The 285,445-nt window shown below is 48.0% G+C and overlaps 6 protein-coding genes across 6 annotated transcripts; 3 read left to right on the top strand and 3 right to left on the bottom strand.

The window, feature by feature from the left end:
* Positions 1–77,098: 77,098 nt before the first annotated feature.
* TIMM29 (translocase of inner mitochondrial membrane 29) lies at positions 77,099–79,561 on the bottom strand. The gene is made up of 2 exons (XM_063931290.1): positions 79,175–79,561; positions 77,099–78,159 (listed from the first exon to the last, which is right to left on the bottom strand). The coding sequence occupies exons 1-2, from the start codon at positions 79,290–79,292 to the stop codon at positions 77,570–77,572; spliced, it is 708 nt and encodes a 235-aa protein (XP_063787360.1). The 5' UTR covers positions 79,293–79,561; the 3' UTR covers positions 77,099–77,569.
* Positions 79,562–79,583: 22 nt separating this feature from the next.
* On the top strand, positions 79,584–180,275 carry YIPF2 (Yip1 domain family member 2). Its single transcript, XM_063931289.1, has 8 exons — positions 79,584–79,697; positions 99,206–99,348; positions 99,434–99,514; positions 167,204–167,291; positions 167,365–167,481; positions 168,074–168,240; positions 170,582–170,764; positions 179,951–180,275. The coding sequence occupies exons 1-8, from the start codon at positions 79,667–79,669 to the stop codon at positions 180,044–180,046; spliced, it is 906 nt and encodes a 301-aa protein (XP_063787359.1). The 5' UTR covers positions 79,584–79,666; the 3' UTR covers positions 180,047–180,275.
* Positions 180,276–252,170: 71,895 nt separating this feature from the next.
* On the bottom strand, positions 252,171–252,584 carry LOC134934833 (histone H2B 1.1-like). Its single transcript, XM_063930181.1, has one exon. The coding sequence runs from the start codon at positions 252,580–252,582 to the stop codon at positions 252,202–252,204; it is 381 nt and encodes a 126-aa protein (XP_063786251.1). The 5' UTR covers positions 252,583–252,584; the 3' UTR covers positions 252,171–252,201.
* Positions 252,585–252,920: 336 nt separating this feature from the next.
* On the top strand, positions 252,921–253,349 carry LOC134936275 (histone H2A type 1-like). Its single transcript, XM_063931291.1, has one exon. It carries the CDS (start codon positions 252,927–252,929, stop codon positions 253,317–253,319), a length of 393 nt encoding a protein of 130 aa, XP_063787361.1. The 5' UTR covers positions 252,921–252,926; the 3' UTR covers positions 253,320–253,349.
* A 5,679-nt stretch (positions 253,350–259,028) lies between these two features.
* Positions 259,029–259,439, bottom strand: LOC134934302 (histone H3-like). The gene has a single exon (XM_063929765.1). It carries the CDS (start codon positions 259,437–259,439, stop codon positions 259,029–259,031), a length of 411 nt encoding a protein of 136 aa, XP_063785835.1.
* A 16,289-nt stretch (positions 259,440–275,728) lies between these two features.
* LOC134936282 (histone H1B-like) lies at positions 275,729–276,819 on the top strand. Its single transcript, XM_063931297.1, has one exon. The coding sequence runs from the start codon at positions 276,096–276,098 to the stop codon at positions 276,759–276,761; it is 666 nt and encodes a 221-aa protein (XP_063787367.1). The 5' UTR covers positions 275,729–276,095; the 3' UTR covers positions 276,762–276,819.
* The last annotated feature ends 8,626 nt before the right edge of the window (positions 276,820–285,445 follow it).

The raw sequence follows: 285,445 nt of genomic DNA on the forward strand, positions 1-285,445 counted from the left end.
CTCACACAGTCAGCTACCTCATTGCGCCTCTTTTTTTCTTTGCGTCATGTGCTGTTTGGGGAGGGTTTTTTGGAAGGGACATCCTGCGTGACACTGCAGTGCCACTCCTAGATGGGCCCGGTGTTTGTGTCGGCCACTAGGGTCGCTAATCTTACTCACACAGCTACCTCATTGCGCCTCTTTTTTTCTTTGCGTCATGTGCTGTTTGGGGAGGGTTTTTTGGAAGGGACATCCTGCGTGACACTGCAGTGCCACTCCTAGATGGGCCCGGTGTTTGTGTCGGCCACTAGGGTCGCTAATCTTACTCACACAGCTACCTCATTGCGCCTCTTTTTTTCTTTGCGTCATGTGCTGTTTGGGGAGGGTTTTTTGGAAGGGCCATCCTGCGTGACACTGCAGTGCCACTCCTAGATGGGCCCGGTGTTTGTGTCGGCCACTAGGGTCGCTAATCTTACTCACACAGCTACCTCATTGCGCCTCTTTTTTTCTTTGCGTCATGTGCTGTTTGGGGAGGGTTTTTTGGAAGGGACATCCTGCGTGACACTGCAGTGCCACTCCTAGATGGGCCCGGTGTTTGTGTCGGCCACTAGGGTCGCTTATCTTACTCACACAGCGACCTCGGTGCAAATTTTAGGACTAAAAATAATATTGTGAGGTGTGAGGTATTCAGAATAGACTGAAAATGAGTGTAAATTATGGTTTTTGAGGTTAATAATACTTTGGGATCAAAATGACCCCCAAATTCTATGATTTAAGCTGTTTTTTAGTGTTTTTTGAAAAAAACACCCGAATCCAAAACTCACCCGAATCCGACAAAAAAAATTCGGTGAGGTTTTGCCAAAACGCGTTCGAACCCAAAACACGGCCGCGGAACCGAACCCAAAACCAAAACACAAAACCCGAAAAATTTCAGGCGCTCATCTCTAAATTGGATACATGCAGTGACACAGAGCTGCAAGATACAGCAATGGCCTACTGTACTGTACTACTATAATTATTATATAGATGACAAATATAACATTACATTGTGGGGGAATCCAGTATACGTTCTGTCACCAGGTACCAGTGAATGGCCACATCATGTATATAGGTGACAGATATAAAGTTACATTGTGGGGGAATCCAGTATAGGTTCTGTCACCAGGTACCAGTGAATGACCACATCATGTATATAGATGACAGATATAAAGTTACATTGTGGGGGAATCCAGTATACGTTCTGTCACCAGGTACCAGTGAATGGCCACATCATGTATATAGGTGACAGATATAACGTTACATTGTGGGGGAATCCAGTATACGTTCTGTCACCAGGTACCAGTGAATGGCCACATCATGCATATACTTATACTGGTGGTCCCCAGTCCCCACAATGCAGCATACTGATCAGATATTTGCAGCACACTGAGCACAGATATGGAGCGTTTTCAGGCAGAGAACGTAGATATTTTCAGCACACTGAGCACAGATTATTTGCAGCACACTGAGCACAGATTACGGAGCTTTTCAGGGAGAGAACGCTGCCACGTCCTCTCCGTTCAATCTCCAATGCACGAGTGAAAATGGCAGCGACGCGCGGCTCCTTATATAGAATACGAATCTCGTGAGAATCCGACAGCGGGATGATGACATTCGGGCGCGTTCTGGTTAACCGAGCAAGACGGGAAGATCCGAGGCTGCCTCGGAACCGTGTAAAATGGGTGAAGTTCGGGGGGGTTCGGATTCCGAGGAACCGAACCCGCTCATCTCTAATATATATATATATATATATATATATATATATATATCAGTACAAGTGAGCACAGGTACAGTTGCATTGGGCACATAGTTCTGATTACAGCTGCTTGCCTGTGCAATAGTCTAGGTGATGGTGACATTTTAAAACTAAGGGGTCTATTCATGAAGCAGTGCAAAGTGTGGACACGTGAGCCAGTGGAGAAGTCGCCCATGGCAACCAATCAGCATTGAAGTAACATGTATAATTTGCATATGTGGAGAGTGCTGCTTCCTGTTCCCCTCCGGCGTGGTGGCGGATTTCCGGCATGGAGGGACTTGCATCCGTTAGGATTCAAGTCCCTCCAATCACGTCGCAGCAGTTTGAATAGGGCGCCAAGCACGAGCCAATTGGGGTTCGCGCATTAGCAGACAATGGAGAAAGGCCACGGCGAGCCAATCAGGGCTCGCCGCCTCAGAGCTCCGCCCTCTCCCAGCGTCATATAAGAGACGCTGCGGAGCAGGAGAGCTCAGTCGGGCGCCGGACGTGGACAGAAGAAGATCTCCAGAAGAAGAAAGAAGACGGAGAAGCAGCGGCGGCGGAGGCGGTGACGGCGGAAAAGAAGAAGAGGAGGAGGAGGAGGAGGAGGAGGAAAACGCCGGAGGGAGCCTCATCGAGGGAAGACGCCCAGCAGCGGAAGTCCGGCGGAGAGTGCTGCAGCGTGAGGGAAGCAAAAGAGCTGACGAAGCTCGCCGCTGCAGCCTCTCCCACCGTGACGGGTAGGCGGCCTTGGGCCACCATTACATACCTTTAATTCCTCCCTAGAGCACCAGGGACAGGCACTAGGCCTGCGGGGACAACCAGGCCCTTCCAGTCTGTGCCACCGTTAGTAAGGCCCTCCCGGCCTGTGCCCCATAACCAGGCCCTCCCGGCTTGTGCCCATAACCCAGGCCCCGGCCAGTGCCCCAACCCAGGCCTTCAGCCTGTGCCCATGATCCAGGCCTCCGGCCTGTGCACACAACCCAGGCCTCCGGCCTGTGCCCACAACCCAGGCCTCCAGCCTGTGCCCACAATGCAGGCCTCCGGCCTGTGCCCACAACCCAGGCCTCCGGCCTGTGCCCACAGCTCCAGGCCTCCGGCCTGTGCCACAGCTACAGGCCTCCAGCCTGTGCCCACAACCCAGGCCTCTGGCCTGTGCCACAGCTCCAGGCCTCCGGCCTGTACCCACAGCTCCAGGCCTCTGGACTGCGCCACAGCTACAGGCCCCCGGCCTGCGCCTCACCCAGACCTTTGGCCTGCACCTCACCCAGTATTCTATAGACCTGGGGTTAAAGTGTATAGAACCGGCTGGAAGGGGGTCCGTACGGCAGCTCCCGGAGAACTCACGTCTGGTCGGGTGTAAGGAACCGGCTGGTTCCACGCGGTGTACAGAGTAAGGGATTGGAGAGTGTGTGGAGTAATAGTCCCGTCCCACGCACCTCAACTTCCCGTTAGTCTGGAGTGGACGGCTGTCCATAACAGAACCCCATTCGCCTCCTCAATAAGGAGGGGGGGGGAGAAGTACCCAACGCCCAGTAACCGGTAATTGAAGTTGGTCATTCGGGGTTAACCTATTGTGCCGGGGTGTTATTCCAACTGACTTGTTGTATTGTGGTTAGAACCAGCAGTCTCAGTTGTTACCGTTAATTTGTTCAGGCAGGCGTAGTTAGGCTGTAATTAGTTGTTAGCCGTTAAAGAAGCCTGCAGTTAGGGAGGCTGCTCTTCTCTCCCCTACAGAAGCAGAGAAGTGCGTCGATCAAGGTGACCAGTGAGTCAGGAGTGAGTATTGCTCTGTGTCCATTTGTTATCGTCCCCCGTATACCGGTTAGGAGTTTGCTCATGGACGTGAGAACCCCCTCCATCACACTTCAGCGAGATAGCGAGTGTGTGAGAATTGGGTAGCTGAGGCCTCTGGCCAGTGATGACCTTCCACCCAGCCGGTGAAGGTCGCCGCTACCCCTGACGTGCCCTGCTCTAGAGAGAGAGTGTTGATACGTCTTAATCGTGCGTTCTTTTTTTTTTAGGCTGCCCGCCTACCGTTGTTGGAAGAAGGTGTCCGCGTCCTGGATTGACCCGGGAGGTTAGGTTCCTTGATGCTTCCGCGTACTGAACATGACAGGAACGGCCACAGGTAAGCAGTGTGACGTAACCTGCACGACAGCAGGCACTGCATCACGCCCCAGCCCTGTTACATTTTGGCGTAGTCGGCAGGATGGAAGGAGACGAGCCACACCAATCCACCTGGAAGATGTTGGGAGACGAGCAAAACAACCCGCCCGGAAGAACTCGGATGCAAGTTCCACTCAATTGGCCTGGCGGGGGTCGGGCAATGAACAACGTAGATCATCCCATCGACTAAACGTTGGTCCAGCCCTCGCCCACCTACTACGTTATGACGGGCGTAATATGACCTTGGAGGATTGGTAGGCCCGACTAGAGGGGACTTTTCTTATCTACCGGGTGCCCCAGAATTTACGAGTGCCCTCGCCCTGAACTCCCTGGAAGGCGAGGCTCATCGGACAATCCTCCTACAACCCGAGGATGAACTTGAGGAACTGGAAGAGATTTAAAATATATTAGGGGATATCTATGGAGACACCTCCTCCACAGGAACCCTCCGACAGCGCTGGTTTGGTCGGCCTCAGAGGGAGGATGAATCCATACCCCAATATGCTAATTTGCTCCAGGAAATGATGGGGGAGGTACGTCAGAAAGATCCCTATGGGTTTGGAGTGCTCACGAATTCCAGCCAGATACTATGGGACCAGTTCGCCATGGGACTCAGGAATGTGCCCTTGAGGCAGGTCATTCTGGATAATATATCCCAGGATGACACCTTGACCTTCCATCAAGTAGAAATGTACGCAGTAGCCAGGGACCGAAATGCCAATTACGGATCCCATGCCGTAGTTCCCCAATGGGTACAGTCGGTGTCCGCGTCAGTGGCTAGCAGGGAAGCCAATCCCTTGGAAACCTGTGTTCAAGACTTAAAGGAGGCCTTCCTTCGGGTGACCAAGGAAATGAGGGACGAAGTCGCCCAACTGCGGGACGAAGTACACCGGTGGGATCGTCAGGGTACGGAGTCCAGATCCCGGGAGAGAGACGCCAGACGGACCCGGGGACGGAGCACTGGTGATAGCCGTTCCAGAGACAGCTGAGGACCTCGTTGCTACCGATGTCATCGGTATGGGCATATCGCCCGAACCTGTACGGAAGTGATCCAGAGGCGCAGTAAAACTGACCTCCCTCGCGGTAGCGGGACCACCCGCGGGGGAAAATGATTAGGGGGAATCAGCCATCAACGAGCAGGCTGAATTGGTAGGGGAGTGTTCCATTGTAGTCGGCCGCCTTGGGGTAAAGGATCAGTCCTGCCTGTTGGATACCGGCTCTCAGGTATCCACTATGTCTGAGGCATGTTTCTTGGACCACTATGCCCATTTCAAGGACGAGGTGTCCGAGAGCTTTATTACCCTCACCGCAGCTAATAACCTGCCCATCCCAGTGGTGGGGGTGGTGTGGATGGAAATGGAAGTTTGTGGTCAGAACCTGGGTGAAAAGGGACTGCTGGAAGTCAGTAGCCTCGGATTGAGCCATGGCGCTGTGATTATTGGTATGAATGTACTACGACATCTAGACCAGCTACTGTTCCAGGAGAATGGACCACGATACTGGAAGAATTTGGGAGTTCAGCGTCCTGTACAGCAGGATTTCCAACAGGTAGGCCGGCGACAATGGACGATCGATGAACATCTGGGCCTTTTAAAGATCTGTCATCGCCAGTGCCTGGAATTACCCCCTCGTCAAGAGACCATTATTCCCTTGGAGGTACGGACCCATCAGCGCCTGAATGGCATGTAAGTAATGGCGGAGTCTACGGATGTGTTAGGAATAGGATCTGGGGTGATGGTGGCCCGTACCGTGTCGGTGGTGGCCGGAGGGAAGGTCTCCGTCCATTTCTGCAATCTCACAGATCAGCTTTGACGGATTCTGGCGGGAACAGTTATCGCTCAGGTGGTGGCAATCGATGAAGGTAGCGATCAAGGGATGCGGAGACTCTCCCTACAACCAGAGGCTTAAGAAACATGGACGATGTCCGTTCGAGTGGAGGAGCTAGAAGAGACCAACCCCAAGTGGAACTGCACAGTTATCCGAAAACTGATGGACGTGTCGCTGGAAGAGTGTGATGCCGGGGATGTGACCAAGTTGGATCAGATGCTCTGGAATCGAAAGTTTTTTCACGACATGAGGAGGATTTCGGGTACACTGGTGACCTGCAACACGAGATTCGCACAGGGGATGCCCCACCTGTCCGAGAATGGTATCGGCCGATACCTCCCCGATTGTACCAGGAAGTCCAGACAATGCTACATCAGATGTTGGACAACCATGTGATACAAGAGAGTAAGAGTCCATGGGCTGCACCTATAGTCCTTGTCCGGAAGAAGGATGGGACCATACGTTTTTGTGTGGACTATCGGAAGTTGAACAGTTGTACTGTCCGTGATGCTTACCCTCTCCCCGGGATCGAGGAGTCCTTAGCCGCGTTGGGCAATGCAAAATTCTTTTCCACCTTGTACTTGGCCAGCGGATACTGGCAAATGCCCATGGCCCCACAGGATAGGGAGAAAACTGCATTTGTTACGCCCATGGGGTTGTTTGAATTTTGTTGCATGCCATTTCATTTGAACAATGCGCCCGCCACATTCCAACGGATGATAGAAAGATGCTTGGGGGATTTAAACTTTGAGGCCTTGCTGATCTATCTGGATGACATCATTGTGTTCGCGGCGACATTGGAGGAACACTTTGCTCGACTTGACATGGTTCTCCAGCGGTTGAAAAAGTATGGCCTAAAGCTTAAACCTCGGAAAGTGCCACCTGTTGAAGTCCAGTTTGGAGTATCTCGGGCATGTGGTGTCCCATGATGGAGTGTACCCAACCCCCAGCAAGACTGCGGTAGTTCAAGAGTGGAAGGTGCCCACCACCGTCACGGAGCTGCGGGCTTTTCTGGGTTTGGTCGGGTATTACCGATGCTTCATCAAAGATTTTGCCTGGATTGCAGAGCCCCTGCATGTGTTACTTTGAGGGATCGCTACCACGAGGAGAGCAACCCTGGAGACGTGGGAAGAAGCACAGGACCTGGCCTTGAAGAAAAGTCTCATGGAGGCTGGGGATTTAGGGTATGCAGATTTCGAGAAACCCTTAATTCTGCATACAGATGGAAGTCTACAGGGATTGGGTGCGGTTTTAGCTCAAGTTCAGGATGGACAAGAGCAGGTGATTGCCTACGGCAGTCGTAGCTTGCGAGAGACCGAGAGGAACCAAGACAACTATAGTTCTTTCAAGCTGGAATTGCTGGCAGTAGTTTGGGCCGTAACTGAAAAATTTGCGGAGTACTTGACCGTGGCCCACGTGGACATCTTTATGGACAACAACCCCTTGGCGTATTTGAAGACTGCCAAGCTGGGCGCTCTAGAGCAACGGTGGGTGGCTAGGTTGGCCAAGTTTTTCCATAAGATTCACTATCGATCAGGAAAGAGTAACGCCAACTCGGATGCCCTGTCCCGCTTCCCAGTGGTAGCTCCCAAGTCTGGTGGGGAGGAAGATGGAGACGGGGAGGAAATGCCGGAACTAACTCACATACGGCAGCCTGTTACCGGAGAGGTGTGTCAGTTGAACACCCTGGCTGCGCTACTCAGATATACAGAAACGGACTGGGCGCAGGAGCAGCAGGATGACCAGGGTCTGAATCTCATTCGGCAGTGGAAACAAGAAGGTCATCTGCCGTCTTGACGAGAGCAGGATGGGCTGACTGCATTCTGCAGGAAGGTGATTTGTCGTTGGGACCAATTGTGGGTCTGTGCTGGTACCTTGCGGAGACAGTGATATTTGGAGCAAGAATTTCGTACTGTTGAAAAGGTGGTGGTGCCGGAAGCACGGGTGCGAACTTTGGTGGAAGAGGCGCATGAGCAGGGGGCTCATTTGGGAACCCATAAGACATACCATTGGTTAAGGCGCCAGTATTTTGCCCCTCGACTGCAAGCTGTCGTAGATCAGGTATGTCGAGAGTGCAGCAGATGTGCGGTAGTCAAGCCACAGGAACAGCATGCGCCCATCCAAACTAGCCGGACCAGTTGGCCATTGGAACTGCTGATGGTTAACTATGTTTTGATTGGGGAGTCGATTAGTGGACACCAGTATGCCCTAGTGATGACTGACCATTTCACCAAGTTCACTGTAGTGGTTCCTAACCGGAACCAAACTGCCGAATCAGCAACACGGGTGATAGTTGAGCACTTCATTTAGCAGTACGGTTGTCCCGAGCAGATCAAGGGGCCTGTTTTCAAGGACAGTTGATGGAACGCCTTTGCCATCTTTATGGCGTCTAGAAATCCCGTATGACGCCTTATCACCTGCAGGGGAATGGAGCCTGTGAGAGATTTAACCGGACCCTGCTGCAAATGCTCTGGGTGCTGGAGAGGGCAAAGAAGCATCGATGGCCCGAACATGTGCAGGAGCTAGTCTGGGCCTATAATAACCGGGTTCATTACACCACCTGGTTCTCTCCTTTCTTTTTGCTGTTTGGTCGGCCGGGGCGGGAGGGACATGATTTGCAATTGTCCGGGACTGAAGAGGGAGTTCTCCTGTCCCCTGCTGGATGGGTGGAGGAACATCGTCTACGCCTGAAGGCAGCCCACGAGCTGGTGGGAAGACACATCGCGGATCAGCAACATGCACCCGCGAGGTCCCACGAAACTGGGTCATTGGCGGTGGGCCAGCGAGTCTTGGTGCGTGAGGTCTGCCCTGGGGGGAAACTGTCGGAATGGTGGAAGGTCATCCCATATGTTGTTCGCCGTCACCTGTCTCCGGATGGCCCAGTTTATCAAGTAGAGTCAACCGATGGGACTGGACATCTACCTACGTTACATCGGGATAAACTGCGACCTTGTCCTTTCCCGGACCTGTTGCAGATACTGTGTCCTCGGAGGAGGCAGAAAGGGTAGGGACTCCTGCCTGGGAAGTTCCTATTCCTATGCCAGACATGGGCCCTCATTCCGAGTTGATCGCTCGGTATTTTTCATCGCATCGCAATGAAAATCCGCTTAGTACGCATGCGCAATGTTCGCACTGCGACTGCGCCAAGTAACTTTGCTATGTAGAAAGTAATTTTACTCACGGCTTTTTCATCGCTCCGGCGAACGTAATGTGATTGACAGGAAATGGGTGTTACTGGGCGGAAACACGGCGTTTCAGGGGCGTGTGGCTGAAAACGCTACCGTTTCCGGAAAAAACGCAGGAGTGGCCGGAGAAACGGTGGGAGTGCCTGGGCGAACGCTGGGTGTGTTTGTGACGTCAACCAGGAACGACAAGCACTGAACTGATCGCACAGGCAGAGTAAGTCTGGAGCTACTCTGAAACTGCTAAGTAGTTAGTAATCGCAATATTGCGAATACATCGGTCGCAATTTTAAGAAGCTAAGATTCACTCCCAGTAGGCGGCGGCTTAGCGTGTGTAACTCTGCTAAATTCGCCTTGCGACCGATCAACTCGGAATGAGGGCCATAGAGTGGTGGCTGCCTGCTATGGAGAATCAGCCGAGCGAGTCACCAAGGACTCAACCCCCGACTGATGTGGTCACCCCTCCCTTACCAAAGCATTCTCAGTGTTCTAATCACGGTGTTCCGTGCTCCCGCTATGCGGACCCTGACTTTGTATGGTCGGACTCATGCTTTGTGGGGACCACAAAGGACAAGGGGGAGGGGATGTGGAGAGTGCTGCTCCACGTTCCCCTTCGGTGCAGCGGTGGGTTTCCGGCATGGAGGGACTTGCATCCGTTAGGATTCAAGTCCCTCCAATCACATTGCGGCAGTTTGAATGGCGCGCCAAGCGTGAGCCAATCGGGGCTCACGCATTGGCAGCCAATGGCGAAAGGCCGTGGTGAGCCAATCAGGGCTCGCCGCGTCATAGCTCCGCCCTCTCCCAGCATCATATGAGACGCTGCGGAGCGGGAGAGCTCACTCGGGCGCCGGACGTGGACGGTAGAAAATCTCCAGAAGAAGAAAGAAGACAAAGAAGCAGCGGTGGTGGAGGCGACGATTGCGGAGGCGGTGACAGCAGAAAAGAAGAGGAGGAGGAAGATGCCGGAGGGAGCCTCTTCGAGGGAAGATGCCCAGCAGTGGAAAACCGGCGGAGAGTGCTGCAGCGTGAGGAAAGCAAAAGAGCTGACGAAGCTCCCCGCTGCAGCCTCTCCCACTGTGATAGGTAGGCGGCCTTGGGCCACCTTTACATACCTTTAATTCCTCCCTAGAGCACCAGGGACAGGCACTAGGCCTGCGGGGACAACCAGTTCCTTCCGGTCTGTGCCATCGTTAGTCAGGCCCTCCCGGCCTGTGCACCATAAGCCTGTGCCCCATAACCAGGCCCTCCCGGCCTGTGCCCATAACCCAGGCCTCCGGCCTGTGCCCCAACCCAGGCCTTCGGCCTGTGCCCACAATCCAGGCCTCCGGCCTGTGCCCACAACCCAGGTCTCCAGCCTGTGCCACAGCTCCAGGCCTCCAGACTGTGCCACAGCTACAGGCCCCCGGCCTGCACCTCACCCAGGCCCCTGGCCTGCACCTCACCCAGGCCCCCGGCCTGCGCCTCACCCAGGCCCCCAGCCTGCGCCTCACCCGGTATTCCATAGGACCTGGGGTTGAAGTGTACAGAACCGGCCCGGACGGGTTCTGCTGGAAGTAGCTCCGTACGGCAGCTCCCGGAGAACTCACGTCTGGTCGGGTGTACGGAACCGGCCGGTTCCACGCGGTGTACAGAGTAAGGGATTGGAGAGAGTGTGGAGTAATGGTCCCATCCCATGCACCTCAACTTCCCGTTAGTCTGGAGTGGACGGCTGTCCATAACAGAACCCCATTCGCGTCCTCAGTAAGGGGGGTGGGAGAGAAGTACCCAACGCCCAGTAACCGATAAGTGTGAAGTTGGTCATTCGGGGCTAACCTATTGTGCCGGGGTGTTATTCCAACTGACTTGTATTGTGGTTGTGTCTTGATAGTCTGATCTCTGTTAATTTGGATTAGAACCAGCAGTTTCAGTTGTTACCGTTAATTTGTTCAGGCAGGCGTAGTTAGGCTGTAATTAGTTGTTAGCTGTTAGAGAAGCCTGCAGTTAGGGGGGCTGCTCTTCTTGCCCCTACAGAAGCAGAGAAGTGCGTCGATCAAGGTGACCAGTGGGTCAGGAGTGAGTATTGCTCTGTGTCCATTTGTTATCGTCCCCCGTATACTGGATAGCGGTTTGCTCACGGACGTGAGAACCCCCTCCATCACACTTTGCGCGAGTGTGTGAGAATTGGGTAGCTGAGGCCTCTGGCCAGTGATGACCTTCCAGCCAGCCGATGAAGGTCGCCGCTACCCCTGACGTGCCCCGCTCTCGAGAGGGAGAGGGTTGATACGTCTTAATCGGTACGTTCTGTTTTTTAGGCTGCCCGCCGACCGTTGTTGGAAGAAGGTGTCCGCATCCTGGATTGACCCGGGAGGTTGGGTTCCTTGATGCTTCCATGTAGAGATGGCTACTGACTCACTGTCTCAACACAGTGACTCGAATCATCAGGAAGTGTGAATGATTCGAGTCACTCACTGTTTAATGAGTCGAGACAGCTGCAGCAGCAGCCTCTCTCAGATGGAGGAAACTCAGTGTGTCCTTCAGTCAGTGTAATCTGCTGTGTGTCTTTAGCTGTGATTGGCCAGAGGCTATACCAGGTGACACCCAGTGGGAGGGGGGAGGGAGCAGTCACGACTCACCAGTCAGTGAGTGCTGTGCTGCTGTGCCTGATTCATGTCATGAATCATGATTCATCCTGAGTCTGCCAGTGAGTTGAGACAGTTGTACACTGTGTAGACTCAGTGACTCAGTGGATGGATCCGATTCATGCAGCATAAGCCTGCAGGAGGTGGAGCCCCTGTGGTACAGGTCTCTCAGCTCAGTGCTCACTGATCCTGCTCAGTGTGATTGTGGGTGGCAAACTCCCTGGAGGCTAGATAGTGGATAATATAATAAATCCAAGCCCACCTAAAATAACCAATTAGCAAAGTATGCAAAGTAAAAAAAAATGTTTTTATTTGGCTTAGTTACAGACTGAATGATGTGTTTCATGGCTGTTAAGCTTTCTCTCCTCAGCCAGAAGTAATGTCATATTCTATAACTAGTATGCAATAAGTGGTTATTAATAATATATCAACATAACACTGAATCTATGTTAATATATTATTAACAATCAGTGCATAAGCAGCTGCCTCCCCCAGATACACTGCACAATCACTGCAGCTGAATAACTCCCTCCATGAGTCCAGCACTGATCTGCCAGCACTGGCAACTCACTGATTCATGTGCAGTCTCTGCAACACATTCCAGTACAAATGAGTCATGACTCATGTGCCGAGACACTGACTGGAGACACTTCACTGAACTGAGTCATGTGTCTCAACTCAGTTCAGTGAATCACTTTGCCCATGACTACTTCCATGTACTGTACGTGACAGGAGCGGCCACAGGTAAGCAGTGTGAAGTCACCTGCACGGCAGCAGGCACTGCATCACGCCCCAGCCCTGTTACACATACTAGAGATGAGCGCCTGAAATTTTTCGGGTTTTGTGTTTTGGTTTTGGGTTCGGTTCCGCGGCCGTGTTTTGGGTTCGAACGCGTTTTGGCAAAACCTCACCGAATTTTTTTTGTCGGATTCGGGTGTGTTTTGGATTCGGGTGTTTTTTTCCAAAAACACTAAAAAACAGCTTAAATCATAGAATTTGGGGGTCATTTTGATCCCAAAGTATTATTATCCTCAAAAACCATAATTTACACTCATTTTCAGTCTATTCTGAATACCTCACACCTCACAATATTATTTTTAGTCCTAAAATTTGCACCGAGGTCGCTGTGTGAGTAAGATAAGCGACCCTAGTGGCCGACACAAACACCGGGCCCATCTAGGAGTGGCACTGCAGTGTCACGCAGGATGTCCCTTCCAAAAAACCCTCCCCAAACAGCACATGACGCAAAGAAAAAAAGAGGCGCAATGAGGTAGCTGTGTGAGTAAGATTAGCGACCCTAGTGGCCGACACAAACACCGGGCCCATCTAGGAGTGGCAATGCAGTGTCACGCAGGATGGCCCTTCCAAAAAACCCTCCCCAAACAGCAGATGACGCAAAGAAAAAAAGAGGCGCAATGAGGTAGCTGTGTGAGTAAGATTAGCGACCCTAGTGGCCGACACAAACACCGGGCCCATCTAGGAGTGGCACTGCAGTGTCACGCAGGATGGCCCTTCCAAAAAACCCTCCCCAAACAGCACATGACGCAAAGAAAAAAAGAGGCGCAATGAGGTAGCTGACTGTGTGAGTAAGATTAGCGACCCTAGTGGCCGACACAAACACCGGGCCCATCTAGGAGTGGCACTGCAGTGTCACGCAGGATGTCCCTTCCAAAAAACCCTCCCCAAACAGCACATGACGCAAAGAAAAAAAGAGGCGCAATGAGGTAGCTGTGTGAGTAAGATTAGCGACCCTAGTGGCCGACACAAACACCGGGCCCATCTAGGAGTGGCACTGCAGTGTCACGCAGGATGTCCCTTCCAAAAAACCCTCCCCAAACAGCACATGACGCAAAGAAAAAAAGAGGCGCAATGAGGTAGCTGACTGTGTGAGTAAGATTAGCGACCCTAGTGGCCGACACAAACACCGGGCCCATCTAGGAGTGGCACTGCAGTGTCACGCAGGATGTCCCTTCCAAAAAACCCTCCCCAAACAGCACATGACGCAAAGAAAAAAAGAGGCGCAATGAGGTAGCTGACTGTGTGAGTAAGATTAGCGACCCTAGTGGCCGACACAAACACCGGGCCCATCTAGGAGTGGCACTGCAGTGTCACGCAGGATGTCCCTTCCAAAAAACCCTCCCCAATCAGCACATGATGCAAAGAAAAAGAAAAGAAAAAAGAGGTGCAAGATGGAATTGTCCTTGGGCCCTCCCACCCACCCTTATGTTGTATAAACAAAACAGGACATGCACACTTTAACCAACCCATCATTTCAGTGACAGGGTCTGCCACACGACTGTGACTGATATGACGGGTTGGTTTGGACCCCCCCCAAAAAAGAAGCAATTAATCTCTCCTTGCACAAACTGGCTCTACAGAGGCAAGATGTCCACCTCATCTTCACCCTCCGATATATCACCGTGTACATCCCCCTCCTCACAGATTATCAATTCGTCCCCACTGGAATCCACCATCTCAGCTCCCTGTGTACTTTGTGGAGGCAATTGCTGCTGGTCAATGTCTCCGCGGAGGAATTGATTATAATTCATTTTAATGAACATCATCTTCTCCACATTTTCTGGATGTAACCTCGTACGCCGATTGCTGACAAGGTGAGCGGCGGCACTAAACACTCTTTCGGAGTACACACTTGTGGGAGGGCAACTTAGGTAGAATAAAGCCAGTTTGTGCAAGGGCCTCCAAATTGCCTCTTTTTCCTGCCAGTATAAGTACGGACTGTGTGACGTGCCTACTTGGATGCGGTCACTCATATAATCCTCCACCATTCTATCAATGTTGAGAGAATCATATGCAGTGACAGTAGACGACATGTCCGTAATCGTTGTCAGGTCCTTCAGTCCGGACCAGATGTCAGCATCAGCAGTCGCTCCAGACTGCCCTGCATCACCGCCAGCGGGTGGGCTCGGAATTCTGAGCCTTTTCCTCGCACCCCCAGTTGCGGGAGACTGTGAAGGAGGAGATGTTGACAGGTCGCGTTCCGCTTGACTTGACAATTTTGTCACCAGCAGGTCTTTCAACCCCAGCAGACCTGTGTCTGCCGGAAAGAGAGATCCAAGGTAGGCTTTAAATCTAGGATCGAGCACGGTGGCCAAAATGTAGTGCTCTGATTTCAACAGATTGACCACCCGTGAATCCTTGTTAAGCGAATTAAGGGCTGCATCCACAAGTCCCACATGCCTAGCGGAATCGCTCCCTTTTAGCTCCTTCTTCAATGCCTCCAGCTTCTTCTGCAAAAGCCTGATGAGGGGAATGACCTGACTCAGGCTGGCAGTGTCTGAACTGACTTCACGTGTGGCAAGTTCAAAGGGCATCAGAACCTTGCACAACGTTGAAATCATTCTCCACTGCACTTGAGACAGGTGCATTCCACCTACTATATCGTGCTCAATTGTATAGGCTTGAATGGCCTTTTGCTGCTCCTCCAACCTCTGAAGCATATAGAGGGTTGAATTCCACCTCGTTACCACTTCTTGCTTCAGATGATGGCAGGGCAGGTTCAGTAGTTTTTGGTGGTGCTCCAGTCTTCTGTACGTGGTGCCTGTACGCCGAAAGTGTCCCGCAATTTTTCTGGCCACCGACAGCATCTCTTGCACGCCCCTGTCGTTTTTAAAAAAATTCTGCACCACCAAATTCAAGGTATGTGCAAAACATGGGACGTGCTGGAATTTGCCCATATTTAATGCACACACAATATTGCTGGCGTTGTCCAATGCCACAAATCCACAGGAGAGTCCAATTGGGGTAAGCCATTCCGCTATGATCTTCCTCAGTTGCCGTAAGAGGTTTTCAGCTGTGTGCGTATTCTGGAAAGCGGTGATACAAAGCGTAGCCTGCCTAGGAAAGAGTTGGCGTTTGCGAGATGCTGCTACTGGTGCCGCCGCTGCTGTTCTTGCGGCGGGAGTCCATACATCTACCCAGTGGGCTGTCACAGTCATATAGTCCTGACCCTGCCCTGCTCCACTTGTCCACATGTCCGTGGTTAAGTGGACATTGGGTACAACTGCATTTTTTAGGACACTGGTGAGTCTTTTTCTGACGTCCGTGTACATTCTCGGTATCGCCTGCCTAGAGAAGTGGAACCTAGATGGTATTTGGTAACGGGGGCACACTGCCTCAATAAATTGTCTAGTTCCCTGTGAACTAACGGCGGATACCGGACGCACGTCTAACACCAACATAGTTGTCAAGGACTCAGTTATCCGCTTTGCAGTAGGATGACTGCTGTGATATTTCATCTTCCTCGCAAAGGACTGTTGAACAGTCAATTGCTTACTGGAAGTAGTACAAGTGGGCTTACGACTTCCCCTCTGGGATGACCATCGACTCCCAGCGGCAACAACAGCAGCGCCAGCAGCAGTAGGCGTTACACGCAAGGATGCATCGGAGGAATCCCAGGCAGGAGAGGACTCGTCAGAATTGCCAGTGACATGGCCTGCAGGACTATTGGCATTCCTGGGGAAGGAGGAAATTGACACTGAGGGAGTTGGTGGGGTGGTTTGCGTGAGCTTGGTTACAAGAGGAAGGGATTTACTGGTCAGTGGACTGCTTCCGCTGTCACCCAAAGTTTTTGAACTTGTCACTGACTTATTATGAATGCGCTGCAGGTGACGTATAAGGGAGGATGTTCCGAGGTGGTTAACGTCCTTACCCCTACTTATTACAGCTTGACAAAGGGAACACACGGCTTGACACCTGTTGTCCGCATTTCTGGTGAAATACCTCCACACCGAAGAGCTGATTTTTTTGGTATTTTCACCTGGCATGTCAACGGCCATATTCCTCCCACGGACAACAGGTGTCTCCCCGGGTGCCTGACTTAAACAAACCACCTCACCATCAGAATCCTCCTGGTCAATTTCCTCCCCAGCGCCAGCAACACCCATATCCTCCTCATCCTGGTGTACTTCAACACTGACATCTTCAATCTGACTATCAGGAACTGGACTGCGGGTGCTCCTTCCAGCACTTGCAGGGGGCGTGCAAATGGTGGAAGGCGCATGCTCTTCACGTCCAGTGTTGGGAAGGTCAGGCATCGCAACCGACACAATTGGACTCTCCTTGTGGATTTGGGATTTCAAAGAACGCACAGTTCTTTGCGGTGCTTTTGCCAGCTTGAGTCTTTTCAGTTTTCTAGCGAGAGGCTGAGTGCTTCCATCCTCATGTGAAGCTGAACCACTAGCCATGAACATAGGCCAGGGCCTCAGCCGTTCCTTGCCACTCCGTGTGGTAAATGGCATATTGGCAAGTTTACGCTTCTCCTCCGACAATTTTATTTTAGGTTTTGGAGTCCTTTTTTTACTGATATTTGGTGTTTTGGTTTTGACATGCTCTGTACTATGCCATTGGGCATCGGCCTTGGCAGACGACGTTGCTGGCATTTCATCGTCTCGGCCATGACTAGTGGCAGAAGCTTCAGCACGAGGTGGAAGTGGATCTTGATCTTTCCCTAATTTTGGAACCTCAACATTTTTGTTCTCCATATTTTAATAGGCACAACTAAAAGGCACCTCAGGTAAACAATGGAGATGGATGGATTGGATACTAGTATACAATTATGGACGGGCTGCCGAGTGCCGACACAGAGGTAGCCACAGCCGTGAACTACCGCACTGTACTGTGTCTGCTGCTAATATATAGACTGGTTGATAAAGAGATAGTATACTCGTAACTAGTATGTATGTATAAAGAAAGAAAAAAAAACCACGGTTAGGTGGTATATACAATTATGGACGGGCTGCCGAGTGCCGACACAGAGGTAGCCACAGCCGTGAACTACCGCACTGTACTGTGTCTGCTGCTAATATATAGACTGGTTGATAAAGAGATAGTATACTCGTAACTAGTATGTATGTATAAAGAAAGAAAAAAAAACCACGGTTAGGTGGTATATACAATTATGGACGGGCTGCCGAGTGCCGACACAGAGGTAGCCACAGCCGTGAACTACCGCACTGTACTGTGTCTGCTGCTAATATATAGACTGGTTGATAAAGAGATAGTATACTCGTAACTAGTATGTATGTATAAAGAAAGAAAAAAAAACCACGGTTAGGTGGTATATACAATTATGGACGGGCTGCCGAGTGCCGACACAGAGGTAGCCACAGCCGTGAACTACCGCACTGTACTGTGTCTGCTGCTAATATATAGACTGGTTGATAAAGAGATAGTATACTCGTAACTAGTATGTATGTATAAAGAAAGAAAAAAAAACCACGGTTAGGTGGTATATACAATTATGGACGGGCTGCCGAGTGCCGACACAGAGGTAGCCACAGCCGTGAACTACCGCACTGTACTGTGTCTGCTGCTAATATATAGACTGGTTGATAAAGAGATAGTATACTCGTAACTAGTATGTATGTATAAAGAAAGAAAAAAAAACCACGGTTAGGTGGTATATACAATTATGGACGGGCTGCCGAGTGCCGACACAGAGGTAGCCACAGCCGTGAACTACCGCACTGTACTGTGTCTGCTGCTAATATAGACTGGTTGATAAAGAGATAGTATACTCGTAACTAGTATGTATGTATAAAGAATGAAAAAAAAACCACGGTTAGGTGGTATATACAATTATGGACGGGCTGCCGAGTGCCGACACAGAGGTAGCCACAGCCGTGAACTACCGCACTGTACTGTGTCTGCTGCTAATATATAGACTGGTTGATAAAGAGATAGTATACTCGTAACTAGTATGTATGTATAAAGAAAGAAAAAAAAACCACGGTTAGGTGGTATATACAATTATGGACGGGCTGCCGAGTGCCGACACAGAGGTAGCCACAGCCGTGAACTACTGCACTGTACTGTGTCTGCTGCTAATATATAGACTGGTTGATAAAGAGATAGTATACTCGTAACTAGTATGTATGTATAAAGAAAGAAAAAAAAACCACGGTTAGGTGGTATATACAATTATGGACGGGCTGCCGAGTGCCGACACAGAGGTAGCCACAGCCGTGAACTACCGCACTGTACTGTGTCTGCTGCTAATATATAGACTGGTTGATAAAGAGATAGTATACTACTAATATTATATACTGGTGGTCAGGTCACTGGTCACTAGTCACACTGGCAGTGGCACTCCTGCAGCAAAAGTGTGCACTGTTTTATTTTAATATAATATTATGTACTCCTGGCTCCTGCTATAACCTATAACTGGCACTGCAGTAGTGCTCCCCAGTCTCCCCCACAATTATAAGCTGTGTGAGCTGAGCAGTCAGACAGATATATAATATATATAGATGATGCAGCACACTGGCCTGAGCCTGAGCAGTGCACACAGATATGGTATGTGACTGACTGAGTCACTGTGTGTATCGCTTTTTTCAGGCAGAGAACGGATATATTAAATAAACTGCACTGTGTGTCTGGTGGTCACTCACTATATAATATATTATGTACTCCTGGCTCCTGCTATAACCTATAACTGGCACTGCAGTAGTGCTCCCCAGTCTCCCCCACAATTATAAGCTGTGTGAGCTGAGCAGTCAGACAGATATATATAATATTATATATAGATAATAGATGATGCAGCACACTGGCCTGAGCCTGAGCAGTGCACACAGATATGGTATGTGACTGAGTCACTGTGTGCTGTGTATCGCTTTTTTCAGGCAGAGAACGGATTATATTATGTACTCCTGGCTCCTGCTATAACCTATAACTGGCACTGCAGTAGTGCTCCCCAGTCTCCCCCACAATTATAAGCTGTGTGAGCTGAGCAGTCAGACAGATATATATAATATTATATATAGATAATAGATGATGCAGCACACTGGCCTGAGCCTGAGCAGTGCACACAGATATGGTATGTGACTGAGTCACTGTGTGCTGTGTATCGCTTTTTTCAGGCAGAGAACGGATTATAAATAAAAGTGGTGGTCACTGGTCACTATCAGCAAAACTCTGCACTGTACACTACTGAGTACTCCTAATGCTCCCCAAAATTAGTAAATCAAGTGTCTAAACGGAGAGGACGCCAGCCACGTCCTCTCCCTATCAATCTCAATGCACGTGTGAAAATGGCGGCGACGCGCGGCTCCTTATATAGAATCCGAGTCTCGCGATAGAATCCGAGCCTCGCGAGAATCCGACAGCGTCATGATGACGTTCGGGCGCGCTCGGGTTAACCGAGCAAGGCGGGAAGATCCGAGTCGCTCGGACCCGTGAAAAAAAACATGAAGTTCTGGCGGGTTCGGATTCAGAGAAACTGAACCCGCTCATCTCTAACACATACTATACAATTGTACAGGCACACTTCTCCACTCTTTTCACTGCTTCATGAATAAACCCCATAGTTTCATCAGTATTTTCAGGTTGATACTAGAGATGAGCGCCTGAAATTTTTCGGGTTTTGTGTTTTGGTTTTGGGTTCGGTTCCGCGGCCGTGTTTTGGGTTCGAACGCGTTTTGGCAAAACCTCACCGAATTATTTTTGTCGGATTCGGGTGTGTTTTGGATTCGGGTGTTTTTTTCCAAAAACACTAAAAAACAGCTTAAATCATAGAATTTGGGGGTCATTTTGATCCCAAAGTATTATTAACCTCAAAAACCATAATTTACACTCATTTTCAGTCTATTCTGAATACCTCACACCTCACAATATTATTTTTAGTCCTAAAATTTGCACCGAGGTCGCTGTGTGAGTAAGATAAGCGACCCTAGTGGCCGACACAAACACCGGGCCCATCTAGGAGTGGCACTGCAGTGTCACGCAGGATGTCCCTTCCAAAAAACCCTCCCCAAACAGCACATGACGCAAAGAAAAAAAGAGGCGCAATGAGGTAGCTGTGTGAGTAAGATTAGCGACCCTAGTGGCCGACACAAACACCGGGCCCATCTAGGAGTGGCACTGCAGTGTCACGCAGGATGGCCCTTCCAAAAAACCCTCCCCAAACAGCACATGACGCAAAGAAAAAAAGAGGCGCAATGAGGTAGCTGTGTGAGTAAGATTAGCGACCCTAGTGGCCGACACAAACACCGGGCCCATCTAGGAGTGGCACTGCAGTGTCACGCAGGATGGCCCTTCCAAAAAACCCTCCCCAAACAGCACATGACGCAAAGAAAAAAAGAGGCGCAATGAGGTAGCTGACTGTGTGAGTAAGATTAGCGACCCTAGTGGCCGACACAAACACCGGGCCCATCTAGGAGTGGCACTGCAGTGTCACGCAGGATGTCCCTTCCAAAAAACCCTCCCCAAACAGCACATGACGCAAAGAAAAAAAGAGGCGCAATGAGGTAGCTGTGTGAGTAAGATTAGCGACCCTAGTGGCCGACACAAACACCGGGCACATCTAGGAGTGGCACTGCAGTGTCACGCAGGATGTCCCTTCCAAAAAACCCTCCCCAAACAGCACATGACGCAAAGAAAAAAAGAGGCGCAATGAGGTAGCTGTGTGAGTAAGATTAGCGACCCTAGTGGCCGACACAAACACCGGGCCCATCTAGGAGTGGCACTGCAGTGTCACGCAGGATGTCCCTTCCAAAAAACCCTCCCCAATCAGCACATGATGCAAAGAAAAAGAAAAGAAAAAAGAGGTGCAAGATGGAATTATCCTTGGGCCCTCCCACCCACCCTTATGTTGTATAAACAAAACAGGACATGCACACTTTAACCAACCCATCATTTCAGTGACAGGGTCTGCCACACGACTGTGACTGATATGACGGGTTGGTTTGGACCCCCCCCAAAAAAGAAGCAATTAATCTCTCCTTGCACAAACTGGCTCTACAGAGGCAAGATGTCCACCTCATCTTCACCCTCCGATATATCACCGTGTACATCCCCCTCCTCACAGATTATCAATTCGTCCCCACTGGAATCCACCATCTCAGCTCCCTGTGTACTTTGTGGAGGCAATTGCTGCTGGTCAATGTCTCCGCGGAGGAATTGATTATAATTCATTTTAATGAACATCATCTTCTCCACATTTTCTGGATGTAACCTCGTACGCCGATTGCTGACAAGGTGAGCGGCGGCACTAAACACTCTTTCGGAGTACACACTTGTGGGAGGGCAACTTAGGTAGAATAAAGCCAGTTTGTGCAAGGGCCTCCAAATTGCCTCTTTTTCCTGCCAGTATAAGTACGGACTGTGTGACGTGCCTACTTGGATGCGGTCACTCATATAATCCTCCACCATTCTATCAATGTTGAGAGAATCATATGCAGTGACAGTAGACGACATGTCCGTAATCGTTGTCAGGTCCTTCAGTCCGGACCAGATGTCAGCATCAGCAGTCGCTCCAGACTGCCCTGCATCACCGCCAGCGGGTGGGCTCGGAATTCTGAGCCTTTTCCTCGCACCCCCAGTTGCGGGAGAATGTGAAGGAGGAGATGTTGACAGGTCGCGTTCCGCTTGACTTGACAATTTTGTCACCAGCAGGTCTTTCAACCCCAGCAGACCTGTGTCTGCCGGAAAGAGAGATCCAAGGTAGGCTTTAAATCTAGGATCGAGCACGGTGGCCAAAATGTAGTGCTCTGATTTCAACAGATTGACCACCCGTGAATCCTTGTTAAGCGAATTAAGGGCTGCATCCACAAGTCCCACATGCCTAGCGGAATCGCTCCCTTTTAGCTCCTTCTTCAATGCCTCCAGCTTCTTCTGCAAAAGCCTGATGAGGGGAATGACCTGACTCAGGCTGGCAGTGTCTGAACTGACTTCACGTGTGGCAAGTTCAAAGGGCATCAGAACCTTGCACAACGTTGAAATCATTCTCCACTGCACTTGAGACAGGTGCATTCCATCTCCTATATCGTGCTCAATTGTATAGGCTTGAATGGCCTTTTGCTGCTCCTCCAACCTCTGAAGCATATAGAGGGTTGAATTCCACCTCGTTACCACTTCTTGCTTCAGATGATGGCAGGGCAGGTTCAGTAGTTTTTGGTGGTGCTCCAGTCTTCTGTATGTGGTGCCTGTACGCCGAAAGTGTCCCGCAATTTTTCTGGCCACCGACAGCATCTCTTGCACGCCCCTGTCGTTTTTAAAAAAATTCTGCACCACCAAATTCAAGGTATGTGCAAAACATGGGACGTGCTGGAATTTGCCCATATTTAATGCACACACAATATTGCTGGCGTTGTCCGATGCCACAAATCCACAGGAGAGTCCAATTGGGGTAAGCCATTCCGCGATGATCTTCCTCAGTTGCCGTAAGAGGTTTTCAGCTGTGTGCGTATTCTGGAAAGCGGTGATACAAAGCGTAGCCTGCCTAGGAAAGAGTTGGCGTTTGCGAGATGCTGCTACTGGTGCCGCCGCTGCTGTTCTTGCGGCGGGAGTCCATACATCTACCCAGTGGGCTGTCACAGTCATATAGTCCTGACCCTGCCCTGCTCCACTTGTCCACATGTCCGTGGTTAAGTGGACATTGGGTACAACTGCATTTTTTAGGAGACTGGTGAGTCTTTTTCTGACGTCCGTGTACATTCTCGGTATCGCCTGCCTAGAGAAGTGGAACCTAGATGGTATTTGGTAACGGGGGCACACTGCCTCAATAAATTGTCTAGTTCCCTGTGAACTAACGGCGGATACCGGACGCACGTCTAACACCAACATAGTTGTCAAGGACTCAGTTATCCGCTTTGCAGTAGGATGACTGCTGTGATATTTCATCTTCCTCGCAAAGGACTGTTGAACAGTCAATTGCTTACTGGAAGTAGTACAAGTGGGCTTACGACTTCCCCTCTGGGATGACCATCGACTCCCAGCGGCAACAACAGCAGCGCCAGCAGCAGTAGGCGTTACACGCAAGGATGCATCGGAGGAATCCCAGGCAGGAGAGGACTCGTCAGACTTGCCAGTGACATGGCCTGCAGGACTATTGGCATTCCTGGGGAAGGAGGAAATTGACACTGAGGGAGTTGGTGGGGTGGTTTGCGTGAGCTTGGTTACAAGAGGAAGGGATTTACTGGTCAGTGGACTGCTTCCGCTGTCACCCAAAGTTTTTGAACTTGTCACTGACTTATTATGAATGCGCTGCAGGTGACGTATAAGGGAGGATGTTCCGAGGTGGTTAACGTCCTTACCCCTACTTATTACAGCTTGACAAAGGGAACACACGGCTTGACACCTGTTGTCCGCATTTCTGGTGAAATACCTCCACACCGAAGAGCTGATTTTTTTGGTATTTTCACCTGGCATGTCAACGGCCATATTCCTCCCACGGACAACAGGTGTCTCCCCGGGTGCCTGACTTAAACAAACCACCTCACCATCAGAATCCTCCTGGTCAATTTCCTCCCCAGCGCCAGCAACACCCATATCTTCCTCATCCTGGTGTACTTCAACACTGACATCTTCAATCTGACTATCAGGAACTGGACTGCGGGTGCTCCTTCCAGCACTTGCAGGGGGCGTGCAAATGGTGGAAGGCGCATGCTCTTCACGTCCAGTGTTGGGAAGGTCAGGCATCGCAACCGACACAATTGGACTCTCCTTGTGGATTTGGGATTTCAAAGAACGCACAGTTCTTTGCGGTGCTTTTGCCAGCTTGAGTCTTTTCAGTTTTCTAGCGAGAGGCTGAGTGCTTCCATCCTCATGTGAAGCTGAACCACTAGCCATGAACATAGGCCAGGGCCTCAGCCGTTCCTTGCCACTCCGTGTGGTAAATGGCATATTGGCAAGTTTACGCTTCTCCTCCGACAATTTTATTTTAGGTTTTGGAGTCCTTTTTTTACTGATATTTGGTGTTTTGGTTTTGACATGCTCTGTACTATGCCATTGGGCATCGGCCTTGGCAGACGACGTTGCTGGCATTTCATCGTCTCGGCCATGACTAGTGGCAGCAGCTTCAGCACGAGGTGGAAGTGGATCTTGATCTTTCCCTAATTTTGGAACCTCAACATTTTTGTTCTCCATATTTTAATAGGCACAACTAAAAGGCACCTCAGGTAAACAATGGAGATGGATGGATTGGATACTAGTATACAATTATGGACGGGCTGCCGAGTGCCGACACAGAGGTAGCCACAGCCGTGAACTACCGCACTGTACTGTGTCTGCTGCTAATATATAGACTGGTTGATAAAGAGATAGTATACTCGTAACTAGTATGTATGTATAAAGAAAGAAAAAAAAACCACGGTTAGGTGGTATATACAATTATGGACGGGCTGCCGAGTGCCGACACAGAGGTAGCCACAGCCGTGAACTACCGCACTGTACTGTGTCTGCTGCTAATATATAGACTGGTTGATAAAGAGATAGTATACTCGTAACTAGTATGTATGTATAAAGAAAGAAAAAAAAACCACGGTTAGGTGGTATATACAATTATGGACGGGCTGCCGAGTGCCGACACAGAGGTAGCCACAGCCGTGAACTACCGCACTGTACTGTGTCTGCTGCTAATATATAGACTGGTTGATAAAGAGATAGTATACTCGTAACTAGTATGTATGTATAAAGAAAGAAAAAAAAACCACGGTTAGGTCACTGGTATATACAATTATGGACGGGCTGCCGAGTGCCGACACAGAGGTAGCCACAGCCGTGAACTACCGCACTGTACTGTGTCTGCTGCTAATATATAGACTGGTTGATAAAGAGATAGTATACTCGTAACTAGTATGTATGTATAAAGAAAGAAAAAAAAACCACGGTTAGGTCACTGGTATATACAATTATGGACGGGCTGCCGAGTGCCGACACAGAGGTAGCCACAGCCGTGAACTACCGCACTGTACTGTGTCTGCTGCTAATATATAGACTGGTTGATAAAGAGATAGTATACTCGTAACTAGTATGTATGTATAAAGAAAGAAAAAAAAACCACGGTTAGGTCACTGGTATATACAATTATGGACGGGCTGCCGAGTGCCGACACAGAGGTAGCCACAGCCGTGAACTACCGCACTGTACTGTGTCTGCTGCTAATATATAGACTGGTTGATAAAGAGATAGTATACTCGTAACTAGTATGTATGTATAAAGAAAGAAAAAAAAACCACGGTTAGGTCACTGGTATATACAATTATGGACGGGCTGCCGAGTGCCGACACAGAGGTAGCCACAGCCGTGAACTACCGCACTGTACTGTGTCTGCTGCTAATATATAGACTGGTTGATAAAGAGATAGTATACTCGTAACTAGTATGTATGTATAAAGAAAGAAAAAAAAAACACGGTTAGGTGGTATATACAATTATGGACGGGCTGCCGAGTGCCGACACAGAGGTAGCCACAGCCGTGAACTACCGCACTGTACTGTGTCTGCTGCTAATATATAGACTGGTTGATAAAGAGATAGTATACTCGTAACTAGTATGTATGTATAAAGAAAGAAAAAAAAACCACGGTTAGGTCACTGGTATATACAATTATGGACGGGCTGCGGAGTGCCGACACAGAGGTAGCCACAGCCGTGAACTACCGCACTGTACTGTGTCTGCTGCTAATATATAGACTGGTTGATAAAGAGATAGTATACTCGTAACTAGTATGTATGTATAAAGAAAGAAAAAAAAACCACGGTTAGGTGGTATATACAATTATGGACGGGCTGCCGAGTGCCGACACAGAGGTAGCCACAGCCGTGAACTACCGCACTGTACTGTGTCTGCTGCTAATATATAGACTGGTTGATAAAGAGATAGTATACTCGTAACTAGTATGTATGTATAAAGAAAGAAAAAAAAACCACGGTTAGGTCACTGGTATATACAATTATGGACGGGCTGCCGAGTGCCGACACAGAGGTAGCCACAGCCGTGAACTACCGCACTGTACTGTGTCTGCTGCTAATATATAGACTGGTTGATAAAGAGATAGTATACTCGTAACTAGTATGTATGTATAAAGAAAGAAAAAAAAACCACGGTTAGGTCACTGGTATATACAATTATGGACGGGCTGCCGAGTGCCGACACAGAGGTAGCCACAGCCGTGAACTACCGCACTGTACTGTGTCTGCTGCTAATATAGACTGGTTGATAAAGAGATAGTATACTACTAATATTATATACTGGTGGTCAGGTCACTGGTCACTAGTCACACTGGCAGTGGCACTCCTGCAGCAAAAGTGTGCACTGTTTAATTTTAATATAATATTATGTACTCCTGGCTCCTGCTATAACCTATAACTGGCACTGCAGTAGTGCTCCCCAGTCTCCCCCACAATTATAAGCTGTGTGAGCTGAGCAGTCAGACAGATATATAATATATATAGATGATGCAGATGCAGCACACTGGCCTGAGCCTGAGCAGTGCACACAGATATGGTATGTATGTGACTGAGTCACTGTGTGCTGTGTATCGCTTTTTTCAGGCAGAGAACGGATTATAAATAAAAGTGGTGGTCACTGGTCACTATCAGCAAAACTCTGCACTGTACACTACTGAGTACTCCTAATGCTCCCCAAAATTAGTAAATCAAGTGTCTAAACGGAGAGGACGCCAGCCACGTCCTCTCCCTATCAATCTCAATGCACGTGTGAAAATGGCGGCGACGCGCGGCTCCTTATATAGAATCCGAGTCTCGCGATAGAATCCGAGCCTCGCGAGAATCCGACAGCGTCATGATGACGTTCGGGCGCGCTCGGGTTAACCGAGCAAGGCGGGAAGATCCGAGTCGCTCGGACTCGTGAAAAAAAACATGAAGTTCTGGCGGGTTCGGATTCAGAGAAACCGAACCCGCTCATCTCTAGTATGTATGTGACTGAGTCACTGTGTGCTGTGTATCGCTTTTTTCAGGCAGAGAACGGATTATAAATAAAAGTGGTGGTCACTGGTCACTATCAGCAAAACTCTGCACTGTACACTACTGAGTACTCCTAATGCTCCCCAAAATTAGTAAATCAAGTGTCTAAACGGAGAGGACGCCAGCCACGTCCTCTCCCTATCAATCTCAATGCACGTGTGAAAATGGCGGCGACGCGCGGCTCCTTATATAGAATCCGAGTCTCGCGATAGAATCCGAGCCTCGCGAGAATCCGACAGCGTCATGATGACGTTCGGGCGCGCTCGGGTTAACCGAGCAAGGCGGGAAGATCCGAGTCGCTCGGACTCGTGAAAAAAAACATGAAGTTCTGGCGGGTTCGGATTCAGAGAAACCGAACCCGCTCATCTCTAGTTGATACACACTTGAGAGAATTTAAACAACCATTTTCAGATTTCAAGGGAGGCTAAAAGTCCTTTGAAAGGGTTAAACCAGCCCCTGGCAGAAAGAATCCAATAGCCATATGCACAGAGGTATCCAAAGTTCTGAAATCCTCTGTAGAGTAGCCGGTTAAAATTCTGAGGGAAAAAATTCAGACAAGCGGCTGCTCTAAACAGTCACTGTTTAGTAACTATAGGGCCCGATTCAGATCTGATCGCTGTGCTACAAATTTAGTTGTCCTGCGATCAGATAGTCGCCACCCAAGGGGGGAGTGTAAATTTGCCCGTGCATGTGTACGCTGCGCGAAAATGTCCCTCAGTCAGCGGACAGTTGCAAATCCGTTTGAAACTCGCTCACCCTAGAATGGTTTTTCTAATGTGTGCAGTCTGTGCGCAGCCCAGGACTTACTCCTACAGTGCAAAAACAGGCTGGGGCAGTCCCACATGCTCCCAGAAAACGCCTGGGCAGGCTTGCGTTTTCCCTGACACTCCCAGAAAGTGGCCAGTTACCACCCACAAAAGCCCTCTTCCTGTCAATCAGCATGCGAATGGCTGTGGTAGAAATTTTTGCATCAGATTGTCAGTTTGGCGACGCGTGTGCGCATTGCGGTGCGTACGCAGTCAATCGATAATCGCGCGCTGTGCGAAAATGCACAGCAATGATCAGGTCTGAATCGAGTCCATAGCCCTAAGAGTCTTGGCATTCTCTCCTTAGTAACTATTTCCCAAGCAGCGTGGCAGAACCCTTCTGCCACAGGAGTATCATTAGGACTTCTCTTTACACCGCATGTCCAAGCTCTCAAGATTTTCAATGATGTTCAAATTCAAGGACTGTCTGCCATTCTAGAACCTTAATCTTCTGTCAATGTAAGCACTTCATGTTGCTTCTGAGGTGCGTTTGGGATCTTTGTATTGCTGAAATATACAAACTCTTATCACCTTAAATTTCTTATCTATGAGACATTGGGACTTGACTGGTTTTAAAACCAGTCAATCCTATCCATTGTAAAGTCCTAAGGGTCTAATTCAAGGTTGATTGCAAAAGCAAAATCTTCCTCTAATGGGCAGAACCATGTGCACTGCAGGTGGGGCATATATAACGTACAGAGAGTTAGATTTGTGTGGGTTATATTGTTTCAGTGCATGGTAAATGATGTCTGCTTTTTGTTACACTGCATTATAGATTTCAGTTTGAACACACCCCACCCAAATCTAACTCTCTCTGCATGTTATATCTGTCGCACCTGCAGTGCACATGGTTTTGCCCATTAGAGGAAGATTTTGCTTTTGCAATCAACATTGAATTAGGCCCTAAGACAGTTGCTTAGAGGAATCCAGGGTTTTTGAGAGCAGTCCCAACATCCTGAAGTCAGAATTTATACAGTCAAAATTTGCTGTGGTGCGCTCCCTGGGTTACTTGGGCAATGTTCACTCTTCAGAAGGACGGTGTAGAATTCTGATGGGGATGTTCTTTTTTATTTCCGGCAATAAGTCCCCATTCCAATTCACATAATTTTACCATAGAGATGAAAAGAGAAAGTGATATATAGTGAAGTACGTTCGAAATGAGTTCTGTTTATATTAATTTAATGAACTCAAATGTATCTCGAAATTAATCCAACAACATGGAATCCCCCTAAATTTGCAGACCCACGTACCAGATTAAGTGGGGTGTCAGTCGTGCCCACCCAAATAAGCCTGTGGTATTGCTTCCACTGATTCCTAGCAGGTCTCCTCCAGGATAGTCCACCACTTCTCCACTCCGTTTTGAGTTATATCCCCAAAAAGTAGGAAGAAAATGGCAACATATAGTGAAGTACTATTTGTTATGGTGTCCAAACAGTATATTTTATTAGGTTTAAAATGCAACAGAAGGTCTCTCTTAAAAACTTCGCATATGTCATCAAAGTGCAAATTTGCAAGAATAAATAATTTATATTGTAAAAATAATTTTTCAATCCACCACAGATTAGTGGACCCACGTACCAGAGTTGTAGGGGTGTGTCAAATGTCCACCCAAAAACGCATCAAATATTGCTCCCCGGGGTTTACAGCAATGATCTGCGGATTCCCTCTGGATGTAGTAGGTACCTCCAATCAGTCACCAACGCGTTTCAGCCTTTCAATGGCCTTTGTCAAGGTGTGTGGTGTGTATGGGGTGAGATCTATTTGAACCCCCCTATGTGATCTGATTGGAGGACCCATTAATGCACCTAAAAGATATATACAACTTAAATCCTATTGTGTTTTGACTCCCTATCCCTCGAGTGGTTAACCCTCATGTGTGGTCTTATCTTCAATTTATATTATTCTTTGTATTTTATTATATTTGTAAATCGATAGCGTGCGTTCCAAGGTCCGTGGAACGCACGCTACTTCCGGTGTCCGCCGGATGTGTCTCAAATGAGGTTTCCGTGTGCGTTCCACCTACAATGGAACGCACGTTCTTCCGCACGGTCACGTGACCGGACGCGCCGCGTGTAGCGCTCTGTGTCATCGTGCCCCGTACTTCCCTTATTGTTTTTCACCTTCATGGAGCGCACTGACAGCTTGCGCTCCATCGGTGTTTACTTCCGGATGTCTGATGGACTCTGGAATATATGAAAGATGTCAGTATAGTATTCTATTAGATGTTCAAAAACTCATTCTATATACGATATATTCTCAACCTCCTCAGCATTACTACCAATCAGAGGAATATCAATTATAATAAATGAATATAAAGTGCAAAAGAATGTCTATATGGGGTTCATTTAGAATGTCCAAAAACCATTCTGTGTATAGCATATTCTTTTTTCAGCCCCCACAACCCATCTAACTGTAATACGGATGGTAAAAATTAATAAATATAAAGTGCTGTATTTAAAAAGTGCAGTGTTATAAAAACCATTTTAATTCATAGTCTAAATTTAACCCTTTAGGGTTCAATGTACCCATTTCATATATGAGTCTCATTTCTGTTTGTGCTAATACTTCTTCTCCATTATTTCTTCTCCAATGGTTTTGTACTGCTCTTATCCCTATCACCTTTGTTAGGCCCTCACATTTGTTTTGATGAACCTCTTTAAAGTGATTAGAGACTGAATGGGTAATGAGCCCTTTTTCTATATTTCTCACATGCTCCGCCCATCTTATTTTAAGCGGTCTAGATGTACGTCCAATATATTGCATACCGCACTTGCATTCCATTAAATATATGCAATTCTTAGTATTGCAGGTAATGAATTCGTTAATAACATATGTAGCTCCTGTAGACGTGGACTGATAATTCTCCGTTTTGGATGCCTGGGTTCTGTGTGTTTGGCACATTTTACAGAGACCACACCTGTGAAAGCCCTTTGTCTTTATTCTATTGGATTTTTTGGGGGCCATTGCACTCTTTACAATCCTCTGCCTAAGATTAGGGGCCCTCCGGTAAATGAATTTGGGTTGTGGTGGTAGTACTGATTTTAAAACTGGATCACGTGCCAGCAGATGCCAGTGTTTTCTCACGATTTTTTCCATACTTTTATATTGACAATTAAAAGTTGTAATAAAAGGCAGTGTGAATTCTTCTGTATTTTCCCTTATTATGGGTTTCAGAGTATCTTCCCTATTTATTACTGCTAATTCATCAATTAGTATATTCATGAGTTCCTCTTGATAACCTTTGGCCCTAAATTTGTTTTTTATATCATTAGCCTGTTTTCTGTATGTTTCTATTTCTGTGCAGTTCCTTCTCATGTGCTTAAATTGTCCTTTTGGTATATTCTTAATCCAATTTGGATGATGGTTGCTTCCTGTAGGAATATATGCATTTGTATCTGTGGGTTTAAAATAAGATTTTGTGTGGATTTGTCCCTCCTTTATATATATATATATATATGGTGAGATCTAAAAAATTGATCTCCTCCTTACTTGTGTTAAAAATCAGATGAATATTAAAATCATTAAAATTGAGGGATTTACAAAAATCTTCTAGGAGTTCATTTTCTCCTTCCCAGATAAATACAATATCGTCAATAAATCTATGCCAAAATTTAGTTTGTGGTAGACAGTTGTTGTTTCCCCAAATACAACCGTCCTCCCAAAGGCTCATGAAAAGGTTAGCGTATGACGGCGCAAATCGGTTACCCATGGCTGTCCCTCTTATTTGTTGAAAGAATTTCCCGTTATACCAAAAGAAGTTGTTCTTCAAAATAAAATCTATACTCTCTAAAATAAAGGGAATTAAAATACCAGAATTTTCATTTTTTTCCAAATGATATTTCACCGCCTCCATACCTTTCTTGTGGTCTATAATGGTATAGAGACTCCGAACATCAGCTGTACATAAAAAGGAATTATCATTCCAGGATACTGTCTTTAATTTGTTCAGAACGTCGGTGGTGTCTTTAATGTATGATTTAATTTTTAACACCTCCGGCTGCAAGTGATGGTCGATGAAATGAGATAAATTGGAAGTAATTGAATTTGTCCCTGCAACTATAGGTCTACCGGGGGGTTTCTTGCATCCTTATGTATTTTAGGGAGTACGTAAAATACTGGAAGGCTAGGATCCTTCACTTTCATACATTGTTCTTCTTTATCTGTGATAATTTTTTGTTCTTTGTATTTAGATAATAAATTTACCAGATTCTTTTCTATTCTTTCACTGGGATTCCCTCTCAGTGTCATATATGTCTCCCTGTCTTCCAACTGTTGTTTTATTTCCTCATCGTACTTCTCAACATCCATGATAACAATACCCTCCCCCCCCCCCCCCCTTATCAGCCGGTTTTATAACTATATTTGTATTGTCACTTAGACTATCCATGGCTTCCTTTTGATTTTTGGTTAAGTTTTGGTGAGTTTTCTTTTTGAAAACAGCTTCCTCCAAGTCCGTTGTCACAGCCTTGTTGAAACTTTCTATGAAACACCCACGATTAAATGTGGGATTAAACGTGGATTTGGGCCTAAAAGGGTCTCTTGCCAAAGTTGTTTCGCCCTTTTGTGTTAAAAAGTATTTCTTTAAAGATACTTTTCGGACAAATTTTTGTATATCTAAATAGGGGAAACAACAATTTTGGCATAGATTTATTGACGATATTGTATTTATCTGGGAAGGAGAAAATGAACTCCTAGAAGATTTTTGTAAATCCCTCAATTTTAATGATTTTAATATTCATCTGATTTTTAACACAAGTAAGGAGGAGATCAATTTTTTAGATCTCACCATATATATAAAGGAGGGACAAATCCACACAAAATCTTATTTTAAACCCACAGATACAAATGCATATATTCCTACAGGAAGCAACCATCATCCAAATTGGATTAAGAATATACCAAAAGGACAATTTAAGCGCATGAGAAGGAACTGCACAGAAATAGAAACATACAGAAAACAGGCTAATGATATAAAAAACAAATTTAGGGCCAAAGGTTATCAAGAGGAACCCATGAATATACTAATTGATGAATTAGCAGTAATAAATAGGGAAGATACTCTGAAACCCATAATAAGGGAAAATACAGAAGAATTCACACTGCTTTTTATTACAACTTTTAATTGTCAATATAAAAGTATGGAAAAAATCGTGAGAAAACACTGGCATCTGCTGGCACGTGATCCAGTTTTAAAATCAGTACTACCACCACAACCCAAATTAATTTACCGGAGGGCCCCTAATCTTAGGCAGAGGATTGTAAAGAGTGCAATGGCCCCCAAAAAATCCAATAGAATAAAGACAAAGGGCTTTCACAGGTGTGGTCTTTGTAAAATGTGCCAAACACACAGAACCCAGGCATCCAAAACGGAGAATTATCAGTCCACGTCTACAGGAGCTATATATGTTATTAACAAATTCATTACCTGCAATACTAAGAATTGCATATATTTAATGGAATGCAAGTGCGGTATGCAATATATTGGACGTACATCTAGACCGCTTAAAATAAGATGGGCGGAGCATGTGAGAAATATAGAAAAAGGGCTCATTACCCATTCAGTCTCTAATCACTTTAAAGAGGTTCATCAAAACAAATGTGAGGGCCTAACAAAGGTGATAGGGATAAGAGCAGTACAAAACCATTGGAGAAGAAATAATGGAGAAGAAGTATTAGCACAAACAGAAATGAGACTCATATATGAAATGGGTACATTGAACCCTAAAGGGTTAAATTTAGACTATGAATTAAAATGGTTTTTATAACACTGCACTTTTTAAATACAGCACTTTATATTTATTAATTTTTACCATCCGTATTACAGTTAGATGGGTTGTGGGGGCTGAAAAAAGAATATGCTACACACAGATGGTTTTTGGACATTCTAAATGAACCCCATATAGACTATTTTTTTGCACTTTATAGTCATTTATTATAATTGATATTCCTCTGATTGGTAGTAATGCTGAGGAGGTTGAGAATATATCGTATATAGAATGAGTTTTTGAACATCTAATAGAATACTATACTGACATCTTTCATATATTCCAGAGTCCATCAGACATCCGGAAGTAAACACAGATGGAGCGCAAGCTGTCAATGCGCTCCATGAAGGTGAAAAACAATAAGGGAAGTACGGGGCACGATGACACGGAGCGCTACACGCGGCGCGTCCGGTCACGTGACTGTGCGGAAAGAACGTGCATTCCATTGTAGGTGGAACGCACACGGAAACCTCATTTGAGACACATCCGGCGGACACAGGAAGTAGCGTGCGTTCCACGGACCTTGGAATGCACGCTATCGATTTAAAAATATAATAAAATACAAAGAATAATATAAATTGAAGATAAGACCACACATGAGGGTTAACCACTCGAGGGATAGGGAGTCCAAATACAATAGGATTTAAGTTGTATATATCTTTTAGGTGCATTAATGGGTCCTCCAATCAGATCACATAGGGGGGTTCAAATAGATCTCACCCCATACACACCGCACACCTTGACAAAGGCCATTGAAAGGCTGAAACGCGTTGGTGACTGATTGGAGGTACCTACTACATCCAGAGGGAATCCGCAGATCATTGCTGTAAACCCCGGGGAGCAATATTTGATGCGTTTTTGGGTGGACATTTGACACACCCCTACAACTCTGGTACGTGGGTCCACTAATCTGTGGTGGATTGAAAAATTATTTTTACAATATAAATTATTTATTCTTGCAAATTTGCACTTTGATGACATATGCAAAGTTTTTAAGAGAGACCTTCTGTTGCATTTTAAACCTAATAAAATATACTGTTTGGACACCATAACAAATAGTACTTCACTATATGTTGCCATTTTCTTCCTACTTTTTGGGGATATAACTCAAAACGGAGTGGAGAAGTGGTGGACTATCCTGGAGGAGACCTGCTAGGAATCAGTGGAAGCAATACCACAGGCGTATTTGGGTGGGCACGACTGACACCCCACTTAATCTGGTACGTGGGTCTGCAAATTTAGGGGGATTCCATGTTGTTGGATTAATTTCGAGATACATTTGAGTTCATTAAATTAATATAAACAGAACTCATTTCGAACGTACTTCACTATATATCACTTTCTCTTTTCATCTCTATGGTAAAATTATGTGAATTGGAGTGGGGACTTATTGCCGGAAATAAAAAAGAACATCCCCATCAGAATTCTACACCGTCCTTCTGAAGAGTGAACATTGCCCAAGTAACCCAGGGAGCGCACCACAGCAAATTTTGACTGTATAAATTGTGACTTTTGGGGTATAGTTGACCACCCCAGCTGGTGGACTGCAGCACCTTTGAACTAAAGCGCCATCTGTACATTTCTTGGTTGGATCCTGAAGTCAGAAGTCGCAGTATTTTGTCATCTTTAGAATGGTCTTCACCTAAGCTTAATGCAAGGCCAAACAAGTCAATAAGGAGAAACAAAAAAGGACTTAGAAAATAACCTGGAAGGGTGCCCAGATGTTTGCACATGCCAAATGCACTGTTCTAATCAGTAAATAGAAAGTAACTGTGCGTTAATATGTACATTTATGAACTTTGGATCCTACAAGGGTTGTGTTCACGTCTTTTCACTGATTCAATTAATCTCAAGGAAGTCCAACATTTTACATGCTGTGGTTGCGGTTTAGAGACTTGGGTGTAAATGCCTTTTGTTACCCCTTGGCAAGAAACATTTCAGAAGTTGCAAACCATTTTTTTATATGGCAATGTAGCTGGATAGACACCTATGTGATCCTACATCCCCACAGTCAATTTTATCCCATATTGTATCTCAAGAAATCAGAGGAAATGGGTCTAGACTGCACACCCTAGTGGTTGTAATGAAAGGTGCTATCTGCTGAGATTTTATGGTAATACAGGGAAAGAAATGGGTGCAGATGCACTATACAATCATTACTGCAAATTACAAGATATAATATAATAAGAGGTTGTTAGCATATAATTGGCCAATGATATGGGCTTGCTCACCGCATTGAGGTCACCTCTATCGAGCAAGTCCCTAACACTTTGGGGTTCACACTGGAACGCATGGCACCCCCAAATCAGCCCTGCCACGAACCCCCCCAAGGCATCACACTAGTGGAAAATCGTGAGGTGTAATAAAGTATAGGAGAAGCATAAGTAGCTACTGAGTGTAGAAAGTGTTTTAAAATTAGATATAAAGTGGGTGAAAAAAATACATGGATAAAATGACACACATAGGAGGTGGTGAAAAAAGTGACTATGGGCCTAATTCTGAGTTGATCGCAGCAGCAACTTTGTTAGCAGTTGGGTAAAACCTTGTGCACTGCAGGGGGGCAGATATAACATGTGCAGAGAGAGTTAGATTTGGGTGAGGTGTATTCAAACTGAAATCTAAATTGCAGTGTAAAAATAAAGCAGCCAGTATTTACCCTGCACAGAAACAAAATAACCCACCCAAATCTAACTCTCTCTGCACATGTTATATCTGCCAAACCTCCCTGCAGTGCATATGGTTTTGCCCAATTGCTAACAAACTTGCTGCTGTGATCAACTCAGAATTACCCCCTATAAGTGTTAGGGTGCAGGGCCGGATTAACAATGGGGCGGATGGAGCTGCAGCTCCAGGCCCCCCATCAAAATAGGCCCACAGCATCTGCTCTGCTGCTGCTGTAGACAGGAAAACATGTTTTCCTGGCACAGCAGCCATCCAAAGGGTGTCCGAAGCCCCGCCCTCCCGGCCGCAACCCCCCTTCTCCTCCTCCCGTTCCACTGTCGGCATAAACTTTGTAGGTATGGCGGCGCAACAGGAGGCTGCTTCACTAGCCCTGGCCTCACTGCGCAATTGACGTCAGCACATGTGTCATTGCCGCTCCGAGCCCCACCGCACACGCACTGAAGGAAGCGGCAGAGGCAGCAGCAGGACTGACTGAGCGCACAGTGTTACAGCTGCTGAACAGGCTGCTCCGTGCAGGCAGAGTGACTGAGCCTCATAAAGTGAGGTGAGGAGCTGGCTGTCAGCCTGGCTGCTACAATACAATGCTGGTAATGTAAGTCATGATTTGACTATATATATATATATATATACACACACACACACACACTACACATACTGTAGAGCAGTGGCGGAACAAGCAAGCGGTGGGCCCAGGTGCGACAAAATGCTTTGGGCCCCCCCCCCCATCCAAGTCCACCCCGGGGGCAGTGCGCGCCGTAGGCGCGCGCAAAAATACATAGTGGCGTGGCTTCGTGGGGAAGGGGTGTGGCCACAAAATAATACCAACACAGTAGTCTCCATTATTCAAATTACGCCGCACAGTAGCACCACTACACCAGGTAGAGACCCTTTTACACCTTACAGCGAACAGATTCCCCTTTTTACACATAACGGCAGACAGCGTGCCCTTGTTACACATTACGGCAGACAGCGTGCCCTTTTTACACATTATGGTAGACAGCGTGCCCTTGTTACACATTACGGCAGACAGCGTGCCCTTGTTACACATTACGGCAGACAGCGTCCCCATTTTTACACATTACGGCAGGCAGATTCCTCCTTTTTACACATAGCAGCAGGCAGATTCCCCATTTTTACACATAGCGTCAGGCAGCCCCCCTTTTTTACACATTACGGCAGGCAGATTCCCCATTTTTACACATAGCGTCGGGCAGATTACCCCTTTTTACACATAACGGCAGACCGCGTGCCCTTGTTACACATTACGGCAGACAGCGTGCCCTTTTTACACATTACGGCAGACAGCGTGCCCTTGTTACACATTACGGCAGACAGCGTCCCCATTTTTACACATTACGGCAGGCAGATTCCCCTTTTTACACATAGTGGCAGGCAGTCCCCCCTTTTTACACATTGCGGCAGGTAGTCCCCCCTTTTTACACATTGCGGCAGGCAGTCCCCCCTTTTTACACAGTGCGGCAGGCAGTCCCCCCTTTATACACATTGCGGCAGGCAGTCCCCCCTTTTTACACATTGCGGCAGGTAGTCCCCCCTTTTTACACATTGCGGCAGGCAGTCCCCCCTTTTTACACATTGCGGCAGGTAGTCCCCCCTTTTTACACATTGCGGCAGGCAGTCCCCCCTTTTTACACAGTGCGGCAGGTAGTCCCCCCTTTTTACACATTGCGGCAGGCAGGCACAAGAAAGAAAGAAGGAAAGAAAAAGAAAGAAAGAAAGAAAGAAAGAAAGAGAGAAAGAAAGAAAGAAAGAAAGAAAGAAAGAAAGAAAGAAAGAAAGAAAGAAAGAAAGAAAGAAAGAAAGAAAGAAAGAAAGAAAGAAAGAAAGAAAGAAGAATTATACTTACCCTCAGGCTCCTCGGTGCAGCTGCGTCAGACGACGATTCCCGGGCAGTAGAGAATGAGGAGGAGGGAGCCGGAGGACGGAGCCGCAGCAGCGCTTTGTTACTGGTGGAGGCGCTGCTGCTGCTGCCCCTCTGCTTCCCTATAGGCTGTTCTCGGAAGACAGCCTATAGGGAAGCAGTGGAGCAGCAGCAGCAGCGCCCCCACCAGTAACAAAGCGCTGCTGCGGCTCCGTCCTCCGGCTCCCTCCTCCTTCCCCCGTCTGTACCGCTGCTCAGCTCCTATCTCCGGGCGGCTGTGCGCTGCGGGCAGCGGTTGCCTGCAGCGCACAGCGGCATGTAATGAGTCAGTTTGACTCATTACATGCTTGGGCCCCTGGACAGAGGCGGGCCCCAGTGCAGTGCACTGCCTGCACTGCCGGTAGTTCCGCCTCTGCTGTAGAGATATACACACATGCATATGTTTACTACACACACAGATATAAAGCTATAAAACATGTATATGTGTATACTGTATATATCTATATGTGGGTGTAATGTGTATATATTTTTATATATATGTGTATATATACACCTCCATGTATCTACTATATGTGTATATATATGTATATATATTTATTTCCTCCGGCACTCCGGTCACTCCAGTAACTGGCTCTGGTGCCCTCCTATGGGGTACAATCCCCAAATACACTTGCACACAATATGACAGGCGGCACTCAGAGACTTATACTCAGCGGTATAGAATGCATAAATACCCCTTAGGGTGTGCTTTTATGTACATGAAAGCACACCCTACGGGATATTTATGCAATCTATACCGCTGAGTATAAGTCTCTGAGTGCCGCCTGTCATATTGTGTGCAAGTGTGTATATATATATATATATATATATATATATATATATATTTCTCTGACGTCCTAGTGGATGCTGGGGACTCCTAAAGGACCATGGGGAATAGCGGCTCCGCAGGAGACTGGGCACAAAAGTAAAAGCTTTAGGACTACCTGGTGTGCACTGGCTCCTCCCCCTATGACCCTCCTCCAAGCCTCAGTTAGATTTTTGTGCCCGAACGAGAAGGGTGCTCACTAGGTGGCTCTCCTGAGCTGCTTAGTAAAAAAGTTCAAGTATAGGTTTTTTATTTTCAGTGAATACTGCTGGCAACAGGTTCACTGCACCGAGGGACTAAGGGGAGAAGAAGCGAACTCACCTGCGTGCAGAGTGGATTGGGCTTCTTAGGCTACTGGACATTAGCTCCAGAGGGACGATCACAGGCCCAGCCATGGATGGGTCCCAGAGCCGCGCCGCCGGCCCCCTTACAGAGCCAGAAGACTGAAGAGGTCCGGAAAATCGGCGGCAGAAGACGTCCTGTCTTCAATAAGGTAGCGCACAGCACCGCAGCTGTGCGCCATTGCTCTCAGCACACTTCACACTCCGGTCACTGAGGGTGCAGGGCGCTGGGGGGGGGGCGCCCTGAGACGCAATAAAAACACCTTATATGGCAAAAAATACATCACATATAGCTCCTGGGCTATATGGATGTATTTAACCCCTGCCAATTTTTCCTTAAAAAAGCGGGAGCCTATCTCCTCAGCACACTGGCGCCATTTTTCCTCACAGCTCCGTTGGAGGGAAGCTCCCTGACTCTCCCCTGCAGTCCTGCACTACAGAAACAGGGTAAAACAAGAGAGGGGGGGGCACTAATTTGGCAGATAAATCTATACAGCAGCTATATAAGGGAAAAACACTTATATAAGGTTATCCCTGTATATATATAGCGCTCTGGTGTGTGCTGGCAAACTCTCCCTCTGTCTCCCCAAAGGGCTAGTGGGGTCCTGTCCTCTATCAGAGCATTCCCTGTGTGTGTGCTGTGTGTCGGTACGTTGTGTCGACATGTATGAGGAGGAAAATGGTATGGAGGCGGAGCAATTGCCTGTAATAGTGATGTCACCCCCTAGGGAGTCGACACCTGACTGGATGGTCTTATGGAAGGAATTACGTGATAGTGTCAGCACTTTACAAAAGACTGTTGACGACATGAGACAGCCGGCAAATCAGTTATTACCTGTACAGGCGTCTCAAACACCGTCAGGGGCTCTAAAGCGCCCGTTACCTCAGATGGTCGACACAGACCCAGACACGGACACTGACTCCAGTGTCGACGGTGAGGAAACAAACGTATTTTCCAGTAGGGCCACACGTTACATGATCACGGCAATGAAGGAGGTTTTGAACATTTCTGATACTACAAGTACCACAAAAAAGGGTATTATGTGGGGTGTGAAAAAACTACCCGTAGTTTTTCCTGAATCAGATGAATTAAATGAGGTGTGTGATGAAGCGTGGGTTTCCCCCGATAAAAAACTGCTAATTTCTAAAAAATTATTGGCATTATACCCTTTCCCGCCAGAGGTTAGGGCACGTTGGGAAACACCCCCTAGGGTAGATAAGGCGCTCACACGCTTATCAAAACAAGTGGCGTTACCGTCTCCTGATACGGCCGCCCTCAAGGAGCCAGCTGATAGGAAGCTGGAAAATATCCTAAAAAGTATATACACACATACTGGTATTATACTGTGACCAGCAATCGCCTCAGCCTGGATGTGCAGTGCTGGGGTGGCTTGGTCGGATTCCCTGACTGAAAATATTGATACCCTGGACAGGGACAGTATATTATTGACTATAGAGCATTTAAAGGATGCATTTCAATATATGCGAGATGCACAGAGGGATATTTGCACTCTGGCATCAAGAGTAAGTGCGCTGTCCATTTCTGCCAGAAGAGGGTTATGGACGCGACAGTGGTCAGGTGATGCGGATTCCAAACGGCATATGGAAGTATTGCCGTATAAAGGGGAGGAGTTATTTGGGGTCGGTCTATCGGACCTGGTGGCCACGGCAACGGCTGGGAAATCCACCTTTTTACCCCAGGTCACCTCTCAGCAGAAAAAGACACCGTCTTTTCAGGCTCAGTCCTTTCGTCCCCATAAGGGCAAGCGGGCAAAAGGCCACTCATATCTGCCCCGGGGCAGAGGAAGGGGAAAAAGACTGCAGCAGGCAGCCTCTTCCCAGGAACAGAAGCCCTCCCCCGCTTCTGCCAAGTCCTCAGCATGACGCTGGGGCCTTACAAGCGGACTCAGGCACGGTGGGGGCCCGTCTCAAGAATTTCAGCGCGCAGTGGGCTCACTCGCAAGTGGACCCCTGGATCCTGCAGGTAGTATCTCAGGGGTACAAATTGGAATTCGAGACGTCTCCCCCTCGCCGGTTCCTGAAGTCTGCTTTACCAACGTCTCCCTCCGACAGGGAGGCGGTATTGGAAGCCATTCACAAGCTGTATTCCCAGCAGGTGATAATCAAGGTACCCCTCCTACAACAGGGAAAGGGGTATTATTCCACGCTGTTTGTGGTACCGAAGCCGGACGGCTCGGTGAGACCTATTTTAAATCTGAAATCCTTGAACACTTACATACAAAGGTTCAAATTCAAGATGGAGTCACTCAGAGCAGTGATAGCGAACCTAAAAGAAGGGGACTATATGGTGTCTCTGGACATCAAGGATGCTTACCTCCATGTCCCAATTTGCCCTTCTCACCAAGGGTACCTCAGGTTTGTGGTACAGAACTGTCACTATCAGTTTCAGACGCTGCCGTTTGGATTGTCCACGGCACCCCGGGTCTTTACCAAGGTAATGGCCGAAATGATGATTCTTCTTCGAAGAAAAGGCGTCTTAATTATCCCTTACTTGGACGATCTCCTGATAAGGGCAAGGTCCAGAGAACAGTTAGAGGTCGGAGTAGCACTATCTCAAGTAGTACTACGACAGCACGGGTAAATTCTAAATATTCCAAAATCGCAGCTGATTCCGACGACACGTCTGCTGTTCCTAGGGATGATTCTGGACACAGTCCAGAAAAAGGTGTTTCTCCCGGAGGAGAAAGCCAGGGAGTTATCCGACCTAGTCAGGAACCTCCTAAAACCAGGCCAAGTGTCAGTGCATCAATGCACAAGGGTCCTGGGAAAAATGGTGGCTTCTTACGAAGCGATTCCATTCGGCAGATTCCACGCAAGAACTTTTCAGTGGGATCTGCTGGACAAATGGTCCGGATCGCATCTTCAAATGCATCAGCGGATAACCCTGTCTCCAAGGACAAGGGTGTCTCTCCTGTGGTGGTTACAGAGTGCTCATCTTCTAGAGGGCCGCAGATTCGGCATTCAGGACTGGGTCCTGGTGACCATGGATGCCAGCCTGAGAGGCTGGGGAGCAGTCACACAGGGAAAAAATTTCCAGGGCTTGTGGTCAAGCATGGAAACGTCACTTCACATAAATATCCTGGAACTAAGGGCCATTTACAATGCCCTAAGTCAGGCAAGGCCAATGCTTCAGGGTCAGCCGGTGTTGATACAGTCGGACAACATCACGGCAGTCGCCCACGTAAACAGACAGGGCGGCACAAGAAGCAGGAGGGCAATGACGGAAGTTGCAAGGATTCTTCGCTGGGCGGAAAATCATGTGATAGCACTGTCAGCAGTGTTCATTCCGGGAGTGGACAACTGGGAAGCAGACTTCCTCAGCAGACACGACCTCCACCCGGGAGAGTGGGGACTTCACCCAGAAGTCTTCCACATGATTGTGAACCGTTGGGAAAAACCAAAGGTGGACATGATGGCGTCCCGCCTCAACAAAAAACTGGACAGATATTGCGCCAGGTCAAGGGACCCTCAGGCAATAGCTGTGGACGCTCTGGTAACACCGTGGGTGTACCAGTCAGTGTATGTGTTCCCTCCTCTGCCTCTCATACCCAAGGTACTGAGAATCATAAGAAGGAGAGGAGTAAGGACTATACTCGTGGCTCCGGATTGGCCAAGAAGGACTTGGTACCCGGAACTTCAAGAGATGCTCACGGAAGACCCGTGGCCTCTACCTCTAAGAAAGGACCTGCTCCAGCAGGGACCCTGTCTGTTCCAAGACTTACCGCGGCTGCGTTTGACGGCATGGCGGTTGAACGCCAGATCCTGAAGGAAAAAGGCATTCCGGATGAAGTCATCCCTACCCTGATCAAAGCCAGGAAGGATGTAACTGTGCAACATTATCACCGTATTTGGCGTAAATATATTGCGTGGTGTGAGGCCAGGAAGGCCCCTACAGAGGAATTTCAACTGGGTCGTTTCCTGCATTTCCTGCAAACAGGACTGTCTATGGGCCTAAAATTAGGGTCCATTAAGGTTCAAATTTCGGCCCTGTCGATATTCTTCCAAAAAGAACTAGCTTCAGTTCCTGAAGTTCAGACGTTTGTCAAGGGGGTACTGCATATACAGCCTCCTTTTGTGCCTCCAGTGGCACCTTGGGATCTCAATGTAGTTTTGGGGTTCCTAAAATCACATTGGTTTGAACCACTCACCACTGTGGACTTAAAATATCTCACATGGAAAGTGGTAATGCTGTTAGCCCTGGCTTCAGCCAGGCATGTCTCAGAATTGGCGGCTTTATCCTATAAAAGCCCTTACCTAATTTTTCATACGGACAGGGCAGAATTGAGGATTCGTCCCCAATTTCTCCCTAAGGTGGTTTCAGCGTTTCACTTAAACCAGCCTATTGTGGTACCTGCGGCTACTAGGGACTTGGAGGATTCCAAGTTGCTGGACGTAGTCAGGGCCCTGAAAATATATGTTTCCAGGACGGCTGGAGTCAGAAAATCTGACTCGCTGTTTATCCTGTATGCACCCAACAAGCTGGGTGCTCCTGCTTCTAAGCAGACTATTGCTCGTTGGATTTGTAGTACAATTCAGCTTGCACATTCTGTGGCAGGCATGCCACAGCCAAAATCTGTAAATGCCCATTCCACAAGGAAGGTGGGCTCATCTTGGGCGGCTGCCCGAGGGGTCTCGGCTTTACAACTTTGCCGAGCAGCTACTTGGTCAGGGGCAAACACGTTTGCTAAATTCTACAAATTTGATACCCTGGCTGAGGAGGACCTTGAGTTCTCTCATTCGGTGCTGCAGAGTCATCCGCACTCTCCCGCCCGTTTGGGAGCTTTGGTATAATCCCCATGGTCCTTTCGGAGTCCCTAGCATCCACTAGGACGTCAGAGAAAATAAGAATTTACTTACCGATAATTCTATTTCTCATAGTCCGTAGTGGATGCTGGGCGCCCATCCCAAGTGCGGATTGTCTGCAATACTTGTACATAGTTATTGTTACAAAAATCGGGTTATTATTGTTGTGAGCCATCTTTTCAGAGGCTCCTCTGTTATCATGCTGTTAACTGGGTTCAGATCACAAGTTGTACGGTGTGATTGGTGTGGCTGGTATGAGTCTTACCCGGGATTCAAAATCCTTCCTTATTGTGTACGCTCGTCCGGGCACAGTATCCTAACTGAGGCTTGGAGGAGGGTCATAGGGGGAGGAGCCAGTGCACACCAGGTAGTCCTAAAGCTTTTACTTTTGTGCCCAGTCTCCTGCGGAGCCGCTATTCCCCATGGTCCTTTCGGAGTCCCCAGCATCCACTACGGACTATGAGAAATAGAATTATCGGTAAGTAAATTCTTATTATATATATATAGAATCCAACGTGCGGCACTCAGCTATAAAGAAAGAACACTGGAAACCAGTAGCGTATAACAACATTTCAGTGCCCGCAAGCACTATCGTCAGGTTTATAATGCATAAACGAACAAGTTACATACCTTTTATACATATTCACCCGTGCACACTGCCACGCCGGGAGTCCCAACGGCCCCTCCTTCTTTCCGGCTGCGGCTGATGACATCATCAAAGAGTGATACCCATCACCATAAAAACATATAAACAAATGGCAGCGGTTCTAAAAGATGTAATAACTGTAATAGTAAATACCATCGATCGTTTAACCTCAATCGTTAATGCTATTACTGTATAATTAAGAAAGGTTTTACTTTCAAAAGCAACTATAGCTCAAGTATTAATTCAATCCGCGCGGAGACAATACATCTAACCGATGTATCCACTGAACCTCCCTTTGAATTAGTAACCGATTGCGATCTTCACCTCTCACGGGTCTTTTAACCCAGTCAATCATGCGATATCTAATACTAGCCACGCTATGTTTAAATTCTGCAAAATGACGAGCAACAGGTTGCTCTGATTTTTTATCACTATTTAATGCGGCCCTGATCGCTGACCGATGCATCGCCATATGGTCCTTAAATCTCCCCTGGGTCTTTCCTATATAGGAAAGACCACACGGGCAGATTATTTGATAAATAACATAGCTGGAATTACATGTCAGGTGATGGCGGATTAGAATTTTTTTTCCAGTGTGGGGATGGTAAAAGGAATCCCCTGGAATTAAGAAACTGCAGGTAGTACACCCACATCTAAAACACCCCAAACCTTTCAAAGAGAGGAAGTGTGAGGGTCCAACATTTTCACAATTACTGATATCAGCACGTACTAGGAGGTCCCTAAGGTTCTGTCCACGTGTATAACACGGCATAGGATTCACATTCTGAAATGGTAATTGGTGATCTGATTTTATTACATGCCAATGTTTTTTAATTACTGTGCTTACTTCACTAGATTGTGTATTAAACTGAGTAATTATGGGCATGCGTTCATTCTGTGCTTTCAAATTAATTTTTTGTAGCAGTGTGTTGCGATTCATTTGCAGCACTTGCTCCTTAGTATGAACAAGTAAGTTCATGGAATACCCTCTAACACACAATTTCTCAATTAACAAATCAATCTGTTTAATAGCATTACCCCTATCAGAATTAATCCTCCAAATGCGTAGCATTTGTGAATATGGAAGAGAATTTTTTAGTTTTGCCGGGTGACAGCTATTGTATTGTAATAATGTATTCCTGTCTGTCCCCTTTACATGTACCGATGTTACAAATTGATTACCAATCAATTTGATTTCTACATCCAAATAATCTATGAATTCCTGGCTCATACGAAAAGTAAATTTAATTGGGCCTTCACCTGCATTATTAACTTAAATTAAATTACAAAAGATATCTTTTGGTCCCGACCAAACAATAAATAAGTCGTCTATAAAACGTGTGTATAAGGCAATTTTAGACGACACATCCTCATCAGAAAAGAATAGTTGTTGTTCGACACTAAACATAAAGATGTTCACGATTGCCGGGGCTACAGCAGAGCCCATAGAACAGCCGCTCAATTGTATATAATATTTCTTGTCGAACAAAAAATAATTCTTTTTGAGAGTGAATTCCAAAAGAGTCAAACAGAAATTCACAAATGACAAATCATAAATCCCACTGTCAATTAAGAAACATTTTACAGCCTGTAAACAGGTGTTATGAGGTTTAACCGTGTACAAGCTGACGACATCTGCACAGATCATCCAGGAACCCTCCGGAATCTCGTGCAGTGTGGCCAGCTTGTTCAGAAACATAGTTGTGTCTAAAAGAAAATTCTTATGTTGTTGCACCAATGGCTGAAGAATTGAATCCAAATAGGTGGATACTGGTTGTGACAAGGATCCTCTTGCCGAGACAATTGGGCGTCACGGTGGAAGGGTTACCCCCTTGTGTATCTTGGGGAGTGTGTATAGAAGTGGGGCTATAGGATGCTTCGGTAACAGTGCATCAGCCAATTTTTGCTCTATAATGCCGTTTTGTACCGCTGTTGTCAAGATTACCCATAATTCTTTTTGGAACAAATCCACTGGATCCCCAGGTAGTTCTTTATAGGTCTCCCCATCATTTAACTGATGTAAAATTTCTTTGCGGTAATCTTGAATGTCCTGTAGGAGGATCGCCCCGCCTTTGTCGGCCGGTCTTATGATTAAATTAGAGTTCTTAGAGAGGGTTTGTATGGCTCTCCTCTCATCCGGAGTTAAATTGGGATGTACCTCTTTAGGCTGTACTGTAACACTTTGAACTTCTTTATACACTAGACGCATGAATGTTTTGAGACTGGAATTGTTAGTGTTTGGATCGAATGTCGACTTCGGGATAATCTTCCTTAGTTGTTCAGGGATAGGGTTTGCTGAAACAGCTGCCTCTGGCTTTGTAGATTTATTGAAAAATTCTTTAATTTTTAATTTTCTGAATAATTGATGTTTTTCTTGTTGCCACTTAAAATCATCAAAATAGGAGGTCGGGATATAGGAAAGGCCCTTACTTAATAGAGATCGTTCAGATTGAGACAAATCATAAGAAGATAAATTCAATATTATTTCTTCCTTGAGACCGGCGGTTTCTTTGCTGGGTCTGATCCTTTTGTTTTGGCCCCCCCTCCTGGTTGTTTTCCGTTTTTTGCCAAGATTTTCGCCTGGGTTTGCGCACCCGGCGGGGCTGATCCAGAAGTTGTCGGTTCAGAATCACTGTTGGTACTACTATTCTCCTGTGAGGAAAACCCCCCAGATCTCCCTGTTCTCTGCGGTCGACGGAAAAATGGACGTCTATTGGTATTACCTCTATCTCCTGATGTCCATTGATACACCGTGTGTAATTCATAGTCCTGTTGAACTTTAGAATATTTTTCTTTTTTGAACTTCAGTAATTCACGTCTGTATGTAGCTACTTGGGTCTCTAATTTAGCCATCCAGTCTCCATTCGGATCCGTACTTAACCTGGATGCATGTTGTGTTTCAAATAATTTGATCTTTTCCTGCAATAGACCTTGTTCCTTCTTAGCAAATTCTATGATTAATAAAATTAAATCAAATGAACAGCGGTTCATTATACCTATCCATTTCCTACAGAACTGGGGATCCTGTCTACCCACTGTAGGGCCGTTTTTCATACGTAATCCCCAGGGCCGTTTCTAGACAATTTGGCTCCCAGTGCGAGATTTCAAAATGCGCCCCCCCCCCCCCCATTGCTCTAAAAAAAAAAAAAAAAAAAGTGTGCCCCCCCCCCATATAGCCATAAAAAGAAAAAGCATGCGCGCGCCTACGGCGCGCGCGCTCCCGACAAGGGTGTGTGGCCTGATTAAAATGGGCGTGGTCTCATTAAAGTGGGCATGGCCTCATCTGATATCATCACACCCACCACAGTGGGGAAAAAATAAAAATAAAAAAGTCCCCTTTTTACACATAACAGCAGGCAAGTGTCCCCATATTACACAGCGCGGCAGGCAGGTGTCCCCATTTTACACAGCGCGGCAGGCAGGTGTCCCCATTTTACACAGCACGGAAGGCTGGTATCCCCATTTTACACAGTACGCAGGCAGGTATCCCCATTTTACAAAGTGCAGCAGGCAGGTATCCCCATTTTACACAGCGCGGCAGGCAGATATCCCCATTTTACACAGCGCGGCAGGCAGATATCCCCATTTTACACAGCACGGCAGGCAGATATCCCCATTTTACACAGCACGGCAGGCAGATATCCCCATTTTACACAGTACGCAGGCAGGTGCCCCCATATTACACAGTACGCAGGCAGATGCCCCCATATTACACAGTACGCAGGCAGATGCCCCCATATTACACAGTACGCAGGCAGATGCCCCCATATTACACAGTACGCAGGCAGATGCCCCCATATTACACAGTACGCAGGCAGGTGCCCCCATATTACACAGTACGCAGGCAGATGCCCCCATATTACACAGTACGCAGGCAGATGCCCCCATATTACACAGTACGCAGGCAGATGCCCCCATATTACACAGTACGCAGGCAGGTGCCCCCATATTACACAGTACGCAGGCAGGTGCCCCCATATTACACAGTACGCAGGCAGGTGCCCCCATATTACACAGTACGCAGGCAGGTGCCCCCATATTACACAGTACGCAGGCAGGTGCCCCCATATTACACAGTACGCAGACAGGTGCCCCCATATTACACAGTACGCAGGCAGGTGCCCCCATATTACACAGTGTGGCAGGCAGGTATCCCCATAGGCAGGTGCCCCCATATTACACAGTGTGGCAGGCAGGTATCCCCATAGGCAGGTGCCCCCATATTACACAGTGTGGCAGGCAGGTATCCCCATAGGCAGGTGCCCCCATATTACACAGTGTGGCAGGCAGGTATCCCCATAGGCAGGTGCCCCCATATTACACAGTGTGGCAGGCAGGTATCCCCATAGGCAGGTGCCCCCATTTTACACAGTGCGGCAGCGGCAGGCAGGTTTCAAGCTGAGGAGAAGGAAGGGGGAGAGAGAGAGAATACTTACGTCTTCCCGCTCTTCGGTCCCGCCGCCTCACGTCCCGCGTCGGCCGCCTCCTCCTTCTTGCTTCTCCTTCTCGCCTCTCCCGAGCGCTCCTGCTCAGGGGGCGGGGCTTTGCGGAATGACGCGTTTGCGTCGTGACGTCACGACGCAACGCGTCATTCCGCGAAACTCCGCCCCCCGAGCAGGAGCGCTCGGGAGAGGCAAGAAGGAGTAACTAGTGCCGCGGTGGGCGCCCCGTGCAGTTGCACGGCTCGCCCGCCCCTAGAAACGGCACTGGTAATCCCCTTGGTATGATTTTTGCTCTATAGTGATCGCTTAATGAAATGGCATGGAAATGGTAGTCAATTTATTTCCTTTTCATTTTCCACAATTCTTTGTAGAGGATATCACCCGTTGCAGATTCTGGTTGTGCATTCAAGCATTGTGTCTCTAGAATTATCTCTGCCTCTGCATCCGAGAATCCAAAGACATCACTTCCAGAAAAGAGTGCTGGATTAAATGGATAATCAGCTTAAATATCGCCCCCCTCCGCCATAATGGGTTAAATAGGGACTAGTGTACCGTTTGCTATAAACTTGTCCGATCTCCGGTTTTAGCAATATGACACTGTTGTAGTTCAAATAACGGTAGTCACGTACTTAGACTACCTGAACTTAAAGAGTCCGCTGCCACAAATCCTCAGTGCGTTGTGAAGGTTAAAAACAAACAGATAAATTAGTAACCAGATATTTCCATATAAAGTACCAGGTGCCTTGCCAAATTAGGACTGTGAGCACAATCCAAATAATATAGTAGCATAGGGCCGGCACTCCTCGGTTAGTGGATTGCTGCACTGGTGCCTTCACATGTACAGCAGTACAATAATATAGAATCCAACGTGCGGCACTCAGCTATAAGGAAAGAACACTGGAAACCAGTAGCGTATAACAACGTTTCAGTGCCCGCAAGCACTATCGTCAGGTTTATAAAGCATAAACGAACAAGTTACATACCTTTTATACATATTCACCCGTGCACACTGCCACGCCGGGAGTCCCAACGGCCCCTCCTCCTTTCCGGCTGCGGCTGATGACATCATCAAAGAGTGATACCCATCACCATAGAAACATATAAACAAATGGCAGCGGTTCTAAAAGATGTAATAATAAGATTTTACTCACCGGTAAATCTATTTCTCGTAGTCCGTAGTGGATGCTGGGAATTCCGTAAGGACCATGGGGAATAGACGGGCTCCGCAGGAGACTGGGCACTCTAAAAGAAAGATTAGGTACTATCTGGTGTGCACTGGCTCCTCCCACTATGACCCTCCTCCAGACCTCAGTTAGGATACTGTGCCCGGAAGAGCTGACACAATAAGGAAGGATTTTGAATCCCGGGTAAGACTCATACCAGCCACACCAATCACACCGTATAACTCGTGATACTACACCCAGTTAACAGTATGAAATATAACTGAGCCTCTCAACAGATGGCTCAACAATAACCCTTAGTTAGGCAATAACTACATACAAGTATTGCAGACAATCCGCACTTGGGATGGGCGCCCAGCATCCACTACGGACTACGAGAAATAGATTTACCGGTGAGTAAAATCTTATTTTCTCTGACGTCCTAGTGGATGCTGGGAACTCCGTAAGGACCATGGGGATTATACCAAAGCTCCCAAACGGGCGGGAGAGTGCGGATGACTCTGCAGCACCGAATGAGAGAACTCAAGGTCCTCCTCAGCCAGGGTATCAATTTTGTAGAATTTAGCAAACGTGTTTGCCCCTGACCAAGTTGCAGCTCGGCAAAATTGTAAAGCCGAGACCCCTCGGGCAGCCGCCCAAGATGAGCCCACTTTCCTCGTGGAATGGGCTTTTACTGATTTAGGATGCGGCAATCCAGCCGCAGAATGCTCCAGCTGAATTGTGCTACAAATTCAGCGAGCAATAGTCTGCTTAGAAGCAGGAGCACCTATTTTGTTGGGTGCCTACAGGATAAAAAGCGAGTCAGTTTTCCTGACTCCAGCCGTCCTGGAAATATGAATTTTTAAGGCCCTGACTACGTCCAGTAACTTGGAATCTTCCAAGTCCCTAGTAGCCGCAGGCACTACAATAGGTTGGTTCAAGTGAAAAGCTGATACCACCTTAGGGAGAAACTGGGGACGAGTCCTCAATTCTGCCCTATCCATATGGAAAATCAGATAAGGGCTTTTACATGACAAAGCCGCCAATTCTGACACACGCCTGGCCGAAGCCAAGGCCAATAACATGACCACTTTCCACGTGAGATATTTCAAATCCACAGTTTTAAGTGGCTCAAACCAATGTGATTTTAAGAAACTCAACACCACGTTGAGATCCCAAGGTGCCACAGGAGGCACAAAAGGGGGCTGAATATGTAGCACTCCCTTTACAAATGTCTGAACTCCAGGCAGTGAAGCCAGTTCTTTCTGGAAGAAAATCGACAGAGCCGAAATCTGGACCTTAATGGAACCCAATTTTAGGCCCATAGTCACCCCTGACTGTAGGAAGTGCAGAAAACGACCCAGCTGAAATTCCTCTGTTGGGGCCTTCCTGGCCTCACACCACGCAACATATTTTCGCCAAATACGGTGATAATGGTTTGCGGTTACTTCTTTCCTGGCTTTTATCAGCGTAGGAATGACTTCTTCCGGAATGCCCTTTTCCTTTAGGATCCGGAATTCAACCGCCATGCCGTCAAACGCAGCCACGGTAAGTCTTGGAACAGACAGGGCCCCTGCTGTAGCAGATCCTGTCTGAGCGGTAGAGGCCATGGGTCCTCTGATATCATTTCTTGAAGTTCTGGGTACCAAGCTCTTCTTGGCCCATCCGGAACCACGAGTATCGTTCTTACTCCTCGTTTTCTTATTATTCTCAGTACCTTTGGTATGAGAGGCAGAGGAGGGAATAAATAAACCGACTGGTACACCCACGGTGTCACTAGAGCGTCCACAGCTATTGCCTGAGGGTCCCTTGACCTGGCGCAATATCTAGTTTTTTGTTTAGGCGGGACGCCATCATGTCCACCTGTGGCCTTTCCCAACGGTTTACCAACAGTTGGAAGACTTCTGGATGAAGTCCCCACTCTCCCGGGTGTAGGTCGTGTCTGCTGAGGAAGTCTGCTTCCCAGTTGTCCACTCCCGGAATGAACACTGCTGACAGTGCTAACACGTGATTTTCCGCCCATCGGAGAATCCTTGTGGCTTCTGCCATCGCCATCTTGCTTCTTGTGCCGCCCTGTCGGTTTACATGGGCGACTGCCGTGATGTTGTCTGATTGGATCAGTACCGGCTGGTTTTGAAGCAGAGGCCTTGCCAGACTTAGGGCATTGTAAATGGCCCTCAGTTCCAGAATATTTATGTGTAGGGACGACTCCTGACTTGACCAAAGTCCTTGGAAATTTCTTCCCTGTGTGACTGCCCCCCAGCCTCGAAGGCTGGCATCCGTGGTTACCAGGACCCAGTCCTGTATGCTGAATCTGCGGCCCTCTTGAAGATGAGCACTCTGCAGCCACCACAGTAGAGATACCCTGGTCCTTGGAGACAGGGTTATCAGCCGATGCATCTGAAGATGCGATCCCGACCACTTGTCCAAGAGGTCCCACTGAAAAGTTCTTGCATGGAACCTGCCGAATGGAATTTTGCTTCGTAAGAAGCTACCATTTTTCCCAGGACTCGTGTGCAGTGATGCACCGATACCTGTTTTGGTTTCAGGAGGTCTCTGACTAGAGATGACAGCTCCTTGGCTTTCTCCTGCGGGAGAAACACTTTTTTCTGTTCTGTGTCCAGAACCATCCCCAGAAACAGTAGGCGTGTGGTAGGAACCAGCTGTGACTTTGGAATGTATAGAATCCATCCGTGCTGTTGTAGCACTTCCCGAGATAGTGCTACTCCGACCAACAACTGCTCCTTGGACCTCGCCTTTATAAGGAGATCGTCCAAGTACGGGATAATTAAAACTCCCTTTTTTCGAAGGAGTATCATAATTTCTGCCATTACCTTGGTAAAGACCCTCGGTGCCGTGGACAGTCCAAACGGCAGTGTTTGGAATTGGTAATGGCAATCCTGTACCACAAATCTGAGGTACAGTACTCATGGTGAGGATGGTAAATGGGGACATGTAGGTAAGCGTTCCTTGATGTCCAGGGATACCATGTAATCCCCCTCCTCCAGGCTTGCAATAACCGCCCTGAGCGATTCCATCTTGAACTTGAATTTTTTTATGTATGTGTTCAAGGATTTCAAATTTAAAATGGGTCTCACCGAACCGTCCGGTTTCGGTACCACAAACAGTGTGGAATAGTAACCCCGTCCTTGTTGAAGTAGGGGCACCTTGACTATCACCTGCTGGGAATACAGCTTGTGAATTGCCTCTAGCACAGCCTCCCTGCCTGAGGGAGTTGTCGGCAAGGCAGATTTGAGGAAACGGCGGGGGGGAGACGCCTCGAATTCCAGCTTGTACCCCTGAGATACTACTTGAGGGATCCAGGGATCCACCTGTGAGCGAGCCCACTGATCGCTGAAATTTTTGAGGCGGCCCCCCACCATACCTGGCTACGCCTGTGGAGCCCCCGCGTCATGCGGTGGACTCAGAGGAAGCGGGGGAAGAATTTTGATTATGGGAACTGGCTGACTGGTGCAGCTTTTTCCCTCTTCCCTCGTCTCTGTGCAGAAAGGAAGCGCCTTTGACCCGCTTGCTTTTCTGAAGCCGAAAGGACTGTACCTGATAATACAGTGCTTTCTTAGGCTGTGAGGAAACCTGAGGTAAAAAATTTTCTTCCCAGCTGTTGCTGTGGATACGAGGTCCCAGAGACCATCCCCAAACAATTCCTCACCCTTATAAGGCTCTATGTGCCTTTTAAAGTCAGCATCACCTGTCCAGTGTCGGGTCTCTAATACCCTCCTGACAGAATGGACATTGCATTAATTCTGGATGCCAGTCGGCAAAATATCCCTCTGTGCATCCCTCATATATAAGACGACGTCTTATGTTCGCAAAATAGTATCCCTGTTTGACAGGGTTACAGACCACGCTGCAGTAGCACTATCTGCAGGTCTCAGTCTAGTACCTGAGTGTGTAAATACAGACTTCAGGATAGCCTCCTGCTTTTTATCAGCAGGTACCTTCAAAGTGGCCGTATCCTAAGACGGCAGTGCCACCTTTTTTGACAAACGTGTGAGCGCCTTATCCACCCTAGGGGATATCTCCCAGCGTAACTTATCCTCTGGCGGGAAAGGGTACGCCATCAGTAACTTTTTAGAAATGACCAATTTCTTATCGGGGGAACCCACGCTTTTTCACACTTCATTCACTCATTTGATGGGGGGAACAAAACACTGCCTGCTTTTTCTCCCCAAACATAAAACCCTTTTTTAGTGGTACTTGGGTTAATGTCAGAAATGTGTAACACATTTTTTATTGCCGGGATCATGTAACGGATGTTCCTAGTGGATTGTGTATATGTCTCAACCTCGTCGACACTGGAGTCAGACTCCGTGTCGACATCTGTGTCTGCCATCTGAGGGAGCGGGCGTTTTTGAGCCCCTGATGGCCTTTGAGACGCCTGGGCAGGCGCGGGCTGAGAAGCCGGCTGTCCCATAGCTGTTACTTCAACCAGCCTTTTATGTAAGGAGTTGACACTGTTGGTTTATACCTTCCACCTATCCATCCACTCTGGTGTCGGCCCCACAGGGGGCGACATCACATTTATCGGCATCTGCTCTGCCATCACATAAGCCTCCTCATCAAACGTGTCGACACAGCCGTACCGACACACCGCACACACACACACAGGGAATGCTCTGACTGAGGACAGGACCCCACACAGCCCTTTGGGGAGACAGAGAGAGAGTATGCCAGCACACACCAGAGCGCTATATAATTTTGGGATTAACACTATATTGAGTGAATTTTTCCCAATAGCTGCTTGTATATACAATATTTCGCCTAAATTTTGTGCCGCCCCTCTCTTTTTAACCCTTTGAGCCTGAAAACTACAGGGGAGAGCCTGGGGAGCTGTCTTCCAGCTGCACTGTGAAGAGAAAATGGCGCCAGTGTGCTGAGGGAGAAGCCCCGCCCCCTTTTCAACTGACTTTCTCCTGCTTTTTCTGGAATACTGGCAGGGGTAATTTTACATCTATATAGCCTCTAGGACTATATATGATGTAGATTTGCCAGCCAAGGTGTCATATATTGCCCTCAGGGCGCCCCCCCCAGCGCCCTGCACCCTCAGTGACCGGAGTGTGAAGTGTGCATGAGGAGCAATGGCGCACAGCTGCAGTGCTGTGCGCTACCTTGGTGAAGACCGAAGTCTTCTGCCGCCGATTTTCCGGACCTCTTCTTGCTTCTGGCTCTGTAAGGGGGACGGCGGCGCGGCTCCGGGAACGAACACCAAGGCCAGTTCCATGCGGTCGATCCCTCTGGAGCTAATGGTGTCCAGTAGCCTAAGAAGCCCAAGCTAGCTGCAAGCAGGTAGGTTCGCTTCTTCTCCCCTTAGTCCCTCGATGCAGTGAGCCTGTTGCCAGCAGGTCTCACTGTAAAATAAAAAACCTAAAATAAACTTTCTTTCTAGGAGCTCAGGAGAGCCCCTAGTGTGCATCCAGCTCGGCCGGGCACAGAAATCTAACTGAGGTCTGGAGGAGGGTCATAGTGGGAGGAGCCAGTGCACACCAGATAGTACCTAATCTTTCTTTTAGAGTGCCCAGTCTCCTGCGGAGCCCGTCTATTCCCCATGATCCTTACGGAGTTCCCAGCATCCACTAGGACGTCAGAGAAAACTGTAATAGTAAATACCATCGATCGTTTAACCTCAATCGTTAATGCTATTACTGTATAATTAAGAAAGGTTTTACTTTCAAAAGCAACTATAGCTCAAGTATTCATTCAATCCGCGCGGAGACAATACATCTAACCGATGTATCCACTGAACCTCCCTTTGAATTAGTAACCGATTGCGATCTTCACCTCTCACGGGTCTTTTAACCCAGTCAATCATGCGATATCTAATACTAGCCACGCTATGTTTAAATTCTGCAAAATGACGAGCAACAGGTTGCTCTGATTTTTTATCACTATTTAATGCGGCCCTGATCGCTGACCGATGCATCGCCATGCGGTCCTTAAATCTCCCCTGGGTCTTTCCTATATAGGAAAGACCACACGGGCAGATTATTTGATAAATAACATAGCTGGAATTACATGTCAGGTGATGGCGGATTAGAATTTTTTTTCCAGTGTGGGGATGGTAAAAGGAATCCCCTGGAATTAAGAAACTGCAGGTAGTACACCCACATCTAAAACACCCCAAACCTGTCTTAGAGAGGAAGTGTGAGGGTCCAACATTTTCACAATTACTGATACAGCAGTATGGCATACCGGCACTTCTTCACTGACCCAGAAGTTTTTTTTTAATGAATAATAGTGTGCAGAACCAGACACTATACAGGCAGCGCTGTGCAGCAGGAGGCGGAGGGAGTGGCCAGCCTGCTGCACTGGTTACAGCCAGGAAGCTACTCTGCTTATGTGTCCACGTGGGGTGCACCTGGATCCCACAACCACCGCCGCTGGAGCCTGCAGGTGGGGTGCACTGCCCACAGTTCCCATAGCCGCTGAAGCCCGCTGGACGCCTATGTGTGGTGCATCCGGTTCCCGAACCCGCCACTGCTGGAGCCCACCGGGAGCCCACACAGGGTGCATCCGGTTAATGTAGCCGCCACTGCTGGAGCCTGCTGCGCGCCCACATGTGGTGCGCCCGGTTCCCACACCTGCCGCTGCTAGAGCCCGCTGGGCACACACATGGGGTGCACCTGGGTCCCGAACATGCCGCTGCTGGAGCATGCAGTCCTCTACCTGCTTTTTGAAAATGGCCTCATTTTAATGGCATCAGTAGAGTGGCCTGCTGTAAGTATTTTGGGTCTAATCCCACCTTCAGATACATCCGACTAAAAATATGCTTTTTTGTATGTTCATCACTTTCCTGTGTACCTCCTGAGGGCATATTCCTCCAGTTCTTCATTAGGTTCTTAATGTTTACTGTGGAGCATAAAATTGTGTCAGGGACATAACTGTATGGGGCATAATATGTAATGGGCATTTCAGTGTGTGGTATAATGTGGAATGGGCATTATGGTGTGTGGAATAATGTGGAATGGCCATTACGATGTGTGGCATAATGTGGAATGAGCATTAAGGTGTGTGGAATAATGTGGAATGGGCATTACGGTGTGTGGCACAATGTGTAATGGGCATTACGATGTGTGGCATAATGTGTAATGGGCATTACGGTGTGTTGAATATATATATATATATATATATAAATTTTAACCTACCAGTATATTTTTGGATTGTGGGAGGAAACCCATGCAAGCACAGGGAGAATATACAAACTCCACACAGGTAGGACCATGGTGGGGAATTAACCCATTATCTCAGTGCTGTGAGGCAGTAATGCTAACCAATACAACATCCGTACTGCCAAATATATATAACGGATCCCCTGTGTAACGCTACGGGTCCACCGGAGAAAGAATCGGCGGCACTTGTGAAATTTTTTTACGTGATATATTATCCGATTGACTGTATTCATGGATTTCGATTGAATAATATATAACACTTGAAAAAACGTCAGGAGTGCCGCTTAGTCTTTCTCTGGTGGAGCCGTAACGTTACACAAGGGATTCGAAGAAACACAGGAAAAACAAAAACACTGATTCATGCTCTTTACATTATTTGTCATTTTTGCTCCTTATAGTAATGTCCATTACACATTATTCCACATACCGTAATGCCTATTACACATTATGCCACATATCATAATGCCGTTACACATTATATATATATATATATATATACAGTTGGGGGGAGGGGTTTAGCGACCAATGGTGTCTAAAAGAACTCACAATTTAGGTGAATAGTTAAGAATATAAAATACAGTTTATTAACGTGTATATTTAAAATGACAATACTTTTTCTAAAAAATGGGATAAAAACTACACACACAGAAATATAATACCAGTTAAAATGAATAAATAGTAAAAGATTCCTTAACTTGGTATGTAGTCACTGCCAGATAGCCCAACGCGTTTCGTCCTTAAGACTTCATCAAGGGGACCCTCCCCCCAACTGTGTATTTAATTTTATGATACAGGGAACCGCCATCCCTGTTTGGGGGTAAGCAGACGCCCTTTTAAATTCTTAGGGAGTGTCAGATAATCCGTATTCAGGTTAAGTTAACGTTGGTGAACACACGTGGCGCAATAACTTCTTTCTTTTTATATATATATATATATAATGTTTATGTACTGTATATAATTATAAATGTTTATTTTTGTAATATGCTCATATTAAATTGTGTTTGCTAGTATTGTTTGCCTAGGTATGTTTTCCCGTTGGAGCCACGAGTTAAAGGGATGTTCAGAATTATTCCTGTAATTTAGCTAGTCCTTCAAATATTTGGATCAGTGCTATGATATGTTCCTTATTAGTCTGTGTGCACTGATGTTGCTTGGTAACTGGTAGCTGCATTAGAAGTTGTTTGAGTTCCATGGGAGTAGCTAGCTGTGGACATCCTGTTTTCTGTTCCAGCGTGAGATGCACAGTTCTGGTGCATCAGTACCACATGATGTTCATGTGGTACCCTGAGGTTACAGGCAGAGGGGTACACCTTTGCCTGACCAATTACATGATTTAAGTGTTAGTAGTGACTGTGTAATGGTAGTTGTATGTTTTCTTTTGTGCTTGGACCTTTGGGACCTTATATTAATGTTGTTGCTACATTATAGGACAGTGGTTCTCAAACTATGGGGATGATGTACTAAGCAGTAAGCAGTGAAAAGAGTGGGGAAGTGAGCCAGTGGAGAAGTTGCCCATGGCAACCAATCAGTTGCTCTGTATATATTTATAGTATGCAAATTAAAAATGTTACTTCAATGCTGATTGATTACCATGGGCAACTTCTCCACTTGCTGACTTATCCACAATTTTCATTGCGATGTACATCGGTCCTTGTGTGCCGTGGCACCCTGGGGTGCCTTGGGACACTTGCAGGGGTACCTTGGATTGGTGGTCCAAGACCAATTCAAATTATTTATGGTCAATGTAATAAGCAAAACCAGTTCTGTTGGCTACCAATCATAAAATATGTGGAGAAACAGAAGCTAATCTTGTCCCCAAACACATAATTGAACCTAAGGATGACATACTGTATAAACACAATTTACTTAAAATAATATTTCTTTCTAAATTTCTCAGTGAGAAAGTGTTGGCCTAGGGTTGTCATGAAAAAAAATTCAGATGCTCTAGGGCGCCTTGATTTAGGTTTGGGAACCACTCGTAGAGAAACTGATATAACTTCTGGGGACGCCAGGCGTTCCAAGTTGGACCAAATGTAGTTTGGAGCCTTTTTACACATGATTCTGATGGTATAAGTAGAAAAGCCAGTGAGCCAGTTAGCCTGATCTGCTATACTGGTGCTTTGACGCAACCCAAAATGTTCTGAGGAATCAAACTGGCAACTCTGACTTTTTGCTATAAGTTTTGGTCAATAAACATTTGATATTTGATAAAGTCCAGTGAGTGCCTCCATCTAATGGAATAAGGTAGAAATCACTAAAAGCTGGTACAGCGCATGTGTTGCCGCTGTTAGAAATAATTGGGCATTTAAGTGCTGAGAGTTTCTATTTATATGCATACATACACACATACAAACACAAAATATATGTACAGCACTGATCACACCTCCTATCAGTAGCCACACACCCACCATGCTGGTTACACCCCCTGCAGTGGCACATAATAGGCCCTTCAGAAATTTCAGCTCCAGGCCCATGAGGACCTTATTCTGGCACTGTTAGGGTGTGATGCCCCGGAGCCTCAAGAAATCAGTCCAAGTGGAGAATGTAATAGGGTGTGAGAATTAGGAAGCGAGGTATTTTGTGAAGGTATTCTTTCTTTTTTTTTTAAAGTGGCAATCATTTATACAGCAAAATCAACCTGATTTTGCTGTGTAAATGATTGTCGCTTTAAAAGACCCAGACAAATCTCACACCGCTATTACATCCCCCCCCCCACCATGGTGTGCTCAAAGGTAACCATCAGCAACAGAAATTACCCGACTTCGCAAAGAAAAAGAGTCACATGCTGAACATTTCCTTTTTTGAGTGTTGCATTAACTTGATGGAAGCACCAATGTTAAAGATGGACAGCTCACAGAGATTCATCATAACTTCCCATTTAAATGGAGTTTGAGAACAATCTGCAAATAACAAATATTCCTGTACCATGGGCTCAATTAAAAAGATTGTGGGTATCCCTGGCCTTCAAAAATGACATATAAAATGTTGCAATGAAGCTCAGACTATATACCCTAATAATATAGGGATGATAGTTTATAAGTTCTCCAACCAATGATACAGCTGGCAATCCAATTCTAGCTATTATTTTCGAGAAGGTGCTAGATAAACGATAAGTACACTGCTCAAAAAAATAAAGGGAACACTAAAATAACACATCCTAGATCTGAATGAATGTAATATTCTTATTGAATACTTTGTTTTTTACATAGTTGAATGTGCTGACAACAAAATCACACAAAAATTATCAATGGAAATCAAATTTATTAACCCATGGAGGTCTGGATTTGGAGTCACACTCAAAATTAAAGTGGAAAAACACACTACAGGCTGATCCAACTTTGATGTAATGTCCTTAAAACAAGTCAAAATGAGGCTCAGTAGTGTGTGTGGCCTCCACGTGCCTGTATGACCTCCCTACAATGCCTGGGCATGCGCCGAATGAGGTGGTGGATGGTCTCCTGAGGGATCTCCTCCCAGACCTGGACTAAAGCATCCGCCAACTCCTGGACAGTCTGTGGTGCAACGCCACGAGGCGTTGGTGGATGGAGCGAGACATGATGTCCCAGATGTGCTCAATTGGATTCAGGTCTGGGGAATGGGCGGGCCAGTCCATGGCATCAATGCCTTCGTCTTGCAGGAACTGCTGACACACTCCAGCCACGAGGTCTAGCATTGTCTTGCATTAGGAGGAACCCAGGGCGAACCGCACCAGCATATGGTCTCACAATGGGTCTGAGGATCTCATCTCGGTACCTAATGGTAGTCAGGCTACATGGAGGGCTGTGCGACCCCCCAAAGAAATGCCTCCCCACACCATTACTGACCCACTGCCAAACCGGTAATGCTGGAGGATGTTGCAGGCAGCAGAACGTTCTCCTTGGCATCTCCAGACTCTGTCACGTCTGTCACATGTGCTCAGTGAGAACCTGCTTTCATCTGTGAAGAGCACAGGGTGCCAGTGGCGAATTTGCCAATCTTGGTGTTCTCTGGCAAATGCCAAATGTCCTGCACGGTTTTCGGCTGTAAGCACAACCCCCACCTGTGGACGTCGGGCCCTCATACCACCCTCATGGAGTCTGTTTCTGATCATTTGAGTAGACACATGCACATTTGTGGCTTGCTGGAGGTCATTTTGCAGGGCTCTGGCAGTGCTCCTCCTATTCCTCCTTTCACAAAGGCGGAGGTAGCGGTCCTGCTGCTGGGTTGTTGCCCTCCTACGGCCTCCTCCACGTCTCCTGATGTACTGGCCTGTCTCCTGGTAGCGCCTCCATGCTCTGGACACTACGCTGACAGACACAGCAAACCTTCTTGCCACTGCTCGCATTGATGTGCATTCCTGGATGAGCTGCACTACCTGAGTCACTTGTGTGGGTTGTAGACTCCGTCTCATGCTACCACTAGAGTGAAAGCACCACCAGCTTTCAAAAGTGACTAAAACATCAGCCAGAAAGCATAGGAGCTGAGTAGTGGTCTGTGGTCACCACCTGCAGAACAACTCCTTTATTTGGGGTGTCTTGCTAATTGCCTATAATTTCCACCTGTTGTCTATTCCATTTGCACAACAGCATGTGAAATTGATTGTCAGTGTTGCTTCCTAAGTGGACAGTTTGATTTCACAGAAGTGTGATTGACTTGGAGTTACATTGTGTTGTTTAAGTGTTCCCTTTATTTTTTTTGAGCAGTGTAGTTTTACAAGACAAACATGATATGAATGTTTATGTTGCTGTGAGTGTACCTTCCTCACCCTTGCCGCTCTTAGACATGATAAATAATATGTACTTTCACAGTGTACTACACAATTTGTGACTGTAATCACTATAAACTTTCTAAAGTGACATACAATCTGACCCTACCCATGCACCAGCATTGAGGATCAGAAAAACAGACAGACATATAGTAAAGTCAGCAATCACACTAGCAGTCACATGTTATACATTTGTATAATTAGCAATATGAGCACATCATCAGCTACAAACACATTTTTCAGTATGTAGGAGAACATATTACTGATCATGTTTTAAACAGATCTAACGTAATCAGACGCAATGCGAAAGAAACAACAGTAAATGTATACATATGCAATAGGCACTTATCTATTCATACTCAAAAAGGGTAGATAGAGATTTAGTGCTGTAGAGCCCGTACTCAGTGGAGTGGGATACAGGGAGACTCACCTCGCTTCCAGGATCGATCAATACATTAGCAAACGCTGAGTGGATCCAGACACTACTAGTGTACACTGCCGCTCCATGAACCTATAGTGAACACAGACGCTCAGTTAATACAGACGCACCGGCAGTGAACACAGAAGCACCGGGCACACAGCTGCCTATGCTGCGACCTAGCCCCCTTGTACACAGCATCTGGGACGGAAGCGAGGAAACAGTTCATGGCGGGAGACTCGGAGGAAACTGGTCATGAACCGGGGGGAGGGGCGACCAGGAGAGCGTTTTACTCCCCCTGCTGACATCAACCCTAGAGCTCGCAGCCTCATGCTATTCCTGGAGCCTATGATCCCCAAGGCCTAGCGCTGGTGCACCCGCGGTGGCAGCCGCGTCAGCTACTGTTTGGTAGTCTCCTCCCAAAACAGTGCGGCTGTGTCTGTATTCCATCTAGCTAAGTGGAACCGATGCCTTACCTTCTCCCTGTGCTCCCAGCACAGCCTGGTAACGTCTGCTGGACCTGCTAGTATATCAGACACAGACGCCCACCGAAACAGCACTGTACTCGTGGGTGTTGTCGCGACCCGGCAGAGAGTTGTTGTAACGACTCTTTCTAATATATGTATAAGACGCTGTTTAGAAAGATCACTAAAAAAAAAATAGTAAGACTATGAAAATAAAATAAGAAAGCTTAGGGCTGCTAAGAAGCAGCAGCCCTTCTGACCATGGTCTGGCTCCTGCCGCACCAAACAAAAAACTGATTTGCCTGAGCTAGGAGGCGGGTATATATGGACGGGCACGGTGCATGCTGGGAGGCCGGAAAGCTTTGATCAATTGGTGGCAATCCCTTGTCGCTTCATCATATCCCATTGTTATCCTGTGGACCCTGCCAGAGAAATAAGCCACCGCCGTGGCATTGTCCGACTGTACTTGGATCGCATGATCCCTGAGTAGAGGAGAGGCTTGAATTAGAGCATTGTAGATCGCCCAAAGTTCCAGAATGTTGATTGGAAGGAGGCTTTTGTGGGCCAACCACCTGCCCTGGAACTGCGCCCCTTGGGTGACAACTTCCCATCCTCTGAGACTCGCATCCGTCGTTAGAAGGGTCCAATCCTAAATCCCGAAACTCCTGCCCTCCAGGAGATTGGAGGACTGTAGCCACCACAGGAGGGAAATCTTGGCCCGAGGTGACAGCTGAATCATCCGGTGCATTTGGAGATGAGATCCAGACCACTTGCTCAGGAGATCCAACTGAAACGTTCTGGCATGGAACCTCCCATACTGGATTGCCTCGTATGAGGCAAACATCTTTCCCAACAATCTTATGCAAAGATGGATGGACACTCGAGTAGGATGGAGCACCATGCGGACCATCTCTTGAAGTGTTTTCACCTTATCCTCTGGTAGAAACACCTTCTGGGCCACAGTATCCAGCAACATCCCCAGGAACAGGAGTCTCTGAGTTGGCGCCAGGTGGGACTTCTGCAAGTTGAGGATCCACCCATGGTCTGAAAGAAGATGGATGGTGCGGTCGATATGGAGCAACAAAAGCTCCCTGGATCGTGCCTTTATCAGAAGATCGTCCAGATAAGGAACCACATTGACCCCCTGGAACTGGAGTTGGAACATCATCTCCGCCATCACCTTTGTGAATACCCTCAGGGCTGTGGATTGCCCAAGAGTGCAAACCGCAGGTACACCTGATGAGGTGGCCAAATCGGAATATGGAGATAGGCGTCCTTGATATCCAAGGAGACCATAAATTCCTGTACTTCCAGGCCCGCAAATCACTGATTGCAGGGATTCCATCTTGAATTTGAACACCCTCAAATAAGGATTCAAGGATTTCAGATTCAGAATGGGTCTGACCGAACCATCCGGCTTCAGCACCACAAACAGATTTGAGTAAAACTCCTTGCTGCGTTGCGGCAGTTGTACTGGAACAATGACGTGGGAATGGACTAACTTTTGGATAGCCTGTTGCAACCTAACTTGCATGTCCTCCAAAGCTGGTAAGCTTGATTTGAAAAATCATTGGGGGGGGGGGGGGGGGGGGGGGGGTTGGGGGAGTTCTGTCGAATTCCAGCTTGTAGCCCTGAGAAACGAGCTCCCTGGCAGGAGGCTTCCGAGATGCGGCTGGAGTGACACAGTCGGGCTCCCATCTCGAGGTCCCCTCAGGGTGGGTGGGCACAGTCATGCCGAGGCCTTAGTGGAAGCAGAACCTGTGGACTGTTCCTGAGAACTGGTACTTGCAGGTTTTCTGGACTTACCTCTGGTGCCTCTAGCTGCATTGGAGGCACCTCTGGCCTTCGATCAAAATCTGTAAGACTGAAAGGACAGACGGCCCCGAATAGGAGCGTCTCACTGGCGGGGCCCCAGAAGGGAGAAACGTGGATTTCCCAGCCATAACTTTGGAAACCAGGGGGTATATTTACTAAGGTCCCGATTTTGACCGATTTGGTGTTTTTTCGTCAAAGTGTCATCTCGGGAATTTACTAAACTAAAATCTCGGCAGTGATGAGGGCATTCGTATTTTTTTGGAAGTCAAAGAAAAAAAATACGAATGAATACACCATCGGTCAAATACGCCTGTTATTTAATACAACTCGGTAATTTACTAAAAATTCTATTTCACAAACACTGCCGGCAATAGCCAAACACTGCAGTGACAAAATACAAATCGTGTTCTGATAGTCATGCACGGATCCATGAGATCCGTGCATGTTTATCAGTGGGAAGGGGTGGGAAAGTGTTTAAAATCAGAAAAAAAATTGCGTGGGGTCCCCCCTCCGAAGCATAACCAGCCTCGGGCTCTTTGAGCCGGTCCTGGTTGTAAAAATATGGGGAAAAATTGACAGGGGTTCCCCATATTTGAACAACCAGCACCGGGCTCTGCGCCTGGTCCTGGTGCCAAAAATACGGGGGACTAAAAGCGTAGGGGTCCCCCGTATTTTTAACACCAGCACCGGGCTCCACTAGTCAGAGAGATAATGCCACAGCCGGGGGACACTTTTATACCGGTCCCTGCGGTCCTGGCATTAAATCACTAACTAGTCACCCCTGGCCGGGGTACCCTGGAGGAGTGGGGACCCCTTAAATCAAGGGGTCCCCCCCTCCAGCCACCCAAGGGCCAGGGGTGAAGCCCGAGGCTGTCCCCCCCATCCAAGGGCGGCGGATGGGGGGCTGATAGCCAAGTGTAAAAATTTAGATTTTACTCACCGGTAAATCTATTTCTCGTAGTCCGTAGTGGATGCTGGGACTCCGTAAGGACCATGGGGATTAGCAGCTCCGCAGGAGACTGGGCACAACTAAAGAAAGCTTTAGGACTACCTGGTGTGCACTGGCTCCTCCCACCAAGACCCTCCTCCAGACCTCAGTTAGGATACTGTGCCCGGAAGAGCTGACACAAATAGGAAGGATTTTGAATCCCGGGTAAGACTCATACCAGCCACACCAATCACACCGTATAACTCGTGATACTATACCCAGTTAACAGTATGAAATATAACTGAGCCACTCAACAGATGGCTCAACAATAACCCTTTAGTTAGGCAATAACTATAAACAAGTATTGCAGACAATCCACACTTGGGATGGCCGCCCAGCATCCACTACGGACTACGAGAAAAAGATTTACCGGTGAGTAAAATCTTATTTTCTCTGACGTCCTAAGTGGATGCTGGGACTCCGTAAGGACCATGGGGATTATACCAAAGCTCCCAAACGGGCGGGAGAGTGCGGATGACTCTGCAGCACCAAATGAGAAAACTCTAGGTCCTCCTCAGCCAGGGTATCAAACTTGTAGACTATTGCAAAAATGTTTGAACCCGACCAAGTAACAGCTCGGCAAAGTTGTAAAGCCGAGACCCCTCGGGCAGCCGCCCAAGAAGAGCCCACTTTCCTCGTGGAATGGGCTTTTATAGATTTAGGGTGCGGCAGTCCAGCCGCAGCATGTGCAAGTTGAATCGTGCTACAGATCCAGCGAGCAATAGTCTGCTTAGAAGCAGGAGCACCAAGCTTGTTGGGTGCATACAGGATAAATAGCGAGTCAGTTTTCCTGACTCCAGCCGTCCTGGAAACATATACAATTCAGGGCCCTGACTACGTCCAGTAACTTGAAATCCTCCAAGTCCCAAGTAGCCGCAGGCACCACAATAGGTTGATTCACATGAAAAACTGATACCACCTTAGGAAGGAATTGGGAACGAGTCCTCAATTCCGCCTTATCCATATAAAATACAGATAAGGGCTTTTGTATGACAAAGCCGCCAATTCTGATACACGCCTGGCCGAAGCCACGGCCCACAGCATGACCACTTTCCACGTGAGGTATTGTAGCTCCACGGATTTAAGTGGCTCAACCCAATGCGACTTCAGGAAATCCAACACCACGTTGAGATCCCACGGTGCCACTTGAGGCACAAACGGGGGCTGACAATGCAGCACTCCCTTAACAAAAGTCCGAACTCAGGCAGTGAAGCCAGTTCTATTTTGGAAGAAAATCGATAGAGCTGAAATCTGGACCTTCATGGAACCCAATTTTAGGCCCATAGTCACCTCTGACTGTAGGAAGTGCAGAAATCGACCTAGCTGAAATTTCTCCTTTGGGGCCTTCCTGGCCTCACAGCACGCAACATATTTCCACCATATGCGGTGATAATGGTTTGCGTTCACTTCTTTCCTAGCTTTAAATAGCGTAGGGATAACTTCCTCCGGAATGCCCTTTTCCTTCAGGATCCGGCGTTCAACCGCCATGCCGTCAAACGCAGCCGCGGTACGTCTTGGAACAGACAGGCCCCCTGCTGCAGCAGGTCCTGTCTGAGCGGCAGAGGCCATGGGTCCTCTGAGATCATTTCTTGGAGTTCTGGTTACCAAGCTCTTCTTGGCCCACCCGGAACAATGAGTATAGTTCTTACTCCTCTCCTTCTTATTATTCTCATTACCCTGGGTAAGAGAGGCAGAGAAGGGAACACATACACCGACTGGTACACCCACGGTGTTACCAGAGCGTCCACAGCTATCGCCTGAGGGTCCCTTGACCTGGCGCAATATCTTTGTAGCGTTTTGTTGAGGCGGGACGCCATCATGTCCACCTGTGGCCTTTCCCAACGGTGTACAATCATTTGGAAAACTTCTGGATGAAGTCCCCACTCTCCCGGGTGGAGGTCGTGTCTTCTGAGAAAGTCTGCTTCTCAGTTGTCCACTCCGGGAATGAACACTGCTGACAGTGCTAACACATAATTTTCCGCCCATCGGAGAATCCTTGTGGCTTCTGCCATCGCCATCCTGCTTCTTGTGCCGCCCTGTCGGTTTACATGAGCGACCGCCGTGATGTTGTCTGACTGGATCAGCACCGGCCGCTGTTGAAGCAGGGGTCTAGCCTGACTTAGGGCATTGTAAATGGCCCTTAGTTCCAGAATATTTATGTGTAGGGAAGTCTCCTGACTTTTCCATAGCCTTGGAAGTTTCTTCCCTGTGTGACTGCCCCCCAGCCTCGAAGGCTGGCATCCGTGGTCACCAGGACCCAGTCCTGTATGCCGAATCTGCGGCCCCCTAGAAGATGAGCACTCTGCAGCCACCACAACAGCGACACCCTGGCCCTTGGAGACAGGGTTATCCGCCGATGCATCTGAAGATGCGACCCGGACCACTTGTCCAACAGATCCCACTGGAAAATCCTTGCATGGGACCTGGCGAATGGAATTTCTTCGTAAGAAGCTACCATCCTTCCCAGGGCTCGCGTGCATTGATGCACCGACACCTGTATACGTATTAGGAGGTCTCTGTCTAGAGACAACAACTCCTTGGACTTCTCCTCCGGGAGAAACCCTTTTTATCCTGTTCTGTGTCCAGAACCATACCCAGGAACAGTAGACGCGTCGTAGGAACCAGCTGCGACTTTGGAATATTCAGAATCCAGCCGTGCTGTTGTAGCACTTCTCGAGATAGTGCTACTCCGCCGAACAACTGCTCCCTGGACCTCGCCTTTATAAGGAGATCGTCCAAGTACGGGATAATTATTTTGGCCATTACCTTGGTAAATACCTCGGTGCCGGGGACAGACCAACGGCAACGTCTGGAATTGGTAATGACAATCCTGTACCACAATTTTGAGGTACTCCTGGTGAAGAGGGTAAGTAGGGACATGCAGGTAAGCATCCTTGATGTCCAGTGATACCATGAAATTCTCCAGGCTTGCAATAATCGCCCTGAGCGATTCCATTTTGAACTTGAACCTTCGTATATAAGTGTTCAAGGCTTTCAATTTTAGAATGGGTCTCACCGAACCGTCTGGTTTCGGTACCACAACATTTTGGAATAGTAACCCCGGCCTTGTTGAAGGAGGGGTACCTTGATTTCACCTGCTGGAAGTACAGCTTGTGAATTGCCGCCAGTACTACCTTTCGCCGAGGGCAGCAGGCAAGGCTGATGTGAGGTAACGGCGAGGGGGAGTCGCCTCGAACTCCAGCCTGTATCTCTGTGATACTATTTGCAGAACCTAGGGATCCACCTGTGGGCAAGCCCACTGGTCCCTGAAGTTCCCGAGACGCGCCCCTACCGCACCTGTCTCCACCTGTGGAGCCCCAACGTCATGCGGTGGACTCAGAGTAAGCGGGGGAAGATTTTTGATCCTGGGAACTTGCTGCTGGTGCAGCTTTTTCCTTCTTCCCTTGTCTCTGTGCAGAAAGGAAGCGCCTTTGACCCGCTTGCTTTTCTGAAGCCGAAAGGACTGTACCTGAAAATACAGTGCTTTCTTAGGCTGTGAGGAAACCGGAGGTAAAATTTTTTCTTCCCAGCTGTTGCTGTGGATACGAGGTCCCAGAGACCATCCCCAAACAATTCCTCACCCTTATAAGGCAGAATCTCCATGTGCCTTTTATAGGCAGCATCACCTGTCCACTGCCGGGTCACTAATACCCTCCTGGCAGAATGGACATTGCATTAATTCTGGATGCCAGCCGGCAAATATCCCTCTGTGCATCCTTTATATCTAAGACGACGTCTTTAATATGCTCTATGTTAGCAAACTATTATCCCTGTCTTAGAGTATTAATATTATCTGACTGGGTATCAGACCACGCTGCAGCAGCACTATTTATGCTGAGGCAATTGCAGGTCTCAGTATATAACCTGAGTGTGTATATACAGACTTCAGGATAGCCTCCTGGTTTTTATCAGCAGGCTCCTTCAAGGTGGCCGTATCCTAAGACGGCAGTGCCACCTTTTTTGACAAACGTGTGAGCGCCTTATCCACCCTAAGGGATATCTCCCAACGTGACCTATCCTCTGGCGGGAAAGGGTACGCCATCAGTAACTTTTTAGAAATTACCAGTTTCTTATCGGGGCAACCCACGCTACTTTACACACTTCATTCATTCATCTGATGGGGGAACAAAACACTGGCTGCTTTTTCTCCCCAAAAATAAAACCCCTTTTATGTGGTACTTGGGTTCATGTCAGAAATGCGTAACACATTTTTCATTGCCGAGATCATGTAACGGATGTTCCTAGTGGATTGTGTATATGTCTCAACCTCGTCGACACTGGAGTTAGACTCTGTGTCAACATCTGTGTCTGCCATCTGAGGTAACGGGCGCTTTTTTGAGCCCCTGATGGCCTTTAAGACGCCTGGGCAGGCGCGGGCTGAGAAGCCGGCTGTCCCACAGCTGTTTTACGTCATCCAGCCTTCTATGTAAGGAGTTGACATTGTCGGTTAATACCTTCCACCTATCCATCCACTCTGGTGTCGGCCCCACAGGGGGCGACATCCCATTTATCGGCCTCTGCTCCACCTCCACGTAACCTTCCTCATCCCACATGTCGACACAGCCGTACCGACACACAGCACACACACAGGGAATGCTCTGACTGAGGACAGGACCCCACAAAGTCCTTTGGGGAGACAGAGAGAGAGTATGCCAGCACACACCAGAGCGCTATATAATGCATAGATTAACACTATAACTGAGTGATTTTTCCCCCAATAGCTGCTTGTATAAACAATATTGCGCCTAAATTTAGTGCCCCCCCTCTCTTTTTAACCCTTTGAGCCTGAAAACTACAGGGGAGAGCCTGGGGAGCTGTCTTCCAGCTGCACTGTGAAGAGAAAATGGCGCCAGTGTGCTGAGGGAGATAGCCCTGCCCCTTTTTCGCTGACTTTTCTCCCGCTTTTTTATGGATTCTGGCAGGGGTATTTATCACATATATAGCCTCTGGGGCTATATATTGTGATGATTTTGCCAGGCAAGGTGTTTATATTGCTGCTCAGGGCGCCCCCGCCCCCCCCAGCGCCCTGCACCCATCAGTGACCGGAGTGAGGTGTGCATGAGGAGCAATGGCGCACAGCTGCAGTGCTGTGCGCTACCTTGGTGAAGGCTGAAGTCTTCTGCCGCCGATTTTCCGGAACACTTCTTGCTTCTGGCTCTGTAAGGGGGCCGGCGGCGCGGCTCAGGGACCGAACATCAATGGCCGGTTCCATGCGGTCGATCCCTCTGGAGCTACTGGTGTCCAGTAGCCTAAGAAGCCCAAGCTACCACCAGTTAGGTAGGTTCGCTTCTTCTCCCCTTAGTCCCTCGCTGCAGTGAGCCTGTTGCCAGCAGATCTCACTGTAAAATAAAAAACCTAAAATATACTTTCTTTCTAGGAGCTCAGGAGAGCCCCTAGTGTGCATCCAGCTCAGCCGGGCACAAGAATCTAACTGAGGTCTGGAGGAGGGTCTTGGTGGGAGGAGCCAGTGCACACCAGGTAGTCCTAAAGCTTTCTTTAGTTGTGCCCAGTCTCCTGCGGAGCCGCTAATCCCCATGGTCCTTACGGAGTCCCAGCATCCACTTAGGACGTCAAAGAAATAAGAATATTGTTTTATGTAGCAGTACTACAAACCCCAGCAAGCCGGTACTTGGAGAACCACAAGTACCAGCATGCAGGGGGAAAACGGGCCCGCTGGTACCTGTAGTACTACAAAAAATACCCAACAAAAAACAGAACACACACACCGTGACAGCAAAACTTTATTACATACATGCACACCTACATACACACATACTTACCTATGTTCACACGAGACTCGGTCCACTTCTCCATGTAGAATCCACGGGGTACCTGTGAATAAAATTATACTCACACAATCCAGTTTAGCTTCTGTTCTCTTCTACTTGTAATCCACGTACTTGGCAAAAAAACAAACCGAAAAACACGATCCACGCACTGAAAGGGGTCCCCTTTCCCCGACTGCCGGGACCCCCCGTGACTCCTGTCAAAGAGGGTCCCTTCAGCCAATCAGGGAGCGCCACATCGTGGCACTCTCTTGATTGGCTGTGCGCTCCTGAGCTGTCAGTCAGGCTGCGCACGGCAGAGATACAATGTAGCGCATAGGCGCTCCATTGTATCCAATGGTGGGAACTTTGCGGTCAGCGGTTGACCGGCAGTAACCTCAACTGCTGACCGCAAAGTTCCCACCATTGGATACAATGGAGCGCCTATGCCACACATTGTATCTCTGCCGTGCGCAGCCTGACTGACAGCTCAGGAGCGCACAGCCAATCAGGAGAGTGCCACGACGTGGCGCTCCCTGATTGGCTGAAGGGACCCTCTTTGACAGGAGTCACGGGGGGTCCCGGCAGTCGGGGAAAGGGGTCCCATGTGTAAACATGGGACCCCTTTCAGTGCGTGGTTCGGGTTTTTCGGTTTGTTTTTTTGCCAAGTACGTGGATTACAAGTAGAAGAGGACAGAAACACACTGGATTGTGTGAGTATAATTTTATTCACAGGTACCCCGTGGATTCTACATGGAGAAGTGGACCGAGCCTCGTGTGAACATAGGTATGTGTGTATGTAGGTGTGCATGTACGTAATAAAGTTTTACTGTCACGGTGTGTGTGTTTTGTTTTTTGTTGGGTATTTTTTTTTGTAGTAGTACTACAGGTACCAGCGGGCCCGTTTCCCCCCGCATGCTGGTACTTGTGGTTCTCCAAGTACCAGCTTGCGGGGGAGGCTTGCTGGGACTTGTATTACTGCTACAAAAAACAATATTTTTATTTTTACACTTGGCTATCAGCCCATCTGCCGCCCTTGGATAGGGGGACAGCCTCGGGCTTCACCCCTGGAACCTTGGGTGTCTGGAGGGGGGGACCCCTTGATTTAAGGGGTCCCCACTCCTCCAGGGTACCCCGGCCAAGGGTGACTAGTTAGTGATTTAATGCCAGGGCCGCAGGGACCGGTATAAAAGTTTCCCTCGGCTGTGGCATTATCTCTCTGACTAGTGGAGCCCGGTGCTGGTGTTAAAAATACGGGGGACCCCTACGCTTTTTGTCCCCCGTATTTTTGGCACCAGGACCAGGCGCAGAGCCTGGTGCTGGTTGTTCAAATATGGGGGAACCCCTGTCAATTTTCCCCCCATATTTTTACATCCAGGTCCGGCTCAAAGAGCCCAAGGCTGGTTTTGCTTAGGAGGGGGGACCCCACGCAATTTTTTTCTTGATTTTTAACACTTTAATTCTTTTTTAAAGGTGCACAATGAAGCCCTGCACGGATCTCACAGATCCGGCCGAGATTCATTGTGTTAATGTTGGCAGTGTATTACTATTCACTCCCTTAAAACACTGGCCGAAATTACGAATGACATCGACATCGGAAAAAACTTAAATGCAGAATACGACAGTATAGTAAATGTGGAGTAAAAAAGTTATAAATTCACACATTCGATGTCATTCGTGTTTGAACTTTAACCTCATTCAGAAAAATACGAATTTTAGTAAATATACCCCCAGGTATCCAATTCAACCCCAAAAAGCCATTCGCCAGAGAAGGAGAGGGATTCCACACTGCGTTTGGATTCTGCGTCCGCAATCCACTGACGCAACCACAAGGCCCTGCGTGCCAATACTGCCATGGCGGACGTCCGAGCATTAATGTTCCCCATCTCCTTAAGGGAATCACAAAAGACACGTATAGTGTCCTGAATGTGCTTCAGCAGGGTTACCATAGTAACTAAGGGCATATCCCCCGAGAGACCCCCCTGAATTTGAATGGCCCAAGAATGAATAGCATGGGTCATCCAGCAACCCGCAAAGACCGGTCTTTGTGAGAGGCCGGCTGCAGTATAGATCTTAGAGTAGTCTCTATCTTTCGATCCCCAGGATCCATCATGGTAAAGGAGCCTGGGGCAGGCAGCAATGCCTTCTTAAGACAGGCGAGAGACTGAGACATCCACGCAAGGAAGTTCCTCCCAAAATTTTCTACCTTCAGGAGCAAATGGGAAAGTGAGCAAAAACTTTTTGGACACATGGAATTTTTTGTCTGGGTTTTTCCAGGCCTGTTTTATTAAGTCATCTAACTCTGGAGAATCAGGGAAAGTGACATTGGGCTTGTTTTGTACAAAGAAAAAAGACTGCCGTGAAGCAGCGTCCTCTAGAGGGAGCTTTAACACATCCCTTATAGCCAGAATGAGGGGTTCAACACCCTGAGTAGTATCGGGATCCAGGTCATCCCCATCATCTTGTATATCATCATCTGTATCAGATAGTAGTGCAGGTAAACCACACTTCTGGGGACCTGCATGAGAGAGGGGGGGCTGTGCATCAGCCCTAGCAGCTAAATCTGCTACAGCTTGTTGCAGTAGCAGAGTCTTCTGCACATTAGCAGTGAGCTGGGATGACATATCTGAAATCATAGTCTTAAGAGACCCTAACCAGTGGGGCTCTGGACCCCCTTCCCCAGCCTACTCACTAATTTGTGAAGATTGACTACATTGTTCACGTGAAACAGAGTCATATAATGGAGAGAATCTGCTTGTGCTTACCAATATTTCACAGTAAGTACAATAACATACACACAGACAGTGATAATGCAAGCCTGCCCTACTGTATGTGAGGAGAAACAGAGAGGGGATACCAGCACACCCCGAGCTGTACAGCCCCAGCTCTGTAAATCACAGTAAGCACTACTACAGTCCTAATTAGGCTCAGAATAGTGTACACAAGCAGCTCTTCCCTTTAGCTACACCCTGTACCGGTTTCCAGTGTGTCTGTGATGCAGGAAGCGCTGAGTGTGTGCTGTAGATGACTGCTGTAAGCAGAGGAAGGCGCCAAAACGCCCCAAGTCCCGATCTGAGGAAGCCTCCAATGGCGCTGCAGCTGTACATATTATTTATACTGGCAAAGTCTCCTAAACAGCTTAAAACGTCACACGAGTGCTAGTCAAGCTGTTTTGTGCCAGTTTACACACGGGGGATCCTAGCGGGACCCCCCGGGTGGGTCCCGTACATTGCGCCCGTGGTCAGCCGCACTTTGAACCGGGGGACCTGGTTTGTACTCGCCACCGATGTCACCTTCAGGCAGTGTTAGGGGTGTATGGCATGCTGCGGCTGTGACAGCTAAGGCGCAGTCCCCCGCTGAACAAACAACCCCTCAGGACGATGGTCCTGCAACAGGGAAGCGGCTCTGCACCTCGTAAGGCTGATGACCGTCCCCCCCTCCCCTCACTCCCACGGTGCAGATATGCTGTTGCCCAGACAACAAACCGAAAATAATACGTTTTAAAAGAAATTGAAGAAAAATCTCTGGAGCTGCAGAGATGTGCATCCTCTCCTGAGGGCACTTTTTTCTAAACTGCCTGTGGGAGGGGCATAGAGGGGAGGAGCCAGCACACCCATTTGAAGAAATTTAATGTGCACTGGCACCTTTGGACCCCATCTATACCCCATTGTACTAGTTTCCCCCAATATCCCTTAAGGATGCTAGAGAAAATTATGTTTTATTAAATAGCCCCCTTTAACCATCTCCATTATATCACTTTATAAGGCTTAATAGATTTGGGCCTTTGTCCGATAGGTTTGTTGGATTGGAGACCAACCATGGGTGTGAGCGGCTGACTGAAAGAATAGTTAAAGCCTCAAGAGCTCATCAATATAGTATCTGGTAAGACTGCAGATTCGGGAAATACTAGCCGACAAGAGCAGCGATCAATTAGTCTTAAAAATAAGAGGTTTCTATTATTTTAACAAGAATATAATAATTAATTCTTATTTATTGCGTGTATACCAGACACTCCAAACATGTATGGCAACGCGTTTCTCCACCTCTTTGGTATGCAAACAGTGGCTTCTGGGCCGTATTCATGGCCCGATATGGGGAGAGATGTGTGCTGAGCGAACCGCTCAGCACACCTCTCCCCCCCCGCTCAGCACAGCGCAATGCGTGCTGAGTGTGCAGGGGGCTGCTCATTTCACCCAGCGGGTGAAATGAGCGATGTGCTAGATTGAGCCTCCATGCAGGCCAATCTAGCACCAGCGATAGCGATGCTCGGAGCTGCGCATCGCTATTGCTGTGGGGGGTACACACAGACAGATCATGCTTAAATTCTAAGCAATCTAGTCAGATTGCTTAGATTTTAAGCAGCGATTGCTCCATGAATACCCCCCTTTCCTCAGACAACTTAAATGTGTTGCTTGTATTTAAACCCCTTTAATTGGTTCATTTGCCTCAGGTGATAATACGGTACATAGTTACATACCAAAGAGTAGGACAAACGTGTGACAATACACGTTTGGACTGTCTGGTATATACGCAATACATCATTAAGAATTGAGAATGCTTGCAAGTCATAAGCAAGCAGTAACTTATATAAATATTGAGACAATATTAAAGGCTACCTGTCACCTGCCAACAACAGATGGTCTTCAACCACTGCACCTGATAAATGATGTAGTGCCTGTGGTATTATTGCAGAAAGTTAAACACATACAGATATGCAGTTTTTCATAAATTGCATTTTGACCAGTGATAGAAAACCTAATACAGTCTTCAGGGACCCTCTAACCTTCATAAGGGCTGCACATCAACCTTAAATTCAATAAGTTAAATGACTACATTTAGTCAGGCACCCATCTGTAATAACATACAAGCAGGCATTTTAAACAAGTGGAACAAATTTGGCAATAAAGCATGAGGGAGCAGAGGGATGTCTGTGGCGTTAAGGACCATCTAGGGAAGTCGTGATCACTATAGTAACCTCAAGGTTGTTCACTATAAGCAAACCACATGACCATCCACCTAAAAAAAGGACACGCTCAATTTTTGTGGCATAATGTATTCTTTAATGCTGAGGGGCACATGTATTAAGCTTGGAGAAGTGATAAGTAGAAGGTGATAACGCACAAGCCAATACAATCTGCCCCTGAAGTTTGTAAAGGAGCATTAGTCCATGGTACCACTGTAGTGATTAATGGAAAATAATTAAAATACTCTTTGATTTGAATGATACCCATAAATAATCAGGAGTACATATGCTGTAATCGAATTATAAAGAAACGATTTGTTCACGCCGTTTATATTAAGTGAAACGTGCATTTATAAACATGCTCAATTTTACATATAAATACATAGCTAAAGCACCCATAAGAAAAAATGTGGGTGTAGAGAGAGACAGTTCCGCTCAATCAGCTTCTGCCATTTTACAAAGTGTGTTGGTTGGTACGCTATTACTCTCCTCCAGGCTTTGATAAGTTTCCTCCTCAGTCTCTTGCCCGCTAATTCTCCATTCTTCTACTCAAGGTCTTCAGGCATCACAACTGGGTGAAATTTGACCTCGTAGAGTTTTTCATTCTCCTGCGAGTGGAGATCACTAAAGGAAATGGTTCTCATGTTTGCGGGAAGTTGGGCAAACTCCTCCTCGTTCACATCAAAGTCTTTCATCTTGTTCTGTAAAAGCCACCAGTGTCCAAAGAATCCAATGTCCAGGACCCGGTGTGGAAAGTCAGACCAGCGTGACTGCAGGTGTGAGCACTGGCTCGCGTAGAGATCGCATTCCGGGTCATAGGGCGCCTCATACACCAGCGAAAAGAGCAGGAGGTTGACATAGCGCAGACGCCCCCCATTCCTCAGCTCGATCAGCCGCTGCACGTGCTGGTCGGACTTTCCACTCCGCGTCCAGGGGGAGAGCAGGAGGAGAGACGCTGAAGCTTCCAGCAGACAGCACTGGAAGGAGTCCTCGGATGGGGCTGTGGACGAGCACACCCCTACACCAGCCAGCAGGGAAAGGTACGTGGCGGCTTTGCCCGGGCGCTCCTTGGCACCCACTACGATGTCCTTGCACGCCTCGCCATAGTCACGAAGGAGGCTTTTTGTCCAGAAAACTGCAAGGAAAGAGCTCAGAGTTAGCAATGTGTTACTATCAATAGGTGTACTTCTAGGTCATTAACCCCAATCATCTGACCAGATTTTAGCGGGCTAATCCAGTTTTAAACATCAAAATGGGCGGGGCTTACACAAAACTGGATGAAGACTTCTCAGAAAGTGGTCAGATTGGGCTAGGCTTATCCCAAACGCTGACGCAGCCTGTGCTGGTGGGGCCTTGGCTATTCCGGCACCGATTTTCCATCAAGAATGTTGACATGAACCCTGGGGCAGATTTATTAAGCCTGGTGAAGTGATAAAGTGGAAGGTGATAACGCACCAGCCAATCAGCTCCTAACTTCCATGTTACAGGCTGAGTTTGAAAAATGACCGTTATACCATGTTCAGACTGACAATGGCGGGGTTGCACACGGGACTCGTGCACGAGACCTTCCCAGGTGCAATCTACTTGAGACCCCGTTCAGACTGGCGGCCCCGACACGGCAATATGCCGTGACAATGGGGTCACATGCGGGGGCGGTGCTTGGAGATGATCTACAAGCACCGCCAGCTCCAATAGTGTTGAAGTGTCCCGGGTCGCATCGACCCGGGAACACTTAACCCCGTTCACACTTGCGCCTGACGCGGTATTGACCCGGGAATAACCCTTCTTTATTCACGGGTTGAAATACCGGGTCAGACGACCCGGGAATTTGTCAGGACCCCCATTCACACTGCACATAAACCCGGATTAATGCACATTCACGTGCAATAACCCGGATTTTTCAAGGCAGTGTAAACGTGGTATTAGGAGCTCATTGGCTGGGGCTTTATCACCTTCCACTTTATCACTTCACTAGGCTTAATAAATCTGCCCCTCTGTACCTGCGGTTGCTGTGCACCGGGCTGAGGCAACATTCCTGAGAATCAGTGATACCAGTGGGGCATTTTGCTCCAACACCTGCCCCAGGGCCGGGTATCAAGGTGAGGGACTCTCCTGTTCCGGTCACCGCTACCACTCCAGCCTCCACTTACCTATCCTCCAGTTCCTGATCCGCTCCAAGCGGCCCGGCTTCTTCTCTGCCACCGGCGGGGCCGCGACACCAGAGCACGACCTCCGCCACAGCGCCCTCACAGCACTCCGGGCGGCCATCTCTTTGAGCTACCGAGGCAACTTCCGCCCTCGTCTCTGCCCTTAGTTGTGCGACTCCAGTATCCTTCCGCAAGAAACGGTAGACCGACCGTCAGGTTCCGCAGGTGTTTTTTTTTATTTTTATAGGTAAAACATACATTTCCCACTAGATTATAATAATTGGGTACAAGCAACAGTATATTTATAGTAATCGCGGTTAGGAAACGTTGGTACGGCCCAGGCTGTGGTGACGAGCCCCCCTACAGGAGGAGAACAGTTGGTACGGCCCAGCTGTCAGTTGATGTGGTGACACGACGCTGCGTCATGGAGGCAGCAGCAGAGTAGCCGCGGGCGCGGTCACATGACCAGGCTGCTGTGGCTGTGCTGCTGCTGACATGGCGGCCGCCGACCAGCTCCAGTTCCAAGGTACGAAGCGGCTCCCGGCAGCGCTACACACACTGCGGTACCTGCAGGGACATATCTCTCCAGTGACACCGCCTCACGCTGCTGCACACAGCGCGGTATAGCCGCTCGCCAGACTGCCCTCACTGTAATGGTGACGTGTACGCAGCGTGCTGACAGTACATAGGCCCTCATTCCGAGTTGTTCGCTCGCAAGGCGATTTTAGCAGAGTTACACACGCTAAGCCGCCGCCTACTGGGAGTGAATCTTAGCTTCTTAAATTTGCGAACGATGTATTCGCAATATTGCGATTACAAACTACTTAGCAGTTTCAGAGTAGCTTCAGACTTACTCGGCATCTGCGATCAGTTCACTGCTTGTCGTTCCTGGTTTGACGTCATAAACACACCCAGCGTTCGCCCAGACACTCCTCCGTTTCTCCAGCCACTCCCGCGTTTTTTCCGGAAACGGTAGCGTTTTTATCCACACGCCCATAAAACGCCGTGTTTCCGCCCAGTAACACCCATTTCCTGTCAATCACACTACGATCGCCGGAGCGAAGAAAAAGCCGTGAGTAAAAAAACTATCTTCATAGCAAAATTACTTGGCGCAGTCGCAGTGCGAACATTGCGCATGCGTACTAAGCAGAAAAACGCTGCGATGCGAAGAAAATTACAGAGCGAACGACTCGGAATGAGGGCCATAGAACGGGTACAGTACCGCTCTGTAGTGGGCCATGTATATGAGTGTAACATAGCTTCTATATACCCTCCTCCTGCACTGTATGACATCCCTGCACCTTATCCCTGGCTCCTCTGACTTGTATCCACACACCATTTGCACAGCTATACGCTGTCACAGAGGCATATTTACTAAGCCTTGGAAAGAACTAATAGTGATGGGAGTTAAACTACCAACCGATCAGTATCTGTCATTTTTCAAACATGGGGTTATTCAGAGATAAGCACAGCCACTGCGTTCGCATGCAGCGCCCACGTTCATCGGGTCTGCACACGCGCACTTGATGCAGCTGCAAGGTAATTGACATTGGTGGGTGTGGTCCGAACAATGCAGGCGTGTCTGGACTGTTTTCTTGGCGGCTGTGTGACGTCACACACAGCCGCTCCGACCAAAAAAATGGTGCCGAACTGCCTACCAGAGTAGCCAGGCTGCGCAGGCCGGTGTTGATCTCAAATTGACGCGTTTGCAATTAAATTGCGAACACATCATGGAGCGGCACCACGCATATGTTGGGCGACCCCCAGCATGTAAGTAGTTTGACACAGATCTTGCTTTGGAAGCGAGATCTGCATCCATCTCTGAATTAACACCACAGCCTGTAACATGAGGCCGGTTGGCACTTTCTCTGTCCAAGGCTTAGTACATAGGGGGTCATTCTGAGTTGATCGCACGCTGCTGATTTTCGCTACGCTGCGATCAGGTCTCTACTGTGCATGCGTATGCACCACAATGCGCACGCGCGTCGTACGGGTACAATGTGGATAGTTATCGAGCTATGGATTTAACAAAGAATTCATACGCACAGCCGATCGCAAGACGATTGACAGAAAGCGGGCGTTTATGGGTGGTAACTGACCGTTTTCTGGGAGTGGTAGGGAAAACGCAGGCGTGTCCGGGCTTTTGGAGGGCGGGTGTGTGACGTCAATTCCGGCACCAAAAAGACTGAAGTGATGTCAACGGCTGAGTAAGTTCAGACCTACTCTGAAACTGCACAAAATGTTTTCTCTATCGTCCTAGTGGATGCTGGGGTTCCTGAAAGGACCATGGGGAATAGCGGCTCCGCAGGAGACAGGGCACAAAAAGTAAAGCTTTAGGATCAGGTGGTGTGCACTGGCTCCTCCCCCTATGACCCTCCTCCAAGCCAGTTAGATTTTTGTGCCCGGCCGAGAAGGGTGCAATCTAGGTGGCTCTCCTAAAGAGCTGCTTAGGAAAGTTTAGCTTAGGTTTTTTATTTTACAGTGAGTCCTGCTGGCAACAGGATCACTGCAACGAGGGACTTAGGGGAGAAGAAGTGAACTCACCTGCGTGCAGGATGGATTGGCTTCTTGGCTACTGGACATCAGCTCCAGAGGGACGATCACAGGTACAGCCTGGATGGTCACCGGAGCCTTGCCGCCGGCCCCCTTGCAGATGCTGAAGTAAGAAGAGGTCCAGAATCGGCGGCAGAAGACTCCTCAGTCTTCTAAAGGTAGCGCACAGCACTGCAGCTGTGCGCCATTTTCCTCTCAGCACACTTCACACGGCAGTCACTGAGGGTGCAGGGCGCTGGGAGGGGGGCGCCCTGGGAGGCAAATGAATACCTATTTTGGCTAAAAATACCTCACATATAGCCTCCGGAGGCTATATGGAGATATTTAACCCCTGCCAGAATCCGTTAAGAGCGGGAGACGAGGCCGCCGAAAAAGGGGCGGGGCCTATCTCCTCAGCACACAGCGCCATTTTCCCTCACAGAAAGGCTGGAGGGAAGGCTCCCAGGCTCTCCCCTGCACTGCACTACAGAAACAGGGTTAAAACAGAGAGGGGGGGCACTAATTTGGCGATATGCTTATATATATATTAAGATGCTATAAGGGAAAACACTTATATAAGGTTGTCCCTATATAATTATAGCGTTTTTGGTGTGTGCTGGCAAACTCTCCCTCTGTCTCTCCAAAGGGCTAGTGGGTCCTGTCCTCTATCAGAGCATTCCCTGTGTGTGTGCTGTGTGTCGGTACGTGTGTGTCGACAGGTAGGAGGACGATGTTGGTGAGGAGGCGGAGCAATTGCCTGTAATGGTGATGTCACTCTCTAGGGAGTCGACACCGGAATGGATGGCTTATTTAGGAAATTACGTGATAATGTCAACACGCTGCAAAGTCGGTTGACGACATGAGACGGCCGACAAACAATTAGTACGGTCCAGACGTCTCAAAAACACCGTCAAGGGTTTTAAAACGCCCGTTTACTTTAGTCGGTCGACACAGACACAGACAGGGACACTGAATCCAGTGTCGACGGTGAATAAACAAACGTATTCCTTATTAGGGCCACACGTTAAAGGCAATGAAGGAGGTGTTACGTATTTCTGATACTACAAGTACCACAAAAGAGGGTATTATGTGGGATGTGAAAAAACTACCATAGTTTTTCCTGAATCAGATAAATTAAATAAAGTGTGTGATGATGCGTGGGTTCCCCCCGATAGAAAATTATGGGCGGTATAACCTTTCCCGCCAGAAGTTAGGGCGCGTTGGGAAACACCCCTTAAGGTGGATAAGGCGCTCACACGCTTATCAAAACAAGTGGCGGTACCGTCTATAGATAGGGCCGTCCTCAAGGACCAGCTGACAAGGCTGGAAAATATAATAAAAAGTATATACACACATACTGGTGTTATACTGCGGCCAGCGATCGCCTCAGCCTGGATGTGCAGAGCTAGGGTGGCTTGGTCGGATTCCCTGACTAAAAATATTGATACCCTTGACAGGGACAGTATTTTATTGACTATAGAGCATTTCTATATATGCGAGATGCACAGAGGGATATTTGCACTCTGGCATCATGAATAAACGCGATGTCCATAACTGCCAGAAGATGTTATGGACACGACAGTGGTCAGGTGATGCAGATTCCAAACGGCACAGTATGGCCGTATAAAGGAAGAGGACTTGTTTGGGGTCGGTCCATCGGACCTGGTGGTCACGGCAACTGCTGGAAAATCCACCGTTTTTTACCCTAAGTCACATCTCTGCAGAAAAAGACACCGTCTTTTCAGCCTCAGTCCTCTCGTCCCTATAAGATCATATCTGCCCAGGGATAGAGGAAAGGGAAGAAGACTGCAGCAGGCAGCCCATTCCCAGGAACAGAAGCGTTCCACCGCGTCTGACAAGTTCTCAGCATGGCGCTGAGACCGTACAGGACCCCTGGATCCTACAAGTAGTATCCCGGGGGTACAGATGGGAATGTCGAGACGTTTCCCCTTCGCAGGCTCCTGAAGTCTGCTTTACCAAGTCTCCCTCCGACAAGGAGGTAGTATGGGAAAAAATTCACAAGCTGTATTCCCAGCAGGTGATAATTAAATTACCCCTCCTACTACAGAAAAGGGGTATTATTCCACACTATATTGTGGTACTGAAGCCAGAAGGCTAGGTGAGACTTATTCTAAAAATTTTTTTTTGAACACTTACAAAGGTTCAAATTAAGATGAAGTCACTCAGAGCAGTGATAACGAACCAGGAAGAAGGGGACTATATAGTGTCCCGGGACATCAGGGATGCTTACCTCTATGTCCCAAATTTGCCCTTCTCACTAAGGGTACCTCAGGTTCGTGGTGCAGAACTGTCACTATCAGTTTCAGACGCTGCCGTTTGGATTGTCCACGGCACCCCGGGGTCTTTACCAAGGTAATGGCCGAATTGATGATTCTTCTTCGAAGAAAAGGCGTCTTAATTATCCCTTACTTAGACGATCTCCTGATAGGGGCATAGTCCAGGGAACAGTTGGAGGTCGGAGTAGCACTATCTCGGATACTGCTACAATCAGCACGGGTGGATTCTAAATATTCCAAAATCGCAGCTGATCCCGACGACACGTCTGCTGTGCCTAGGGATGATTCTGGACACAGTCCAGAAAAAGGTGTTTCTCCCGGAAGAGAAAGCCAGGGAGTTATCCGAGCAAGTCAGGAACCTCCTAAAAACAGTGCATCATTGCACAAGGGTCCTGGTAAAAATGGTGGCTTCCTACGAAGCAATTCCATTCGGCAGATTTCACGTAAGAACTTTTCAGTGGGATCTGCTGGACAAATGGTCCGGATCGCATCTTCAGATGCATCAGCGGATAACCCAATATCCAAGGACAAGGGTGTCTCTCCTGTGGTGGTTATAGAGTGCTCATCTTCTAGAGGGCCGCAGATTCGGCATTCAGGATTGGATGCTGGTAACCACGGAGCCCAGCCTGAGAGGCTGGGGAGCAGTCACACAAGGGAAAAATTTCCAGGGAGTGTGATCAAGTATGGAGACTTTTCTCCACATAAATATACTGGAGCTAAGGGTAAATTTATAATGCTCTAAGCTTAGCAAGACCTCTGCTTCAAGGTCAGCCGGTATTGATCCAGTGGGAAAAACATCACGGCAGTCGCCCACGTAAACAGACAGGGCGACACAAGAAGCAGGAGGGCAATGGCAGAAACTGCAAGGATTTTTCGCTGGGCGGAAAATCATGTGATAACACTGTCAGCAGTTTTTCATCCCGGGAATGGAAACTGGGAAGCAGACTTCCTCAGCACGACCTCCACCCGGGAGAGTGGAAACTTCATTGAGAAGTTTTTTCCACATGATTGTAAACCGTTGGGAAATACCAAAGGTGGACATGATGGCGTCCCGTCTGAACAAAAAACGGGACAGGTATTGCGCCAGGTCAAGAGACCCTCAGGCAATAGATGTGGACGTTCTGGTAACACCGTGGGTGTACCAGTCGGTGTATGTGTTCCCTCCTCTGCTTCTCATACCTAAGGTGCTGAGAATTATAAGACGTAGAGGAGTAAGAACTATACTCATGGCTCCGGATTGGCCAAGAAGGACTTGGTACCCGGAACTTCAAGAGATGCTTACAGAGGTCTTATGGCCTCTGCCGCTAAGAAGGGACTTGCTTCAGCAAGTACCATGTCTGTTCCAAGACTTACCGCAGCTGCGTTTGTCGGCATGGCGATGGAAAGCCGGATCCTAAGGGAAAAAAGGCATTCCGGAAGAGGTCATTCCTACCCTGGTCAAAGCCAGAAAGGAGGTGACCGCACAACATTATCACCACGTGTGGCGAAAATATGTTGCGTGGTGTGAGGCCAGGAAGGCCCCACAAAGAAATTTCAACTCGGTCGTTTCCTGCATTTCCTGCAAACAGGAGTGTCTATGGGCCTCAAATTGGGGTCCATTAAGGTTCAAATTCGGCCCTGTAAATTTTCTTCCAGAAAGAATTGGCTTCAGTTCCTGAAGTCCAGAAGTTTGTCAAGGGAGTATTGCATATACAAACCCCTTTTTTGTGCCTCCAGTGGCACTGTGGGATCTCAACGTAGTTCTGGGATTCCTCAAATCACATTGGTTTAAAACCAGTCAAATATGTGGATTTGAAGCATCTCACATAAAAAGTGACCATGCTCTTGGCCCTGGCCTGGACCAGGCGAGTGTCAAATTGGTGGTTTTTTCTCAAAAAAGCCCATATCTGTTTGTCCATTCGGACAGGGCAGAGCTGCGGACTCGTCCCCAGTTCTCTCCCTAAGGTGGTGTCAGTGTTTCACCTGAACCAGCTTATTGTGGTGCCTTGCACCTACTAGGGACTTGGAGGACTCCAAGTTGCTAGAAGTTGTCAGGGCCCTGAAAATATGTTCCAGGACAGCTGGAGTCAGAAAATCTGACTCGCTGTTTATACTGTATGCACCCAACAAGTTGGGTGCGCCTGCTTCTAAGCAGTCGATTGCTCGTTGGATTTGTAACACAATTCAACTTGCACATTCTGAGGCAGGCCTGCCACAGTCTAAATCGGTTAAGGCCCATTCCACAAGGAAGGTGGGCTCATCTTGGGCGGCTGCCCGAGAGGTCTCGGCATTACAACTCTGCCGAGCAGCTACGTGGTCAGGGGAGAACACGTTTGTAAAATTCTACAAATTTGATATCCTGGCAAAAGAGGACCTGGAGTTCTCTCATTCGGTGCTGCAGAGTCATCCGCACTCTCCCGCCCGTTTGGGAGCTTTGGTATAATCCCCATGGTCCTTTCAGGAACCCCAGCATCCACTAGGACGATAGAGAAAATAAGAATTTACTTACCGATAATTCTATTTCTCGGAGTCCGTAGTGGATGCTGGGCGCCCATCCCAAGTGCGGATTATCTGCAATACTTGTACATAGTTACAAAAATCGGGTTATTATTGTTGTGAGCCATCTTTTCAGAGGCTCCGCTGTTATCATACTGTTAACTGGGTTTAGATCACAAGTTGTACGGTGTGATTGGTGTGGCTGGTATGAGTCTTACCCGGGATTCAAAATTCCTCCCTTATTGTGTACGCTCGTCCGGGCACAGTACCTAACTGGCTTGGAGGAGGGTCATAGGGGGAGGAGCCAGTGCACACCACCTGATCCTAAAGCTTTACTTTTTGTGCCCTGTCTCCTGCGGAGCCGCTATTCCCCATGGTCCTTTCAGGAACCCCAGCATCCACTACGGACTCCGAGAAATAGAATTATCGGTAAGTAAATTCTTATTTTTGCAGAGCTCGGCTGCACAGGCATTCGCACCCTTGCAAATGGAAAATACACTCCCCCGTGGGCGGTGACTATGCGTTTGCACGGCTGCTAAAAACAGCTAGCGTGCGATCAACTCAGAATGACCCCCATAGACTCTTGTATGAGTTTAATTAAAGAAAAAAATAAAAGGTTGATATTCGACATTAAGGGCAATGTGGACCATTTTGCTGAGGGGCAGTGGAGAGTTCGGCATTCCCATCTTTGACTCGCGATGACGTAAAGTATGCGACTGGCTTGGTTGGTTCATTGTGCGGCGCGTTGGTGGTAGGACTATAGGCCCCCATCAACTAGTGAGACTTATCTGTACTGAAAGTCTGATCTGATTTACCCACCAAACTTCCCGGCAGCTTCCCTGAAGTCCTGTGATTACGATTTGCAACTTGAGTGTTTTTTTTATTTTTTTAACATCTGATATATCGCATCCGATTGTGTACAAAGGTACTCTGATGTGCACCTTTTCCTCCGATTGCGATAAATAATCATGGTAGCCATGGCAATCTGAGGGGCATGGGAATGCGCCTCGGATCGGAGTCAGAGGAAAATGACATACGATATGACACTTTTCATCCGATCCATCAATCCGAAAGCTCTGAATCGAATGAAAAGTGGCCTTATCGCACTAGTGGATGGGGTCCTTGAGATGGATGAAGTCCAGCTTCCACCAGCGAAATGCGTCAGTCCAAATGCAGAACTATACTATAGAGCAGTGGTTCCCAAATCTTATTGACCCTATAGTATCGGCATTTCCCTGATGTCCTAAGTGGATGCTGGGACTCCGTAAGGACCATGGGGAATAGCGGCTCCGCAGGAGACTGGGCACAACTAAAGAAAGCTTTAGGACTACCTGGTGTGCACTGGCTCCTCCCTCTATGACCCTCCTCCAGACCTCAGTTAGAATTTTGTGCCCGGCTGAGCTGGATGCACACTAGGGGCTCTCCTGAGCTCTTAGAAAAAGAAAGTTTATTTTAGGTTTTTTATTTTCAGTGAGATCTGCTGGCAACAGACTCACTGCTACGAGGGACTAAGGGGAGAAGAAGCGAACCTACCTGCTTGCAGCTAGCTTGGGCATCTTAGGCTACTGGACACCATTAGCTCCAGAGGGATCGAACACAGGGCCCGACCTCGATCGTCCGTTCCCGTAGCCGCGCCGCTGTCCCCCTTACAGAGCCAGAAGCAAAAAGAAGGGTCCTGGAAATCGGCGGCAGAAGACTTCGGTCTTCACCAAGGTAGCGCACAGCACTGCAGCTGTGCGCCATTGCTTCCCATGCACACCTCACACTCCGGTCACTGATGGGTGCAGGGCGCTGGGGGGGGGGGGGGCGCCCTGGGCTGCAATATTAAGTACCTTGGCTGGCAAATAACACATAATATAGTCATAGAGACTATATATGTGTAAAATACCCCTGCCAGATATACATAGAAAAAAGCGGAAGAAGTCCGCCGAAAAAGGGGCGGGGCTATCTCCCTCAGCACACTGGCGCCATTTTCCCTCACAGCTCCGCTGGAAGGATCGCTCCCAGGCTCTCCCCTGCAGTTTTCAGACTACATTGGGTAAAAAAGAGAGGGGGGGCACTAAATTTAGGCGCAATATTGTGTATACAAGCAGCTATTGGGGAAAAATCACTCAGTTATAGTGTTAATCCATGTGTTATATAGCGCTGTTGGTGTGTGCTGGCATACTCCCTCTCTGTCTCCCCAAAGGGCTTTGTGGGGTCCTGTCCTCAGTCAGAGCATTCCCTGTGTGTGTGTGCGGTGTGTCGGTACGGCTGTGTCGACATGTTTGATGAAGAGGCTTATGTGGAGGCGGAGCAGGTGCCGATAAATGTGATGTCACCCCCTGCGGGGCCGACACCTGAGTGGATGGACTTGTGGAAGGAATTACGTGAAAGTGTCAACTCCTTACATTAAAGGTTTGACGATATAGCAGATGTGGGACAGCGGTCTTCTCAGCTTGTGCCTGCCCAGCTGTCTCAAAAGCCATCAGGGGCTCTAAAACGCCCGCTCCCTCAGATGGTGGACACAGATGTCGACACGGATACTGAATCCAGTGTCGACGACGATGAGACTAATGTACATTCCAATAGGGCCACACGTTACATGATTGAGGCAATGAAAAATGTGTTGCACATTTCTGATATTACCCCAGCAACCACAAAAAAGGGTATTATGTTTGGGGAGAAAAAACTACCAGTGGTTTTTCCCCCATCTGAGGAATTAAATGAAGTGTGTGAAGAAGCTTGGGCTTCCCCCGATAAAAAACTGGTAATTTCTAAAAGGTTACTAATGGCGTACCCTTTCCCGCCAGAGGATAGGTCACGTTGGGAAACATCCCCTAGGGTGGATAAAGCGCTCACACGTCTGTCAAAGAAGGTGGCACTACTGTCTCCGGACACGGCCGCCCTAAAGGAGCCTGCGGATAGGAAGCAGGAGGCTATCCTGAAGTCTGTATATACACACTCAGGCATTATACTGAGACCAGCTATTGCTTCAGCATGGATGTGCAGTGCTGCAGCTGTGTGGTCAGATTCCCTGTCAGAAAATATTGATACCCTAGACAGGGACACTATATTGCTAACCATAGAGCATATAAAAGACGCAGTCTTATACATGAGAGATGCACAGAGGGATATTTGCCGGCTGGCATCTAAAATAAGTGCAATGTCCATTTCTGCCAGGAGAGGGTTATGGACTCGGCAGTGGACGGGTGATGCAGATTCTAAAAGGCACATGGAAGTTTTGCCTTATAAGGGTGAGGAGTTGTTTGGGGATGGTCTCTCGGACCTCGTTTCCACAGCGACAGCTGGGAAGTCAGCATTTTTACCCCATGTTCCCTCACAGCCAAAGAAAGCACCGTATTATCAGGTACAGTCCTTTCGGCCCCAGAAAGGCAAGCGGGTTAGAGGCGCGTCCTTTCTGCCCAGAGGCAGAGGTAGAGGGAAAAAGCTGCAGCATACAGCCAGTTCCCAGGAACAAAAGTCCTCCCCCGCTTCCTCTAAGTCCACCGCATGACGTTGGGGCTCCACAGGCGGAGCCAGGTACGGTGGGGGCCCGTCTCAAGAACTTCAGCAATCAGTGGGCTCGCTCACGGGTGGATCCCTGGATTCTTCAAGTGGTATCTCAGGGGTACAAGCTGGAATTCGAGACGTCTCCCCCTCGCAGTTTCCTCAAGTCTGCCTTGCCAACAACTCCCTCAGACAGGGAGGCAATGTTGGAGGCAATTCACAAACTGTATTCCCAGCAGGTGATAGTCAAGGTGACCCTCCTTCAACAAGGACGGGGTTACTATTCCACAATGTTTGTGGTACCGAAACCGGACGGTTCGGTGAGACCCATTCTAAATTTGAAATCCTTGAACACTTATATAAAAAAATTCAAGTTCAAGATGGAATCGCTCAGGGCGGTTATTTCAAGCCTGGACGACGGGGATTACATGGTATCACTGGACATCAAGGATGCTTACCTGCATGTCCCCATTTACCATCCTCACCAGGAGTACCTCAGATTTGTGGTACAGGATTGTCATTACCAATTCCAGACGTTGCCGTTTGGTCTGTCCACGGCTCCGAGGGTATTTACCAAGGTAATGGCCGAAATGATGATACTCCTTCGAAAAAAGGGAGTTTTAATTATCCCGTACTTGGACGATCTCCTGATAAAGGCGAGGTCCAGGGAGCAGTTGTTGGTCGGGATAGCACTATCTCGGGAGGTGCTACAACAGCACGGTTGGATTTTAAATATTCCAAAGTCACAGCTGGTCCCTACGACACGTCTACTGTTCCTGGGGATGGTTCTGGACACAGAACAGAGAAAAGTGTTTCTCCCGGAGGAGAAAGTCAGGGAGCTGTCATCTCTAGTCAGAGGCCTCCTGAAACCAAAACAGGTGTCGGTGCATTACTGCACGCGAGTCCTGGGAAAAATGGTAGCTTCATACGAAGCAATTCCATTCGGCAGGTTCCATGCAAGGACTTTTCAGTGGGACCTGTTGGACAAGTGGTCCGGATCGCATCTTCAGATGCATCGGCTGATAACCCTGTCTCCAAGGACCAGGGTGTCTCTGCTGTGGTGGCTGCAGAGTCCTCATCTTCAAGAGGGCCGCAGAGTCGGCATACAGGACTGGGTCCTGGTGACCACGGATGCCAGCCTTCGAGGCTGGGGGGCAGTCACACAGGGAAGAAACTTCCAAGGACTATGGTCAAGTCAGGAGACTTCCCTACACATAAATATTCTGGAACTGAGGGCCATTTACAATGCCCTAAGTCAGGCAAGACCCCTGCTTCAAAACCAACCGGTACTGATCCAGTCAGACAACATCACGGCAGTCGCCCATGTAAACCGACAGGGCGGCACAAGAAGCAGGATGGCGATGGCAGAAGCCACAAGGATTCTCCGTTGGGCGGAAAATCACGTGTTAGCACTGTCAGCAGTGTTCATTCCGGGAGTGGACAACTGGGAAGCAGAGTTCCTCAGCAGGCACGACCTCCACCCGGGAGAGTGGGGACTTCATCCAGAAGTCTTCCAACTGATTGTAAACCGTTGGGAACGGCCACAGGTGGACATGATGGCGTCCCGCCTAAACAAAAAGCTAGAAAGATATTGCGCCAGGTCGAGAGACCCTCAGGCAATAGCTGTGGACGCTCTAGTGACACCGTGGGTGTACCAGTCGGTTTATGTGTTCCCTCCTCTTCCTCTCATACCCAAGGTACTGAGGATAATAAGGAAAAGAGGAGTAAGAACTTTATTCATTGTTCCGGATTGGCCAAGAAGAGCTTGGTACCCGGAACTTCAAGAAATGATCTCAGAGGACCCATGGCCTCTGCCGCTCAGACAGGACCTGCTGCAGCAGGGGCCCTGTCTGTTCCAAGACTTACCGCGGCTGCGTTTGATGGCATGGCGGTTGAACGCCGGATCCTGAAGGAAAAGGGCATTCCGGAGGAAGTCATCCCTACGCTGATAAAAGCTAGGAAAGAAGTCACCGCGAACCATTATCACCGCATATGGCGAAAATATGTTGCGTGGTGTGAGGCCAAGAAGGCCCCAATCGAGGAATTTCAGCTGGGCCGATTTCTGCACTTCCTACAGTCAGGGGTGACTATGGGCCTAAAATTGGGTTCCATTAAGGTCCAGATTTCGTCTCTATCGATTTTCCTCCAGAAAGAACTGGCTTCCCTACCTGAAGTTCAGACATTTGTTAAGGGAGTGCTGCATATTCAGCCCCCTTTTGTGCCTCCAGTGGCACCTTGGGATCTCAACGTGGTGTTGGATTTCCTGAAGTCACATTGGTTTGAGCCACTAAAAACCGTGGAATTAAAATATCTCGCGTGGAAAGTGGTCATGCTGTTGGCCTTGGCTTCGGCCAGGCGTGTGTCAGAATTGGCGGCCTTGTCATGTAAAAGCCCTTATCTGATTTTCCATATGGATAGGGCAGAATTGAGAACTCGTCCCCAATTTCTCCCTAAGGTGGTATCAGCCTTTCATTTGAACCAACCTATTGTGGTGCCTGCGGCTACTAAAGACTTGGAGGATTCCAAGTTGTTGGACGTAGTCAGGGCCCTGAAAATGTATGTTTCCAGGACAGCTAGTGTCAGGAAAACTGACTCGCTGTTTATCCTGTATGCACCCAACAAGCTGGGTGCTCCTGCTTCGAAGCAGACTATTGCTCGCTGGATCTGTAGTACGATTCAGCTTGCACATTCTGCGGCTGGACTGCCGCATCCTAGATCAGTAAAAGCCCATTCCACGAGGAAGGTGGGCTCTTCTTGGGCGGCTGCCCGAGGGGTCTCGGCTTTACAACTTTGCCGAGCAGCTACTTGGTCGGGGTCAAACACATTTGCTAAATTCTACAAGTTTGATACCCTGGCTGAGGAGGACCTAGAGTTTGCTCATTCGGTGCTGCAGAGTCATCCGCACTCTCCCGCCCGTTTGGGAGCTTTGGTATAATCCGCATGGTCCTTACGGAGTCCCAGCATCCACTTAGGACGTCAGAGAAAATAAGATTTTACTCACCGGTAAATCTATTTCTCGTAGTCCGTAGTGGATGCTGGGCGCCCATCCCAAGTGCGGATTGTCTGCAATACTTGTATATAGTTATTGTTTAACTAAAGGGTTATTGTTGAGCCATTCGTTGAGAGGCTCAGTTATATTTCATACTGTTAACTGGGTATAGTATCACGAGTTATACGGTGTGATTGGTGTGGCTGGTATGAGTCTTACCCGGGATTCAAAATCCTTCCTTATTGTGTCAGCTCTTCCGGGCACAGTATCCTAACTGAGGTCTGGAGGAGGGTCATAGAGGGAGAAGCCAGTGCACACCAGGTAGTCCTAAAGCTTTCTTTAGTTGTGCCCAGTCTCCTGCGGAGCCGCTATTCCCCATGGTCCTTACGGAGTCCCAGCATCCACTACGGACTACGAGAGATAGATTTACCGGTGAGTAAAATCTTATTTTTTTTTTATTTTTATCATGGCACCTCTAATCCAGATGTTTCTTAAATTATGCTTATCTGTCATCATTGTGTTCAGCTGTATGGCGTTGAACATGGTTGTGCTTCTGTTTGTACATATTTCTCTTTCATCCATCTGGGGGACGCTGCGCCATTACTTGTGGGTTAGAGGTGTGTGGTTGTGGAGTTTGGCACAGAACTATTAAAACCTGACTCCTCCCCCTCTAACCCCTCCCATCTCCTTCCTGTCTAGCCAGTACCTCAGTTTTTGTTTTGTGCCTGTGGAGTACAGACACAGATTTTTTTCTCTGAAGATTTTAGTTAGGTTTTTTTTTCTTATTTTATGATTTGAGTGCCTAGTCCCTGTATACAGGTGACAGGTACTACTAGAGTGGGGTTAGATAGAAGTCCCACTCTATAATCTGCCGCTGGAGGTCACCATACTTCGGTCACTGGGGCTGGATTCCTATTTCTAAGAAGTCGGCAGTGAGAAGGTACAGGATAGACACAATCTGTCTCTGACAGTATTGGTCTATCCTTCCCTATATCTTTCTATATTTTTCATATAGATATATATATATTTGATTTTATTTTTATTACTTGAGTGTCCCCCCTCCATCCCTCCCCCCCCCCCCCCCCCCCAACCTCCCGCACAAGCATTTATTTATTTCTGCTACAGGGGGGTCACCTCTGAGTAGCCCGGGAGAGTGGAGTCACTCCCTGGGGGTTTACTAGATGCTGCCGAACAGAGCCGCTGTAAGTAGCGGCGCGCGGGAGCCACTACCGATCGAGCCGCTGTACATAGCGGCGTGCGGGAGCCACTGCTAGAACAACAGATGCTGTAGGTAACGGCACCCGGGAGCCGCTTCCCGAAGAGACACGCTGTATGTAGCGGTGCGCGGGAGCCGCTACCCGAACACAGAATCTGCAGACTTCCGGTTATAGCGCGCCTATGCTGAGCTACCCGGCGCTTACTTGCTTCAAAGAAGGGATTCCCGCCCTGCACTACCTCACACACTCTGATCCAGCGTCTACAGAGCCGGGCGCCATTTTCTCCAGAGGCAGTACGGGGGACGCGGTGCAGCACACAGCACACAACTTGGAAAATGTTTCAGTACTACTCACCCTGTTTATTCAGGGGGGATCACCTAACAGCAAGTATACTTTGGGGGCATTGTGTTATTCTATACAGAGATCTGTGGTATAGAGGGACCTGGGTTCAATCCTAGTGTCACCTAGAGGATTTCTATTAAAGTTAACAGTATTTGTTTCAATATAAATTACACAGTATGCTTCACAATACTGTCCACTACTCTACTGTGTTTATAGTTCTTTGGTAGTGCATTTGTTTAAAAAAAAAAAAAAAAAAAAAAAGACAGATCTACAAGGGGGAAGACACCCTCGGGGGTTTAAATTGCCTGCGTACAATGTGAACGGACATGTTCTGGTGCATCTGGGGTGGTCCAACAGGGAAGTTCTGCGGACCTGTCTCTGTGGACTCAAAAAATATGGGCACATGTATTACTAATTTAACTCAATCCCTAAACAAGTTTATAAACTCTGCCGGCAGTTTTTCTGATACAACACGGCCACAACCGTTGCCCGCTATAACTTTATGGGGGAGGAGTTGGAGTCATTTCCATGGGAAAATGGGGACGTAGACCCAGAGTGGGACGAAGTTTCGGTCTGGGAAAGTGATTGGTCTAATAGCTCAGGTGTTAGAGTGCTGATAGACACCATCCGTCAGACTATTACTAACAGGGATATTTTAAAGGAGCCCTAACTTAAGCCGGTTTCTCGTTCCCAAGTCCCTCAGAAGTTAAAATTTCTATATTCTTTTACAGAAAACAGCCCCAAAGGTAGACGCTTCCATTTTCCATTTAGCAGGAGCTACGGCTATTCCTTCGGTACAGTCGGTGACATTGAAAGATCCTACAGATAGGACGATGGCAGCAATGCCTAAATCTGTTTTCTTCATCACGATTCTAGCTGGCGCTTGGATCCTCAGGGCCGCGGATGACTGACTAACACAGATCATATCTGGAATGCAGTCTGACGATCCATCAGAAGACATTCAATTAGCAGAACAAATTTCGGCTTACTTATGTGGGTGAGACCTTGATTGATTCTACTACGCGGCGCTCCCGTATTTCTGCCTTGACAGTGTCAGCAAGACGGTCTCTTTGGCTTCGGGTTTGGAATGCCGATTGTGACTCCAAACAGACCTTGGCGGCGGTACCCTTTGAAGGTGAGTTCTCTTTGGGTCGGAATCAAAGAAGATTATTTCAGCTACTACAGAAGGGCAGGAGCCTCTTTCTTCTGGCGGTTCCTCCGAAACCGAATACTACAAGGGATCATTCCTTTCATGTACAGGACAGCGGTAGTTCCATTCCTTTCGTGCTGTCTCCACATATCCATGAAAAGAGTTTCAGAGGTGGAAGTAAACCTTCCGACAGACCTACTGCATGACACCGGAGGGAGCAGTGACGGTTGGGACTCGGTTACTACAGTTCAACGAAGGGTGGCTCCTGTCGAAACCAGATAGGTGGGTGACGAAGGTCATATCCAAAGGATATACGTTAGATCTCGAGGAACCAGTCCCATATCGTGTGTTCTTCTCTTCTCTTCCAAACGGTCCCTCCAGATGTCGAGCTTTTCATCATGCAACAGCCACTCTTCTACGAAATGAAGTAAAATTTTTCTAGTTCCCACTCCGCAGAGAGGTCGGGGATTGTACTCGTGGACAAACTAGACTGTTAGTTTCAACAAAAGCTCAGAATGGACTCCATCCACTCGATTATCATCGCCATGGAACCAGGGGGATATTTGGCTTCATTAGACATAAGACGCCTATCTGCTTGTTCCTATTGATACTCTTCCCTTTGGCTTATCCACGGCTTCTCCGGTATTCACAAAGATCATGGACCATGCGGTGGCAGTGTCAGGAAGTCAACATTACTCTGTATTTGGATGATCTGTTACTCAGGATACCGTCAGAGTTGATTCTTCAACAGAACTTGCGTTTCACAATAGAGACTCTACAGCCATTCGGTTCAATAATAAATTGTCCAAAAGTCGTCTTGGCTTCCTTCTCAAAAAAAAAAAAATAATAATAATAATTTTCTGGGACTCTTATTCGATACCAACAACCAGAAAGTATTTCTTCCTCAGTCAGGACATACAGTCCCGAATTTGAACACTGCGGCATTTACAGGTGGTTTCGGTTCTCCGATACATGCAGGTGTTAGACGAGATAGTGGCAACCTTCGAGGCAGTTCCATATACCAGGTTCATGCTCGACTCCTTCAGGCGCAGATTCTCATCCGTTGGACTCGTACAGGAACTTATCTCCACTTACAGCTGTTCCGCTTGTCGGTACAGACTTGTCAGTTGCTTTGCTGGTGGCTTTACAGCTCCAATTTAACAAAAGTTCAGTTCACATTTTGGCCTTGGGTGATGGTCACTACTGATGTCAACCTCATAGGTTGGAGTACGGCTTTTCAGACTCTTCAATTTCAGGGGTTCTGGGTCAGTCAAAGAGTAGAAGTTGCAGATCAACATCTTGGAGTTGAGGACAATCCGGTAGACACTACTGCAGATTCAAACCAGAGTACAGGGTCATCCAGTGCGGATTCAATCCGACACCACCACGGCAGTTACTTACATAAACAAGCAAGGAGACACTCGGAGCTGATCTGCCTTGACACGATCAGATTCTCCTATGGTCGGAACATTGGGTTCCGGCCAGACCCGCGATTCACATGCCAGGACTCGAGATCTGAAAAGTGGATTTCTTAAGCCGTCACACGGTGCATCTGGGAGAGTGGGAACTTCACCGGGTGGGGTTTCTGACTCTAGTAGCCCGTTCTGGGATGCCCGATGTAGATCTGATGGCGTCTCGTCTCAACAATAAATTTCATCTCTACGGGTCGTGTACTCAGGACCCTCAAGCAATTTTAATCGGCGCACTGATGGCGCTGTGGCACTTTCAACTGAGATATGTGCCACCACTTCCACTGATCCCAAGTCTGCTTCAACGCATTCAGAGAGACGGTCTTCCAATCATTCTGGTGGCCCCAGATTGGCCAAACTGACAGTGGTACGCTCTTCTGCGCACTGTGGTCATCAGGGAACCATTCCGACTCCCTCTGCATCCACATCTTATGATTCAAGGAACATCTCACCACCCAGTTTGGATCGGCTGGTTTTCTTAAAGTTTTATTCCCGTCCTGTTGTGTAAATTATGATTCATGCCGGTGGCTTCTGGAATTACCACAGACTGTGGCATATTTACATTGCTTGGTGTAAAAAGCGTGGTTTACTACCGGATTTGTTTAGAGTTCCTTGTCTGTTATTCTTCCTTTAGGAGGGTCTCAGACTTTCTTCACAAATGGGTCAGGCTTCTGCCTTGTCGGTTCTTTTTCAAAAGAGACTGGCTATCATTCCAGACGTTCTCACGTTCCATCAGGGATTTCTGCGGATTTAACCACTTTTTGTTCCTCCGGTTATTCCCTGGGACTTTAACTTAGTCCTTACGGATCTACATTGAGCCTTTGGCGAACGTTCCGCTGTTGTATTTATATAAAAAATGGCCTCCGCAAGATGAGTATCTGTATTGGAAGCTATGGTCTTGCAGACCACCCTTGTTGGTTTTTCAGGAAAATCGGGTGGTTCTGCGAACAAAACCTTCCTTCCGAAGGTTGTGTCAGCGTTTCATCTAATCAGGACATCGTCCCTTCAGCGTTTACTTCTTCATCGTCCCTCTAGCGTTTACTCCCTTTCCTTCCAGGGAGGATTCCCAGTTGACTTGTAGATGTCCTTAGGGCCTTACGGATTTCTTTATCTCGTGCGGATTCTATCCATCAAACGGATGCTTTGTTGGTTTTTGATTGATGCGTCCAAAACGAGATTGGACAACTTCCAAGTACACTATGGCTCGTTGGGTAACTTCGGTCAGCAAACAGTCTTCTGATGTTTCAATTCCTAAAGCGATCCGAGCTCCTTCGCCTCGAGCTGTTGGAGTTTTTCTTGGGCTGTTCGCGGGGTTACATCTATAGAGCAGCTGTGTCGGACGGCGACCTGCTCGTCTGTGCATACGTTTAAACAGTTTTACAGTTTTCAGACTTTCGGTTTGTAGACTGCCTTTGTTGGGCGTCACTTTTTGCGGACGGCTATGCCGTCCCCGTCTCCCTCCTCTTATTAGCTTGCTTTGGGAAATCCCACAAGTAATGGCGCAGCGTCCCCCAGATGGATGAAAGAGAAAAGGTGATTTTTGTTACTTACCGTAAAATCTCTTTCTCTGATTCCATCTGGGGGACGCTGCGATCCCTCCCAGATGTTTGTCTGGTTTAACCAGTTAATTTTCTTTGATCTATCTCCTTTGGCTTGGCTAAACGTTAACTGAGGTACTGGCTAGACAGGAAGGAGATGGGAGGGGTTAGAGGGGGAGGAGTCAGGTTTTAATAGTTCTGTGCCAAACTCCACAACCACACACCTCTAACCCACAAGTAATGGCGCAGCGTCCCCCAGATGGAATCAGAGAAAGAGATTTTACGGTAAGTAACAAAAATCACCTTATTTCATGATTCACTGATTTTGCCTATCACATTGATCATTAATAATCTAGGGGGAGATGTACTAAGCTTTGGAAAGGTTCTCCAAGGCTTAGTACATCGGCCCCTTTATTTGGTCCTGGACCACCAATATGTGGCACCCAGTTTGGGAACCCCTGCTACATAGTTTAAAAGTTAATTTGCTGGAACAAGACGTTCTTACCTTTATCTGATTGTGCAACGTGTATGTGCAGAGTTTGATGAAGCCGCTGACCTCCTCGCTGCAAGTCCGAATGCCACGACAAAGAGCCTCAGTGAGGAGAAGAGTCCGGATCACGCCACATTGCACGTGGGTGGAGATAGTGAGGAAGAACAGGGGGAGACAGATCAGACGGAGGTAATTGTAGTTCATTGTTTGTTTTACCTCTGTCTGTTTTCTGTTGATGAAGGAACATATGACGTCATATCTTTTCTCCTTTCAGCTCCTCTCACCTCAGAAGACATCCTCTGGCTTTTGGACCTTCCAGTACTACCAGGATCTTTTTGATATAGACACCCATCAAGTATGTAAATACAGTACTTAGCTGGGCTCAACGGTGTATGTACAAAATTATAAAATTGTCACTTTATATAGTGCCAGTATATGACACAGAGCTGTATACTAACTAGACTAGAGGGTCAGTCCCTGCGCAGCGGAGCTTACAATCTATTTCCCTACCACATACTAAAGCCAGTTTAACTGGAAGCCAGTGAAATCTTTTTAGAAGTAAGGGGGCGAGACCCACGCTTCTATGAGAACATTAAAGTAACATGACGGTCAGATTAAGTGATACTACTGTAATGCAAACAATGTCCTTTCTGGTGCAGGTTCCCTCAAGTGAACAGTTTGTATCACTTCTTTTAAAAATAAATAGTTTGCTTAAGATTCATAGTATGTCATCAATACAAATGTGTCTTGATCATCTGGTACAGCATGTGACAGACTGCTTAAACTTTGTTTACGCGTTTCACAGGACTGCTGCCTGCTTCTTCAGGCAGTTTATGCCTATTTCTAAATGACAATTGTGAACAGCTTGTGTCCCTGGCCTATCCGCCACGCGACTGGACCCTGCATTGTACCGTGCATGCACACTTGCACGATGCAGGGGACAACAGCGAAGTGTACAATGCCATGCTGCATGGCATTGTACACAATAACAGAAGATGACGCCTGCGACCAATCGCAGGTATGCGCTGAAAGATCCGGCCGAGGTACTGTTCTGATGTGGCTGGAAATGACATACAGCATTGTGCCGAGATCATTCTAGTGTGTACCCACCCTTTAATATAACTATGAACATTTGAGCTACAAAGGTAAGATTATTAAAATTCGGGATCCTAGCAGTCGAAATCCCGACACTACTCTGGATGCCGACACTGGCGTCCTGACTAGGGTCACAAGCGCATCGCCAGAATCCAGAACGAGTGTGTGCCAGTCTGAGAGGTAAGCTGCGGATAGGGGTGGTTAGGTTTAGGCACCCCCAGGGAGGACTAGGTTTAGGGTGCGGGGAGGTTATGTTTAGGCACCACTGGGGAAGGTTAGGGGTAGGCTGCGGGGGAAGGAAGGGGGGGGGGGAGTAGTTTTAGGCTGATGGAAGGGAGGGTTAGGGGGCCATTGGAAGAAGTTAAATATACTTACCTTCCCCCTGTCGGGATTTTCAACATTGGTATGCTGCGGTCGGTATTGTGACCACCGGCATCCCAACCGCTGGCTTATCAATCCCAACCCTTAAAATTCATGTAATAGCGTTCATGTCTTTTTCTAGCATCCATAAGGGATATTGGGGGAGACTAAGTATGATGGGGTGTAGACGGGATCCAATGGAGCCAGTGCACTTTAAATTTTCTTCAACTGGGTGTGCTGGCTCCTCCCCTCTATGCCCCCTCCCACAGGCAGTTTAGAAAAAAGTGCCCTAAGGAGAGGATGCACATCTCTGAGCTCCAGAGAGTGTTCTTCAATTTATTTTTATTTTCTCTAACGTCCTAGTGGATGCTGGGGACTCCGTAAGGACCATGGGGAATAGACGGGCTCCTCAGGAGACAGGGCACTTTAAGAAAGAATTTGGATGCTGGTATGCTCTGGCTCCTCCCTATATGTCAATGTGCAAAAAATGGAATTACTAAGTAATTACCTTTGGCGCTCGTAGTGAGTTGCTTTTCCTGTAGCAGCTATTTAAACGGGGTTAGTGAGACCCCCACAACTAAAATACCAAATAACAAGAAAAAGCGCTGGGAAACTGGATAAAATGGACTAACAATTTAATCAAGAATAAAAAATTCATATATACTGTTGCAACAGATAATAAAAACAGCCGTGTGTACGATTGAAATTTAGGGCATAGTATAGCACTGCATAAAGTTTAAAAAGTCCCATATATTTAATATGGATAAAATACTGTTGGCCGGTACTCAAATGAACCAATTAATCCCCAAAGTGGATGCCACAGTCCAGGAACAATTGTAAGCGAATAATAGTATTACCAACTGCAGTTAGAGATGACCTTGTTAGCTTGGTTCAAGATGCTACTTGGTCCAATTGATCGCTCAGGTCCCAGTTTTTGCAGATGTTCAATTCGCTGATGGCAGAGTTCCTATATCCGACTTCTAGGCGTTTGTAGGGGTATAAGGAATGAGAGTCCAGCCAATCCACCGACGCGTTTCGCTGTTTAGCACAGCTTTCTCAAGGTGATAAATTGCAGTGACTGAATGCCCTTTATATAGCAGTGCTAATAGCCCATGTGAAAGAGGTGTGTCAAATTACAATATTATAAACAATGTATAAATTAAAATTCTATCCAGTTTCCAAATAAAGTGACAGACTTTGAGACTAAGAAAACAATAAATCATCTTTTCTCTGACGTCCTAGTGGATGCTGGGGACTCCGTATGGACCATGGGGAATAGCGGCTCCGCAGGAGTCTGGGCACAAAAGTAAAGCTTTAGGACTACCTGGTGTGCACTGGCTCCTCCCCCTATGACCCTCCTCCAAGCCTCAGATTTTTGTGCCCGAACGAGAAGGGTGCACACTAGGTGGCTCTCCTTAGCTGCTTAGTGAAAAGTTTAGTTTTAGGTTTTTTATTTTCAGTGAGACCTGCTGGCAACAGGCTCACTGCATCGAGGGACTAAGGGGAGAAGAAGCGAACTCACCTGCGTGCAGAGTGGATTGGGCTTCTTAGGCTACTGGACATTAGCTCCAGAGGGACGATCACAGGCCCAGCCATGGATGGGTCCCAGAGCCGCGCCGCCGGCCCCCTTACAGAGCCAGAAGACAGAAGAGGTCCGGAAAATCGGCGGCAGAAGACGTCCTGTCTTCAACAAGGTAGCGCACAGCACTGCAGCTGTGCGCCATTGCTCTCAGCACACTTCACACTCCGGTCACTGAGGGTGCAGGGCGCTGGGGGGGGGCGCCCTGAGACGCAATAAAAACACCTTGGATGGCAAAAAATGCATCACATATAGCTCCTGGGCTATATGGATGAATTTAACCCCTGCCAGAATACACAGAAAAACGGGAGAGAAGGCCGCCGAGAAGGGGGCGGAGCCTATCTCCTCAGCACACTGGCGCCATTTTCCCTCACAGCTCCGTTGGAGGGAAGCTCCCTGGCTCTCCCCTGCAGTCACTACACTACAGAAAGGGTTAAAAAAGAGAGGGGGGCACTAATTAGGCGCAGTATTAAAAATACAGCAGCTATAAGGGGAAAAACACTTATATAAGGTTATCCCTGTGTATATATATATATATATATATATATATATATATAGCGCTCTGGTGTGTGCTGGCAAACTCTCCCTCTGTCTCCCCAAAGGGCTAGTGGGGTCCTGTCCTCTATCAGAGCATTCCCTGTGTGTGTGCTGTGTGTCGGTACGTTTGTGTCGACATGTATGAGGAGGAAAATGATGTGGAGACGGAGCAAATTGCCTGTAATAGTGATGTCACCCCCTAGGGGGTCGACACCTGAGTGGATGAACTGTTGGAAGGAATTACGTGACAGTGTCAGCTCTGTATAAAAGACAGTGGTTGACATGAGACAGCCGGCTACTCAGCTTGTGCCTGTCCAGACGTCTCATAGGCCGTCAGGGGCTCTAAAGCGCCCGTTACCTCAGATGGCAGATACAGACGCCGACACGGATACTGACTCCGGTGTCGACGGTGAAGAGACAAATGTGACTTCCAGTAGGGCCACACGTTACATGATTGAGGCAATGAAAAATGTTTTACACATTTCTGATAATACGAGTACCACCAAAAAGGGGTATTATGTTCGGTGAGGAAAAACTACCTGTAGTTTTCCTGAATCTGAGAAATTAAATGAGGTGTGTGATGATGCGTGGGTTTCCCCCGATAACAACTGATAATTTCTAAAATGTTATTGGCATTATATCCTTTCCCACCAGAGGTTAGGGTGCGTTGGGAAATACCCCCTAGGGTGGGTAAAGCGCTCACACGCTTGTAAGAACAAGGGCTCTACCCTCTCCTGAGATGGCCGCCCTTAAGGATCCTGCTGATAGAAAGCAGGAGGGTATCCTAAAATGTATTTACACACATACTAGTGTTATACTGCGACCAGCAATCGCCTCAGCCTGGATGTGCAGTGCTGGGTTGGCGTGGTCGGATTCCCTGACTGAAAATATTGATACCCTAGATAGGGACAGTATATTATTGCCTATAGAGCATTTAAAAGATGCATTTCTATATATGCGTGATGCACAGCGGAATATTTGCCGACTGGCATCAAGTGTAAGTGCGTTGTCCATTTCTGCCAGAAGAGGGTTATGGACACGACAGTGGTCAGGTGATGCGGATTCCAAACGGCATTTGGAAGTATTGCCTTATAAAGCGGAGGAGTTATTTGGGGTCGGTCTTTCAGACCTGGTGGCCACGGCAACAGCTGGGAAATCCACGTTTGTACCCCAGGTCGCCTCTCAACATAAGAAGACGCCGTATTATCAGGCGCAGTCCTTTCGTTCCCAGAAGGGCAAGCGGGCAAAAGGTTCCTCATTTCTGCCCCGTGACAGAGGGAGAGGAAAAAGGCTGCAGAAATCAGCCAGTTCCCAGGAACAGAAGCCCTCTCCCGCCTCTGCCAAGCCCTCAGCATGACGCTGGGGCTTTACAAGCAGACTCAGGCACGGTGGGGGCCCGTCTCAATGAATTTCAGCGCGCAGTGGGCTCACTCGCAAGTAGACCCCTGGATCCTTCAGGTGATATCTCAGGGGTACAAATTGGAATTCGAGACGTCTCCCCCTCGCCGTTTTCCTAAAGTCGGCTTTACCGACGTCTCCCTCTGACAGGGAGACAGTTTTGGAAGCCATTCACAAGCTGTATTCCCAGCAGGTGATAATCAAGGTACCCCTCCTGCAACAGGGAACGGGGTATTATTCCACACTGTTGTGGTACCGAAGCCGGACGGCTCGGTGAGACCGATTTTAAATCTAAAATCTTTGAACACTTACATACGGAGGTTCAAATTCAAGATGGAGTTACTCAGAGCAGTGATTGCGAACCTGGAAGAAGGGGACTACATGATGTCTCGGGACATCAAGGATGCTTACCTTCATGTCCCAATTTACCCTTCTCACCAAGGGTACCTCAGGTTTGTGGTACAGAACTGTCACTATCAGTTTCTGACGCTGCCGTTTGGATGGTCCACGGCACCCCGGGTCTTTACCAAGGTAACGGCCGAAATGATGATACTCCTTCGAAGGAAGGGAGTTTTAGTTATCCCTTACTTGGACGATCTCCTGATAAGGGTAAGATCCAGAGAACAGTTGGAGGTCGGTGTAGCACTATCTCAGGTAGTGTTGCGGCAGCACGGTTGGATTCTCAATATTCCAAAATCGCAGCTGGTTCCGACGACTCGTCTTCTGTTCCTAGGGATGATCCTGGACACAGTCCAGAAAAAGGTGTTTCTCCCGGAGGAGAAAGCCAGGGAGTTATCCGAGCTAGTCAGGAATCTCCTAAAACCGAGCCAGGTCTCAGTGCATCAATGCACAAGGGTTCTGAAAAAAATGGTGGCTTCCTACGAAGCAATCCCATTCGGCAGATTTCACGCAAGAACTTTCCAGTGGGACCTGCTGGACAAATGGTCCGGGTCGCATCTTCAGATGCATCAGCGGATAACCCGGTCACCAAGGACAAGGGTGTCCCTCCTGTGGTGGTTGCAGAGTGCTCATCTTCTAGAGGGCCGCAGATTCGGCATTCAGGACTGGGTCCTGGTGACCACGGATGCCAGCCTGCGAGGCTGGGGAGCAGTCACACAGGGAAGGAATTTCCAGGGCTTATGGTCAAGCCTGGAGACATCACTTCACATAAATATCCTGAAGCTAAGGGCCAATTACAATGCTCTAAGCTTAGCAAGACCTCTGCTTCAAGGTCAGCCGGTGTTGATCCAGTCGGACAACATCACGGCAGTCACCCACGTAAACAGACAGGGTGGCACAAGAAGCAGGAGGGCAAGGCAGAAGCTGCAAGGATTCTTCGCTGGGCGGAAAATCATGCGATAGCACTGTCAGCAGTATTCATTCCGGGAGTGGACAACTGGGAAGCAGACTTCCTCAGCAGACACGACCCCCACCCGGGAGAGTGGGGACTTCACCCAGAAGTCTTCCACATGTTTATAAAACTCGACAAGTATTGCGCCAGGTCAAGGGACCCTCAGGCAATAGCTGTAGACGCTCTGGTAACACAGTGGGTGTACCAGTCAGTGTATGTGTTCCCTCCTCTGCCTCTCATACCCAAGGTACTGAGAATTATAAGATGGAGAGGAGTAAGCACTATATTCATGGCTCCGGATTGGCCAAGAAGGACTTGGTAACCGGAACTTCAAGAGATGCTCACGGAGGATCCGTGGCCTCTACCTCTAAGAAGGGACCTGCTCCAGCAAGGACCCTGTCTGTTCTAAGACTTACCGCGGCTGCGTTTGACGGCATGGCGGTTGAACTCCGGATCCTGAAGGAAAAAGGCATTACGGATGAAGTCATCCCTATCCTGATCAAAGCCAGGAAGGATGTAACCGCAAAACATTATCACCGCATTTGGCAAAAATATGTTGCGTGGTGCGAGGCCAGTAAGGCCCGATGGAGGAATTTCAACTGGGTCGATTCCTACATTTCCTGCAAACAGGAGTGTCTATGGGCCTGAAATTGGGGTCCATTAAGGTTCAAATTTCGGCCCTGTCAATTTTCTTCCAAAAAGAACTAGCTTCAGTCCCTGAAGTTCAGACGTTTGTAAAAGGGGTACTGTATATACAGCCTCCTTTTGTGCCTCCAGTGGCACCTTGGGATCTCAATGTAGTTTTTGGGTTCCAAATGTCACATTGGTTTGAACCACTTAAATCTGTGCAGTTAAAATATCTCACATGGAAGGTGGTCATGCTGTTGGCCCTGGCCTGGGCCAGGCGCGTGTCAGAATTGGCGGCTTTATCCTGTAAAAGCCCTTATCTGATTTTCCATTCGGACAGGGCGGAATTGAGGACTCGTCCTCAGTTTCTCCCTAAGGTGGTTTCAGCGTTTCACCTGAACCAACCTATGGTGGTGCCTGCGGCTACTAGGGACTTGGAGGACTCCAAGTTGCTAGACGTTGTCAGGGCCCTGAAAATATATTGTTTCCAGGACGGCTTGAGTCAGAAAATCTGACTCGCTGTTTATCCTGTATGCACCCAACAAGCTGGGTGCTCCTGCTTCTAAGCAGACTATTGCTCGTTGGATTTGTAGTACAATTCAGCTTGCACATTCTGTGGCAGGCCTGCCACAGCCAAAAATCTGTAAATGCCCACTCCACAAGGGAGGTGGGCTCATCTTGGGCGGCTGCCCGAGGGGTCTCGGCTTTACAACTTTGCCGAGCAGCTATTTGGTCAGGAGCAAATACGTTTGTAAAATTCTACAAATTTGATACCCTGGCTGAGGAGGACCTGGAGTTCTCTCATTTAGTGCTGCAGAGTCATCCGCACTCTCCCGCCCGTTTGGGAGCTTTGGTATAATCCCCATGGTCCTTACGGAGTCCCCAGCATCCACTAGGACGCCAGAGAAAATAAGAATTTACTTACCGATAATTCTATTTCTCGTAGTCCGTAGTGGATGCTGGGCGCCCATCCCAAGTGCGGATTGTCTGCAATACTGGTACATAGTTATTGTTACCAAAAATCGGGTTATTGCTGTAGTGAGCCATCTTTTCTAGAGGCTCCTCTTTTATCATGCTGTTAACTGGGTTTAGATCACAAGTTATACGGTGTGATTGGTGTGGCTGGTATGAGTCTTACCCGGGATTCAAAATCCTTCCTTATTGTGTACGCTCGTCCGGGCACAGTATCCTAACTGAGGCTTGGAGGAGGGTCATAGGTGGAGGAGCCAGTGCACACCAGGTAGTCCTAAAGCTTTACTTTTGTGCCCAGACTCCTGCGGAGCCGCTATTCCCCATGGTCCTTAAGGAGTCCCCAGCATCCACTACGGACTACGAGAAATAGAATTATCGGTAAGTAAATTCTTATTCTTTTTCTAAATGCAAAGTACTTTTTTTGTATGTAAACAATAGTATTAGTGTAGTTAGGCTCCGGTTTCCGATCACATGATCACAGGTTAATTTCCTGTGTTTGGAGCGCAAAACCGCTCTCATTTCCTATATGCGGAACGCAAATTCGTTCCTATTGGTTGGTGCCCGGTCACGTGGCCGGCACAAAGCCGCACCTCCGGTCGGCCCAGAGTACCGTTGCTGGGTGACGGACCGCGCGAAGGAACCTACTCCGGTCACATGACCGGACACTCGTCATAACATGATGTAACACTCGTGGTCTCCCTCACTAGGTTAATTTAAATATCACATGACCGCCCAGACCTATGGTTACACGGACATTTCATACATTCGATTAAACAAGTATATTATAATCCATAATAAAACGGACCTTGCAAAATAAACTGAACATAACATCAGTGTATAAGTGTAGTAGATGTCCAATATCATATAGGTATATCCAAAGTCATTTATATTCATATATTATGTTACAAATACAGTGATTGGTGCCATCTTGTGGAGAAAAATAAATATTGCACTCTCCACCTAATTTTTAATCAACATATCCTAGGCTTATTTTATCAGAGGCTCATTTGTTCTTTCATACTTGTTTTTGATAATCTGATTTTGTTTATGCTGTATACAAAACGAAAGAGTATCCAGATTCTTAAGAAAAAGAATGTTACTACACTTCTTAAATAACTTAAGGTGCATACACACGGAGAGATTTTGGCTATGAGAGATTTTGACTAACTTTTCCCTTGAACTGGCAGTAGGAGATTTTGACTAACTTTACCAGAGATTTTGTCTAACTATGCAAGAGATTTTGGCTATGGGAGATTTTGGCTATGGGAGATTTTGACTATCTCATTTAAATAAGGGGATCAGTGTCATATATAGGACGATTTTACAGGGTGGCTGGTATTTAAATAGCTGAAAGTTAAAAAAAAAATTTGCGTGGGGTCCCCCCTCCTATGTAAAACCAGCCTCGGGCTCTTTGAGCCAGTCCTGGTTGTTAAAATACAGAGGAAAAAATGAGTAGGGTTCCCCCATATTTAGACAACCAGCACCGGGCTCTGCGTCCGGTCCTGGTTTAAAAAATACGGGGGACAAAAGACATAGGGGTCCCCCGTATTTTCCAAACCAGCACCGGGCTCCACTAGCCAGGGAGATAATGCCACAGCCGGGGGACACTTTTATATTGGTCCCTGCGGCCGTGCCATTACCCCCCCAACTAGTCACCCCTGGCCGGGGTACACTGGAGGAGTGAGGACCCCTTAAATCAAGGAGTCCCCCCCTCCAGCCACCCAAGGGCCAGGGGTGAAGCCCGAGGCTGTCCCCCCCATCCGTGGCCCGGTGGATGGGAGGCTGATAGCCTTTCAATAGTAATATTGTTCTTTACAGGAGGCCTACAGGTCCCAGCAAGCCTGCCCCAGCATGTTGGCACTTGGAGAACCACAAGTGCCAGCATGCCCGGACATAAAGGGCCCGCTGGCACCTGTAGTCCACCTGTAAAGAAAATATAAAAAAAAAACACAACACATTCTTTTAAAAATCCTTTATTAAACTGGGTCTTCACCTGGGGGCGGCGGCCTTTAAGCTCTTTTGCATGGCCGCCGCCTTCCCAGGGCTTCCGGCGTCTTCACCTGGGGGGGCGCCACCTCCCCAGGGCTTCTGGGGTCTTGCTCCGGCGTCTTCACCTGGTGGGCGGTGGCTGCTAAGCTCTTTTGCATAGCCGCCGCCCATCCAGGACTTCCACGACGTCTTCACCTGGGAGGCGGCGGCCTTTAAGCTCTTTTGCATGGCCGCCGCCTTCCCAGGACTTCCAGCATCTTCACCTGGTGGGCGGCGGCTGCTAAGCTCTTTTGCATAGCCGCCGCCCATCCAGGACTTCCACGGCGTCTTCAGGAGCTCTTCTCCGCTCCTCCTCCGCCGTCGGACTGACAGCCGCTGCCTCGCGCTGACTTATATAAGTCAGCGGGAGGGGGCGGGGCGATGACGCGGCGAGCCGTGATTGGCTCGCGGCGGCCATCTTGAATTTCAAAAATGACGCTGAGGCGCCATTTTTGAAACTGGTACCGCTCCGCTGCCAAACTCTGCAATAGAAAGGTAAATTTCCCCCGCCCGCACCGCTGCCGCAACCCGCCGCCGCCCGCACCGCCGCCGCCCACACCGCCACCGCAACCCACCGCCGCCCACACCGCCGCCGCAACCCGCCGTCGCCCACACCGCCACCGCAACCCGCCGCCGCCCGCACCGCCGCCACAACCCGCCGCCGCCCGCACATCGCTATCGCTGGGAAAAATCGCTGGCCTCTTAAAGTGTTAGCGATTTTGACTAACTTTTGCAGCGACATAGCCAAAATTGACTTGCCTGCACTGACTATTTTTCCCAGCGATAGCGACCTAGCGGGGACGCGCATCGCTATCGCTGGCTGTGTACACACGGAGCGATCTGCACTAACTTTCTGAGCGATTTTGACTATATAGTCAAAATCGCTCAGTTATATCGCTCCGTGTGTATGCACCTTTAGTCTCGGTTGGGAAAAGGGCTATATTTGGAAAAACATATATAGAACTATACATAGATATGGATATATAATTATATCAATAAAATAGAAATAAACACAAGTAGGTATATCAACAGTGAAGCAAAATTAGAGGACTGCATTCAGCTCAAGTGCCTCGTTAAGACCACTGGGAAAGAGTGTATTTAACTGAAAGGTCCAAAAGATTTCCTGTCTGCAGAGTCTGGTAAACCTATCACCCCCCCTAGTTGTTTTTGGGATGTGTTCCAAACCTGTGATTCTTAGGGTAGAGGGATCCTTATTATGAAAAAGGGCAAAATGTCTAGATACGCTATGTTTTGTTACACCATTTATGATGTTTCTTCTGTGTTCCATGAATCTTGTTTTTAGCATCCTGGTTGTTCTGCCTACGTATTTTAACTGGCAGTCACAATGCAAGAGATACACAACCCATTTAGTATTGCAGTTGATAAAACTTTTTATCGAAATATTTTTCCCTTCTATGGGTAAATGAATATTATTAGTTCTATCACAAGTATGGACGCATGTAGTACATCTTGTTGCTCCACACTTAAAAAAACCTTTTATCTTATTTTTTAACCAAGTCGAACCTTTATCATGTATATCTCCCTTAGATCTTAATTGGCTCGGTGCCAGTATGGTTTTTAAAGATTTATTTTTCCTAAATACAAAATCAGGCTTCAAAGGCAAAATGTCACACAGGACCGGATCACACCGCAGCATATGGTAATTCCGTTTGACTGCTGATCTAATTTCATTGGATCTTTAATTAAATTTCGAAATAAAGGCCCATTCCTTATTTATCCCTGTAGATTTCTTTTTATCTTTATCTTTCAAAACGAATAAAGATTCTCTATCCAAGTCCAAAACTTCTCTCATAGCTTGATCCAACAAATATTGAGGATAATCTTTATATTGTAATGTCTTTATAAGAGTGTCTGCCTGTTTGATGAAAGACTCTCTAGTGGAACAATTTCTACGGAGACGTAGCAATTGTCCTTTGGGTATATTGTTCTTCCATACCATGGCCGATACATAGACGATCTATTTATCATTTGGGATGGGGATCTTTCTTCTTTCACACATTTTGTTGATTATCTCAACACCAACACTTATAATTTAGTTTTCACTTCTTCTAGCGTCTCCAAACTTGACTTCTTGGATTTGACTATTGAAATTGTCAACGGCCAGATTCAGACCACCAATTTTGTTAAAGAAGTAGGTTGTAATGCTTTTTTGAACTATAGGAGTGCACACCATGTGGTATGGAAGAACAATATACCCAAAGGACAATTGCTACGTCTCTGTAGAAATTGTTCCACTAGAGAGTCTTTCATCAAACAGGCAGACACTCTTATAAAGACATTACAATATAAAGATTATCCTCAATATTTGTTGGATCAAGCTATGAGAGAAGTTTTGGACTTGGATAGAGAATCTTTATTCGTTTTGAAAGATAAAGATAAAAAGAAATCTACAGGGATAAATAAGGAATGGGCCTTTATTTCGAAATTTAATTCAAGATCCAATGAAATTAGATCAGCAGTCAAACGGAATTACCATATGCTGCGGTGTGATCCGGTCCTGTGTGACATTTTGCCTTTGAAGCCTGATTTTGTATTTAGGAAAAATAAATCTTTAAAAACCATACTGGCACCGAGCCAATTAAGATCTAAGGGAGATATACATGATAAAGGTTCGACTTGGTTAAAAAATAAGATAAAAGGTTTTTTTAAGTGTGGAGCAACAAGATGTACTACATGCGTCCATACTTGTGATAGAACTAATATTATTCATTTACCCATAGAAGGGAAAAATATTTCGATAAAAAGTTTTATCAACTGCAATACTAAATGGTTTGTGTATCTCTTGCATTGTGACTGCCAGTTAAAATACGTAGGCAGAACAACCAGGATGCTAAAAACAAGATTCATGGAACACAGAAGAAACATCATAAATGGTGTAACAAAACATAGCGTATCTAGACATTTTGCCCTTTTTCATGATAAGGATCCCTCTACCCTAAGAATCACAGGTTTGGAACACATCCCAAAAACAACTAGGGGGGGTGATAGGTTTACCAGACTCTGCAGACAGGAAATCTTTTGGACCTTTCAGTTAAATACACTCTTTCCCAGTGTCCTTAACGAGGCACTTGAGCTGAATGCAGTCCTCTAATTTTGCTTCACTGTTGATATACCTACTTGTGTTTATTTCTATTTTATTGATATAATTATATATCCATATCTATGTATAGTTCTATATATGTTTTTTCAAATATAGCCCTTTTCCCAACCGAGACTAAGTTATTTAAGAAGTGTAGTAACATTCTTTTTCTTAAGAATCTGGATACTCTTTCGTTTTGTATACAGTATAAACAAAATCAGATTATCAAAAACAAGTATGAAAGAACAAATGAGCCTCTGATAAAATAAGCCTAGGATATGTTGATTAAAAATTAGGTGGAGAGTGCAATATTTATTTTTCTCCACAAGATGGCACCAATCACTGTATTTGTAACATAATATATGAATATAAATGACTTTGGATATACCTATATGATATTGGACATCTACTACACTTATACACTGATGTTATGTTCAGTTTATTTTGCAAGGTCCGTTTTATTATGGATTATAATATACTTGTTTAATCGAATGTATGAAATGTCCGTGTAACCATAGGTCTGGGCGGTCATGTGATATTTAAATTAACCTAGTGACGGAGACCACGAGTGTTACATCATGTTATGACGAGTGTCCGGTCATGTGACCGGAGTAGGTTCCTTCGCGCGGTCCGTCACCCAGCAACGGGACGCTGGGCCGACCGGAGGTGCGGCTTTGTGCCGGCCACGTGACCGGGCACCAACCAATAGGAACGAATTTGCGTTCCACATATAGGAAATGAGAGCGGTTTTGCGCTCCAAACACAGGAAATTAACCTGTGATCATGTGATCGGAAACCGGAGCCTAACTACACTAATACTATTGTTTACATACAAAAAAAGTACTTTGCATTTAGAAAAATAAGATGATTTATTGTTTTCTTAGTCTCAAAGTCTGTCACTTTATTTGGAAACTGGATAGAATTTTAATTTATACATTGTTTATAATATTGTAATTTGACACACCTCTTTCACATGGGCTATTAGCACTGCTATATAAAGGGCATTCAGTCACTGCAATTTATCACCTTGAGAAAGCTGTGCTAAACAGCGAAACGCGTTGGTGGATTGGCTGGACTCTCATTCCTTATACCCCTACAAACGCCTAGAAGTCGGATATAGGAACTCTGCCATCAGCGAATTGAACATCTGCAAAAACTGGGACCTGAGCGATCAATTGGACCAAGTAGCATCTTGAACCAAGCTAACAAGGTCATCTCTAACTGCAGTTGGTAATACTATTATTCGCTTACAATTGTTCCTGGACTGTGGCATCCACTTTGGGGATTAATTGGTTCATTTGAGTACCGGCCAACAGTATTTTATCCATATTAAATATATGGGACTTTTTAAACTTTATGCAGTGCTATACTATGCCCTAAATTTCAATCGTACACACGGCTGTTTTTATTATCTGTTGCAACAGTATATATGAATTTTTTATTCTTGATTAAATTGTTAGTCCATTTTATCCAGTTTCCCAGCGCTTTTTCTTGTTTATTGGTATCCTCCCTATATGTCCCTCCCCCAGACCTCAGTTTGAATCTGTGCCCGGACGAGCTGGGTGCTACTTAGTGAGCTCTCCTGAGCTTGCTAAAAATAAAGTATTTTGTTAGGTTTTTTTATTTTCAGAGAGATCTGCTGGCAACAGACTCTCTGCTATGTGGGACTGAGGGGAGAGAAGCAGCCCTACTCACTGAAGATAGGTCCTGCTTCTTAGGCTACTGGACACCATTAGCTCCAGAGGGATCGTACACAGGATCTCACCCTTTGTCGTCCGATCCCGGAGCCGCGCCGCCGTCCCCCTCGCAGAGCCTGAAGACAGAAGCCGGTGACAGAAGCAAGAAGACTTCGAAATCGGTGGCAGAAGACTCCAGTCTTCATATGAGGTAGCGCACAGCACTGCAGCTGTGCGCCATTGCTCCCACACTAAACCCACATACTCCGGTCACTGTAGGGTGCAGGGCGCAGGGGGGGGCGCCCTGGGCAGCAATTAGAGACCTCTTGGCAAAAGTGGGCATATATACAGTTGGGCACTGTATATATGCATGGGCCCCCGCCAAAATTGTACATGAAAGCGGGACAGAAGCCCACCGTCGAGGGGGCGGGGCTTCTTCCTCAGCACTCACCAGCGCCATGTTTTTTCTCCACAGCACCGCTGAGAGGAAGCTCCCCAGTCTCTCCCCTGCAGTTACACGGTAGAAGAGGGTAAAAAGAGAGGGGGGGCACATAATTAGGCGCAAAAATCAATATAAACAGCAGCTACTGGGTTAACATTAAGTTACTGTGTTATTCCTGGGTTAATAGCGCTGGGGTGTGTGCTGGCATACTCTCTCTCTGTCTCTCCAAAGGGCCTTATGGGGGAATTGTCTTCAGATGAGCGTTCCCTGAGTGTGTGGTGTGTCGGTACGTGTGTGTCGACATGTCTGAGGTAAAAGGCTCCCCTAAGGAGGAGATGGAGCAAATATGTGTGTGAGAGGGTGTCTCCGTCGACAACGCCGACACCTGTTTGGATATGTGTAATGAAGTGCTAAGGTGAATTTATTGCACAAAAGATTAGAGAACAGACAGGAAATCTACCCAAGTTTGTCCCTATGTCGCAGAGACCTTTAGAGTCTCTCAATGCTCACTATCCAAAATAATAGACACTGATATCGACACGGAGTTTGACTCCAGTGTCGACTACGATAATGCAAAGTTACAGCCAAAATGGCAGAAAAGTATTCAATATATGATTATTGTAATAAAAGATGATTTGCATATCACTGATGACTCATCTGTCCCTGACACAAGGGTACACATGTTTAAGGAGAAGAAAGCTGAGGTAAATTTCCCTCCTCTCATGAGGAAAAAGAGCGGGAATCTCCAGACAAGAGACTACAGTTTCCCACAAAGAATTCTCAGGCAGCATCCTTTCCCCACTAGGGCCAGGATATGATGGGAATCTTCCCCTAGGGTGTCACGTTTGCCCAAAAGGTAGCCCTGACGTAACAGCTATCCTCAGGGATCCTGCAGATAGCGTGCGCATTCTGGTACACTACTCAGACCGGCGATTGTGTCGACATGCGTTTATAGCGCTGTGGCAGCGTGGACAGGTACCTTATCAGCAGAGATTGAGACCCTAGTATGTATATATATATATATATATATATATATATATATATATATTAAAGATGCTGTCTTAAGAGATATGTATATATGAAACATGCCCAAAGAGACATGAGTATACTGGGTCCTAGAGTCAAAGCTATGTCGATTTCTGCTTGACGTGTCCTGTAGAATATGCAATGGACAGATGATGCCGACTTAAGAGGCATATGGAAGGCTGAGGATTGTGTGGAGAAGGGTTCTCGGATCTGGTCTCCACAGCTATAGCTGGTAATTCTGATGTTTTGCTTTATATTCCTGCACAGCCTAGGAAAGCACGACATTATCAAATGCAGCCTTTCGAATAAAGAGACAAGAAAGTCCGAGGTGCGTCCTTTCTTGCCAGAGGCGGGGGTAGAGGAAAGAAGCTGCACAACACAGCTAGTTCCCAGGAACAGAAGTCCTCCCCGGCCTCTACAAAAATCCACCGCATGTCGCTGGGGCTCCACAGGCGGAGCTAGGCCCGGTGGGGGCACGCCTTCGTAAGTTCAGCCACAAGTGGGTTCACTCCCTGTTAGATCCCTGGGCAATAGATATTGTGTCTCAGGGATACAAGCTGGACTTTGAGAAGATGCCCCCTCACCGACGGCCCTGCCGGCTTTCCCCCACGAGAGGGAAACAGTGTTAACTGCAATTCACAAATTGTATCTTCAACAGGTGGTGGTCAAGGTTCCCCTCCTTCAACAATTCAATTCGACCATGTTGTAGTCCCGAAACCAGACGGTTCGGTCAGACCCATATTGAATTTAAAATCCCTGAACATATACCTGAAAGGGTTCAAGTTCAAGATGGAATCGCTAAGAGCGGTCATTGCAAGCCTGAAAGGGGTAGATTTTATGGTGACTCGGGACATAAAGGATGCATACCTTCATGTCCCCATTTATCCACCTCATCAGGCGTACCTCAGAATTGCGGTACGGGATTGTCATTACCAATTTCAGACGTTGCCGTTTGTTCTCTCCATGGCCTTGAGAATATTCACCAAGGTAATGGCGGAAATGATGGTGCACCTGCGGAAGCAAGGTGTCACTATTATCACGTACTCGGACGATTTCCTCATAAAAGCGAGATCAAGAGAGCAGTTGCTGAACAGCGTATCACTTTCTCTGGAAGTGTAACGGCAACACGGCTGAATTTTATATATTCCAAAGTCGCAGTTGGTTCTTACAGCTCATCTGCCTCTCCTAGGCATGATCCTAGACACAGACCAGAAAAGGGTTTATCTCCCGATAGAGAGCGCTCAGGAGCTCGTGACACTGGTCAGGAATCTATTAAAACCAAAACAGGTGTCAGTGCATCACTGCACTCGAGTCCTGGGAAGGAGGGTGGCATCATACGAGGCCATTGCCTTCGGCAGGTTCCATGCGAGGACCTTCCAATGGGACTTACTGGACAAGTGGTCCGGATCACATCTTCAGATGCATCGGTTATTCACCCTATCCCCCAGGGCCAGGGTGTCTCTCCTGTGGTGGCTGCAGAGTGCTCACCTACTCGAAGGTCGCAGATTCGGCATTCAGGACTGGGTCCTGGTGACCACGGATGCAAGCCTCCGAGGGTGGGGGGCAGTCACACAGGGAAGAAATTTCCAAGGGCTGTGGTCAAGGCAGGAGACTTGCCTTCACATCAATATCCTGGAACTAAGGGCCATATACAACGCCCTAAGTCAAGTGCAGACCCTGCTTCGCGACCAACCGGTTCTGGTTCAGTCAGACAATATCACCGCAGTGGCTCATGTAACCGCCAAGGCGGCACAAGGAGCAGGGTGGCGATGGTAGAAGCCACCAGAATTCTTTGCTGGGCGGAGAATCACGTAAGCGCACTGTCAGCAGTGTTCATTCCGGGAGTGGACAACTGGGAAGCAGACTTCCTCAGCAGGCACGACCTCCACCCGGGAGAGTGGGGACTTCATCAAGAAGTCTTCATGCAGATTGCAAGTCGGTGGGAACTGCCACAGGTGGACATGATGGCATCCCGCCTCAACAAAAAGCTGCAGAGATATTGCGCCAGGTCAAGAGACCCTCAGGGGATAGCTGTGGATGCACTGGTGACACCGTGGGTGTTCCCGTCGGTCTATGTATTTCCTCCTCTTCCTCTCATACCCAAGGTGCTGAGAATCATAAGAAAAGAGGAGTGAGAACAATACTCTTTGTTCCGGATTGGCCAAGAAGGACTTGGTATCCAGATCTGCAAGAATTGCTCACAGAGGACCCGTGGCCTCTGCCTCTAAGACAGGACTTGTGCAACAGGGGCCCTGTCTGTTCCAAGACTTACCGCGGCTGCGTTTGACGGCATGGCGGTTGAGCGCCGTCCCCTAGCAGAAAAAGGCATTCCGGATGAGGTCATTCCTACACGGATAGAGGCTAGGAGGGATGTGACGGCTCAACATTATCACCGTATATGGCAAAAATATGTTGCTTGGTGTGAGGCCAGGAATGCCCCTACGGAGGAATTCCAGCTGGGCCGTTTCATTCACTTCCTACAGTCGGGAGTGGCTTTGGGCCTGAAATTGGGTTCCATTAAGGTCCAGATTTCGGTCCTATCCATTTTCTTTCAAAAAGAACTGGCTTCTCTTCCTGAAGTTCAGACGTTGTAAAGGGAGTGCTGCATATTCAGCCCCCTTTTGTGCCTCCAGTGGCAACTTGGGATCTTAACGTGGTGTTGAGTTTCCTGAAGTCACACTGGTTTGAGCCACTCAAAACCGTGGAGTTAGCATGACCTCCTTCCACGTGAGAAATTTTATTAGCCTTGGCTTCAGCTAGGCGTGTGTCAGAATTAGCGGCTTTGTCACATAAAAGCCCCTATCTGGTTTTCCATATGGACAGGGCAGAATTGCGGACCCGTCCACAATTTCTGCCAAAAGTGGTGTAATCTTTTCATATGAACCAACCTATTGTGGTGCCTATGGCTACTCGTGACTTGGAGGATTCCGAGTTGCTGGATGTGGTCCGGGCTTTGAAGGTTTATGTAGCCAGAACGGCTAGAGTCAGGAAAACTGAGTCGCTATTTATCCTGTATGCATCCAACAAGCGGACTGCTCCTGCTTCAAAGCAAACTATTGCTCGCTGGATCTGTAACACGATTCAGCAGGCTCATTCTACGGCTGGATTGCCGCATCCAAAATCAGTAAAAGCCCACTCCACAAGGAAGGTGGGCTCTTCTTGGGCGGCTGCCCGAGGGGTCTCGGCATTACAGCTTTGCCGAGCAGCTACTTGGTCAGGTTCAAACACCTTTGCAAAGTTTTACAAGTTTGATACTCTGGCTGAGGAGGACCTTGTATTTGCTCATTCGGTGCTGCAGAGTCATCCGCACTCTCCCGCCCGTTTGGGAGCTTTGGTATAATCCCCATGGTCCTTACTGAGTCCCCAGCATCCACTAGGACGTTAGAGAAAATAAGATTTTTACTTACCGGTAAATCTATTTCTCGTAGTCCGTAGTGGATGTTGGGCGCCCGTCCCTAGTGCGGACTTCTTCTGCAATACTTGTATATAGTTATTGCTTAAATAAGGGTTATGTTGTGGTTGCATCAGGGTTGATCTGATGCTCCGTTGTTGTTCATACTGTTAACTGGGTAAGTTTATTACGAGTTATACGGTGTGATTGGTGTGCCTGGTATGAGTCTTGCCCTGTTTTCCAAAATCCTTTCCTTGTACTGTCAGCTCTTCCGGGCACAGTTTCTCTAACTGAGGTCTGGATGAGGGACATAGAGGGAGGAGCCAGAGCACACCAGTATCCAAATTCTTTCTTAAAGTGCCCTGTCTCCTGCGGAGCCCGTCTATTCCCCATGGTCCTTACGGAGTCCCCAGCATCCACTATGGACTACGAGAAATAGATTTACCGGTAAGTAAAATCTTATTGTTTGTTATATTCGGTATGCTGTTTGAGCAACAGCATACCTGCACAATGGGAGTTAAGGGGGGGATGGTCACCGGCCTTGCGAGGTGGAGAGCCGCTTCCCCGGTGCAGGACCACTGTCCTGAGGGGTTGTTGTTCAGCGGGGCACTGCGCCTTGACAGCCGCAGCACGCCGCACACCCCTAACACTGCCTGAAGGTGACGTCTGTGGTAAGTACAAACCGGGGGGCCCCGCTAGGGGGTCCCCCAGTTCAAAGTGCGGCATACGGGACCCTCCTGCGGGGTTTCGCTACAGCCCCACCTGTAGACTGGCTATCAATCGCTTGAACTAGCACTTGTGTGATGTTTTTAAGCTAAACGGAGACATTGCCTGTATAAATATTCACTGTAGCTCCGGCGCCAATAGGGGGGGCGGAGATACCTCAGAGCGGAACCAGAGGCATTTTGGTGCCTTCCTCTGCTTAATGCAGCCACACACAGCGCTTCCTGCCTCACAAGACACGCTGGAATCTGGTACAGGGTGTAGCAAAGGGGGAGAGCCGCTATTGTACACTATCTGGGTCCTCTGAAGGGCAGAATTTATTAGTGTTTACTGTGATGTAGTAAGCTGACAGCCTCACTGGGGCTGTGCAGCTACAGGGTGTGCTGGTGTCCTTCTCTCTCTGCGTCTCCTCTCTCATACAGTAGGGCAGACTTGCTAATATTACTGTCTGTGTATGTTATTGTGCTTACTGTGAAACCTGGGTAAAAAACTGTGCAGTGTATGCCACACCAGATTCTCTCCATTGTCATCTGATTTTGTTTCATGTGAAAAATGCAGCCAATCTTCACAACTCAGTGAAGAGGCTTGGGGAGAATGTTCAGAGCCCACATGGCTAGGGTCTCCTAAAAGTATGATGTCTGATATGCCATCACAACTCACTGCTAATGTACAGAAAACTCAGCTACTACAACAGGCTGTTGCAGATTTAGCTGCTAGGGCAGATGTTACACAGCCCCCCTCCTCTCATGCAAGGCCACAAAATCGTGGTTTGCCTGCTCTACTATCTGACACAGATGACTGTGTACAGGAGGATGGGGAGGACTTGGACCCCGTTAGTGGGGATCCTGATTCTGCTCAGGGTATTGAACCCCTAATTCTGGCTATTCGGGACGTGTTAAAGCTCCCTCTAGAGGACACTGCGTGTCAGCAGTTTTGTTTTTTTTGTTTTTTTTCTTCATACATAACAAGCCTAATGTCACTTTCCCTGATTCTGCAGAGTTAGATGACCTATTCAAGCTGGCCTGGAAAAATCCAGACAAAAAAATTTAAAGGGGGAGATTCAAATGTTTGAAAAGTCAGTTGGGAGTCTATTTTTTTCCTATCTAATAGACAGGAAAAAACAGACACCCAACCCACTCTTCAAACATTTGAATCTCCCCCAAAGTGTCAAAAAAGCTTTTGCGCACTTTCCCATTTGCTCCTGAAGGTAGGAAATTTTGGGAGGAACCCCCAGGGGTTGATGTATCAGTCTCTCACCTGTCCAAAAAGGCGGTGCTGCCTGCCCCCGGCTCCTTTACCATAAAGGATCCTGGAGATAGGAAAATAGAAGCTACGCTCAAATCTATTTACATGGCAGTGGGTGTCTCGCAAAGATCGGTCGTTGCTGGTCATCCCATGCCATTCATTTCTGGGCCACTCAAATTCAGGAGGGCCTCTCCGAGGCTATGCCTTTGGTCACTATGGTGACCATCCTTAAGCACATTCAGGACACTACACACGTCCTGTGTGGTTCGCTTAAGGAGATGGATAATATTAATGCTAGGACTTCTGCCATGACAGTGTCGGCGCGCAGGGCCTTGTGGTTGCGTCAGTGGATTGCAGACGCGGATTCCAAACGCAGTGTTGAAACCCTCCCCTTTTCAGCGGAATGGCTTTTTAGGGTTGAGTTAGATACCTGGATTTCCAAAGTTACGGCTGGGAAATCCACATTTCTCCCCTCTGGGGCCCCGTCGGCGAGATGCTCCTACCCGGGGCCGTCTGTTCAGTCCTTTCGGTCTAACAGTTTTCAATCTAAGGCCAGAGGTGCCTCCAGTGCGGCTAGAGGTACCAGAGGTAAGTCAAGAAAACCTGCCAGCACCAGCTCTCGGGAACAGACCACCATTTCTGCTTCCACTAAGGCGTCAGCATGACGGTGCTCACCCACCCCTAGGAGATCTCGAGGTGGGAGCTCAACTGTGTCACTTCAGCCGCATCTGGGGTGCTTCCTGCCAGGATACCTGGGTCAGGGATCTCGTTTCTCAATGCTACAAGCTGGAGTTCGACAGTGCTCCTCCCCAACGATTTTTTAAATCAAGCTTACCAGCTTTGGAGAATGTGCGGGTTACGTTGCAACACACCATCCAAAAGTTGGTCTAGTCCCACGTCATTGTTCCAGTACCAATTCCACAATGAGGCAAGGGTTATTACTCCAACCTGTTTGTGGTGCTGAAACTGGATGGTTTGTTAAGGCCCATTTTGAATCTAAAGTCCTTGAATCCTTACCTGAAGTTCAAAATGGGAGCCTTGCAAGCAGTGATTGCGGCCTGGATGATCAGGAATTCATGGTTTCCTTGGATATCAAGGACGCCTATCTCCATATCCTGATTTGGCCGCCTCATCAGGCGTACCTGAGGTTTGCCGTGCTGGACAATCACTACCAATTCCAGGCACTACCCTTCGGCCTGTCCATAGCTCCGAGGGTGTTCACGAAGGTGATGGCGGAGATGATGTTTCAGCTCCAGGTCCAGGGAATTAATATTGTTCCTTACCTGGACGATCTTCTGATCCAAGCAAGATCCAGGGAGCTTTTGTTGCTCCATATTGACCGCACTATCCAACTTCTGTCACACCATGGGTGGATCCTCAACTTACAGAAGTCCCACCTGGAGCCGACTCAGCAGCTCCTGTTCCTGGGGATGTTGCTGGATACTGTGGCCCAGAAGGTGTTCCTACCAGAGGACAAGGCGAGAACACTTAAGGAGATAGTCCGCATGGTGCTCTGACCGACTCGAGTGTCCATCCATCTTTGTATAAGATTGTTGGGCAAGATTGTCGCCTCGTACGAGGCGATCCAATATGGGAGGTTCCATGCCAGGACTTTTGAGCTGGATCTCCTGAGCAAGTGGTCCGGATCTCACCTTCAGATGCACCGGATGATACGGCTGCTACCTCATGCCAGGATTTCCCTCTTGTGGTGGCTGCAGTCCTCCAATCTCCTGGATGGCCGACGTTTCGGGATTCAGGATTGGACCCTCCTCACGACGGATGCGAGTATCAGAGGATGGGGAGCTGTCACCCAAGGGGTGCAGTTCCAGGGCAGGTGGTCAGCCCACGAAAGCCTCCTTCCGATCAACATTCTGGAACTTCGTGCGATCTACAACGTTCTGCTTCGGGCCTCTCCTCTGCTCAAGGATCACGCGATCCAGGTACAGTCGGACAACGCCACAGCAGTGGCGTACATCAATCGGCAAGGAGGGACAAAAAGCAGAGCCTGTATGCGAGAGGTGTCATAAATACGCCTCTGGGCAGAGAGAAATGCAAGGGCAATGTCTGCAATCTTCATTCCGGGAGTAGACAACTGGGAAGCTGACTTCCTGAGTCGTCACTATCTCCACCCGGGGGAGTGGGGTCTCCACCAGCAGGTGTTCCAGCAGATAATCCACCGGTGGGGATGCCCACAGATAGACAAGATGGCTTTCCGTCTCAACAAGAAGCTTCCCTGGTATTGCTCACGCACCAGGGACCCTCAGGCGAGGGCAGTAGATGCACTGACATTGCCTTGACCTTACTGGCTGGTCTGCCTGTGCCCTCCGATTCTGTTGCTCCCAAGGATACTCAAGGAGTCCAGGCAATTCTGATTGCCCCTGATTGGCCTAGAAGACCCTTGGCCTCTACCACTAAAAAGAGACCTTCTTCAACAAGGTCCGTTTGTCTACATAGTTGCATAGTTGTTGAGGTTGAAAAAAGACAATTGTCCATCGAGTTCAACCTATATTCTAAATTTTTTATTTTTTGTTAATTAAATGTGTTCCTGAATATTTTTTTCCGCTAAAATTTTATCTAATCCATTTTTAAACTTATTGATTGAGTCCACCATTACTACCTTCTCTGGTAGAGAATTCCAAATCCTTACTGATCTTACTGTGAAGGACCCTGGACTACTTGGACTTACAGCGGCTTCATTTGACGGCATGGAGGTTGAGCGGAACATCTTAGCTAACAAGGGCCTTTCCAAGAAGGTTATTGCTTCCATGGTTCAGGCCAGGAAATCTGTGACGTCAAAACACTATCATCATATCTGGCGGAGATATGTCTCTTGGTGCGAGGAACGCACATATCCAGCTGCAGAGTTCCACTTGGAACACTTCTTGCGTTTTCTGCAGGCTGCTGTGGATACGGGCTTACGCCTGGGTTCCCTTAAGGTCCAGATTTCGTCTCTCTCCATTTTCTTCCAGAAGAAATTGGCAGTGCTGCCAGAAGTTCAGAACATCTTGCAAGGGGTACTCCACATACAGCTTCCCTTTGTGCCGCCTACAGCGCCCTGGGATTTGAATATAGTGTTGACATTTCTACAGCCCTCCTGGTTTGAACCTCTGATGACGGTAGAAGACAAGTACCTCACGTGGAAGACAGTGATGTTACTGGCCCCGGCTTCTGCTACACGTGTCTCAGAATTCGGGGCCTTATCGTGTAAAAGTCCCTACTTGGTCTTTTAAGAGGACAGAGCGGAGCTCCAGACTAGACAGCAGTTCCTGCCGAAGGTTGTCTCCGCGTTTCACCTGAATCAACCGATTGTGGTTCCGTCGGGTTCTGGCCCTTCTGCTCCTCTGGAGGCATTGGATGCTGTGCGAGCCTTGAAGATCTGTATCAAAGGGACGGCTCGGGTCAGAAACACGGATTCCTTTTTTGTGCTCTGATGCGTAGAAGAAGGGTTGTCCTGCTTCGAAGCAGTCTATTGCTCGTTTGCTTAGGCTTACTATCCAACAGGCTTATTTGTCGGCAGCCTTACCTGTTCCTAAGTCTCTGAAGGCCCACTCTACGAGATCGGTGGGGTCTTCCTGGGCGGCTGCCCATGGAATCTCGGCCTTGCAACTCTGCCGAGCTGCTACCTGGTCGGGGAAGAACACTTTTGTCAAGTTCTACAGGTTTGATACCCTGGCCAAAGTGGATACCCAGTTTGGGCAGGCGGTGCTGCAGCAGTCTCCACCCGTTCTGGAAGCTTTTGGACGTCTCCATCGTTCTAAGTCTCCCCCAATTTCCCTTATGGATGCTAGAGAAAATAGGATTTTAATTACCTACTGGTAAATCCTTTCTCTGACGTCCTAGTGGATGCTGGGGACTCCGTAAGGACCATGGGGAATAGCGGCTCCGCAGGAGACTGGGCACATCTAAAGAAAGCTTTAGGATCACCTGGTGTGCACTGGCTCCTCCCCCTATGACCCTCCTCCAAGCCTCAGTTAGATTTCTGTGCCCGACGAGAAGGGTGCACACTAGGGGCTCTCCTGAGCTCTTTGTGAAAGTTTTAGTTTAGGTTTATATTTTCAGTGAGACCTGCTGGCAACAGGCTCACTGCATCGAGGGACTAAGGGGAGAAGAAGCGAACTCACCTGCGTGCAGAGTGGATTGGGCTTCTTAGGCTACTGGACATTAGCTCCAGAGGGACGATCACAGGTTCAGCCTGGATGGGTCACCGGAGCCGCGCCGCCGTCCCCCTTACAGAGCCAGAAGAGCGAAGAGGTCCGGAAAAATCGGCGGCAGAAGACGATCCTGTCTTCAGATAAGGTAGCGCACAGCACCGCAGCTGTGCGCCATTGCTCTCAGCACACTTCACACTCCGGTCACTGAGGGTGCAGGGCGCTGGGGGGGGCAGCGCCCTGAGACGCAATAAATCGATAAAAAACCTTATATGGCTAAAATAAATGCATCACATATAGCTCCTGGGCTATATGGATGCATTTAACCCCTGCCAAAACATACAGAAAAAGGATGATAGGCTCCGCCCCTTTCTCGGCGTCCTTATCTCCTCAGCACACTGGCGCCATTTTCCCTCACAGCTCAGTTGGAGGGAAGCTCCCTGGCTCTCCCCTGCAGTCACTACACTACAGAAAGGGGTTAAAAAAGAGAGGGGGGCACAAATTAGGCGCAGTATATAACAATACAGCAGCTATAAAGGGAAAAACACTTATATAAGGTTATCCCTGTATATATATATATATATATATATAGCGCTCTGGTGTGTGCTGGCAAACTCTCCCTCTGTCTCCCCAAAGGGCTAGTGGGGTCCTGTCCTCTATCAGAGCATTCCCTGTGTGTGTGCTGTGTGTCGGTACGTTGGTGTCGACATGTATGAGGAGAAAAATGATGAGGAGACGGAGTAGAGTGTCTGAAATAGTGTTGTCACCCCCTAGGGGGTCGACACCTGAGTGGATGTACTGTTGAAATTGCGTGACAGTGTCAGCTTTGTATAAAAGACAGTGGTTGACATGAGACAGCCGGCTACTCAGCTTGTGCATGTCCAGACGTCTCATACAGGGGCCCTAAAGCGCCCGTTACCTCAGATACAGACGCCGACAAGGGTACTGACTCCTGTGTCGACGGTGAAGAGACAACCGTGATTTCCAATAGGGCCACACATTGCATGATTGAGGCAATGGAAAAAGTTTACACTTTTCTGATAATATGAATACCACCAAAAAAAAAGGGGTATTATGTTTGGTGAGGAAAAACTTCCTGTAGTTTTCCTGAATCTGAGAAATAAAATGAGGTGTGTGATGATGCGTGGGTTTCCCCCCGATAACAATTGATAATTTCTAAAAAGTTATTGGCAGTATACCTTTTCCCGCCAGAGGTTAGGGTGCGTTGGGAAACACCCCCTAGGGTGGATAAAGCGCTCACACGCTTGTAAAAACAAGGGCTCTTCCCTCTCCTGAGATGGCCGCCCTTAAGGATCCTGCTGATAGAAAGCAGGAGCGTATCCTAAAATGTATTTACACACATACTGGTGTTATACTGCGACCAGCAATCGCCTCAGCCTGGATGTGCAGTGCTGGGTTGGCGTGGTCGGATTCCCTGACTGGAAATATGTTATCCTAGATAAGGACAGTATATTATTGCCTATAGAGCAATTAAAAGATGCATTTCTATATATGCATGATGCACAGCGGAATATTTGCCGACTGGCATCAAGTATAAGTGCGTTGTCCAATTATTCCAGTAAAGTGGTCAGGTGATGCGGATTCCAAACGGCATTTGGAAGTATTGCCTTAAAAGAGGGGATGTACCCCAGGTCGCCTCTCAAAATAAGACGCCGTATTATCAGGCGCAGTCCTGGTTGGCAAGCGGACAAAAGGGTTCCTCTTTTCTGCTCGTGACAGAGGGAGAGGAAAATGGCTGCAGAGATCAGCCAGTTCCAAGGAACAGAAACCCTTTTCCGCCTCTGCCAAGCCCTCAGTATGACGCTAGGGCTTTACAAGTTCAGGCACGGTGGGGTCCCGTTCTCAATGAATTTCAGTGCGCAGTGGGCTCACTCGCAAGTAGACCCCTGGATCCTTCAGATAATATTTCAGGGGTACAAATTGGAATTCGAGACGTATTCCCCTCGCCGTTTCCAAAAGTCTGTTTTACCGACGTCTCCCGCTGACAGGGAGGCAGTTTTGGAAGCCATTCACAAGCTGTATTCCCAGCAGGTGATAATCAAGGTACCCCTCCTGCAACAGGGAACGGGGTATTATTCCACACTATTGTGGTACCGAAGCCAGACGGCTCGGTGAGACCGATTTAAAATCTAAAATCTTTGAACACTTGCATACAGAGGTTCAAATTCAAAATTGAGTCACTCAGAGCAGTGATTGCAAACCTGGAAGAAGGGGACTACATGATGTCTCGGGACATCAAGGATGCTTACCTTCATGTCAAAATTTACCCTTCTCACCAAGGCTATTTCAGGTTATGGTACAGAACTGTATCAGTTCGGACGCTGCCGTAGGGATGGTCCACGGCACCCCGGGTCTTTACTGAAGTAATGACCGAAATGATGATATTCCTTCGAAGGAAGGGAATTTTAGTTATCCTTTACTTGGACGATTCCCTGATAAGGGTAAGATCCAGGAACAGTTGGAGATCGGTGTAGCACTATATCAGGTAGTGTTGCGGCAGCACGATTGGATTTTCAATATTCCGAAATCGCAGCTGATTCCGACGACTTGTCTTCTGTTCCTAGGGATGATTCTGGACATAGTCCAGAAAGAAGGTGCTTCTCCCGGAGGAGAAAGCCAGGGAGTTATCCGAGCTAGTCAGGAACCTCCTAAAACCGAACCAAGTCTCAGTGCATCAATGCACAAGGGTTCTGGGTAAAAAATGGTGGCTTCCTACGAAGCAATCCCATTCGGCAGATTCCACGCACAGTGGAACCTTCTGGACAAATGGTCCGGGTCGCATCTTCAGATGCTTCAGCGGATAACCCTGTCACCAGGGACAAGGGTATCCCTCCTGTGGTGGTTGCAGAGTGCTCATCTTCTAGAGGGCCGCAGATTCGGCATTCGGGACTGGGTCCTGGTGGCCACGGATGCCAGCCTGCGAGGCTGGGGAGCAGTCACACAGGGAAGGAATTTCCAGGGCTTATGGTCAAGCCTGGAGACATCTCTTCATATAAACATTCTGGAACTAAGGGCCATTTACAATGCCCTAAGTCAAGCGAAACCCCTGCTTCAGGGTCAGGCGGTATTGATCCAATCGGACAACATCACGTCAGTCGCCCACGTAAACAGACAGGGCGGCACGAGAAGCAGGAGGGCAATGGCAGAAGCTGCAAGGATTTTAGCTGGGCGGAAAATCATGTGATAGCACTGTCAGCAGTGTTCATTCCGGGAGTGGACAACTGGGAAGCAGACTTCCTCAGCAGACACGACCTTCACCCGGGAGAGTGGGGACTTCACCCAGAAGTCTTCCACCTGATTGTAAAACCGTTGGGAAAAACAAAAGGTGGACATAATGGCGTCCCGTCTAAACAAAAAACTAGACAGATATTGCGCCAGGTCAAGGGACCCTCAGGCAATAACGGTGGACGCTCTGGTAACACCGTGGGTGTACCAGTCAGTGTATGTGTTCCCTCCTCTGCCCCTCATACCAAAAGTACTGAGAATCATAAGAAGGAGAGGAGTAAGAACTATACTCGTGGTTCCGGATTGGCCAAGAAGGACTTGGTATCCGGAACTTCAAGAGATGCTCACGGACGAACCATGGCCTCTACCTCTAAGAAAGGACCTGCTCCAGCAAGGGCCTTGTCTGTTCCAAGACTTACCGTGGCTGCGTTTGACGGCATGGCGGTTGAATGCCGGATCCTGAAGATCCCTACCCTGGTCAAGGCCAGGAAAGACGTAACCGCAAAACATTATCACCGCATTTGGCGAAAATATGTTGCGTGGGGTGAGGCCAAGAAGGCCCCTACAGAGGAATTTCAACTGGGTCGTTTCCTCCATTTCCTGCAAACAGGACTGTCTATGGGCCTAAAATTAGGGTCCATTAAGGTTCAAATTTCGGCCCTGTCGATTTTCTTCCAAAAAGAACTGGCTTCAGTGCCTGAAGTTCAGACATTTGTAAAAGGGGTGCTGCATATACAGTCTCCTTTTGTGCCTCCAGTGGCACCTTGGGGATCTCAATGTTGTGTTGAGTTTCCTAAAGTCACATTGGTTTGAACCACTCACCACTGTATACTTAAAATATCTCACATGGAAGTGACGAGTTAGCCCTGGTTTCAGCCAGGCGTGTGTCAGAATTGGCGGCTTTATCATATAAAAGCCCTTACTTAATATTTCATTCTGAAAGGGCAGAATTGAGGACTCGTCCTCAAATTTTCTACCTAAGGTGTTTTCTGCATTTCACATGAACCAACCTATTGTGGTGCCTGCGGCTACTAAGGACTTGGAGGATTCCAAGTTGCTTGACGTGGTCAGGACCCTGAAAATACATGTTTCCAGGACGGCTGGAGTCAGAAAATCTGACTCGCTGTTTATCCTGTATGCACCCAACAAACTGGGTGCTCCTGCTTCTAAGCTGACGATTGCTCGTTAGCTTTGTAGTACAATTCAGCTTGCACATTCTGTGGCAGGCCTGCCACAGCCAAAAATATTAAAATGCCCACTCCACAAGGAAGGTGGGCTCATCTTGGGCAGCTGCCCGAGGGGTCTCGGCTTTACAACTTTGCCGAGCAGTTACTTGGTCAGGAGCAAATACGTTTGTAAAATTCTACAAATTTGATACCCTGGCTAAAGAGGACCTGGAGTTCTCTCATTCGGTGCTGCAGAGTCATCCGCACTCTCCCGCCCGTTTGGGAGCTTTGGTATAATCCCCATGGTCCTTACGGAGTCCCCAGCATCCACTAGGACGTCAGAGAAAATAAGAATTTACTTACCGATAATTCTATTTCTCGTAGTCCGTAGTGGATGCTGGGCGCCCATCCCAAGTGCGGATTGTCTGCAATACTGGTACATAATTATTGTTACCAAAAAATTCGGGTTATTGTTGTAGTGAGCCATCTTTTCTAGAGGCTCCTCTATTATCATGCTGTTAACTGGGTTCAGATCACAAGTTGTACAGTGTGATTGGTGTGGCTGGTATGAGTCTTACCCGGGATTCAAAATCCTTCCTTATTGTGTACGCTCGTCCGGGCACAGTATCCTAACTGAGGCTTGGAGGAGGGTCATAGGGGGAGGAGCCAGTGCACACCAGGTGATCCTAAAGCTTTCTTTAGATGTGCCCAGTCTCCTGCGGAGCCGCTATTCCCCATGGTCCTTACGGAGTCCCCAGCATCCACTACGGACTACGAGAAATAGAATTATCGGTAAGTAAATTCTTATTTTTCTCGTAGTCCATAAGGGATATTGGGCGCCCGCCTCATTGCGGTGACTTTTCTGCAGGTTCTCTTTTCTGTTTCCTGTTCAGCTGTTGCTGTTTTGTTACCAGCTGTTGCTGGTCGTTATATGTTCGTGGTGTGCTGGTTTATCAATCTCGCCACTCTCTTTTTTTTCCCCCTCATATTTTCTTCTCTCATATATGTCCATTCTTCTTCGGGCACGTTTTTACCTATAACTACCTGTGGGAGGGGGCATAGAGGGGAGGAGCCAGCACAGTTGAAGAAATTTAAAAAGTGCATTGGCTCTTTTGGACCCCGTCTATACCCCATCGTACTAAGTCTCCCCAATATCCCTTATGGACTACGAGAAAAGGATTTACCGGTAGGTAATTAAAATCCTATTTTTTTTCTCGAACGTCCTAGAGGATGCTGGGGACTCCGTAAGGACCATGGGGATAGACGGGCTCCGCAGGAGACATGGGCACTTTAAGAAAGACTTTGGATCTGGGTGTGCACTGGCTCCTCCCTCTATGCCCCTCCTCCAGACTTCAGTTTGATACTGTGCCCAGTGGAGACTGGGTGCTTTCAGGGAGCTCTCCTGAGTTTCCTGTCAGAAAGTATTTTAGTTAGGTTTTTTATTTTCAGGGAGCCTGCTGGCAACAGACTCCCTGCATCGAGGGACTGAGGAGAGAGAAACAGACCTACTTCTCTGAGTTTCAAGGCTCTGTTTCTTAGGCTACTGGACACCATTCGCTCCAGAGTGATTGGTACGCAGGTCTCACCCTTGCCGTCCGTCCCAGAGCCGCGCCGCCGCCCTCCTCGCAGAGCCGGAAGATATAAGCCGGGTGAGTATGAGAAGAAAAGAAGACTTCAGAGGCGGCAGAAGACATCTTGATCTTCATAGAGGTAACGCACAGCAGTGAAGCTGTGCACCATTGCTCCCATTCACCTCACACACATCTGTCACTGTAAGGGTGCAGGCGCAGGGGGGGCGCCCTGGGAAGCAATATAAACCTCCCCTGTGGTAAACGTGCATATATACATGTACAGCTGGGCACTGTACATGTATATAAAGAGCCCCCGCTTTGTTTTTAAGAATTTTGAGCGTGACAGAAGCCCGCTGCCGAGGGGGCGGGACTTCTCCCTCAGCACTCACCAGCGCCATTTTCTCCACAGCACAGCTCCCCGGACTCTCCCCTGCTTACTCACGGTGACAGAGGGTTTTCAAGAGGGGGGGGGGGGGGGGCACATAATTGGTGCATATACATACATAAAGGCGCTACTGGGTAAACATTCTGTGTTTTTCTTGGGTCATATAGCGCTGGGGTGTGTGCTGGCATACTCTCTCTCTGTCTCTCCAAAGGGCCTGGTGGGGAACCTGTCTTCAGAAAAGAGCTTCCCTGTGTGTGTGTGGTGTGTCGGTACGCGTGTGTCGACATGTATGAGGTTGAAGGCTCACCTAAGGAGGAGGGGGAGTGTATGAATGTAAGGTCTCCGTCGGCAACGCCGACACCTGACTGGATGGATATGTGGAATGTCTTAAGTGCTAATGTAAATTTATTGCACAAAAGATTAGACAAAGCTGAGGCTAGGGAACAGTCAGGGAGTCAAACCATGTCTGTCCCAATGTCGCCGGGACCTTCGGGGTCTCAGAAGCGCACACTATCCCAAATAGTTGACACAGATACCGACACGGATTCAGACTCCAGTGTCGACTACGATGATGCAAAATTACAGCCAAAAGTGGCTAAATGTATTCGATACATGATTATTGCAATAAAAGATGTTTTGCATATCACAGAGGAACCCCCTGTCCCTGACACGAGGGTACACATGTATAAAGGAAAGAAGCCTGAGGTCACCTTTCCATCCTCACATGAGCTGAACGAATTATGCGAAAAAGCTTGGGAAACTCCAGACAAAAAACTGCAGATTCCCAAAAGGATTCTTATGGCGTATCCTTTCCCGCCAAAGGACAGAATACGGTGGGAATCCTCCCCTAGGGTAGACAAAGCATTGACACGCTTATCAAAAAAGATAGCGCTGCCATCTCAAGATACGGCTACCCTCAAGGATCCTGCTGACCGCAAGCAGGAGGTTACCTTGAAGTCCATTTACACACCTTCTGGTACGATACTCAGACTGGCAATTGCGTCGGCCTGGGTTTGTAGTGCTGTAGCAGCATGGACAGATTCCCTATCAGCGGAAATTGAGACCCTAGATAAGGATACCATTTTAATGATCCTAGGGCATATAAAAGATGCTGTCTTATATATGAGGGATGCTCAAAGAGACATTCGTTTTCTGGGTTCCAGAATAAACGCTATGTCTATTTCTGCTAGGCGAGTCTTATGGACCCGACAGTGGATAGGTGATGCCGACTCAAAGAGGCAGATGGAGTTTTTACCTTACAAGGGTGAGGAATTATTTGGAGAAGGCCCCTCGGACCTCGTCTCCACAGCTACGGCAGGTAAATCGAATTTTTTGCGTTATGTTCCCTCACAACCTAAGAAAGCGCCTCATTATCAAATGCAGTCCTTTTTTTCAAATAAAAGCAAAAGAGTACGTGGATCGTCCTTTCTTGCCAGAGGTAAGGGCAAAGGCATAAAGCTGCACAACACAGCTAGTTCCCAGGAACAGAAGTCCTCCCCGGCCTCTGCAAAATCCACCGCATGACGCTGGGGCTCCCCTGAGGGAGTCCGCTCCAGTGGGGGCACGTCTTCGACTTTTCAGCCACATCTGGGTTCACTCACAGGTGGATCCCTGGGCAATAGAAATTGTTTCTCAGGGATACAAGCTGGAATTCGAAGAGGTGCCCCCTCGCCGGTTTTTCAAATCGGCGCTACTGACTTCTCCCCTAGAAAGAGAGATAGTGTTACATGCGATTCACAAATTGTGTCTACAACAAGTGGTGGTCGAGGTTCCCCTGCTTCAAAGAGGGAAGGGATACTACTCAACTCAGTTTGTGGTCCCGAAACCGGACGGTTACTTAAAACGGTTCAAGTTCAAAATGGAATCGCTCAGAACGGTCATCGCCAGCCTGGAAGGGGGAGATTTTATGGTATCTCTGGATATAAAGGATGCATACCTGCATGTTCCCATATATCCTCCTCATCAGGCGTACCTGAGATTTGCGGTACAGGATTGTCATTACCAATTTCAGACGTTGCCGTTTGGGCTTTCCGCGGCCCCGAGGATTTTCACCAAGGTAATGGCGGAAATGATGGTGCCCCTCCAAGCAGGGTGTCACAATTATCCCATACTTGGACGATCTCCTCATAAAAGCGAGATCACGGGAGAAGTTGCTGAACAGCGTATCACTTTCACTGAAGGTGTTACAGCAACACGGCTGTATTCTCAATATTCCAAAGTCGCAGCTGAATCCTACGTCTCGTTTGACCTTCTTGGGCATGATTCTGGACACAGACCAGAAAAGGGTTTTTCTTCCGACAGAAAAAGCTCAAGAACTCATGACTCTGGTCAGGAACTTATTGAAGCCAAAACAGGTGTCTGCATCACTGCACTCGAGTCCTGGGAAAGATGGTGGCATCATACGAAGCCATTCCCTTCGGCAGGTTCCATGCGAGGACTTTCCAATGGGACCTACTGGACAAGTGGTCCGGGTCACATCTACAAATTCATCAGCGGATCACCCTGTCCCCCAGAGCCAGGGTATCTCTCCTGTGGTGGCTGCAGAGTGCTCACCTCCTATAGGGCCGCAGGTTCGGCATTCAGGATTGGATCCTGGTGACCACGGACGCGAGCCTCCGAGGTTGGGGAGCAGTCACACAGGGAAGAAATTTCCAAGGTCTTTGGTCAAGTCTAGAGACTTGTCTCCACATCAACATCCTGGAACTGAGGGCCATATACAACGCCCTACGTCAAGCGGAGGCATTACTTCGCGACCAACCAGTTCTGATCCAGTCAGACAACGTCACCGCAGTAGCTCATGTAAACCGCCAAGGCGGCACAAGGAGCAGAGTGGCGATGGCGGAAGCCACCAGAATTCTTCGTTGGGCGGAGAATCATGTAAGCGCACTGTCAGCAGTGTTCATTCCGGGAGTGGACAACTGGGAAGCAGACTTCCTCAACAGACACGACCTACATCCGGGAGAGTGGGGACTTCATCAGGAAGTCTTCGCGCAGATTGCAAGTCAGTGGGGATTGCCCCAAATAGACATGATGGTGTCCCGTCTCAACAAAAAGCTACAAAGGTATTGCGCCAGGTCAAGAGACCCTCAGGCGGTAGCTGTGGACGCTCTAGTGACACCGTGGGTGTTCCGGTCGGTCTATGTATTTCCTTCTCTTCCTCTCATACCCAGGGTGTTGAGAATAATTAGAAAAAGAGTGAGAACAATCCTGGTATCCGGATCTGCAGGAGATGCTCACAGAAGATCCGTGGCCTCTTCCTCTAAGAGAGGACCTGTTGCAACAGGGGCCCTGTCTGTTCCAAGACTTACCGCGGCTGCGTTTGACGGCATGGCGGTTGAACGCCGGTGCCTAGCGGAAAAAGGTATTCCGGATGAGGTCATTCCTACACTAATAAAGGCTAGGAAGGACGTGACATCAAAACATTATCACCGAATATGGCGAAAATATGTTTCTTGGTGTGAGGTCAGGAATGTTCCTATGGAAGAATTCCATCTGGGCCGTTTCCTTCACTTCCTACAAACTGGAGCGAATTTGGGCCTAAAATTAGGATCTATTAAGGTTCAGATTTCGGCCTTATCCATTTTCTTTCAAAAGGAATTGGCATCTCTCCCAGAAGTATAGACTTTTGTGAAGGGAGTACTGCATATTCAGCCTCCTTTTGTACCTCCGGTGGCGCCTTGGGATCTTAACGTGGTGTTAAGTTTCCTTAAGTCACGTTGGTTTGAACCACTTAAAACGGTGGAGTTGAAATATCTCACTTGGAAGGTGGTCATGTTGTAAGCCTTGGCTTCGGCTAGGCGAGTTTCGGAATTAGCGGCTTTATCACATAAAAGCCCCTATCTGGTTTTCCATATGGATAGGGCGGAATTGCGGACTCGTCCTCAATTCCTACCTAAAGTGGTCTCATCTTTTCATATGACCCAACCTATTGTCGTGCCTGTGGCTACGCGTGACTTGGAGGATTCCGAGTTCCTTGATGTGGTCAGGGCTTTGAAAATTTACGTGGCCAGAACGGCTAGAGTTAGGAAGACAGAAGCACTGTTTGTCCTGTATGCAACCAACAAGGTTGGCGTTCCCGCTTCAAAGCAGACTATTGCTCGCTGGATCTGTAACACGATCTGTAACACGATTCAGCAGGCGCATTCTACGGCAGGATTGCCGTTACCAAAATCGGTTAAGGCCCATTCCACTAGGAAGGTGGGCTCTTCTTGGGCGGCTGCCTGAGGGGTCTCGGCACCACAGCTGTGCCGAGCTGCTACTTGGTCGGGGTCAAACACCTTTGCAAAGTTCTATAAGTTTGATACCCTGGCTGAGGAGGACCTCCTGTTTGCTCAATCGGTGCTGCAGAGTCATCCGCACTCTCCTGCCCGTTTGGGAGATTTGGTATAATCCCCATGGTCCTTACGGAGTCCCCAGCATCCTCTAGGACGTTAGAGAAAATAAGATTTTAAAGCTACCGGTAAATCTTTTTCTCGTAGTCCGTAGAGGATGCTGTGCGCCCGTCCCAAGTGCGGACTACTTCTGCAAGACTTGTATATAGTTATTGCTTACATAAGGGTTATGTTATAGTTTCATCGGTTTTGGACCGATGCTATGTTGTTTTTTCATACTGTTAACTAGATAGTATATCACAAGTTATAGGCCCTACACACATGCCGATTTTTTGAAAGATATGAACGATCTCGTTCATAAATGAACGAGAACTCGTTCATATCTATCAGTGTGGAGGCTCCAGCGATGAACGATGCGCGGCCCCGCGCTCGTTCATCGCTGGTCCCCCGTCGGCTGTGCATGCAGGCCAATATGGACGATCTCGTCCATATTTGCCTGCACTTCAATGGAGCCGCGTGACGGGAGGAGTGAAGAAACTTCACTCCCCCCGTCACTGCCCCCCCGCCGCCGGGTCGCTCGTCGGCCGTATCCGCCGTCGGGCAGCTCGGCCAGTGTGTAGGGCCCCTTATACGGTGCGATTGGTGTGGCTGGTATGAATGTTGCCCTTGGATTAACTAAAATCCTTTCCTCGTACTGTCCGTCTCCTCTGGGCACAGTTTCTCTAACTGAGGTCTGGAGGAGGGGCATAGAGGGAGGAGCCAGTGCACACCCAGATCCAAAGTCTTTCTTAAAGTGCCCATGTCTCCTGCGGAGCCCGTCTATCTCCATGGTCCTTACGGAGTCCCCAGCATCCTCTACGGACTATGAGAAAAAGATTTACTGGTAGATTTAAAATCTTATTTCTCTGACGTCCTAGTGGATGCTGGGACTCCGTCAGGACCATGGGGAATAGCGGCTCCGCAGGAGACAGGGCACAAAATTTAAAAGTTTGACCACTAGGTGGTGTGTACTGGCTCCTCCCCCTATGACCCTCCTCCAAGCCTCAGTTAGGTTTTTGTGCCCGTCCGAGCAGGGTGCAATCTAGGTGGCTCTCCTAAAGAGCTGCTTAGAAAAAGTTTGTTAGGTTTTTTATTTTCAGTGAGTCCTGCTGGCAACAGGCTCACTGCAACGAGGGACTTAGGGGAGAAGAAGTGAACTCACCTGCGTGCAGGATGGATTTGCTTCTTAGGCTACTGGACACTAGCTCCAGAGGGACGATCACAGGTACAGCCTGGATGGGTCACCGGAGCCGCGCCGCCGACCCCCTTGCAGATGCCGAATAGAGAAGAGGTCCAGAAACCGGCGGCAGAAGACGTCTCAGTCTTCATGAGGTAGCGCACAGCACTGCAGCTGTGCGCCATTGCTCTCCGCACACTTCACACCAGCGGTCACTGAGGGTGCAGGGCGCTGGGGGGGGCACCCTGGGCAGCAATGTAATATACCTATTCTGGCTAAAATATATCACATATAGCCCCTGGGGCTATATGGATGTATTTAACCCCTGCCAGGTTCCAAAAAAACCGGGAGAAGAAGCCCGCCGAAAAGGGGGCGGGGCCTATTCTCCTCAGCACACAGCGCCATTTTCCTGCCCAGCTCCGCTGCGAGGAAGGCTCCCAGGACTCTCCCCTGCACTGCACTACAGAAACAGGGTAAAAACAGAGAGGGGGGGCACTTATTGGCGATATTTATAATATTTGAGCTGCTATAAAGGGAACACACTTATTAAGGTTGTCCCTATATATATTTCTCTATCGTCCTAGTGGATGCTGGGGTTCCTGAAAGGACCATGGGGAATAGCGGCTCCGCAGGAGACAGGGCACAAAAAGTAAAGCTTTAGGATCAGGTGGTGTGCACTGGCTCCTCCCCCTATGACCCTCCTCCAAGCCAGTTAGATTTTTGTGCCCGGCCGAGAAGGGTGCAATCTAGGTGGCTCTCCTAAAGAGCTGCTTAGGAAAGTTTAGCTTAGGTTTTTTATTTTACAGTGAGTCCTGCTGGCAACAGGATCACTGCAACGAGGGACTTAGGGGAGAAGAAGTGAACTCACCTGCGTGCAGGATGGATTGGCTTCTTGGCTACTGGACATCAGCTCCAGAGGGACGATCACAGGTACAGCCTGGATGGTCACCGGAGCCTTGCCGCCGGCCCCCTTGCAGATGCTGAAATAAGAAGAGGTCCAGAATCGGCGGCAGAAGACTCCTCAGTCTTCTAAAGGTAGCGCACAGCACTGCAGCTGTGCGCCATTTTCCTCTCAGCACACTTCACACGGCAGTCACTGAGGGTGCAGGGCGCTGGGAGGGGGGCGCCCTGGGAGGCAAATGAATACCTATTTTGGCTAAAAATACCTCACATATAGCCTCCGGAGGCTATATGGAGATATTTAACCCCTGCCAGAATCCGTTAAGAGCGGGAGACGAGGCCGCCGAAAAAGGGGCGGGGCCTATCTCCTCAGCACACAGCGCCATTTTCCCTCACAGAAAGGCTGGAGGGAAGGCTCCCAGGCTCTCCCCTGCACTGCACTACAGAAACAGGGTTAAAACAGAGAGGGGGGGCACTAATTTGGCGATATGCTTATATATATATTAAGATGCTATAAGGGAAAACACTTATATAAGGTTGTCCCTATATAATTATAGCGTTTTTGGTGTGTGCTGGCAAACTCTCCCTCTGTCTCTCCAAAGGGCTAGTGGGTCCTGTCCTCTATCAGAGCATTCCCTGTGTGTGTGCTGTGTGTCGGTACGTGTGTGTCGACAGGTAGGAGGACGATGTTGGTGAGGAGGCGGAGCAATTGCCTGTAATGGTGATGTCACTCTCTAGGGAGTCGACACCGGAATGGATGGCTTATTTAGGAAATTACGTGATAATGTCAACACGCTGCAAGGTCGGTTGACGACATGAGACGGCCGACAAACAATTAGTACGGTCCAGACGTCTCAAAAACACCGTCAAGGGTTTTAAAACGCCCGTTTACTTTAGTCGGTCGACACAGACACAGACAGGGACACTGAATCCAGTGTCGACGGTGAATAAACAAACGTATTCCTTATTAGGGCCACACGTTAAAGGCAATGAAGGAGGTGTTACGTATTTCTGATACTACAAGTACCACAAAAGAGGGTATTATGTGGGATGTGAAAAAACTACCATAGTTTTTCCTGAATCAGATAAATTAAATAAAGTGTGTGATGATGCGTGGGTTCCCCCCGATAGAAAATTATGGGCGGTATACCCTTTCCCGCCAGAAGTTAGGGCGCGTTGGGAAACACCCCTTAAGGTGGATAAGGCGCTCACACGCTTATCAAAACAAGTGGCGGTACCGTCTATAGATAGGGCCGTCCTCAAGGACCAGCTGACAAGGCTGGAAAATATAATAAAAAGTATATACACACATACTGGTGTTATACTGCGGCCAGCGATCGCCTCAGCCTGGATGTGCAGAGCTAGGGTGGCTTGGTCGGATTCCCTGACTAAAAATATTGATACCCTTGACAGGGACAGTATTTTATTGACTATAGAGCATTTCTATATATGCGAGATGCACAGAGGGATATTTGCACTCTGGCATCATGAATAAACGCGATGTCCATAACTGCCAGAAGATGTTATGGACACGACAGTGGTCAGGTGATGCAGATTCCAAACGGCACAGTATGGCCGTATAAAGGAAGAGGACTTGTTTGGGGTCGGTCCATCGGACCTGGTGGTCACGGCAACTGCTGGAAAATCCACCGTTTTTTACCCTAAGTCACATCTCTGCAGAAAAAGACACCGTCTTTTCAGCCTCAGTCCTCTCGTCCCTATAAGATCATATCTGCCCAGGGATAGAGGAAAGGGAAGAAGACTGCAGCAGGCAGCCCATTCCCAGGAACAGAAGCGTTCCACCGCGTCTGACAAGTTCTCAGCATGGCGCTGAGACCGTACAGGACCCCTGGATCCTACAAGTAGTATCCCGGGGGTACAGATGGGAATGTCGAGACGTTTCCCCTTCGCAGGCTCCTGAAGTCTGCTTTACCAAGTCTCCCTCCGACAAGGAGGTAGTATGGGAAAAAATTCACAAGCTGTATTCCCAGCAGGTGATAATTAAATTACCCCTCCTACTACAGAAAAGGGGTATTATTCCACACTATATTGTGGTACTGAAGCCAGAAGGCTAGGTGAGACTTATTCTAAAAATTTTTTTTTGAACACTTACAAAGGTTCAAATTAAGATGAAGTCACTCAGAGCAGTGATAACGAACCAGGAAGAAGGGGACTATATAGTGTCCCGGGACATCAGGGATGCTTACCTCTATGTCCCAAATTTGCCCTTCTCACTAAGGGTACCTCAGGTTCGTGGTGCAGAACTGTCACTATCAGTTTCAGACGCTGCCGTTTGGATTGTCCACGGCACCCCGGGGTCTTTACCAAGGTAATGGCCGAATTGATGATTCTTCTTCGAAGAAAAGGCGTCTTAATTATCCCTTACTTGGACGATCTCCTGATAGGGGCATAGTCCAGGGAACAGTTGGAGGTCGGAGTAGCACTATCTCGGATACTGCTACAATCAGCACGGGTGGATTCTAAATATTCCAAAATCGCAGCTGATCCCGACGACACGTCTGCTGTGCCTAGGGATGATTCTGGACACAGTCCAGAAAAAGGTGTTTCTCCCGGAAGAGAAAGCCAGGGAGTTATCCGAGCAAGTCAGGAACCTCCTAAAAACAGTGCATCATTGCACAAGGGTCCTGGTAAAAATGGTGGCTTCCTACGAAGCAATTCCATTCGGCAGATTTCACGTAAGAACTTTTCAGTGGGATCTGCTGGACAAATGGTCCGGATCGCATCTTCAGATGCATCAGCGGATAACCCAATATCCAAGGACAAGGGTGTCTCTCCTGTGGTGGTTATAGAGTGCTCATCTTCTAGAGGGCCGCAGATTCGGCATTCAGGATTGGATGCTGGTAACCACGGAGCCCAGCCTGAGAGGCTGGGGAGCAGTCACACAAGGGAAAAATTTCCAGGGAGTGTGATCAAGTATGGAGACTTTTCTCCACATAAATATACTGGAGCTAAGGGTAAATTTATAATGCTCTAAGCTTAGCAAGACCTCTGCTTCAAGGTCAGCCGGTATTGATCCAGTGGGAAAAACATCACGGCAGTCGCCCACGTAAACAGACAGGGCGACACAAGAAGCAGGAGGGCAATGGCAGAAACTGCAAGGACTTTTCGCTGGGCGGAAAATCATGTGATAACACTGTCAGCAGTTTTTCATCCCGGGAATGGAAACTGGGAAGCAGACTTCCTCAGCACGACCTCCACCCGGGAGAGTGGAAACTTCATTGAGAAGTTTTTTCCACATGATTGTAAACCGTTGGGAAATACCAAAGGTGGACATGATGGCGTCCCGTCTGAACAAAAAACGGGACAGGTATTGCGCCAGGTCAAGAGACCCTCAGGCAATAGATGTGGACGTTCTGGTAACACCGTGGGTGTACCAGTCGGTGTATGTGTTCCCTCCTCTGCTTCTCATACCTAAGGTGCTGAGAATTATAAGACGTAGAGGAGTAAGAACTATACTCATGGCTCCGGATTGGCCAAGAAGGACTTGATACCCGGAACTTCAAGAGATGCTTACAGAGGTCTTATGGCCTCTGCCGCTAAGAAGGGACTTGCTTCAGCAAGTACCATGTCTGTTCCAAGACTTACCGCAGCTGCGTTTGTCGGCATGGCGATGGAAAGCCGGATCCTAAGGGAAAAAAGGCATTCCGGAAGAGGTCATTCCTACCCTGGTCAAAGCCAGAAAGGAGGTGACCGCACAACATTATCACCACGTGTGGCGAAAATATGTTGCGTGGTGTGAGGCCAGGAAGGCCCCACAAAGAAATTTCAACTCGGTCGTTTCCTGCATTTCCTGCAAACAGGAGTGTCTATGGGCCTCAAATTGGGGTCCATTAAGGTTCAAATTCGGCCCTGTAAATTTTCTTCCAGAAAGAATTGGCTTCAGTTCCTGAAGTCCAGAAGTTTGTCAAGGGAGTATTGCATATACAAACCCCTTTTTTGTGCCTCCAGTGGCACTGTGGGATCTCAACGTAGTTCTGGGATTCCTCAAATCACATTGGTTTAAAACCAGTCAAATATGTGGATTTGAAGCATCTCACATAAAAAGTGACCATGCTCTTGGCCCTGGCCTGGACCAGGCGAGTGTCAAATTGGTGTTTTTTTTCTCAAAAAAGCCCATATCTGTTTGTCCATTCGGACAGGGCAGAGCTGCGGACTCGTCCCCAGTTCTCTCCCTAAGGGGGTGTCAGTGTTTCACCTGAACCAGCTTATTGTGGTGCCTTGCACCTACTAGGGACTTGGAGGACTCCAAGTTGCTAGAAGTTGTCAGGGCCCTGAAAATATGTTCCAGGACAGCTGGAGTCAGAAAATCTGACTCGCTGTTTATACTGTATGCACCCAACAAGTTGGGTGCGCCTGCTTCTAAGCAGTCGATTGCTCGTTGGATTTGTAACACAATTCAACTTGCACATTCTGAGGCAGGCCTGCCACAGTCTAAATCGGTTAAGGCCCATTCCACAAGGAAGGTGGGCTCATCTTGGGCGGCTGCCCGAGAGGTCTCGGCATTACAACTCTGCCGAGCAGCTACGTGGTCAGGGGAGAACACGTTTGTAAAATTCTACAAATTTGATATCCTGGCAAAAGAGGACCTGGAGTTCTCTCATTCGGTGCTGCAGAGTCATCCGCACTCTCCCGCCCGTTTGGGAGCTTTGGTATAATCCCCATGGTCCTTTCAGGAACCCCAGCATCCACTAGGACGATAGAGAAAATAAGAATTTACTTACCGATAATTCTATTTCTCGGAGTCCGTAGTGGATGCTGGGCGCCCATCCCAAGTGCGGATTATCTGCAATACTTGTACATAGTTACAAAAATCGGGTTATTATTGTTGTGAGCCATCTTTTCAGAGGCTCCGCTGTTATCATACTGTTAACTGGGTTTAGATCACAAGTTGTACGGTGTGATTGGTGTGGCTGGTATGAGTCTTACCCGGGATTCAAAATTCCTCCCTTATTGTGTACGCTCGTCCGGGCACAGTACCTAACTGGCTTGGAGGAGGGTCATAGGGGGAGGAGCCAGTGCACACCACCTGATCCTAAAGCTTTACTTTTTGTGCCCTGTCTCCTGCGGAGCCGCTATTCCCCATGGTCCTTTCAGGAACCCCAGCATCCACTACGGACTCCGAGAAATAGAATTATCGGTAAGTAAATTCTTATTTTATAGCGCTTGGGTGTGTGCTGGCAAACTCTCCCTCTGTCTCCCCAAAGGGCTAGTGGGGTCCTGTCTTCTATCAGAGCATTCCCTGTGTGTCTGCTGTGTGTCGGTACGTGTGTGTCGACATGTATGAGGACGATGTTGGCGTGGAGGCGGAGCAATTGCCTGTAATGGTGATGTCACCCCCTAGGGAGTCGTCACCAGAATGGATGGCTTTGTTTATGGAATTACGGGATAGTGTCAGCACGCTACAAAAGTCGGTTGACGACATGAGACAGCCGGCAAACCAGTTAGTACCTGTCCAGGCGTCTCAGACACCGTCAGGGGCTGTAAAACGCCCTTTACCTCAGTCGGTCGACACAGACCCAGACACTGACACTGAATCCAGTGTCGACGGTGAAGAAACAAACGTATTTTCCAGTAGGGCCACACGTTATATGATCACGGCAATGAAGGAGGCTTTGCATATCTCTGATACTGCAAGTACCACAAAAAGGGGTATTATGTGGGGTGTGAAAAAACTACCGATAGTTTTTCCTGAATCAGAGGAACTGAATGAAGTGTGTGATGAAGCGTGGGTTACCCCAGATAGAAAACTGCTAATTTCAAAGAAGTTATTGGCATTATACCCTTTCCCGCCAGAGGTTAGGGCGCGCTGGGAAACACCTCCTAGGGTGGATAAGGCGCTCACACGCTTATCAAAGCAAGTGGCGTTACCGTCTCCTGATACGGCCGCCCTCAAGGATCCAGCTGATAGGAGGCTGGAGAATACATTAAAAAGTATATACACACATACGGGTGTTATACTGAGACCAGCAATCTCCTCAGCCTGGATGTGCAGTGCTGGCGTGGCTTGGTCGGAGTCACTGTCTGAAAATATTGATACCCTGGAGGGCTCACTCGCAGGTGGACCCCTGGATCCTGCAGGTAGTATCTCAGGGTTACAGGTTGGAATTCGAGAAGTCCCCTCCTCGCCGTTTCCTAAAGTCTGCTTTGCCAACGTCTCCCTCCGACAGGGCGACGGTATTGGAGGCCATTCACAAGCTGTATTCTCAGCAGGTGATAGTCAAGGTACCCCTCCTACAACAGGGACAGGGGTATTACTTCACGCTATTTGTGGTACCGAAGCCGGACGGCTCGGTAAGACCGATTCTAAATCTAAAATCTCTGAACCTGTACATACAAAAATTCAAGTTCAAGATGGAGTCACTCAGAGCAGTGATAGCGAATCTGGAAGAAGGGGATTTTATGGTGTCCTTGGACATCAAGGATGCTTACCTTCATGTTCCAATTTGTCCTTCACACCAAGGGTACCTCAGGTTCGTGGTCCAAAACTGTCATTATCAGTTTCAGACGCTGCCGTTTGGATTGTCCACGGCACCCCGGGTCTTTACCAAGGTAATGGCCGAAATGATGATCCTTCTTCAAAGAGAAGGCGTCTTAATTATCCCTTACTTGGACGATCTCCTGATAAGGGCAAGATCCAGAGAACAGCTGGAGGTCGGAGTAGCACTAACCCAAGTAGTGCTCCAACAACACGGGTGGATTCTGAATTTTCCAAAATCCCAACTGATCCCGACGACACGTCTGTTGTTCCTAGGGATGATTCTGGACACTGTTCAGAAAAAGGTATTTCTTCCGGAGGAGAAAGCCAGGGAGTTATCCGATCTAGTCAGGAACCTCCTAAAACCAGGAAAAGTATCTGTGCATCAATGCACAAGAGTCCTGGAAAAAATGGTAGCTTCTTACGAAGCGATTCCATTCGGCAGATTCCATGCACGAACTTTTCAGTGGGATCTGCTGGACAAATGGTCCGGATCGCATCTGCAGATGCATCAGCGGATAAAATTGTCCACAAGGACAAGAGTGTCTCTGCTATGGTGGTTGCAGAGTGCTCATCTGTTAGAGGGCCGCAGATTCGGCATACAGAACTGGGTCCTAGTGACCACGGATGCCAGCCTGAGAGGCTGGGGAGCGGTCACACAGGGAAGAAACTTCCAGGGCGTGTGGTCAAGCCTGGAGACGTCTCTTCACATAAATATACTGGAGCTAAGAGCAATCTACAATGCTCTAAGCCTGGCAAAACCTCTGCTTCAGGGTCAGCCGGTGTTGATTCAGTCGGACAACATCACGGCAGTCGCCCATGTAAACAGACAGGGCGGCACAAGAAGCAGGAGGGCAATGGCAGAAGCTGCAAGGATTCTCCGCTGGGCAGAAAATCATGTGTTAGCACTGTCAGCTGTGTTCATCCCGGGAGTGGACAACTGGGAAGCAGACTTCCTCAGCAGACACGATCTGCACCCGGGAGAGTGGGGACTTCATCCAGAAGTCTTCCACATGATTGTGGTCCATTGGGAAAGACCAATGGTGGACATGATGGCGTCCCGCCTCAACAAAAAACTGGACAGGTATTGCGCCAGGTCAAGAGACCCTCAGGCAATAGCTGTAGACGCTCTGGTAACACCATGGGTGTACCAGTCAGTGTATGTGTTTCCTCCTCTGCCTCTCATACCAAAAGTACTGAGAATTATACGGCAAAGGGGAGTAAGAACGATACTCGTGGCTCCGGATTTGCCAAGAAGAACTTGGTACCCGGAACTTCAGGAGATGCTCACGGAAGATCCGTGGCCTCTACCTCTAAGACGGGACCTGCTTCAGCAGGGACCGTGTCTATTCCAAGACTTACCGCGGCTGCGTTTGACGGCATGGCGGTTGAACGCCGAATCCTAAGGGAAAAAGGCATTCCGGAAGAGGTCATCCCTACCCTGGTAAAAGCCAGGAAGGAGGTGACTGCACAACATTATCACCGCATTTGGAGAAAATATGTTGCGTGGTGTGAGGCCAGGAAGGCCCCGACGGAGGAATTTCAACTGGGTCGATTCCTACATTTCCTGCAAACAGGATTGTCTATGGGCCTCAAATTAGGGTCCATTAAGGTTCAAATTTCGGCCCTGTCGATTTTCTTCCAGAAAGAATTGGCTTCAGTTCCTGAAGTCCAGACTTTTGTAAAAGGAGTACTACATATACAGCCCCCGGTTGTGCCCCCAGTGGCACCGTGGGATCTTAATGTAGTTTTGGATTTTCTCAAATCCCATTGGTTTGAGCCACTCAAATCGGTGGATTTGAAATATCTTACATGGAAAGTAACCATGCTACTGGCCCTGGCTTCAGCCAGGAGAGTGTCAGAATTGGCGGCTTTATCGTATAAAAGCCCATATCTGATTTTCCATTCGGACAGGGCAGAACTGCGGACGCGTCCTCACTTTCTGCCTAAGGTGGTTTCAGCGTTTCACCTGAACCAGCCTATTGTGGTGCCTGCGACTACTAGCGATTTGGAGGATTCCAAGTTGCTGGACGTTGTCAGAGCATTGAAAATATATATTTCAAGGACGGCTGGAGTCAGAAAATCTGACTCGCTGTTTATACTGTATGCACCCAACAAGCTGGGTGCTCCTGCTTCTAAGCAGACGATTGCTCGTTGGATTTGTAGCACAATTCAACTTGCACATTCTGTGGCAGGCCTGCCACAGCCTAAATCTGTCAAGGCCCATTCCACAAGGAAGGTGGGCTCATCTTGGGCGGCTGCCCGAGGGGTCTCGGCATTACAACTCTGCCGAGCAGCTACGTGGTCAGGGGAGAACACGTTTGTAAAATTCTACAAATTTGATACCCTGGCTAAGGAGGACCTGGAGTTCTCTCATTCGGTGCTGCAGAGTCATCCGCACTCTCCCGCCCGTTTGGGAGCTTTGGTATAATCCCCATGGTCCTGACGGAGTCCCAGCATCCACTAGGACGTCAGAGAAAATAAGATTTTACTTACCGATAAATCTATTTCTCGTAGTCCGTAGTGGATGCTGGGCGCCCATCCCAAGTGCGGATTGTCTGCAATACTTGTACATAGTTATTGTTACAAAAAAATCGGGTTGTTATTGTTGTGAGCCGTCTGTTCAGAGGCTCCTACGTTTGTCATACTGTTAACTGGGTTCAGATCACAAGTTGTACGGTGTGATTGGTGTGGCTGGTATGAGTCTTACCCGGGATTCAAAATCCTTCCTTATTGTGTACGCTCGTCCGGGCACAGTATCCTAACTGAGGCTTGGAGGAGGGTCATAGGGGGAGGAGCCAGTACACACCACCTAGTGGTCAAACTTTTAAATTTTGTGCCCTGTCTCCTGCGGAGCCGCTATTCCCCATGGTCCTGACGGAGTCCCAGCATCCACTACGGACTACGAGAAATAGATTTATCGGTAAGTAAAATCTTATTTTTTTTCTCTTTTGTCATTTACAATTGTTTACAATGGTTATATTCATAGTAATAATCTTACCTTTGTAGCGCCTATGTTTATCGTTCTATTTATGTTGTTTACTATTGTCATCCAGAAATAGGCATAAACTACCTAAAGAAGCAGGCAGCAGTCCCGTGAAATGCGTAACAAAGTTTACTCAGTCTATCACATGCTGTACCAAATGATCAAGACACGTTTGTATTGATGCCATACTATGAATCTTCAATAAAGTATTTATTTTTGAAGAAGTGGTACTGATTATTCGAGAGGTTCTCAAACGCGGTCCTCAAGGCACCCCAGCAGTCCAGGTTTTAGGCATACCCATGGCTCAGCACAGATGGTTAAATCAAATTGACTGAGGTGCTAATTAAGTCACCTGTGGCCAAGCCTGGATAAACTTAGAACATGGGGGGAGATGTACTAAGCCTGAAAAGTGATAAATATCACTGTGATAAAGCACCAGCCAATCGGCTCCTAACTGCCATGTCACAGGCTGTGTTTGAAAAATGACAGTTAGGAGCCGATTGGCTGGTGCTTTATCACAGTGATATTTATCACTTTTCAAGCTTTGTACATCTGGCCCATGGACCTTTGAGGTGCCTTGAGTACTGCATTTGAGAACGTCTGGACTATTCTGTTAGGGGACTTTGGACTCTGTTCAGTAAAAAGTAGAATCTGCAGTCCTTTAAAGTGCATGCTGGGGGGCCGCCCATCGCAGGGCAAGGCCGCCGACCCACTGCGATCATGCGCTAATTGCGATGGCACCGCAATTAGAGTGTGATCACAGAAACTGTTTGCCTCCTACCAGCGCAGCCATTTTTTCGATCAGAGTACACGCAGCCGCCCTGAAAATGCCGCTGGCATGCCCCAGTTTCCCTGACATCACCCCAAAAATGCTTGGTCGCCGCCCACCCCGCAAATGCCTCTTCCTGTCAATCAGGCAGAGGCGTTTGCAGTTAATGCGACACAGGAGCAGGACGGGATCTGCGTGTGCGCAGTGCCTCCCCGGGGGTTATTGCAGTTGCCTGGATTAGCGATGCGACCTGAATAACCACCTTTGTTTGCATTTGGATTCGTTAGAGATTTTTGGAATTTTCTCCTTTCCAGTCAGCAAAAACCACCAATTGTTTGGATCCCAGTCCCCCAAGCGATTAAACTTCGGTACACACTGAGCGATATGTCGTCTCATCCGTCGGATTAGACTCGCATATTGCTCAATTTGGCGCAAATCGGGCAGTGGATTTGCTTGATATGCGGGTGCCCATGGTCGCTAGTGACATTATCAGGTTTGATGTGCTGCACATCAAATCTGACTATAGCGTTAGTGACACCATGTATTCTAATGAAGGACTAAACAGCGATCGTTCCGTACTTCATTAACATCGCTCAGTGTGTGCCGAGGTTCCGATATGTTGGCCTGTGGGGATGTCATATTGGCTGTGTACACACCGCTCCAGTGTATACCCAGCTTTAGGGTGCTCGTCTGCTTATTTCTACTTGGTATTTACTACTATGTCATAGAACAATAACGAACATACTTGCAGATGGCGAATGCCTGTTTGAGGGGTCTCTCATATACCCCCTTCCCTCTACATTTACCACGGGGGTACTTTGCACTTCCCTTCTCTCTGTCCCCATAGTGGGAGCCTTTAGTTTGGGTAAGGAGGTGGATGAAAAGCATTTGCGCGTCATTATGCATTGTCCCACTGTGCATGTTTGATGCAGAAATTATACAGTTAATATTAATGTATACATGCATATAGTGTTCATTCTAGCACCTGTCACAACTCATGCAGTTCCTTTGTCCTGCCTGTCATGTCGCTCTCTCCTCTGGTGCTTCTAGCACACTCTAGTCTGTATCTCAGCCTGAGATACAGACCAGAGTGTGAGTGTACTAGAAGCACCAGAGTAGAGAGCGACACGACAGGCAAGACAGGAACTGCATGGGTTGTGACAGCAAATAAAAATGTATGAGGTACAGTCCAGGTCCAGGCAGCTACCTGTGTGAGATTGTGTAGGTGTGCTGCAATAAAACCAAAAGCCACGAATTCCATTACTTCAGGGTGTTACTGACCAATCAAACAGCAGATCTGTTATAGTCAATGTGCAGGGAAGACACTTATGGGCCCTACACACTGCGCGATGTTAGTGAAAGATATGAACGATCTCGTTCATTAATGAACGAGATACCGTTCATATCTTTCAGTGTGGAGGCACCAGCGATGAACGATGCGCGGCCCTGCGCTCTTTCATCGCTGGTGCCCCGTCGCCTGTGCATGCAGGCCAATATGGACGATCTCGTCCATATTTGCCTGCACTTCTGTGGAGCCGGGTGACGGGGGGAGTGAAGTTTCTTCACTCCCCTCGTCACTGCCCCCCCGCCGCCGGGTCGACCGTCTGCCGTATCCGCTGTCTGGTAGCTCAGCGGCGGATCACTCAATGTGTAGGGCCCATTAGGGAAAGATGTATCAAGCTTTCTATAGTGTGGTGCGGTTGCCTGGAACAATGAAACAGTTTCTTTTTCATCCACTAGGGGTCACTGGAGTACTCTTGGGATATGGACGGCTTCCGTAGGAAACAGCACTGAATATTTAAATTTAGCACACTCCACCCCTCCATATCCCCGAGTACCTCAGTGTTTTTTCTGTGCTCGACGTAGTAACAGCTCTGTGGCTGATTGCACAATTACTTTGAATTTTTTCTTTTTTTTTAAAAGGATATTTTTATTCTATTTTATACACATCCCTTTCCCCCTTCCAAAAGGCAGGGTCAGGGATAGTGCAAGCTGCTGATAGCAGCAGTGGCGTGTCGGTCCTCACTGAATGAGCACCCTCACAGCCACACACAGATCTCCTGCACACTGGCTGGCCGGCGCTTACTGAGAAGCCCCGTCGGAGCCTTACCAAACAGCAGCAGGAGTGCAGGTATGTGAAACGGGGCGGTTAGCTCCCGCTGCCGCCCCGCTGTGTGGGGACATTGTTTTTATGCTGACGCCGGGATCCCTCTACAGCCCGCCGCCGCTACTCCGGCCATCGCCAGCCCCCACCGCTGCTCTGGCCATCGCCAGCCCCCACCGCTGCTCTGGCCATCGCCAGCCCCCTGGCCATCGCCAGCCCCCACCGCTGCTCTGGCCGTCGCCAGCCCCCACCGCTGCTCTGGCCGTCGCCAGCCCCCACCGCTGCTCTGGCCGTCGCCAGCCCCCACCGCTGCTCTGGCCGTCGCCAGCCCCCACCGCTGCTCTGGCCGTCGCCAGCCCCCACCGCTGCTCTGGCCGTCGCCAGCCCCCACCGCTGCTCTGGCCGTCGCCAGCCCCCACCGCTGCTCTGGCCGTCGCCAGCCCCCACCGCTGCTCCGGCCGTCGCCGGCCCTCACCGCTGGTCGAGCGCTGCAATACGCGCTCCCCGCTGTCGGTCCCTGCGTCCCAATACCCGGCTCCCGCGGGCGGTCCCACACGCTGCCGCCCGCACTGCATGGAGTACAGGGGGGGGGGCATTACGGTGATATACTATAAGGGGCATGAGGGGGGATACCCTGCAGCAACAGCAGTATGCTAGGCTGCAGGGTTAATTACACAGGATAAATGTCACTTTAAGGTGGTAACCTGTATTGTGGTTATAACTTTAAGCATGGCAGCCATTTTAACCATGCTTCCTGTGTCTTCCTCTGTGATTCCAGAACGTTCCAGTACTACATCTCTACTCCACCGGAGGCGCAGGGGTGTTAGAGCGAATTTGGGATCACATTACATAGTAACACGTGTACTGCACTTGGTCAGATATATATTGAGACACCTTACTACTATTTCTCTAAAGTCCTAAGTGGATGCTGGGGACTCCGTAAGGACCATGGAGAATAGCGGCTCCGCAGGAGACTGGGCACATCTAAAGAAAGCTTTAGGACTATCTGGTGTGCACTGGCTCCTCCCCCTATGACCCTCCTCCAAGCCTCAGTTAGATCTTTGTGCCCGAACGAGAAGGGTGCACACTAGGGGCTCTCCTGAGCTTCTTAGTGAAAGTTTTAGTTTAGGTTTTTTATTTTCAGTGAGACCTGCTGGCAACAGGCTCACTGCATCGAGGGACTAAGGGGAGAAGAAGCGAACTCACCTGCGTGCAGAGTGGATTGGGCTTCTTAGGCTACTGGACATTAGCTCCAGAGGGACGATCACAGGCCCAGCCTGGATGGGTCCCAGAGCCGCGCCGCCGGCCCCCTTACAGAGCCAGAAGGCAGAAGAGGTCCGGAAAATCGGCGGCAGAAGACGTCCTGTCTTCAACAAGGTAGCGCACAGCACTGCAGCTGTGCGCCATTGCTCTCAGCACACTTCACACTCCGGTCACTGAGGGTGCAGGGCGCTGGGGGGGGGGCTCCCTGAGACGCAATAAAAAACACCTTGGATGGCAAAAAATGCATCACATATAGCTCCTGGGCTATATGGATGCATTTAACCCCTGCCAGAATACATAGATAAACGGGAGATAATGCCGCCGATAAGGGGGCGGAGCCTATCTCCTCAGCACACTGGCGCCATTTTCCCTCACAGCTCCGTTGGAGGGAAGCTCCCTGTCTCTCCCCTGCAGTCACTACACTACAGAAAGGGTTAAAAAAGAGAGGGGGGGCACTAATTACGCGCAGTATTAAGATACAGCAGCTATAAGGGGAAAAACACTTATATAAGGTTATCCCTGTATATATATAGCGCTCTGGTGTGTGCTGGCAAACTCTCCCTCTGTCTCCCCAAAGGGCTAGTGGGGTCCTGTCCTCTATCAGAGCATTCCCTGTGTGTGCGCTGTATGTCGGTACGTTTGTGTCGACATGTATGAGGAGAAAAATGATGTGGAGACGGAGCAGATTGCCTGTAATAGTGATGTCACCCCCTAGGGGGTCGACACCTGAGTGGATGAACTGTTGGAAGGAATTACGTGACAGTGTCAGCTCTGTATAAAAGACAGTGGTTGACATGAGACAGCCGGCTACTCAGCTTGGGCCTGTCCAGACGTCTCATAGGCCGTCAGGGGCTCTAAAGCGCCCGTTACCTCAGATGGCAGATAGACGCCGACACGGATACTGACTCCAGTGTCGACGGTGAAGAGACGAATGTGACTTCCAGTAGGGCCACACGTTACATGATTGAGGCAATGAAAAATGTTTTACACATTTCTGATAATACGAGTACCACCAAAAAAGGGGTATTATGTTCGGTGAGGAAAAACTACCTGTAGTTTTCCTGAATCTGGGAAATTAAATGAGGTGTGTGATGATGCGTGGTTTTCCCCCGATGACAACTGATAATTTCTAAAATGTTATTGGCATTATATCCTTTCCCGCCAGAGGTTAGGGTGCGTTGGGAAACACCCCCTAGGGTGGATAAAGCGCTCACACGCTTGTAAGGGCTCTACCCTCTCCTGAGATGGCCGCCCATAAGGATCCTACTGATAGAAAGCAGGAGGGTATCCTAAAATGTATTTACACACATACTGGTGTTATACTGCGACCAGCAATCGCCTCAGCCTGGATGGGCAGTGCTGGGTTGGCGTGGTCGGATTCCCTGACTAAAAATATTGATACCCTAGATAGGGACAGTATATTTTTGCCTATAGAGCATTTAAAAGATGCATTTCTATATATGCGTGATGCACAGCGGAATATTTGCCGACTGGCATCAAGTCTAAGTGCGTTGTCCATTTCTACCAGTAGAAGGTTATGGACACGTCAGTGGTCAGGTGATGCGTATTCCAAACGGCATTTGGACGTATTGCCTTTTTAAAGGGAGGAGTTATTTGGGGTCGGTCTTTCAGACCTGGTGGCCACGGCAACAGCTGGGAAATCCACGTTTGTACCCCAGGTCGCCTCTCAACATGAGAAGACGCCGTATTATCAGGCGCAGTCTTTTCGTGGACAAGCGGACAAAAGGTTCCTTATTTCTGCCCCGTGACAGAGGGAGAGGAAAAAGGCTGCAGAAATCAGCCAGTTCCCAGGAACAGAAACCCTCTCCCGCCTCTGCCAAGCCCTCAGTATGATGCTGGGGCTTTACAAGCAGAATCAGGCACGGTGGGGGGCCCGTCTCAATGAATTTCAGCGCGCAGTGGGCTCACTCGCAAGTAGACCCCTGGATCCTTCAGGTGATATCTCAGGGGTACAAATTAGAATTCGAGACGTCTTCCCCTCGCCGTTTCCTAAAGTCGGCTTTACCGATGTCTCCTTCTGACAGGGAGACAGTTTTAGAAGCCATTCACAAGCTGTATTCCCAGCAGGTGATAATCAAGGTACCCCTCCTGCAACAGGGAACGGGGTATTATTCCACACTGTTGTGGTACCGAAGCCGGACGGCTCGGTGAGACCGATTCTAAATCTAAAATCTTTGAACACTTACATACAGAGGTTCAAATTCAAGATTGAGTCACTCAGAGCAGTGATTGCGAACCTGGAAGAAGGGGACTACATGATGTCTCGGGACATCAAGGATGCTTACCTTCATGTCAAAATTTACCCTTCTCATCAAGGGTACCTCAGGTTTATGGTACAGAACTGTCACTATCAGTTCAGACGCTGCCGTATGGATGGTCCACGGCACCCCCGGTCTTTACCAAGGTAATGGCCGAAATGATGATATTCCTTCGAAGGAAGGGAATTTTAGTTATCCCTTACTTGGACGATTCCCTGATAAGGGTAAGATCCAGGGAACAGTTGGAGGTCGGTGTAGCACTATCAGGTAGTGTTGCGGCAGCACGATTGGATTCTCAATATTCCAAAATCGCAGCTGGTTCCGACGACTTGTCTTCTGTTCCTAGGGATGATCCTGGACACAGTCCAGAAAAAGGTGTTTCTCCCGGAGGAGAAAGCCAGGGAGTTATCCGAGCTAGTCAGGAACCTCCTAAAACCGAGCCAAGTCTCAGTGCATCAATGCACAAGGGTTCTGGGTAAAATGGTGGCTTCCTACGAAGCAATCCCATTCGGCAGATTCCACGCAAGAACTTTCCAGTGGGACCTGCTGGACAAATGGTCCGGGTCGCATCTTCAGATGCATCAGCGGATAACCCTGTCACCAAGGACAAGGGTGTCCCTCCTGTGGTGGTTGCAGAGTGCTCATCTTCTAGAGGGCCGCAGATTCGGCATTCAGGACTGGGTCCTGGTGACCACGGATGCCAGCCTGTGAGGCTGGGGAGCAGTCACACAGGGAAGGAATATCCAGGGCTTATGGTCAAGCCTGGAGACATCACTTCACATAAATATCCTGAAAGCTAAGGGCCATTTACAATGCTCTAAGCTTAGCAAGACCTCTGCTTCAAGGTCAGCCGGTGTTGATCCAGTCGGACAACATCACGGCAGTCACCCACGTAAACAGACAGGGTGGCACAAGAAGCAGGAGGGCAATGGCAGAAGCTGCAAGGATTCTTCGCTGGGCGGAAAATCATGTGATAGCACTGTCAGCAGTATTCATTCCGGGAGTTGACAACTGGGAAGCAGACTTCCTCAGCACGACCTCCACCCGGGAGAGTGGGGACTTCACCCAGAAGTCTTCCACATGATTATAAACCGTTGGGAAAAACTCGACCGGTATTGCGCCAGGTCAAGGGACCCTCAGGCAATAGCTGTAGACGCTCTGGCAACACCGTGGGTGTACCAGTCAGTGTATGTGTTCCCTCCTCTGCCTCTCATACCCAAGGTACTGAGATTGATAAGATGGAGAGGAGTAAGCACTATATTCGTGGCTCCGGATTGGCCAAGAAGGACTTGGTAACCGGAACTTCAAGAGATGCTCACGGAGGATCCGTGGCCTCTACCTCTAAGAAGGGACCTGCTCCAGCAAGGACCCTGTCTGTTCCAAGACTTACCGCGGCTGCGTTTGACGGCATGGCGGTTGAACGCCGGATCCTGAAGGAAAAAAGGCATTCCGGATGAAGTCATCCCTATCCTGATCAAAGCCAGGAAGGATGTTACCGCAAAACATTATCACCGCATTTGGCGAAAATATGTTGCGTGGTGCGAGGCCAGTAAGGCCCGACGGAGGAAATTCAACTGGGTCGATTCCTACATTTCCTGCAAACAGGAGTGTCTATGGGTCTGAAATTGGGGTCCATTAAGGTTCAAATTTCGGCCCTGTCAATTTTCTTCCAAAAAGAACTAGCTTCAGTCCCTGAAGTTCAGACGTTTGTAAAAGGGGTACTGCATATACAGCCTCCTTTTGTGCCTCCAGTGGCACTTTGGGATCTCAATGTAGTTTTTGGGTTCCAAAAGTCACATTGGTTTGAACCACTTAAATCTGTGGAGTTAAAATATCTCACATGGAAAGTGGTCATGCTGTTGGCCCTGGCCTGGGCCAGGCGCGTGTCAGAATTGGCGGCTTTATCCTGTAAAAGCCCTTATCTGATTTTCCATTCGGACAGGGCGGAATTGAGGACTCGTCCTCAGTTTCTCCCTAAGGTGGTTTCAGCGTTTCACCTGAACCAACCTATTGTGGTGCCTGCGGCTACTAGGGACTTGGAGGACTCCAAGTTGCTAGACGTTGTCAGGGCCCTGAAAATATATGTTCCAGGACGGCTGGAGTCAGGAAAACTGACTCGCTGTTTATCCTGTATGCACCCAACAAGCTGGGTGCTCCTGCTTCTAAACAGACTATTGCTCGTTGGATTTGTAGTACAATTCAGCTTGCACATTCTGTGGCAGGCCTGCCACAGCCAAAAATCTGTAAATGCCCACTCCACAAGGAAGGTGGGCTCATCTTGGGCGGCTGCCCGAGGGGTCCCGGCTTTACAACTTTGCCGAGCAGCTACTTGGTCAGGAGCAAATACGTTTGTAAAATTCTACAAAATTGATACCCTGGCTGAGGAGGACCTGGAGTTCTCTCATTTGGTGCTGCAGAGTCATCCGCACTCTCCCGCCCGTTTGGGAGCTTTGGTATAATCCCCATGGTCCTTACGGAGTCCCCAGCATCCACTTAGGACGTTAGAGAAAATAAGAATTTACTTACCGATAATTATATTTCTCGTAGTCCGTAGTGGATGCTGGGCGCCCATCCCAAGTGCGGATTGTCTGCAATACTGGTACATAGTTATTGTTACCAAAAAATCGGGTTATTGCTGTAGTGAGCCATCTTTTCTAGAGGCTCCTCTGTTATCATGCTGTTAACTGGGTTCAGATCACAAGTTGTACGGTGTGATTGGTGTGGCTGGTATGAGTCTTACCCGGGATTCAAGATCCTTCCTTATTGTGTACGCTCGTCCGGGCACAGTATCCTAACTGAGGCTTGGAGGAGGGTCATAGGGGGAGGAGCCAGTGCACACCAGATAGTCCTAAAGCTTTCTTTAGATGTGCCCAGTCTCCTGCGGAGCCGCTATTCTCCATGGTCCTTACGGAGTCCCCAGCATCCACTACGGACTACGAGAAATAGAATTATCGGTAAGTAAATTCTTATTTTTACTGAGTCGTGCAAGTGTCTGTTTTTTGTGTATTGTGTTGTCTGTCGCCATAATGAGTAAGGCACCAGCAAAAACTAAAAAGCATAATTGCAAAGTCTGTAGCAGTGTGTTACCGGATGGATCTACCACATGTACAGTATGTTTTGTGGATTCGGTTCAGAATACAATTTCTGCTCCGGTTTTAAAGCCGATTTCCTCACCGAACCCTCCTTGGGAAATGCTAGCCAATGTACTGGCTGGGTTGCAATCAGAATTGACCGCCGCTCGACAGGAGCGGGAAACGGCAAGAGCTGAGTCTAGGATGAGACCGCCAGAACTACCGGAGGCCTCTCAGCCTTGCGAAAGGTCCAAATCCATTTTGGGTAGAGGGGATAAATTTCATATGTCTTATAATTTACCAGTTTCTGCTATGTTGCATTCTGACGATTCCATGCCAGACCTCACGGCACAAGATGAGGGTGAGGAGGGCGAAGTGGAGTCAGATAGTGAGGATTTTAACAGCTCCGGCATTGATAATCTCATCAGAGCGGTGCGTCAGTCTCTGAAGTTTACAGAAACTGAAGAGCCTCTCACAAATGATCAGGTCGTATTTACTAAACGACAAAGAACTCCAATAAGTTTTCCTGTGTCGGAATCTCTTAATCAGATGTTAGTAGAAACACGACAGACTCCAGATAAACGGTTTTCTCTAACGTCCTAGTGGATGCTGGGGACTCCGTCAGGACCATGGGGAATAGCGGCTCCGCAGGAGACAGGGCACAAAAGCAAGCTTTTAGGATCACATGGTGTGTACTGGCTCCTCCCCCTATGACCCTCCTCCAAGCCTCAGTTAGGTTTTTGTGCCCGGCCGAGAAGGGTGCAATCTAGGTGGCTCTCTTAAAGAGTTACTTAGAAAAAGTTTTTAGGTTCTTTATTTTCAGTGAGTCCTGCTGGCAACAGGCTCACTGCATCGAGGGACTTAGGGGAGAGATTTTCAACTCACCTGCGTGCAGGATGGATTGGATTCTTAGGCTACTGGACATAGCTCCAGAGGGAGTCGGAACACAGGGCTCGCCCTGGGGTTCGTCCCGGAGCCGCGCCGCCGACCCCCCTTGCAGACGCTGAAGATGAAGAGGTCCGGAACCAGGCGGCAGAAGACTCTGTCTTCATCAGGTAGCGCACAGCACTGCAGCTGTGCGCCATTGTTGTCAGCACACTTCACACAGCGGTCACGGAGGGTGCAGGGCGCTGGGGGGGGGCGCCCTGGGCAGCAATGTATAATACCTGTATGGCGAAAAATACATCACATATAGCCCTTGAGGCTATATGGATGTATTTAACCCCTGCCAGATATCTAAAACTCCGGAGAAGAAGCCCGCCGAAAAGGGGGCGGGGCCTATTCTCCTCAGCACACAGCGCCATTTTCCCTCACAGAAAGGCTGGTGGGAAGGCTCCCATGCTCTCCCCTGCACTGCACTACAGAAACAGGGTTAAAACAGAGAGGGGGGGCACTGATTTGGCGATATGTATAGATATTAAAATGCTATAAGGGAGGAACACTTATATAAAGGTTGTCCCTGGATAATTATAGCGTTTTGGTGTGTGCTGGCAAACTCTCCCTCTGTCTCCCCAAAGGGCTAGTGGGTCCTGTCCTCTATCAGAGCATTCCCTATGTGTGTGCTGTATGTCGGTACGTGTGTGTCGACATGTATGAGGAAAATATTGGTGAGGAGGCGGAGCAAATTGCCTGTAATGGTGATGTCACTCTCTAGGGAGTCGACACCGGAATGGATGGCTTATTTATGGAAATTACGTGACAATGTCAACACGCTGCAAGCCGGTTGACGACATGAGAGGGCCGGCGAACAAATTAGTATCTGTCCAGGCGTCTCAAACACCGTCAGGGGCTGTAAAATGCCCATTTACCTCAGTCGGTCGACACAGACCCAGACACGGACACTGATTTCAGTGTCGACGGTGAAGAAACAAACGTATTTTCTTTTAGGGCCACACGTTAAGGGCAACGAAGGAGGTGTTACATATTTCTGATACTCCAAGTACCACAAAAAAGGGTATTATGTGTGAGGTGAAAAAACTACCTGTAGTTTTTCCTGAATCAGATAAATTAAATGAAGTGTGTGATAATGCGTGGGTTTCCCCCGATAGAAAATTATTGGCGGTATACCCTTTCCCGCCAGAAGTAAAGGCGCGGTGGGAAACACCCCTCAGGGTGGATAAGGCGCTCACACGCTTATCAGAACAAGTGGCGGTACCATCTACGGATAGGGCCGTACTTAAGGAGCCAGCTGATAGGAGGCTGAAAAATATCCTAAAAAGTATACACACACATGCTGGTGTTATACTGCGACCAGCGATCGCCTCAGCCTGGATGTGCAGAGCTGAGGTGGCTTGGTCGGATTCCCTGACTAAAAATATTGATACCTTTGACAGGGACAGTATTTTATTGACTATAGAGCATTTAAAGGATGCATTTCTATATATGCGAGATGCGCAGAGGGATATTTGCACTCTGGCATCAAGAGTAAATGCGATGTCCATATCTGCAAGAAGATGTTTATGGACACGACAGTGGTCAGGTGATGCAGATTCCAAACGGCACAAAGATGTATTGCCGTATAAAGGGGAGGAGTTATTTGGGGTCGGTCCATGGGACCTGGTGGCCAGGGCAACTGCTGGAAAATCCACCGTTTTTTACCCTAAGTCACATCTCTGCAGAAAAAGACACCGTCTTTTCAGCCTCAGTCCTTTCGTCCCTATAAGAGTCTTATCTGCCCAGGGATAGAGGAAAGGGAAGAAGACTGCAGCAGGCAGCCCATTCCCAGGAACAGAGGCCCTCCACCGCTTCTACCAAGTTCTCAGCATGACGCTGGGACCGTACAGGACCCCTGGATCCTACAAGTAGAATCCAAGGGGTACAGATTGGAATGTCGAGAGGTTTCCCCCCTCGCAGGTTCCTGTAGTCTGCTGTACCAATGTCTCCCTCCGACAGGGAGGCAGTATTGAAAACAATTCACAAGCTGTATTCCCAGCAGGTGATAATAAATTTACCCCTCCGACAACAAGGAAAGGGGTATTACTCCACACTATATGGTGGTACTGAAGGCTAGGTGAGACCTATTCTAAATCTGAAAAATTTGAACACTTACAAGGGTTCAAATCCAGATGGAGTCACTCAGAGCAGTGATAGCAAAGAACAAGGGGACTATATGGTGTCCCGGGACATCAGGGATGCTTACCTCCATGTCCCAAAATTTGCCTTTTCTCACCAAGGGTACCTCAGGTTCGTGGTACAGAACTGTCACTATCAGTTTCAAGACGATGCCGTTGGATTGTCCAAGGCACCCCGGGTCCTTACCAAGGTAATGACCGAAAGGAGGATTCGTCTTCAAAGAAAATGGACGACCTCCTGATAAGAACAAGGTCCAGAGAACAGTTGGAGGTCGGAGTAGCACTATCTCAAGTAGTTCTACGACAGCACGGGTGGATTCTAAATATTCCAAAACCGCAGTTGTTCCGACGACACGTCTGCTGGTCCTAGGGATGATTCTGGACACAGTCCAGAAAAAGGTGTTTCTCCCAGAGGAGAAAGCCAGGGAGTTATCCGAGCTAATCGGGATCCTCCTAAAACCAGGAAAAGTGTCAGTGCATCATTGCACAAGAGTCCTGGTAAAAATGGTGGCTTATTATGAAGCGCTTCCATTCGGCAGATTTCACGCAAGAACTCTTCAGTGGGATCTGCTGGACAAATGGTCCGGATCGCATCTTCAGATGCATCAGCGGATAACCCTATATCCAAGGACAAGGGTGTCTCTCCTGTGGTGATTACAGAGTACTCATCTTCTAGAGGGCCGCAGATTCGGCATTCAGGATTGGATGCTCGTGACCACGGAGGCCAGCCTGAGAGGCTGGGGAGCAGTCACACAAGGAGTGTGATCAAGTCTGGAGAATTCTCTCCACATAAATATACTGGAGCTAAGAGCAAATTTATAATGCTCTAAGCTTAGCAAGACCTCTGCTTCAAGGTCAGCCGGTATTGATCCAGTGGGATAACATCACGGCAGTCGCCCACGTAAACAGAAAGGGCGGCACAAGAAGCAGGAGGGCAGTGGCAAAACTGCAAGGATTTTTCGCTAGGCGGAAAATCATGTGATAGCACTGTCAGCAGTGTTCATTCCGGGAGTGGACGACTGGGAAGTGGACTTCCTCAGCAGGCACGACCTCCACCCGGGAGAGTGGGAACTTCATCGGGAAGTTTTCCGCATGATTGTGAACCGTTGGGAAAGACCAAAGGTGGACATGATGGCGTCCCGCCCGAACAAAAAAATGGGACAGGTATTGCGCCAGGTCACGAGACCTTCAGGCGATAGCTGTGGACGTCCTGGTAACACCGTGGGTGTAACAGTCGGTGTATGTGTTCCCTTCTCTGCTTCTCATAACCAAGGTATTGAGAATTATAAGACATAGAGGAGTAAGAACTATACTCGTGGCTCCGGATTGGCCAAGAGGGACTTGGTAACCGGAACTTCAAGAGATGCTCACAGAGGACTAATGGCCTCGGGAGCTAAGAAGGGATTTGCTTTCAGCAAGTACCATGTCTGTTCCAAGAGGAACCGTGGCATCGGCCTTTAAGAAAGGACCTGCTCCAGCAGGGACCGTGTCTGTTCCAAGACTTACCGCGACTGCGTTTGACGGCATGGCGGTTTGAACGCCGGATCCTAAGGGAAAAGGCATTCCGGAAGAGGTCATACCTACCCTGGTCAAAGCCAGGAAGGAGGTGACCGCACAACGTTATCACCACATGTGGTAAAAATATGTTGCGTGGGTGAGGCCAGGAAGGCCCCACGAAAAAATTTCAACTAGGTCGATTTCTGCACTTCCTGCAAACAGGAGTGTCTATGAGCCTCAAATTGGGGTCCATTAAGGTTCAAGTTTCGGCCCTATAGATTTTCTTCCAGAAAGAATTGGCTTCAGTTCCTGAAGTCCAGACGTTTGTCAAGGGAGTATTGCATATACAGCCCTTGTGTGCCTCCAGTGGCACCGTGGGATCTCAACGTAGTGTTGGGATTCCTCAAATCATATTGGTTTGAACCACTCAAATCTGTGGATTTGAAATATCTCACATGGAAAGTGACCATGCTGTTGGCCCTGGCCTCGGCCAGGCGATTGTCAAAATTGGCGGCTTTGTCTTACAAAAGCCCATATTTGATTTTCCATTCGGACAGGGCAGAACTGCGGACTCGTCCCCAGTTTCTTCCTAAGGTGGTGTCAGCGTTTCACCTGAAACAACCTATTGTGGTGCCTGCGGCTACTAGGGACTTGGAGGACTCCAAGTTGCTAGACGTTGTCAGGGCCCTGAAAATATATATATATATATATATATAATTCCAGGACGGCTGGAGTCAGAAAGTCTGACTTGCTGTTTATATTGTAGGCACCCAAAAAGCTGGGTGCTCCTGCTTCTAAGCAGACTATTGCTCGTTGGATTTGTAGTACAATTCAGCTTGCACATTCTGTGGCAGGCCTGCCACAGCCAAAATCTGTAAATGCCCATTCCACAAGGAAGGTGGGCTCATCTTGGGCGGCTGCCCGAGGGGTCTCGGCTTTACAACTTTGCCGAGCAGCTACTTGGTCAGGGGCAAACACGTTTGCTAAATTCTACAAATTTGATACCCTGGCTGAGGAGGACCTGGAGTTCTCTCATTCGGTGCTGCAGAGTCATCCGCACTCTCCCGCCCGTTTGGGAGCTTTGGTATAATCCCCATGGTCCTGACGGAGTCCCCAGCATCCACTAGGACGTTAGAGAAAATAAGATTTTACTTACCGATAAATCTATTTCTCATAGTCCGTAGTGGATGCTGGGCGCCCATTCCAAGTGCGGATTGTCTGCATTACTTGTACATAGTTATTGTTACAAAAAAATCGGGTTATTATTGTTGTGAGCCATCTTTTTTAGAGGCTACTTCATTGTTATCATACTGTTAACTGGGTTCAAATCACAAGTTGTACGGTGTGATTGGTGTGGCTGGTATGAGTCTTACCCGGGATTCAAGATCCTTCCTTATTGTGTACGCTCGTCCGGGCACAGTACCTAACTGAGGCTTGGAGGAGGGTCATAGGGGGAGGAGCCAGTACACACCATGTGATCCTAAAAGCTTGCTTTTGTGCCCTGTCTCCTGCGGAGCCGCTATTCCCCATGGTCCTGACGGAGTCCCCAGCATCCACTACGGACTATGAGAAATAGATTTATCGGTAAGTAAAATCTTATTTTCTATACCTCGCAGATTTAAGTCTAGTTACCCGTTTCCAGACTCTGTGACCTGTACATGGGAGAATCCACCAATAGTTGATTCGTCAGTGTCGAAGCTTACAAAGAAATTAACCATACCAGTGCCAGCGGCTACTACGCTTAAAGACCCTTCAGACCACAAAATAGAAAATATGCTAAAGTCCATGTATGTAGCAGCAGGAGTGCTGCTGATACCTGGCTTGGTTGGTATCTGGGTCACTAAGGCGCTCATAGTATGGATAACAGAACTTAAGTCTGCCTTACATGACGAACACCTTATACTTCTTGCTGATCAAATGTGTGAGGCTGCAGAGTATCTCTGTACAGCTTCTACTGACGTCTGTCAGCTCACTTCTCGTATTTCATCGTCGCTAGTTACAGCACGACGAGCACTCTGGCTGCGTGCTTGGCAAGCGGAGGCAGAGGTCAAACGCGGTATAGAGGCGTTACCTTACGATGGCAAGAAGTTGTTTGGTCCTGAATTGGACACATGGATTGCTGAGGCTACGGGAGGAAAGTCGGTTTTCTTACCATTGCCTCCACCGGTACCAAGAAGGAGGTGCTCTGGACCTTCGTTCAAATCTTTTAGACCTCAGTCCTTTCGAGAACGTGGCAGAGGAACATCCACGCCTGGTAGACGTGGTCGTGGACGTGGTTTTCAACAAACCAACACAAGTCGTCAGGACGCTAAGGTTACCGACAAGCCAGTGGCATGACGGGCTACCAGCCCATCTCGGTTCTCCGATTGTGGGAGCACGCCTTCAGACGTTCCAGTTGGCGTGGTTCCAGACATCCGCGGATGGGTGGATCCGCAATTTAGTGTTTAAAGGTTACAAAATAGAGTTCGACTGTCTTCCGCCACTGCGGTTTTTCAAGACAGGATTGCCTCTGTCGGACGACAAGAGGGCAGTTCTGCAAATTGCCATTCAGTCCCTACTGGATTCAGCAGTTTTGATTCCAGTCCCTGTACATCAACAAGGTCAGGGTTATTATTCCAGTCTGTTTGTGGTACCGAAGCCGGATGGCTCAGTCAGACCAATATTGAACTTAAAGGGTCTCAATCGGTACGTAACTTACTACAGATTCAAGATGGAATCTCTGCGTTCCGTGATTGCGGGCTTAGAGCCAAAGGAATTCATTATTGCGCTAGATCTCAAGGATGCGTACTTACACATTCCGATTTGGCAGCCTCATCAGAGATTCTTGCGGTTTGCAATACGCCAGAACCATTACCAGTTTCAGGCTCTACCGTTTGGCCTATCGTCCGCGCCTCGGGTGTTCACCAAAGTGATGTCTGTGATGATAGCTCATCTCAGATCCCTGGGAGTGACAATAGTTCCGTATTTAGACGATCTGCTCATCAAAGCCCCGTCTCAACACATACTTCTCCAACATGCACTACTAACGTACAATGTACTGGTTCACCACGGTTGGATTGTCAACTTCAAGAAATCACATCTAATTCCGTCTCAACGCCTTCAATTCCTAGGTATGATTTTCGATACGGTCAATCAAAGAATTTACCTACCACAACAGAAAGTACAGATTCTACGACATCTGGTACAATTAGTGCTCAAGCCACGCGCAGTGTCGGTACATTTGTGCATTCGCCTCTTAGGCACAATGGTGGCAGCTTTCGAAGCGATTCAGTTCGGAAGATTTCACTCGCGTCCATTTCAACTGGATGTGCTCGCACAGTGGTCGGGCTCGCATCTGCAGATTCACCACAGGGTGAGGTTGTCGCCAAGGGCAAGGGTGTCTGCTCTGGTGGCTCAAGGAACACAATCTAACCGCAGGGAGACTGTTCGGCGGCTGGAATTGGATAATTCTAACGACGGACGCCAGTCTCAGAGGTTGGGGAGCTGTAGTTCAAAATTGTCAGCTCCAGGGTCTCTGGGCGGATCACGAAAGATTGTTGTCTATAAATGTCCTGGAACTCCGCGCAATTTACAATGCGCTACGACAAGCAGTGCACATGCTTCGGTCTCGCACTGTCCAGGTGCAGTCAGACAACGCGACGGCGGTCGCATACATAAACAAACAAGGAGGAACGAGAAGCCGCATGGCAATGCAAGAAGTAGCTCGAATCCTCAATTGGGCGGAATACCACCAGGTGATATTGTCGGGAGTGGACAACTGGGAAGCGGATTATCTCAGTCGTCGGTATTTTTATCCAGGAGAATGGGCATTAAATCCAGAAGTGTTTCACATGTTGGTTCAGCGGCGGGGTTATCCTCAGGTGGACCTGATGGCGTCTCGACACAATCACCAGACGCTCCAGTATGTGTCCAGAACGAGAGATCCAAAGGCAGTGGCGGTGGATGCTCTCACCGTTGCGTGGCCGTACAGCCTCGTGTATCTGTTTCCACCGTTTCCGTTGCTCCCTCTGTGCTAAAACGGATCAAAAGAGAGACTGTCACAGTCATACTAGTGGCGCCTCATTGGCCTCGGAGAGCTTGGTTCTCGGATCTCCGCGGACTACTTGCAGACGAACCTTGGCCGCTCCCTCTGCGTCTGGACTTGTTACAACAGGGTCCGTTCCTTTACCCCAATTTAGCGCGGCTGCGTTTGACGGGGTGGCTGTTGAGACCGCCCTATTAAGAAGAGAGGGCATTCCAGAATCGGTTATACCAACCATGTTACCAGCTAGGAAGCCAGTTACGGCAGCTCATTATTACAGAATTTGGCGTGCCTATATAGGTTGGTGTGAAACTCGTAAGTTGCCGACATCATCTTTCAAGTTATCCCGTCTTCTGTTATTTCTACAGACGGGGTTAGATGGAGGACTGCGTTTATCTACACTAAAGGTGCAGGTATCTGCGTTGTCAATTTATTTTCAAAGACGATTGGCTCTGTTGCCGTCGGTACACACTTTTCTGCAGGGTGTCCTCAGAGTACAGCCTCCATTCATTCCACCTACAGCGCCATGGGACTTGAATCTGGTTTTAGACTTCTTACAGTCTTCATATTTTGAACCCTTACAGCAAGTGGATATAAAGTTTCTCACTTGGAAAACAATTTTTCTTCTAGCCTTAGCTTCGGCAAGGCGTGTTTCAGATTTGGGTGCCTTGTCATGCAAGCCACCGTATTTGGTGTTTCATGATGACAGAGCGGAACTTCGGACGAATCCCGCTTTCTTACCAAAGGTAGTGTCATCTTTTCACATCAATCAACCAATAGTAGTTCCTGTGTTGACAGCACATTCTGGAACTCTGGATGTGGTACGCGCATTACGCGTTTATGTATCCCGAACGTCTTCAGTTCGTAAAACGGATACGTTGTTTGTACTCTATGATGCTGCCAAGATGGGTTGGCCAGCGTCTAAACAAACCTTATCCAGATGGATAAAACTGACCATACGTCAGGCTTACCTTCATGCTAGGTTACAGCCGCCTACATCAGTAACAGCTCATTCCACACGTTCTGTGGGAACTTCATGGGCAGCTGGTCGGGGAGCTTCTACGAGGCAGCTTTGCCGTGCGGCTACATGGTCTTCAGTGCACACGTTTGTGCGCTTTTACAAGTTTGATACGTTTGCGGCATCAGCATCTAGCTTTGGCCGCCTAGTGTTACAGGTGCCAAACAGCTCTCCCACCCACGGGGGAAGCTTTGGTACTTCCCAAGAGTACTCCAGTGACCCCTAGTGGATGAAAAAGAAAATAGGATTTTGGTACTTACCAGGTAAATCCTTTTCTTTGAATCCATAGGGGGCACTGGACGCCCACCCAGAGCAGTTTTACCTGGTTTGTGGTAAGTTCTGAGGATCTTATGGTAACACACTCTCACCGACTGGTTCAAATTATCAAGTGCTGGTTATGGTGTCAACTGTTTAGTTGTCAGTAACGTTATGTGTCAACTCCGTTGTTGTCCGTTATGTTATATGTAATACTCCATTGTCAACCTCTCTCTAGTTCCTGTTCGGCTCAGTAAAAAACACTGAGGTACTCGGGGATATGGAGGGGTGGAGTGTGCTAAATTTAAATATTCAGTGCTGTTTCCTACGGAAGCCGTCCATATCCCAAGAGTACTCCAGTGCCCCCTATGGATTCAAAGAAAAGGATTTACCTGGTAAGTACCAAAATCCTATTTTCTAGCATTTTATTAGCACTTGATAAATGGTAGCCAGAAGTTAAATGATTGCTACAAAAGTATCAATCACTCAGCTCCTGTCATTTTTCAAAAACAGCCTACAAAATGTCAGAAGCTGATTGGTTGGTACTTTATTTCTCAATCTCCCCCAAAAGATTCTTCAAACTGTTGATCAAAAAAAAATTTCTTTTGTGTATGAATTGATCAATTTCGATTTTTCACATAACTCTAAATTTCCATCAATATATTGTGCGGTCAGTTTAATGTTGTGTTGTTTAATTTTAGGTATTAGACCGGATCAAAGCTTCCTTCATCCCTATTCCTGGAAGGAACTTTGTGAAACATCACCTGCGCAACAACCCAGACCTATACGGTAAGTGTGCTCGTCTCCCAGCTTGTGGAGCCTTCCTTCTCCATTAGTACACTCACGTTCCATTCTTATACAGGGCCATTCTGGATATGTGCCACGCTGGTGATCACGGTCACTGTTGTCGGGAACCTAGCAACATTTATTCAGATGTATGACCGTCCCGGTTATAACTACAGCCCTCAGTTCCACAAGGGTGAGTCTAGCTCAAATAGATCTCTCACCCACACACAATTCCAGGAGTCCGTTTTGTAAGCTGGAATACAGTGCAGCATCATACGTTGCTAAGAACCATTTCCCAGCCTAACATTCATGAGGCCCTGTTCCTAATGCATTAACTGTCTGCTTTCCTCTGCACGGCAAATGCTTTCCCACAGTCTGTTCTCTTAACTCATTCGAGTTAATCTCCTTGTTTGCACTGCGTTGTGAAACTAGGGGGTACGTTTACGAAAGCTTCTGAAATAGCAACCAATCAGATTGCCTGTCATTTTCTAGAATGCAATAGTGAAATGATGTGGAGAATCTGATTGGTTGCTATGGGCAACACCAGTACTTGTCTGTTTTTAAGAAGCTTTAGGTCTGTACTTCTATTGACCAGTGCAAGCTTCTTGTTGCTCTTGAAATAGCAATGCCTTGCACTTGTACATCTATTTGCATCAGTGGAAATGTAGGTGCACTTGCATAAATCGAAGTGTACCTCATGTGTTGCGATCACGATTTGCACTTATCCATGGCCGCTTGCTATGTTACGCTGATGTCATTGGCGACCTTTTTTTCTGCTCTTACAGTAACGGTTGCTGGTTTTGCAATATACAGTTATGCCTGGCTGGTGCCTTTGGGTCTCTGGGGTTTTCTACAGTGGAGGAAAGGGGTGAGCCAGTCTGTCGGGACCTACAGCTTCATGGAGACTGTGTGTGTCTATGGGTACTCTTTGTCTGCGTTTATCCCATCCACAGTAAGTATCCCATCCTTAGAAATGTTAGCTGTTTCTATATAGTGCTGTGTTATTGAAATATTGTTAAATATGACCGTGTTTATTCACCCAAGAAGATCTGCAGAACTTTGTAATACATGGTTACGTCAACTCAAGACGTCAAGCGATGGACAGTCTTCTTCTGTTAGCGGTAGGGAGGGGGTGGTGACGGCAGCCGTTTCACGCGTCACCTCTGTTTCGTGTGAGTGCCAAGGCCGGTGTCTCCGTCTTCTTACTGACATTTCCTGGCTTCTCGGATGGAGCCGCGGCAGCCGGTGTCTGCGTAACCTCATGAGTCACTCGGACTGCCGACGGTGTGGCAAGTGATCTGTTGCTGCCTCCTCAGACGCAGCACTGGATCACACGTACATGCAGGAGAAGTTTCCTTATACCAGAGGCCTCCTACTGCATTATCATATCTGAGCATAGCGGCTGCTTCCAAGCAAGCTACAGTTATGCTCACTCCGTTCACATCTAAATCCGGCCCATAGGCATGTAACACAGTACAAGATGACTGAAGTGTGCAACGAGTCACCTGTTATTTACATCTACTGATACAACACTGATCAACAAGACACTGGAAACCGTAATACTCAGTATAACTCTAGTCCTGCAGCACTTTCACCGGTAAACATACTGTATGTCATACGCATCCTGTGTGTAACGTCTGGACCTTGGCCCTCATTCCGAGTTGATCGCTTGCTAGCTACTTTTTGCAACCGTACAAACGCATAGTCGCCGCCCACGGGGGAGTGTGTTTTCGCTTTGCAAGTTTGCGAACGCATGTGCAGCCGAGCGGTACGAACATTTTTTATTCAGTTTCTGAGTAGCTCTGAACTTACTCAGCCCTTGCGATCACTTCAGCCTGTCTGGTCCCGGAATTGACGTCGGACACCCGCCCTGCAAACGCCTGGACACGCCTGCGTTTTCCCTACCACTCCCAGAAAACGGTCAGTTGACGCCCATAAATGCCCTCTTCCTGTCGATCTCCTTGCGTTCGGTTGTGCGAATGGATTTGTCGCTAGAGGCATGGCACAGCAACGATGCTGTTTGTACCTGTACAACGCGCGTGCGCATTGCGGTGTATGCGCAGTAGTAACCTGATCGCTGCACTGTGAAAAACGGCGGCGTGCGATCAACTCGGAATGAGGGCCCTAGTGCTATGATTCACTGACGGCACACAGCAGCTATATACCAAGACAGTAGGAATTAAATATTACACATAGTAAAACAACAGGTTCAGATTCGCCAATACAATGTCCTATTACTGTCCAACTCACAGTCCTGTCCATAGCAGCTGTGATGCACAGTAGTATGTTGCAAAGGAGAAAACCTAGCTGTTTCCCCCTTTCACACTCATAGGGGGAGATTCAAATGTTTGAAATGTGAGTTGGAAGTCTGTATTTTCCTATCTAATAGACAGGAAAAAACAGACACCCAACTGACTTTTCAAACATTTGAATCTCCCCCATAGACTGAGATGCAGAAAACAGGCTGGAAAAAAGAAAACCGCCAGGATTTTTACACTGAAACGAGCCGGGCTGGGGCGAGTCACCACATTTATAATTTGCTAAACATACGCAGTATTGTGTCTATTTCATCCATTAGAGAAAACCAATATAGTTTAGCAGTTTGGTTTTTCTTTCCTTTGCATCGTTTTTTTGAACATTGAAAATGCAGAGGTATTATGCTTTCAACTACTAGTCTCCTAGGTAACACAAATGTTTTGTACAGGCTATAGAAGAATGGCTTAGTAAACTGGAGCTGGGCTATTGATGCTTCTGTAAGAATACCTAATATGTGGTGGTTATCGTTTCAACCCCATTCCCACTATATTGTGTTGGCACTTCAGACACTGTTTAAGAACTGTGAGGTTGTTGGAGATTGAGGATATTTTACGTTTTTAAGGGGTTTTCTGTTTTGTGGAGTGTTTGGAGTTTATACAACACATTTTCCTCTGATCAGACCTTTCCATTAGAGCCTCATCATTTGTGTGATGCCGCCTCTGTTCTGTCATGTATTGGGAGAGTTGCTGAGGAGCTTTCTGAAAACCACTGTGTCCTCTGCAGCAGTTGCAATGAGAGTGGCTTTTCCGTGGAGAAGTGTCGCTGTACAATCGCGAGCCACTTCCCATTTACTGGAAAATCAGGACACCGTTTACCATAATTTGTGACTGTTCATTCAGAGCTACAGAAACCTTAAAACTCATCCCTACAGCAGGTCCTGTGGTGCCAAATACCCTTTATATACTAAAGATTAGCTAGGACTGAATCTAGAACCTGTACAGGGATAACAATATGAAGCATCTCTGCTCTGTTCTCAGGTACTATGTGTATTCCCTAATGAAATCTTCCGCTGGATTATCCTGCTCGTAGCCATGTGCCTCTCCGGCTTTGTTCTCATTCTTGCCTTCTGGCCGCATATACGAAAAGACAACAAAGTGGTATCTCTTGGCATGGTAATCAGCATGTTGGTTCTACACGTGCTTCTGGCTGTTGGCTGTAAGGTATGTACAATAAAGATGTTTAGTGGGGTGTTTTTTGGGGACCACTCTGAGTGGCCCATTTATCATTAAATATTTGTGGTTTATTTAGTACCCCACAAATGTATGACTGTGGGAGATATCTGCTGCGATCCCTCTATTCCCGACTTCAGCCGCAACCACCACAGGTTTCTAGGGAAGATGCAATGCTGCCAGATTTACCAAGCTTTAGAATGTAAAGCTTTTCCGAGCTTGTCCCACACAGCTAATGTCATCTGTAGCCGGGAAGCAGTCAGGATCCTATCCTGGCAGTCAGAATACCGGTGCGTGAACGCCAACATTGGCATCCAGAATGGGTGAACATCCTGGCATCGGAATCCGACAGCCGGGATCCCAAACAAAGAGACACTGCTGCGCTGGAGAGGTAAGCCGGGGGGGGGGGGGGGGTAGGTTTAGGCTGTGTTCTGGGCTTTTGCTGCGCCCCAGGGGATGAAGGGGGGTTAGGATGCAGGGAGGGGGTGTTAGTAGTGGGGGGGCATAGTAAGTCCACCTTCATTTGATTTAAAGTAGATTCAGTTTTAAGCAATAGAGTGAGACTACTACACTTCAATAGGGATTTCACAAAACCAAAGACCGGAGTATTCAGTTTGTACTGTGAAGTCGGGCGGTATGAGAGGAAGTAAAAGGGGTCTTGTCTTGTTTTATCCAGCCTCAGGGCCCGGAATATTTTATACTTCACGTCCATTCCACATTTTGATAAAGAAAAATGTTGTGTAGCCATTGGAACCTTTTGGATTTTCTGTGTCAAATTGGGCATTCTGCTAACAGAAAGCATTGTCATTGCACTCTATAGCCCATAGTGATTCCAGTGTCCCCCATCCCCCAATAATGAGCAGAGAAAGCATTTTATACAAGAAAAATGATCAAATATTACTTTGCAGTTTAACTGACTGGGTTTATTAATGTGTTTATGCATTAGCATAACTGCCTCCATCTTCCAAATACAAATTCATGCTATATACAGAGCATGATGCAGTTTTGGAGCCATAAGGAAAGGTTACAGCATTTTCTATTTTCCATTTTGTAACAGGGCAGACTCTTGGGTCCCCCTTACTGCTCACTTTGCACCTGGGTAGGGAGGGTCATTCTAACAAATGCAGATCAGGACAGAGACCTACAGACATCAGACAAGTCAGGGGAAGGTTCAAATGATGGGAATGGCTGCTAGCACTAGCCAGACTGGTTGTGATTGGCTGTATATCATGCTGATATGGGCTTTCTCTTTTACTCAGGCATATATCATGTTATTGAGTGCATGCTTTATCAAATACATACATGCAAAACATATTACCTTGTGCCTGTTGTGTGACCTAGTCCGCCCCATAATGTTTCCAGTATAAATGTTAGATCCAAGTTCCACAGGACCTGTCAGCAGTGGAGATCAGAGATTGCTTATCCCATGGTTCATTACACGCACTCAATAAATCCTTTTTCATTGGTGCCTGTAGGTGGGCACTGATCGTGTGGAAGCTCCACTCTGTAGTAGAAAATGTGAAACTGCATCATTATGCGTGGAGATGACTCTTGTGCAGTAACATACAGGGGCAGATCTATTAAGCTCAGTGAAGTGATAAAGTGGAAGGTGATAAAGGACCAGCCAATCAGATCCTAACTGCCATGTCACAGGCTGGGTTTGAAAAATGACAGGAGCTGACTGGCTGGTCCTTTATCACCTTCCAATTTATCACTTCACCGAGTTTAATAAATCTGCCCCACAGTACTGTATCCTGTGGGTTGTTCAGGAGAGGGGAGATTACTCCTTCTCGGGAAGGAAACACATTTTGCTGCACTGTTTATTAGCCAGCTGTGGCACACTTGTGACCTGCTGATGGAAGCCACCAAACTCCTCTGGTGAATGATTATTTATTTATTACCAGTTATAGCGCACATATATTCCGCATCACTTTACAGGGACTATTTGGCCATTCACATCAATCCCTGCCCAGTGGAGCTTACAATCTATATTCCCTGCCACTTGTACACGAGCACACATTTACACTAAGGTTAGTTTTGTTTGGGAGCCAACTAACCTACCAGTATGTTTTTGGATTGTGGCAGGATTACCCGGAGGAAACCCACGCAAGTACAGGGAGAATATACAAACTCCACACTGTTAGGGCCATGGTGGGAATCAAACCTATGATCTCAGTGCTGTGAGGCGGTAATGCTAACCATTACGCCATCCGCGCTGCCCTAATGTCCTGTTCAAGTCACTGCTGTGGGTCGCAAAGAATGACCGTGACCATTTAAAGATAAAAATGGACAGTGTGTCCAGCAACTCGCAAAGGCGTTTAAAAAAAAATGTGGGGATTGAAAAGATTCACTACAGTATACTGCCAATACCCTCTGCTTACCCACAGTCCCTAATAGATGGAGATACCAATTGTAAAGTGCAGTATGTTGGCGCTATATAAGTAAATGTTAATATCTATAATGATCACTGAGCGGGTGACCAGGAACTGTAAGGAGCTGAACTGGGCTGCTTGGTGGACTTTGACTGCAAGTCAACCCAGCAGAAGGCAAGAGGGTGGCACAGTGGTTGACTTAAGATCAAGCAAAAAGACACTTCCGGTTCCGGGACACATGGAGTAGGAAGCTCACTGCAGGAGCTCCGTCCCCGCCGCCCGTTATAAAACACCTTTTAAAGGCTATATTAGCCTCCACACCGCCTGGAACACCATATCCAGCACCCGCAAACACGATGGACCGTTATGTGACAGCCGTGACGGCGGCCCCGCAGGCTCCCGCAGCAGCACCGAACAGACTGGAGAAGCGCCGCGCGACAAGTGTCATGGCGCCGGACACCGGACCTGAGGTGATCTCCCCAGCGTCCAAGAAAGCCGCTGCTGAGGGCACAGACAACACAGGCTCCCAGGTATGCCGGGACCCCACAGCCCCTGTCACATATGGAGATGTAGTGGCCGCTATCACAGCTACTATGGCACCCCTTCTGTCCCAAGCAGTCTGTGATATATCCAAACAACTGCAGCACCTGACACAGAGGGTTACCCATACTGAAACACAACTCCAGGCAGCTACCCATGACATTGAAGGGCTTCACCATTCAGTAAAAAATCTCACTACAGAAAATTACCAAATATGGAATAAATTAGACGATATTGAAAATCGTTCGAGAAGAAACAATATAAGATTAGTGGGACTGCCAGAATCAATAAAAAGCACAGCACTGGCACACTTTGTGCGCACCACTCTCCCTTCACTATTGGGCATTGAACGGGACTGTAATGATCTAGTAATTGAGAGAGTGCACCGAGTGGGACCAGTCCCTACCCCCAACAGACCGCGCCCACGTGTGACCTTGTTCCGTTGTCTGAACTACCTTCATAAAATGACATTCTGGTCTGCTTCCCGTAAAGTGAAAGATCTACAATGGGAGGGTAATAAGCTTTACATATTTCAGGATTACTCAGTGGAACTGACCCGGGCCCGCAAGGCTTTTTCCCCAATTTGCACACAACTCGTATCAGAGGGCCGCAAGTTTGGCCTGCTCTATCCCGCACGTTTGCGTATTTATGAGGTCACCTCCCACAAGGACTTTTTGTCACCCGCTGACGCAGCAGCATACCTACGTAATCTTGCCAGAGAGGATAGTGCGGACATCACAGATCGTCCTTCACCGGCAGCGACGTTATAATTCAGAAGAATCCACTGGAGCGCTCTCAAACACCTCCTCACTAACAGTATCATTTTAAGGCCGTTTGCAGGCCGTTCAACGACTATGCATGCTGAACACTGATTATGCATATCCTCAGCCATAAGCACCCACTTCTCTATACTTTCTACACTCGATTGCATCGTGTGTTATCGCTAACTTAGCTCATTTAGATATAAGATTCACTCACTTATGTTGTTTAATACATTAGTTGACATATTTCAAGTCTATAATGACCTAGAAAACTATGTCTTGATAATCTTCACTCCCTGATGGTCATTTATGACACTCCGCCTCTCATAATTCAGTTAACACATGGGAATTCTCTACTCTTCTTCTCAGGCGGGAGTAACTACTTATAAGACGACGGCGGGGAGGAACTCCCTCCTTACTATCGCATTTATGTTCTATAACGCTCATCCACGAGACCACTGTTCTCGGTCCTTGTGTATGACCGTTGGTCGGAAGTCGCTGGTCATTGCTAGCATGATTATTAGTACGGTAACGCGTTTCATATTATATGACCTGTTATCTACCTTTTTCTTTTCTAAAACTTCTCCCTTCCTTGTATTGTCTCCTTCCTCCCCCCTCTCTCCCACCCCCCTCCTAGGATGTAACTGTCCTCATTCGTATAAAACTGGTAGTAGTTGGTGCATAGGTTTCATCTTTACCATGACAACATGCCTGACTTAGTAGTGGGAACTTGGAATGTAGGGGGATTTAACTCCCCAGCGAAGAGAAGGAAGATACTCATTTATCTTAATAAACAGCGGATAGATTTGGCTTTTCTGCAGGAAACACACCTCACGCCGGAGGAGACAGTGAAGTTAAACACCTTAAACTGGCGGGTACTGGGTTTTAGCTCATATAATTCGAAAGCCAGAGGTGTTGTTGTATTGGTTAAGAGTCATATTCTCACGGAGGTGGTCTCCTCTATAGGCGACCCAGAGGGTCGTTATATCATATTATCTGTGAAAATCAATGGTAAAATGTACACTATATGCAATGTTTACGCTCCTAATGTTTACAACAAGACGTTTTTTCAGACTTTACTGGCCAAATTGACCCCCTTTCTGACAGAACCTTTGCTTCTAGGTGGTGATTTTAATCTTATTTCGTCCTCCTATCTAGATAGGTCACATCCCCCCGCGAGACATCTTTCACTGCCCAAATTGTGAGTCCCCTTTTTAGCAGAAAGACTGCAAGCAGTAGATATCTGGAGGGCCCTCCACCCCACGGAAAAGGAATACACATGCCTCTCCGCTGCCCATCATACACTATCGAGGATAGACTATATTCTACTATCCCACTCTCTACTGCCTCATGTGTCAGATTCCCAAATTGAGACCATATCCCTCTCGGATCATGCCCTAGTAACAGCAACCCTTCACTTTCCAAATGTCTCCTCCCCATCTCCTAAACCGTGGCGATTCCCATCATATCTTGCAAACTCCTTAAAATTTCAACAGAAATTGGAATCCTCCTGGGAATCTTTTCGGATTAATAATGTATCTCATCTGGAAGAGGACCCTATATTATTCTGGATGACTGCGAAATCAGTTCTCCGGGGTGATATCATATCTTACGTCTCAGCCAACAATAAAAAATATGCCACTCAATATTTGGAGTTTCAGAGACCCCTGTCGACAGCCTACCAGCAGTATAAATCCTCCCCTACCTTGCAAAACCGCCTCAACTATCTTAATGCCAAAACTAATTTTGATGAATTTATGTCTGCAATGGGCAGTAGATTCTCCTTCTCAGTAAGTTATAGATACTACAAGTTTGGTAATAGAACTGGTAAATTATTGACAACTTTACTAAATGGTTCTCGCCCTCCCATGGTCACACACCCGCTTCAAACACCCACTGGCGCGCTAACCACCACTAACCAAGAAATTTCAGACGTAATGAGATCCTTTTATGAAAGCCTATACTCCCCAACCCCACCTCCTTCATCCATGACTTCTCCTACTGACTCCCCATGGCCCTCTACTTTCTGGGATACTCTTCCAGTTCCACAGCTACTCCCCACTGCGGTCCAATCGCTACTAGACCCCATTACACTTGAAGAAGTCAAGAGTGTCATTGGACAATTCGGCAGGGACAAGGCACCGGGCCCTGATGGTTTTAGTGCTGATTTTTATAAGATTCTTCTACCACGCATGGGGGAAACCTTAGTGTCGGTCCTGAATGCGGTTTTGACCTCTGACACTCTTCCCAGACATTTTAACACAGCCATTCTCAAGGTTCTTCCTAAACCAGGGAAAGACCTCTCTCAGCCGGGATCATATCGTCCAATCTCTTTACTAAACCTAGATTATAAATTACTTACCAAGATATTAGCAGATCGGATTAAACATTTACTCCCTCATATTATACACAAGGACCAAACGGGATTTATCTGGGGAAGACACTCTGAGGTTAATGTAAGAAGGGTCCTGTCAGCTATTTATGCTTCCTCCTCCTCTTTATCTCATACCACACACCCAGTTATACTCTCTCTTGACGCGGAAAAAGTGTTCGACCTGGTCAACTGGGACCATCTTTTCTCTTCTCTTTCACTTTTTGGTTTTCCTGACTCTTTTGTAAATCTCCTGAAACTTCTTTATTCTTCCCCTCTGACACAGGTCTCATGTAATGGAGTTCTATCCCCAGCTTTTGAGATACATAGAGGCACCAGACAGGGATGCCCCCTGTCGCCCTTACTTTTTGCCATAGCACTGGAACCCCTAGCGATAGCCTTACGACAATCTTCAGTATTTAAAGGAATCAAAATAGGAAATATTGATCTCCGCCTGGCTCTTTTTGCAGATGACATGCTCTTGTTTGTCTCAGATCCAGAGACCTCCATCCCGGAGATCCTGGGATTGATTCAGGCATTTGGGAACAGGGCGGGATATAGGATTAATGTAGCCAAGTCAGAAATTCTACTCTTAGGCCCCACTACAAACACCATATCAAACTTTCTTTCATCCCTCTCTTTCAAAATTATTCCCACAAAAATTACATATTTAGGGATTCAAATACCGGCGAATTTGTCTAGATTATATGAAGAAAATTACTCTCCTGGTATTGCACGGGTGACAACACTTTTGGACAGTTGGAAATTACTCCCCTTATCATTATTGGGGAGAATAGCTGTATTACAAAGTATAGTCTTCCCCAAACTATTTTACCTTATGCAAATGCTCCCAATTCGACTTAATAATCGGGATCTTCAATACCTAAGGAAAATTATGTCAAAATTCCTGTGGAAAGGGAAGAAATCATTCATTGCTCTAGACAAATTGATGGCTCCTAAATCGGCAGGTGGTTTCGGGGTCCCTGATTATGCGTCATACTCAATGGCTTGCCTGTTTCGCTGCGCTGCTGACTGGCTGTTCGACAGGGAACTCTTCACTGACTCTGCATTGGACGAGGCTATGCTTGCTCCATATTCACCGGGAGCTTTGTTACTTTGTGGACCCTCACTGATCCCCTCCTCGATTCGCAATAACCCCCTTTTCCATGATATTTACTATAACTGGCGCTCTCTACATAAAAAATTCAGGAGTAATCCGGAGATATCATCATGCATTCCCCTATGGGGCAATCCTGCCTTCCCTCCTTCACTCATTAACCCTAATTACCGACTCTGGAAAGAGAAGGGTCTCTCCAATTCCTCCAAGGTCTTTGATCCGGGAGGCTCCATACAGTCGTTCACCTTTCTTCGAGAAAAGTTCAACCTACCTCACACTCACTTTTACATGTACCTCCAAACCAGACATTATTTACATCACACAAACCTTAAACATGCTCACCCACAGGACAATTCTTCTCATTCTACACCATTATTGCTCTCACTCGCGGCACACAAAGCTGGACCCACACGTATCAGACAGTTATATAACATTCTGACCTCCAAATCAACAGAACATAGATGGAATAGATTACTGGATCAATGGTGTAAGGACATACCTAGTCTAACTTCCCATCAACACCTCAGTGATCACTATATCTCCTCCCTGAAAGCCCTGGCCTCTCCGTACTTACAGGAGGTCCATCTTCGCACCCTACAGAGGGCATACATATCCCCCACACAACACGCTCGATTCAACCCCACAGAATCCGGGGAATGCCCTAAATGTCATATTAGAGTAGCTTCGTTTTATCACATGTTTTGGGAATGTGGTCTGATCCGCCGCTTCTGGCATAAAGTAATGGCTTTTATTAATCAGCTATTACGTATCCATGCAGAAGCGACACCGCTAGCATGCCTATGTGCAAATTTCTCAGAATGGGACTTAGGACCAGGTAGACGGAAGATACAACCATTCCTAACCGTCCTAGTAACAGTATCTAAAAAAATTATCTTGACCCACTGGCTCCTGTCCACATCTCCGACCCTGACAGAGGTACACAGTAAACTCCTACAAATCTTATATTACGACAGAAAATCGTCTCAAATTAACATTGAATCAGGGATTAAAACCTTTTACAAAAAATGGGGCCTTTATATTGATTCACGGGATCAGACCACACAAACTCAAATATTTAAGGTTTTCGAACACACAGAATGGTTCTTACATAGGAAACTACTGGAAGACACTTTATCGTGATACATCACATTAATATATGCTGATACCTTAAAGATGTGATCCCCCTACTCCTCAGAATTATACTAATGCATCAATTATGATTCTTTTCACCATGCACATATAGATAGAACATCCCCATACCCCCATATTCCCATCCAGCCAACCTTATGTGTTATCCCCCTCTTCCCTACCCTCTCCTGTCTTTGATATTCAATTGTTACTTCTCTTCTTTTTCTCTTTCCTCAGTTTAATACTATTTACTTGCCAGGATACCGAATTACAAAAGAACTGGATTTGACTATAGTGATTATTGTTATTTTCTAATCAATTATCTAGTTATAAAGGTAATTATACCTTCCCCTATTGTTCTGTTGATACAGCATAGATGGAGATCTTTGTTGATTTGACTCCACAGGTTAGATATATAAGGCGGTACCACCAATATACAATACCTCCAAAATCAGAGTTGATTCAATAATATGGCGACAACATACAGCTTATGATTCGTAACGAACAAGTATTTACTCTGTGGACCTGAACCACCCTCCTGTTACCATAGCGTATCATATAAGTAAATGTATCATCCTCCTCATGTTCTCCATTGTATTCTAATTCATTGTGTTATTTTATACTCATTATGAAAAAACACCAATAAACAGATTTAAAAAAAAAAAAAAAGATCAAGCAAGAAACTATGACTGTGGAACTTCGGTTATCCCTGTATTTATGTAGGTTTCCTGTGGGTGCACTGGTTTACTTTCACGTCCAACATAAAATGCTGGTAGATTGTCTACTGAATGTAGGTGTACGTGTATGTGAGATATGGGAGAGAAGATGTTAATAATCAGCTGTATAACAGAATGAGGGAAATTAACGTGACTTCTCTCTTTTCTACAGGAGTACTTCTTCAGGACGGTGGAAGCCAACACTACAGGAGGTTCTGTCATTACCTCCACTACACCAAAATTGCTCATAACCACACATAAGCAGTAAAGCTGTCTCTGTGTGTACAAGGACTATATTACGAAGGATGGATACACATTGGTCCACATCTATGGCACTTCAGATACTGGATCACCCATATTCAGACATTATTCTTATGTCCAATGGAAGTTCACTTATTATCTGTTTATCAAATTCTTCTCTATTTTTGTTGGTTGCGATTATTTAATGAGGTGAAGACAAAGTTTGCATAATAAAGGGTGGGTTTCTCTTGTAAGAATGCTTCTTTTTCAGACAATGGTAATAGCAATAGGATTTTGATAATTTACTGGTAAATCCTTTTCTCTAACGTCCTAAGTGGATGCTGGGGACTCCGTAAGGACCATGGGGAATAGCGGCTCCGCAGGAGACTGGGCACATCTAAAGAAAGCTTTAGGACTATCTGGTGTGCACTGGCTCCTCCCCCTATGACCCTCCTCCAAGCCTCAGTTAGATCTCTGTGCCCGAACGAGAAGGGTGCACACTAGGGGCTCTCCTGAGCTTCTTAGTGAAAGTTTTAGTTTAGGTTTTTTATTTTCAGTGAGACCTGCTGGCAACAGGCTCACTGCATCGAGGGACTAAGGGGAGAAGAAGCGAACTCACCTGCGTGCAGAGTGGATTGGGCTTCTTAGGCTACTGGACATTAGCTCCAGAGGGATGATCACAGGCCCAGCTTGGATGGGTCCCAGAGCCGCGCCGCCGGCCCCCTTACAGAGCCAGAAGGCAGAAGAGGTCCGGAAAATCGGCGGCAGAAGACGTCCTGTCTTCAACAAGGTAGCGCACAGCACTGCAGCTGTGCGCCATTGCTCTCAGCACACTTCGGTCACTGAGGGTGCAGGGCGCTGGGGGGGGGGCGCCCTGAGACGCAATAAAAACACCTTGGCTGGCGAAAATACATCACATATAGCCCCCAGGGCTATATGGATGAATTTTAACCCCTGCCAGAATCCATAAAAAAGCAGGAGAAAAGTCAGCGAAAAAGGGGCGGAGCCTATCTCCTCAGCACACTGGCGCCATTTTCCCTCACAGCTCCGTTGGAGGGAAGCTCCCCTGGGTCTCCCCTGCAGTCACTACACTACAGAAAGGGTTAAAAAAGAGAGGGGGGCACTAATTAGGCGCAGTATTAAACTGTACAGCAGCTATAAGGGGAAAAACACTTATATAAGGTTATCCCTATATATATATAGTGCTCTGGTGTGTGCTGGCAAACTCTCCCTCTGTCTCCCCAAAGGGCTAGTGGGGTCCTGTCCTCTATCAGAGCATTCCCTGTGTGTGTGCTGTATGTCGGTACTTTTGTGTCGACATGTATGAGGAGAAAAATGATGTGGAGACGGAGCAGATTGCCTGTAATAGTGATGTCACCCCCTAGGGGGTCGACACCTGAGTGGATGAACTGTTGGAAGGAATTACGTGACAGTGTCAGCTCTGTATAAAAGACAGTGGTTGACATGAGACAGCCGGCTACTCAGCTTGTGCCTGTCCAGACGTCTCATAGGCCGTCAGGGGCTCTAAAGCGCCCGTTACCTCAGATGGCAGATATAGACGCCGACACGGATACTGACTCCAGTGTCGACGGGGAAGAGACGAATGTGACTTCCAGTAGGGCCACACGTTACATGATTGAGGCAATGAAAAATGTTTTACACATTTCTGATAATACGAGTACCACCAAAAAAGGGGTATTATGTTCGGTGAGGAAAAACTACCTGTAGTTTTCCTGAATCTGAGAAATTAAATGAGGTGTGTGATGATGCGTGGGTTTCCCCCGATAACAACTGATAATTTCTAAAATGTTATTGGCATTATATCCTTTCCCGCCAGAGGTTAGGGTGCGTTGGGAAACACCCCCTAGGGTGGATAAAGCGCTCACACGCTTGTAAGGGCTCTACCTTCGCCTGAGATGGCCGCCCTTAAGGATCCTGCTGATAGAAAGCAGGAGGGTATCCTAAAAGGTATTTACACACATACTGGTGTTATACTGCGACCAGCAATCGCCTCAGCCTGGATGTGCAGTGCTGGGTTGGCGTGGTCGGATTCCCTGACTGAAAATATTGATACCCTAGATAGGGACAGTATATTTTTGTCTATAGAGCATTTAAAAGATGCATTTCTATATATGCGTGATGCACAGCTGAATATTTGCCGACTGGCATCAAGTCTAAGCGCGTTGTCCATTTCTACCAGTAGAGGGTTATGGACACGTCAGTGGTCAGGTGATGCGTATTCCAAACGGCATTTGGAAGTATTGCTTTATTAAGGGGAGGAGTTATTTGGGGTCGGTCTTTCAGACCTGGTGGCCACGGCAACAGCTGGGAATTCCACGTTTGTACCCCAGGTCGCCTCTCAACATGAGAAGACGCCGTATTATCAGGCGCAATCTTTTCGTGGACAAGCGGGCAAAATGTTCCTCATTTCTGCCCCGTGACAGAGGGAGAGGAAAAAGGCTGCAGAAATCAGCCAGTTCCCAGGAACAGAAACCCTCTCCCGCCTCTGCCAAGCCCTCAGTATACGCTGGGGCTTTACAAGCAGAATCAGGCACGGTGGGGGGCCCGTCTCAATGAATTTCAGCGCGCAGTGGGCTCACTCGCAAGTAGACCCCTGGATCCTTCAGGTGATATCTCAGGGGTACAAATTAGAATTCGAGACGTCTCCCCCTCGCCGTTTCCTAAAGTCGGCTTTACCGATGTCTCCTTCTGACAGGGAGACAGTTTTGGAAGCCATTCACAAGCTGTATTCCCAGCAGGTGATAATCAAGATACCCCTCCTGCAACAGGGAACGGGGTATTATTCCACACTGTTGTGGTACCGAAGCCGGACGGCTCGGTGAGACCGATTCTAAATCTAAAATCTTTGAACACTTACATACAGAGGTTCAAATTCAAGATTGAGTCACTCAGAGCAGTGATTGCGAACCTGGAAGAAGGGGACTACATGATGTCTCGGGACATCAAGGATGCTTACCTTCATGTCAAAATTTACCCTTCTCACCAAGGGTACCTCAGGTTTATGGTACAGAACTGTCACTATCAGTTCAGACGCTGCCGTATGGATGGTCCACGGCACCCCGGGTCTTTACCAAGGTAATGGCCGAAATGATGATATTCCTTCGAAGGAAGTGAATTTTAGTTATCCCTTACTTGGACAATTCCCTGATAAGGGTAAGATCCAGGGAACAGTTGGAGGTCGGTGTAGCACTATCTCAGGTAGTGTTGCGGCAGCACGATTGGATTCTCAATATTCCAAAATCGCACCTGGTTCCGACGACGTGTCTTCTGTTCCTAGGGATGATCCTGGACACAGTCCAGAAAAAGGTGTTTCTCCCGGAGGAGAAAGCCAGGGAGTTATCCGAGCTAGTCAGGAACCTCCTAAAACCGAGCCAAGTCTCAGTGCATCAATGCACAAGGGTTCTGGGTAAAATGGTGGCTTCCTACGAAGCAATCCCATTCGGCAGATTCCACGCAAGAACTTTCCAGTGGGACCTGCTGGACAAATGGTCCGGGTCGCATCTTCAGATGCATCAGCGGATAACCCTGTCACCAAGGACAAGGGTGTCCCTCCTGTGGTGGTTGCAGAGTGCTCATCTTCTAGAGGGCCGCAGATTAGGCATTCAGGACTGGGACCTGGTGACCACGGATGCCGGCCTGCGAGGCTGGGGAGCAGTCACACAGGGAAGGAATATCCAGGGCTTATGGTCAAGCCTGGAGACATCACTTCACATAAATATCCTGAAGCTAAGGGACATTTACAATGCTCTAAGCTTAGCAAGACCTCTGCTTCAAGGTCAGCCGGTGTTGATCCAGTCGGACAACATCACGGCAGTCACCCACGTAAACAGACAGGGTGGCACAAGAAGCAGGAGGGCAATGACAGAAGCTGCAAGGATTTTTCGCTGGGCGGAAAATCATGTGATGGCACTGTCAGCGGTATTCATTCCGGGAGTGGACAACTGGGAAGCAGACTTCCTCAGCACGACCTCCACCCGGGAGAGTGGGGACTTCGCCCAGAAGTCTTCCACATGATTAAAAACTCGACAGGTATTGCGCCGGGTCCGGGGACCCTCAGGCAATAAGCTGTGGACGCTCTGGTAACACCGTGGGTGTACCAGTCAGGGTATGTGTTCCCTCCTCTGCCTCTCATACCCAAGGTACTGAGATTGATAAGATGGAGAGGAGTAAGCACTATATTCGTGGTTCCGGATTGGCCAAGAAGGACTTGGTAACCGGAACTTCAAGAGATGCTCACGGAGGATCCGTGGCCTCTACCTCTAAGAAGGGACCTGCTCCAGCAAGGACCCTGTCTGTTCCAAGACTTACCGCGGCTGCGTTTGACGGCATGGCGGTTGAACGCCGGATCCTGAAGGAAAAAAGGCATTCCGGATGAAGTCATCCCTATCCTGATCAAAGCCAGGAAGGATGTAACCGCAAAAACATTATCACCGCAATTGGCGAAAATATGTTGCGTGGTGCGAGGCCAGTAAGGCCGACGGAGGAAATTCAACTGGGTCGATTCCTACATTTCCTGCAAACAGGAGTGTCTATGGGCCTGAAATTGGGGTCCATTAAGGTTCAAATTTCGGCCCTGTCAATTTTCTTCCAAAAAGAACTAGCTTCAGTCCCTGAAGTTCAGACGTTTGTAAAAGGGGTACTGCATATACAGCCTCCTTTTGTGCCTCCAGTGGCACTTTGGGATCTCAATGTAGTTTTGGGTTCCAAAAGTCACATTGGTTTGAACCACTTAAATCTGTGGAGTTAAAATATCTCACATGAAAAGTGGTCATGCTGTTGGCCCTGGCCTGGGCCAGGCGCGTGTCAGAATTGGCGGCTTTATCCTGAAAAAGCCCTTATCTGATTTTCCATTCGGACAGGGCGGAATTGAGGACTTGTCCTCAGTTTCTCCCCAAGGTGGTTTCAGCGTTTCACCTGAGCCAACCTATTTGTGGTGCCTGCGGCTACTAGGGACTTGGAGGCCTCCAAGTTGCTAGACGTTGTCAGTGCCCTGAAAATATATGTTTCCAGGACGGCTGGAGTCAGGAAATCTGACTCGCTGTTTATCCTGTATGCACCCAACAAGCTGGGTGCTCCTGCTTCTAAGCAGACTATTGCTCGTTGGATTTGTAGTACAATTCAGCTTGCACATTCTGTGGCAGGCCTGCCACAGCCAAAAATCTGTAAATGCCCACTCCACAAGGAAGGTGGGCTCATCTTGGGCGGCTGCCCGAGGGGTCTCGGCTTTACAACTTTGCCGAGCAGCTACTTGGTCAGGAGCAAATACGTTTGTAAAATTCTACAAAATTGATATCCTGGCTGAGGAGGACCTGGAGTTCTCTCATTTGGTGCTGCAGAGTCATCCGCACTCTCCCGCCCGTTTGGGAGCTTTGGTATAATCCCCATGGTCCTTACGGAGTCCCCAGCATCCACTTAGGACGTCAGAGAAAATAAGAATTTACTTACCGATAATTCTATTTCTCATAGTCCGTAGTGGATGCTGGGCGCCCATCCCAAGTGCGGATTGTCTGCAATACTTGTACATAGTTATTGTTACAAAAATCGGGTTATTATTGTTGTGAGCCATCTTTCAGAGGCTCCTCTGTTATCATGCTGTTAACTGGGTTCAGATCACAGGTTATACGGTGTGATTGGTGTGGCTGGTATGAGTCTTACCCGGGATTCAAAATCCTTCCTTATTGTGTACGCTCGTCCGGGCACAGTATCCTAACTGAGGCTGGGAGGAGGGTCATAGGGGGAGGAGCCAGTGCACACCAGATAGTCCTAAAGCTTTCTTTAGATGTGCCCAGTCTCCTGCGGAGCCGCTATTCCCCATGGTACTTACGGAGTCCCCAGCATCCACTACGGACTATGAGAAATAGAATTATCGGTAAGTAAATTCTTATTTTCTCCTAGTCCGTAGAGGATGCTGGGGACGACATCAAGACCATGGGGTATAGACGGGATCCACAGGAGACATGGGCACTCTAAAGACTTTTCATTGGGTGTGAACTGGCTCCTCCCTCTATGCCCCTCCTCCAGACCTCAGTTGTAGAAACTGTGCCCAGGGAGACTGACATTTCGAGGAAAGGAATTACTTAACTAGTGGTGAGATATCTACCAACTCAAATCCTCAACCATGCCGCACACATGGCATTCAACATAACACACGCCAACAGGCATGAACCAATTGCAGCAACATGCTGAAACCAAGAAAACACAACTTGTGTAACTCTAATAACTAAACTGCAGGTAAAGTATGCACTGGGACGGGCACCCAGCATCCCCTACGGACTAGGAGAAAAGGATTTACCGGTAGTTTATCAAAATCCTATTTTTTCATACGTCCTAGAGGATGCTGGGGACGACATCAAGACCATGGGATCTATACCATAGCTCCAGTACGGGCGGGAGAGTGCGGATGACCCTGCAGCACCGATTGACCAAACTTGAGGTCCTCATCGACCAAGGTGTCAAACTTGTAGAACTTAGCAAATGTGTTTGACCCTGACCAAGTAGCTGCTCGGCAAAGTTGTAATGCCGAGACCCCCTGGGCAGCCGCCCAGGATGAGACCACCTTCCTAGTGGAGTGGGCCTTTACCGACGTCGGTAACGGCAAACCAGCCGTAGTATGACCTTGCTGAATCGTATTTCTAATCCAACGTGCAATAGTCTGCTTGGAAGCAGAACAGCCAATCTTGTTGTGAGCATACAGGACAAACAGAGCCTCTATTTTCCGTATACGAGCCGTTCTAACGACATAGATTTTCAAAGCTCTAACCACATCTAGAGATTTTGAATCAGTGAATGTGTCAGTAACTACTGGCACTACAATAGGTTGGTTTATGTGGAAAGATGAAACCACCTTCGGAAGAAAATGTTGACGAATCCTCAACTCTGCCCTATCTTCATTGAAGATCAGGTAAGGGTTCTTGTGAGACAAGGCCCACAATTCAGACACCCGCCTTGTGGATGCCAAAGCCAAAAGCATCACCACTTTCCAAGTGAGAAACTTCAACTCTATCTTTTGTAGAGGCTCAAACCAATCCGATTGAAGGAACTGCAATACCACATTAAGGTCCCATGGTGCCACTGAAGGAACGAATGGAGGCTGGGTGTGCAGAACCCCTTTCACAAAGGTCTGAACCTCTGAAAGAGAGTCCAATTGTTTCTGGAAGAACACTGACGAGGCCGAAATCTGGACCTTGATTGATCCCAATCGGAGGCCCGCCTCCACACCATCCTGCAAAAAATAGAGAAAACGTCCCAACTCAAACTCTTCCGTAGGAACCTTCTTGGATTCACACCAAGACGCACATTTTCTCCAAATACGGTGGTAATGTTTCGATGTTACTCCCTTTCTGGCCTGAATAAGGGTGGGGATGACCTCCTCGGGAATACCCTTACTGGCTAGGATACGTCGCTCAACAGCCATGCCGTCAAACGTAGCCGCGGTAAGTCTTGGTACACGCAGCAGGTCCTCTCGAGGAGGAAGAGGCCGAGGATCTTCTATGAACAACTGCTGAAGATCTGGGTACCAAGCCCTCCTTGGCCAGTCTGGGGCAATGAAGATTGCTCGAACCCTTGTTTCTCTGACGTCCTAAGTGGATGCTGGGGACTCCGTCAGGACCATGGGGATTAGCGGCTCCGCAGGAGACAGGGCACAAAAGTAAAAGCTTTAGGATCAGGTGGTGTGCACTGGCTCCTCCCCCCACGACCCTCCCCCAAGCCCCAGCCAGGATACTGTGCCCGGACGAGCGTACACAATAAGGAAGGATTTTGAATCCCGGGTAAGACTCATACCAGCCACACCAATCACACAGTACAACCTGTGATCTGAACCCAGTTAGATTTTTGTGCCCGGCCGAGAAGGGTGCAATCTAGGTGGCTCTCCTAAAGAGCTGCTTAGAGTAAAAGTTTGTTAGGTTTTTTATTTTCAGTGAGTCCTGCTGGCAACAGGCTCACTGCTACGAGGGACTTAGGGGAGAGAAGTGAACTCACCTGCGTGCAGGATGGATTGGCTTCTTAGGCTACTGGACACCATTAGCTCCAGAGGGAGTCGGAACACAGGTCTCACCCTGGGGTTCGTCCCGGAGCCGCGCCGCCGACCCCCCTTGCAGATGCCGAAAAGTGAAGGTCCAGAAACGGCGGCAGAAGACTCTTCAGTCTTCATAAGGTAGCGCACAGCACTGCAGCTGTGCGCCATTGTTGTCAGCACACTTCATAGCAGCGGTCACTGAGGGTGCAGGGCGCTGGGGGGGGGCGCCCTGGGCAGCAATGATAGTACCTTATTCTGGCTAAAAATACATCACATATAGCCCCTGGGGGCTATATGGATGTATTTAACCCCTGCCAGGTCTCAGAAAAACGGGAGAAGAAGCCCGCCGAAAAGGGGGCGGGGCCTATTCTCCTCAGCACACAGCGCCATTTTCCCTCACAGAAATGCTGGTGGGAAGGCTCCCAGGCTCTCCCCTGCACTGCACTACAGAAACAGGGTTAAAACAGAGAGGGGGGGCACTTATTTGGCGATATGTATATATATATTAAAATGCTATAAGGGAAAAACACTTATATAAAGGTTGTCCCTGTATAATTATAGCGTTTTTGGTGTGTGCTGGCAAACTCTCCCTCTGTCTCCCCAAAGGGCTAGTGGGGTCCTGTCCTCTATCAGAGCATTCCCTGTGTGTGTGCTGTGTGTCGGTACGTGTGTGTCGACATGTATGAGGACGATGTTGGTGAGGAGGCGGAGCAATTGCCTGAAATGGTGATGTCACTCTCTAGGGAGTCGACACCGGAATGGATGGCTTATTTAAGGAATTACGTGATAATGTCAACACGCTGCAAGGTCGGTTGACGACATGAGACGGCCGGCAAACAAATTAGTACCTGTCCAGGCGTCTCAAACACCGTCAGGGGCTGTAAAACGCTCATTTACCTCAGTCGGTCGACACAGACACTGACTCCAGTGTCGACGGTGAAGAAACAAACGTATTTTCCTTTAGGGCCACACGTTACATGTTAAGGGCAATGAAGGAGGTGTTACATATTTCTGATACTACAAGTACCACAAGAAGGGTATTATGTGGGGTGTGAAAAAACTACCTGTAGTTTTTCCTGAATCAGATAAATTAAATGAAGTGTGTGATGATGTGTGGGTTTCCCCCGATAGAAAATTATTGGCGGTATACCCTTTCCCGCCAGAAGTTAGGGCGCGTTGGGAAACACCCTTTAGGGTGGATAAGGCGCTCACACGCTTATCAAAACAAGTGGCGGTACCGTCTCCAGATAGGGCCGCCCTCAAGGAGCCAGCTGAGAGGCTGGAAAATATCCTAAAAAGGTATATACACACATACTGGTGTTATACTGCGACCAGCGATCGCCTCAGCCTGGATGTGCAGCGCTGGGGTGGCTTGGTCGGATTCCCTGACTGAAAATATTGATACCCTTGACAGGGACAGTATTTTATTGACTATAGAGCATTTAAAGGATGCATTTCTATATATGCGAGATGCACAGAGGGATATTTGCACTCTGGCATCAAGAGTAAGTGCGATGTCCATATCTGCCAGAAGATGTTTATGGACACGACAGTGGTCAGGTGATGCAGATTCCAAACGGCACATGGAAGTATTGCCGTATAAAGGGGAGGAGTTATTTGGGGTCGGTCCATCGGACCTGGTGGCCTCGGCAACAGCTGGAAAACCCACCTTTTTTACCCCAAATCACATCTCAGCAGAAAAAGACACCGTCCTTTCAGCCTCAGTCCTTTCGTCCCCATAAGGGCAAGCGGGCAAAAGGCCAGTCATATCTGCCCAGGGATAGAGGAAAGGGAAGAAGACTGCAGCAGGCAGCCCATTCCCAGGAACAGAAGCCCTCCACAGCTTCTGCCAAGTCCTCAGCATGACGCTGGGGCCGTACAAGCGGACTCAAGTGCGGTGGGGGGTCGTCTCAAGAGTTTCAGCGCGTAGTGGGCTCACTCGCAAGTGGACCCCTGGATCCTACAAGTAGTATCCCAGGGGTACAGACTGGAGATTCGAGACGTCTCCCCCTCGCAGGCTCCTGATGTCTGCTTTACCAACGTCTTCCTCCGACAGGGAGGCAGTATTGGAAACAATTCACAAGCTGTATTCCCAGCAGGTGATAATCAAAGTACCCCTCCTACAACAAGGAAAGGGGTATTATTCCACACTATATTGGGGTACTGAAGCCAGACGGCTCGGTGAGACCTATTCTAAATGGGAAATCTTTGAACACTTACATACAAAGGTTCAAATCAAGATGGAGTCACTCAGAATGTCCCAAATTGCCCTTCTCACCAAGGGTACCTCAGGTTCGTGGTACGGAACTGTCACTATCAGTTTCAGACGCTGCCGTTTGGATTGTCCACGGCACCCCGGGTCTTTACCAAAGTAATGGCCGAAATGATGATTCTTCTTCAAAGAAAAGGCGTCTTAATTATCCCTTACTTGGACGATCTCCTGATAAGGGCAAGATCCAGAGAACAGTTGGAAGTCGGAGTAGCACTATCTCAAGTAGTTCTACGACAGCACGGGTGGATTCTAAATATCCAAAATCGCAGCCGTTTCCGACGACACGTCTGCTGTTCCTAGGGATGGTTCTGGACACAGTCCAGAAAAAGGTGTTTCTCCCGGAGGAGAAAGCCAGGGAGTTATCCGAGCTAGTCAGGAACCTCCTAAAACCAGGAAAAGTGTCAGTGCATCATTGCACAAGAGTCCTGGGAAAAATGGTGGCTTATTACGAAGCGATTCCATTCGGCAGATTCCACGCAAGAACTTTTCAGTGGGATCTGCTGGACAAATGGTCCGGATCGCATTTTCAGATGCATCAGCGGATAACCCTATCTCCAAGGACAAGGGTGTCTCTCCTGTGGTGGTTACAGAGTGCTCATCTTCTAGAGGGCCGCAGATTCGGCATTCAGGATTGGATGCTGGTGACCACGGAGGCCAGCCTGAGAGGCTGGGGAGCAGTCACACAGGGAAAAAATTTCCAGGGAGTGTGATCAAGTCTGGAGATTTTTCTCCACATAAATATACTGGCGCTAAGGGCAATTTACAATGCTCTAAGCTTAGCAAGACCTCTGCTTCAAGGTCAGCCGGTATTGATCCAGTGGGACAACATCACGGCAGTCGCCCACGTAAACAGACAGGGCGGCACAAGAAGCAGGAGGGCAATGGCAGAAACTGCAAGGATTTTTCGCTGGGCGGAAAATCATGTGATAGCACTGTCAGCAGTGTTCATTCCGGGAGTGGACAACTGGGAAGCAGACTTCCTCAGCAGGCACAACCTCCACCCGGGAGAGTGGGGACTTCATCGGGAAGTCTTCCACATGATTGTGAACCATTGGAAAAGACCAAAGGTGGACATGATGGCGTCCCGCCTGAACAAAAAACTGGACAAGTATCAAGTATTGCGCCAGGTCAAAAGACTGTTATGCACACCAGTGCCAGCAGGAAAGTACTGGTGTCAGAACTGTTATGCACTCCAGTGTCTGCAGGAATGTACTGGTGTTTGAACTGTTATGCAAAACAGATGGACTCACAGACAAACTGGGGGATATGACATAACGTACACAGAAGGTGATAGGGTAACAAAATACACACAAAGTGAACAGAGAAGCCCAGAGGCTAAGGAACTGGGTATCTCCCTTGTATTAGAACTGCTAAGATGGAAAAAGCAAGATGTTGTGTTTTAATACGTAGAGTACCCGAAATGCTGTTGCTAAGGGCAACAGCAAAACCCTAAAGGGTTACCAACGGGTGTGGCAGTAAACTCCTTGGTCAGAGATGGAATGATAGACACAAGGAGAATCTCCACAATCCAAATTCTCACTTGCAGTGCACAGGTTTTAGCTTACTGCCACTAAACTGACCCCTGACACCTAGCACAGTGAGACAGGATTAGACAGGCAAGTCTTAGAATACAGCCGCAAACTTGCTAAGTTCACAGGGTAGTAACAGAACCCCAGCAAGCTAAACGACTGACTCCAGTCTTACTGCTAGGTCTGGATTGGCAGAGTGTAATACCAAATTCCCAGGCCTATTTGCAGTAAGCAACAAACAAATACAAAGCTACACAGTACTGGCTAACGTTCATGAACTGACTAACCAACAAAGATTCAGCAGCATCTGCTTACCCTGAAAAGAGGCCTTATAAAGCAGGTGCTGTCCACGCCCCACTCAGACCTCACAGACTGTGAGCACAAAAACCAGCACCGGATCCCCTGCCGTGCACAGAGCCTATAACCACTGCACAGCAAAAGACCCGAACCGGAGTATCAGCTGCGCTCAGGTTACTCCACTAGCACTTGTCTCCCGGTTGCCATGACGACGTGGCAGCACAGGGCAGGAGACCCTAACAGTACCCCCCCTCTGACGAGGGGTCAAAGAACCCCTACCACCGGGTTTATCGGGGAACTGCGAGAAGAAAGAGCGTATCAGTCTGGGGGCATGAAGATCACAACTGCGCACCCACGACCGCTCCTCCGGGCCATACCCCTTCCAGTGCACCAAAAATGACAGCCGACCCCGAACCACCTTGGAGTAAGAATCCTTTCAACAACAAACTCCCTCTGGCCACGTATCAGAAGAGGGGAAGGTCTTCCACTGGTAGAAGGATTACTAATCGCCCGTTTTAAAAGGGAACAATGAAATGTTTTATTGATACCCAAAGAACGGGGCAGATCTAACTGAAATGCCACCGGATTGATAACCCTGGTGATCTTATAAGGGCCGATGAACCGGGGCCCTAACTTATGAGATGGCTGTCTCAACTTCAAATTCTTGGTAGACAACCAGGCGAAGTCTCCTAATTTGAAGCTGCAGGGTCTTTTCCGCTTATCAAAAACCCTTTTGGTCACTAATGACACAGACACAAGGGCTTTCTTCACTTTCCGCCAAATACCTCTAAGGACCGAAACCACAGAGGAACCACCAGGCGTGGAGTCCACGGGGTCAAAAGAATTGGCCTTAGGATGATGCCCATACACACAAAGGAAGGGAGAGATCCCTGTAGCAGAGTGAGCCGCGTTGTTATAGGCAAACTCCGCCATGGACAGATGAGCAACCCAGTCAGTCTGACACTTGGAGACATAACACCTGAGGAACTGCTCCAAGGACTGGTTCACCCTTTCAGTCTGCCCATTAGACTGCGGATGGTAGCCTGACGACAAGCTGACAGAAATCTGGAGATCGGAACAAAATGCCCTCCAGAATTTGGCCACAAACTGGGATCCGCGGTCAGAGACCACATCAAGTGGCAACCCGTGGAGACGCACAACATGCAGCATAAATAATTCAGACAGGCGTCTGGCTGATGGCAGCCCAACCAGTGGAACGAAGTGCGCCATCTTCGAAAACCTGTCAACGACAACCCAGATGGCTGTCATCCCCGAGGATTTGGGCAAGTCCACCACAAAATCCATTGAAATGTGGGTCCATGGCTTAGATGGGATAGAGAGTGGATGTAATGGGCCAACAGGAACCCCTCTAGGAGTCTTATTTCGGGCACAGATGTCACATGCCCGAACCCACTGATCCACATCCTTAGCCACCGAGGGCCACCACACCGCCCTAGATAGCAACTCCCGAGTTCTGGCAATACCCGGGTGACCTGCCGACTTCTTGGCATGGAATTCCAGGAACACTCGCTGTCTTAACCTAGGAGGCACAAACAAAAGACCTACCGGAAGGTCTGGAGGAGCCTGCTCCTGTGCTCTAAGGACTAATGATAAGAGGTCCTGGGTAATGCCCACTTTAATACATGATGGGGAAACAATGGGCAACGGCTCCTCGGTGGTCTCCTGGATTGGAGCAAAACTCCGCGAGAGCGCATCAGCCTTGATGTTTTTTGACCCAGGGCGATATGTTATCAAAAAATTAAAGCGAGCAAAAAACAAAGCCCATCGTGCCTGCCTGGCATTGAGACGCTTCGCTGACTCTAAATATGCCAGATTCTTATGGTCAGTGAGAATTGAGACCACAAACTTAGCCCCCTCAAGCCAGTGTCTCCACTCCTCGAGTGCATCCTTAATAGCCAACAATTCCCGGTTACCCACGTCATAATTCATCTCGGCAGGCGAAAATTTACGGGAAAAGTAAGCACAGGGATGAAGGCGATTATCAGACACTCCCATCTGAGAAAGCACTGCCCCAATACCCATCTCAGAGGCATCCACCTCCACCACAAAAGGACGCTCTGGATCTGGGTGTCGCAGCACCTTGGCCGAAACAAATGCCCTTTTGAGACGGGCAAAAGCCGCTTTAGCCTCACAAGACCAGTGAGCAACATCCGCCCCTTTCTTAGTGAGTGCCACCAAGGGCGCCACTATAGACGAAAATCTAGCGATAAATCGTCTATAAAAATTCGCAAAGCCCAGGAAACGCTGAAGCGCCTTCAAACTAGTGGGCTGCACCCAATCCAGGACTGCCTGTACCTTGGAACCCTCCATTTGGAAACCTTCTGGGGAGATAATATATCCTAGAAATGCGATTTGCTGAACTTCAAATTCGCACTTCTCCAGCTTTGCCCCAAGCCGGTGGTCTCTGAGTTTCTGGAGGACTAAGCGTACATGCTTCCGATGTTCCTCCAGGGAATGGGAGAAGATTAGGATGTCATCTAAGTATACAACTAAGAATCTATCCAAATATTCCCTGAGCACATCATTCATGAAATCCTGGAAGACTGCCGGGGCATTACAGAGCCCAAAAGGCATCACCAAATATTCATAATGCCCTGAGTGGGTATTAAAGGCAGTCTTCCATTCATCCCCCTCTCTTATTCGGATTAGATTGTACGCACCGCGTAGGTCAATCTTAGAAAAAATGGTGGCAGTACGAAGCTGGTCAAACAAGACCGAAATGAGAGGCAGTGGGTATGAGTTTTTAATCGTGATACGGTTCAATTCCCTGAAGTCGATGCAGGGTCGCAACGAACCGTCCTTTTTACCCACGAAGAAGAACCCCGACCCAACTGGAGACTGTGAAGGTCTGATAAATCCCTTAGCCAAGTTCTCCTGAATGTACTCTGCCATAGCCTGAGTCTCAGGACGTGACAGGGAGTACAACCTGCTCTTGGGAAGCTTAGCATTTGGCAACAAATCAATGGCACAGTCATAGGGGCGATGGGGAGGTAGTACCTCTGCAACTTTTTTGGAGAACACGTCCGCAAAATCTGCATAACACCCTGGCAATCCTGGCAAACTTAGCTGCGAGAGCCTGACTGGAAGGCTCAAGCAACTCCTGAAACAATCAGTACCCCAACTAAGAATCTCCCCAGAGACCCAGTCAAATTGAGGATTGTGGGCCCTTAACCAGGGTAACCCCAACACCAATGGGGCAAAAGTACAGACAGTCACATAAAAGGACAATTTTTCAGAGTGTGTGGCTCCAATAAACAAAGAAATCTGGCTAGTGCAAGAGGTAATTTTACCTTGGAATAATGGTTCCCCGTTTAACCCACAAATCTCAATTTCCGATGCCAAGGGTACTAAGGGAACAGAGTGTTTCAGGGCGAATTGGCGGTCCATAAAAACCCCGTCGGCCCCACTGTCCACAAAGGCCTCAGTCTTGACAGTTTGACCGAGGATCTTCAAGGTCACCGGAATGATAAAAGTCTTCTTGGGAAATTCTGACTTCTGGCCTGACAGGATATTTCCCATCACCCTCAGGCCCTGAAGTTTTCCGTCTTTTCTGGGCATGATACTACCACATGACCTTTATTCCCACAGTACAAACACAACCCCTGCTGTCTCCTCCGCGTCTTCTCACGCGAGGAGAGGCGGGTAGCCCCAATCTGCATAGGCTCCTCAAAAAATTCCTCAGAGTCTGAGGTTCCCTTGGGAAGGAAGGAAATCTCAGTCTCCCTTTCAAGCCTACGCTCTCTCAGCCGTCTATCCACCCGGATGGATAACTGCATGAGCTGATCCAAGCTATCAGGCAAGGGATATTGTACCAGTTGGTCCTTTATCTGGTTAGAAAGACCTCTTCGGTACTGGTGTCTCAGGGCTGGGTCATTCCACTGGGTATCATGGGCCAACCTCCGAAACTCCGTACAGTAAACCTCAACTGGCCTGCGCCCTTGCTTAAGGATCGAAATCTGAGCCTCGGCTGAGGCCGTCTTGTCAGGGTCATCATACAACATGCCCAGTGCCGTAAAAAAAGCATCAACACTTTTAAGCGACGGACAGTCAGGCTGCAACCCATATGCCCAGACCTGTGGGTCTCCTTGTAGCAAGGAAATCACTGCCCACCCGCTGAATCTCCGACCCAGAAGACTGAGGCCTAAGCCGGAAGTATAGCTTGCAGCTCTCCTTGAAACAAAAGAACTGCGAGCGATCTCCAGAAAAACGATCCGGGAGATTTACTTTCGGCTCCTTAACCCCTGCAGGTGCTGCTGCTGCGGGAGCTCCGCCAGCAGCCTGGGAGGTGTGCATTTTAATGGACAAATCATTAAATTGTCGAGTCAGGACCTGCACCTGATCGACCACCTGTTGCAACGTATTTTGAGGGGTATGCTCCATATTCCCACAAAATTTCAACAGGAGTATTAGGCTGCTGAATATGTTATGCACACCAGTGCCAGCAGGAAAGTACTGGTGTCAGAACTGTTATGCACTCCAGTGTCTGCAGGAATGTACTGGTGTTTGAACTGTTATGCAAAACAGATGGACTCACAGACAAACTGGGGGATATGACATAACGTACACAGAAGGTGATAGGGTAACAAAATACACACAAAGTGAACAGAGAAGCCCAGAGGCTAAGGAACTGGGTATCTCCCTTGTATTAGAACTGCTAAGATGGAAAAAGCAAGATGTTGTGTTTTAATACGTAGAGTACCCGAAATGCTGTTGCTAAGGGCAACAGCAAAACCCTAAAGGGTTACCAACGGGTGTGGCAGTAAACTCCTTGGTCAGAGATGGAATGATAGACACAAGGAGAATCTCCACAATCCAAATTCTCACTTGCAGTGCACAGGTTTTAGCTTACTGCCACTAAACTGACCCCTGACACCTAGCACAGTGAGACAGGATTAGACAGGCAAGTCTTAGAATACAGCCGCAAACTTGCTAAGTTCACAGGGTAGTAACAGAACCCCAGCAAGCTAAACGACTGACTCCAGTCTTACTGCTAGGTCTGGATTGGCAGAGTGTAATACCAAATTCCCAGGCCTATTTGCAGTAAGCAACAAACAAATACAAAGCTACACAGTACTGGCTAACGTTCATGAACTGACTAACCAACAAAGATTCAGCAGCATCTGCTTACCCTGAAAAGAGGCCTTATAAAGCAGGTGCTGTCCACGCCCCACTCAGACCTCACAGACTGTGAGCACAAAAACCAGCACCGGATCCCCTGCCGTGCACAGAGCCTATAACCACTGCACAGCAAAAGACCCGAACCGGAGTATCAGCTGCGCTCAGGTTACTCCACTAGCACTTGTCTCCCGGTTGCCATGACGACGTGGCAGCACAGGGCAGGAGACCCTAACAAAGACCCTCAGGCAATAGCTGTGGACGTTCTGGTAACACCGTGGGTGTACCAGTCGGTGTATGTCTTCCCTCCTCTGCTTCTCATACCCAAGGTATTGAGAATTATAAGACGTAGAGGAGTAAGAACTATACTCGTGGCTCCGGATTGGCCAAGAAGGACTTGGTACCCGGAACTTCAAGAGATGCTCACAGAGGACTCATGGCCTCTGCCGCTAAGAAGGGACTTGCTTCAGCAAGTACCATGTCTGTTCCAAGACTTACCGCGGCTGCGTTTGACGGCATGGCGGTTGAACGCCGGATCCTAAGGGAAAAAGGCATTCCGGAAGATGTCATTCCTACCCTGGTCAAAGCCAGGAAGGAGGTGACCGCACAACATTATCACCACATGTGGCGAAAATATGTTGCGTGGTGTGAGGCCAGGAAGGCCCCATGAAGAAATTTCAACTCGGTCGTTTCCTGCATTTCCTGCAAACAGGAGTGTCTATGGGCCTCAAATTGGGGTCCATTAAGGTTCAAATTTCGGCCCTGTCGATTTTCTTTCAGAAAAAATTGGCTTCAGTTCCTGAAGTCCAGAAGTTTGTCAAGGGAGTACTGCATATACAACCCCCTTTTGTGCCTCCAGTGGCACTGTGGGATCTCAACGTAGTTCTGGGATTCCTAAAATCACATTGGTTTAAACCGCTCAAATCTGTGGATTTGAAATATCTCACAGGGAAAGTGACCATGCTGTTGGCCCTGGCCTCGGCCAGGCGAGTGTCAGAATTGGCGGCGTTTGTCTCAAAAAAGCCCATATCTGATTGTCCATTCGGACAGGGCAGAGCTGCGGACTCATCCCCAGTTTCTCCCTAAGGTGGTGTCAGTGTTTCACCCGAACCAGCTTATTGTGGTACCTGCGGCTACTAGGGACTTGGAGGACTCCAAGTTGCTAGATGTTGTCAGGGCCCTGAAAATATAGTTTCCAGGACGGCTGGAGTCAGGAAAACTGACTTGCTGTTATCCTGTATGCACCCAACAAACTGGGTGCTCTTGCTTCTAAGCAGACGATTGCTAGTTGGATGTGTAGTACAATTCAACTTGCACATTCTGTGGCAGGCCTGCCACAGCCAAAATATGTAAATGCCCATTCCACAAGGAAGGTGGGCTCATCTTGGGCGGCTGCCCGAGGGGTCTCGGCTTTACAACTTTGCCGAGCTGATACTTGGTCAGGGGCACACCCTGACTGAGGAGGACCTGGAGTTCTCTCATTCGGTGCTGCAGAGTCATCCGCACTCTCCCGCCCGTTTGGGAGCTTTGGTATAATCCCCATGGTCCTGACGGAGTCCCCAGCATCCACTTAGGACGTCAGAGAAAATAAGAATTTACTTACCGATAATTCTATTTCTCGTAGTCCGTAGTGGATGCTGGGCGCCCATCCCAAGTGCGGATTGTCTGCAATACTTGTACATAGTTATTGTTACAAAAATCGGGTTATTATTGTTGTGAGCCATCTTTTCAGATGCTCCGCTGTTATCATGCTGTTAACTGGGTTCAGATCACAGGTTGTACAGTGTGATTGGTGTGGCTGGTATGAGTCTTACCCGGGATTCAAAATCCTTCCTTATTGTGTACGCTCGTCCGGGCACAGTATCCTGGCTGGGGCTTGGGGGAGGGTCGTGGGGGGAGGAGCCAGTGCACACCACCTGATCCTAAAGCTTTTACTTTTGTGCCCTGTCTCCTGCGGAGCCGCTATTCCCCATGGTCCTGACGGAGTCCCCAGCATCCACTACGGACTACGAGAAATAGAATTATCGGTAAGTAAATTCTTATTTTCTCTAACGTCCTAGTGGATGCTGGGGACTCCGAAAGGACCATGGGGAATAGCGGCTCCGCAGGAGACTGGGCACAAAAGTAAAAGCTTTAGGACTACCTGGTGTGCACTGGCTCCTCCCCCTATGACCCCCCTCCAAGCCCCAGTTAGATTTTTGTGCCCGAACGAGAAGGGTGCAGTCTAGGTGGCTCTCCTGAGCTGCTTAGAAAAAAGTTTAGTTTTAGGTTTTTTTATTTTCAGTGAGACCTGCTGGCAACAGGCTCACTGCATCGAGGGACTAAGGGGAGAAGAAGCGAACTCACCTGCGTGCAGAGTGGATTGGGCTTCTTAGGCTACTGGACATTAGCTCCAGAGGGACGATCACAGGCCCAGCCATGGATGGGTCCCAGAGCCGCGCCGCCGTCCCCCTTACAGAGCCAGAAGAGCAGAAGAGGTCCGGAAAAATCGGCGGCAGAAGACGTCCTGTCTTCAATAAGGTAGCGCACAGCACCGCAGCTGTGCGCCATTGCTCTCAGCACACTTCACACTCCGGTCACTGAGGGTGCAGGGCGCTGGGGGGGGGGCGCCCTGAGAAGCAATAAAAACACCTTTTTTGGCAAAAAATACATCACATATAGCTCCTGGGCTATATGGATGCATTTAACCCCTGCCAATTTTTCCATAAAAAAGCGGGAGAAAGGCCGCCGAGAAGGGGGCGGAGCCTATCTCCTCAGCACACTGGCGCCATTTTTTCCTCACAGCTCCGTTGGAGGAAGGCTCCCTGACTCTCCCCTGCAGTCCTGAACTACAGAAACAGGGTAAAACAAGAGAGGGGGGGCACTAATTGGCAGATAAATATATACAGCAGCTATATCAGGGAAAAACATTTATATAAGGTTATCCCTATATATATATATAGCGCTCTGGTGTGTGCTGGCAAACTCTCCCTCTGTCTCCCCAAAGGGCTAGTGGGGTCCTGTCCTCTGTCAGAGCATTCCCTGTGTGTGTGCTGTGTGTCGGTACGTTGTGTCGACATGTATGAGGAGGAAAATGGTGTGGAGGCGGAGCAATTGCCTGTGTTAGTGATGTCACCCCCTAGGGAGTCGACACCTGACTGGATGGTCTTAGGGAAAGAATTACGTGATAGTGTCAGCATTTTACAAAAGACTGTTGACGACATGAGACAGCCGGCAAATCAGTTTATACCTGTACAGGCGTCTCAAACACCGTCAGGGTCTCTAAAACGCCCGTTACCTCAGGTCGATACAGACACTGACACGGACACTGACTCCAGTGTCGACGGTGAGGAAACAAACGTATTTTCCAGTAGGGCCACACGTTACATGATCACGGCAATGAAGGAGGTTTTGAACATTTCTGATACTACAAGTACCACAAAAAAGGGTATTATGTGGGGTGTGAAAAAACTACCCGTAGTTTTTCCTGAATCAGATGAATTAAATGAGGTGTGTGATGAAGCGTGGGTTTCCCCCGATAAAAAACTGCTAATTTCTAAAAAATTATTGGCATTATACCCTTTCCCGCCAGAGGTTAGGGCGCGTTGGGAAACACCCCCTAGGGTAGATAAGGCGCTCACACGCTTATCAAAACAAGTGGCGTTACCGTCTCCTGATACGGCCGCCCTCAAGGAACCAGCTGATAGGAAGCTGGAAAATATCCTAAAAAGTATATACACACATACTGGTATACTGCGACCAGCAATCGCCTAAGCCTGGATGTGCAGTGCTGGGGTGGCTTGGTCGGATTCCCTGACTGAAAATATTGATACCCTGGACAGGGACAATATATTATTGACTATAGAGCATTTAAAGGATGCATTTCTATATATGCGAGATGCACAGAGGGATATTTGCACTCTGGCATCAAGAGTAAGTGCGCTGTCCATTTCTGCCAGAAGAGGGTTATGGACGCGACAGTGGTCAGGTGATGCGGATTCCAAACGGCATATGGAAGTATTGCCGTATAAAGGGGAGGAGTTATTTGGGGTCGGTCTATCGGACCTGGTGGCCACGGCAACGGCTGGAAAATCCACCTTTTTACCCCAGGTCACCTCTCAGCAGAAAAAGATACCGTCTTTTCAGGCTCAGTCCTTTCGTCCCCATAAGTGCAAGCGGGCAAAAGGCCACTCATATCTGCCCTGGGGCAGAGGAAGGGGAAAAAGACTGCAGCAGACAGCCTCTTCCCACGAACAGAAGCCCTCCCCCGCTTCTGCCAAGTCCTCAGCATGACGCTGGGGCCTTACAAGCGGACTCAGGCGCGGTGGGGGCCCGTCTCAAGAATTTCAGCGCGCAGTGGGCTCACTCGCAAGTGGACTCCTGGATCCTGCAGGTAGTATCTCAGGGGTACAAATTGGAATTCGAGACGTCTTCCCCTCGCCGGTTCCTGAAGTCTGCTTTACCAACGTCTCCCCCCGACAGGGAGGCGGTATTGGAAGCCATTCACAAGCTGTATTCCCAGCAGGTGATAATCAAGGTACCCCTCCTACAACAGGGAAAGGGGTATTATTCCACGCTGTTTGTGGTACCGAAGCCGGACGGCTCGGTGAGACCCATTTTAAATCTGAAATCCTTGAACACTTACATAAAAAGGTTCAAATTCAAGATGGAGTCACTCAGAGCAGTGATAGCGAACCTGGAAGAAGGGGACTATATGGTGTCTCTGGACATCAAGGATGCTTACCTCCATGTCCCAATTTGCCCTTCTCACCAAGGGTACCTCAGGTTTGTGGTACAGAACTGTCACTATCAGTTTCAGACGCTGCCGTTTGGATTGTCCACGGCACCCCGGGTCTTTACCAAGGTAATGGCCGAAATGATGATTCTTCTTCGAAGAAAAGGCGTCTTAATTATCCCTTACTTGGACGATCTCCTGATAAGGGCAAGGTCCAGAGAACAGTTAGAGGTCGGAGTAGCACTATCTCAAGTAGTACTACGACAGCACGGGTGGATTCTAAATATTCCAAAATCGCAGCTGATTCCGACGACACGTCTGTTGTTCCTAGGGATGATTCTGGACACAGTCCAGAAAAAGGTGTTTCTCCCGGAGGAGAAAGCCAGGGAGTTATCCGACCTAGTCAGGAACCTCCTAAGACCAGACCAAGTGTCAGTGCATCGATGCACAAGGGTCCTGGGAAAGATGGTGGCTTCTTACGATGCGATTCCATTCGGCAGATTCCACGCAAGAACTTTTCAGTGGGATCTGCTGGACAAATGGTCCGGATCGCATCTTCAAATGCATCAGCGGATAACCCTGTCTCCAAGGACAAGGGTGTCTCTCCTGTGGTGGTTACAGAGTGCTCATCTCCTAGAGGGCCGCAGATTCGGCATTCAGGATTGGGTCCTGGTGACCACGGATGCCAGCCTGAGAGGCTGGGGAGCAGTCACACAGGGAAAAAATTTCCAGGGCTTGTGGTCAAGCATGGAAACGTCACTTCACATAAATATCCTGGAACTAAGGGCCATTTACAATGCCCTAAGTCAGGCAAGGCCTCTGCTTCAGGGTCAGCCGGTGTTGATCCAGTCGGACAACATCACGGCAGTCGCCCACGTAAACAGACAGGGCGGCACAAGAAGCAGGAGGGCAATGACGGAAGTTGCAAGGATTCTTCGCTGGGCGGAAAATCATGTGATAGCACTGTCAGCAGTGTTCATTCCGGGAGTGGACAACTGGGAAGCAGACTTCCTCAGCAGACACGATCTTCACCCGGGGGAGTGGGGACTTCACCCAGAAGTCTTCCACATGATTGTGAACCGTTGGAAAAAACCAAAGGTGGACATGATGGCGTCCCGCCTCAACAAAAAACTGGACAGATATTGCGCCAGGTCAAGGGACCCTCAGGCAATAGCTGTGGACGCTCTGGTAACACCGTGGGTGTACCAGTCAGTATATGTGTTCCCTCCTCTGCCTCTCATACCCAAGGTACTGAGAATCATAAGAAGGAGAGGTGTAAAGACTATACTCGTGGCTCCGGATTGGCCAAGAAGGACTTGGTACCCGGAAATTCAAGAGATGCTCACGGAAGACCCGTGGCCTCTACCTCTAAGAAAGGACCTGCTCCAGCAGGGACCATGTCTGTTCCAAGACTTACCGCGGCTGCGTTTGACGGCATGGCGGTTGAACGCCGGATCCTGAAGGAAAAAGGCATTCCGGATGAAGTTATCCCTACCCTGATCAAAGCCAGGAAGGATGTAACTGTGCAACATTATCACCGTATTTGGCGTAAATATGTTGCGTGGTGTGAGGCCAGGAAGGCCCCTACAGAGGAATTTCAACTGGGTCGATTCCTGCATTTCCTGCAAACAGGACTGTCTATGGGCCTCAAATTAGGGTCCATTAAGGTTCAAATTTCGGCCCTGTCAATATTCTTCCAAAAAGAACTTGCTTCAGTTCCTGAAGTTCAGACGTTTGTCAAGGGGGTACTGCATATACAGCCTCCTTTTGTGCCTCCAGTGGCACCTTGGGATCTCAATGTAGTTTTGGGATTCCTAAAATCACATTGGTTTGAACCACTCACTACTGTGGACTTAAAATATCTCACATGGAAAGTGGTAATGCTGTTAGCCCTGGCTTCAGCCAGGCGTGTATCAGAATTGGCGGCTTTATCCTATAAAAGCCCTTACCTAATTTTTCATACGGACAGGGCAGAATTGAGGACTCGTCCTCAATTTCTCCCTAAGGTGGTTTCAGCATTTCACTTAAACCAGCCTATTGTGGTGCCTGCGGCTACTAGGGACTTGGAGGATTCCAAGTTGCTGGACGTAGTCAGGGCCCTGAAAATATATGTTTCAAGGACGGCTGGAGTCAGAAAATCTGACTCGCTGTTTATCCTGTATGCACCCAACAAGCTGGGTGCCCCTGCTTCTAAGCAGACGATTGCTCGTTGGATTTGTAGTACAATTCAGTTTGCACATTCTGTGGCAGGCCTGCCACAGCCAAAATCTGTAAAAGCCCATTCCACACGGAAAGTGGGCTCATCTTGGGCGGCTGCCCGAGGGGTCTCGGCTTTACAACTTTGCCGAGCAGCTACTTGGTCAGGGGCAAATACGTTTGCAAAATTCTACAAATTTGATACCCTGGCTGAGGAGGACCTGGAGTTCTCTCATTCGGTGCTGCAGAGTCATCCGCACTCTCCCGCCCGTTTGGGAGCTTTGGTATAATCCCCATGGTCCTTTCGGAGTCCCCAGCATCCACTAGGACGTTAGAGAAAATAAGAATTTACTTACCGATAATTCTATTTCTCATAGTCCGTAGTGGATGCTGGGCGCCCATCCCAAGTGCGGATTGTCTGCAATACTTGTACATAGTTATTGTTACAAAAATCGGGTTATTATTGTTGTGAGCCATCTTTTCAGAGGCTCCTCTGTTATCATGCTGTTAACTGGGTTCAAATCACAAGTTGTACGGTGTGATTGGTGTGGCTGGTATGAGTCTTACCCGGGATTCAAAATCCTTCCTTATTGTGTCAGCTCTTCCGGGCACAGTATCCTAACTGAGGCTTGGAGGGGGGTCATAGGGGGAGGAGCCAGTGCACACCAGGTAGTCCTAAAGCTTTTACTTTTGTGCCCAGTCTCCTGCGGAGCCGCTATTCCCTGTGGTCCTTTCGGAGTCCCCAGCATCCACTACGGACTATGAGAAATAGAATTATCGGTAAGTAAATTCTTATTTTTTCTTATGATCCTGAGTACTTTTGGGATCAGCGGAAGTGGAGGGAACACATACACTGACGGAAACACCCACTGGGTCACCAGTGCATCCACTGCTACTGCTTGAGGGTCTCTCGACCTAGAACAGTATCTCTGAAGCTTCTTGTTGAGACGAGACGCCATCATGTCTATTTGAGGAACTCCCCAAAGACTTGTCACCTCTGCGAAGACTTCTTGGTGGAGGCCCCACTCTCCTGGATGGAGATCGTATCCACTGAGGAAGTCTGCTTCCCAGTTGTCTACTCCCGGAATGAATATTGCAGACAGAGCTTGTAGATGTTTTTCTGTCCAGCGGAGGATTTTTGTCGTCTCTGCCATTGCCGCTCTGCTTTTCGTTCCGCCCTGCCTGTTTATGTATGCGACTGCTGTTACATTGTCCGCCTGGATCTGCACGGGACGGTCTTGAAGAAGATGTACCGCTTGTTTAATGCCGTTGTAAATGGCTCTTAGCTCCAGAACGTTTATGTGAAGGCAGGCTTCCTGTTGTGACCAATGTCCCTGGAAGTTTTCTCCCTGAGAGACTGCTCCCCAGCCTCGGAGACTTGCATCCGTGGTTACCAGGACCCAGTCCTGAATTCCGAACCTCCCTCCCCTATAGCAGGTGAGAGCTGTGCAACCACCACAGGAGCGAAATCCTGGTTTTTGATGACAGGATTATCTTTCTGTGCATGTGTAGGTGTGACCCCAACCACTTGTCCAACAGGTCCCACTGGAATACTCTGGCATGGAACCTGCCAAACTGTATGGCCTCGTAGGCCGCCACCATCTTCCCCAACAACCGAATGCACTGATGGATCGACACACTTCATGGTTTCAATATCTGTTTTACAATTTTCTGGATTTCCAGAGCCTTTTCCAGTGGAAGAAATACTCTCTGAACTTCTGTGTCCGGAATCATCCCGAGGAAAGACAACCTTGTCGTCAGTTCCAACTGTGACTTTGGATAATTTATGATCCACCCGTGTTGTTGGAGTATTGACAGAGAGAGTGATATGTTTTGTAACAACTGCTCCCTGGATCTCGCCTTTATCAGGAGCTCGTCCAGATAAGGAATTATATTGACTCCTTTCTGACGAAGGAGAACCATCATCTCCGCCATCACCTTGGTGAATACCATCGGCACCGTGGAGAGACCGAAAGGTAACGTCTGGAATTGGTAATGGCAATCCTGAACCGCGAATCTCAGATAAGCCTGGTGAGGAGGACAAATGGGAACATGCAGGTAAGCATCCTTTATGTCCACCGACACCAAGTAGTCCCCCTCCTCCAGACTGGCAATCACTGCCTGAAGTGATTCCATCTTGAACTTGAACCTTTTTAGGTAACAATTCAGATCCTTTAGATTTAGGATCGGTCTGACCGAGCCGTCCGGCTTCGGAACCACAAAGAGGCTAGAATAAAAAAAACCTTCCTTATTGTGACAACGGTACCAGGACTATGACCTAGCCGATACTGCCATGGTAGCGGCCTGTGAACTCAAGAGTCCAATATCCTACATTGCTTCCAGCATGTAGGTGGCAGCGTCCTTGATATTCCCTAACTTAAGGAGTATCTCATCTTTATCAATCGTGTCAATTTCTTATGACACGCTTTCTGACCAGTTTTCAATAGTGCGACTCACCCATGCACAGGCAATAGTGGGCCTGATCAGTGTACCATTGGTAACATAAATGGATTTCAATGTCGTTTCCATTTTGCGGTCTGCCGGCTCTTTAAGAGAAGCCGTGCCAGGAGCAGGGAGAATTACCTTCTTTGTCAACCTGGAAAGTGCACTGTAACACAGGGGGTGACTCCCACTTTTTCCTGTCCTCAGCCGGGAAAGGGTAAGCTATGTGAATCCTTTTGGGAATACGAAATCTTTCATCAGGATTCACCCACATCCCTTCAAACAGAGCATTTAGTTCGTGTGGAGGGAACGTGACTTTGGACTTCTCTTTCTTACATAAATACGCCATCTCCTGAGGTACAGGAGTGGTTTCTGTAACCTCCAACACGTCCCTTATAGCCACAATCATATACTGTATATTTCTCTAACGTCCTAAGTGGATGCTGGGAACTCCGTAAGGACCATGGGGAATAGCGGCTCCACAGGAGACTGGGCACAACTAAAGAAAGCTTTAGGACTACCTGGTGTGCACTGGCTCCTCCCTCTATGACCCTCCTCCAGACCTCAGTTAGAATTGTGTGCCCGGCCGAGCTGGATGCACACTAGGGGCTCTCCTGAGCTCTTAGAAAAGAAAGTTATATTTAGGTTTTTTATTTTCAGTGAGATCTGCTGGCAACAGACTCACTGCTACGAGGGACTTAGGGGAGAGAAGCGGACCTACCTGCTTGCAGCTAGCTTGGGCTTCTTAGGCTACTGGACACCATTAGCTCCAGAGGGATCGAACACAGGCCCAGCCTCGATCGTCCGGTCCCGGAGCCGCGCCGCCGTCCCCCTTGCAGAGCCAGAAGCAAGAAGATGTTCCTGAAAATCGGCGGCAGAAGACTTCGGTCTTCACTAAGGTAGTGCACAGCACTGCAGCTGTGCGCCATTGCTCCCCATGCACACCACACACTCCGGTCACTGATGGGTGCAGGGCGCTGGGGGGGGGGCACCCTGGGGCTGCAATAAGAGTACCTTACTGGCAAATTAACACATAATATAGTCATTAAGACTATATATGTGTAAAATCCCCTGCCATATATTCCATAAAAAAGCGGGAGAAGCCCGCCGAGAGTGGGCGGGGCTATCTCCCTCAGCACACTGGCGCCATTTCCTCACAGCTCCGCTGGAAGGACGCTCCCAAGACTCTCCCCTGCAGTTTCCAGACTTCTTAGGGTAATAAAGAGAGGGGGGGGCACTAATTTTAGGCGCAGTATCTGTATATTAATAGCAGCTATAAGGGAAAAATCACTGTATATATAGTGTGAATCCCTACATTATATAGCGCTCTGGTGTGTGCTGGCATACTCTCTCTGTCTCCCCAAAGGGCTTTGTGGGGTCCTGTCCTCAGTCAGAGCATTCCCTGTGTGTGTGCGGTGTGTCGGTACGGCTGTGTCGACATGTTTGATGAGGAGGCTTATGTGGAGGCGGAGCAGGTGCCGATACATGTGATGTCACCCCCTGCGGGGTCGACACCTGAGTGGATGGATATGTGGAAGGAATTACGCGACAGTGTCAACTCCTTACATAAAAGGTTTGACGACATAGCAGATGTGGGACAGCCGGCTTCTCAGCTCGTGCCTTCCCAAACGTCTCAAAAGCCATCAGGGGCTCTAAAACGCCCGCTACCTCAGATGGCAGACACAGATGTTGACACGGATACTGACTCCAGTGTCGACGATGATGAGACTAGTGTACATTCCAATAGAGCCACCCGTTACATGATTACGGCAATGAAAAATGTATTGCACATTTCTGATATTACCCCAGGTACCACAAAAAAGGGTATTATGTTTGGGGAGAAAAAACTACCAGTGGTTTTTCCCCCTTCTGATGAATTAAATGAAGTGTGTGAAGAAGCGTGGGCTTCCCCCGATAAGAAACTGGTAATTTCTAAAAAGTTACTAATGGCGTACCCTTTCCCGCCAGAGGATAGGTCACGTTGGGAGACATCCCCTAGGGTGGATAAAGCGCTCACACGCCTGTCAAAGAAGGTGGCACTACCGTCTCCGGATACGGCCGCCCTAAAGGAGCCTGTTGATAGGAAGCAGGAGGCTATCCTGAAGTCTGTTTATACACACTCAGGTATTATACTGAGACCAGCTATTGCTTCAGCATGGATGTGCAGTGCTGCATCTGCGTGGTCAGATTCCCTGTCAGAAAATATTGATACCTTAGACAGGGACACTATATTGCTAACCATAGAGCATATTAAAGACGCAGTCGTATACATGAGAGATGCACAGAGGGATATTTGCCGGCTGGCATCTAAAATAAGTGCAATGTCCATTTCTGCCAGGAGGGGTTTATGGACTCGGCAGTGGACAGGGGATGCAGATTCTAAAAGGCACATGGAAGTTTTGCCTTACAAGGGTGAGGAGTTGTTTGGGGATGGTCTCTCGGACCTCGTTTCCACAGCGACAGCTGGGAAGTCAGCATTTTTACCCCATGTTCCCTCACAGCCAAAGAAAGCACCGTATTATCAGGTACAGTCCTTTCGGCCCCAGAAAGGCAATCGGGTTAAAGGCGCGTCCTTTCTGCCCAGAGGCAGAGGTAGGGGGAAAAAGCTGCAGCATACAGCCAGTTCCCAGGAACAAAAGCCCTCCCCCGCTTCCTCTAAGTCCACCGCATGACGCTGGGGCTCCACAGGCGGAGCCAGGTACGGTGGGGGCCCGTCTCAAGAACTTCAGCGACCAGTGGGCTCGCTCACGGGTGGATCCCTGGATTCTACAAGTAGTATCTCAGGGGTACAAGCTGGAATTCGAGACGTCTCCTCGCCGTTTCCTCAATTGTGCCTTGCCAACAGTTCTCCCGGACAGGGAGGCAGTGCTGGAGGCAATTCACAAGCTGTATTCACAGCAGGTGATAGTCAAGGTGCCCCTCCTTCAACAAGGAAGGGGTTACTATTCCACAATGTTTGTGGTACCGAAACCGGACGGTTCGGTGAGACCCATTTTAAATTTGAAATCCTTGAACACCTATATAAAAAGGTTCAAGTTCAAGATGGAATCGCTCAGGGCGGTTATTTCAAGCCTGGAGGGAAGGGGATTACATGGTATCACTGGACATCAAGGATGCTTACCTACATGTCCCCATTTACCCTCCTCACCAGGAGTACCTCAGATTTGTGGTACAGGACTGTCATTACCAATTCCAGACGTTGCCGTTTGGTCTGTCCACGGCACCGAGGGTATTTACCAAGGTAATGGCCGAAATGATGATACTCCTTCGAAAAAAGGGAGTTTTAATTATCCCGTACTTGGACGATCTCCTTATAAAGGCGAGGTCCAGGGAGCAGTTGTTGGTCGGGGTAGCACTATCTCGGGAGGTGCTACAACAGCACGGTTGGATTCTGAATATTCCAAAGTCACAGCTGGTTCCCACGACACGTCTACTGTTCCTGGGGATGGTTCTGGACACAGAGCACAAAAGGGTGTTTCTCCCGGAGGAGAAAGCCAAGGAGTTGTCATGTCTAGTCAGAGATCTCCTGAAACCAAAACAGGTGTCGGTGCATCACTGCACACGAGTCCTGGGAAAAGTGGTAGCTTCCTACGAAGCAATTCCATTCGGCAGGTTCCATGCAAGAATCTTTCAGTGGGATCTGTTGGACAAGTGGTCCGGATCGCATCTTCAGATGCATCGTGTCACAACTGAGGGCCTGAGCTGACGGGAGGCAGCCTCAGTTGTAGGGGCTGAGATGTAACGGAACCTGGGAGGTTGTATCAGACCCCTAGACATGTAAGTAACATGTAGAATAACTGCCCGAAGGCGTGACCACGACAACCAGGATAAAAGTCAATGATGTTTATTATGACAAACTCCGTAACACAGCAGCAGTAAAGGAAACATAAAAGTCAACAGAGGATAAATACAATTCCTGGGTACTACAGGGTGGCAAGGGCCACAGGCACTGGTAGAGTGAGACAGTTCTAATAATCTTCTAGTTGGAAAGTCCTTACCAGGCCTGACTGTAGCAATGGAGAGAACCCAGGATCGTACCAGCTGGTGTTCCAGGAAAGGCTGGGTTGCTGAAGATAAAACGGCTGCTGTGGATACTGGCTGGAACCAGACTGTTGTTGGTACGGAGTGGATACTGGCTGGAACCAGTTAAATAATAAACGAACTTGAGAGCGATGAAATAATAATGAAGTTTGGAGTTTGAGAGCGGTGAAATAATAATACCGGTGGAGAGTGGTAAACTGCAGAAAGGACACCGGCCCTTTAAGAGAAGCTGTACACTGCTGGAAGCTGGGCTGGAAGCAGGTGATTGATGAAGTTTGGAGTTTGAGAGCGGTGAAATAATAATACCGGTGGAGAGTGGTAAACTGCAGAAAGGACACCGGCCCTTTAAGAGAAGCTGTACACTGCTGGAAGCTGGGCTGGAAGCAGGTGATTGATGTAACTGGAAACAGGTGAGTCCAGAATGGATCGGAGAGTCAAGCTACACCGCAGATGGAATGCTGGTGCGGGTCTCTATAGCAGAAGTCTGGAGACAGGAGCTGGAACCTGGAAGACAACCACAGGAGAGAGACAAACTGGAACTAGGTTAGACAACCAAAGCACTGACGCCTTCCTTGCTCAGGCACAGCTTACTTATACCTGCAGCAAGGAAGGGGTTGGCTAGGCAATTATGCAAATCAACAATACAGACAGCAGATTGGTGGAAATGCTCAGATGACAAAATCCAAGATGGCTGCGCCCATGCAGACACTTGGAGGGAAGTTTGGTTTGTAATCCATGTGAGAATTGAAACAGTAATGGCGACGCCGGCCACAGGAGACAGGAGACGCCAGACTGACAAGCGCACATTTAACCACGCGGGCACAGCGGAGGCCGCGGCTGATGAAATCACCACTCTGACATTCTGCATGTGGAAACTCAGGAACAGCGGGATCCGGTCCTGGAACGCTGAGCCAGCCTTAGGAGGCATCTGAAGGGTAAGTAATGGCGTCCAGATACCCGGATCGTGACACATCGGCTGATAACCCTGTCTCCAAGGACCTGCTTGGTGTGGTGGCTGCAGAGTGCTCATCTTCTAGAGGGCCGCAGATTCGGCATACAGGACTGGGTCCTGGTGACCACGGATGCCAGCCTTCGAGGCTGGGGGGCAGTCACACAGGGAAAAACCTTCCAAGGACTATGGTCAAGCCAGGAGATTTCCCTACACATAAATATTCTGGAACTAAGGGCCATCTACAATGCCCTAAGTCAGGCAAGACCCCTGCTTCAGAACTAGCCGGTACTGATCCAGTCAGACAACATCACGGCGGTCGCCTATGTAAACCGACAGGGCGGCACAAGAAGCAGGATGGTGATGGCAGAAGCCACAAGGATTCTCCGATGGGCGGAAAATCACGTGTTAGCACTGTCAGCAGTGTTCATTCCGGGAGTGGACAACTGGGAAGCAGACTTCCTCAGCAGGCACGACCTCCACCCGGGAGAGTGGGGACTTCATCCAGAAGTCTTTCAGCTGATTGTAAACCGTTGGGAACGGCCACAGGTGGACATGATGGCGTCCCGCCTCAACAAAAAGCTAAAAAGATATTGCGCCAGGTCGAGAGACCCTCAGGCAATAGCAGTGGACGCTCTAGTGACACCGTGGGTGTACCAGTCGGTTTATGTGTTCCCTCCTCTTCCTCTCATACCCAAGGTATTGAGGATAATAAGAAAAAGAGGAGTAAGAACTATACTCATTGTTCCGGATTGGCCAAGAAGAGCTTGGTACCCAGAACTTCAAGAGATGATCTCAGAGGACCCTTGGCCTCTGCCGCTCAGACAGGACCTGCTGCAGCAGGGGCCCTGTCTGTTCCAAGACTTACCGCGGCTGCGTTTGACGGCATGGCGGTTGAACGCCGGATCCTGAAGGAAAAGGGAATTCCGGAGGAAGTTATCCCTACGCTAATTAAAGCTAGGAAAGAAGTAACCGCAAACCATTATCACCGCATATGGCGGAAATATGTTGCGTGGTGTGAGGCCAGGAATGCCCTAACGGAGGAATTTCAGCTAGGTCGATTTCTGCACTTCCTACAGTCAGGGGTGACTATGGGCCTAAAATTGGGTTCCATTAAGGTCCAGATTTCGGCTCTATCGATTTTCTTCCAGAAAGAACTGGCTTCACTACCTGAAGTTCAGACATTTGTTAAGGGAGTGCTGCATATTCAGCCCCCTTTTGTGCCCCCAGTGGCACCTTGGGATCTCAACGTGGTGTTGGATTTCCTAAAGTCACATTGGTTTGAACCACTTAAAACCGTGGAACTAAAATATCTCACGTGGAAGGTGGTCATGCTGTTGGCCTTGGCTTCGGCCAGGCGTGTGTCATGTAAAAGCCCTTATCTGATTTTCCATATGGATAGGGCGGAATTGAGGACACGTCCCCAATTTCTCCCAAAGGTTTCAGATTTTCATTTGAACCAGCCTATTGTGGTGCCTGCGGCTACTTGTGACTTGGAGGATTCCAAGTTGCTGGACGTAGTCCGGACCCTAAAAATCTGTGTTTCCAGGACAGCTGGAGTCAGAAAGACTGACTCGCTATTTCTTTTTCATCCACTAGGGGTCACTGGAGTACTCTTGGGATATGGACGGCCTCCACAGGAAGTAAGCACTGAATAAATTAATTTTGAAACTACACCTCCCCTCCATATCCCTGAGTACCTCAGTGTTTTTTCTGTGCTCGACACAGTTAGTAGGCTTGTGGCTTTGCTGCCACAGAGGTCCACATTTCATTGGAATTTTTTCTAAGTTTTTTCTTTTTTCAACGATTTACCACATCCCTTCCCCCCTTCCAATAGGCGTGGGTCCGGGATAGTGAAGGCTGCTTTAGCAGCTGTGGGTGTCGGACCTCTCTAAAAAGAGCTCCCTCACTACCCCGTGCAGGACTAAAACCTGCAGTAAAGGCTGGACGGAACTTACAGAGAAGCCCCGTCATAGCCCTCACCACAGGGTCCAGGTATGTTGAACGGGGCGGTCAGCTCACGCTGCCGCCCCACTGTGTGGGATACTGTGTGTGTGTGTGGTCCCCCGCCGCTCTGAGCTGCGTCAGCCACATGGTTTTATGCATAGGCCGCTCCATGAGTAACTTTGCTGCCACAGTGATGTTCCCTGCACACAGAAATGTCAGGGTCACTGGATAAAAGATCATGATTCAACTCTTATTGATAAAGGGAATACAGCAGCGCTGCATATGTATTACAATAGGCCAGGCCTGGCCAACCTGTGGCTCTCCAGATGTAGTGAAACTACACATCCCAGCATGCCCTGCCACAGTTTTAGCATTCCCTAATAGCAAAACTGTGGCAAGGCATGATGGGACTTGTAGTTTTACAACAGCTGGAGAGCCACAGGTTGGCCAGGCCTGCAATAGGCTATGAAGTCTTTGTTAAAACAGGATACAAGTTACATGTGCAGGTTTGAGTGCAACATAAGATGTTTATTAAATCTGCCTACATAATTATAAGTCGGCACTTTGTGTTATACTGTGAGCATGGGGACATATTAACCATGCTTCCTGTTGTTTTTCCTGTTGTATTTCCAGAATTTCCTGTGTTACATCTCTCCTCCATTGAAGGCGCAGGGGTGTTAAGGGGAATTTGGGATCAGGCATATTGCTGGCGTGCACTGCACTTGGCCAGATATATATTTATAGAGACACCTTAGTGCTATTTACTGAGTCGTGCAAGTTGTCTGTCTTTGTTTTTTTTTGTATTGTCTGTCTGCATGAGTAAGACACCAGCAATTACTAATAAGCAGTTTCCCTGCCATGTCTAAAACATGGGTATACACTTACTAATTATTTATTTCATAAACTGTTTATAATGATCCTAAAGACTGCAAATCTGAATCATGGCTGTGGCAGCCAAATACTGGCTTTGTTCACTGTTGTAAAGTAAGATATGTTATATCAATTGGTCAGCACATGGTGCTTATAAAACAGTATCTGTGGAGCACTGCAAAGCCTGCAGCAGCTTTGGCTTAATTCACTTGGCCACACCACACTGGATGCGCCCAATCTCATCTGATTTTGGAAGCTAAGCAGTGTTGGGCCTGATTAGCCACCTGGGAGTACAAGGTGCTGTAGGTATTTTTAATCTACAGCCACACCACTCTGGATACGCCCAAACTCATCTGAGCTTGGAAGCTAAACAATGTTGCATAGTGTTTTACCATCTGGGGGAAACTGGTGATCCAACTAGATTGCATACTAATACATGCTAGTTCAAACTGTTAAAAATAGCTCAGATGGGGCTTACACTATCAATATAAACCTACCATAGGTTTAACAGTCATGATAGCTCTCCAGAGGCTGCTCCCAAGAGCGCGCTCCCGGCGCCGGCCACTAGATAGGGCCCATTAACTAAGCTGTGGTTAAGCAGCAGTCATATCAGGTTTTAAGCCTGTGTGAGGTCACATTTAGTTTCAGACTTCTAAAAAATTTATTATACCTCTGTATCAGGATATATCTGGATATTTGTATATGGGTATATAATATATATGTGTATGTATGCATATATGGAATATATACATATATATATATATATATATTTATTAAGGTCTGAGTATGTGTGAATATACATTGTTGTATGTATGTGTAGATATATATATATATATATATATATAATATGCTGACATTAAAAATCTATTTTGCAGTAAGCAAGACTAATTGGTCAGCACACAGTGCTTATTAAACAGTATCTGTTGAGCACGGCAAACATGGTGAGTTCAGGCCTCATCTGCAGCAGCTTTGCTTATTGTTTTTACAGGTGGCTCTGTAGCTAAGTGGTTAGGCTTTCCGGCCACAGTGAACATTGTGATTGCATGGACACTGGTTCAGATCCTGGTTTAACAGGTGTTAAAAAAAACAAAAAAAAAACATGGTAGGACACCATTTTCTTTTAACGTTACTTCCTGGTTCTTTCCCGGAGGTTGCTGCTCTACAACACTTAGCATCTGGAGGAGCGGGGTGTTGTTAGGAGTTTAATTTATTAATTGTTTTTTGTACAGCATGACTCTACAGGAAGATTCACTATTGCTGGTAACCACATGCATGGTACTTACTGGTTGGAGTACATGATCACTAAGTCTAATGCAAAGTCCAACAAGCAGCTTCGCTGCAAAGTCGGTCACACAGTGTGTCGGACAAATACGAATCTGGGCCAGTGGCGCAATGTATAACGCATCTGACTATAGATAACAAGATTGTAGGTTCGTCTCCTACCTGGCTCGTTTAAGTTGTCGTGATCGTATAGTGGTTAGTGCTCTGCGTAAAAACTGCATAGACAGACCCTTACCGGTCCTCTTTTGGGGGAATGCGGGGGCATGTACTGCTTGAGGGGAAAAAATAAAAATAAAAAAAATATATAAATTTTTTTTTTTACTGTTTCAGTTAGATTGTTGCGGTCGATTTGCCGCCAGCCCTCTTAGCACCAGGCCAGTACGTCAGGTTCTCAGCGAAGGCTGAACGATTTCCAATGAGAAACAATTACAATTATTGGGTGTTTTACTATCTATCGGAGTGTACCCTACACAGCAGTAGGGCTGTTGCTTCGCCCTGCTTTGGTAAGGGTTTTTGAGGTAACAAGGCTGTAGTGGCAGGGCAGTCCAGTTCAGGGTTGCCCTAAATAAAGACCACCTTACACTTCTTGCTACCTACAGCTTCTTTGGACGTTGGCAGTTGGTACTTGCGTTTTCAGCTTCGCTAGTGGCGCATAACGTCCACTTTGGCTACGTTCCTAACAGGCGGAGTCGGATTCCAAACGAGATAGATCGCAGACCAAGTGGGGGGGGGGAATCTGATTTCCTACCATTGTCTACGCGAATTCCTGAATGATTCCGTCTCAACGACTTCAATTCCTAGGCATGATTCTCGATACGGTAAATCAAATAATTTACCTACCCGAACAGAAAGTACAGGTCATTCGTCATCTGGTACAGTTAGTGCTCAAGCCACGCACAGTCTCGGTTCATTTGTGCATTCGCCTATTAGACACAATAGTGGTGGCTTTCGAAGCGCTTCAGTTCGGAGGACTTCACTCACGTCCTTTTCAATTGGATGTGCTCGCACACTGGTCGGGCTCGCATCTGCAGATTTACCGCAGGGTGAGGTTGTCTCCAAGGGCCAGAGTGTCTCTACTCTGGTGGCTCAAAGTACAGAATCTAACCGCAGGGAAAGGTTCGGTGCCTGGAATTGGATAATTCTCACGGCGGACGCGAGTCTCAGAGGTTGGGGAGCTGTAGTTCAAAATTATCAGCTCCAGGGTCTCTGGGCGGTTCACGAAAGATTGCTGTCTATAAATGTCCTGGAACTCCGGGCAATTTACAATGCGCTACGACAAGCAGTGCACAGGCTGCAGGCTCAGGCTGTTCAGGTGCAGTCAGACAACGCGACGGCGGTCGCATACATCAACAAACAAGAAGGAACGAAAAGCCATATGGCAATGCGGGGGAAGTAGCTTCAATCCTCTATTGGGCCGAGTATCACCAAATGATATTGTCGGCAGTAGTCATTCCGGGAGTGGACAACTGGGAGGCGGATTATCTCAGCCGTCTGAATTTTCATCCAGGAGAATGGGCATTAAATCCAGAAGTATTTAACATGCTGGTCCAGAAATGGAGTTACCCGCAGGTGGACCTGATGGCATCTCGCCACAATCATCAAACGCCCCAGGTCGTGTCCAGAACGAGAGATCCAAAGGAAGTGGCGGTGGATGCTCTCACAATCACGTGGCCATACAGTCTCGTGTATCTGTTTCCACCGTTTCCACTGCTCCCTCTGTGGCTAAAACGGATCAAAGGAGAGTCCTTCACAGTTATACTAGTGGCGCTTCTTTGGCCTCGGAGAGTTTGGTTCTCGGATCTCCGCGGTCTACTCACAGTCGGTCTTTGGCCGCTCCCACTACGTCCTGACCTGTTACAGCAGGGTCCGTTCCTTTACCCCGATTTAGCGCGGCCACGTTTGACGGGGTGGCTATTGAGACAGCCCTCGTAAGAAGAGAGGGCATTCCAGAATCGGTTATACCAACCATGTTACGAGCTAGGAAGCCGGTTACGGCAGCTCATTATTACAGAATTTGGCGTGCCTATGTAGGTTGGTGTGAAGCGCGGAAGTTTCCGACATCATCTTTTAAGTTATCCCGTCTTTTGTTATTTCTACAGATGGGGTTAGATAGAGGTCTGAGTTTATCCACACTTAAAGTGCAGATATCGGCGTTGTCCATTTTTTTTCATAGTAGATGGGCTCTATTGCCGTCGGTTCACACCTTTATGCAGGGTGTCCTCAGAGTTCAGCCTCCATTCACTCCACCTACTGCGCCGTAAGACTTGAATCTGGTTTTTAGATTTCTTACAGTCTTTTTATTATGAACCCTTACAACAAGTGGATATTAAATTTCTCAATTGGGAAAACAATTTTTCTTTTAGCCTTAGCGTCAGCAAGGTGTGTTTCAGATTTGGGTGCTTTGTCGTGTAAGCCACCGTGTTTAGTGTTTCATGATGACAGAGCGGAACTCCGGACGAATTCCGCTTTTCTACCAAAGGTAGTGTCATCTTTTCACATCAATCAACCAATAGTAGTTCCTGTGTTACAGAAGACTCTGGTAGGTTGGATGTGGTACGCGCATTACGCATTTATGTATCCCGAACATCGACCGTTCGTAAAACGGATACGTTGTTTGCTCTCTATGATAATGCCAAGATGAGTTGGCCAGCTTCTAGGCAGACCTTATCCAGTTGGATTAAACTGACCATACGTCAGGCTTACCTTCATGCTAGGTTACAGCCGCCTACATCAGTAACAGCTCATTCCACACGGGCTGTGGGAACATCATGGGCAGCGAGTCGTGGAGTTTCTACGACACAGCTTTGCCGGGCGGCTACATGGTCTTCGGTGCACACGTTTGTGCGCCTCTACAAGTTTGATGCGTTGGCGGCATCAGCATCTAGCTTTGGCCGCCTAGTGTTACAGGTGCCAAACAGCTCTCCCGCCCACGGGGGAAACTTTGGTACGTCCCAAGAGTACTCCAGTGACCCCTAGTGGATGAAAAAGAAAATAGGATTTTGGTACTTACCAGGTAAATCCTTTTCTTTGAATCCATAGGGGGCACTGGACGCCCACCCAGAGCAGTTTACCTGGTTTGGGGTAGGTTCAGTAGATCTTATGGTAACACATTTTCACCGACTGGTTCAGATTAACAAATTCTAATCGGCTATGGTGTCAACTGTTTAGTTGTCAGTAATGTTGTCAACTTTATTGTTGTCCATTATGTTATATGTAATTCTACACTGTCAACCTCTCTATCGCTCCTGTTCGGCTCAGTAAAAAACACTGAGGTACTCAAGGATATGGAGGGGAGGTGTAGTTTCAAAATTAATGTATTCAGTGCCTACTTCCTGTGGAGGCCGTCCATATCCCAAGAGTACTCCAGTGCCCCCTATGGATTCAAAGAAAAGGATTTACCTGGTAAGTACCAAAATCCTATTTTATCCTGCATGCACCCAACAAGTTGGGTGCGCCTGCTTCAAAGCAGACTATTGCTCGCTGGATCTGTAGCACGATTCAACTTGCACATTCTGCGGCTGGACTGCCGCATCCTAAATCTGTAAAAGCCCATTCCACGAGGAAGGTGGGCTCTTCTTGGGTGGCTGCCCGAGGGGTCTCGGCTTTGCAACTTTGCCGAGCAGCTACTTGGTCGGGGTCAAACACATTTGCTAAATTCTACAAGTTTGATACCCTGGCTGAGGAGGACCTAGAGTTCGCTCATTCGGTGCTGCAGAGTCATCCGCACTCTCCCGCCCGTTTGGGAGCTTTGGTATAATCCCCATGGTCCTTACGGAGTCCCCAGCATCCACTTAGGACGTTAGAGAAAATAAGATTTTACTCACCGGTAAATCTATTTCTCGTAGTCCGTAGTGGATGCTGGGCGCCCGTCCCAAGTGCGGATTGTCTGCAATACTTGTATATAGTTATTGTTTAACTAAAGGGTTGTTGTTGAGCCATCTGTTGAGAGGCTCAGTTATATTTCATACTGTTAACTGGGTATAGTATCACGAGTTATACGGTGTGGCTGGTATGAGTCTTACCCGGGATTCAAAATCCTTCCTTATTGTGTCAGCTCTTCCGGGCACAGTATCCTAACTGAGGTCTGGAGGAGGGTCATAGAGGGAGGAGCCAGTGCACACCAGGTAGTCCTAAAGCTTTCTTTAGTTGTGCCCAGTCTCCTGCGGAGCCGCTGTTCCCCATGGTCCTTACGGAGTTCTCAGCATCCACTACGGACTACGAGAAATAGATTTACCGGTGAGTAAAATCTTATTTCTCTGACGTCCTAGTGGATGCTGGGGACTCCGTAAGGACCATGGGGAATAGACGGCTCCGCAGGAGACTGGGCACTCTAAAAGAAAGATTAGGTACTATCTGGTGTGCACTGGCTCCTCCCCCTATGACCCTCCTCCAAGCCTCAGTTAGATTTCTGTGCCTGGCTGAGCTGGATGCACACTAGGGGCTTTCCTGAGCTCCTAGGAAGAAAGTGTTTGTTAGGTTTTTTATTTTCAGTGAGACCTGCTGGCAACAGGCTCACTGCATCGAGGGACTAAGGGGAGAAGAAGCGAACCTACCTAAGTGGTGGTAGCTTGGGCTTCTTAGGCTACTGGACACCATTAGCTCCATAGGGATCGAACACAGGACCCGACCTCGTCGTCCGTTCCCGGAGCCGCGCCGCCGTCCCCCTTACAGAGCCAGAAGCAAGAAGGTGGTCCGGAAAATCGGCGGCTGAAGACTTCTGTCTTCTCCAAGGTAGCGCACAGCACTGCAGCTGTGCGCCATTGCTCCTCATGCACACCTCACACTCCGGTCACTGATGGGTGCAGGGCGCTGGGGGGGGGGCGCCCTGAGCAGCAATACTGACACCTTGGCTGGCAAACTGGCACCATATATAGCCCAAGAGGCTATATAGGTGCTTTTTAACCCCTGCCAGAATCCATAAAAATGCGGGAGTAAGTCCGCGAAAAAGGGGCGGAGCTATCTCCTTCAGCACACTGGTGCCATTTTTCCCTCACAGCTCCGTTGGAGGGAAGCTCCCTGGCTCTCCCCTGCAGTCAATACACTACAGAAAGGGTTAAAAAGAGAGGGGGGGGGGCACAATTTAGGCGCAGTATACAATATATATAGGCAGCTATAAGGGAAAACACTCTTTATATGTGATATCCCTGTGATGTATAGCGCCCTGGTGTGTGCTGGCATACTCTCCCTCTGTCTCCCCAAAGGGCTTTGTGGGGTCCTGTCCTCTGTCAGAGCATTCCCTGTGTGTGTGCTGTGTGTCGGTACGTCTGTGTCGACATGTATGAGGAGGATAATGAGGTGGAGGCGGAGCGAATGCCTGTAAATGTGATGTCACCCCCTGCGGGATCGACACCGGTGTGGTTGGACTTATGGAAGGATTACGTGAAAGTGTCAACTCCTTACACAAAAGGTCGACGACACAGAACAGCCGGCTACTCAGCTTGTGCCTGTTCCAGCGTCTCAAATGTCATGGGGGGCTCTAAAAACGCCCGCTACCTCAGATGGCAGAAACAGATGTCGACACGGATACCGACTCCAGTGTCGACGACGATGAGACTAGTGTACCCTCCAAATAGGTCCACCCGTTACATGATTGAGGCAATGAAAAATGTATTACACATTTATGATAATACCCCAGGTACCACATAAAAGGGTATTATGTTTGGTGAGAGAAAACTACCAGTAGTTTTTCCTGCATCTGAGAAATTAAATGAGGTGTGTGAGGAAGTGTGGTCTTCCCCCGGTAAGAAATTGATAATTTCTAAACGGTTATTGGCAGCGTACCCTTTCCCGCCAGAGGATAGGTCACGTTGGGAAACACCCCATAGGGTAGATACAGCGCTTACACGCTTATCAGAAAAGGTGGCACTACCGTCTCCGGATACGGCCGCCCTGAAGGAACCTGCTGATAAAAAGCAGGAGGTTACCCTGAAAGATATAGTCACACACTCGGGCATTATATTGCGACCAGCCATTGCTTCGGCATGGATGTGCAGTGCTCCCGCTGCGTGGTCAGATTCCCTGTCGGAAAAGAACTATGGATAGGGACAATATTTTGCTGACAGTAGAGCATATAAAAGACGTGGTCTTATACATGCGTGATGCACAGAGGGATATTTGCCGGCTGGCATCAAAAATAAGCGCTAGGTCCATTGCCGCCAGACGGGGGTTATGGACTCGGCAATGGTCAGGCGATGCCGACTCGAATCGGCACATGGAAGTTTTGCCCTATAAGGGGGTAGAACTGTTTGGGGATGGTCTTTCAGACCTCGTTTCCACAGCTACTGCTGGGAAATCGACTTTTTTGCCACAGGCTACCCCACAACAAAAGAAAGTACAGTCCTTTCGGCCCCAGAAAAGCAAGAGGGCTAGAGGCTTATCCTTTCTGCCGAGAGGCAAAGGTAGAGGAAAAAGCTGCAGCACACAGCTAGTTCCCAAGAGCAGAAGTCCTCCCTGCGTCCGGTAAGTCCATAGCATGACGCTGGGGCTGCTCAGGCGGACCCGGGTAAGGTGGGGGCCCGTCTCAGAAATTTCAGCGCCCAGTGGGCTCTCTCACATGGATCCCTGGGTCCTTCAAGTAGTATCTCAGGGGTACAGGCTGGAGTTCAAGACGTTCTTCCCCCCGCCGTTTCCTAAAATCTGCCTTACCGGCACCTCCCTCTGCCAGGGAGGAGGTGTTGGTGGCTATTCAACACTATAATCACAAGTGATTGTCAAGGTGCCCCTCCTTCAGCAAGGAAGGGGTTACTATTCCACAATGGTTGTGGTACCGAAACAGAACGGTTCGGTGAGACCCATCTTAAAATTAAAATACTTGAACTTTTATATCAGAAGATTCAAGTTCAAGATGGAATCGCTCAGGGCGGTTATTACGAGCCTGGACGAGGGGGATTACAGGGTCTCCCTGGACATCAAGGATGCGTACCTGCATGTCCCCATTTACCCTCCTCACCAGGAGTACCTCAGATGTGTGGTACAGGACTGTCACTATCAGTTCCAGACGCGGCCGGTGGAGTTGTCCACCGCACCGAAGGTCTTTACCAAGGTAGTGGCCGAAATGATGATACTCCTTCGCAAGAAGGAAGTTTTTATTATCCCGTACTTGGACGATCTCCTGATTAAAGGCGAGGTCCAAAGAACAGTTGGTAGTGGGGGTAGCACTCTCTCGGGAAGTGCTACAACAGCACGACTGGATTCTCAATATTCCAAAGTCACAGCTGGTCCCGACGACACGTCTTCTGTTCCTGGGAATGATTCTGGACACAGACCAGAAAAGAGTGTTTCTTCCAGTCCTGGAAAAAATGGTAGCTTCGTACGAAGCATAATTCCATTCGGAAGGTTCCACGCAAGGACGTTCCAGTGGGACCTGTGGGACAAATGGTCCGGGTCCCATCTACAGATACAACAGCGGATAACCCTGTCGGCAAGAAACAGGGTGTCGCTGCTGTGGTGGCTGCAGAGGGCTCATCTACTAGAGGGCCGCAGATTCGGAATACAGGACTGGGTCCTGGTGACCACGGAGGCCAGCCTTCGGGGCTGGGGTGCAGTCACACAGGGAAGAAATTTCCAAGGAGATTTCGCTTCACATAAAAATTCTGGAGCTAAGGGCCATTTACAATGCCCTAAGCCAAGCAAGGCCCCTGCTTCAGAACCAGCCGGTACTGATCCAATCAGACAACATCACGGCGGTCGCCCATGTAAACAGACAGGGCGGCACAAGAAGCAGGATGGCGATGGCAGAAGCCACAAGGATTCTCCGATGGGCGACCTACACCCGGGAGAATGGGGACTTCTTCCAGAAGTTTTCCAAATGCGGGTAAACCGTTGGGGATGACCACGGGTGGACATGATGGCGTCCCGCCTCAACAAAAAGTTGAAAAGATATTGCGCCAGGTCAAGGGACTCTCAGGCGATCGCTGTGGACGCTCTAGTGACACCGTGGGTGTACCAGTCGGTTTATGTGTTTCCTCCTCTACCTCTCATACCCTAGGTACTGAGAATAATAAGAATGCGAGGAGTGAAAACCATACTCGTGGTTCCGGATTGGCCAAGAAGAGCTTGGTACCCGGAACTTCAAGAGATGCTGGCAGAGGACCCTTGGCCTCTGCCGCTCAGACAAGACCTGCTGCAGCAGGGACCCTGTCTGTTCCAAGACTTACCGCGGCTGCGTTGACGGCATGGCGGTTGAACACGTGATCCTAAAGGAAAAGGGTATTCCGGAGGAAGTCATCCCTACCCTGATCAAAGCCAGGAAGGATGTCACCGCAAGACATTATTACCGCATTTGGCGGAAGTATGTTGCTTGGTGTGAGGCCATGAAGGCCCCGAAGGAGGAATTTCAACTGGGTCGATTCCTACACTTCCTGCAAGCAGGGGTGACGTTGGGCCTCAAATTGGGGTCCATCAAGGTCCAGATTTCGGCTCTGTCGATTTTCTTCCAGAAAGAACTGGCTTCACTGCCTGAAGTTCAGACTTTTGTCAAAGGAGTTCTGCATATTCAGCCTCCTTTTGTGCCCCCAGTGGCACCTTGGGATCTCAATGTGGTTTTGGCATTCCTGAAATCACATTGGTTCGAACCGCTTAAGACTGTGGAATTAAAATATCTCACGTGGAAAGTGGTCATACTGTTGGCCCTGGCTTCGGCCAGGCGGCTTTCAGAATTGGCGGCTTTGTCTTGTAAAAGCCCTTATCTGATTTTCCAGATGGATAGGGCAGAATTGAGGACTCGTCCTCAGTTTCTCCCGAAGGTGGTCTCAGCTTTTCACTTGAACCAACCTATTGTGGTGCCTGCGGCTACTAGGGACTTGGAGGATTCCAAGTTGCTGGACGTAGTCAGGGCCCTGAAAATTTATGTTTCCAGGACGGCTGGAGTCAGAAAAACTGACTCGCTGTTTATCCTGTATGCACCCAACAAGCTGGGTGCTCCTGCTTCTAAGCAGTCTATTGCGCGCTGGATTTGTAGCACTATTCAGCTGGCGCATTCTGCGGTAGGATTACCGCAGCCTAAATCAATAAAAGCCCATTCCACAAGGAAGGTGGGCTCATCTTGGGCGGCTGCCCGAGGGGTCTCGGCTTTACAACTTTGCCGAGCAGCTACTTGGTCAGGGGCAAACACGTTTGCTAAATTCTACAAATTTGATTCCCTGGCTGAGGAGGACCTGGAGTTCTCTCATTCGGTGCTGCAGAGTCATCCGCGCACTCCCGCCCGTTTGGGAGCTTTGGTATAATCCCCATGGTCCTTACGGAGTCCCCAGCATCCACTAGGACGTCAGAGAAAATAAGATTTTACTCACCGGTAAATCTATTTCTCGTAGTCCGTAGTGGATGCTGGGCGCCCATCCCAAGTGCGGATTGTCTGCAATACTTGTACATAGTTATTGTTACAAAAATCGGGTTTTGTTGTGATCCATCTCTTCAGAGGCTCCAATTGTTATCATACTGTTAACCGGGGTTCCTATCACGTGTTATATGGTGTGGCTGGTATGAGTCTTACCCGGGATTCAAAATCCTTCCTTATTGTGTCAGCTCTTCCGGGCACAGTTCCTAACTGAGGCTTGGAGGAGGGTCATAGGGGGAGGAGCCAGTGCACACCAGATAGTACCTAATCTTTCTTTTAGAGTGCCCAGTCTCCTGCGGAGCCGTCTATTCCCCATGGTCCTTACGGAGTCCCCAGCATCCACTACGGACTACGAGAAATAGATTTACCGGTGAGTAAAATCTTATTTTTTTTGCCCATTTATAATCTGTCTCTCTGGATTCACTATTGTCGACACAAGAGTCAGAATCCGTGTCTGTATCAGTGTTTACAACATTTGCAAATGGTCTCTTATGTGACCCAGAGGGGCCGCCCGCATAAGGAATAACGGCATCCTGAAAAATCACATCTTCCACAGATTTTCGCCAGCATGCAGCCTTAGATTCAGATTTATCTAATCTACGGTTAATCAGATGCATACTGTCGCGTATCTCTTTCACCCATGCAGGCTCTTGGTGTGCCGGTAGCGCCACCACATTACAACTCTGTGTCCCTAAAATGGCTTCCTCCGGGGAGGAACTCCCTGCCTCAGACATGTCTCACACGTGTACAGCACACCAACAGACACACTGGGACTTTTTGGGGGACAGAACCACAGTAAAATCTGTCAGGGACACAGGATAGGAGCAGCCAGTTCACAATCCCAGCGCCAGTATTTCCTGTGAACACAGTATGTCCACAGCCTAACAGAGCTTTTTAAATAGTAATATACACTATCAAATTCACCACAATTGCTTTGTGCCCCCCCCTTAATAGCACCCTGTACTTGTCAGAAGTGGAGGAGAGGACCAGCGTGTTCTCTGCAGCCTGAGGAGAGAGACAAAATGGCGCCGAGTAGTGTGCTGGCTGCCTGAGGAAGAAGCTCCGCCCCCGCAATGGCGCGTCCTTACACTCATACAAACACTGTATTATTTATACTGGTGGGGGTAGGGCTGTGCCAGCGGCAACTTATGCCCCCTTTTAGCCAGTTTGAGGTACAGTATATACTCGAGTATAAGCCGACTTTTTCAGCACTTTTTTTTGTGCTGAAAAGGCCACCTCGGCTTATACTCGAGTCAGTGACAGGCAGAGCAGTGTGAAGGAGGGACATGGAGCGCACAGCGCGCGCCTCTCCTGTGTCCCTCCTGCATCTCCGGCGGCAGCAGCAGCGGTTCTACTAAAGGAAGTACCCGTTCGTGACCTCTGATCACGAACCGGCACTTCCTTTAATAGACCCGCCGCGGCCGCCGAAGATGCAGGTGGGACACAGGAGAGGCGCGCGCTGTGCGCTACGTGTCCCTCCAGAAGACAGCGCGGGATCGACGGAGGGGTAAGTAACAGCACTGTTGGGCATATCTGGCACTTGGGGAGGGAGCATATCTGGCAGCATGAGGGGGCATATGTGGCAGCATGAGGGGACATATCTGGCAGCATTGAGGGCACAACTGGCAGCATTGAGGGCACAACTGGCAGCATGAGGGCACAACTGGCAGCATTGAGGGACATATGTGGCAGCATGAGGGCACAACTGGCAGCATGAGGGCACAACTGGCAGCATTGAGGGACATATGTGGCAGCATGAGGGGCATATGTGGCAGCATGAGGGCATATCTGGCTCTGTGGGGCATATTTGGCAGCATGAGGGCATATCTGGCACATCAGGCACTGTGGGGCATATCTGGCACTGGGGGCATATCTGGCAGTATGAGGGCATATCTGGCACTGTGGGGGCATATCTGGCAGTATGAGGGCATATCTGGCACTGTGGGGGCATATCTGTCAGTATGAGGGCATATCTGGCACTGTGGGGGCATATCTGGCAGTATGAGGGCATATCTGGCACTGGGCTGTGTACGGCTAGAGCTGCATTTCCCACCCTAGCCTTATACTCGAGTCAATAAGTTTTCCCAGGTTTTTGTGGTAGAATTAGGTGCCTCGGCTTATATTCGGGTCGACTTATACTCGAGTATAAACGGTATTTCTCTAACGTCCTAGTGGATGCTGGGGACTCCGAAAGGACCATGGGGAATAGCGGCTCCGCAGGAGACTGGGCACAAAAGTAAAAAGCTTTAGGACTACCTGGTGTGCACTGGCTCCTCCCCCTATGACCCTCCTCCAAGCCTCAGTTAGATTTTTGTGCCCGAACGAGAAGGGTGCAATCTAGGTGGCTCTCCTGAGCTGCTTAGAGTAAAAGTTTAAAGTAGGTTTTTTATTTTCAGTGAGACCTGCTGGCAACAGGCTCACTGCAACGAGGGACTAAGGGGAGAAGAAGCGAACTCACCTGCGTGCAGAGTGGATTGGGCTTCTTAGGCTACTGGACATTAGCTCCAGAGGGACGATCACAGGCCCAGCCATGGATGGGTCCCAGAGCCGCGCCGCCGGCCCCCTTACAGAGCCAGAAGACTGAAGAGGTCCGGAAAATCGGCGGCAGAAGACGTCCTGTCTTCAATAAGGTAGCGCACAGCACCGCAGCTGTGCGCCATTGCTCTCAGCACACTTCACACTCCGGTCACTGAGGGTGCAGGGCGCTGGGGGGGGGGGCGCCCTGAGACGCAATAAAAACACCTTTTTTGGCAAAAAATACATCACATATAGCTCCTGGGCTATATGGATGCATTTAACCCCTGCCAATTTTTCCATAAAAAAGCGGGAGAAAGGCCGCCGAAAAGGGGGCGGAGCCTATCTCCTCAGCACACTGGCGCCATTTTTTCCTCACAGCTCCGTTGGAGGAAGGCTCCCTGACTCTCCCCTGCAGTCCTGAACTACAGAAACAGGGTAAAACAAGAGAGGGGGGGCACTAATTTGGCAGATAAATATATACAGCAGCTATATCAGGGAAAAACACTTATATAAGGTTATCCCTATATATATATAGCGCTCTGGTGTGTGCTGGCAAACTCTCCCTCTGTCTCCCCAAAGGGCTAGTGGGGTCCTGTCCTCTGTCAGAGCATTCCCTGTGTGTGTGCTGTGTGTCGGTACGTTGTGTCGACATGTATGAGGAGGAAAATGGTGTGGAGGCGGAGCAATTGCCTGTGTTAGTGATGTCACCCCCTAGGGAGTCGACACCTGACTGGATGGTCTTATGGAAAGAATTACGTGATAGTGTCAGCACTTTACAAAAGACTGTTGACGACATGAGACAGCCGGCAAATCAGTTAATACCTGTACAGGCGTCTCAAACACCGTCAGGGTCTCTAAAACGCCCATTACCTCAGGTCGATACAGACACTGACACGGACACTGACTCCAGTGTCGACGGTGAGGAAACAAACGTATTTTCCAGTAGGGCCACACGTTACATGATCACGGCAATGAAGGAGGTTTTGAACATTTCTGATACTACAAGTACCACAAAAAAGGGTATTATGTGTGGTGTGAAAAAACTACCCGTAGTTTTTCCTGAATCAGATGAATTAAATGAGGTGTGTGATGAAGCGTGGTTTTCCCCCGATAAAAAACTGCTAATTTCTAAAAAATTATTGGCATTATACCCTTTCCCGCCAGAGGTTAGGGTACGTTGGGAAACACCCCCTAGGGTAGATAAGGCGCTCACACGCTTATCAAAACAAGTGGCGTTACCGTCTCCTGATACGGCCGCCCTCAAGGAACCAGCTGATAGGAAGCTGGAAAATATCCTAAAAAGTATATACACACATACTGGTATTATACTGCGACCAGCAATCGCCTCAGCCTGGATGTGCAGTGCTGGGGTGGCTTGGTCGGATTCTCTGACTGAAAATATTGATACCCTGGACAGGGACAATATATTATTGACTATAGAGCATTTAAAGGATGCATTTCTATATATGCGAGATGCACAGAGGGATATTTGCACTCTGGCATCAAGAGTAAGTGCGATGTCCATTTCTGCCAGAAGAGGGTTATGGACGCGACAGTGGTCAGGTGATGCGGATTCCAAACGGCATATGGAAGTATTGACGTATAAAGGGGAGGAGTTATTTGGGGTCGGTCTATCGGACCTGGTGGCCACGGCAACGGCTGGGAAATCCACCTTTTTACCCCAGGTCACCTCTCAGCAGAAAAAGATACCGTCTTTTCAGGCTCAGTCCTTTCGTCCCCATAAGGGCAAGCGGGCAAAAGGCCACTCATATCTGCCCCGGGGCAGAGGAAGGGGAAAAAGACTGCAGCAGACAGCCTCTTCCCACGAACAGAAGCCCTCCCCCGCTTCTGCCAAGTCCTCAGCATGACGCTGGGGCCTTACAAGCGGACTCAGGCACGGTGGGTGCCCGTCTCAAGAATTTCAGCGCGCAGTGGGCTCACTCGCAAGTGGACCCCTGGATCCTGCAGGTAGTATCTCAGGGGTACAAATTGGAATTCGAGACGTCTCCCCCTCGCCGGTTCCTGAAGTCTGCTTTACCAACGTCTCCCCCCGACAGGGAGGTGGTATTGGAAGCCATTCACAAGCTGTATTCCCAGCAGGTGATAATCAAGGTACCCCTCCTACAACAGGGAAAGGGGTATTATTCCACGCTGTTTGTGGTACCGAAGCCGGACGGCTCGGTGAGACCCATTTTAAATCTGAAATCCTTGAACACTTACATAAAAAGGTTCAAGTTCAAGATGGAGTCACTCAGAGCAGTGATAGCGAACCTGGAAGAAGGGGACTATATGGTGTCTCTGGACATCAAGGATGCTTACCTCCATGTCCCAATTTGCCCTTCTCACCAAGGGTACCTCAGGTTTGTGGTACAGAACTGTCACTATCAGTTTCAGACGCTGCCGTTTGGATTGTCCACGGCACCCCGGGTCTTTACCAAGGTAATGGCCGAAATGATGATTCTTCTTCGAAGAAAAGGCGTCTTAATTATCCCTTACTTGGACGATCTCCTGATAAGGGCAAGGTCCAGAGAACAGTTAGAGGTCGGAGTAGCACTATCTCAAGTAGTACTACGACAGCACGGATGGATTCTAAATATTCCAAAATCGCAGCTGATTCCGACGACACGTCTGCTGTTCCTAGGAATGATTCTGGACACAGTACAGAAAAAGGTGTTTCTCCCGGAGGAGAAAGCCAGGGAGTTATCCGACCTAGTCAGGAACCTCCTAAGACCAGGCCAAGTGTCAGTGCATCAATGCACAAGGGTCCTGGGAAAGATGGTGGCTTTTTACGAAGCGATTCCATTCGGCAGATTCCACGCAAGAACTTTTCAGTGGGATCTGCTGGACAAATGGTCCGGATCGCATCTTCAAATGCATCAGCGGATAACCCTGTCTCCAAGGACAAGGGTGTCTCTCCTGTGGTGGTTACAGAGTGCTCATCTCCTAGAGGGCCGCAGATTCGGCATTCAGGATTGGGTCCTGGTGACCACGGATGCCAGCCTGAGAGGCTGGGGAGCAGTCACACAGGGAAAAAATTTCCAGGGCTTGTGGTCAAGCATGGAAACGTCACTTCACATAAATATCCTGGAACTAAGGGCCATTTACAATGCCCTAAGTCAGGCAAGGCCTCTGCTTCAGGGTCAGCCGGTGTTGATCCAGTCGGACAACATCACGGCAGTCGCCCACATAAACAGACAGGGCGGCACAAGAAGCAGGAGGGCAATGACGGAAGTTGCAAGGATTCTTCGCTGGGCGGAAAATCATGTGATAGCACTGTCAGCAGTGTTCATTCCGGGAGTGGACAACTGGGAAGCAGACTTCCTCAGCAGACACAATCTTCACCCGGGGGAGTGGGGACTTCACCCAGAAGTCTTCCACATGATTGTGAGCCATTGGGAAAAACCAAAGGTGGACATGATGGCCTCCCGCCTCAACAAAAAACTGGACAGATATTGCGCCAGGTCAAGGGACCCTCAGGCAATAGCTGTGGACGCTCTGGTAACACCGTGGGTGTACCAGTCAGTATATGTGTTCCCTCCTCTGCCTCTCATACCCAAGGTACTGAGAATCATAAGAAGGAGAGGTGTAAAGACTATACTCGTGGCTCCGGATTGGCCAAGAAGGACTTGGTACCCGGAAATTCAAGAGATGCTCACGGAAGACCCGTGGCCTCTACCTCTAAGAAAGGACCTGCTCCAGCAGGGACCATGTCTGTTCCAAGACTTACCGCGGCTGCGTTTGACGGCATGGCGGTTGAACGCCGGATCCTGAAGGAAAAAGGCATTCCGGATTAAGTTATCCCTACCCTGATCAAAGCCAGGAAGGATGTAACTGTGCAACATTATCACCGTATTTGGCGTAAATATGTTGCGTGGTGTGAGGCCAGGAAGGCCCCTACAGAGGAATTTCAACTGGGTCGATTCCTGCATTTCCTGCAAACAGGACTGTCTATGTGCCTCAAATTAGGGTCCATTAAGGTTCAAATTTCGGCCCTGTCAATATTCTTCCAAAAAGAACTAGCTTCAGTTCCTGAAGTTCAGACGTTTGTCAAGGGGGTACTGCATATACAGCATATCTCACATGGAAAGTGGTAATGCTGTTAGCCCTGGCTTCAGCCAGGTGTGTATCAGAATTGGCAGCTTTATCCTATAAAAGCCCTTACCTGATTTTTCATACGGACAGGGCAGAATTGAGGACTCGTCCTCAATTTCTCCCTAAGGTGGTTTCAGCATTTCACTTAAACCAGCCTATTGTGGTGCCTGCGGCTACTAGGGACTTGGAGGATTCCAAGTTGCTGGACGTAGTCAGGGCCCTGAAAATATATGTTTCCAGGACGGCTGGAGTCAGAAAATCTGACTCGCTGTTTATCCTGTATGCACCCAACAAGCTGGGTGCCCCTGCTTCTAAGCAGACGATTGCTCGTTGGATTTGTAGTACAATTCAGCTTGCACATTCTGTGGCAGGCCTGCCACAGCCAAAATCTGTAAAAGCCCATTCCACACGGAAAGTGGGCTCATCTTGGGCGGCTGCCCGAGGGGTCTCGGCTTTACAACTTTGCCGAGCAGCTACTTGGTCAGGGGCAAATACGTTTGCAAAATTCTAAAAATTTGATACCCTGGCTGAGGAGGACCTGGAGTTCTCTCATTCGGTGCTGCAGAGTCATCCGCACTCTCCCGCCCGTTTGGGAGCTTTGGTATAATCCCCATGGTCCTTTCGGAGTCCCCAGCATCCACTAGGACGTTAGAGAAAATAAGAATTTACTTACCGATAATTCTATTTCTCATAGTCCGTAGTGGATGCTGGGCGCCCATCCCAAGTGCGGATTGTCTGCAATACTTGTACATAGTTATTGTTACAAAAATCGGGTTATTATTGTTGTGAGCCATCTTTTCAGAGGCTCCTCTGTTATCATGCTGTTAACTGGGTTCAAATCACAAGTTGTACGGTGTGATTGGTGTGGCTGGTATGAGTCTTACCCGGGATTCAAAATCCTTCCTTATTGTGTACGCTCGTCCGGGCACAGTATCCTAACTGAGGCTTGGAGGAGGGTCATAGGGGGAGGAGCCAGTGCACACCAGGTAGTCCTAAAGCTTTTTACTTTTGTGCCCAGTCTCCTGCGGAGCCGCTATTCCCCATGGTCCTTTCGGAGTCCCCAGCATCCACTACGGACTATGAGAAATAGAATTATCGGTAAGTAAATTCTTATTTTTTCTTGCTGCCCAGGGCACCCTTCCCCCCGCGCTCTGCACCCTGTAGTGCTCCCACCAGCCACGCCGCACCTCAGCCATCACTTGATAGAAGATCATTCTTCTTATACTCACCTGTCTTCTTGCTCTGAGGGGGGTGACGGCGTGCTGTGGGAGTGAGCATCTAGACACGGCTAGCGTTCAGTTCCCTTCAGGAGCTAATGGTGTCCTGTCAGCCAGAAGCAGAGCCATGAAACTGAGGAAGTTGGTTCTGCTTCTGCCCCCTCAGTCCCACGAAGCAGGGAGTCTGATGCCAGCAGATCTCCCTGAAAATAAAAAACCTAACATAAGTCTTTTCAGAGAAACTCAGTAGAGCTCCTCAGAGTGCATCCAGTCGACCTGGGCACATTTCTAAAACAGGTCTGGAGGAGGGGCATAGAGGGAAGAGCCAGTTCACACCCAATGAAAAGTCTTTAGAGTGCCCGTGTCTCCTGCGGATCCCGTCTTAACCCCATGGTCTTGATGTCGTCCCCAGCATCCTCTAGGACGTATGAGAAATTGGGCTTTCATTGCTTACACTTCTAAGGCATGAGACTGAGCTGCTCTTTAACAGACCACTAACACTGATACGGCTGATATAAAAGATACGAGGGGTGTGTAATAAGTTTCCGGATGCACAAAGAGTATTATATTTACAAAGTGAACAGTAAAAATTTTTTTCAAAGTTTTTCCCACTGGAGTCAATGCAAAGTTGCACACACTGAAACCACTTTGTGAAGCAGCTGAACTAGTCCAAATCAGGTTTGTCTTCTGCATGCTGGATGATAGTCTCCACTGCAGCTTCTGGTGACCCACGCATCTTGTGCTTGTTTTGTGGGAACACAAAAGTCACAGGGGGTCAGGTTTGGACTGTACGGCGGATGACCAAGATCCTGGATGCGTTCATGGGCCAGAAAATCCACCACTTTCCTGGACATGTGGGCAGGTGCATTGTTGTGAAGGGCATCACAAGCATGAGTTCTTGGATGGCACCTGGAAATGGCTTCTAGAACTTGCGTCAGGCATTGGCTGGAGCACCAATCCCCAGTGACGGTGTGCTGCTGCACGAGTGTTTCGGTAGCTGCATGACCAGTCTTAGCCATAAGAACAGCCACCTTCTGCTTGGCCACACTGCACTTGCTTCGGAACTTCTATGGTGTCGCAAGTACAACTGGGGTCCACTGGGCCAAATATTTTGTCTTGGGGTCAAAACTGTAGATCAGGATTCATCGCCACTTATGATCTCCCAGACAGAGTTTGAGCGACCGCCGCTGTTACAGTTGTAGATCATTTATTATAGATTGTTAAGTTTGTCGATCAGGTACGTGTCGATGTACAGTTTTGTCTATCTGATGTCTGTCTGTGTCCCGACTGTCTGACATTTGTTCTGTCGATTGCAACTGTTTATCATATGCATTGATCGATATACTGTGTGGTCTATCGGGTGTGTGTGTCGATGTTTTATTTTCCTATCATTCCGTCGATGGTGGTTGCCGTCGATCATGTTTGCGTCGATCTAACATCTTGTCTATTTGGTGTTAGTCGATGTTTATATTGTAGATCATGTGCTACGTAGACCGTTAATTACGTCGATCATATGTCTGTCGGACTCTTGTTGTTCTTGGTTGTGTTTAGTCGATGTAGTGATGCTGTCTGTCTGTGCGCTGTCTATCTTTGCGTCGATCATATGTTTGTCGATGATGTGTAGTAGTCGATCATTCGTTGGTCGAACACGTGGTGTTGATCATAGCATTGTCGATCTAGTGTAGGTCGACAAACCAAACGGATACCCCATCAAACCTGGTCAGCATGTTGCAGCACCAAGTCCCTCACCTCCAGCTCTGTTCTCGAGTAAGCCGATGTGGCAGCCAGCTTGCAAAACCTTGCTCAGGCCAAGCTTTTTGTAGTGTATCAAATGGATGGATCCTGATGAGATACCTATCTCCTTCTCTGACTGGGCCACAGTCATCCTGGCGTCCACTTAAACTGTGGTCTGCATGGCAGCAACATTGTCCTCGGTGATGGTGGACACAAGTCGGCTGCAGCGCTCCTAGTCTTCTTTGGAGCCTCTAATGCCAAAATTTTGCAAACCACTCAAACACAATGGTTTAGGACGGTGCTTCCTCCCTGAAAGCAGCTTGCGTTGGTCAAGACTCTCCTGCTGTCGCAGACCACTCTTGTAGTCATAGAATATCATGGTTCTCCAGTGGCCTAAGTTGAACTCCATAACGAGTTTGCGAAGGAAGTGAACATGCTGACCTCTTCGGTGTGCAGTGCTGATTATGGGGGTTATTCAGTAAGGATTGCAAAGTGTGCGTGTTAGCATGCGCCCGTCAGGGCCATTCGCAAAAAATGTGCTTGCATCATGTTGCGAGCTAAATAACCCCCTATATACGGTTCTGTGCCTAGACATTTCACAAGATCTTTAGTCAGATTACAGTTCACAACCAGACAGTCATATTGTGTCTACCTATTCACTGCACATCCAGAAACTTATTGCTCATCCCTCATATGTGAGAGATAATAGGATTTTAATTACCTACCGGTAAATCCTTTTCTCATAGTCCATAGAGGATACTGGGGTTCCATTTAGTACCATGGGGTATAGACGTGTCCACTAGGAGCCTTGGGCACTTTAAGAATTTGATGGTGTGGGCTGGCTCCTCCCTCTATGCCCCTCCTACCAGACTCAGTCTAGGAAACTGTGCCCGAGGAGACGGACATACTTTGAGAGAAGGATATAAAGGATAGTGGTGAGATTCGGAACCAGCACACACAAACCAGAGGAAAGCTATGCTTCCCCAAATTTAAACAGGAACAGCAACAGCTGAACCAACCAGAATACTTAACCAAGTAACAGTGCAGGAAGAACGAAGCACCATGTGGGCGCCCAGTATCCTCTACGGACTACGAGAAAAGGATTTACCGGTAGGTAATTAAAATCCTATTTTCTCTTACGTCCTAGAGGATACTGGGGTTCCATTTAGTACCATGGGGATGTACCAAAGCTCCCAAACCGGGTGGGAGAGTGCTGAGGTTCCTGCAGAACTGACTGACCAAACTGAAGTTCCTCAGAGGCCAAAGTATCGAACTTGTAGAACTTAGCAAACATGTTCGAACCTGACTAAGTAGCCGCTTGGCAGAGCTGTAAAGCCGAGACGCCCCGGGCAGCCGCCCAGGAAGAACCCATCGACCTAGTAGAGTGGGCCTGTACAGATTTTGGAACCGGCAAGTCTGATCCAGCATGCAATTGTCTGCTTTAAAGCAGGAAACCCAATTTTATTGGGATCATAGAGAACGAACAGCGAGTCGGATTTCCTGTGATGAGCTGTCCTCTTTACGTATACCTTCAATGCCCTCACAACATCCAAAGACTTTGAGTAGCAGAGGTGTCTGTGACAACTGGAACCACAATAGGTTGGTTGATGTGAAACGCAGACACCACTTTAGGAAGAAATTGCTGACGAGTTCTGAGATCAGCTCTGTCCTCATGGAAAATTTAATAGGGGCTTTTGTGAGACACAGCCGCCAGCTCCGACACGCGTCTTGCTGAAGCCAAGGCCAACAGTGTGACGGTCTTCCATGTAAGATATTTTATGTCCACCTTCTGTAAAGGTTCAAACTAGTCCGATTGGAGGAACTGCAGCACCAAATTGAGATCCCAAAGTGCCGTGGGAGGCACAAAGGAAGGTTGGATGTGCAGAACACCTTTCAAGAATGGCTGGACCTCAGGGAGAGAAGCCAATTGTTTATGAAAGTAAATGGACATGGCCAAAATCTGGACTTTAATAGAGCCCAGACGTAGGCCCACTTCCACGCCTGCCTGCAGAAAAAGCAGGAAATGTCCCAGATGAAATTCCACTGCAGAATAATTTCTGCTCTTACACCAAGAGACGTATTTCTTCCAAATACGGTTGTAATGTTTATTTTATTTTATTTATTAACAGTTTCTTATATAGCGCAGCAAATTCCGTTGCGCTTTACAATTTGAAATAACAATAACAAACTGGGTGATAACAGTCATAGAGGTAGGAAGGCCCTGCTCGTAAGCTTACAATCTATAGGGAAATAGTCATATGTACACAAGGAAAGGTGCTATCTATTGCATAGAATGAGAAGACATGTGAGGATATGTGTGGACTGTAAAGAGTGGATGTAATTTGATAGGAAGGTTTATGAAAGTTATGTGGGCGGTTCAGGAATTTGATACGCTTGCCTAAAGAGGTGAGTTTTGAGGGAACGCTTGAAGGTTTGGAGACTAGAGGAGAGTCTTATTGTGCGTGGTAGGGCATTCCACAGGGTGGGTGCAGCCCGATGAAAGTCCTGCAGTCGTGAGTGGGAGCGAGTAATGAGTGTGGATGAGAGACGCAGATCTTGTGAAGAGCGAAGAGGTCGGGTTGGGAGATATTTTGTGATAAGCGAAGTGATGTACGTTGGTGTAGTTTGGTTAATGGTCTTGTGTGTGAGTAAAAGTATTTTATATTGAATGCGGTAGAGTACAGGTAACCAATGGAGGGACTGACAGAGTGGATCTGCAGACGATGAACGTCTAGCGAGGAAGATAAGCCTCGCCGCTGCATTCAGAATGGATTGTAGTGGTGAGAGTCTTGTTTTGGGAAGACCAGTTAGGAGACTATTGCAATAATCAATGCGGGAGATAATGAGAGCGTGGATTAGAGTTTTAGCAGTGTCTTGTGTAAGGTATGGTCGTATTTTGGATATGTTTTTAGATGCATGTAACATGATCTTGAGACAGATTGAATGTGGGGAACAAAGGACAGATCAGAGTCAAGGATGACACCTAGGCAGCGAGCTTGTGGGGTAGGGTAGATAGTCGAGTTTTCAACAGTGATAGAGATATCAGGTTGGTACCTACTATTGGCCGGTGGAAATATAATTAACTCTGTCTTTGAAATATTAAGTTTGAGGTGGCGAGATGTCATCCAGGATGAGATGGCAGAAAGGCATTCAGTGACACGGTCCAGTACAGATAGGGACAAGTCAGGGGAGGATAGGTAGATTTGAGTATCATCTGCGTATGTTTAGACGTTACCCCCTTCCTGGCTTGGATCATAGTCGGGATAACTTTGTTAGGGATCCCTCTTCTGGCTAGAATCAGCCGTTCAACTTTCATGCTGACAAACGTAGCCGCGGTAAGTCCTGATAGACGAATGGGCCCTGTTGCAGAAGATCCTCGCGAAGAGGTAGAGGCCACGGATCTTCGAGGAGCATCTCCAGAAGGTCCGCGTACCAGGAACCTTTTCCCTTTTCATTCTTTTTAGAATTCTTGAGATCAGAGGAAGTAGAGGAAACACGTATACCATCTGATAGACCCCTGGAGTCATCAGAGCGTCTACCGCCACAGCCTGTGGGTCTCTCGATCTGGAACAATACCGCTTGAGCTTGTTGAGTCAAGAGGCGATCATGTTGATTTGTGGATTTCCCCATCGACGTGTCAAGTACCTGAACACTTCCGGGTGAAGGCCCCACTCCCCTCGGGTGCAGGTCATGTCTGCTGAGGAAGTCTGCTTACCAGTTGTCTACTCCCGGAATGAAGACCGCTGACAACGCTACAGCGTTTTTTTCTGCCCAGAGGAGAATTCTTGGCATTGCTGCTCTGCTTTTTGTTCCGCCCTGTCAGTTTATGTACGTCACTGCCGTCACATTGTCCGACTAGACCTGAATTATCTTGAAGAAGATTTGAGGCCTGCAGAAGGGCGTTGTATATGGCCCCGAGTTCCAGAATGTTGATTGGAAGGATGACTTCCTGACTTGACCATCTTCCTTCAAACTTCACCCCCTGGGTGACTGCTCCCAAACCTCTGGGGATTGTGTCCGTGCTTAACAGAATCCAGTTCAGAATTCCGAACCTCTGACCCTCGACAAGGTGAGAAGTCTGTAGCCACCACAGAAGGGAGATCCTGGCTTTTGGCAACAGACGGATCCTCTGGTGCATGTGAAGATGCGATCTGGACCATTTGTCCAACAGATCCAGCTGGAAGGGTCTTGCGTGAAATCTTCCGTATTGAAGCGCCTTGTAAGAGGCCACCATGTTCCCCAGAAGGCAAATGCATAGATGCACCGATATCCGGGTTGGCTTCAGGACATCCCGATCAATCGACTGGATTACCAATACCTTTTCAAACGGAAGGAACACTTTCTGCGAATCCGTGTCCAGTATCATTCCCAGGAATGGAAGCCTCCATGTTTGCTCTAGGTGATATTTTGGAAGGTTCAGAATCCAACAGTGATCCTGGAAAAGTTTGGTTGAGAGACCAATGCTGTCCAGCAACCTCTCCCTGGACGGTGCCTTTATCAGAAGATCGTCCAAGTACTGAATTATATTCACTCCCTGTTTGCGGAGTAGAAACATCATCTCTGCCATCACTTTGGTGAATACCCTCGGTGGCGTGGAGAGACCAAAGGGCAGGGCCTGGAACTGGTAGTGATAGTCCTGCAGTGCAAACCGTAGATAAGCCTGATGAGGCAGCCAGACTGGGATGTGAAGGTACGCATCCTTGATATCCAGAGACACTAGGAATTCCCCTTCCTCCAGATCTGAGATCACCGCTCTCAGATACTCCATCTTGAACTTGAACACTCTTAAGAACGGTTTCAAGGACTCAGAATCAACCGTACCGTACCGTCCGGTTTCGTTCCTACAACCAAGTTGGAATAGTACCCCTTTGTTGTGCAGATGAGGTGGAACTGGAACAATGACTTGAGTCTATACCAGTTTTTGGATGGCATGCTGTAAAGTTATACTTGCCTCTTGTGAAACTGGTAAGCCTGATTTGAAGAATCAGTGAGGTGGGAGCTCTTGGAACTCCAGTCTGGAGCCCTGGGAAATAAGATCTGACCCAGGGATCCTGGCATTAACTTGACCAGACGTGACTGAAGAATTTTAGTTGGGCTCCCACCTGACAGCCCTCCAGGCATTGCGGTCCACTGTCAAGCTGAAAGCTTTGAGGAAGCAGAGCCTGAGCTCTGTTCCTGAGCACCTGCAGTTGCTGGTTTGCGTGGTTTACCTCTTTCGCCTCTGGAGGCTGTAGAAGCACCTCTGGATTTGCCATTAAACTTGGCCTTCCGAAAGGACTGTAAATTTGAAGCTGAATAAGCTTTCCTGGCTGGGGGAGCTGCAGATGGAAGATACTTAGACTTACCCACAGTAGCTTTGAAGATCCATTTGTCTAGTTCATCTCCAAACAAGGCCTCTCCTGTGAATGGTAGGCCTTCCACGCCTTTCCTGGAGTCTGCATCATCAGTCCACTGGCGTAGCCACAAGGCCCTGCGTTCTGACACTGATATAGCGGTGGTGGGTGCATTAAGTAAGCCTATCTCTTTTATGGCTTCCACCATAAAGTTTGCAGAGTCTTGTATATGCTGCAGGAGTAAAACAACATCCTCCCTAGACAAGGAATCTAACACCTCAATTAGGTTACCTGACCATTTAGCAATGGCTTTTGTGATCCACGCACAGGCAATAGTGGGTCTCTGGGCTGCGTACAATGATTTGCGTGTAGTCTCAATTTTACGATCAGCCGTGTCTTTTAGGGAGGCTGCACCAAGGACAGGCAATACAATTTTTCGTGACAGCCTAGAGACTGATGCGTCCACTATTGGATTTTCCCATTTTTTCCTATCCTCCAGAGGAAAAGGAAAAGATGAGAGCAACCTTTTAGGGATTTGAAATTTCTTATCAGGATTAACACACTGTTCTTCAAACAGGGTATTCAATTCCTTTGACGCAGGAAAAGTGACTGAGGACTTCTTTTTTTTACATTAAAATAAGATTCCTCACACTCCTCTGACACCTTATCAGGAATTTGCAGAACATCTCTGATAGCCTCTATAAGAGCCTTTATTCCCTGTGACAGAGTAGCATCCCCCCCCCCCCCTCCAAATCCACCTCGCCCTCCTCCATGTCTGTCCCATCAGCGTCAGACTGCAGGATATGGGCCAGAGATCGTTTTTGCGGACAAATGGGAGGGGATTGAGACACTGGTTTGGGGACTGAGTCTTTATTCATAAGCTCATCCACAGTCTGTCATAAGTATTGCGTCTCCTTCTCATTGTGGGATAATTTTGTAGAAATATTGGAGATCATTCCTTTGATGGAATTAACCCACTCCAGTTCAGCCCCGCTATTCTAGCAAGATGCACTGCCTTGAGTACCCAGTAGTGAGCCCCCTGGTGAAGAGGACCACTCCACTGTACAAGAAACACACTCTTTGCCTGACATAATGGATATGTGACAACACACACACACACACACACACACACACACACACACACACACACACACACGTTAAGCACAATTAATTCACAAAGAGCCCTTCAGGGAGACAGAGTTATTTGGAGCCAGCACCTACCACACCCTTATCGCTAATGCCAAGCTTAGCCGGGTCGCAGACTAAGTACCCTGATAGGGGACTTAGTACACTTATAATCGCTCCTCCCCTGTTATGACCCCCTGGTACTGCTGAAGTAATCTGGAGTCTCTCCACAGGAGCTGCGTGTCCGTGTCAGTCAGCGTCTGTATCCACTGCAGAGGGAAAATGGCGCTGGTGAGCTGCTGGATCCGCTCATAGTGAAGGCCACGCCCCTTCAATGGCGCATGGTCTTCCTGCTTTTTTATACTGGCTGAGGTAATCTGGTGCTTAAAATGGAGAGAGAACCATTTTAAGGCTGTTTTTGCCAGTGTGGGTACTGTGAACAGTGTACTGAGATGCAGCTGTGTACTGTGGAGACGCATTCCACCCCGGTTAGAAGCCGTGCATCTCCGTACCCTCATGCCGCCATAATGGCCTGCACCCCGCTAACCGGGATGCCGGCTTAGTACTTACCACTCTACATTCTTCTGGCTCGGTTAGTGGTGGCGGCGTGCTGCAGGAATGTACGCTCGCCGTGGTGGAGAGTTTGCCCCCCCCCCCCCCCCAAGTCCCATGAAGCAGGCAGGCTGGTGCCACCCAACCCTACCTGAAAATAACAAACATAAAATAAATGCAAAAAAGTTTTCAGGAGCTTCCATAAGCGTGACCGACTCCGCCGGACACATTTTCTAAACTGAGTCTGGTAGGCGGGGCATAGAAGGAGGAGGCAGCCCACACTATCAAATTCTTAAAGTGTCCAAGGCTCCTAGTAGACCAGTCCATACCCCATGGTACTAAATGGAACCCCAGTATCCTCTAGGACGTAAGAGAAATTAACCTATTTTTGTCTTTACGATAAATCATTTTCTCATACAGTAGTCCATGGTGGGACACTGGAAAAATCATGAGGCACATAATGAGGTACTACAAGCCTGGGCACTTTATGATTGATTCTGAGTTGGGAGCAAAAAGAGGAGGTGGTGTTTGGTGGTTGTTTGTTTTTCAGTTTTAAAATGTGCAGAAATTGAGACTTGAGATGGGCATGTACTAGGTAAAATTTAAATTGCAGTATAATAATAAGGCTGTCCAGCTTTTGTGGGTTTCATGCAAAAGCAGCCAGTATTTACCCTTCATGCAAAAAACATTGCGGCTTGGTTTGTCCATGGTATTTTCTCACCCCCCCCCCCCCCCTCCCTTTGCTTTGTTCCCATTTTCTGGAATAAACAGATCACCGAGGTGTATCAAGGAAATAAGTCGAGACTTGCCATTTCTATCAAACTAAGACTAATTAAATGAGTGCAGCTCCCAGACTTTCCCCAAAGTACAACACCGTCCCGAAATGGAATGGGTATATGTCCATCTGACTTGTTCTTCAATCTCCGAATCCCCTTAGGAACAAACAGGAGGAAATCAATAGAAAACAATTACATGGAATAGTACATTTGTAATTAGGACAGCTGGTGGGTGGAAACAATCTGATGGTATAAATGTATAGTCATCACCACCTCAGGCAGTGAGTGAGAGGTAATGGGGATGGCTAGTCAGATGTATGGAGATGTTGCATCCTATTGGAGCATTGCAGGTGTGTCCCCTGATACAGTTTGCGTGCAGCGGCGCATAATCATTCAAATAAGAGGCCATATTCAGATGGATACTCTGCACCAACCATAAGGCTGATGCAAGTTTCAATGTTGAGACTGATTGTGGTTTTAAAAATGCACCAAGGGATATTTCGGGGGGAGATGTATGAAGCAGTGAAAAGAATTAAGTAAGCCAGTGCAGAAGTTGCCCATGGCAACCAATCAGCTGCTACCTATACTTTTATAGACTGTTACCTCAATGCTTATTGATTGCCATGGGCAACTTCTCCACTGGCTCACTTCTCCACTCTTTTCACTGCTTCATACATCTCCCCCACAGTGCCTAAAGAAGCATACATTTGGGTTATCAGTCCTTTTAAATTCGGATGAACGAGTCTACACCAGAGAAGTGTTTTGTGGAGACATTAGCATAAATGGGACTGCAGCAAAAGATGCAGACACAGATTCTGGACCCCTACGGCATTTTTCTTTGATATGGGGTCTTTATGTCTCAGTTTTGGTAACAAATGGAGACACTTTGTAGCATTAGCAAAACAGGGCTAGATGTGACACCTTGCTGAAGGTACACACCACCAAAAGAAGTGATAAAATATGATCCCCTGCAAGTGCACACGCTAGTGAAATGCGCCTATGGAGATATCGTTATAATATGAGGGTGCACTGTAAGAGTTTTTGGTAATGAGAAGAATTAGGGATTGCTGTCATGTGGGAAAATAACTGTAATGTGAGGAGTATTGCCGACTTCTGCACTGTTGTATTGCTGTAATGTTTAAGGTTGTTGTAGTGCAAGTGAGTGTGTATGTGTTAATATTGTTATATTAGCTGTAGTGTTGCAATTTGGCTCGAAATAATGTATTTACATTTTGATGTATGATTTTTTATTTTTTTTATCTCCCAGTCCTGGGACGCTTATTTTTCCTTCTTTTCTCCTCTCTCACATCAATAAGTTGGATGCACATTGATTGGTGGTGGGATGTCCTATCTCAGGAATTCTGGAGCACTGCCCCAATCTCCCTGACACACCGGTTACTCTTCCGCCAGCAAGATAAGTCTCAAGCATAATATAACCCCACATTCGGTTGGTACCCAGAGTAGCAGTCAGAGGATTCTTTGAGGGTACAGTCCCAGAATAAAGTATATACTTATTAAAGAGGAGCTGTACCTCCTAGTCACCCTGTTCCAAAGGGTATGTAGTCGACATGTTCAGTCAGAATGTCCACATCATCACAATGTGGACATTCAAGATGTCGACGTTGAAAATACTATTATTTTCAAATACATGTAATCAATACATTAATTCCGTAGCAAGATGGATCCGGAAGTAGCTGTCTTAGTGAGTTAATTCTTTACTAATTTTGGGGCCCCAAAAACCCTTTGACGTATCCCAATACCTTATCCCTTGTCTCCGTACATGCTCTGGGGATTCTCTGCACTGGACTGGTCATCTACTCTGTCTTGCATTCATGGGCTGTGTTCCCGATTCATGTCTTGTCCTCAAGATGTTCCCTGCTGGCCAGGCCTTCAAATTGGTGACCAAACTGAGTTGTCCAGATCTTGCTTCTTGCCCTCCACTCCTCTACACCGATCATTTTCTCCCAACATGGCTCTAGGCCTACCACAGGCCACATCAGGACCTGCTGTTACTGGTTGGGACCACGGCACTTAGCTGGTTCTTTGGATTGCCTTCAGTCTCACAGTGCAGAATACTCAGTGGTTCTCTGCCGGTCCAGTAATTCTCTCTTGGGTGGTTCTGATGCTCTGGGAATTCTGCCATGTTGCCCAGACTTCACTTTTTCCTGTTGTTCATCCATTGAATTCAATGCTCCATCTCCAGCAACTTTCTCCGGCTTTAGTACAATTGCTCTGTATCTAAATAAGTTTGCTGCACAATTGCTCCACTCCTCAGGTGAGCATTGTCTCTCATCTTGACCTGCAAGCTGGTGGGCTTAACTGATCAAGTTTTTCTGTAAAAGTTCCTGCCTCACCTGAAGTATTTCACTATACAGCTGCTGCCTTGGGCCACCTGACTCATACAGTATCAGGTGAACTCCTGCACCACTCGGCTTGCTGAGTAAGATGGGATGCTAGGTGGATAAAACTAAATTTTGGACACATAATTTGCCAGCTCACTAGCTGTTTGTGTCCGGCTTTTTGTTTTATTAAAAAAAAAGAAAAATTGGTACTTAGTACCTCCTGGCGCCAATTTTAGATGCTCAGTAATTTAAAACAGTCTGTCTGCAGCTTTCTTAAATTAGAGGAACCACCACGCCCTCCACAAGTAAACAATACAAAAAGAAAACAACTAAGAAAGCGCTGACACACTGAATACTAAAATTCAATCACTTTTTATTAAAATATGTAAAATACATAAGGACTGTTCCTAGACCACCTTTATAAACTATATTGATATAATGATCCTAATCAATCCCTATCGATATATAGACATGTGGGTTCCCTATAGTCACAAGACTATATGTTTTTTTTTAGCCAAAAATAAATGTAATAGATATATACAGCAAGGTTAATGCACCCAATACAGCCAGATGTTTGGATTGGCAACAAAGTAGATTTTAATCTTTCTAGTGGTAACTGTTGCAGTATTTATTTCATGTAGCACAAATGGTTACAAGTCCACAAAGTTATCTCCAAATATTGTAACAAAAGTTCCAGTTGTTAAATGTTAGTTTTCCAAGCAAATTTAGAACTGTTATGCATGCAGAGTTTAAATGTGTTACAGAGTTATAATTGTTGAACTCTATTAGGCATGGCCATGCTTTAAATATCTGATTGTTTTTACCGCAACCTCCCTCTGGTAAACGGGTTGCAGTCCACTACCGGCTCTGGTGCTCCACGACCTTATATCAAGCCCTATCCGGAGTTAAAGACGGTCCCAAAGGCAATGGAGCGTAATGGTCCACCGGTACAGAGAGGGAACCTCAGTGCGGGTCTCAGGTCACAGTCCGTATGAGACATGTTTCCCCACCTTAGAGCAATTCAGCATCGGCGGCTTCATCAGGGAGGCCACACACACTACTGAGCCTCATTTTGACTTGTTTTAAGGACATTACATCAAAGTTGGATCAGTCTGTAGTGTGTTTTTCCACTTTAATTTTGAGGGTGACTCCAAATCCAGACCTCCATGGGTTAATAAATTTGATTTCCATTGATAATTTTTGTGTGATTTTGTTGTCAGCACATTCAACTATGTAAAGAACAAAGTATTTAATAAGAATGTTACATTCATTCAGATCTAGGATGTGTTATTTTAGTGTTCCCTTTATTTTTTTGAGCAGTGTATATATCTCCTATATAATAGCCCTGTGACTCTGTGCCTGGCTTTCTAACGCTGGGCGGAGTCACAGAGCCCTCCACATGTCCTGCAAATCTCTCTGCTGCGTCCTTCCTCCTGCTGCCTGACTATAACCCCCTCCGCCATCAGCACACCCTCACACCCCGGCCGCGGCACAGCAACAACTGCCGCCTGTCTATAACCCCCCTCCGCCATAGGCACACCCTCACTCTCAGGCAGCGGCACAGCAACAACTGCCGCCTGTCTATAACCCCCCTCTGCCATCAGCACACCCTCTCTCCCTGGCCGCAGCGCAGCAACAACTGCCGCCTGTCTATAACCCCCCTCCGCCATCAGCACACCCTCTCTCCCCGGCAGCGGCGCCTGGCTGACGCACAATTGCCGCCGCCGCCATACACAAAGGACGGGTGGTGCAAGAGAAGCCCTCCCTGCGCCACGTACAGAGACCCGCCGCCTCCTCCGGACACACCACCGCCAGAGACCCGCTGCCTTCTCCGCACACGTGACGCTGCCTCCCACCGTCGCCACAGCCGATGCCCTCACTGCACACCACAGGTATGTGGGGTCACACTGTCACCACTTCCTCCACTGCCCATATCTACCATGCCCCCCATACTTTACCTGTAACCCCTCCCTGCCTCTCCGCGTCCCCTCCCTGCCGCCCGCGCCTCCGCATCCCCTCCCTGCAGCCTGCGTCCCCTCCCTGCCGCCCCGCCTCTCCGCGTCCCCTCCCTGCAGCCTTGCGTCTCCGCCTCCCCTCCCTGCCGCCCCGCCTCCCCTCCCTGCCGCCCGCCTCTCCGCGTCCCCTCCCTGCCGCCTGCCTCTCCGCCTCCCCTCCCTGCAGCCTTGCGTCTCCGCCTCCCCTCCCTGCTGCCCCGCGTCCCCTCCCTGCCGCCCTGTCTCTCCGCATCCCCTCCCTGCCGCCTGCCTCTCCGCGCCCCCTCCCTGCCACCCCGCCTCTCCACCTCCCCTCCCTGCCGCCCCGCCTCTCCACGTCCCCTCCCTGCCGCCCGCCTCTCCGCGTCCCCTCCCTGCCACCCCGCCTCTCCGCGCCCCCTCCCTGGCGCCCTGTGTCTCCACATCCCCTCCCTACCACCCCGCGTCCCCTCCCTGCCGCCTCTCCGCGTCCCCTCCCTGTCACCCCGCCTCTCCGCGCCCCCTCCCTGCCTCTCCGCGCCCCCTCCCTGGCGCCCTGTGTCTCCTCCCTGGCACCCTGCCTCTCTACGTCCCCTCCCCAGCGCCCTGCGTCTCCACGTCCTCTCCCGGCCACCCCGTCTCTCTGCGTCCCCTCCCTGTCACCCCGCGTCCCCTCCCTGCCGCCCCGCCTCTCCGTGTCCCCTCCTTGCCTCTCCGTGTCCCCGCCCTGCCACCCCGCCTCTCCGTGTCCCCCCCTGCCGCACTGCGTCTCCGTGTCCCCCCCCCCCCCGCCACCCTGCCTCTCCGTATCCCTTCCCTACTGCCCGCTTCTCCGTAGCCCCTTCCTACCGCCCCGCCTCTCCGTATTCCCTCCCTGCCTGCTTTGCCGCATCTCCCTATTCCCTCCCTACTGCCCTGCGTCTCCATATCCCCGCCCTGCGTCGGTGTGTCCCCTTCCTACCGCGCTGCGTCGGTGTCCCCCCCTCCTACCACCCTGCCTCTCTGTATCCCCTCCCTGCCGCCCGCACCTCTGCATCCCCTACCTGCAGCCTGCGTCCCCTCCCTGCCGCCCTGCCTCCCCGCGTTCCCTCCCTGCCATCCCGCCTCTCCGCGTCCTCTCCCTGGCGCCCTGCGTCTCCACGTCCCCTCCCTGCCACCCCGCGTCCCCTCCCTGCCGCCCCGTGTCCCCTTCCTGCCGCCCCGCAATCTGCGTCCCCTCCCCAGCGCCCTGCGTCTCCACGTCCTCTCCCGGCCACCCCGCCTCTCTGCGTCCCCTCCCTGCCGCCCCGCGTCTCCTCTCTGCGTCCCCTCCCTGCCGCCGTGCCTCTCCGCGTCTCCTCCCTGCCTCTCCGTGTCCCCGCCCTGCCACCCCGCCTCTCCGTGTCCCCCCCTGCCGCACTGCGTCTCCGTGTCCCCCCCCGCCACCCTGCCTCTCCGTATCCCTTCCCTACCGCCCGCTTCTCCGTAGCCCCTTCCTACCGCCCCGCCTCTTTGTATCCCCTCCCTGCCTGCTTTCCTGCATCTCCGTATTCCCTCCCTACTGCCCTGCGTCTCCATATCCCCGCCCTGCGTCGGTGTGTCCCCTTCCTACCGCCCTGCGTCGGTGTGTCCCCTTCCTACCGCCCTGCGTCGGTGTGTCCCCTTCCTACCGCCCTGCGTCGGTGTGTCCCCTTCCTACCGCCCTGCGTCGGTGTGTCCCCTTCCTACCGCCCTGCGTCGGTGTGTCCCCTTCCTACCGCCCTGCCTCTCTGTATCCACTCCCTGCCGCCCTGCCTCTCTGTATCCACTCCCTGCCGCCCCGCCTCGCTGTATCCCCTCCCTACCGCCTCACCTCTCCATATCCACTCCCTACCACCCCGCCTCTCCGTATCCCCTCCCTGCCGCCCTGCGTCTCCTCCCTGCCGCCCCGCGTCTCCTCCCCGCTGCTCCGCATCCCCTCCCTGCCTCTCCGCGTCCCCTCCCTGCTGCCCCGCCTCTCCGCATCCCCTCCCTACCGCCCGCCTCTCCCTCTTCCCTCCCTACCGCCCCACCTATCTGTATCCCCTCTCTACTGCCCCGCCTCTCCGTATCCCCTCCCTACCGCCCTGTGTCGATGTGTCCCCTTACTACTGCCCTGCGTCGGTGTGTCCCCTTCCTACCACCCTGCCTCCCTGTATCCCCTCCCTACCGACCTGCCTCCCTGTATCCCCTCCCTACCGCCCGCCTCTCCGTATCCCCTCCCTACCGCCCCTCCCCTCCCTATCGCCCAGCCTCTCTGTATCCCCTCCCTGTATCTCTGTATCCCCTCCCTACCACCCTGCGTCTCTGTATCCCCTCCCTGACACCCCGCCTCTCTGTATCCCCTCCCTGCTCTCTGTATCCCCTCCCTACCGCCCTGCGTTTCTGTATCCCCTCCCTACCGCCCTGCGTGTCTGTGTCCCCCTCCTACCCCCTGCGTCTCTGTGTCCCCTCCCTACCGCCCCCCCCTCCTTCCACCCGCAGCATCTACAGACTCCCTGCCTCATCCGCGGTCCACCCCCCCCGCAGCCGCTACATTCTGCACATTGTGCCCTGCAGGCGCTGGTCACACCGTCTCAAGGGACTACGCCCCCTTCACCATCGGACGCCCTTTCCTCCTCCAATATTTACCCACTACCAAAACTAACAACGCAGGTAATACTCCATATTATACATATACAGAACCCCAGAAAGGCGCCCAGGGGTTAAGGGGCGCTACGCCTTCCGACGGTGCGAAGAGCGCCCGTAGGGCGCGATGAAGCACCTAGTGTGTGTGTGTGTGTGTGTGTATGTATATATATATATATATATATATATATATATATATATATATATATATATATATATACACACACACACGCACACACGTTTTACGGACCCAGCATATACTGGGTCACCTCAGTCCCCACCCCCGTGCTTGGCTCCACCCAGTTCTGGAAACCCCCCCCATGCAAATCCTGCGTTTGCCACTGGAGGCAGAAGCTATATACTAGCTACACAGTAATACATATTAAATGCATCTTTTCCATGGGATTCTTGAACCTAGTACAGCATAATATACCATTTAACATATAAGGTAAAATGTATGCATTCTATGAGTCCAATTCTTATGTACTTTACAATATGAAACAATACAACATGTGATATAAGGCTCATAGTTTATAAGTCATAAATATAGGACCACTTTTCATATTGCAGATAGATGTATTAAGTGTCTTAATCTAATAGATCGCCTAAACTAGGACACTATTATTGGTAGATTTAATTTAATATACGCAAAATAAAGCATTGATGTTTGAAGTGCTATGGTAATGGATAGGAAAATCAAACCTTTTTTTGTGTACATGATATATTTTCCAAATAAATAAATCATGAGAATATAGTAATAGCAAATGACCCGCACACACCTGCCTTGGGATTGGAGGATGAATTTTCAAAATGGACCAATGAGAGTCGAACAGATTTCGGCGGGACAAAACAAAATCACTCCAATAACATGCCGCTTCTGGCTGGTCACTGTAACGGCTGTCCCGGGCTCGGTCTGAGTGTCAGCTCTGCGCTTCGGTCTCTCTTCTCCCTGTAATAATGAGCGCCGCTGATACTGCACTCAGCCAATCCCGCTCCGGAACACTGCTGCTCAGCCACCCCTGTATCTCTGTTACTATAGGGAGCACGGCTGGCATGTGTGCCTAAGCCAGCATTGTATTGTGCGATCATAAAGATCTCCTTTCATTAAATGCAGCTAAACGGAACCTGATGTCTTATAATGGATTCGGTGCAATATACCTGCAGTGATACCGGAGATTGGATCCCAGTGTTACACGTGCAGTGATACAGTAACAATAGCATTCTACACAGGGCATCTTGAAAGACAAACAACCTTTTAGCCAGAGCCGGCCCTAACCAATATGATGCCCTAGGCAAGATTTTGGCTGGTGCCCCCTAGCACCACCGTTGGTTCCGCCTCTAACCTTGTACCCCCTATATTTTAAATAGGAACAGTTTGCACATTTGGCGCACAATCCAAAAAGGGGTGTGTTTTTGCTGGCAAGGGGCATGGCCACGCATTAACCCCAATTCCAATTACGCAGTACTACAACTTTATTCACATATGATCATGCAATAGTGTCCATAATTCATATTACATCCCACAGTAGTATCACTTTACCTTATAAACGTTACTCCTCACAGTAGAGCCCCTTATTCACATTACATCACACTGAATTGCTCCTCATTCACATTACACCACACCCTATTGCTCTTTACTCACATTAGACGACACAGTAGTTCCCTTTCTATACGCAACGCCACATAGTAGAGCACCTTATACGCATAATGACACACATTAGTAATGCATTTACACACATTCCACACAGTAATGCTCCTTACACATATGAGACACCTTATTAATGTCCTTATAAACATAATGCACCTTACACATTATGACAACCGTTATTAATGCCCTTTTACACATAATGTCCCTTACACATATGCCGCACATTATTAATGCCCTTATACACATAATGACACACATAGTGTCCCCTACACATTTGCTGCACATTATTAGTGCCCCCATACACATAATGACACATACGGTAGTACCCTGTTACACATATGTCGCACATTATTAATGCCCTTATACACATAATGACACACATAGTGCCCCTTACACATATGTTGCACATTATTAATGCATTTTTACATGACACACATAATGCTCCTTACACATATTCTGAACACTACTGCACAACCAACCCACTCACATAGCACTCACACTGCCACTAACACTGTGACCTCTGCCTCTGCTTGGATACAGATGTTTCCTGATAAATATTGCCTCAATGCTAACGTCAGGGACACCTTTTTTATTAAAATGCATCTTATTTGTATTGCTATATGGCTAGGATGCACATGCAGCTTCTGCTGATTAAAATGATATGCAGCATGCCTATATACTGTGTGAGACTGTGGCTGTATCTGCATATGAAATGCTACACACAGAATATAGGCATGCTGCATATCATTTTAATCAGCAGAAGCTGCTGATGCCCCTCGGCATTTCAAATGCCCTAGGCAATTGCCTAGTTTGCCTATGCCCTTTGGCCGGCTCTGCTTTTAGCAACTGTGTTTATAGGAGATTCAAAGTGATACGAACAACGGGACCAATTGCTACAATCTACTGATACTTTGTAACATTGGAATAAGATACAATAATTCTCTAGTTCTGCAGCAGCTACACGGGCAGTCACTGCTCTATGGATTGCTTTATGTAAGCACTAATGCGGACATCTGTAATATGATGACTATATGACCCCGCTTTAGTTTGGAAGTGAATTTATAGTTCATGGAAGCGGAGATACAATAAGGCAAATTTGCAAGTAGCACATATAATACCCATCATAGTTTCAGCCCGATTAGAGAGGAGGTGGGTGGCTCTTAGAAGAGCCTTTGTGTTGATGTGGGTCAGAGAAGGGGGAGATTACTTGGCGCTGGTGTACTTGGTAACAGCCTTGGTGCCCTCGGACACGGCGTGCTTGGCCAGCTCTCCCGGCAGCAGCAGGCGTACGGCGGTCTGGATCTCCCGGGAGGTGATGGTCGAGCACTTGTTGTAATGAGCCAGGCGAGAAGCTTCCCCAGCAATGCGCTCAAAGATGTCATTGACAAAGGAGTTCATGATGCCCATAGCCTTGGAGGAGATGCCGGTGTCAGGGTGCACCTGCTTCAGCACCTTGTAGACGTAAATGGCGTAACTCTCCTTCCTGCTCTTCCTACGCTTCTTCCCATCCTTCTTCTGGGTCTTGGTCACCGCTTTCTTAGAGCCTTTCTTAGGCGCCGGAGCAGACTTTGCTGGATCAGGCATTCTTTAGATCTCTTCGATACAATGTAGAAAATCTGTGCGGTCATCTCCCACATCTATTTTATTTATAGGCAGCTTATGCAAACGAGGCATCACCAATGCAAGCTACACTATTGGGTAGAAGTGTCATGTGACACTGGTAGGCATCGTAACCCCACTCTTCTTTTTGCGGATTGGTCTGTGGATGAAGTTGAGCTGCATTGGTTAGCTTGTAAGCAGACCAATCACAGAGCAAGCAGCATGTCGCTTCTGAGTATATATGTAAGAGGAGGGCGGTGTTTTAGAGACATTTCTCTCAGTGTTTCTGTTGTAAGACAGTCTCTTTTATCTTCCTGAACCTCGCAAGCATGTCTGGAAGAGGGAAACAAGGCGGCAAGACCCGTGCTAAGGCAAAGACTCGCTCATCCCGGGCCGGTCTCCAGTTCCCAGTCGGTCGAGTTCACCGTCTGCTGAGGAAGGGAAACTATGCGGAGCGTGTGGGAGCCGGTGCCCCGGTGTATCTGGCCGCAGTACTGGAGTATTTGACGGCTGAGATTCTTGAGCTCGCCGGAAACGCCGCCCGCGACAACAAGAAGACCCGCATAATCCCCCGCCACCTGCAGCTGGCTGTGCGCAACGACGAAGAGCTCAACAAGCTGCTCGGTGGGGTGACCATCGCCCAGGGAGGCGTTCTGCCCAACATCCAGGCCGTGCTGCTGCCCAAGAAGACCGAGAGCCACAAACCAGCCAAGAGCAAGTGATTTCACTGCTAGATACTTGTCCCCGCAACACAAAGGCTCTTTTCAGAGCCACCCACCCTGACCCCAAAGAGCTGATTCATGATATGCTGTACATGTGGGAGTAATTAGCCCGCTGTTTAGCGGGAGAGGTGCGAGTATCGTACTTGGCGTTGTGCTTCTGACGGGAAGTAAATCAGACCCTTGCGTGTAACAAGCAGTAGAGCGCAGACATATAATAATGTTATTTCTATAATGTTCTTTCTGCAATAGGACTTATAGCGCTAAACAAATGAAATTAATACAATACAGCACAGAAACCGTGGAGCGCAGGGAAGCTATGCAGGAGATACTAAATGGACATTTAGAGAGTGATGAGTCTACAGGGAAGTCTTGAGTGTGTATGAAAGATTCTAGAGCGGGGGCCTCTCGAGCTATGCGGGGATGTGAGTTCCATAGAATCGGAGCTGCACGGCTAAATGCTTGACCCCCAGATTCATTAAGGGAGGTACTAGATGTGTAGGGCAAGTTCCTCGGTAGCTATATCTAGACCGTGTGGATGTCTCTATAAAGAGCCGTCTTACGGGCATTTACTTCCATAGAAAAGTGCTCATGGAGCCTTATTAAAACGTTCCCTTACACTTGATCAACTCTAACCTTTCATGGTGAAGACTAGTAGCCCCCTGTGCCCTGACTGCACGCTGAATTGAGGAGGCTCCCGCCACTGTTCCAGGGCAGCGGCAAGCTGGAAGGAAGGTGCGGGTAATTAAGGGATATAGGCCGTGAGCTTTGTGGCTACTAACTACGAGGAGCCTAGGCAGAGCTAAAGGAGGTGGTATCCGTCCAATTAAACACCATTGTGTAACTTATGCTTCAGCTGGTTTAGAAGGATTTGGTGGCTCTGAAAAGTAGTGATGAGCGGGTTCGGTTTCTCGGAAACCGAACCCCCCCGAACTTCAGCCTTTTTACACGGGTCCGAGCCGTGCTCGGATTCCCCCGTGTGGCTCGGGTAAACCGAGCGCGCCCGAACATCATCATCCCGCTGTCGGATTCTCGCGAGATTCGGATTCTATATAAGCAGCCGCGCGTCGCCGCCATTTTCACACGTGCATTGAGATTGATAGGGAGAGGACGTGGCTGGCGTCCTCTCCGTTATAGTAGAAAAGACTGAGTGACTTAGTTACAATTGTGGGGAGGATTGGGGACGGGGAGCAGCTGTTAGGGAGTACAGTGCAGGGTTTTGATTATAATACCACCAGTGAGTTTAATCCGTTGTTTCTCTGCCTGAAAAAAACGCTCCACCATATCTGTGCTCAGTGTGCTGCACTGCTGCATGATATATCTGTGCTGAGTGCACTGCTCACACTGCCTAATTGTGGGGACTGGGGAGCAGTTATAGCAGGAGTACAGTGCACAGTTTTGCTGACAGTGACCACCAGTCCAGTATACGTTTGTCTGCCTGAAAAACACTCCTGTGGTGGCTTTTTTCTTCTTCATACTAGTTTAGCAGTCTGCTGACAATGTCCACCAGGTCCGTTATTATTATACAGTATATTATAAATATATATATAGCAGTACAGTAGGCCACGGCTGTACCTACCTCTGTGTCGTCAGTGCACTCGTCGTCCATAAGTAATATAATACTATACTATCCATCCATCTACATTGTATACCTGTGGTGGCTTTTGTTTTCTTCATACTAGTTTAGCAGTCTGCTGACAGTGTCCAACAGGTCCGTTATTATTATACAGTATATTATATATATGTATATAGCAGTACGGTAGGCCACGGCTGTACCTACCTCTGTGTCGTCAGTGCACTCGTCGTCCATAAGTAATATAATACTATACTATCCATCCATCTACATTGTATACCTGTGGTGGCTTTTAGTTGTGCGCATTAAAATATGGAGAACAAAAATGTGGAGGTTAAAAAAATAGGGAAAGATCAAGATCCACTTCCACCTCGTGCTGAAGCTGCTGCCACTAGTCATGGCCGAGACGATGAAATGCCATCAACGTCGTCTGCCAAGGCCGATGCCCAATGTCATAGTACAGAGCATGTAAAATCCAAAACACAAAAGATCAGTAAAATGACCCAAAAATCAAAATTAAAAGCGTCTGAGGAGAAGCGTAAACTTGCCAATATGCCATTTACGACACGGAGTGGCAAGGAACGGCTGAGGCCCTGGCATATGTTCATGGCTAGTGGTTCAGCTTCACATGAGGATGGAAGCACTCATCCTCTTGCTAGAAAAAAGAAAAGACTTAAGCTGGCAAAAGCACAGCAAAGAACTGTGCGTTCTTCGAAATCACAAATCCCCAAGGAGAGTCCAATTGTGTTGGTTGCGATGCCTGACCTTCCCAACACTGGACGGGAAGAGCTTGCGCCTTCCACCATTTGCACGCCCCCTGCAAGTGCTGGAAGGAGCACCCGCAGTCCAGTTCCTGATAGTCAAATTGAAGATGTCAGTGTTGAAGTACACCAGGATGAGGATATGGGTGTTGCTGGCGCTGGGGAGGAAATTGACAAGGAGGATTCTGATGGTGATGTGGTTTGTTTAAGTCAGGCACCCGGGGAGACACCTGTTGTCCGTGGGAGGAATATGGCCATTGACATGCCTGGTCAAAATACAAAAAAAATCAGCTCTTCAGTGTGGAATTATTTCAACAGAAATGCGGACAACTGGTGTCAAGCCGTGTGTTGCCTTTGTCAAGCTGTAATAAGTAGGGGTAAGGACGTTAACCACCTCGGAACATCCTCCCTTATACGTCACCTGCAGCGCATTCATAATAAGTCAGTGACAAGTTCAAAAACTTTGGGCGACAGCGGAAGCAGTCCACTGACCAGTAAATCCCTTCCTCTTGTAACCAAGCTCCCGCAAACCACACCACCAACTCCCTCAGTGTCAATTTCCTCCTTACCCAGGAAAGCCAATAGTCCTGCAGGCCATGTCACTGGCAAGTCTGACGAGTCCTCTCCTGCCTGGGATTCCTCCGATGTATCCTTGAGTGTAACGCCTACTGCTGCTGGCGCTGCTGTTGTTGCTGCTGGGAGTTGATCGTCATCCCAGAGGGGAAGTCGGAAGACCACTTGTACTACTTCCAGTAAGCAATTGACTGTCCAACAGTCCTTTGCGAGGAAGATGAAATATCACAGCAGTCATCCTGTTGCAAAGCGGATAACTCAGGCCTTGACAACTATGTTGGTGTTAGACGTGCATCCAGTATCCGCCGTTAGTTCACGGGGAACTAGAGAATTGCTTGAGGTAGTGTGCCCCCGTTACCAAATACCATCTAGGTTCCACTTCTCTAGGCATGCGATACCGAGAATGTACACAGACGTCAGAAAAAGACTCACCAGTGTCCTAAAAAATGCAGTTGTACCCAATGTCCACTTAACCACAGACATGTGGACAAGTGGAGCAGGGCAGACTCAGGACTATATGACTGTGACAGCCCACTGGGTAGATGTATTGCCTCCCGCTGCAAGAACAGCAGCGGCGGCACCAGTAGCAGCATCTCGCAAACGCCAACTCGTTCCTAGGCAGGCTACGCTTTGTATCACCGCTTTCCAGAATACGCACACAACTGAAAACCTCTTACGGCAACTGAGGAAGATCATCGCAGAATGGCTTACCCCAATTGGACTCTCCTGGGGATTTGTGGCATCGGACAACGCCAGCAATATTGTGCGTGCATTACATCTGGGCAAATTCCAGCACGTCCCATGTTTTGCACATACCTTGAATTTGGTGGTGCAGAATTATTTAAAAAACGACAGGGGCGTGCAAGAGATGCTGTCGGTGGCCAGAAGAATTGCGGCCCATTTTCGGTGTACAGGCACCGCGTACAGAAGACTGGAGCACCACCAAAAACACCTGAACCTGCCCTGCCATCATCTGAAGCAAGAGGTGGTAACGAGGTGGAATTCAACCCTCTATATGCTTCAGAGGATGGAGGAGCAGCAAAAGGCCATTCAAGCCTATACATCTGGCCACGATATAGGCAAAGGAGGTAGAATGCACCTGTCTCAAGCGCAGTGGAGAATGATTTCAATGTTGTGCAAGGTTCTGCAACCTTTTGAACTTGCCACATGTGAAGTCAGTGCAGACACTGCCAGCCTGAGTCAGGTCATTCCCTTCATCAGGCTTTTGCAGAAGAAGCTGGAGGCATTGAAGGAGGAGCTAAAACAGAGCGATTCCGCTAGGCATGTGGGACTTGTGGATGGAGTCCTTCATTCGCTTAACCAGGATTCACGGGTGGTAAATCTGTTGAAATCAGAGCACTACATTTTGGCCACCGTGCTCGATCCTAGATTTAAAACCTACGTTGGATCTCTCTTTCCGGCAGACACAAGTCTGCAGAGGTTCAAAGACCTGCTGGTGAGAAAATTGTCAAGTCAAGCGGAACGCGACCCATCAACATCTCCTCCTTCACATTCTCCCGCAACTGGGGGTGCGAGGAAAAGGCTACGAATTCCGAGCCCACCCGCTGGCAGTGATGCAGGGCAGTTTGGAGCGACTGCTGATGCTGACATCTGGTCCGGACTGAAGGACCTGCCAACGATTACTGACATGTCGTCTACTGTCACTGCATATGATTCTCTCACCATTGAAAGAATGGTGGAGGATTATATGAGTGACCGCATCCAAGTAGGCACGTCAGACAGTCCGTACGTATACTGGCAGGAAAAAGAGGCAATTTGGAGGCCCTTGCACAAACTGGCTTTATTCTTCCTAAGTTGCCCTCCCTCCAGTGTGTACTCCGAAAGAGTGTTTAGTGCCGCCGCTCACCTTGTCAGCAATCGGCGTTCGAGGTTACTTCCAGAAAATGTGTAGAAGATGATGTTCATTAAAATGAATTATAATCAATTCCTCCATGGAGACATTCACCAGCAGCAATTGCCTCCAGAAAGTACACGGGGACCTGAGATGGTGGATTCCAGTGGGGACTAATTAATAATCTGTGAGGAGGGGGATGTACACAGTGAAAGGGGTGATGAATCGGACGATGCTGATGAGGTGGACATCTTGCCTCTGTAGAGCCAGTTTGTGCAAGGAGAGATTGATTGCTTCTTTTTTGGTGAGGGCCCAAACCAACCAATCATTTCAGTCACAGTCGTGTGGCAGACCCTGTCGCTGAAATGATGGGTTCGTTAAAGTGTGCATGTTCTGTTTATACAACATAAGAGTGGGTGGGAGGGCCCAAGGACAATTCCATCTTGCACCTCTTTTTTCTTTCATTTTTCTATGCATCATGTGCTGTTTGGGGAGTATTTTTTTGAAGGGCCATCCTGTCTGACACTGCAGTGCCACTCCTAGATGGGCCAGGTGTTTGTGTCGGCCACTTGGGTCGCTTAGCTTAGTCACACAGCTACCTCGGTGCAAATTTTAGGACTAAAAATAATATTGTGAGGTGTGAGGTGTTCAGAATAGACTGAAAATGAGTGGAAATTATGGTTATTGAGGTTAATAATACTATGGGATCAAAATGACCCCCAAATTCTACGATTTAAGCTGTTTTTTAGGGTTTTTGAAAAAAACACCCGAATCCAAAACACACCCGAATCCAACAAAAAAAATTCGGTGAGGTTTTGCCAAAACGCGTTCGAACCCAAAACACGGCCGCGGAACCGAACCCAAAACCAAAACACAAAACCCGAAAAATTTCCGGTGCACATCACTACTGAAAAGAGCCTTTGTGTTGCTGCGTGTATAGGAGTGCCGAGTATCTATGCCCTCTCCCCTCGGATTCTGCGGGCTAGCTGGATGTCTTTGGGCATGATGGTTACCCTCTTGGCGTGGATGGCGCACAGGTTGGTGTCCTCGAACAGCCCCACCAGATAAGCCTCACTGGCCTCTTGTAGGGCCATAACGGCAGAGCTCTGGAAGCGCAGGTCGGTCTTGAAGTCTTGGGCGATCTCACGCACCAATCGCTGGAAGGGCAGCTTGCGGATCAGCAGCTCGGTGGATTTCTGGTAGCGGCAGATCTCTCTGAGAGCAACAGTCCCGGGGCGGTAGCGGTGAGGCTTCTTCACGCCGCCGGTAGCTGGGGCGCTTTTCCGAGCAGCCTTGGTTGCCAGCTGCTTGCGGGGAGCTTTACCTCCGGTAGATTTGCGGGCGGTCTGCTTGGTCCTGGCCATCTCTCCTCACGAAACACGTCTAAAGGCAAAAAAACTAATACATAGAGAGCAGCCGCTAACATCTCTATTTATGCACTGTGCTGCGCTGTCATTGGATGAGTTAAAGGCGCCTTTCATCCTGATTGGCTTAGGCATATGCATAGTACTTTTCAAAAAGCCCTCCAAGACTTTAGGGTTTCTCCCGGGTGCGGCAACAAAATCAGTCTCCATTAGAGGTTTTATCACGTTTCAGCCAGAAGGATTCCTGTATTCCGGGAAGTCTATGCTTGCATTCTAGCCAGGGGAGACAAACAACACACACACACATACAGGGCCGGTGCTAGGGTGTTCGGCGCCCCCCTGCAAACTATAAAATTGCGCCCTCCCATATTCCGTTGGCGTGCGCCGGGAAAAGGGGTGTGGTCTCACAACTAAGGGGCATGGCCACACAATAGTACCCCCATTTAAAATTACGCCACAATGTAGCACAATCTTATTAATCTTATACGTAATGCCCCACCCGTAGTAGTAGCGTCCTTATATGTAATGCACCCCAGTAGTAGTAGCACCCTTATACATAATGCACTCACAGTAGTAGTAGCATCCTTATACATAATGCCCCCCATTAGTAGTAGCATCCTTATACGTAGTGCCCCCCCAGTAGTAGTAGCATCCTTATACATAATGCACCCAGAGTAGTAGTAGCATCCTTATACGTAGTGCACCCCCAGTAGTAGATGCGTCCTTATATACGTAATGCCCCCCCCAGTAGTAGAAGCGTCCTTATACGTAGTGCACCCCCAGTAGTAGAAGCGTCCTTGTACGTAATTCCCCCCCTAGTAGTAGTAGCGTCCTTATACGTAATGCCCCCCCCCACAGTACTAGTAGCGTCCTTATACGTAATGGCCCCCCCAGTAGTAGCATCTTTACATGTAATGCCCCCCCCCCTGTAGTAGTAGCGTCCTTATGCATAATGCCCCCCCAGTAGTAGCATCCTTATACGTAATGCCACTCTAGTAGTGGTAGCATTGTTATACGTAATGCCCCCCGAGTAATAGTAGCGTCCTTATATATAATGCCCCCTAGTAGTAGTAGCGTTCTTATACGTAATGCCCCCCCCAGCAGTAGTAGCGTCCTTATACGTAGTGCACCCCCAGTAGTAAAAGCGTCCTTATACGTAATTCCCCATAATAGTAGTATCGTCCATATACGTAATGCCCCACAGTAGTAGTAGCGTCCTTATACATAATGCACCCCCCAGTAGAAGCCTCCTTATATGTAATTCCCCCGTAGTACTAGTAGCGTCCTTATAAGTAATGGCTCCCCCCAGCAGTAGTAGCGTTGTTACGTGTAATGCCCCCCCTGTAGTAGCGTCCTTATACGTAATGCACCCTCCCAGTAGTAGTAGCGTTGTTACGCGTAAAGCCCCCCCTGTAGTAGTAGCATCCTTATACGTAGTGCACCCACAGTAGTAGTAACATCCTTATACATAATGCACCCAGAGTAGTAGTAGCATCCTTATACGTAGTGCACCCCCAGTAGTAGATGCGTCCTCATATACGTAATGCCCCCCCCAGTAGTAGAAGCGTCCTTATACGTAGTGCACCCCCAGTAGTAGAAGCGTCCTTGTACGTAATTCCCCCCTAGTAGTAGTAGCGTCCTTATACGTAATGCCCCCCCCCCCCACAGTACTAGTAGCGTCCTTATACGTAATGGCTCCCCCAGTAGTAGCATCTTTACATGTAATGCCCCCCCCTGTAGTAGTAGCGTCCTTATGCATAATGCCCCCCCAGTAGTAGCATCCTTATACGTAATGCCCCTCTAGTAGTGGTAGCATTGTTATACGTAATGCCCCCCGAGTAATAGTAGCGTCCTTATATATAATGCCCCCTAGTAGTAGTAGCGTTCTTATACGTAATGCCCCCCCCAGCAGTAGTAGCGTCCTTATACGTAGTGCACCACCAGTAGTAAAAGCGTCCTTATACGTAATTCCCCATAATAGTAGTATCGTCCATATACGTAATGCCCCACAGTAGTAGTAGCGTCCTTATACATAATGCACCCCCAGTAGAAGCCTCCTTATATGTAATTCCCCCGTAGTACTAGTAGCGTCCTTATAAGTAATGGCCCCCCCCAGCAGTAGTAGCGTTGTTACGTGTAATGCCCCCCCTGTAGTAGCGTCCTTATACGTAATGCACCCTCCCAGTAGTAGTAGCGTTGTTACGCGTAAAGCCCCCCCTGTAGTAGTAGCATCCTTATACGTAGTGCACCCACAGTAGTAGTAACATCCTTATACGTAATTCCCCCCTAGTAGTAGTATCGTCCTTATAAATAATGGCCACCCCAGTAGTAGCGTAGTTTCACGTAATGCCCCCCTGTAGTAGTAGCGTCCTTATACGTAATGCCCCCCCAGTAGTAGTAGCGTCCTTGCATGTAATGGCCTCCCCCAGTAGTAGCGTCATTATACGTAATGCCCCCCCCCCCAGTACTAGCGTCCATAAAGTGCGCGTACGCAGACATACCTCACACACACAATTCACACATATATACACACACACATACACACCCACCCACCATATGCACACACACACACACACCACTTACCTAAGCCAGTCTCCCTCTGTACTGCAGTGCAGCCTGGTCAGTGTAGCCCCGCCCCTTCTGTCCCGTTTAGCCCCGCCCCCTTTCGGCCCGTTAAGCTCCGCCCCCGTCTGTCCCGTACTCAGCCGCTGTCACACGGGGAGGGGAGGCAGGAGGTTTTTGATTCTGCAGACGCTGCTGCCAGTGAGTGACTGTCATACAGTGACAGACACAGCAGCAGCAGGGGGGACCGGAGTCACAGGACGGCGCAGCAGTGAAGGGATTCAGAGCAGGGAAAGCGCCTCTCTGTCCCAGCGCCTCCCTGCACTGCATCCCTTCGCTGAGCGGGTAGCGCTGGGCCTGCACACATAGCAGTGATACAAGCCTCAAGTCTAAAGAGTCTTGAAATGGAAACCTTATTACATACAGTACTGTGAATAGCTACCGTCGGCGGGAATAGTACGTATGGGGACAGATGTGCCTCACCAGCTGTGCTCTCTACTGTCCGGGAGATCACAGTATATGTCTGCAGTAAAAACATCAGCGATTAATATGTCTGCTTACCAAGTAACATTCACGATACGATAATCATTTGCATATTACAGCATTAAGAATACATTTATATGGTAGATATCAATTATCATATTATGAGAAGCTTTAGAACGGAGAATAATCAGATCTTCTGCCTGCATTGGGGACGATGTGATACTAATGTGAAACAGTAAGTAGTGTTACACTATTGTTACTATTCTATGAATACATCAGTAGATACTATCAATACCAAAGTATCAAATAAAACCACAAGCCAAATCTCATTAATCTGAGAAAGACCAAGTACAATACATGGAGAACATGGGAGGACATTTGTCTAGATAGTGTAAGGGTTTGCAATGAATGGGCTATTGGTGGAAATAACAATCAGATACAGATGAATCACTTTTTCTTTTTGTATAGCTGAATTATTATAAATGCATATTTAATGAGTTACGTTTCATTTCCCATTTATAAACAAACAAACAAACAAACAAACAAACAAACAAACAAACAAAAAATAAGGGGTTGTTTGTTTAAGAATTGGCAAAAGGTGTATTTTATTATGTTCAATCGAGTTTAAAACTCTTAGAGGGGATTATATTGCTATGAGCACAATGCACATTCAGTGACCTGAATGTATGGGAATTAAGAATAAAAATGTAATGTCATAATAATGACTCACTATGCTATGGTGCACTACAGAATACCAACAGTGAGTGCTCCTCCTTTTATTCTATCTGTGTAGGGGTTGGGTGTGCTACTGTCCATTACTCCTCATGCAATTCTATACCTATTACTGAGATTTAGTTAGTACTAAGGGAAGAGAATATTATAAATGAATAATCCATACTAAGGCAGATGGTGATTGTTGATTACCTCCTAAATGGTGCCAGGTGTGATGTTTAGGGGCTACTGGCATACCTATTGGAACCCTTGCATGTGCTACCATCACTGGAGGACAGACGGCATTTATTTCTGAGAGCGGTGGGTAATTACATTTTAGTAAACTGTTGAGAAACCTTGTGAAATATTTTTGAAATGTTCACACGACCATTTCTATATTTCCACGCACTTTTACATCACTGGTGTAAAATAAAAAGAGTCAAAAGGATTACACCAGGCATGTCCAAACTGAGGCCCTCCAGCTGTTGGAAAACTACATATCCCAGCATGCCCCGACACAGTCTTGCTGTCAGAGAATGCTAAAGCTGTGTCAGGGCATGCTGGAAAGTGTAGTTTCTCAACAGCTGGAGGGCCGCAGTTTGGACATGCCTGGATTACACTGTACAATATGAGTAGAAATGAAACAAGCAAAACTGTTTAGGAACAGAAACTGGTTGTCTTGCTCCTTAAACTTTGCCAGCAAAATGGCCGCCGTTGCCATGGTTACTAGAAATTGCTAGGCAACCGAAAATGGTTGTCATGCTTAATCTACTTGGCCTGCAAAATGGCCACTTTCTCCTGCAGGGTCCACAGGGTATCCACAGGATACATTGGGATATGGATGAGCGACAGCGGATCTTGCACCAATCGGTCAAAGCATTCTGGGCTCCCAGTACGCAGTGGGCCCGTCTATATATCCCTGCCTCCTGGCTCAGGCAAATCAGTTTTTCGTTTGGTGCGGCAGGAGCCGGACCATGGTCTAAGGGCTGCTGGTTTTTGGCAGCCATAAGCTTTTTTACTTTATTTTTATAGACTTACTATTTTTTCTGAGTGATCTTTCTAAACAGCGTCTTATACGTACCTTAGAAAGAGTCGCTCCAACTACTCCCCGCCGAGTCGCGACAACGCTTACCCACGAGTACAGTGCTGTTTCGGCGGGCGTCTGTGTCGGATAAAACTAGCAAGTCCAGCAGACGTTACCAGGCTGTGGCCGGAGCACGGGAGGAAGGTAAGGCATAGGTTCCGCTTAGAGGGGGAACATGGACACAGCCGCACTCTTTTGGGGGAAACTACCAAACAGTCGCTGACGCGGCTGCCACCGAGAGTGCACAAGTGCTAGGCCTTAGGGATCAAAGGCTCCAGGAGTAGCATGAGGCTGCGATCCCTAATTTTGAGATCAGCAGTGGGGAGACGGACGCACCCCTGGTCGCCCCTCCCCCCGATTCACGACCAGTTTCCTCCGAGTCTCCTGCCATAAACTGAAGCGGTTGTGTGACTGGTGCATCAGTGTTCACTTGGCAATCTGTGTTCACTATATTTTCACGGAGCGGCGGTGTACACTTATAGCATATGGATCCACTCGTATTTATCGATTCTGGAAGCGGGGTAAGTCTCCCTGTATCCCGCTCTCCTGAGTGGGGGCTATAAAACACTAAGTGGGTCATTCAGACCTGATCACATGCTGCAGTTATTTGCAGCCGTGCGATCGGGTCTGAACAGCGCATGTGTGGGGGCCGCAATGCGCAGGCGCGTTGCTGGCCGGCGATGTCCATCACTGGGCAGCGACAAATATAATGAAGAAAGCATTCGCAGCAGCAAACACAAGAAGATTGACAGGAAGAGGCCGTCCGGGGGTGTCAACTCACCGTTTTCTGGGAGTGTCGAGGAAAATTCATGCGTGTCCGGCCGTTTCCATGGAGGGATCCTGACATCAGCTCCAGCAAGGATCATTGCAGCGGGTGAGCAAGTCCTGAGCTGTGCAGAGACTGCACAAACTTTTTGTTTGTGCAGCTCTCTGCACAAGCGTTTGCAGCCATACACAGCAATCCCACCTCCTCTGTGGGTGGCGATTACCTGGTCGCAGCAGTGCAAAAAATAGCCTGCATGCAACCATGTCTGAATTAGGCCCTAAGTCTCTATCTACCTTTGAGTACAAATAGTTGGATAAGGGCATAATGCATATGAGTTTGATAATATTACTGTGGTTTCTTTTGCTTTGCGTCTGAATACAGTTAAAGCATTTTTATAAAGTAATGCAGTAATATGTTTCTCCTACATACGTGAACTGTATCTGTAGTTGAATATGTGGTCATATTGCTTATTATACTAATGTTATACTAATGTTAGTGTGATTGCTGACTTTGCTATAAATTCTGTCAGTTTTCTCTGTTTACTCCGATCCTCAATGCTGGTGCTAAACAGGGTAGGGTCGGATTGTATGTCACTTTAACACATTTTAAAGTGATTACAGTCACAAATTGTGTATTACACTGTGAAATTGTCTGATTATTTATCATGTCTTAGAGCAGAAAAGGTGAGGAAAACACACTCACATCAGCACCAACACTCATATCATGTTTGTCATGTAAAGCTGGGTTAACATCTCAGGATCTGGTTCAAGATGGGTTGTGTGCAAACTGTATTAGCTTTCACCAAGGTCTCTTGAAATATTCAAGGCAGATGCAGGTGTAAGTTGATCCACCATGGGCTATGTTTGCACAGGACATTATCCAGTATAGCTGAGTGGATAATTCCAACTTCTGTACCGGTGATAGGTTACACTATTATATGTGCAGCACAGGGGAAGCAGTAGCCTCTCAACAGAAACAGGCTGAAAAGCCAGTGGTAAGTAAATCATTTAGACACGAAACAACATCTTCAGAGTCTACACATGTTTCAGATGAGGACTCATCAGAGGACGAAGACTCATTACACTCTGGTTCTGAATATGAGGATGAGGAAGAAGGTCTCAGCTCAGTGGACATATCTGAGTTGATTACTGCAATGAAATCCATTTTATCCTTAGAAGAATCAACATATACTGTGTTAAAATCCAAGGCACCTTTATTTAAACGTCCCAAAACAGGTAAGACTGAGTTTCCTGGATCAGAACAGCTGACGGAAATTATGGAAGAGGCTTGGGTTATGCCCAGTAAGAAATTTAGAATTCCTAGGAAATGGAATTCCAATTACCCTTTTCTGACTGAGGACTGTTTAAAGAGGGAGGTAGCCCCTAAAGTAGATATGCATGTGATTCGCTTAGTGCAAAAATCTACATTACCTCTACCTTCAACATCAATAAATGATGTCACGGATAGGAGAGTAGATGGTTTGCTAAAAAACAACAACATTTTTTTCCCTGTCTGGGGCAATCATTAGACCAGCCATGGCCTCAGCCTGGATGGCTAAAGCAGTGGCTGTCTGGCCAGATGCATTGGTAGGGGAAATTTCAACGACATCCAGAGAACAAAAATCCCATGTGACACATATCAAACAGGCTGCAATATTCTTGGAAGAAGCAGCCTTAGATATGGGTACTATTGCCTCTCAAACATCAGCCTCAAAATTAGCCGCTCACCGAGCAGTTTAGCTACGCACCTGGAAAGCTGATTCAGAATACAAAAAAGTTTTGGAGTCATTACCTTTTACTGGAGACATTCTCTTTGGTAAAGAGTTAACCAGTATTTTGGAGTCAGAAGCAGACTCCAAGAAAGTTATGTTTCCTTCTACTTACAAATTTAAGCCTAGTATTCCAGCTTTTCGTCCCTTTCCGTCTCAAGGAGAAGCAAAAGGAAAGGGTGATAGCAAACAGTCCCACAATATCAGGTCTAGTAATACTAAAAAACATTGGGCAACCAGAGGAACGGCTTCTAAAACAGAAGATAAGCCATCAGCCTGATGGTGCGGGCCTCCACCTGGGGGACCCCAGGGTGGGAGGCCGACTTATTCATTTTGCACAAATCTGGCAGCAGTCTACCACAGATGCCTGGGTGCAAGAAGCGGTGTCTCCCAGTTATGCGTTTTCTTTCAGGAAAAACCCTCCTCAAAGGTTTTTTTTTTTCTTTTTGTACCAGCCTGTCTTTGGTAGAAACGAGGGCCAGGGTTTTGCAAGAGGCAGTTCAGAAATTGCTTCAGTCAGGAGTAATCATTCCTGTTCCTCCTGCACAATAAGGACAGGGTTTCTACTCCAACCTGTTTTTAGTCCAGAAGCTGAACTAGTCGTTCCAGCTCACACTTAATCTAAAAATGCTGAACAAATACATTTGGGTACCTCGGTTTCATATGGAGACCTTACGTTCCATCATTTTGGCTATGGAACCATGGGATTTTATGGTATCCCTGGATATACAGGATCCTTACCTGCATGTTCCTATAGCTCTGTCCCATCAGCGCTATCTCAGATTCGCTATCCTCCAACAGCATTTTCAGATTCAGGCTCTGCCATTTGGTCTGGCCACAGCCCCCAGAGTATTCACCAAAAATGTGGTGATTATGGTAGCTTATCTCCGCCAGCAGGGGATAAGAATATTTCCATACCTCAACGATCTTTTAATCCTGTCACAGTCTCAGGTATTGCTTCTGTGTCATCTGCAACATACAATAGAGTGTCTGCAGAAGCACGGTTGGCTCATAGATTGGGCAAAATCATCTTTCGTTCCGTCATAACGGATGACTCATTTGGGGCTGTATTGGATTTGAGCCTTCAGAGAGTAATTTTACTTCTGAGCAAAATAACCAAACTTCAGTAAAGGATCCAGGAGCTTCTACACAGTCAAAGAGTATAAATTCTCGCAGCAATGTGTGTGATGTGTCTAATGGTGTCAATTTTCAACATGGTAGAGTATGCTCAGTTCCATTCAAGACCTCTGCAACATCGGATCCTTACCAAGTGGAATGGGGTTCATCAGACAATAAAAATGCAGAATATGTTTCTTCCTCTGGAAGGAAGGAGGTCATTAGCCTGGTGGCTACAGACAGCCCATCTGGACAAAGGGAGACCCTTTTGGATATCAGATTGGGAAATTCTGACAACAGATGCCAGCCTTCAGGGCTGGGGAGCACTGTCAGGAAGAAATTGCTTCTAGGTGCAGTGGACCAAGGAAGATGGATGCCCTGTCAGTGAGATGGGACTTTCGTCTGGCCTATGTGTTTCCTACCATCACCCTGTTAACCAGGGTGGTGAGAAAGGTAAAAGTATGGATGGTGTAATGGTTAGCATTACTGCCTCACAGCACTGAGGTCATGGGTTCGATTCCCACCATAGCCCTAACTGTGTGGAGTTTGTATATTCTCCCCGTACTTGCATGGGTTTCCTTCGGGTACTCCGGTTTCCTCTCACAATCCAAAAATATACTGGTAGGTTAATTGGCTTCCTACAAAGAAAAAAATATAACCCCAGTGTGTCTGTGTGTACATGTGATAGGGTTTATAGATTGCAAGCTCCACTGGGGCAGGGACTGATGTATATGGCTAAATATGCTCCATAAAGCACTGCAAAATATATGTATAATATATAAATAACTGGTAATAATAATAATAATAATAATAATAATATGTGTACACTATATAAAAAACTGGTGGTGGTAATAATAATAATAATAATAATAATAATAATAATAATGTAACCCTACCCTCAATACCTTGAACGAGAGCTATCTATGTATTCTATTAAGGGAAGGTTACCTAATAGTTGTGCCTCCACTCAAGCTATGTGTAGTATTTAACTACCGTTAAGGCTTGCTTGAGTAAGCCTGATCTCTATCCTTAGGGGATGATTCCCTTATATCATAGATATATTATCTAATATACCTGTCTCTTTCTTCCAGGATCTTCAGATCAACTTCCAGACGGACCAGACACACATGGCAAGTATAACACTTTAATGACCAGTACCAAATGGATTAAGTATACATTAACATTTCATCAATTACACATTCCCCTTTAAGTCATTAATCCATGCTAACCCCCGGTCAATTAGGCCTATACACAGTACCTGCATGCAATACAACAAATCCTTTTTCTTTTCAACACACCCTTAGGTGTTAGAGTGACCCGGGTACTCTTAATATGATAGTGCACTATAAGGGCCCATAAACTTCCTAAAAATAACAGCAGTTAATACAGAATGTCTGACACTATGTTTTAGTATCAACTATCAGTTCTCCCTTCAGTTAAAGAGAAAGATGTTTGGCTCAGTCTACTTATGGTAGCGATTACTTTCTCCTATAAGGTTACTTATAGTTCCTCCTTGGCAGATAACAGAAAGTATCTATTTAGCTCATAGATAGTAACATCAACAGTTGATTACCAAGGAATCTGTATCCTTTCCTCAGTAAAAATGTTACTGTAGTTGTCCAGTATTAAACTAAACTCCTAAGAAGCTGGTATGATAAACCTTTGTTATGCTGCGTCCTTGTGTCCATTTGAAGTAGCTGATGCTTTCTATAGTTCAGAGCATATATAGCTTTTCGATTCCTGTATGCCTCAAATTATTGTTGTCTCTTAGGATGAGTCTATATTAAATATATATCTGCAAGAGATGGTTTCTCTTATCATAGTCACAGCAAGCTCAAATCCTTTAACTTTAAAACTAATAGTCTCTTACGTGTCAGTCCTTCTTACGGGTTCACGAATATACATATAACACAGTTGTATTAAAGTGCCACAAGCTAGTCCTTGAATCGGGATGATAGTCTAATCCTTTGTGGCTAAGAGGCTTTAACATTCATCCAATGTCACTGTAGTATGGCTACCTTTAATGTCCTTGACTCTAATTCTGCTAATTCAGGGGCATAAATACACACATTAGGTGGCAGCTTTAGGGTGTTACTTTCTATTTAGCGCTGCGGAACAATGTCTCTGGCTCTCCTTTGACTGATGTGATGCTGATATATAGGGGAGTTTTAAAACTATTTATGAAGCGTTAAACAGTTCAAGTTTCACTCCACTCCTCCTGTTACATATATATACCCAGTGCTTTCTACCTTCTCCTTAGCACTATGATTAAGCCATACATGGAACTGTAATTATAGGTCACTCTGACTACTGTGACCCATTACTATCCTCCTGCTTAATAGCCATTATTGCGGCCTAGCCCTGGAGTCCTTAGTCCCAATATGAAATTGACTATGTACAATAGTCACCTATGGCTTGCTGTGCTTAGTGTAGGGGTAATATAAATGGCTGGATTATGCACTCACACTTCTACCATCTAGTGATGCTGCTGCAGGATGCTCCCCCGACTCCTCCCTTACACTTACAGCCACACAGAATGGAGCTTCTGCTGCTGGTCCTGGCTTCTTTGTTGTGGCTGTCAGAGTCTGTGCCGGTAATAGGTAGGAAGGAACCCTCTCTGTCTCCCTGTCACAGATGTGCCCTTCCAATACTGCTGGGTGAGTTGACTAGCGCTGATCTTGGGTTCTATGAACAGTTCTGAGTCTCAATGCTGCTGTCACCACCTTTACAGTAAGGAAGCCCTGTTCTGGCTACACACACTAAGCACCCTCCGGCCGCCGCAATGTATACCGCTCAGCTCCAATGCGGGCGACGGCCGGAGCAGCAAAAACTATGTCTTCTCACCAAGGGATATGCAGTCTCTCCCTCAGCTACACTCACAGCACCTCTCCACCCCTCTCTAGTAGTCACATGACCCACTCTGAGGTGATGCTCCGCCCACTGGCAATCACCCCACTAGGTGATTGACAGTTAGGAGCACAAGGACATTAACCCTTTAGATACACTGTGAAACCATAAAATAAGCCTTAATTGTATTCACCACTACATTTACATCAATGTACATACAATTACATATCTGTGAACTGTATTATTTACCTCACAACATGCATACAGTATTACAACATCCATTAACTTTTATATATGAATAATATATATGCTTATACTCCATATTAGTCACCATATTATAACTACCTCAGTATAAGTGTTGTTTAAACCCTAAATCAGGGTTACAATAATAAAAAGGAAAAGTGCCGTTATACTAATAGCTCCGGCTTGGCCCATAAAACATTGGTACACAGATCTGCAGAGGATGTCGATGGATGCTCCATTCCTACTACCTCAACATCCAGATCTACTGATTCAGGGGCCTTTCCATCACAGACATCTGGATTGACTGTCTTTGATGGCGTGGCTCTTGAGACCTCCATCCTGAAGTCAAAAGGATTCTCTCAACAGGTAATTCAAACAATGCTTAGAGCAAGGAAAACCTCCTCAGCTCGCATTTATCACATAATATGGCAAGCCTATATTCAATGGTGCAGTGAACGGAAACTTGACCCCAGGTCTTTCAGAATTTCCAGAATCCTAGCATTCCTTCTGGTTTAAGGGTGGCTTCCTTGAGAGTGCAGGTGTCAGCACTAACTGTATGGTTCCAAAAGAAAATTGCCAATCTACAGAATGGGCACACTTTTTTTCCAGGGAATGCTGCACATTCAACTTCCTTTTGTTCCTCCTACAGTGCCTTGGGACCTAAGTTTAGTTCTAAAGGCCCTTCAAGTTGCCTCATTTGAACCACTTAAAAGAGTAGATTTTAAATGGTTGACAGCTAAGGTTCTCTTTCTTCTGGCTATGTCTTCAGCTCGAAGAGTTTCAACATTTGGCGCATTATTATGTTGTCCTCCATTTCTCTTTTTTTAGCCAGATAGATCGGTTCTCAGAACTAAATCTGGGTATCTTCCTAAGGTGGTGTCTAAATTCCACCTTTACAAAGAAATTGTAGTCCCGGCTTTCCAGGGGCCAGACCTATCTGCGGGAGATGCATCATTGGAAATTGTCCATGCCTTAAGGATCTACGTAGATTGTACCAGTGCTATCAGAAAGACAGATTATCTCTTTGTACTCTACGGATTTCACAGGAGAGGATGGCCTGCTGATAAGCAGACACTGGCGAGGTGGCTTTGGATGACGATTTCAGAAGCATATTCGAAGGCTGATCTCCTGTTTCTGGATAATGTCTCTGCTCACTCTACTCGTAAGGTAGGTCCATCATGGACAGCATAGCATGGTGCTTCAGCAGAACAGATATGTAAGATAGCCACATGGTCTTCCATTAACACATTCATTAGACATTTTGCTTGTGGATATCTTTGCCTCTCAGGATGCTGAATTTTGGCCAAGCATTCTCCTGTCTAATCAGGAGCGTTGCCACCACTAAATTGCTTTGGGACATCCCAATGTATCCTGTAGATACCCTGTGGACCCTGCAGGAGAAATATAAGTTATGGTAAGAAGTTACCATTGATAACAGTATTTCTCCTATGTCCACAGATATCCCACCTTGACGCACCTGATTTGAGGATCCTTTTACTCACTAAACTCTTCCCTCTTGTACGGAAGGGTGTGAGGTTGTGCATGTGTGGTCTTCTCGCCTGATTAGTGCTCTACATGATGCTCCTGCCTTAAGCTTTGGAAAACAACTGATTTACCTGACCCAGGAGGTGAGGATATATGGACGGGCCCACTGCATGCTGGGAGGCCAAAAAGCTTTGACCGATTGGTGTAAGAACCGCTGTCGCTCAACCATATAACAATGTATCCTGTGAAACCTGTGGATTTAGGAAAAATACTGTTATCAATGGTAAGTTCTTACCATAATGTATATGTTGCTATGGTTGCCGAACTGTTGCCAGGGAACAGAAACTGGTTGTCATGCTTAAATCAAATTTGCCATCAAAATGGCCACTGTTGCCATGGTTACCCGACATTGCTAGGGAACTGAAACTGGTTCAATGTTTAGACTACTTGGCCTTCAAAATGGCCAGCATTGCCATAATTATCGGACATTGCTAGGCAACTTCCCTGGAGCACTTTCCCAGCTGGTATGGAGCCACCCAGGTGAAAAGAGGAACAGTTTCCCCGTGTTTTTGGGCTTGTTCTTGGGGAATCTATACAAAGCAAAGGCCCTGGTACTGGAAAAACCGGTTTAATGTCTCATACTGATGTAACGGTATTGGGCAGCATGAAGCCTATTACTAAGGGTAAGGCCGAAACTAGGATTTTCGCCACCATGGAAAAAGCAGTGATTCCCCTCCCCGAAATTTGTTTATAAAAAATGTTATTATTAATAATAACAATAGTAATATTAATAATAATAATAAAATAAAAATATACAAAAAAAACAAAACCCCCCTAAGACTAAAATAATCACATTATCAAAAATTTAGAAAAAAGGGGGATATTTTGGACAACATCCCCCTATGTGATCCAAATGCCCTCTATGTCACATACCCCATCAGCGGCGTGTTTCACTACTTCCCCCCCCTGTGTGTCCCCACACATTGCACTTTATCATAACACCTCATTACTGTACTACATTCCCCTATCCACTGCACTACATCACTACACTACATGCATTCACATCAGTCCCTGCCCCAGTGGAGCTTACAATATATATTCCCTACCACATGCACCACTTAAACAATTTTTATTGGGACTCAATTAATTATATTTTTGGATTGTGGGAGAAAACCGGAGTACCCGTAGGAAACCCATGCAAATACAGGGAGAATATACAAACTCCACACAGTTACAGTAGAGCCATGGTGGGAATCAAACTAATGACCTCAGTGCTGTGAGGAAGTAATGCTAACCATTACACCATCCGTACTGCCTCTGAGAAGCTTTAGATCTGAGTATAATCAGAAATTCGGAATGTGCTGGAAACTATTATACTAATAGGAAACAGTAAATACCATTGTATGTACTTGCAAACTATACTCACTACTTCCATGGAGATATTAATATGAATGCAGATATACATAAAAATAAGAAAAGTCACAACTACATATGTCAAAAACACTGTCTATGGCATAAAATAATAATGATGATTTCATTTTTAAAACGTTAATACATTAATCATATTAGGTCATCGCTACCGTATGGTGAGTACGGTAGCTTTAGAATGGAGTATGAACAGAACTTCTGCGTGTGTGAAACGATATGATACTAATGGGAAACAGTATTATTCAATTGTAACTATTCCATTGAAAAATTTGGATACAATCTGTGAAAGTATCAACTTAGACCACAAGCTAAAGCTTATGTATCCGGGAAACTGCATGAAGAGAATATAAGGCTGCTGTGTACTGTATGTGGATTGTACAAAGGGGATTTTCATCTGCTCAGTGGAGACTAATTTCAGATACAATAGTCCCTGTACGTAAAAGCAACCACTTATTGTTCTATTTTAGTTACTGTCTTTTTCTTTCTGCAGATATATTTATTTATTTTTATATCCATTTTACATGTTCTTGAAAAAAATAAACATTAAAAGTATTGAAAAAAAAATATTTTTATGGGTCAGGTTTTATTTCTATTTTGTTTCTACCATCCTTGGGGCCCCAGAAATCCCTAGTAGTGGCCCAGGTCTAGCTCCGTGTTCTCTCTACCTGCTCTGGAGACTCTCAATGCTCTAGATCACAACTCCAGCATGCAATCATGGGTTGGGGAAGAGAGTGAGACCTGGATGGTACTTGCTGCTGGCACACGCCCTCCAATTAGCAGTCATCGGTATTTTTCAAGAACCCGCTTCCATCTCCATTTGCCTTCCATTCCTCAATGTCGATCCTCTCCTCTCAGCTAGTTATTTTTTAACAAGCTACAACATTTAAATGTTATTCCGCATAACTATTGTGAGCATATAATTCTTCAACATCTTCCTATCTTCTCCTATTTGTTCTTCCTTTTCCTCCCCCGTGTTCCATCACGTCTCCCCCGATTTTCCCCTTGTCTCTCCCATCTCCCCGTTTGTTTCCTGTTGCCATCTTTACCCATTCACCTTTATTTTCCCCCTGTTTCTCTTCCTTTCATCCATTCCTTCCACCTGCCACTACCCTTAGAGGTCCCCCTATGTATCCCCATATTTCTGCCTCTCCATTTTTCCCTCTGTACCCTTATTATTCTCCATATTATTACTGTCTCCCTTTATTTGTATCACTATTCATACCGATTCCCTCTGTTGTTCCTTTTGCTCCTCTGATCTCCCACTCCTCGTCTCCCTATTTCTCCCGTCTCCAGATATTGTACCCTTTATTCCTACGGTGTCACCCTATTGCTCCCATGTCCTCTTTTAAAAATATCAGTCTCCTGTCAATGGGAACGGGACCCCATAGCCCACCTACTGACACACCTAAGATGCATAGATATGCATCAATGTCTATATGGATCATTATAAGAACATGTGGAGAAAACGCCACCAGCATTTTTCAGGACATGGAGAATCTCAGGCCGGCAGGATTATTCTGAAGCTGATTATGCACGCCAGATATCTTTCTTTTATTTATTTAGTCAAAGTAACTAGAGTTCCCAGACAGGAGTGCCAATACCTTGTGGGGCAACCTGCCTGTGCTATCCATCCGGGTGTACAGCATCCCACACATCACCTTTATGTCTTTCAAAATGCGGCATCCTCTGCACTGATTATGCCCCAGCCACCTTTGTTCGGTGTAGTGCCTGGAGGAGAGAAAAGTGCCCGATGAGACATTTTTCGCTTCGCAGAAAAGATGTATTACACGCCAGCCAGATCATGCCTGGTCTAGGTGAGCTGACAGGGGCTATTCCCGGCACTCTTCACAGCGCATAGGCTAGCAATGACAGTAAAGGGTTAGGGGAGACCTTGGAGTACTGGTGTGGTGCAGAGAGCCAGCTCGCCGCTCACCTCATGCCCTATAAAAGACTGTTTTTCTGCGCTAGGGAAACACAAGGTGAGAGCAGATTCCCCCGTACACTCAGACAGGGAAGAGTTTACACGGCTGCTCATTCCGCCAATGGGAGCACAGAACACCTCACTCTCGGCAGCCAATCACAGCACAGCCGGCAGTGTATATAAAAGACGTGAGTCAACACCGGGCGTTGTAGTATTATTGATTAAAGTTAAGTTCTGCAAACATGGCGGAAACTGCCCCCGTCGCCGCCGCTGTTCCTCCATCAGAGGTCGCAGCCAAAAAGAAGAGGCAGCCGAAGAAAGCTGCTGGAGGAGCAAAGAAGAGCGGCAAGTCTTCTGGACCCAGCGTCTCCGAGCTGATCGTAAAAGCCGTGGCCGCCTCTAAAGAGCGCAGCGGGGTTTCTCTTGCCGCCCTGAAGAAGGCTCTGGCTGCCGGAGGCTACGATGTGGAGAGGAACAACAGCCGCATCAAAGTGGGGGTGAAAGGATTAGTGACCAAAGGAACTCTCACCCAGGTGAAAGGTACCGGCGCTTCCGGCTCCTTCAAGCTCAATAAGAAGCAAGTGGAAAGCAAGAAGGCCGCCCAGAAGTCCCTGAAGCCCAAGAAACCTGCAGCGAAGAAAGTGGCCAAATCCCCGAAGAAGCCCAAGAAGGCTCCGAGTGCAGCCAAGAGCCCGAAAAAGGTGAAGAAACCCGCTAAAGCGGCTGCTGCCAAAAGCCCAAAGAAGCCTATAGCCGTGAAGCCTAAGAAGGCGGCCAAGAGTCCCGCCAAGATGGCGGCGAAGCCCAAAGCTGCCAAGAGTCCGGCCAAGAAGGCAGCGAAGCCAAAAGCCACAAAAAGCCCGGCCAAGAAGGCAGCTAAGGCTAAGAAAGCTGCGGCCAAGAAGTGACTGTAAAGCCGCAGCCTCTCTTCCTTGTTATCCCCCAAAGGCTCTTTTCAGAGCCACCCACCCTGTCTCGGCAGAGCTGTAGGCGCACGATGTGATCTATTGGGGGCGCCCTGTAGTGAAGAAGTCGCTACATGTGGCAGAAATATCTAGTTTGTCCCTTACACATCAGTCATAGAAACATAGCTCTTGCTAGCAGGATGTGGACCACTTGGCCCATCTACTCTGCCCCATGCAGTCACTGCATAAGTGGGATATGCAGGGGAGCGGGACTAAATGCAGTCATACTTGCCTACCTGACCCTCTCCATGAGGGAGAAAATGCTCTGTTCCTGGACTTTCCTGGTAATGTATGATTGCCATCACCTGTGGTGAGCTAGTTAATTGATAAGAAAGGTGTTGCCATCACCTGTGGTGAAAATCATACATTACCAGGAAAGTCCAGGAACAGAGCATTTTCTCCCTCATGGAGAGGGTCAGGTAGGCAAGTATGAATGCAGTTATCTGTTAACTCTGCAGATAGATCGGGAACGTATACACTAAAGTGTCGGGTTCTTCTATCTCCAGCCGCCCGTAGTAGCTGAATGGTTGTTTTATGTGTACTTGGTCGTACAGTCTGGTGCAAGGAACAGGACCGCGTGTTCTGCACGCCATTCCCGGTGATGTACAGACTGCGAGGTACCCGGACAAGGTATAATTGTCTGCTACAAAAAAAAAATGCCTCCCTTGAAAATACAGCCTGTTCCTATAGCTCGTTTCTGGATTAATGTAGGAGACCCTGAAATTAGTTAATTAACGTTCAAAGCCTGCAGGACCCCTCTATGGACTAGGCGGCGGGTGGCAGGCTGTGTGGTGCCCTGGATGATATGTAGTCCTGCAGCGCTTGGTGCCTCCTTTCCCGAGCCCCTTACCTCTCCCAGGCATTGTCCCCCCAAAAAATACGAGGCTGAAGTTAGCTTCTTATTCGGCCAGCTTCTTATTCACTTCTTATTCAAGCTCCAGCTTCTTATTCACTTCTTATTCGAACTCCAGCTTCTTATTCAGATCATTCAGTTTCGCAAGGGTTAATAAGTCTTCTGTCACAAATTTGACACCTGAAATCAACAGAGTAGGGTCCCTTGCATGTGACCCACTTGTATTTTGCCTGGCCCAACACTGTTTTGGGCATGAAATACACTGGCAAAGTGGGCACACACACCATATTTTGCCATTTTGAATAAGTAGCTGTAGTTTTGCAAGGGTTAACTAGTCTTGGGCCACAAATTTGACACCTGAAATCAACAGAGAGTGGTCACTTGCATGTGACCCACTTGTATTTTGCCTGGCCCAACGCTGTTTTGGGCATGAAATACACTGGCAAAGTGGGCACACACACCATATTTTACCATTTTGAATAAGTAGCTGTAGTTTTGCAAGGGTTAACCAGTCTTGGGCCACAAATCTGACAGCTGAAATCAACAGAGGGTGGTCACTTACATGTGACGCAGTTGTATTTTGCTTGGCCCAACGCTGTTTTGGGCATGAAATACACTGGCAAAGTGGGCACACACACCATATTTTGCCATTTTGAATAAGTAGCTGTAGTTTAGCAAGGGTTAACTAGTCTTGGGCCACAAATTTGACCCCCATAAACAACAGAGGGTGGTCACTTACATATGACGCAGTTGTATTTTGCCTGGCCCAACGCTGTTTTGAGCATGAAATATACTGGCAAAGTGGGCACACACCATATTTTACCATTTTGAATAAGTAGCTGTAGTTTTGCAAGGGTTAACCAGTCTTGGGCCACAAATTTGACACCTGAAATCAACAGAGGGTGGTCAGTTACATATGACCCACTTGTATTTTGCTTGGCCCAATGCGGTTTTGGGCATGAAATACACTGGCAAAGTGGGCACAAACACCATTTTATAAATTGCCATTTTGAATAAGTAGCTGTAGTTTTGCAAGGGTTAATTAGTCTTGGGCCACAAATTTGACCCCTGAAATCAACAGAGGGTGGTCACTTACATATGACCCACTTGTATTTTGCTTGGCCCAACGCTGTTTTTGGCATGAAATACACTGGCAAAGTGGGCACAAACACCATTTTATAAATTGCCATTTTGAATAAGTAGCTGTAGTTTTGCAAGGGTTAACTAGTCTTGGGCCACAAATTTGACCCCTGAAATCAACAGAGAGTGGTCACTTGCATGTGACCCACTTGTATTTTGCCTGGCCCAATGCTGTTTTGGGCATGAAATACACTGGCAAAGTGGGCACACACACCATGTTTTGCTATTTTGAATAAGTAGCTGTAGTTTTGCAAGGGTTAACTAGTCTTGGGCCACAAATTTGACCCCTGAAATCAACAGAGAGTGGTCACTTGCATGTGACCCACTTGTATTTTGCCTGGCCCAACGCTGTTTTGGGCATGAAATACACTGGCAAAGTGGGCACACACACCATATTTTCCATTTTGAATAAGTAGCTGTAGTTTTGCAAGGGTTAACTAGTCTTGGGCCACAAATTTGACCCCTGAAATCAACAGAGAGTGGTCACTTGCATGTGACCCACTTGTATTTTGCCTGGCCCAATGCTGTTTTGGGCATGAAATACACTGGCAAAGTGGGCACACACACCATGTTTTGCTATTTTGAATAAGTAGCTGTAGTTTTGCAAGGGTTAACTAGTCTTGGGCCACAAATTTGACCCCTGAAATCAACAGAGAGTGGTCACTTGCATGTGACCCACTTGTATTTTGCCTGGCCCAACGCTGTTTTGGGCATGAAATACACTGGCAAAGTGGGCACACACACCATATTTTCCATTTTGAATAAGTAGCTGTAGTTTTGCAAGGGTTAACCAGTCTTGGGCCACAAATTTGACACCTGAAATCAACAGAGGGTGGTCAGTTACATATGACCCACTTGTATTTTGCTTGGCCTAATGCTGTTTTGGGCATGAAATACACTGGCAAAGTGGGCACACACACCATGTTTTGCTATTTTGAATAAGTAGCTGTAGTTTTGCAAGGGTTAACTAGTCTTGGGCCACAAATTTGACCCCTGAAATCAACAGAGAGTGGTCACTTGCATGTGACCCACTTGTATTTTGCCTGGCCCAACGCTGTTTTGGGCATGAAATACACTGGCATAGTGGGCACACACACCATATTTTCCATTTTGAATAAGTAGCTGTAGTTTTGCAAGGGTTAATCAGTCTTGGGCCACAAATTTGACACCTGAAATCAACAGAGGGTGGTCAGTTACATATGACCCACTTGTATTTTGCTTGGCCCAATGCGGTTTTGGGCATGAAATACACTGGCAAAGTGGGCACAAACACCATTTTATAAATTGCCATTTTGAATAAGTAGCTGTAGTTTTGCAAGGGTTAATTAGTCTTGGGCCACAAATTTGACCCCTGAAATCAACAGAGAGTGGTCACTTGCATGTGACCCACTTGTATTTTGCCTGGCCCAACGCTGTTTTGGGCATGAAATACACTGGCATAGTGGGCACACACACCATATTTTCCATTTTGAATAAGTAGCTGTAGTTTTGCAAGGGTTAACCAGTCTTGGGCCACAAATTTGACACCTGAAATCAACAGAGGGTGGTCAGTTACATATGACCCACTTGTATTTTATTTGGCCCAACACTGTTTTGGGCATGAAATACACTGGCAAAGCGGGCACACACACCCTATTTTCCATTTTGAATAAGTAGCTGTAGTTTTGCAAGGGTTAACCAGTCTTGGGCCACAAATTTGACCCCTGAAATCAACAGAGAGTGGTCACTTGCATGTGACCCACTTGTATTTTGCCTGGCCCAACGCTGTTTTGGGCATGAAATACACTGGCATAGTGGGCACACACACCATATTTTCCATTTTGAATAAGTAGCTGTAGTTTTGCAAGGGTTAACCAGTCTTGGGCCACAAATTTGACACCTGAAATCAACAGAGGGTGGTCAGTTACATATGACCCACTTGTATTTTGCTTGGCCCAATGCGGTTTTGGGCATGAAATACACTGGCAAAGTGGGCACAAACACCATTTTATAAATTGCCATTTTGAATAAGTAGCTGTAGTTTTGCAAGGGTTAATTAGTCTTGGGCCACAAATTTGACCCCTGAAATCAACAGAGAGTGGTCACTTGCATGTGACCCACTTGTATTTTGCCTGGCCCAACGCTGTTTTGGGCATGAAATACACTGGCATAGTGGGCACACACACCATATTTTCCATTTTGAATAAGTAGCTGTAGTTTTGCAAGGGTTAACCAGTCTTGGGCCACAAATTTGACACCTGAAATCAACAGAGGGTGGTCACTTACATATGACCCACTTGTATTTTGCTTGGCCCAATGCGGTTTTGGGCATGAAATACACTGGCAAAGTGGGCACAAACACCATTTTATAAATTGCCATTTTGAATAAGTAGCTGTAGTTTTGCAAGGGTTAATTAGTCTTGGGCCACAAATTTGACCCCTGAAATCAACAGAGAGTGGTCACTTGCATGTGACCCACTTGTATTTTGCCTGGCCCAACGCTGTTTTGGGCATGAAATACACTGGCATAGTGGGCACACACACCATATTTTCCATTTTGAATAAGTAGCTGTAGTTTTGCAAGGGTTAATTAGTCTTGGGCCACAAATTTGACCCCTGAAATCAACAGAGAGTGGTCACTTGCATGTGACCCACTTGTATTTTGCCTGGCCCAACGCTGTTTTGGGCATGAAATACACTGGCATAGTGGGCACACACACCATATTTTCCATTTTGAATAAGTAGCTGTAGTTTTGCAAGGGTTAACCAGTCTTGGGCCACAAATTTGACACCTGAAATCAACAGAGGGTGGTCAGTTACATATGACCCACTTGTATTTTGTTTGGCCCAACACTGTTTTGGGCATGAAATACACTGGCAAAGCGGGCACACACACCCTATTTTCCATTTTGAATAAGTAGCTGTAGTTTTGCAAGGGTTAACCAGTCTTGGGCCACAAATTTGACCCCTGAAATCAACAGAGAGTGGTCACTTGCATGTGACCCACTTGTATTTTGCCTGGCCCAACGCTGTTTTGGGCATGAAATACACTGGCATAGTGGGCACACACACCATATTTTCCATTTTGAATAAGTAGCTGTAGTTTTGCAAGGGTTAACCAGTCTTGGGCCACAAATTTGACACCTGAAATCAACAGAGGGTGGTCAGTTACATATGACCCACTTGTATTTTGCTTGGCCCAATGCGGTTTTGGGCATGAAATACACTGGCAAAGTGGGCACAAACACCATTTTATAAATTGCCATTTTGAATAAGTAGCTGTAGTTTTGCAAGGGTTAATTAGTCTTGGGCCACAAATTTGACCCCTGAAATCAACAGAGAGTGGTCACTTGCATGTGACCCACTTGTATTTTGCCTGGCCCAACGCTGTTTTGGGCATGAAATACACTGGCATAGTGGGCACACACACCATATTTTCCATTTTGAATAAGTAGCTGTAGTTTTGCAAGGGTTAACCAGTCTTGGGCCACAAATTTGACACCTGAAATCAACAGAGGGTGGTCACTTACATATGTCCCACTTGTATTTTGCTTGGCCCAATGCGGTTTTGGGCATGAAATACACTGGCAAAGTGGGCACAAACACCATTTTATAAATTGCCATTTTGAATAAGTAGCTGTAGTTTTGCAAGGGTTAATTAGTCTTGGGCCACAAATTTGACCCCTGAAATCAACAGAGAGTGGTCACTTGCATGTGACCCACTTGTATTTTGCCTGGCCCAACGCTGTTTTGGGCATGAAATACACTGGCATAGTGGGCACACACACCATATTTTCCATTTTGAATAAGTAGCTGTAGTTTTGCAAGGGTTAACTAGTCTTGGGCCACAAATTTGACACCTGAAATCAACAGAGGGTGTTCAGTTACATATGACCCACTTGTATTTTGTTTGGCCCAACACTGTTTTGGGCATGAAATACACTGGCAAAGCGTGCACACACACCCTATTTTCCATTTTGAATTAGTAGCTGTAGTTTTGCAAGGGTTAACCAGTCTTGGGCCACAAATTTGACCCCTGAAATCAACAGAGAGTGGTCACTTGCATGTGACCCACTTGTATTTTGCCTGGCCCAACGCTGTTTTGGGCATGAAATACACTGGCATAGTGGGCACACACACCATATTTTCCATTTTGAATAAGTAGCTGTAGTTTTGCAAGGGTTAACCAGTCTTGGGCCACAAATTTGACACCTGAAATCAACAGAGGGTGGTCAGTTACATATGACCCACTTGTATTTTGCTTGGCCCAATGCGGTTTTGGGCATGAAATACACTGGCAAAGTGGGCACAAACACCATTTTATAAATTGCCATTTTGAATAAGTAGCTGTAGTTTTGCAAGGGTTAATTAGTCTTGGGCCACAAATTTGACCCCTGAAATCAACAGAGAGTGGTCACTTGCATGTGACCCACTTGTATTTTGCCTGGCCCAACGCTGTTTTGGGCATGAAATACACTGGCATAGTGGGCACACACACCATATTTTCCATTTTGAATAAGTAGCTGTAGTTTTACAAGGGTTAACCAGTCTTGGGCCACAAATTTGACACCTGAAATCAACAGAGGGTGGTCAGTTACATATGACCCACTTGTATTTTGCTTGGCCCAATGCGGTTTTGGGCATGAAGTACACTGGCAAAGTGGGCACAAACACCATTTTATAAATTGCCATTTTGAATAAGTAGCTGTAGTTTTGCAAGGGTTAATTAGTCTTGGGCCACAAATTTGACACCTGAAATCAACAAAGCGTAGTCACTTACATATGACCCACTTGTATTTTGCTTGGCCCAACGCTGTTTTGGGCATGAAATACACTGGCAAAGTGTGCCCACACACCATATTTTACCATTTTGAATAAGTAGCTATAGTTTTGCAAGAGTTAACTAGTCTTGGGACACAATTGTGAGACCTGCAATCAACAGAATGTGGTCACTTACATATCACCCACTTGTATTCTGCTTGGCCCAACATTGATTTGTGAATGAATTACGCTGGGAAAGTAGGCACAACCACCATATTATGATTTACCATTTTGAATATGTAGCTGTAGTTTTGCAAGGGTTAACTAGTCTTGGGCGACATATTTGATACCAGAAATCAAGGGTTAGATTAGCTCCTTATCGCACAGGGGAGTCATAGAGAGTCTATGTTGCGTTAAAGTTGTCTGAAGTCAGCTCTTATCCTTGCTTGAAGGAAGCTATACTCAGCAGGATTGGGGTGACGGGTCCCAGCAAAGCCCAAGAATATTATGAGTTGCAGCTGAACCCATCTGAGCCTCCAGTGGTCAAACTGGCATAATTGGCCAAACTGAGTAAAACCTGGTTACAGATAAAAACTCTTCTCAGTGGGTAGTGGAAGTGATGGCTCTAGACCAGGCTATACGGGTATCAGACCGTGGTGTAAAACACTGGGCCTTTGCAGGCTGACCCCAGACAATTGAGGAGCTAGCAGTGGTGATTGAGAGGTACCTGACCCTGGGAAATTTTAATAAAGCCAAGCAAGGGTTACAGCCAGTACATAAGCCCAATACCCAGATCCCCATTGTTAAACCAAACAGCCCGTCTCCAGTCATATGTTTTGATTGCAGAGAGCCCAGTCATGCACAGCGGTACATCCTAAAGCAGGGTGAGCTAGTGGATTGCAGCTCAGGGAAAACAGTACAACCTGTATTCAGTATGGCGCCTGGAATTATTTCCCCAGCTGAAACTACCATTTCATCTGATGGTACAGATTGAAGGCTGGGATATCTGGGCCTTGGTTGATACTGGCAATGAATTATCTATCATCTCTGCTAACCTGGTTCTTCCCGGGTCTGGCCAGGTTGTGCTTCTGGTAAAGATGCTATGTATACTTGGTGACATAGAAGAATGCCCATGAGTGCACCTGCCGGTGGTGATTAAAGTAAGACCAGTAAAAATGGTAGTCACAGTAGCTTCCAAACCTCTTTATCCACTAATCCTGGGCCAGGACTTCCCACTGTTGCAGGAGTTTGTTACCTGGCATGACATTGGCAGACAGACAAAGGTTAAGCTGTCGCAGGGGCCAAGATCTACTGGAAGCCAAGGTTGTATGACTGTAAACCCCTCTCTTGCCAGTGAGATTGAGACACATTAGTCCCCCATTTGCGAAAGAGTGTCTTTGCAGGACTTTAGGCGAGATCAACATAACGATGGCAACTTGTCTAATACTTTTTAAAATGTGGTAGTGGTAAATGGTAAGGTAAACTCTGCTTTACCACCTGGAGGTGTACCTTACTTTATGTGAAAAACATTTTTTTTTTACCTTGTAACTTATTTGCAAGGTAAAAGGGTAGACCAGTTGCTGATTCCCCGAAAACACGAGCAGCTGGTACTGAGGGCGGCTCACATGCATTTATGGGGTGGCCATTTAGGGGAGAGGAAAACTCTCCAGCTATGTTTCTCCTGGCCAGGCATTCATGCTGCAGTAAAAGAATATTGTCAGGAATGCCCAGTGTACTAAAAGAATGCACCCCAGACAGAATTTAGGGCGACCTTGGTTTTCCTGACTATAATTTCCATGCCTATTCAGCCAATTTTTATAGATCTGATAGGGCCAGTAGAAAAATCGGATCATGGGCATCAGTATATATTGGTGACGGTGGACTACTCCACCGG

This window comes from Pseudophryne corroboree, chromosome 6 (assembly GCF_028390025.1).
Source record: "Pseudophryne corroboree isolate aPseCor3 chromosome 6, aPseCor3.hap2, whole genome shotgun sequence".
In the NCBI taxonomy this organism is placed as follows: Eukaryota; Metazoa; Chordata; class Amphibia; order Anura; family Myobatrachidae; genus Pseudophryne; species Pseudophryne corroboree.

Bases quoted from the DNA above. Each gene is read 5' to 3' on its own strand.
- TIMM29 (XM_063931290.1), bottom strand. From the start codon at position 79,292: ATGGCCGCCCGGAGTGCTGTGAGGGCGCTGTGGCGGAGGTCGTGCTCT. The intron at 78,160-79,174 runs GTAAGTGGAGGC...CTTTCCTTGCAG, and splicing joins GATCAGGAACTGGAGGATAG to TTTTCTGGACAAAAAGCCTC.
- YIPF2 (XM_063931289.1), top strand. From the start codon at position 79,667: ATGGCGGCCGCCGACCAGCTCCAGTTCCAAG. The intron at 99,515-167,203 runs GTATGTAAATAC...GTTTAATTTTAG, and splicing joins TTGATATAGACACCCATCAA to GTATTAGACCGGATCAAAGC. The intron at 170,765-179,950 runs GTATGTACAATA...TCTTTTCTACAG, and splicing joins TTCTGGCTGTTGGCTGTAAG to GAGTACTTCTTCAGGACGGT.
- LOC134934833 (XM_063930181.1), bottom strand. From the start codon at position 252,582: ATGCCTGATCCAGCAAAGTCTGCTCCGGCGCCTAAGAAAGGCTCTAAG.
- LOC134936275 (XM_063931291.1), top strand. From the start codon at position 252,927: ATGTCTGGAAGAGGGAAACAAGGCGGCAAGACCCGTGCTAAGGCAAAG.
- LOC134934302 (XM_063929765.1), bottom strand. From the start codon at position 259,439: ATGGCCAGGACCAAGCAGACCGCCCGCAAATCTACCGGAGGTAAAGCT.
- LOC134936282 (XM_063931297.1), top strand. From the start codon at position 276,096: ATGGCGGAAACTGCCCCCGTCGCCGCCGCTGTTCCTCCATCAGAGGTC.